Raw genomic sequence first — 276,975 nt, 5'->3', positions numbered from 1 at the left:
CACCATACGAGACCCCCCAAAATGCCACCGTGGCTAAACAGCAGAGTAAAAGAGGTAGTTAGTTACAAAAAGGCATCTTGAAAAAATTGGAAGTCAGAACCTATTAAGGAAAATAGAAAGGAGCACAAATTCTGGCAAGCAAAGTGTAGAAGTATAATTAGGCAGGCCAAAAGAGAATTTGAAGAGCAACAAGCAAGAGCGACCAACACAAACAGCAATTTTTTAAAATACCTCAGAGGCAGGAAGCCTGCCAAACAATCAGTGGGGCCACTGGACGATCGAGGTGCTAAAGGAGCATTCAAGGAAAACAAGGCCGTTGCAGAGAAGTTAAATTAATGCTTTGCAATTCTTCACTGAAGAGGATGTGAGGGAGGTTCCCACACTGAGCCGTTCTTTTTAGGTGACAAATCTGAGGAACTGTTCCAGATTTAGGCGTCAACAGAAGAGGTTTTGGAACAGGTTGATAAATAGTAATATGTCACAAGGACCAGACGGTATTCACCCAAATGTTCTGAAGGACCTCAAATATGAAATTGCAGAACTACTAACTCTAGTATATAACCTATCGCTTAAATCAGCCTCTGTACCAGATAACTGGAGGATAGCTAATGTAACACCAAGTTTTATAAAAGGCTCCGAAGGCGATCCTGGCAATTATAGGCTGGTAAGCCTAACCTCAGTACCAGGCAAATTGGTTGAAATTATAGTAACGAACAGACGTATCAGCTACACCACGGCTTCTTTAAAGGGATATCATGCCTCTCCAATCTATCAGAATTTTGTGTAGGTGTCAACAAGCATGTGGACAAGGTGATGCAATCAATATCGTGTACCTGAATGTTCAGAAAGTCTTTAACAAGATCCCACACCAAAGACTATTAAGCAAAGTAACCAGTCATGGGATAAGAGGGCGGGTCCGCTCATGGCTCAGTAACTGGTTAACATATAGGAAACAACAGCTAAGAATAAATGATCAATTTTCACATGGAAAGGAAAATAGCAGGATCCCCAAAGGATCTGTACAGGGACCAGTGCTATTCAAGATACTCATAAATGATCTGGAAAAGTGGGTGACCTGTGAGGTGGTAAAATTTGCAGATACAAAATTACTCAAGATTGTTAAGTCCAAAGCTGACTGCGAAGAGTTACAAAAGGAGCTCACAAAACTGGGTTACCAGGCAAGGCTAACAAGCTAATAGGAAAGGGCTAGATAAAACAGACAATATCATAATGACACTATATAAATCCATGATATGCCCACACCTTGAAGACTGTGTGCAGGTCTGGTCACCCCATCTCAAAAAAGGTAATAATTTTAGCATTGGAACAAATACAGCAAAGGACAATAAAAATGATTCGGGGTGTGGAACAGCGTCCATATGAGGAGAGATTAAAAAGAGTGGGACTGTTCTGCTTAGAAAAGAGATGACTCGGGAGGGGTTGATAGACATCTATACAGTCATGAATGGGGTGGAGAAAGTGACGAGGGAAAATGTTATTGACCCCTTCACATAATATAAGAACCGGGGTGTGCGTGTGCGTGTGTCACTCAATGAAATTACTAGGCAGCAGGTTTAAAACAAACCTAAGGACATATTTCTTCCTAGAACGCACGGTCAGCCTGTGGAATTTGTTGCCAAAAGTATAATTGGGTTAAAAAAAGAATTAGCTACATTCACGGAGGACAGGTCCATCAATGGCCATTAGCCAAGATGGTCAGGGATGCAATCCTATGCTCCAGGGGGCCCTAAATCTCTGACTGCCAGGAGCTGGGACTGGATGATAGGGGCTAAATCACTCGATAACTGCCCTGTTCTGTTCATTCCCTCTGAAGCATCTGGAACTGGCCACAGTCGGAAGACAAGATATTGGACTAGATGGACCATTGGTCTGACTCAGTATGGCCAGTCTTATGTTCTTCAGTAGCTAGCCGGAGAGGAGCATGTGACCCAGGTAATTCAAATACTTCAGGGATGTGTGCAGGACAATATACAACCCTAGCTACTTGTGGCTCTGAAGAGGGGTAGGCTACTGTTATATAACCAGTGGAGATTTCCCATTGTTCTCTAGCTCTGTGCATCGGAGGACTTGGGCTTGGCAAACATGTGGAGGGATTCAGATGCAAAACAACCGGAAGTGTTCAAGCATTCTAGCACAAGGCCACGCACACAAGCAATTATTCTCTACTTTGGAAGCCACCGCTTACTGCGCATTGGCTGCAAACTCGTTATCAGTTCATTCAAACCCCTGTCCAAAGCGGTAAAAGATAAGCTTTGGGGGCTGAGTGGCGGACACATCTCCCAGTTTTAGGGCCCTCTCCATAAGGAACTGGAGATGCTATAAAAGCACAGGTCTCAGAGCCACTGAACGGTCGGAGGAAGCCGGGAAAATGTATGTGCCTCTCAAAATTCTCGTCTGTGCCAAAGATCAGATCCTGCTGACCAGGGAAATGTATGCAAATATCCCACATCGTTTGATGTTTATTCCTGGGTTACTGGAACATTCTGGTAACAGTGAAATAACCTTTGGCTCTTTGGGGGGAGGGGGCTTTTGGTTAGGACCCCTCTCCTCACCCTACAGCACAAGCCGTTACTGACTGAGTTGACCTTTTTAACAGCAATGCTGCATCTGCTGCCAGCCAAAGACTGGGAATGTCAACGTATGTTACGATACATGTAGTTCGCTTTCCAGACCCGAAGAAGGGCTCTGTGTAAAAGCTTGGAAAAGAGACGACTAAGGGGAGATATGATAGAGGTCTAATAAAATCATGACTGGTGTGGAGAAAATAAATAAGGCAGTGGTTATTTACTCCTCATAACACAAGAACCAGGGGTCACCATATGAAAGTAATAGGCAGCAGATTTAAAACAAACAAAAGGAAGTATTTTTTCACTCAACGCACAGTCAACCCGTGGAACTCCTTGCCAGAGGATGTTGTGAAGGCCAAGACTATAACAGGGTTCAAAAAAGAACTAGATAAGTTCATGGAGGATAGGTCCATCAATGGCTATTAGCCAGGATGGGCAGGGATGGTGTCCATAGCCTCTGTTTGCCACAAGCAGGAAATGAATGACAGGGAATGGATCACTTGATGACTACCTGTTCTGTTCATTCCCCCTGGGGCACTGGCCACTGTTGGAAGACAGGATACGGGATAGATGGACCTTTGGTCTGACACAGTATGGCCACTCTTATGTAAGCTCAAAAGCTTGTCTTTCTCAGCAACAGAAGTTGACCCAATAAGAGATATTACCTCACCCACCTTGGCACTCTCATGGAACATGTGGCCTCACGGAAAGTCGTAATCAGGCTGGATTTTGTATACCAACCAACCTATATACAGATCAGTTCCGCCAGCATTCGAGGGCTATGGCTAGGAATACAGTGGGAGGGGATAAAAGGCTAGAGGCAACATCCCGGAGTGGCAGTGAAATACACTGGGCCAAGAGAAAAGGAGTACTTGTGAGACCTTAGAGACTAACCAATTTAAATTGGTTAGTCTCTAAGGTGCCACAAGTACTCCTTTTCTTTTTGCGAATACAGACTAACACGGCTTGGACAGGACTGTATTCCTAACAGCCCAATAGCACCTTAGAATCATAGAATATCAGGGTTGGAAGGGACCTCAGGAGGTCATCTAGTCCAACCCCCTGCTCAAAGCAGGACCAATCCCCAATTAAATCATCCCAGCCAGGGCTTTGTCAAGCCTGACCTTAAAAACTTCTAAGGAAGGAAGGAGATTCTACCACCGCCCTAGGTAACGCATTCCAGTGCTTCACCACACTCCTAGTGAAAAAGTTTTTCCTAATATCTAACCTAAACCTCCCCCACTGCAACTTGAGACCATTACTCCTTGTCCTGTCATCTGCTACCACTGAGAACAGTCTAGAACCATCCTCTTTGGAACCACCTCTCAGGTAGTTGAAAGCAGCTATCAAATCCCCCCGCATTCTTCTCTTCTGCAGATTAAACAATCTCAAACAATCTTATTTCAATGTGACTAGGTTGGAACGTGAGGATGTGACCGGTCGCTTGCCGGCTTATGGCTGCCTCTGCTGCTTAGCCAAAGGCCTTAGCCTAAGAGCAGGGCCTCAGACTGTCACAGTAAGAGAAGGCTCTTACACCGGCAGACAGTGATTTTGATTCTTTCTTTTATACCTCTATAACTAGCCAAGTGATAAGAATACACCTAAATTCTCAGGGTGTAGGCCTTTACAGACAGGCCTGAATATCTATATCCTAACAGATGGTTCCACTCTCCCTCCCCCACCTCCCCAATATGTCATTTGATCTCTCTTCCTCACACACAGATACACCAACATTTTCCCTGCTGGTGAAATCTCCCACAAGAGAGGGAGTGAGCGTGTGAGAGCGAGCGACCACATGCACACCCATGTGCACAGATAGAGCAGCACAAATCTCAGGATCTGGCAGGGCCACAACAGGTCCACATGCATTTAGAGCAGCAATCCCAAAACGAGAAGAGGGTCAAGGCCTGAGCATATTACTGACAAACCCCCTTCATTTAGTCCTGACTCTGCTACTGGCCTCAGGCAAGTGGCTTCACTGCTCTCTGACTCTGCATCTCCCGTCTGTACGAGAAGCGAGTGCAGTACTTCACCATAGCAGGCTGCTGCAGAGGGTGACCAGGTGTCCCCATTTTATAGGGACAGTCCCGATATTCAGGGCTTTGGCTTAGACAGGCGCCTATTACCCCCATGCCCATCTCAATTTTTCAAACTAGCTCTCTGGTCACCCTACTGGTTCAAGGCATTGTTAGTTCATGTTCCTAAAGTCCTTTTCACCCCTGCTCCACAAGGGTCAGCAAGCTGAACACTTCACCGACTTTCAAGTTCCCAGTTCTTTAGTCACATTATTTCCTACAGCTAGTATGGTAACATGACCCCACAGTCTTGATGGATGCCAGAGATTGAACCAGGGGCCTCTGGAGATAAAATCTCGAGTCTCTGCAGTTTGACCAAAGATCCAGGCTCTGCTGCTGTGAACAGTAACAGAATCACATCCTTTCTAACCTGAATACACAGAACCGAAGGTTATAATAAATCTTGATCTGGGTACCAGACCACAGATCCAGGGCCCAATTCTGACACCCTCAACCACGTAGGGCTACTCATGGAGTAAAGTAGATCTCAGTGTGAATTGGGGCTGCACAATCAGGCCCTAAATTAGCATCTCCCACTGTTTTAGGACCAGACATTCAGATGCTGGCCTCCATTTTCGTGAATGCAGTTTAGGACACATAGATGCCTAAATTCTTGATTGCACTAACAAACTGGGCAGTTTATTATTACTTATCTGCGTTATGGTAGCATCTGGAGGGAGTAGGTACTGTATAAACTCATACTAAGAGACACTCCCTGTCCTGAAGAGCTTACAGTCTAAATAGCCAAGACAAAGAGCACTAGGGGAAACTGAGGCAGTGATTTGCCCAATATCAGAGGCAGAGCTGGGAATTGAACCTACACTGCTGTCTCTTAGTCCAGTACCCTATTAGGCAGACTGTGCTGCCTCTCCAAACGGCAGGCACAACGCAGCACCCAACAAAAGGAAGGCCTGGTTATGTCTGCACTGAAAATGTAGGCTTTAAAATACAACTACCTGTATGTCCTCATGTTGCTTTCTGCAAACAGCAACCTGCCTCTTATGGATGTTCCCAACATTTAGTCTATTCCCAGCCTTTGACTTCAAGAACAAATTTTATCAGCTCATGGTCCTGATTAACATGCACACAAACAAAATCCAATGCAAATGTGAGCTACAAATACATTTCCATGGTGAAGGCACTGGTGCTTTGCATGCAATGGGTAAAAAGGAAAGGGGGTCAGTTTAGGCTGAAGACTTTGATTTTATTATTATTGTCCTACCATAGTGTCTAGGGACTCCAGTCATGGCCCAGGACTACATCTGTGCACAGAACAAAAAAACTAAAGCAAGTTTGAAAAAAAATGCCTAAAAACAAGGGTGTTAGAAAGCATTCTGCCTTCAAACCATGCAATTTTGTGTTTGCCTTAGTTTCACTTTTTCCTGTTCAGGGGGAAAGAGGGCAGGGTTTGGGTCTGTGTGGTACAGGTGTAAGTGGGGGGAATGGTCCTGCTCTTGTGTGGGACTTTCCTGGTTTATACACTACCCTGGTGAAATGGGCTAACAAAAGGATCTGAGTCCTCGCTCCCACTTCCTTTACCCAGAGACCTGCCTGACCACAAGGACCCTCCCCTCCCCTTCCACTCTCCTAGGTGGGTGGCAGAAACCTTGTAACCCTGACAAGGCTGGGCCCAGGATTCCTGGAGGCTCGACTCCCAACCTTGTCATGGTCACTTAGGATAGGGGCTAGGGTGTCCCCCACTCCAGGGTGCTCTCTCTGCTCTGGACACTTTCCTAACCCACTGATCATTGCATATAGTTCAAAGCAAATACAATGTATTAAACAGCAACTAATTAAAAAAAAAAAAAGGAAAAAAAAAGGAAAAGGTTAACGGAAAACTCATCACCCCGCTCTGTGGCATGGGGACATCATAACCAGCCATCTCTGGAACATAAGGGAAGTTCAGTCTGTCCCTCACATGTCCCAGGCCTTCTCAGGCCCTGGCTGCAAGAATGCTGCAGGTCGGACACTTGCTCAGACATATGCCTTCAGATTCTAGGTCAGGGTGGGCAAATTTTTGTCCTGAGGGCCACATCTGGGAGGGGAAATTGTATGCAGGGCCATGAATGTAGGGCTGGGGTAGGTTGGGGTGTGGGAGGGAGTGTGGAGTATGCAGGATGGGGCTCAGGGCAGGGGGTTGGGGTGCAGGAGGGGGCTCATGGCAGGAGGGGTGCGTCAGGGGGCTTAGGGAAGGGGGTTAGGGTGCGGGGTGCAGGATGGTTTGGGGTGCGGGCTCCAGACCGGCGCCACTTACCTGGAGCGGCTCCGGGGTTGCAGAGGGGCTAAGGCAGGTTCCCTGCCTGCCCTGGCCCTGCGTCATTCCCGGAAGTGGCCAGCATGTCCAGCAGTGGCTCCTGCGGGTGGGGTGGGGCAGGTGGCTCCGCTGCGCGCTGCCCTCACCTGCGGGTACCACCCCTGAAGCTTCCATTGGCCGTGGTTCCCCATTCCTAGCCAATGGTTCCCCATTCCCAGCCAGTGGGGGCTGTGGGGGACGGTGCCTGCAGGCAAGGACAGCGCACGGAGCCCTCCCCCTCCCCCTCCCCCAGGGATGTGGTGCCAGCTGCTTCTGAGAGTGGTGCAGGGCCAGGGCAGGCAGGGAGCCTGCCTTAGCCCTGCTGCGCCACGGGGCTGGCAATCCTCCGTGCCGGAGTTTGCCCTCCCCTGTTCTAGGTGGCAGGGTCTTCTTCCCAGTGTCAGACACCAGCCACCCACCCAAGTCTGGCCTGCAAGATCATCTCCCTGCACTGGGTCCACTGCCCAGGGTCCCCCCTTGCTAGAGTGACCAGATAGCAAGTGTGAAAAATCGGGGCAGGAGGTGGGGGGTAATAGGCGCCTACATAAGCCCTGAATATTGGGACTGTCCCTATAAAATCGGGACATCTGGTCACCCTATCCCTTGCTCTCCCTGGCTGCTCCAGCGCCACTCTGCCTCAGCGCTGCTGCTGCTCTGCCTCCAGCTCCCGGGGCTGCTTTTCTGGCCCCTCTGGCTCTGGTTGCTGCAGCTCTGCTCCCAGCACTGACCTGCTCCCTGGGCTACTTCCCTGGCTCTTGCTGCAGCTCTCCCTGGTTCAGTCTGCTTATCTGGTTTTCTCTGGCTCTGGCTGGCGCGTGCTCCCCAGCTCAGCTCAGCCTCCTGCTCTCTCCTTAGCTTGGCCCTGGCCGGACAGTTCCAGCTCACACACGGAGGCCTCCTGACTCTCATTAGCCTGCCTGCTCTGTCAGTCAGGCTGACCTGGAGCGTTGGCCTCTCTCCATTGCCCCTGGAGACTGCCAGTCTCAGGGTCCTGATTCCCCATCGACCCTGCCCCTTTCTTTTGGTACCGAGAGCTAGCCAACCAACTCTCTCCTGCCCCCTAAATTTTAGTAACGGACCAACAGTCCCCTTGCACAGGGGTTTGGAGTGAGGACTTCTACTGATTAGTTATATTACAACAGCACCCAGAAGTCACCTGGATCAGGAAACAGGTAGTTTGTCCTGCAAAACGTTTCAAGATTTTTTGGGGGGAAAAATAATGGGATGAAACTACATTTCGACATTTTCATCCCCCTCATTTTTTCCCCAAAATGAAATTTTGTTAAAATTGAAATGGTCGTTGGGGGGGGGGGGGGAATTGATTTAATCAAAATGATTTTTCTGAGAGAAAATTTTCGATTAAAACTTTCTGATTAGCTCTGCCCAGAACCCCAGCAGAGATCAGAGCTCATGGTGCCAGGCACTGTACAGACACTAGTGACAGAGTGTCCATGTCCTGAAGAGCCTGCACAAGCACAGGGAGGGGAAGTGACTTGCTCACATTAATCACAGGCAGGTCAGTGGCAGAGCCTGGAACAGACTCCAGCTCTCCTGACTCCCATTGCCATGTCCTATTCATTAGCCACACTGCTGTACTTGGGCTGGGGTTAATAATAAACTAGATAGGAAGGAACCTTTTCTGTGTCTTAGATATTGTCCATCCAGACTTAAAATTAAACAAAAATAAAATGTTTCCAATTCTCTCTTTTTTGTGTGCTAATTTCAAAGGAGATGCTTTTTATTTTTAAAAACAATAACATCCCCTTCATGGAGCAGGGGTGGGGCCTTGGAACCAGACAGTGATACTCCCTTTGGGTACATCTTTTGGTGTCTGTTTGTACAGCTCCTAGCACACTGGGGGCTCTTAGGCACTCTGATAAGACAAATAACAACCCTGAAAAAGAGAGAGGGGTCACATTTTCAAAAAGCATCTCAGCGACTCATTTGGGCAGCCAAAGGTGTATCTTCATGGGAAAGTTTTTCTGGTCATACCAGTATAGTTATATACTGCTTCAATGCTCCATGTGGACACTCTTATTCTGGAATAAGGGTGGCTTTTTGCACCCTAGTTTCAACCGCTTCCAAAGCAACATAACCTGGAAAAAGAGAGTGTCCACACAGGGAGTTTTATAGGTATAACTCTAGTGATTTAAATGTACACCTTATGGTGTACAAGTATAACTTTCCCATGCAGATAAGGCCCAGCTCCTCAAAGGTATTCAGGCTCCTAACTTCCCTTGATTTCAAGTGCTTACGTTACTTGAAAAGGGGACTTGGGCTGCTAAGTTCTATAGGCACTTTTAAAATTTTTTACCCAAACGGACTGGTTTATTTTCATTGCCCAAGCTGGGAAAATTGCAGAGAGAACAACCAAACAGCTTTGGAGGTGGAAAGGCCATTAGATTTTTTAAAAAAATTCCATGATAATTGCCTAAGTTGCTCTTATTAACACAGGCAGCGAATTTAAACCTGGCAGCGTCCCTTTAAAATCTCCTTGGTGTCCCGAAAACTTTGCTGGTGCTAAACACAGGTGGTCAGCCGCTTATTATAGCCACCTTTAAGATTTTCAAGAGGCTAGAGCTCAGCACTTTCTGAAAATCAGGCCTCTTAAAACAGTGCTTCTGATTGTGGTGCGCAGACTTTAAGACACCTAAAAATCACTAGTCAGTACCGAAAACGTAGACCCTAAATAAATAAATGTCATTTTCGGATCCCATGCCTGCTCCTGAGTCTCCCTGTTAATTGTTGGGGCTTTGTGACCATGTTTTCCTATTCTAAATTTTATATATTTTCCCCTTGAAAACAGAGGAAACTGATTACAGGGAAAATGACAACACACGCCACCATCTTCTGACTTGCAACTCTCAACCTGTACATATGTACAGGGAAGCGAAGAGACAGGCCAGTGGCTAAATGAAGATCAGAACCCAGATCTCCAGGCAAGTAACCCTATCAATTAGGCCATGCTGCCTCCCACTTGATGAGGGCCTGATGGATTTCTGCGGCACATTGGCAAATGCACAGGCAGGAGCAGTCCCTTAACAAACATCAGCATTACAACCACTGCCTTCTAAAAGGCATTTCCTCTTCCAAGCAAGGAGTGTCCCATCTGATGCACAGCCCTGCTGGCTTTAACTGCCCATGGCAATGCAATAGTCCATGAAAAATGTAAACACACACAAATCCTTTCAGGCTGGCCCCTTGAAATGTATGGAAATAAGTCAGCAGAAATGTGCGAAAACAAGCACCAGACCCAGGAACTGGCAGAGCCTGGGCAAGAAACTTACTGTGGGTGCTCACCAGCAGCTGCTTACGAAGGCACCATAGAAGCATGAGGAGCACAGGGGTGTTAGCTATGTGCGTTAGTGTCTTGCTGACCATGGCCGGCTCAGAGACACAGTATTCCGATTTCTATCTGGCTGGCGATTACCTCCTTGGGGGGCTTTTCTCGCTGCATGCTGAAACTATGAGCAGCCCCCATCTCAGCCATTCGGCGGTACCCACGTGTCAAGCGTAAGTAGGAAACAGGCATGGCTGGGGAGGGTGATGAAATAGTTTGGGGCCACACTGCAGCCAGCATTGGCTTGTTCCTGGTGAAGGGGAAGGAAACAAGGACTTTTGTGGCTGAGGCACCTGGCTGGGACTCATATACCTGGGTTCTGTTCCTCACTCTGCCACAGACTTCCTGCATGTGACCTGGGACAAACCATTTAAGCCAAAACTTTCACGCCTAGGTGCTGGACTATAGGCACCTAAACTAGCTGCCCCCTTGTCAGAAGTGGTGAGCTCCCACAGACTTTAATGAGAGCTAGGGGTACTCAGCCCATCAGATAAGGAGGCCACTAGATGCTCAAAATTAACCACCCACGTTGGAAAGTGCTGGCCTTCAATCTCTATTCAACTATCTTGTGTCACAGCAGATGCTTCAAATGACACAAAACTGATCAGCTGTTTAATAGCTGAAATGGATCTCTCGTGATGCTTGGCTCGTCTATTTATCTGACCATGAGGATCGCTGCCGAGCTGTGCAAGCCCTTTTCCATCCCACTCCTTAAACAAATGGTTCTTGCTCATCCAAGCAGACCCATTCAGGCTAATGGGACTGCAGAGGAGGAGGACTGCTCATCAGGGGCCAGTGGATAGGCTATTGGATTGGGAGCCAGGAAACCAAGCCTGGCTGTGTCCCTGATCTGCTGTGTGACCTTGGGTAAGTCACTTTGTCTCTCTCTGCCTCTGCTTCGAATCCCAGTCATGGTCTGCCTTGTCTATTTAAATTGTGAGTTCTTCAGGGCAGGGTCTCTTGCTTACTATGTATACACCCAGTACCCAGCACAATGAACAGAGGCAGAAGGCTGGTTCATGGGAAGTCAGGAGACCAATGTTCAATTTTGTGCTCTGCCACAGATTCCCTGTGTGATCCTAGGCAAGTCACTTAGGCCTAGATCCTCAAAAGGTTTTTAGGCATAGCAGTGAAGCTGCAGCAGCATGGGTTTCAGCGGTGGCTGTAGAAGTTTGCCCAGGACCCTAGGCACTTATTCAGCTGGCTAGCTCAGCGCGGAGATCACTCTAGTGTAACCCACACACCTCCCGGGCGTGGCGCTCGGTCCCTTCCAGTGGCACGGAGACCACTTAGAGATTAATGAGCCTCTACTGCATGAGCGAAAAGACACGTGGCTCTTAGCTAAGGCTCATTAATCTCTAAGTGGTCTCGGTACCACTAGAGGGGACGGAACACCACACCCAGATGTGTGGGTTACTCTAACTACATCAAATCTAGCTCAGGTATGCCCTACTGATGCTGCAATCATACCTCCGATGGCAAGCGCAGACATACCCTTAGCATGCAGCCTACTCAGGGGTGCCCCTGGCCCGCTGCTGATGGCCAGCATTCCTGAATCAGACACTCCTGAAGGTGTTCAGCTAGACTTTTGCCCCCAGGACACGCCACACAGCTGAACTCCTAAGGGACACGTCCTAAGGTCTTTGCTCAGGCCTGTGCAATTTCTCGTCTCACCTCCCAGCTTTTACCCTGGCACATCAGGCCAAAAGGGGAGCCCGCCCCACCATCAAACTGACTTCAAAAGGTGTTTAGCCTGACGAAGGGCAGGACACCAGGCCAGACCGTGCTGTTAAGTCACAGGTCCATGCTGGAGGCAGTGGGGAGCCGCTCGGCCTCAGGAGGGGCATTCACCATGCTTCCCCAGAGCTCTGCAAGATGCAGCAGGAGCACACAAGCTGTTCCACTTCTTGGATGGGGGCAGCATGTACCCTCCTTTGCAGCCAGCCAGCTTAAGTGGTACATAGGCCCTGTTCAGGGCTGAATTTCACTCACATTGCATAGTGCTTTCATCCAGAGATCTCAAAGCCCTTCCCAAGCACGAATTAAATTTCATGATCCTCCAAAGACACCCATTTTAGCAATGGGATGAGAGGCAGGGGGTGGGATGAAGCCCAGACAGGTTAAGTGCTCAAAGTCACACATTTGCAAAGTCAGCAGCAGGGCTCACTCTAGAAACCAGAAGTCCTCGCTTCCAGGAGATAATCTTGGCCCAGCTGGTGGAGGAAAACACTATTATAATCCTGCCTTTAATAGCAAGCATAAGAAACTAGCAGAATGTGTGTCACATCTCCCCACTGGTGGCTGGACCACTAGAGGATAACAGCCTACTACACTAACTAAGGAAGTTACTCTTGTAATTCAACTGGTAGAGGCCTGTGCTGAGGGGATGGGGTTCAAACCCTGATCATAACAAACCCTAACTCTTATATAGAACTTTTCATCAGTAGATCCCACAGAGCTTTACAAAGGGATGTAATTATCATTATCCCCATGTTACAAATTGGAAACTGAGGCACTGAGAGGGGAACTGACTTGGCCAAGGTCACCCAGCAGGCCGGTGGCAGAGCGTGGAAAAGAATCCCGGTCCCCTGAGTCTCACTCCTGTGCTCTGTCCAACAGACCACGCTGCTTCCCATAATGATGGCCCATTATGCACCTGGCTCCAATTGACTCCTATAGGAGCGCTATATTCAGCGTAGAATTTGGGGCCCAATCCTGAAGCTAGTGGGAGTTATTAGTGCACAGCACCTTACAGAGTTGGGCCCAGGGTCCTAAGACTGCAGTGCTATGCAGCACTAAGGGAGGAGAGTCCTCTTTGAGACTCACTGCATAAGCCCAAAGCAAGACGTGTTCTCTCACTGGATGGGTTCCTGCACCCATCACTCATCATTTTACACTCCTCCTAGGTACACGCTGAAGACAGCAGGCTACAGCTACGTGAGCCAGAAGAGCCCAGTTTCACTTTCTGATCCAAGTGAATTGCCATGCTGGTTCTTAGAAGAAAATTTCTGCTGACTGAGAGCATTTGACCTGGAATCACCAAGTAAAAAACCCACGGCTGCTCTTTAGGCAGCATCTCTTTTCAGAGCAGAACCAGACTTTCAGGAAGTGACACCAATCTATAACTTCAGTGCCTAGCAGTACATGTGCATTGATCATCTCATCCTTCTCCATTTGCAGCTAGTGCCAGAGGTGAAGCGCGTGGACTTCTCTCTGCTTGAGAAGAGGATCAATTTCAGAGAGAAAGGCGACACTCCGAACAGCTTCGAGATCATCCAGTGGAAGTGGGACCAATCAAGCAACCCTTTTCAGAAAATCGCCTCCTATAGCACGAAGAACCAGAAGCTGCTGTTCATCACCCAGAACATCTCCTGGCACACCCCAAACAACACGGCAAGTTCCCTCCACCCATTATCACACATGTGGGAACGTCATGGAACTACATGAGCAAAACCCAAGGCAGTAGGGCTTAGTCAATAGAGTACAGAGCTAGACCTGGCTTCTGTTCGCCATTGGCATGCTGGGTGATCTCAGCCAAGTCACTGCCTCTCTTTGTGCCTCAGTTTCCCCATCTGTAAAACAGAGAGAATGATACTGACCTCCTTTGTCAAGTGCTTTGAACTCTTCGAATGTAAAATGCTATATAGGAGCTAGGGATCACTGTGCCATAGTTACACACACAAATGGGACTCGAGCATATAAATCCTATCACTTGGGCAACAAAAAGACAGGCGACAAGAAAAGCGGTCAGAATGGGCTGCGTGTGCCAGACTTGTACATAAACAAACAAGGCTTGAAAGTCTCACCCTTTGCTTTAAAATTTTAAATTGCCTCCTGCCAGAAGAATGTTCCTTCAGCTGTTTGTCTGGTACAACAGCGACATCCGGTGGCTGGTTAGGTAATTCCCGGATGAGCGTTGCCTTTGTGGCTATGCCCATCCCTCTTCTCTATTTAAAGGTGATGCAGTAGCTAGATTGATCCCAGGAATGTTTTGCTTATGGCCATCCCAAGAAATCCATCCCTGGCTCTTTGCCATTGGAACATGGTAAACTTGCTGGTAAAGTTATTGCAGGTATGTATAACTGACTGCTGAATCCCAAGAGGGGCACAGTCTAAACCCTGTTCCCTATTTAAAGGTAAAGCATATTGCCTGGTTGGCTTTATCCTAGCTGTGTATCCCCTTTCCTGTCTATGCTGTGGCTGAACTGGAATTGGATAGCAACTATTATGGAGCATTTACAAGTTCTTCCGGCTCACCTGGAAGTTACTATGAGATTGTCATTGTTTTCCTCCAATTCCCTTTTACCCAGGTCCCCATTTCAGTCTGTTCCCAGCAGTGCGAGCCTGGGCAGCGGAGAAAGCCCGCAGGTGTTAGCAGCTGCTGTTTTGAGTGTATCTACTGTGAAGCAGGGACTTTCCTCAACCACAACGGTAAGGAAAATGCAGCGTACAAGCCTAAATGCACTTTGTTTTCATATCAGTCCAACAGTGCTTGTTCCCAGCAGAAGGTCTATAGTTAAGTTAATGGGCTCTAGATAGGGGTAGCTGAGTGAGACTCTCTGGCCTGTGCTATGCAGGAGGTCAGACTAGATTATCTAATGGTCCCATCTGGTCCTAGAATCTATGAAAGGAATGAATCTCTTACCCGAAGAGTTGGTTTCAGGTCCTGGCCTTGCCACATTTCCGCTGTGACCTTGGGCAAGTCACTTAGTCCTCTCTGGGCATCAGTCCCATATCTATAATGTGGGGGTAATAAATCCTTCCTTTGTCTTCTTCATCGGGATTGTAAACTCTTTTGGGCAGGCACTGCCTCTCGCTACGTGTTTTTACACCAGCTGGCACAATGGGGCCCCAGTCTTGGCTGTGATCTCCATTATTGTAATAATAATCCCCTCAAGGCCACGCTTTCTCTCACTGATTCAGATTCTCTGTGTGTGGTGTAGGGAGCGGGAGCTGGCATGGCGGGAGAGGTGTAGTTAGAAAAGGGGATGAAGAGTCAGAAGACCTGACTTCCATTGTCACTTCTAACGGTGATTCAGCATTTGACTGTAGGCAAGTTACATGGCCTCACTGTGGCTCAGTTCCCACATCTGTAAAATGGATTTCATACCGCCCTACCTTATCAGGGAGCTGGGAAGCTTAAATTAATGTTTGCAATGTTTTGCGAGATCCTCAAATAGAAGACCTTAGGTGTTATATCTTAAATTTGCATAGCACCGTCTATCCTGAAGGATTCCAAGAAGCTTGACAAACTATGTACTCTGAGGAAATTTGGCCACCGTTGAAGTGCAGTCACCTCTAGGGTAACAGTGCACCACAAAACTACTCCAGCAGGAAAGGAAAAGGAACACTGACTCCGACTTCAAGTTTAGGGGGAATTTGGGGATGTAGAATGCAACTACCCAGATTGGAATTTAGCCAAGACACTAGGGTTAAAATCCCTGCACTTGCAAAGAAAAACAAACCAAAACAAACCCACAGGATCACTAAGGACGGTAAGTGGCTTTACCTCTCCTTTGAATGACTTCGCCTCCAACAGCACAGTGTACCCCTAAGACCAAGCTTACGGCACTGGTTCACATATTAATCAGAAAGAAGAGTTTTCGCTACTGTACAACCACCACTACTTTGGGTTTCCTATGGAGGTCTCCCAATCCAGAACTGACCAGGTCTGACCCTGCTTAGCTAGTGAGAGCTGACAAGACAGTAGCCTGAGCCAGTATGGGTGCAAAACCTTTATCATCGCTCCCATCAGTTCTGCTCTTATTAGACATATTGACTATTTACAGACAAGACAGCCCTTACTAGGGTCTTTCAGAAACACCACGTTTTGTTTTGCAGACCTGTACAACTGCCAGCCTTGTCCAGCTGACCAGTGGTCCAGTGCCAGAAGTCAAGAGTGCTACCCAAGGCTTGTGAAATATCTGCAATGGCAAGAAGGCACTACAGTGGTGTTGCTGCTATTCTCGGTGCTGGGCCTCATAGCCACTGTAGTCATATCTGTCACCTTTGCCATTCATTCGCACACCCCCGTGGTGAAGTCCGCAGGAGGCAGGATGTGCTTCCTCATGCTGGCATCTCTGATCATCGGTTTCGTCAACGTCCCCATGTATGTAGGGATCCCGACAGAGTTCACGTGCGTGTGCCGGCAAACAGCGTTCAGCCTCTGCTTCACCGTGTGCATCTCCTGCCTCACCGTCGGGTCCTTCCAGATCGTCAGCATTTTCAAGACGGCTGCCTGGCTGCCCAAAGCCTACAGCTACTGGATGAAGTACAATGGCCAGTACATTTTTATAACCGTAATTATAGCTCTGAAAGTCACCATCACTGTGACCAACTTTATCATCCACCCTCCTGCTCCAGTTCTGTTAGCTCAGGAGGACGACCCCTCTACAGTAGCGCTGCAATGCAACAAGAGCTACAAGTTGGCCTTGCTGATGAACAGCAGCCTAGATATGTTTCTCTCTATTCTGTGCTTCTGTTTTTCCTACATGGGCAAGGAGCTTCCCAAGAATTACAACGAAGCCAAGTACATCACGCTGTGTATGACCTGCTATTCCGTTTCCAGGATTGCCATTTTCCTGGTCATGTCTAGGTACAGAGGGGTGCTGGTGACCCTCTGTGATGCTATGCGCATGGTAATCAATTTGCTTGGGATCTCCCTGGGTTACTTTGGCCCCAAGTGTTATCTGATATTTTTCCATCCAGAATGCAACACAGCTGCTTACTTCCAGACTGCCATCCAGAGCTACACCATGAGACAGGACTAACCAGGTACCTCGTCTTTGTATGGAGAGAGTCCCCATAGCGAAAGAAGCCCCAATTCCAACGTGTCTGTGTTGGAGGCGAGTCTTTATCGCCTCAAGAAGTGCATCAATGCTTTGTAGATTGTACAACTGTATGAATCTTGCAAATTTCCCTCCTACCCCCTCAAACAAGGCAACATGTACAACAACTAGGGTGGGCTGGAAAACAAGAGTCCTATTTCACGAAACAACTCAAGGTTTTGACATTTGTTCTTGTTCTGCATCAGAACAAGAACTAGATCGGTCAAAGTCTTCTGCAAAAAGAGAGTAAGCGACTCACTCCAGACAAGTCAACAGCCCAGTGTTGAGGGCACTCACTTGGAATCTGGGTTCAAGGTGCGAGTCCCTGCTCTGAATCAGAGCCTCATTCCCATATCCCAGCTGAATGCCCTCATCACCAGGCTATGATGTCAAGTCTCCCAGTCTCGCCTGTTGTAGCTGTTCCATTTTGTATAAATAATTAAATATTCATTGGGCCAGATATAAAGAGACTGACACTATAGCCTGGTCATCATGCCTCCCTTCGCTCCTGCCCCGCTCCCTGGAATGTAGGGCCTAAATTCCATCCTGGACCAGAGAAACCTTCCCAATGAAACTTTCATCCAAAGCAATACATTTCCACAAAGAGTTTTGCTTTGGATGAAGTGGCCCTTCCCACAATAAAGTTGTCATGAAGTTCACCCTAGGACAAGACGTTAAGGCCCAGCATTTCCAGAAGTGGCTAGAAATTCTGGATGCCCCAATTAGAGGCCTGTGGGTGCTCAGCATCCCTAAAATAAACCGGGCCCCCAAAGGGTGCTGAACTGAGCACTGAAACTCAGTAGCCATGACTGAAAATTTTGCCTTAAACAACCAAAGCTGGATAGCCGTGTCCATATTTTGAGTTAGTTTCTTCTAGTTGATAAGGCCCAAGTGCATTGCTATGTGACCCTATGCAATTAGACAGGATACTATTAGCTTGGAGCTGCCATAAAAAGCTTTTGAAAGCAGCCTGGCAAAGCATAGGACTAGCAGCTAATTCAAACCAACAAACATGGCTGGAGCTTAACGGACATCCTTATTCCAGGTGCACAAATCTGATGCTGTTACATTTTTCTGTTTGTTCCTCTACTATAATAAAGGTTTTAAAAACTGACTTAATTTGTTCTGATAATGTTGCGATTTCGCTGAGGGACTAACGTCCCAGATTTAGGGTTATGATGGCATTTAAAACTCCTATCTGAGATTGGAGTGCCATTGTGTTAGGTGCTGTACAGTCATAGTAAGTGACAGTCCCCTCTCCAACAATCTAAATAGGCAAGACAAGTAGTTGGTGAAACTGAGGCACTGAGAGGGGAAGTGACTTGCCTAAAGTCACTCAGTAGGCCAGTGGCCCAGATCTCCTAATTCGCAGACTGATGTTCTACCCACTAAACCACACTGCCTCTCCTCGTACAACTCTGCAATCTCGGGCTCCAAGACAGACTAGCGCACATCACAAACAACCCGGATTCTGGACCGCATGATGCCCCTGTGCTCTCCGAGCTCGCAGACTGACAGGAGTTGGAGCTGCTGGGTCTTAGCACCTCTCAGGACAGCCCCTGGGGAAAGAATACGCTTTCCAGCCCAGTTCCTAGACCAAAGTGGTTCGGATCAGCATCCCAAAATTAATCCAAACGGCATCTCTGAACCTTGTGAATTCAGGCCATCAGCTCGTTTAAATCTCATTTAGAGATCTGACTTGCACCCCCCCACCGCCTGCTCGGAAGCCAGGCAACTCGGGGCACTCAGTTACTGCCTTTGACTCATGCCTTTTATGACTTAAGGCCAGAGTGTCAAGTGGATTTTTAGCCTTAACTCTGAATGTCATGGCTTTTGTGACTTTCAATCAGGCCCTTAATGCTATTTAAACAGTTCTCTTTTTGAAGCGGCTAAATGCTCCTGCCTGTGTTTGGGGAAGGTGGGGCGATGAGGAGGAGGATCGCAAGGGAGGAGGGATAGGAATTTCCAATGTTCTCATCAGACAATTGAGATGTTCTCCTGCCTGCTCAGATGCTTCTAACATTCTGCCCAAGCTGGGGGAACAGAAATTCTTATACCCCAGGGGAGGGGAGAGTGGAAGGGATGGACAGCAGGGGCTAGCGGTGCTGCTTTACATAATCCCAATATACAGCACACACACAATGAAGAGGGAACAGGTTAAGGGCACCTCCTTAGCTCAGGTTCAGTGCCACACCTGTATGAAGCAACAACAGCCACCGGCCCTGCACCAACCTCGGTACTTACACATGTCCCCGCTCCCCTCTCCATCACCCTTGCACCCTTAATTGCTCATCCTCACTCCTGCATGTCTAAGACCTGCTGCCGCCTGGTGATTTTAGGAAGGGGCATTCAGCCCGGCTCTCCCACTCTCCAGAAAAATGGCAAGTGGCAGATTTTTCCATACGATAACGTATAGATCCATCTGCTTTCGGTTAGCAGCTCTGACTGAGGCTAATTGGCAGATCAAACCATTTGATGTACCATGTTAGGTAAGTAGTTATAAGAGCCCAGATTGAGTCTGACGCTTCTTGGATGGATCCCAAAGTCATTCCTCCCCCCGCAACTCCCCCAACCACAGATTGCTCATGGTGCTAATGCAACCCAGATTGAATGCACAGAAGCTGCAGGGGTATTAACAAGTGTCAAAACGCTTTGAACTGTTCCCGGCAAAGGGCCACGCTACATTCTTCACACTGAATGGACCCTTGTGTTAGGTTCCGAGACAAGCAAGTGAAATTTAAGATCTAAAGTAAAGCAAATGAGAAAGCAGGGGTCGTGCACACCCAATAAGATGGGGGCAATAAATGGGAGAGATGGAAAAAACAGAGCAAATTCCACGGTAGAAGACATGAACTTAGAAATTATTTAATTTTTCTGAAGGAATGGTGTTTTTCTGGCTTTCAGAACAGTATTGCCTACACTGAGCAGGCAAAAGGTATGAGTCAGGCACCAACAATCATGAGATTGGCTTACAAATCATGAGATTATCAATCATCATAAATCTTGGGGTCACTGAATTGCTTTCTGGTTATTGTGCCACTAGGGGTCACGTTTTCAAGCTTTTCTCCACAGCCATAAGGGCTAGATTGTGGTGAATTCTCCATCATGGGCAATTTTTAGTTTAAAATTGGATGGTTTTCTAGAAGATATACTGTAGCTCAAACAGGAATTACTATGGGCAAGTTCTATGACTTGTGCTATTCAGCAGGTCAGATCAGATGATCACAATGGTGTCTTCTGACCTTGGAATTTATTAATCTAAATGTACTTTAAACGGTGGAGATTCTCACATAATCACATGACTCCAGGAGCTTCAGCACCAAGAAAAATGCCAAATACCATGAGACTCGCAGTAAAATAATGAGTACTGGCAACACAAAAATGCATAGATACCTCTAGTGGAGCAGATATCCAGCTCAAGTCTCAATGCAGTAATTATACAGATATACATACAAATATTGACTGGCTATAGTGTCAATACCAGTGAAATATTGTCCAAGGGGCAGGATAGCCCCTGAGACTGTGGCATATGAAGTGCCTGCGAACACAGTAGACAAACCCCCATTATCTCATTGCCTTGGGATAGCTAAAGCTCTAGGTAAATCAAATAAATGCACTTCAGAATCAGCAATAGGTATGCAGTTCAGAAAATCAGGGTTGAGCTAACTGGGGTTTCGCCGTACTACATGGAGGGGGATCATCAAACTGGGGTCTCTCTGAATTGTACAGTCATGGGGAGTGGGATCAGCTAATCGGGATCTCTGCACTGCACTGTGTGTGTGTGTGTGCGCGTGCAAGAGGTGGGCATGGGAGGTTCAGTTAATTGGGGGGCTCTGCATTGCATTCCTGTGTTGATACAGGGAAGGGGAGATTTAGCTAATTGGAATGCCTCAGGAAATAGTTTACGCAGAGGTAGCATTTTATGTACGTATGTATGAACTGTGATCAATGCTGGAGACTGCTGGGATTCTCCTTATGATTTCTCGGACATCCTGCTCTCCCAAACTACCTGTTGGGAATCTTGGGGCTTTTCCTCGTGGCAGAAGGAGTCTGCAAGGGAGAAGAAGCAGGCTCTCACCCCACAGGAGCAATCTTTATCCAAAGCCCAAGCACTGAACAGAGCAGTCTGCGTGGCTTGTCCTACACCACAGGAGCAGTCACAGGGAGGAAGATACTGTACCCTTTCCCACCTTGCAACAACTGGGCCTGCTTCCACAAGGCAGCAGGAAGCAGCCAGGCTACAGCACCAACAAGTTTGTTTTCCCTTTACCTGGGTGGGTGAAAGTGGATTGTGTAGCAGGCTCCATTTGGAGGTGCCTGGCCTAACTGCTGCACTTAAGGCAGCCCTGTGACATGTGTGTGCTGCAGATGGTGGCTAAAGCAGGGACTTGTGTCTAGAGGCTGCTGCAGTAGAAGACAGGGTCTGTAACCCTGAAGTCTAGGCATCGCATTTGGTTCTGGGCACGTGTCCCCACCTCTCAGGCTCTAGCAGAGGTGATGTGTAACTCTTGATGATAGTAGGGGAGGCACAATTTAAAGGGGGGGGCATATGACCACCCCATGCGTCACCTCTGGCCCCTTTCTCACCCCCCACTCCCCCGCCGCACCTGCCGAGGGTTGGCTGTCCTTAAGAATGAGATTTACAGCCCCAAAGAGTGAGATTCAAGGCCAAAGAATGACACTTTTCAGGTGGAGTGTTAGGTCATTGCTTAAAAAAGGGACTCATCTTTGATCCTTGGCAATATCCAATAGTCCAGGTTTTTAATGCAACCAGTATAATCAGATTTTCACAAGCATGGATGTTAATAATATGCTACAAATAGTGAGTGGATTTTTTTTATGTGATATAAGGATTGCAAGTTTGTGTCTGTATAACTTTGTATAGGTAACATACTGTATTTTAATAATCCTCGTGCCTTAGATAAAGGGCCTCATATTTAACTCTCATCGGGACACACTGAAAACTGTACAAGAAACAGAAAATCTTGGACCCAATACAAATTAATTCATAAAAACAATCCAAACTTTCTGAAAACATTGCACACAAAGTTTCTGACAAAGTACTAGGAATAAATTACTGTACTACCAAAAAAAAAAAGGTCAGCAAACAAATTACTGCTGGAAAACCCAAGTGCCCTGAAAGGGTTAATAAATAATAATAATAATAATCATAATTAATTAACAACAGTAATCATAATTATTAAACATATTGGACTTACTTTATCAGTGAGGGGATTTGCCATGGGTACAAAAGGAATTTGTGACTGTAAAGCCATTGCTCTGCTATTTGTGCGTGTACTTCACTCCCCAGATGACGCGTTGTTTCCTTTTCTCCTTGATGACCACAGGACAGCACCGGGCAACACAGCGTACATTTTAAAATAAGAAGCCTTGCCTTGACAATGAAGGGCCAGGAATTTGTCCAGTGGGGTTTAAATTTTGAATTGTATTTTGCAGAACCAGCAAACTTTCGATCAAGTCCTGCTTGTTTTTTGGGCAAACTCATATTTTTTTGACGGTCAGGTGTTCACACCCACCAAAAAACCCCCGCGTGTAGCCTCCTCCCTCCCGCCTGCAGACTGCAGACCGGTCGTCTCCCTGATGGCCACAGTACATAGGCTTGCAATGTGGCTTTCCAAGCTCTAAGGCCCAAGCTTGGGGCCCAGGATGTATGGTTGTCTCTTGCAGTGCCTGAGTAAAAATAGTTTCAATCTTTATATATTTTCTCCAAATGAGGGAGATAAGCTTAGAAAGGTGTGCGAGAGTGAGCTAGCGTGCTACTGAGTGAGTCTCACACCCAATGAGTGAGGCTTGACGTGTCTCCAAACTGGTACCTCCTTGCCCCCCACGTCCCTCACAGCTGCTTCCCCACTTCTTCCATCGCCTCCCTGCATGGACGGTGCATGAACCCCCTCTCTGGGGAGGCCAGCCCCCGCGCCCTCCCCTTCCACCCCAGGCCCCGCCCCTACTGTGCCCCCTCGCCCACCGGAGACCCGAGGCCTCCTCCCCAGTGGCCGGAGGAGCACAGGCCCCCGAGCCCAGGGCCGCCAGCCAGCCCAGCCTAGCCCCGCCAGCCAGCCTGAGCACCAGTCCGCCCGCCCCCGCCGCCCCAACTCCTGGCTGGCCAGACCCCCAGGCTGGCCCAACTCCTGGACCGAGCACTGGTCCGACCCCCGAGTTGGCCTGAGCCGCCCCAGGCCATTGGCCGGCCCGAGCACTGGCCTGAGCCACCCCGGGCCTGGCCGCTGGCTGCCCCACACTGGGCTGCTGGCCAACTCGAGCCACCAGCTTGCCCAAGCTCCAAGCTGCCAGCCTGAGCCCCACCCACCTTAGGGTAGAGGGGGCATGAGGGCGGGGCCTGGGGTGGAGCATGGGCGGAGCCACGGCCAGCGTTACGGGAGGCTTAGCCTTCCCTGGCCTGTTATACCCGCTGCCCATGCCTCCCTGCTGTGGTCCGGAGCTGGTTCCGGACACCTGCTGTCGAGCATCGGTACCCGTGGCTGGGCCAGCACCCAGCGGGCTTCCCCGAGACCCCTCTGCCGGACCTGGGCCGCCAGCTCAGTCTCTCTTCCCTGCTGCTGGCACCTCCTAGCAGGGCTCAGCGGGAGTGCAACGTGCTGGTGCCTTTCCCAGAAATCGGGGGGGGGGGGGCATGTGACCCCACATGTCCCCTCTGGGATCTAGCTATTTCTGCCATTAAGCCAGCTGCAAGGCAAGTAACAGATCTTTTCATGCTGCCGCTGGGTGTTCCCTGTCAACATCTGAATTCCCTTAGACGAGTCCTGAGCATCGTTTCCTAGTCGAACAGGTCAGTCTGTGTTTTAAAGGAAATGATTAGCTGCCTACAATGTTATTAGCCCCCTAGAGGGACTGTTGTCTTTAGCTTGGGCCCAAACCAACCCCCCACATACGAATCCCCCTGAGCTCTGCAGCCCTGCCTTTCCTTGCTCAGAAGTCTCCTGGAGATCCACGTCATCCAGGAAACCTCTCAGACCACGTGCAGCTGCACTGGTTCTGTAAGCTCTCGCACTGCATTGCACCCACCCTGGCCTTTGGGCTATAAGTCCTCGGGGGCAGGGACTCTGCTGTTCTCTGGGCATATTTACGCTCTGCCGGGCACCAGATACATGTTTCTTGGATATTAGTAACCACATGCTTTGTGCAGATCCATCCTGGACCATCGGTAACGACCCAACACGTGACCCACTAGAGGTGAGGTGTAGAAATTTGCTCCCTTCCTCCTACAGGCAGGGGCAGTGGGATCTGCTCTTTGGGACAACCTTATTCTATGGCACCCATCGTTGTCACAGCATCACCAAAGGTTGCTCTCCCCGTGCCAGAAAGGAAGAGTTATACTCCTTTGCACCCACCCTCCCTACCCCCCAGGTCATTCTGGGACCAGTTTATTCCCACTGCAAGCATATATTCTTGATGTGCCTGCTCCAGCATGTCCCCACGACTGGAGTGTCATTGTGCATGTTGAAAACACACCAAACTGTGCCCCTGCAACTGTATACGTTGGCGGAGTGGTAGCCGGCGATGACCCCCACCCAGAGCCAGAGGACCCCAGTGTCCTGGCCAGCAGCAGAGGCTGAAGTGGAGCCGCCAGGCAGGGGACCAGGAGAAGGGGCTGGTCCTGAGAGGCAGCACCTCTCAGGTCAGCTGGAGGCGGCTGGGAAGTTCGCGGCCATTCCCACTCTGAGCTGCTGCACCCCACGATCTGTGGCCGCCGGGCCTAGGGTGACCAGATGTCTCAATTTTGGGGTCTTTTTCTTATATAGGCTCCTATTACCCCTAACCCCTGTCCCGATTTTTCACATTTGCTATCTGGTCACGCTAGTCGGGCCCCCTGGAGTACCAGCCCCGGGGCCCCTCCAGGGACCTGGGCTCAGCAATGCTGCTGTTTCCACCCGGACAATGTTTTGATTGGGACCATCATAGGTAACGGCCAGGCTCGGCCCATGCGCTTACCTCTGCCCTGCACTGGTGCTCCCCGAGCCCTTCCCTCGTTCCAAGGCAGGCGGTGACTATGAGGCACTCCAGGGTCCTGGGTGGGTGACTGGGGCAGGGCTGCCAGGTGACCAACTCAAGGCACGCAGCGGACTGCTGAGGTGGAGGGTGAGGGCAGGAGCTGGCTGTGGCACCTGCCTGGCCCCTTTGCCCTCTCACTGGCCCTGGTCCCTTCTGAGGTGAGGAGGCCATAGGACTGCTCTTCCTGATGGAGTGGGCTGCAGTACCTATTGCAGCTGCACGGGTGGGCCTCAGGGAAGAAAGTTTGGGGACCCCTGCCTCAGCTAAACACTCCATCTGAATGTCTAAGCCCTTGCACCAAGTGAATTCCACCTGCCTCTCCTGCTTCCCCAGAGGATGCCCCCGCAGCTGGATGTGACAGTCTGAGGCTCCTGGGGGAGGAAGTCTCCTCACAGTCACACCTGCCAGAGAGTGTCAAGCCAATTTCTTTCCCCCTTCGCAGTATGCAATCAGTGAATGGCTTGGTTTGGGTCCAGCTATGGCAGAGGTTTTCAAATCATGGGGCGAGCGGCGATGCCAGGCTGTGGGGTTCGGGAAGGGAGTGCCAGCTCCACTCCCTGCCTCACTTCAGCGGGCCACCCAGCCTGTGGGTCAGCTGATTTCTGCTCCTGGCAGCCTCCAGAGACCATTGCATGCACCTTCCCCAACCCTGAAAACCCAAGCGGGAAGAGGCAGGTATTGGCCCTGCCCTAGTGGTGCAGCCTGGGTGCAAGGTAGAAGCAGCCCACTGCTGAGGAAGCTTCGGCTGTGGCTGCAAGTAATGGTAGTGGTGGGGGGGGGGGGAGGGGGGATGACAAATTCCATGAATGGTAAGGGGGGGGCGCGACTGGGAATGTTTGCACACCACTGACCTATGGGCATTTACCATGGGTCAGCTGCGTCTACACAGGTCCGTGAACATGCACTGCCCTCTGCTGGTTGGGATATGCCAGGCCTGCTCACCTGTATTAATCAGTTCCTGCTAACAGCCAAACCCTGGGGGCTTAATCTCATTTTCTCCAAGTAGAGGGGCAAGGTTTTCAGGATCACGAACTGTGCGTCCTATATACAGCTGTTGCAACCCTGTAGGGCGCTAAAGCTCGCCCTGTCATGCATCACAAAGTTCAATAGCTCTGGTGGATCAAACAGTGGTAGCAGAACGGGGAGCAGAAGGGGGAACCCTTGCTTGGCTGAGAACAGCTCTAGCAGCCAACCGTGGAGCACACAGGCAGGCAGGGATGCCCAGTCCTGTCCTGGCCGATCTGGTGTTTCAGGCTGATAAGGGCCCTGAGGCTAGTGGGAGGAGGGGATAGCAGAGAGACTCCCCAAGCCTATCCCTGGAAGTTAGGGAGGAAGAGGAGAGAGTCTTGGAGGAGTGTGGGCCACAGACCTGGGACAGACTTCCTCCATCAGCTTGGTACCCGCAGCACTCCCCTGGGACAGCCTTTCAGCAAGCCCCACGGGGCCCTAGAGGGGTTTGATGTGAGAGGGGAGGGGGAAGCAGTAGGGCACAGAGCAGGGGGTTGGAGGAGGGACAGAAGAATGATGAAGGGGAAGTGATGGAGGGAAGATGGGGAAAAGGTGGCAGCAACTGAGAAAAGGGGGGAGGAGAAAGCAGAGATGGGTGATGAAGGGGTAGCGGGAAGGGGGGAATGAGTAAAGGAAAGAGAGAGGAGGTTGCTTGCAAGGAGCGTGCTGGGGGTGGGAATCAACAGGGGGAGAAAAATATGAAGAAGAAGAGAGAGAGTGAGAGGAGAGGCAAAGGAGAGAAACAGACAACGGAAAGAAAATGAAACACGGTAGGGGAAAATATTGGGAGTAAAACAAACACCGGAGAGGATTTGCTAGGGGACCGAAGGCCTTTCTGTCTGTCCCTCTTTCTGTCTTGTGCTTTCTGCGTCTCCCTAGTTCCTTGTCTGTTGCTCTCTCTCTTGCCATCTGAGTCCCTAGTCTCTCCCCTTCTCCCCATGCTGTGCTGCACTTCAGTCCTCAACACCTGGAAACCTAAATGCAGGGAAGTGGTTTGATACCCAGTTTTGGGAACTGTCAAGGACTCCAGCTGCATACGGTGCTGGGATCAGACAGCAGATGGTGCTCTTTACCCCATTCTCCACCAGATCAGGGAAAGGTGGCCTGCAAGCCAGCCCTCATTCAGATGGAATCTCGGACGCCAGACTTTTACCAGAGACTGGCTTAAGGTACAAAGTTAGGATCAAACATCCCCTGAGTCTGAAGGGATTGGAGCACAGGGTGGGGACGCGTGCTGGTTCAGCCTGTTATAGAGAGTTAAAGCTGCCACAAAGGTCTGCTTAAGATCCAAATTTTCACATAGTTCTGGGGGGTAACAAGGACTGAGGCTGTGACCCAGGGATGCACAAGCTCTACGAGTACAGAAATAAGGACCATGGGTAAGAAAAAGCAAGAAGGGGACAGGGTTTTCTAGAGCACATTGAAATTGCCTGCCTCCCCCATTCTCTTTAAAACGTGTGTATTAGCGTTGCCAGACTCGTGTGAATTTATTTATTTATTTGGTGCTTTTCCGGAAGCCGTAGCTCCTGCAGTCACATAAACGCACCAGCATCTCACCTTTCATTACCAACCCAAACGAGAAAGTTTCTAGCCCTTGTGGCTGTTTGGACAAGCTGTGAAATGTGATCCCCAAAGGGACAAAATCCAGAAGGCAAATAAGAATCCATTCTTTATTATTTTTTAAATCTTGTCATTTAAAGCCAATCTCATGATTATGTTGGGGCTTGACTCATGGTTTTTTTAATGTTTGAGGTTGGCAACACGGGTATTTAGAGCCCTGGAGTTCGGAGTCTCCTAATCTATCCACAGGACAGATACAGCCAGAGCAGCATGTAAGTTTCCTGCACATATCACCCTGCCAATATGTCTCTTTGTGGCATAGAGGGAGAGTAGCTGTCGCCTCTCTGTGGAGGTGGTTTTGGGGATGCAGACACTTGGTGGTAAGAACATTCAGTCTCAACTCGCCTGTGCTACATTTGAACCCAAGGCGAAAAGCAGCACTGCTAGTTAACAGTGCCCCAAGTCTCCCGGTCCCCTGCACACCTAGAACATTGCTGTCTGGAAGAGGGTCTTTCTTCCCTTGCCGAGTTGGGTCCCTGCTCGCAAAGACCTTGCTAGATGCTGCTACTGAGCCACAAGGGACAGAGGTGGGGAGACAGATCCAGAGGCTACACCCAGATTGCATTTAGGGCAGACACAGGTTATGGGCTCACGGAGATATGGACTAACTGTGGTCTGACAGGTGGGCAGAAGGTACCCAAAGGATATTACCTGTGTGCACATCTCCCCCTGCTCCAAAGCTGTTCTTGGGAGCCTTAGAAATAGTGGGCAAAATTGGCAGAGCTCCATTAAATCAGTGCAGCTGATTATACTGGCTGGGAATTTGCCTCTCAGTTTGTAGGCTGAGAGGCTGGGTGACTCAAAGGATTCTCAGGGGGTGCAGAGCTTTTCAGCTCCTGGTTGCCAGGTTAAATCCAGCCCAGGCTGGTAATGGCTGATTTTATAGTGTTGCCATCTGATGGCTCTTTGGTGGTGGTGGTGGTGGTATGTGTGTGTGTGTGAGAGAGAGAGACAGAGAGAGAGAGAGAACGGTTCCCAGATGGCACAGTTGATGGTAACTGGCCTCCTTGTTGGCTGTGCATACAGAAAGGCTGGGGGCAGAATGAGCCATGGAGATTGAATGGCTTTTCTCATGCCGAGGGGAAGTCCCTCCAGGTTACGGTTAAGGAACATTGGTGGGGAAGCTTGAATTACATTGTGGTACCTGTTCTGGGGGCGGTCTCCAGGCCTTCCATGAGTGCTAAATTCACTTCGTATTTGTATCAAAGGATTTCTGTTTGGGGAATGGCTGCTCCTTTGTATGAACACCTGTGGTTTCTATTCAGAACGTTCCAGCTGTCCAATCAGCAAGCAGAAAAAATATCAGGCGACCCAGAGGACCAAGCACACAGCCCGAATACTTTGACCAGCCAGTGGTGGAAGCGGCTGGTTTGCGAAGAGCTGCTCAGGAGGAGATTTGTCTGTACAAATGGCTGTTCCTCCAGTAATTACCAAAAGATTAGACAGAATCAAAGTCACTGACACCTCCCCCTCCCCGTTCCCAACCTGGAACTGGACAGATCACCTGATTTCCTGATCATTATGGAATCCAGGTCATATGCAGAAAGACTTGTGACACACAGAACCTGGACATCTACTTCCACTGACAGTCCGAGCTCTGAAAGGCCCTGACTGCTCGGAGAGGTGGGCAACGCTGGCCATGAACCACCCTCCAGAACGGAGGTCTGAATTTCTCAGAGGGGCCTGCTCTTTGAGCACATAGGTGGGAAGTCTCTGGGTGTGGATTGGGAAGGGGAGCAGGAGAAGAACATACCTACCCCCATGTTTCTCAGCGTGCCCCAGGGAGGCCTGTCTGGATTTCTGATGCCTCGGAGCCAGCCTGCTTGAGAAGAATAACAGGTGAATGCCGTCTGCTCCGCTGCCAGCAGATTCTGTCTTGGAGCCTCTCCTCTTATGGCTCTCTGGGGAAACCCCCCATGAGATAAATTATTTGTTGTTGTCTAAAGACCTCAAGGTTGGTTCACATGGCAAATAAAAAGGCTTCTGACAGCCCGGGAAACCACAGCAAAGTTGGCCCAGGGCGGCTTGGGATTAAGAGCAAACTCCTCCATCTGCCAAGCCTCTGAATTCCCCCCGGTGCCTTCATCTCAGCCTCTCCTACGCCAGCTGTGCAGTGTGTTGGCTGCTTCCCCTGTCACGTTAAGGCAGTTTTGCATGGTAGATGGGGCTCCCAGGGCAGGGGCCGGGGGCAGCCAATTTGAACACTTGGCCAAGCCAAAAGTCTGTAGAAGCAAAGAGTGTTTACTTAGCACTGAGGGGCAGCTGTAGAGGTGATCAGGGCCGCCTGGGGGAAGTGACAGAGTTGGTCAGGGGCAGCCTTGAGAGGGCAAGGAGCTGTTGAAGTGAAAAGGTGAAAAGGCCAAATTGTCTCCTGTACCCAACTAGCCATTTGAATGACAGGCTTACCTGTAGGGGAGAAAGAAGTCCTCTGTTAACCCCCAGGATGGGTACAGCCTGGGCAGTGGTAGAAAATCTCCCTGCCACACTGCCTCACCAAGGCCCCTCTCAGTCAGGATGGGGGTGCAATGTCTCCACGTACACATAACCCTTGGCCTTTCTGCTGAGACTGCTAAAATGGCTGCTGGTGAGTGCCAACGGCGAAGGCAACAATTGTGACATGGACACTGCCCACTGGGAACTGGACTGAGACCCACCAAATAGCCAAGAGATGGCAAATAGCTTTAAGTTACTCCTAGCCTAGTGACCCACCAGTGACATGGCGCGTATCCATGTCTCAGTATACGAAATCCCATGGAATGCCCAGGGTGAAGCCGTCTCTATGCCTGGGAGTAGACCTGTCTCAGCTTCGGTGGAGCTGCACCGTTGCTCACTGCTAAGCGTCAACATGGGGAAGACAAAGATTTGCCCTGATGGAGGCAATAGGGATATACCCCAATGACTGGGAAGAGCTCCCCATAAACATCCACAAAACTAACTCATCCTCCTCCAACCCTGCCCTTCTGCTGACAAAACTTGACAACAGTTAGGCTACTGTGCGCTGAGACCTTTGTCTGTGTTGTTGTCCCTTATCCTGTCTGTATCCCTCTTGTCTTATGCTTAGATTGTCAGCTCTTTGGGGCAGGGACCACCTTCTTGGTCTGGGTTTGTACAGCGCCTAGCACAAGGGGTCCTGGCCCATGACTAGGGCGTCCAAGTGCTATAGTAATAATAATGATAAGGTTAACCTTGATTAAGTTGGTGCTAGGCCCTGTAAGTCTCTGCAACACTTTGATCTTAGCCCTGGTGCAGCTATGCTGATCGCTGGCTACAGATGAGTGCATTGGGGCTTTTCCCAAGTGTACGTGTGGCCTTAGATTAACAAACTGGCATCAACACCTGCCTTTGAGCCCAGCAGCTGGAAGAAACAGCTAGTAGCCAAGTTTGAGAGGCATTTTCATACCATCTCACAAGCAGTGCTGATGTTTTCACATCGTGCCGTGGGTGGTTCTGGTGTTCTTAATGCTGGCACTGGGGTGGCCTGGCACCCGGCTGGCCCTGGTGTTTGTACATAAGGGCCTCTCTCCAGCTCCTGCTGCTGTCACGCCTACAGTAGACACATGCTGGAAGAGACATAACTCTGCTGCCTGTCAAGCACCTGCAACAATGCTGATGTTTAACCTAGAGGCTGTCGTGTGGAGATCCAAGTAGCCATGTGCTCCAAAAGAATCAGCCAGACTATTAGCCTAAAGAGGAAGAATGGCCAGGGGTTAGGATGCCAGCCTAGGATTTTAGAGACTTGGGTCCATCCAAGACTTCCTGAATGACACAGGGCTAGCTCCCATGGGAGTTAGGTGCCTAGATACCGTCAAAAATCTGACCCTTAGTTCCTTTGGGCTTCAGTTCCCCATCGGTAAAATAGAGATAACAGCACTGATTTGGTTCACGAGGGTGTTGCAAGGATAAATACATGAAAGACTGTGAGCTGCTCAGATATTTGCAAGTACCTTTGATCGTTAAGACAGATGGATAGTTCCTTCGATTGCAAGGGCAGGGATCATCCTTTCATAATGTGTGTTTAGCGCCTCGCACAATGAGCCCTGATCCTGAATTGGAGCCCCTATGTGCTACTGTAATACACAGAAATAATCCCGATGATATTCTTTTCCAAAGGGGATAAGAGGGCTCATTCATTCACTCACTTGTTAATCACCAGACCCTGGCTCTGAGTAGTAAATTATTTACAAATAACTGTAGGATGCTTCGTTCTTTGTGTGCATGTTGGTCAGGCGGTTCCATAGCCCTTAATGACAAACTGACCTTTTACAGTGTCTCTTTCGCTTTTGGCTCCCCTGTGTATATAACAGAACAACGGTGCTTTGAACACAACGATTAGAATGAAAAATACCTACACCTGCGTGTACCGCGCCTGGGGCGATCTGGGTCCACATTGCAATTAGGTTCTGAAGTGACACATGTTTGCTGGTCTCAGGCTAGTTGCTCCATTTCTAAACCGCCATGGGTGTGACTATTGGGTGTGATTGGCAGCGTTTGATAAGAGCAGGGGACGTTACCACTCCGGTGCAAGGGGCGTCGGCTGAGTTGTGTGGAGAACCCAGGATCAGAACCGGAAGGAGCTTGAGGGCAATACGTTGCTAGAAGGGAAGGGTAGCCCAGTGCTTAGGGTGATATTACAGGTCGTGGGGAAAGCCCGGTTCAGTTCCCTGCTCTGCCCCTGACTTTCTGAATGACCTTGGGTAAGTCGCTTAGGGAGTGTCTACACTGCAGTTGCCATATGCGTGGGCCTACCCGAGCCAGCTTAATACCAGTAGCCGCAAAGCCGAAGCCATGCAGGCTGCCCCCTGAGTAATTACCCAGGGTCCTGGGCAGCCTTTTCACAGCCCGTCCTGCTGCGGCCCCACTGCTAGTGATACCCGAGCTCGCTCAGGCACCGTTTCCTCACGCTGCAGTCCCACTGCCCCATTGCTAGCGATACCCGAGCTCGCTCAAGCACCGTTTCCTCACGCTGCAGTCCCACTGCCCCATTGCTAGCGATACCCGAGCTCGCTCAGGCACCGTTTCCTCACGCTGCAGTCCCACTGCCCCATTGCTAGCGATACCCGAGCTCGCTCAGGCACCGTTTCCTCACACTGCAGTCCCACTGCCCCTTTGCAGTGTCGCTCTACCCTTAGTCTCTCTGCTTGAGTCCCCCCAGCTGTAAAAGGGGGCTCAGCACTTCCCTACCTTGCAGGGGTGTCGTGAGGATAACTAGATTAAAGGCGGCAAAGTGCTCAGATACCAGAGAAACAGGGGCAATCGAAGTACCTAGGCTAGACAGAGAAATGGGGGTGTAGGTAGCCCAGAGGGGCTCACATGGTCGGATTGAGAGGCAGTGGCAGAGCCTGGAGAGACAGCATCTGCAAAACTTGTGCCAGACAGAAGCCAATTCTTTTAATCCCTCACCAGCTCCAAAATTAACCTTGTTCTCTCCCCAAATTAAAAAAAAACCAAAAAACCAACCTTCCCCCTTCCTCTAACCCACTGTCCTTAAACTCCCCCTTTGCTTGGCGTCGCTGCCTTCACTCCTGGGCCTGAGGCCACATGGCTATCTGCTCCAATCTAATGCTCAGTCTCGGTATCCAAATGGAAAAGTGCTTTGCAATACAAACTCTTCCCCCGCCCCGTGCTCCTGGCTCCCCCCTCCGCCCCCACCTTCATCTGAGTGTTTAAAATGTATCTAAAGTTTCATCTCGGCTGCTATTTTCCATCCTTCAGTGATAAGGCATCTGTGTGTGTGTACACAGCACCCAGAAAATTACTTACAACCATCAGTCTCCTCCACGGCACTTTGTTTTGGTATCAATTATTAATATTATCATCACGGTTCCCAACCTGTTCCAGTCTTATTTTCATTTAAGATTTCCCCCCTTCTCTTGCCTCCCCCCCATTTAATTTTTTCCCCCTGTGTTGTGGTTGCTGATTTAAGATCACAAACCTGACATTTCAGTGCCTACTTCACAATGCCAGGAGGGCAATGCTGCCTTGAACAATTGATTCTCTCTGCATAATCTATCAGTACCATCCAAAACATTTAATCAACGCAAGATCAACCCTTCCGGCATCTCTCTCTCCTCTCTCGATTTTTTGCCAGCCCATGAAAATACAAATGAAAAGATACCCCAAAGTGAAGCCTGTTGCACAGGATTGAATTGCAGGGCTCTGCATCTTGAGGTTTGAGGCTGAGAAGGGGAGACAGCTGAAATATTTCAGAAACTCTGCTAGGGGTTTACGGGTCAAATGGATCAGCTGACGGGGCCTCATGGGGTCCCCTTAATGTCAATTGGTGGTTTCTTTATCTGGAGTCACTTCCCCCACCCCACTCTTTTGTGCAGGAAAGTGGTTCCAGGGCCCCACCTTTTGGATAAATCCAGGTCGTGCTATTAGCACAGATTGGGCTGCCCTGTTTGTATCAGGAGTGAGAATTGGACTAAGGCAGGATCCAGCTCCCGCAACACTCAATGGCCACGCTCCCATTGACTTCAGCGGGGCAGGATTGAGAGCCTAGTGAGTCTGATCTGGATAGCACATGTGTCTATCATAATATCTGAGCATCTCCCAATCTTTAATGGATTTATCCTCATAACCCTGTGAGGTAGAGTTCTACCTGACAGCTAAGTGCTATGATCTCTATGTGCTATGATCAATATACAGTTCTACCTGACAGCTAAGTGCTATGATCAATATACAATTGGGGATCTGAGGCACACAGAGGCTAAGTGACCTGCCCAAGGTCACACAGGAAGTGTGTGGCAGAGCAGGGACTTAAACCCAGGTCTCCCAAATCCTAGACTGGTTCCCTCACCACAAGGACCATCCTTCCCCATCCCGCCCTGAGCTGGCTATTCTATCCCCTAGAATCAGGACAGTTTCTACTAGGGCTAAACCTTTATTTTCCTAACCCCAGAACTGAAGTGTATACTCACATACAGATTTCCCAGCTGCACCCCTCCAAAGCTAGCACCTTGCTCTTCCCCCCCTTTGCTGGTGGAATCACCCCAACCAGCACCCCCAGAGCAGCTCCTCGGGGTGCGGCCACAGGCTAAAATGGCTAAGCTCATTTCACAAGCGGGCCCTCCCCTCTTTTGTAGCTCGGCCCAACCACATGGGATGGTTTTCTGGGCAGCCTAGGGCTATTCACAGTGGAGAAGCCTCCACTGACATGTTTTGTCACTTTCAGTCTTTAGTTTACACTTTTTAAATGGCTAATAATGAATTAACAAAACCAATTAAGATTTCATCGTGCCCTCAGTAGACCCTTTTAATTTATTCCTCCCCTCCCTCCTCCCCATGCAACTTCCTAAAGTCTAGAGAATTCTGCCCTAACGTGCCTGACAACCACTGCTGAGGCATGAGAGTGGAGAGAAGCACTTAGGAGACTTCCCCCTCCCCCATGGATTACATGGGCCTGAGTCTCCTCACACACTGGTGTAAAGCAGGAGGAGCGCCACTAAAAATGGAGGATCAAACTGGTGTAAAAGCAGAGTTAGGCCCAGTGGGTTATAACAAGCTCACTGCCCTTGGGCCACCAGTGGAGTTTGAAGCCAGGATGCATGAGCCTCTGTAGAAACCTACCAAGCTGTCAGCCACAGTAGATGGTTATCCTTTTAGTGGACCAGACACTAGAGAGGGACAAAGACTCATTCTCCTAGTATGGGTTACACACGGATCCTGTGTTGCCACAGCCTGGGTCTGAACTGGGATCCTAGACATCTAGAGGTAGCAGCTGAACTAAACCCAACTCTCCTAGGCACGTCAGTAGGATCTGGGTTAAGCTCATCTCAGGTGGAGGGTGCTCTTGCAGAACTTACAGCTAAGAGAAGGTGAAGGCTGGATTTTATTTCTTAGCCAGGGCTGCGTTCCCAGACTTTCACGTGGACAGCTCTGAGCTTCAAGTCTGATGGCTGCTTCAGAAGCTCTGTGCTTACCTGGCTTCCCATCCAGGCGCCTCTATGCTCCATGCGAAACTAATTTGGAACATATGCCCCTAAATAAAAACCTGAACTGGATATAGGCTGATCTGGTTATTGTGCCATGCTATTCTCAACCTACCCTGCCCTCTTCTGCACAGAGTAATGGGGAGTGCTACCCTGGAGATACTCCCCCTCCTTTTGGATCTCACATGTCATACAACATGCAGAGGACATGTATGTGTCCATATTTAAAACATAATAAAGCTATTAAAGTCAGCCCCTTTCCATGATTCATAAAATCTGTACAGATATGACACGAACATTAACAAATCTATGACCCGTAGCACATCCTGGTTGTCAATATCCTGCACATTATGGCCAGTCTGAAATTCACGGCACTAGAAGGCTCAGTCCCCAACTACTTGGGCTAAAGGAGACTCTTCATTAGCTATAGAGAGGCTATGACACACAACAGAATCGTCTGAGTCTACGCCACAGTGGGCAGTGACACACACACAAGTTCATTACAAAAGATATACCTCAGCCCCTCCCCACCTCTGGAGGAAGCTGGTAACATCTGAAAATGGGCAGGTAAAACTGACGCACACTTGAAGCTCTCTAGCACAGGGAATGTCTCTTTGACTATGTCAGTACATCACCTGGCACAATGGGGCCCAATCCTGGGTTGAATCCCCTGGGGATTACTGGAGTACAGATAATAAAGGCTCTCAGGGCCAGGTCACAGCTGCAGGGGACAAGCAGATAGTATCTGGCTGCAAACTGAGGAAGCAGGGCCTTGCCTTGCCTGTTCTGAAGAACGTGGAGGCTCTTTGCTCCTGATTTTGGTTAGGGACAGGGGCCCAGAAATCAAGACGCGGTGGATCTGCCACGCAGCACGTGAGGAGCACCAAACAATCACCCTGCAGCCATTGCAATGCTCTGGAGGAGACAAGCTATTTTCCAGTTGGAGCTAGCTCTCAAAAGAGATGCCAAACGCCTGCCACGCTGGATTGACGGGGGATTTCCAGAGAGAGGCAGGGTAAAGAGGCATTTTAGTGACGCTTCGCAGCCCAGCCTGCGTCTGCCCCCACTACAACCGCACTGTGACCCGGCCCTGGGAGGGCACTACCCTGTCTGGTCCCTTGTGAGTTTCTGATGCGGGGTGAAGGAGCAATTCCTCAGGATGTTTTGCTCCTGGCAAAGCCTGAAGAATAAGACTAGCCCTTTGAGAGCTGAGCGTCCGGGTGCCTGAGGGATTGAGCATGGGCCTTTCCCCACAGGTTGCTGGTCTGAATCTGGTCCATCTCAGTGCTTGGTGGTGGTTCGGCAGGTTACATGGCATGAGTTTGCAGGGGGGTCTCAGGCTAGCTCCTAGTACATAAAATCCCACCATCACAACTGGCTTCTTGTCTGCTGGGGCAGAGCCAGGCCAAGGAAGTGACTAGGCCACAGAAACCAAATGAGCCTCCCAGGTGGCCCCTTATGAATGTGGATGGTGAAGCAGTGGAGGGGAAGCCGGCTGTCTTGGTGTCTGTGCTGCGCACAGAGGATTTCAGGCCTTGACTTACCACTCACTTCGGGCATGCCCACACTGCAGCTGGAGGTATAATTCCCAACGGGAGCAGAGGGAGCATGTGAAAAATCGCTATGTAACCATGGCTGCATGGATGGCAGAGAAGCGACTACACACGACACACTCAGGCCACCGGTAGTACGGGGTGAGACTGAAGAAGGCAGAAGAGGCAGGTCCCTTCTGTTCCCCTTCAGAAGGACTCAGAATCCCAGAAACGGATGTAGAGTGCCCAGCTACGTGTGCCGGGATGATTGTTTCACCCATGAATTACAGTTTGATAGTGCAATCTCGTTGCTTAACAAAGCAATAAATAGTAAAAGTACTTTGCCCTTCTCTAGCAGCTTTCACTTGAGTGAAGTGCTTTGTAAACACGGACCTGTTAAGACTCATAGCTCCTCCCTAAAATAGGTGAGGGATATATAGCGATTGGTTCCTCCAGGACAGCCCCCCCCCGGCATGAGCTGCTGCACATGTTGACTAGTGCACAGCAAAGCTTGCTTCTACTATGCACTTACTGTATGTAACCCCTTTTCAGTGAAAGATATCAAAGCGCTTTGCAAAGATGGGCCAGTATTGTTAATCCCATTTGACAGATGGGGAAACTGAGGCACAGAGGGGTTAAAGTCACGGGCTCAAGGTCACACAGTGAGTTGGTGGGAATAGAAACCAGCAATCTGGATTCCAAGTCCCCTGCTCTAACCCTTGGACAGCGACACCTCCCTGCTTCACGTAGGCTAAGGTAGGAAGCGAACAATATTTGCAGGGTAACTTCAGGGAGGCGGGATGCAATTAACTGAGCTGGAATTTGGCCAGGATACCCCTTACTCTTTCTTTAATAATTTATGCAGTGCATAAAAGCCACAGAATCTACTGAAAGCACCACGAGATTTTTAGTGCCCACCTGCAGTCAGGATCTCACCCATAAGACCACTCCGTCAATGGCAAAACAATCTCTCAACACCATGGTGCATCATTGGCTCAGTACCAATTCACAGCATGGTGGCTGAAGGCAGAGGAAGGTTTGGACACTGGATCTGCACTTCTCCTGCTCTCAGGTGAGCTCGCTCCTGCCTGGGCAGATGGCCGCAGGAATTGGGGTATTGCGGGCCATCTGCCCACTGACATCACCGCTCCCCCATCTTGAGGGCCACAGGGCTTGAATCACCTGCTTCCCTGCACTTGAATAAACTTCTTTCTGCCCTGCTCATGTCTCAATGCAGAGGCGTGGGATTCTGGAGCGTGCGGGGGCGGGGTAGGTGGGGAGTGGGACAGGAGTTTGGGAGCCAGGTCACATGACTGAATAAACACACACACCCGCAAATCCCAAGGAAAGGGGAAAAAAAGTGCCAAAGTGACGTACGTCCTCGAAGAATGTGTTCCTACCCCTCCCCTTGGATTCTCCCCCCTTCGCCCTAATCCTGCGGTGGCAACAGGATGGCTGGAGACAGCTGTGCTTGTTCCCATCAGCCCCCTGACATCACAAACCTGCTATGAAGGCCCGAGAATGAGCTACACTGGCAGAAGCTGTGCTTCTCCTATTTTTCCATCGAAGGAGGAGGCTGAGGGGGGATATCGCACGCATTAACCCTCTCTGGACAGATGGAGTTTCTGTTTGCAAGGCGCATTAACCCTGTGTTTGCCGAATGGCTCTGAAGCACATCAGGTGGTATTTAAGCCAAGAGGCTGGAGAATAAAGAAAACCACCAGCTGGTTTGAAATCTACAAGCCAGGCTGGTTCCTGCTTGGGAGCCTACTGCGGCTGGAGATAAAGCCCTTGCTTCGAGTGGGGTGCGTGTCTATAACAATGGACCATGATGCATGCTTGGGCAGTCACGTTTATAAAATATGGACTGACTACTTAGGAACATGTACAAGGGATATTACGGAGAGGCCTAAAGTTCCCCAACGTGTCTGCCCATGCCCAGTGCTGTAAGTCTGTTACCTGAAAAGCAGCTCACGGTGTTCTCTATCACGCCTGGAAGCAGGGCTGCATTCACTGTTTGTGGATAGTGGGGGGTGGTTTTGGATCTGAAGAGGGTTTTGTGAGTCCGTCTCGTAAAAATCATTCTGAAGTCTCCAGTGACACCCTCACCCCCTGCAATGGACTTGTACTTGTTTTCTAAAAGGAGGGGGGGAACTGTTCACAAATACCAAACATAAATACAAATGGGCTTTTTATTCAAACAACCCCAAACCCTCCCACCACAGACTGAAGACAATGCAACAGCCAAACACCGGAGACACACGAGAGACACCTTCTAACCCTGTAGATGGAAAGAAAATCCCCAAAGCACCTAACAGACTCAGGAACCCAGAGAGGAAGGAAAATGTTATTATTAAAGCCCTGGACTCTGGGCATTTGCTTCTTAATCCCAGCTGTGCCACACACTCCCTGCGTGGCCTTGGGCAAGTACCTGAACATCTCTGTGTCTGAGTTCTCCACTTGTGAAATGGGAATAACAGTCCCTTCCTTTGCTTGGCCTGTCTATTTAGACTGCAAACTCTTTGGGGCAGACGCTCTCTCTCGCTTCAGGTTTACACAGTGCCTAATGCAATGGGGCTCTGATCTCAGCTGGGGCCCCTAAGTGCTACCGTAATAATTAAAAAAGTTGTTCCAAAAGACAAACAATGAGAATAAAAACATTCTCTGCAGGATTCATTGCGGGCCAGTCTTGCTTCTGATCCCACTTAACACAGCTGTAAATCCAGACCAACTCTATTGACTCAAGGCAGGATCTGTCCCCCTGGCATTCAAGTCCCCCACCACTTCAAACCCGGTATGAACAGAGCACAGCAAAGGGAAGGCGTTGCCAGTGGAAGAGTCTTTCCAGGTGGGATGTGACACCTACAGTCTCATAATGGGTGTGACTCCAGAGATCAACATTAAAGGTACCAGGGGAAGTGGAAAGGGGGCGGGGGGGATTGGTTGTTTAACCTTAACTTTGTAATTTCATAAACTGGAACCCTCATATTAGATTTTCAGCCTGTCTAAAGTGTAGGTTTGATTGATTTCTAACGGATCTTTAAGCCATTTTCCAAAGAGGTTATATCTGTTCAACATCAGCTCCAGTTCAGCGGCAGTTCTGTGCCTAGGAATTGTAACAGTTCATTGGGCAAGGAAAGTACTGTATAAAACCAAAGAGCCAAATTCACTCCCACGCTACCATTACTGACCAAGTATAAGCGCGCACACGCAAACAATTTACAATTCTCCTTTTAAAAACACCCTCATCTAGGACACCATAATCAGGCAGACATTTCAGATGTCTCTCCTCTGGGCAGCGAGATATTAGAAAGCTCGCTCAGTGCCATTGTCCTGGCTTCTCAAGCATGTTGGATTCTGGATAACGTTGCCACACAGGCAAAGTCAGATGGCTTAACAGGGGTCCTCCTGCAATCCTTAATGCTAAGCTGCTTTCAGGGAAAAACTGAAGGGGACACACCGGGAATTTTTTTCATCTGAGTAGCTTCACCAGTTCAACCCCCTAGGAATACACTCTGCCCCCTACTCTGGCTCCCATATGCCACCTGGTGGTGTATAGGGACCTACAGGGTACGTGGCCAACACAGGCTCTAGTACATACTGCTACGGAGATTCTGCACGGCTCGAGATGGCTGAGCAGCCCTTAGGTGTCCTCAGGAGGTTGCCATAAATTAGAGCCTGGGGATAGCAGCCCTGGGGCTGCTCTAATTTACACAGCAGCTATATTTGCCCCTGAGAGCAGCCAGAATCCTGAGGTGGAAAGGTGGCTTACACCTTCTGAAACTGCAGCACAGAATCTCAATCCTTGCGTGGATGTGCTGCACTGGTGTAAATAGAGACTTGAATGAGTACCTCTTACCCTGGTTTTCAAACAGTGCAGCACGGCTACTGTAGCAATGTGCACCTGTATCAGTGCAAAAAAACCTAAACCAATCTAGTGCAGATAAACTCAAAGCCTCACACTTAATGAACTAAGTGGAAAAATATAGCACCACTAGATTCATCCTATGCCAACAGGAGCACGATCTAGTGCTTTGGTAAGGGGAGAAGAAATCAGGACTCCTGGATCCTGTTCCCATCTCTGTTGCTGACTTGCTATGTGCCATTGGGACAGCGGTTAATAAACAGCAATAATAGTATTAGGACCATAGCGTTGGTCCATCTAGTCCAGGATCCTATCTCAAAAGCAGTCGGCACCAGGCACGTCAGAGGAAGGTGGAATAAACTTTCTGGTGGATAATCATGGCATAACTTGCTCGTGGCACAAGTTTCTTACTAATCCTAATCAGTTACTGGTTGGTGAACTAATCAATTTCTATTTTATACAGTCCCATTTATACCCGGGCACTGCAAAATGCTTTAGAGATTACTCAGTAGTTTCAGACAAATCAACGATTCATAGATACCAAGGCCAGGTGGGGCCATTCTGATCCTCTGATCACTTTCTGTATAACACAGGCCATAGAACTGCCTCAAAATAATTCCTACAACAGGTCTTTTGGAAACAGATCCATTCTTGATTGAAAACCCCCCAGTCCTGGAGAATTGGGAACACCACAGGAACATCCACTGGAGCTCAAGTGGCATGTAACTCACTGGGAAGGTTAATGACACCCCTGCTTTGTCCAGTCACCTGGAAAGGGCATTTCTTCCCACCCTAGATAGCACTGTATCACTACCCTCCCTTTACTGAAGCTGCCAAGGATGTGCAATGCACCAGGGGGTTAAAGGGACAGTACTTCTGTTTTAAGAAAGAAGCTGGAGTTCCTGCTGGTGCTAGTCATACACATGGGCATTTCTGAAGAGTGGTGGGTACATCTTTACATCCCGGCTGGAAAGCCAACACATTCTGCACTGGTGGTGGTTATGCAACGCTACGTCCAGTTGTACGACTTGGAAAACGAAAAGTGGAGCTTGTTGCTCTGCTTGCTAAAATAAACACCTGCCATATTGACGGGTCAGCTGAAAGCTCCTTGGTAGGCAGGTGATACGGTTGAAGTGATTGGAAGCGGGGTGGGGGTGGGGTTAGGGTCAGACCTATTCATATGGCATTCCCTGGGTAGCCCCTTAACACGGAGGTTTCTCCTCTCTGGTAATGAGCATTCAGGTCCCCGCATGCCCGTACCATAGGCAGAATGGAATCATGCCAGTGCATCCAAACCCAACCCTTTCTGGCTCTCTGGGTTGCTCTCCACAATTGCACTCTGCAAGATCTGCATGTGCCTTCTAGTGCCACCGCTCAAGGCCAGACAGCGAATGGTTTGGATGCTCTGGCAGGATTTCCACCAAAGAGATGATCCTACTGCAGTGGGGGCTTTCCCCTCCTCTCTTGGCCTCCCTCCACTGCTGATTCGTTAGTGGGGCGAGGGCGACAGATCCCGGGCCGCCACGGGGCTGCAAGGGGGGATAGGATGTCCGCCGTCTGAGCCCTTGAGAATCTGATCTTTCTGGGTCTATCTGCCTGATGTTTACTTTGGAACCATCAATCAGCGCATGAGACACGATCATATTTTATAGCCAGAGTTGCTTGTGAAACCCAAGCCCTGCGGCAGCCCCAGGTTCTGCCGGCTTGGCAGAGAAAGGCAAAACTTGGACACTCCCTTAACCCTTTGTGATGGCCCCTTCCAGCTAGGAGTCTTTAGCAGCTTCAGCCATTTTCTTTGCACCATTCCTGCCCTGTCCTAACTTCAGCTTTCTCAGAGGCAGGACACCTGTGGTGAGGCAGAGGAATAGGATGTGCTGGGAAGATGTGGCCTGGGGTATATCCACACCCATCCAGTGGGCCCACCTGAGATATACCCATGCTGCTCTGAGCATTCCTTCTAGGGACTTCACTCATCGCCTCCCTCCTGAGTGCTTTGCTTCGTCCTTTACAGGACCCATTCCAGGGCTTCTCCACCCTCCTAGTGAAATAGCTTTTCCTAATATCCCACCTAGACCCACTGCAACTTGAGACCATGGCCCCTCGTTCTGTCATCTGCCCCCACTGAGAAAAGCCGAGCTCCATCCTCTTTGGAACCCCCCTTCAGGTAGTTGAAGGCTGCTATCAAATCCCCCTCACTCTTCTCTTCCACAGACTAAATAAGCCCAGTTCCTCAGCCTCTCCTCTTAAGTCATGTGCTCCAGCCCCCTGATCATTTTCATCGCCCTTCGCTGGACTCTCACCAATGTGTCCACATTCTTTCTGTAGCGGGGGCCCAAAACTGGACGCAATACTCCAGATGTGGCCTCACCAGTGCCGACTAGAGGGGAATAATCACATCCCTCGATCTGCTGGCAATGATCCTACTAATGCCGCCCAATATGCCGTTAGCCTTCTTGGCAACAAGGACACACTGTTGACTCATATCTAGCTTCTCGTCCACTTTAATCCCCCGGTCCTTTTCTGCAGAACTGCCGCTTAGCCATTCTGTCCCTAGTCTGTAGCGGTGCATGGGATTCTTTCGTCCTAAGTGCAGGACTCTGCACTTGTCCTTGTTGAACCTCATCAGATTTCTTTTGGCCCATTCCTCCAATTTATCTATGTCACTCTGGATCCTATCCCTACCCTCTAGAGTGTCTACCTCTCCCCCAGCTTAGCGTCATCCATGAACTTGCTGAGAGTGCAATCCATCCCATCATCCAGATCATTAATAAAGATGTTGAACAAAACCGGCTGCAGGACCAACCCCTGGAGCACTCCGCTTGATACCGGCTGCCAGCTAGACATCGAGCCGTTGAGAGCCCAACGATCTTATATTCTTATGATCTAGCCAGCTTTCTATCCACCTTATAGTCCGTTCATCCAATCCGTACTTCTTTAACTTGCTGGCAAGAATACTGTGGGAGACCGTATCAAAATCTTTGCTAAAGTCAAGGGATAGGATATATACAGAATATAGTCGAGGTTCAGAATCAATCATTATTCAGATTCTTTCATGGAAAACCTTTAACGGCTCTGGCCACTTGACCCAGCTCCGGCTTCAGAAAGTTTATCCTCATATTTTGATCCAGTTGTTTTCCTTCTCTCCAAGAAGCATGTACAGTCCAGCCTTTCCCATATATAGAGAGAGCTCACCCCACTGCGAGATGGCCTGCTCTGGAAATTGTTCTGGGGTCTCTGGTTACAGTCATCCAGGAACAAAGCGGCACTCTCCAAGGGGAGAGAATCTTCACGGCAGGGGGAAGGAGGGCGCCTCTTTGAGACGAGGGACACTCAGGAGGACCCGGTGACACTTTTACAGCCCCGCTGTGCCAGGCTGATGGATTGCTGCTGGGAAATCAATTTTCTGGAGGCTGGATACAGCTGTAAGTGGTACTGAGAGACCACAGTTCATGCAGGGCAATGCACTCCAGGGTGGCAAGGGGTCCAGAGGATGGGGATTTCCAACATCCTGAATGGGCCGGGCAGGGAGGGAAGACTTTTCCAAGGTGTTGGATGTGGATGGAGTTTGTTTGTTCTTTTTTATTTTAAGCTTCGTGATCCTGGCAGATGCTCCATTAGCAGCCCTGGAGAGGGACAGGGCAGACGAGGGATAGCACACGTTTTCCATGCATTCTTCCATCAGTGTGTCTCTGCCTAGCCCTGTGAGGTCCTTTAGTGCTTGGTCTTTTGTTAGGGGGCACCCCGAGGCCAGGTTTGTGGTGATAGATACACAAAGCAACTGTGTAGGCAGACACTGGGTGTCCATGTAATACAATCAGGGGGTTATGCAGCCTTTAGAGAAAGATACTAGTGGCTATCACGGACTCTTTCATTGCCTGGGATAAATTATATTTGGGGCTGCTACTGGGCACTAGCCTTATAAATTTAAAGAGCTCATTGGAGCCAGAGTCTGTCTATGGGATCACCCAAGAGAAGGACCCATTGAAGCAAAGGTAGACGAGGGGATGCATCTAGGAAGCTGTAGGTTGTAGGTAGTGCCACATGGAAAACAATGGAATTACTCTTCTTTCTCCACCCTCACCCCCATTCTTTTCTTGTCCCTATCTTCTCCCTTCTTTCTCTCCCTCCTTTTGCCACCCACCTCCTCTCCCTCCCCCCTGTACATTTCCCAGCTGAGCCTATGGTCAGAGTGTGACTAAAAGCAGCGGGTATGTTGTGGGCACATTGCACAAACATGGGATTTCTGCTCCTCCCAGGGGAACACAGCTGGGAGTCAACAATAAGTAACTATGCTGCTTTCACCCACCTCCTCATGATTCATTTCTAGCAGCTGGCCGGCTTTCCAAGTCTCTAATGGCTGAACATCAGGTTGGTCATCTGCCCCTTATCTTCAGGGATGCCCTTCAGCTGAGCTACCAAACAATGGGGCTGAGAAACCCCTCGCTCCTTCTCGTTAATTTAACTCTCAGTGTTGTGCTCAGGCCGCACCCAGAACTAACATCAACCTGTGGCCAGAGGGAGAGCTATTGCATCCTGGAGTCGGGAAGCCACCTGGTTCATCACTCAGGATTCTAAGCCTGGGAAGTGTCAAGCATCCCCGAGCAGCCTGGAATTCGTCTTGCCTCATCAGCTAAAACATCCGTCTGTGGCTCAATCAATGGAGGGCTAGATGGTGCCACAAGGACAGAGCCCGTCGTAAGGGGGGGCAGAAAGTAGTGTGATCTCTGTGTGATCATGGGGGTGTGTGTTAATTTACTGCAGCAAATTGTACCCCCCCTTCCCTTTAACAATGGAGTCTGTCTCTTATTGCTGCCTTATAATGTACTGGCTCTGCAAAGGCATGTGTGAGGTTATTCTCCAGGGGCCCAGGAAGGCTTAAGGACTTGCTGATTCCACGAGCAGTGGAGAAGTTTTTTAGCTCAAGTGGTGAGGGCCAGTTTGATGGGGCTGGAAGACCAGGGTTCTATGCCCAGCGCTCCAGCTGTGTGTAATCGTCTGTTGACTGCAGCTCATGGAGTTATTACAGCATGAGAGAGTGGCTTAGGCAGAGGGTCAGGAGTTCAGAATCCCGAGGCCATCTTGTGTTCTTATTTACACTGGTGTAAATCCAGAGCTACTCTATTAAAGACCATAGTTACGCTGCATTTACACCAGCATAAATGAGCAAAGAACATGGCCCCCCTCAGGTCTCAGTTTCTGCACCTGCAAAATGGGGTAAAGCAATCGTTAGCAGCCTGCGATGTGGATTAACCAGTCACTCATTGACAGAATTATTTAATTCCTTACAACGCAGGATCCTGGGGCTGTGGGGTGCCCAGGTGTGCTGCATAATTCTCTCCACACATCTCAAGGGGCTGAAGGCACTCGGCTTCCTGCTTCCATCTTCACAGACCCACCTGCAGAACACAAGTGCTTCTGTAGACAATCTGTATATATCAATCCGTATGACTTCTGTAGTCACAATGAGACCCGGCTGGCAAATGTTGGATTATAAATGAATAAGTCTATTGAAGGAATAAATTGAATGCACACCAAGGAGATGAGCTGGAGTGGTTTCCATGCTATCAAAAATAGGAACCTGCTGATTAAATCAGGCCTTATTTCCATTGGCTTTGCAAGAAGCTGACTCTGGCATGGTACTAAGCATTTTGTTTGAAGGTTCAGGGATTGCAAGGTTACAGCAGAATGTGCCAGGTGAAAAGATTGCTCTAAGAGACAACATTAGCAAACAGGGTACTAGACTGGCAGTCAGGGGACCTGGGTTCTATTCCTGGCCCTGCTGGTGACCTTGGGGCATTTACACTGGTTTTAAACAAATATAAGTCAATGGAGTTACTCCTGGGGTACCTCAATAAATTGAGACTTACATGAACTCTGGGAGTCTCTCATCATCTGGCAAAGAATCTGATTTGCATTTGTGTACTTACCAAGAATGGGTTTGGAGTCCCTCCTCCAGGAGATGAATTTTAACAGATTTGCTTAGGGCGTTAGGGACTCTCATTAGTGGTTAGAGTAGGAAACTCAGGGTTTCACTCTCCTCTTTTACCCCTGTACCTTCAGTGAAGTTACTCCCTGTTTACACCAGAGTGAGGGAAAGGAGTCAGCTCTGCACTGGATAAACTATTTAACCTGTATCTCCCTTTCCGCAGCTGAAAGGTACAGGCTGAGCTCCCAGGCGTGTTGGGAGGATTTGGGGCCAGATTCTCAGCTGCTGTAAATAAGCCAATTTCCACTGAAGTTGATGGAGCGGTGCTGATTGACACCAGCTGAGGATCTGGCCCTTGGGCACCAGTGAAGCTGGATCAGCTGAACATTTGACCTCTATGCTGCAGCGGGCCACACAGGACTCTAAGGCCTGGTTTCTAACCAAAAATCTCCGCCAGCCTAGAATGTCCTTTGCACCAAATGTGGCATCTTAGCAGCACTGATTTACTACCATCCGTGCTCCAGGGATGGCGATAATTCCTTGGTAACACCTGCATTTATGGACCTTGCAGTCGCTCAGCCTGCCCCTGTTCGTCAACCCCTTTTAACTGCAGCCGATAACTTCTGGGGGCTCTGATTCCTCCCCCCAGCCAGGGTTGGCAATGTGGTGAGCAGCTGCATATGTAGAAAGTCTCATCTTTCTAGTCAAGCCAGGGAGAATCCTTCCCTAACCTCTCAACCTCTCATTTTCATTACAAACACTAAGACTTTGGCAGCACTTCAGACTTTCTCTCCTTTCCCGGGCTAGGATGGGAGCCAGCTGCAATGCCTTCTCACAGCCTGGGAAAATACTTCAGGACTCAACTTTTCCCTGAGCCCCCTGAAACCTGAGTGGCTGGCTCCTTCTCTCTACCCCTCTCCCCAAAGGCTCCCCCCGGCCTTGTCTCTGCCCTTCTCTCTTTCATTTTCCCCTCCCTTTTCTCACCCATCTCTCATCTTGCTTCTCTCTCTCTTTCTCTTTTAAAAACTAAGCACCCTGATTTACTCACGGGGGGCCAGATTGCATCGCTCTTGTCCATGCCTTATTCTGCAAGGATCCCCGTTGGTTTCAATGAGGAGTCAGGTACAAAGGGTGGCACATTCTAGCCAAAGTGTGTGTGAGGGAGACACAGAGTGTCATTAGTAAATATTAACCACAGCCCCTTCATCTAAGACAGTCATTCTCAACCTAACCTGTTCTAGGACACCCTTTTATTTAGCAATATAGGAAAGGCAGGGTGGCCACAAACCCCTGACATCTGTTCGTGACCCCCTTTGGGTTGGCAATCCCCAGATCTAAGACTCTCCAAGTTCTTCACAAACTTTAATGAATCAAGCCTGTCTATCTATTTTAGGCCTATATCTACATGGCCCCATCCCTGTAGTAACTGAGCACTCGCAATCTTTAAAGAGTTTACCCTCAACACCGCTGTAAAGTAGGGCTGGGCTATCGTACTCATTGTACAGATGGGGAACTGAGGCATGGAGAGACTAGGTGGCTTGCCCAAGGTCACACAGGAAGTCTATGGCAGACCTGAAGCAAAGTCCCCTAAGTGCTAGGTTAGTGCACTAACCACTGGACCATCCTTCCAAGCCCTCCTCCAAATGATAGGAAGTATTATTATCCCTACTTTACTGATGAGGAAACTGAGTCACTGAGAGGTCACCATGCACCAGCAGTAGAGATAGGAAGAGAACCCAGATGTCCTGACTCCCAGTCCTCTGCTGCAGCCACAAGACCATCTGATTTGAAAGAAATAGTGAAAAGACCCCCATTTGTGTTCCTCAACATTCTTCTCCAGGTGTTTGATTTGTCCTGCTTCATTGCTCCTTGATTAAACGGCCATGGACTGTGAGCACAGGCAAACCACAAAACTTTTGCAGCAGAACCTCCTGAAAGCCATGTGAAACGTTGGCTCTTCCGGAGTGGGCCGAATGTGAGAATCGCCCCATCTGAATTTTTGTGGCCAGTGACCGGATTTCTCAATTCAGATCGCAATGTTTTGCTGTCTCCGGATGGGCAGGCATAGTTTGAAACTGAGTTTCGTGGTTTCATGATGAACATCTGCTCGCACTCACATGATAGGTATTTTTGAATGAGCAAACCCTTGAATGAGCAAAACTTTGGGAGCCTATATGCACTGTAAAGCCCTTCGAAGCAGCTGTCACCAGCTTCATCTGGAGCTTTGCCATCCCCACACTGTGTTAGAAGAGAATGCTCAGGCACTGGGCCTCATTCTCCATTGCCCTGCACCATGTGTGCAAAATGCTATCAGATCCTACTAGCAGAATTTTAACACCTACTTTACACTCGTGTAAATTCTGGCATGAGGTGCAGGGCACTGGAGATTCAGGCCTTGAGGTAGAGATAGGAAGAGAACCCAGATGTCAGTACTGTTCTCTTGCTCCTTGATTAAACCGCCATGACTGTGAGCACAGGTGGAGGGCAAGCATACTAGAGACGTGCGTGACAGCATGTTGGGCTCATTTGAGCAGGCACTCAGATATCAAGGAGAGGAGCATAGAATAAATGTCTACATCAGTGGTTCTCAAATGTTTCTGTACCGTGACCTTATGCTACAACAGAATCATAAAAATATAGGACTGGAAGGGATCTCGATAGGTCATCTAGTCCAGTCCCCTTCAGTGAGGCAGGACTAAGTATTATCTAGACCATCTCAGGTGTTCGTCCTTGGAGGTTTTTAAGTCCACAACCTCCCTAGGTAATTTATTCCAATGCTTAACTATCCTTACAGTTAGAAAGTTTTTCCTAACATCTAACCTAAATCTTCTTTACTGACATTTAAGCCCATTACTTTTGGTCCTGCCCTCAGTGGCTAAGAAGAACAATTTATCTCCCTCCTCTTTACAACAAACCTTTATGTACTTGAAGACTGTTATGTCCCACTTCAGTCTTCTCTTCTCCAGACTAAACAAACACAATTTTTTCAATTTTCCCTCATAGATCATATTTTCTAGTCTTTTAATCATTTTTGTTGCTCTCCTCTGGACTTTCTCCATGTAGTGAAGTGACATTGCATTGTCTTTTGTGACAGGATAGAAGAAAGTTTTGGGAACCCCTTTGCCATAAAGACAGGGGAAGATGATGGGGGTCTACGCAGACAGACAGTAGCTAGGTGGAACAATTTGTGCACAAATTAAGCCCAAAAATTAAGTGAGCACCCTACCAACCTTAAAGATTTGTACTGCAGATTCGTGATTTTTCACAAATGTTTTTCAGTTTTCCTGCAAAAAAGTTTCCCAGAGTATAAGTAGTTCCCTCATGTCCATGTTTCCCAAGCAGCCAAAGATTAGCCAAACCATTCTGAACAGGTCTGTTTCCACCTCTAGGCTACTACCCTTGAGGTCCTGTCTTCACTGAAATTCCTACCAGAGTGGGGAAATTGATTTACAGCATGATGGTCCCTCAAACCAGTCATGATGATCTCTTGCAGGATAGTTGGGTCTGAACTATATTTTAGTCATGGTCCTGAACAGTACAATGCTGTAAAAGGCTAAGGATGCAACAGGTCAAATGCTTTGCATGACCAAACCATATTTCAGCTGGATCCAGAAACTACTGTTTGTAATTGTGACTGGCATCTTATAGACTGAGATCTGCCTGTATAGAACCCCATCTTTTCCTGTTATCCTTGGTCTGTCCAAAAATATTCCTCTTCCTCCTGGTCTCCCTCTCTCTCTTTCTCTTTTTCCAGCTGAGAAACAAGACTGTTTTAGCCACAAGGAGTTTGATTTCTTATTGGAACAGACTAATGGTCCATCTAGCCAGTAGCCTGTCTCCAGCAATGGACAGCGGTAGATGCTTTGAAGGCACATCTGTGATTTGCATCAAAGTTATGGGCAGTGCATGATTTAGATTAGAAATTGGCCAAACTAGACTTTCAAATTTCAGGGGTAATAAGGTAGCTCAGATGTGAGTCCTTGGACCCTAACCTACCTCCATGGTTTTAATGCCAGGTCTGATCTAAAACCAGAAGGGCCTTGATTTCTGATTCTGGTTCAAATGCAAATGAAACAGCAGGACAACAGCATATCACAAGAGCATGGCTCAGTAGGACAGCAATCTGGCAAGAACAATGACTCTGGTGGGGTTTCCAACATTTGCAGGAAGAGCTTGGAAGTTTTTGGAGCCAGTGAATCCAAACCCCAAAGTTCAGCTAAAACTTACTCAGAACCTGCGCACCAGTGTCTGAGCCCACCTCTGCCATCACTGAGAAACCAGCCCCAAATTCACTTGAAGTTGGGCCCGGTTTTGCACCAATGGTTCATGAACTTTTCAGTGAACCTGGTCTGATTTTTCCCCTCTGCAGAGAAATTGGGTAAGTTTCATGTGGTTTCACATTTTGTACGGCTCTAGGTAAATGAGGGCTGATTTCCTTTCTGTTACACCAAGGACAGTTGCATCTCCAAAACATACAAGAGCCCTGCGTAGGCATTCACCTTTCCATGGCTGATATGGCCCAACAAGGATTTTTACTTAGTGTGAGCCATTATTTCTAGGGTACAAGATTCCCAAGAACTTCACCAAGCAGTGGCCAGCAGCAGACAGAATGCTACGGTCCAACAAGCATGGAACATATATGAGAATCTCAGCTGGACAAGAGTTAGTTGGCTGGATCTGTTGTGCCTGACCCCTACTCCACTCCCCCCAACCCCACTTCCTGCTGTTTTCCATGACTCTGGAACCTTCTTTCTCTTTAATCTCCCTCTGAATATCTTCCAGCATTATCTTTAGCAGAACTGCCAGACCACTGCGGAAGGGTGGAGGTGGTACAGCTTTTGTGAGGTTGGCATTCCTCCCTGCTGACCTCCCCCTCACTGTTTGGTAAGAGGAAGTCTCCCCCATGTCCTTGGCACATCACTCAGATCTAAGCTCCCTTGCATGGGAAAGGCACATCTGGCCGTTGAGAAGAATCCAAACTCCTGGACTCTCTCCGATGACCCCAGCTGGCAGGGCTCAAGCAAGTCCTGGCACTGAGACACCAGGGGGATTTACTGTAACGTTTCCTTCCATTCCATTCCTTGCCCTGGCCGGATGTTTGCCAAGAAGACATCTCAGGAAGGCGGGAGGGAGGAGGGGAGGTGAGCTGATGGAGACTATTTATATATTTAGATTGTGATCTCCAGGGGCTCTCTCAGTTGCCAGGAGGGGGAGGGGGAATGAAAGGGGGAAAAATCAGACCTTAGCTGAATGAATGGAGAAAGAGATGGCCAGGAGAGCTGAGCCCATATCTGGGAAACAACCTTTGCAAATTAATTCTCTCCCAGGACAGCGGGGAGACACGGCAGGATGGATATAGATGCCTGGCCTTGCTGAACTTTGGTATATGTGTCCCTGATCCTGTGTGGGGCTACAAAGAGACACGCCTTTCACAAGGAGGCAGAGGAGGGCTCCCACCTACTCTGTAACACTGGAGAAAACCGCCCTGTTCCCAGGGAGGCAGAGGGAAACTGGGTCCCCTGCAGAGCTCAAGAGAGAGATTTCTTTCACAGAGGGGAAACTGTGTAGATGAGCGTGGTTCTGGGCTGGACGGATCTATGCATCACGGCAGCCAAGCTCCGAGCCATCACTCTGGGAGGTGGCATCAGGGCAATGGTAATGCCACATTGCAGTAGGGTGGGTCGTTGCCCTGCAAACAAATTCCCTGCCACAGGTGGGTGTCCCGCTGGCATCTGGCCTCCTCTGGCAAGCTCAGGGGAATGGCAGAGATGGGCTCAAGCAACTCGGTGAGATTCAGTTCAGTTCTGAACGCCTCCCTCCCAGCTCCAGGGGTTAGTCTGGCTTGTTATAAAGAGAAGGCCAGATGGGTGCATGAATTTCAACCCCTCCCCCCAAACAGCATGAGGGCTTGGGACTGTGCTTTGGGCCCCACGCCTCTGAGGAGCAGAATCTTGTCTTAAAGGGAACGGTAACAAAGAAACAAAGGACGGAAAAGAAAAAGAAAAGAAAACCCGTGGGCCCAGGCAAGAGAGAGACTAGACTGCAGCCTCCTCAAACCCAGCCCAGCCCCGATCCTCTATAAGGCTTCAGGGCCCGGAGCCATCTTGAAACCTGACAGCAGTAATGAAGGCTGATGGCTGAAAGGCCCTTCGTTAATTCGGGCCTAATCACCGCAATAGGAGGAGGCAGCTTCTAACAGCTGTGAAATGCTATAGGGATCAGAGCGGCGGCTCTCTCTCGCCAGCTCTCTCCCTTGCTCCCAGTTTGATTCATTCGCTCCCACTGGCTTTCTGGTCCTGGATTTTGTTTTTGCTGGGGGGCGGGGGTTGCAGGGATGTAACCTGATCACTTGAGAAAGCTGCCATGGGGTGTCCGCCACCTTGCACTTTTGACGTGTTCAGAATCCAATGGGCCCAATTCATTTCCCCAGACCCCCCACCCTTCTCCACCAGCCTTCCTGTTAAGGAGGTGTGAAAAATGTAGCAGGAAACTGTGAAGGCCAGTGGCCTGATCTCTGCTCGGGAGAGGTGATTTGGAGAAGGTTTATGTTCCTCTTCACACATGCTGGTTAATTGAATTTACACTGGAGCACCAGCAGCCGATAACCTACAGCACGGGTGTTTCTCACGTGCTACTGAACATGACAATAACTTCTGAGAAAAGTATTTCATTTCCCGGTAGGCGGAGAGGAAGGAGGCAGGTCTTGTGGTTTAGGGCTGCAAGGGGAAGGCAAGGTTGCTCACAGCGGTATGAAGACCAGACCAAACCACAAAGGGCCCTTCTTGCCCTGCAGATTTAAGGCCTTGTCTCCACTATGGCCAAGATTTTCAAACGTGGCTAAGGATTTTAGGGGCCTCACATTTTTGGATACACAGCTTGAGACATCTTACAGGAGGGTGCTATTCAGAAATCCCTGGTCACTTTTGAAAATCATGATCCAAACTGGTTCATGACCCTGTTACCACTCAAGACAGAGATCTTGGAGCCATCATGGAGAGTTCTCTGAAAACATCTGCTCAATGTGCCGTGGCAGTCGTAAAAGCATATTAGGAACCATTAGGAAAGGGATAGATAATAAGAAAGAAAATACCATAATGCGGCTATATAAATCCGTGATACACCCCACGATCTGCAGTTCTGGTAGCCCCATCTCAAAAAAGATATATTAGAATTGGAAAAGGTACAGAGAAGGGCAACAAAAATGATTAGGGAGATGGAACAGCTTTTGTACGAGGAGAGATTAAAAAGTGTAAGGACTGTTCATTTTAGAAAAGAGACGACTAAGGGGGGATATGCCAGAGGTCTATAAAATCATGACTGGTGCAGAGAAAGTGACTAGGGAAGTGTTATTTACCCCTTCATAGTACACAAGAACAAGGGGTCACCCAATGAAATTACTTGGCAGCAGGTTCAAAACAAACAAAAGGAAATACTTCTTCACACAACGCCCAGTCAACTTGTGGAACTTGTTGCCAGGGGATGCTGTAAAGGCCAAAAGGATAACTGGGTTAAAAAAAAACTAGATAAGTTCATGGAGGATAGGTCCATCACTGGCTATTAGCCAAGAGGGTCAGGGGTTGCTCTGGGTATCACTAAACCTCTGACTGCCAGACTCTGGGACTGGACAGCACTGGATGGATCACTAGATAATTGCTCTGGCATTGGTCACTGTCGGAAGACAGGATACTGGGCTAGATGGACCATTGGTCTGACTCAATATGGCCATTCTTATGCACTTATGACATGGTCAGCGCTGATCGCCGGCGCTGATCCACATGCCACAAGATTGATACTAGGGTAGTAACGATGGCAGCCAACCATGTGTCACCATAGCTTAGCACAGGGCTGTCGTCTGGTAATCAGGAACATTGTTATTTTGCTGTGTAGATGGGATCCACCCCCCTTCACCGTCCCAGGATAGTCAGTCTGGCTGATTATCCCTCCCCTCAGTTCTGCGGGCAGTGGGACACGGCCACCTGTTCTGCCGGTGCTGCTGTGTGTGCGTGTCCTCTGCGCAATCTTTCCAAGGATGCACAAAACAGCTCCGGTAGCCCAGCAGGTGTGGATGCACAAACCGTGACTTGTGGTTGTGTTGTGAAACCTCCCCTGCAGTGTGTGTGTGTGGTGCCACGATTGCCATGCTATACCCAGGTTTCTTGCCCTCCCTGCCATGCGTGTGTTCGGCGGGTTGTTTGGCCACTCCCTTTACCTTCCAGTTGTGTGTGTGGTGCCTTGCACCATCTGAAAAACACTCACAGGCCTCTGCGGCTGCCGCCACCTGCCCAGATTTTCCCAGCATGCACTCCTCAAACACGACTGCCCAGCCTGCTCGGCGTGAAAAGACCAACCTGACACAACTCTTGGTTGTGCCAGGAAAACTCCACTTGGACGGACGTAGTGATCCTTGTTAACTGCAGCCATGTCAGAGACCAGATCCTGCAGCAGATGGGGGTTCAAGCATCAAGAAAGCAATGGTGATAGGCAACAAGGGTTGGGGTTCAGAGAAACCCCTGAGAATTCAGCTGTGTCTCCAGCCTAGCTGCACCTCTTAAATTGGCTAAACTGGGCTGAGAATTCAGTGAGATCCCCTCCCCTGAGACTTCACCTTGCAGCTACTCTTCCAGCTGGCAGTTGCTGAAAGGATCATAGTCAATATACCCTCCCCCATTGCCTGAGTGCTCTGCTTCTGTGGTGCTCCCAGCTGGGAGAAGGAAAAAGCAGGAGAAAGGACTAGGACACACGTCTCCTGTATGGCACTTTAATAATGCACTTTGATTGGTCATCTGGGCAGAAATTCTGCCTTTCTATCCCAATACTTACCACTTCCACATAACTAACCAATCTTTACAGCACCCTGGTGGGGTGGGCAGGTAAACGTGATCTCTACTTTACATGTAGGAAAATTGAAGCAGAGAGCTGCTGAGTGATTTGCTCAAGGCTGTACATTGAGACAGTGGCAAAGTCAGGCCTACTTGTCAATAAGGACAAGTGCAAAGTATTTCACATACGAAGGAAAAATCAAATGCACGACTGCAAAATGGGGACTAACTGGCTGAAAAGAATCAGAGGGTTATCGTGGATCTCAAATTCTCCCGAATGACTCCTGAATACACCCAGAGCGTCCCTTTCTCTTGAATTCAGTGCTCCTTCCTACACACTGTCTGGAGGGGTTCTGGAGAAAGAGGGGTGCTGGCTTAGAAAAGTGGAGTGGGAGAGGCATAACCACAGTAAGGTAACCAGGCCTTGCAATGAGCCTGAAGTGGGCATCTGGTTAAGCATTTCTCTGGACTCCAAGCGCACAGAGATGACCCATTTCCATGTGTGTTGACCAAGTTGTATGGCAGTTAGGCATGTGACCACCATTAATGCCAGTGGGATCATGTTCTTATGTTCTGTGTGGCTATCTCCCATGAAACTCTGAAACTTTAGGGATCTCTGTTCGTCATTGGGGCAGTTTAGGAGCCTGATTCTCCACTCGCACTAATTTCAACCCAGGGTATCTCCCCAGTGAAATCACTCCTGATTTGCACTAGTGTAAGCAAGCTTAGAATCAGGCCTTAGATCTGCTCTATTCCCAAGAACGGGGCGTTGCTGTCCTCACATTGTTGCTTGGATAGGGCTGTTTATCTGGGCGCTTTCAAAGCTCTGTGCACCTGGTGAGCAGAATATGGACTAGGATGTGATGGGGGAAGATGACAAACAAAGCAGAACAGTGCATCTGACGTCCTGTGAATTAATCAGAGAGCGGGGCCAGCGTGCTGGGCAAACAAGCTCTAGAATTGTGTCTCTAACCTTGATTAAATTAGAAAGCTCTCCAACTAATACAAACACCCCTCGATGAACATCTAGGAAGAGGGCTAATGAAGTGGATAAGAAGCAAGTTGACAAGTGACGGGGGATTGGCTAGAGAAAGGGGGGAAGTTAGCGGCAGGAAGGGAGAGAAGGTGAAACACAGAGAGAGGGAGAAAATAGGGAAGGGGAGGAGAGGGACAGAGGCAAATAGAGGGGGCTGAGGGATGAAATATAAAACAGAACATGTCAGAACCCTCCCCCGAATAACCACCACAAATTCACATATGACTTTACAGACACAGGACTAAGCCACATGCTAAATTATACATGAATGCCTCAGGCAGCTTTAAAATGGCTATAAAAATGTCAGTAGAAATGGTTTCCCACAGCATTAAAAAAAAAAGACACTGGATGCTTTCGGCTCACCAATGAAACCACTGCTAACACAGTGGACGACATAATTCAATCCCTTCTTACTGTAGAAGTGCACATCTAAGGTCAGATAACAGCAACAGGGCTGGAGTCCGCTCTCACCAGTGTAGTTCCATTAACTCCTGATTTACACCAGTGTTCATGAGATCAGAATCAGGCCCAATAGACTACAATTAGCAAAAATCCCAATAGAAACCTGCTGCCGACAGTTCTGCATACAAGTGTTATACGCACACAAGAAGACGTCTAACGCTGGCTTCAGTGAACAATGGAAATTCCCTCTGCTAATCGCTATGTAAAAGGAATAAACCATTTCTGGTGCCATCTCAATCAAAGCACCATACAGTCCATCCATCAACAAGGACCAAATTCTGCCCTGATGTTCCTGTTTACATTTCCATTGGCTTCACTGGAGTTGCATCAGCTTACTCTAAGATCATGGCATCAGAAATAGAGATCTGGCAACCACACAGCTCTGATGTAAACATCACTCCCTGGTTTCAACAGCATTAACTTCCTATCGCCCTTGATCCAATCCCATCTCTTAGTCGGTCTCTCTGACCTGGTATTCTGAGATGGTTTGCTATCAGTTTACACTTAACCCAGTCAAAACTGAGCTCCTCCTCATCTCTCCCATGTGGGACACCTGAAAAAAACTAATTATTTTTTCATGGTTCTGGGTTTTTTTAAACTTTCCTCGGAAAAAACGTAATTTTTCCCCCAATGAAAAATTGAAACTAAAACCCAATATTTTGTTCCCATTTTAAAAAAAACATCTGGGTTCAGTAAAGTAGTGGTCTAAACAATAAACACTGATCCAGACAATGAAAATGCTAACCAAAAGGTATGTAGGTGTTTTTTTGTTTTTGAACACTGAAAAGAGACATTTTTTGTTAATTTTTTTGCTTTTTTTCCTCCCACCCCATAGAAAACTGGAAAATTTCAACTTTGATCAAAAAATTCATTTTGATCAAAAAGTCATTTTTCTTTACAAAACAGATTTTTTTGAAATTTTTTTGATCAGCTCCACTGCCAAGCCCTGTCCATTTCCCCTTTCTGTGTCTCTGACTCTCCCCCTGTCCGATCCGTCACTCAGGCCCATAACCCAGGAATCATCTTCAGCTCCTCCATCCCCTTTGTCCTTCTCATCCAAGGTCATGTCCAAATCCTACCACTTCTTCCACAACATCTTCCAGACCTGATCTTTGCTGTGTGCACAGATACCAGACCCGTTCATCAAGGATAACATCATCTCCTTTAACTTCTCTGGCTTCCCCGAAGCCCTCATACCGCCCATCCATCAGTCAGAACCCCACCACACAGAGTAACTGGAAAGTGACATGCCATCTTAATTAAAATGTGAACCAGTGGAGGACCAGATCTTCAGCTGGTGTAGGTCAGTGTCACTCCAGTATCAATAGAACTATCCTGAATTATACCAGTTGATGACCTGGCCTGGAGTTTCCTCTTCCCTCCCACCCATGCTTCTTATTCTCCTCTTCAAACTATAGTCAGCTTTGGATGACCCTCAGTCTGGAGACCAAGTCAGCTTTGGATGACCCTCAGTCTGGAGACCAAGCAGAGCCTCACTGATCTGGAGAACAGAAGTCTCCACTGCTCCTGACCTTCCGCACTGGACACTTGGTTCTCCTTGTGGTAGCAAGTCATAATTCCACCACCACCTTCTCCCCGTAACGTGTCCACTTCCCAATCTAGATATTAGGACTGAAAGACTCATAGGAAGGAACCTAGAGTCTGGGGGCTCTCAGCTCTAGGCCATCCCCATCCTTACAACTGGATGGCTGCCTGTGTGAAATAAGATGCTGGTTCTCAGTTCACTTCTTGGAGGAATGGTGTCCACACCAAACCACCAGATCTGGCCCCTTTATTGACAATCTCAGTCCAGAGACCAAGGACATGGAAACAGTTTTATCTTCTCACACTGAATGTGACTCTCTGTGGGAGGCGCACTGGCAGGGCACTGCCATGTGAGGGAAGCTTACCCTGATGTTACCTGCGCTTTACCCTTTCTCCAGCACAAAAACTAACTGCATATTTCTTTGTGTCCCCATTTTTCCCAGAGGCAGCCTCCTATGTTCGATGAGCCCAGATTCTTGACTGGAAGCGTCTCAGACCTGAGAAAGATGAGGGGATTAAAAGCAAAAAGTCCACCTTGCCAAAGGCTCAGAAGCAGGATATCTTACAGACCTGGATTGGCCAGGTGACTGCTCCCCCCACTTTCCCACCAGCTGGAACTGATGAAAATGTGGCTGCCAACATTCATCTGGCAACCGGATGGTGTCGACTTGAATGGCAGAAGAATTTTGCTTCATCACCAATGGATTCCGACCCCTGCCATAAGAACGCCCAGCTTAGTTTCAAGTTGTACACCTCTTCGGACCCTTCTGCTGCTGCTGCATTAGAAAGAGTGGGAGTTTTCTTTCCTTCTTTTTCTCTTTCTTTCTTCCTCCAGTGCACGGTTAACATGGAGGCGAAGCAAAAAGGTTCGCGCCCCTCCCCACCTCTGCTATGCCAGTGAATTTCCAATTTTCAGCTAATATCAAGGTCATGACAGAAAGCGCAGAGGCCCTGGTAGGACATAATGGCAGAAGAATTGTAAATGTTGCTTTTAGTGAATGCAGAATGAGGAAGGGCCAGGGAGGGGAAATTTTCCATTCAGCTCTGGCCTCTGAATAAGCGAATACATTTTCTCTTCGAGTGTGTCGCATTAGATTTCCAGAGGTGCTCGGCGCCAGGTACATGTCATTAGTAACAGTTTGCGTGGTAATGAATCCTTTTATTTCTCTTCCACACAGCTCATGAATACATAAAGAGGCTGGTTTCAGTCGCATCTGGTTCAGCTGCAGGAGCCTCACATAACTTAATTTTGTGTCTTCTCTAATGCTGTAGCAACCCCAGCTGGGGCCAGCTTTAAAGCGGCCGTGTGGCTTTTTCCACCTAAGTAGAGCTAGACTCAACGGTTTTCGTTGAGTTCAGTCTTTACTTTGCTACACTCTTTTATGAGGGATCAAACTAGAGATGGGACACTGGGCGTTTTAACTCAGAGGAATGGGATATCCTTTGGTTCAACCACCAACTGTTGGTCTGGATGCAAGAATCACGGGGTTAAATCCTGTGGCTGTGTCAAGGTGGAGATGATTATAATAGTTCCTTCTAGAACCCCTTACACTGCAGGCACACGACAGCCCAAACGCAAGCTATGGGCTCGTGTGAAGGGGTTCCACTCGCTGCAAGTGAGCCTCCTCGTGGCTAGGTCTGGGAATTAGCTCTCACCTTGTCTGGTTGCTCATAGTGTGGCTCCACCTCTCTCCCCGAGACTCGGGGGTGCTCCCTCTTTGGGACTCCACCCTCTGGCCAGGTCACTATATAGTTCTCCACTTCCAGGGTAGCAAAGCACCACCCCCGGACAAGCCGTCTGGACAACATCTCCATTCCATTTTTAGATCCTGTGCCACTTCCCCGTGGCTGGTAGGGGAATCCAAGCCCACCCACTACTCCATGTTCCAGCCCAGGCTCCCAATGGCGAGCAATACCCTCTGCTCAGTCTCAGCTGCTGTTTCCCTAGGCTCCTTCCAACTCTACCCTCTATCTCCAGGTTTACTACTGGAGCTCCCTCTGCTTCCCATGGCTACTTCACCCATCTCAGACTCTTGACGGACTTCCTAGACCAGGACAGGATTCCAGGGCTTACTCTCCCACTGGACTTCCTCCTTGTCCCTGATCAACTCTCTTCCCCTGTAGAGAATGACTGCAGGCCCCTTCCCTGCAGCCTCCTCCTATGCTCACTTCCTGGCTTTATACTTCCCTCCCCAGTTTGGCTTCATCGGCCATTAGGCCTTATCAATCCCTAGTTCCCCTGCAGGTGCAGCATATCAGGTTACCTGCCTCCTTCTAGCATACATTAACTCTCTCAGGGCTTGTGTGGAGTGGACAAACCCTCACAGCTTGATACAGAAATTACTGGGTGATCTTCTATGGCCTCTGGAAAGCAAGAGGTCAAACTAGATGATCCTAGTGGGTTCTTTTGGCTTTAAAAATCCACCAATCTATGAAAACCAAAAGACGGAATTAATCATATAAGTTCCAGATGGAAGAGGTCACTAGAGCCCCTTTTAAAGGAATGTTGAAAGAACACATTTTGTGTCCTTCCCCAAGCCAGACATACAGGGCAGATACCTGGTGTACATTGGAGCGGTTCCATAGGCTTCAGTTGGAGCTACACTGATTTACACCAGCTGAGGATCTGGTCCATGGCTCTGACATAAAAAGCTAAGGACATCCCCTCTCAGTGACTAGCAAAGGGAAGACCTAACTTCAGAAATGTGTCATGATGCCCCCTTTTGAAATAACATGCACCGACTTTGAGACATGGACCCTGGTAAAAGTCAACCAATCAATAATACTATCTTAGATGTATAAAGCAGCCTTTCACCCTGGGGGATCCCAGAGAGCTTCAAAAACTCCTCATCCTCCCCTGTATTACAGCCACTTCAGGGGTCAGATGTAGAGCAACATTATCCAACAGAGCAGGGAAGAGGAATCCCACAGCCAAATGTAACTGCCTGGGGAATGTAGGGCAGGGTTAGTTAGGCCCAGATTTTCAGAAGTCCTCAGCGCCGACAATCAAAGGCAGATTTACAAAACAGTTCAGCTCCCATTTAGGTGAACAAGTGTGACTTTGCCCCCCATAAGGCTTTATGGAAATATGCTTATGAATGTATATATGACATAACTAGAATATATTTTATGCTACATATGCCATGTAACATATCTCTGTAAAGGTTATGATCTACTGAATCTATTAATCCTATTTGTATGCATGTATCATTTTTGTATTTGAAGTTATGAATATTGGCCGTGTACTTGCTTGATTTTTAAGTAGCCTTTGTAAAGCATTTGGTCAGCTTATTGAGAAAGGAATGTGCAAATTAAGTGCCCAATCAAGAGGCACTTAAGGGACAATGGATCTTGGAAGGCTATCCAATCCACATAAGAAGTCTACCTGAGGATGTTCAAGGTAGCGTGTAAGCAACGGCTGCTGCCTGTAAAAACTGAGTCATGCATGGACATGTGACTTGCCCATGTGACTCCAAAACTCCATCTTGGAGCTGGACTTTGCATAGGAGAGAGGAGGGGGTCTCTACGCACAAGAGAAAGTCTATTTAAGGCCGTGGGAGACCCCTCCATTTTGTCTTTGGCTGGCTAAAGAGATAGCCTCTCCACCCCCCCAGGATACCTGAAAGAAACTGGAACAAAGGACAGTAACTACAGGGGGTGTGAGAGATTGCTGGACCCAGACTAGGAGGAGACTAGTCTGTTAAAGGAAGTTTACTGGAATTCCTCTGAGGGTCAGGTTTTATCTGTATTCAGTTTTCTTAGACAGACTTCTCCCCACTGTATTTTCCACTGCATGCATCCAGTGAAGTGAGCTGTAGCTCACAAAAGCTTATGCTCAAATAAATTTGTTAGTCTCTAAGGTGCCACAAGTACTCCTCTTCTTTTTGCGGATACAGACTAACACGGCTGCTACTCTTAGACAGACTTGCGTGTTCCATTTTATTTTGCTTGGTAATTCACTTTGTTCTGTCTGTTACTACTTGGAATCACTTAAATCCTACTTTCTGTATTTAATAAAATCATTTTTTACTTATTAATTAACCCGGAATATGTATTAATACCTGGGCGGGGGGGGGGGGGGGGGGGAGACACAAACAGCTGTGCATATCTCTCTCTTAGTGTTACAGAGGGAGAACAATTTATGAGTTTACTCCTTCATACAGGGTAAAACGAATTTATTTGTGGTTTGGACCCCACTGGGAGTTGAGCATCTGAGTGTTAAAGACAGAAACACTTCTTAAGCTGCTTTCAATTAAGCCTACAGCTGTTAGGGGACGTGGTTCAGACCTGGGTCTGGGTTTGCAGCAGGCTAGAAGATCTGGCTCAAACCAGGCAGGGCACTGAAGTCTCAAGCTGGGTGGGCAGGGAAAGCAAGGGCAGAAGTAGTCTTGGCACATCAGTTGGCAGTCCCAAGGGGATTTCTGTGATCCAACCCATCACAACAAGTTCTTAAGAAAAGGTACCATGGGATTTTTAGTGAGCCCAAGTGCTTAGGATCTTGGGTTGTCATCTCATCTGGAGGACAGCACGTAGGGCCCCCAAAAGGCATAGATTTGGTACAGAGAGAGGGAAGAGCATTGCCTCCTGAATGATCACTACCATTTGCAGTAGCACCTGGGCATCTGTAGAGGATTCCTATCCAAGAACTGTTTAAATTTGGAGTGGTGGTGGGATAAATCCTTTAATCTGCTGAGTCCTTTATCTTCTGCCGCTAGAGTAAAGCAGAAATTACCTGAGATGTCTCAGAAGTTCTAATAAGTTCTCATACGCCTGTCTCTTTTCTGCAGACTCCCAACCCAGTGTCCCTTATAAGGACTTTGGACCTCTCACTAAGGGCTCAATTCTACTCTCGGAGACAAGGGTGAATGTTGGTGTTGAATTAAACAGGAACAGGGCCAGGACCTTTATAAGAAAAAACTTTATGCTTTAAAACTGTTTGGGTGTTTCAACCCTATTCCCTCCCCTGCTAAGCCGAAGCACTTACAAGCCTGGACCGCTTGACAGTTCTGAAGTGTAAGGGCTGCTGTGCACTGCTTTGGGTGCTTCTGGTGTATCTTTAGAGCGCTATCCCCAAACCTGCTGTTCCGGTTCCATTTCTGCAGTACTAGGAGTACTGGTCCCTTGTGCTCTCTCTAGGCCTCCTATGTATTCCTGGGGAACCCCAGCATTTAAAACGCTCCAAACACTTGAGCAAACAGTTGGACGACAATTCCAGAGCTGTCATTTGTGTGTGTGTGAGTTTGGGCGGCGGGGGTGGGGTGGAGAATTTAATCTTCCCTGTCCATTTCCTTAAAAAGAAAAAAGGCATCATGTAAATTGTATGCTAGTGAAATTTAGGTACCAGACTGACGGCTCCTGAGAAGGGAAGGCCTCTCTATTCTCCTCTTCCATCGGTGTAGCTCCTAGTTAGCCACTACAAAAGCCACATTAACTGCAGCTACAACCACTGTGGACATCAAGATTACAGGTGCAGTTTGGTCCATTTTCCTTTATTGTAAATCATATATTGAGGGGAAACCATTTTTTCCCAATGTTGCAGCAATTTCCTTGCCTGCATCCATCCAACAAATGGTACAAGGATCACATTGTCCACTGGAGACCCCCCTGTGATCCGTAGACTCTTCTCAACTTGGTTGCTGGTTTTCCATTCTTGTTCCAGTGTTCCACTGAGGCTCCATCATTGCATGTGAAATTACTGTGACAGATCATGCTACACGGGATAGCACTGGATGCAAGGAGGTGCCCAGTGCACATGGCTATGGTAGGTGGCAGCAAAATGGAGACTTCAGACTGTAAATTAGAGCTGGTCAGAAACCGGAATTTTCCTGTTCAGTGGGAAATCCCATTTCAAAATTTTCCTTCTGAATCAGAACAAGTCAAAATTTTGAAATTTCTTGTGGAATAGAAATTCTGAAAAATTGATATTCAGAACCATCCAAATGTTTTGTTCTCACAAATTTGAAATGTTAGATCATATTTAACATCTATAATGTAATATAATATAATATAATATTTTAATGGAAAAGTTGGAATTGAAATGATAAAGTTGAAACTTAACTTTTACCATAGCAAAATGAAACAAAGAAAACAATTTGTTTAGACATTTTTCCAGTGAAAATTTTGTTGAAACTGACATGTTCCCTCAAAATATTGCGATTTTGACAAAACTGCATTTTCCAGTGGAAAACTGTTCCACTGACATTTTTTTTTTAAAATCAGCTTTACTGTAAATCCTGAGCGGTGCTGAACAGTGACCTTAGTGTGAGGGGTGAGTATTCTGGGGATCAGGCCCCTCCGCAGTATTTGTGACAGGCATCAACTTTCCAGGAGAGTTTTATTTTTATCCTGTGAAAAGGAGAGATGAGCCAGAACCAGACTCCCAGAGCCAAGTACACTGAACCTTTAGGGCTGTTTTCAAAAATCTGTATCGAAACTCTGTGGCTTAGGTGCAGCTGCTAGGAAAGCAGAGCTTGCTATGCAGGTCAGATACTCAAACATTGGGATGGTCCTTCAATTTTCAGGAAGGCTGACATGAGACTCCTACAGACCAAGAAACAGGAGTTTGGTGCATTGCAGCCTTCACAGAATTCCCATAGATGTGAAATGTGGCAGCTGGCTGGCACCACCCTCCCCAGCAGTGGTTGCATTTCTTTCTGTATGTAGTTAGCAAAGTATTTTGGCATCCTTTAGGTTGAAAGGCAAGTGAAAATACATATGTAAACTATTCTTATGCTTCTTATTACAGGCTCTGGAGATTTGTAGCTTTTGATTCTCCAAGAACCCAACAATTCGGCGACCCATTCGTTTGCAGCTTTAGTTAAAAGAAGAAACTTCCAGTGCATAAGGCAGGTAAAATGCAGGACTGTGCAAAGCTGATAAAGGAAGAAATCTGAGCACTAAGCCAACCCACATTCCGTAAAAGGGTTGAACTCTTACAGGAATACTTACTCATTCAGGGAATAGAGCCATCAAGAGGAACTATTTGCTTTGTGTGCTAAACAGGTTTCTGCTGGAGATTTTCCTATAACTAATTTCATAATTCCACTCTCTGATAAGAACAGGAAGAGTTCATCTAGCCCTGAATAGCTGATCTTAATCCCCACCTTCCTGCTTTTTATTTTTTTCCTCTAGACTCCTTCAATCCTCTCCTTCTTTAAGAGAAAAATCATGTCTCTTGAACTCATTTATGCTCTTTGCTTCATTTGCCTTCTCTGGTAACTTATGCCATATGTTTATTACCTTTTGCATGAAATAGTTTTGCTCAACTTCCCGCATTTATTCCTGGCTGATGTTAATCCGTTACAGTCGCAGAAACAGGTCAGCAGTAGGGGATGCAGCAGAATTTGGATCGGAACTGTCCAACATGCTACGTACTGGGGGAGCGGGGATAGGTACTGCTAAGATATAAACTGCACCCCTGCAGTATCCAAATGGAGGTTCTAAAACTGGATCAAGTTGTGAGTTTTTACAAGTCTTCCCTTATTTACACCCATGCAACCCCACGGCAGGCAATGGGACTGCACACGAATAACTGAAGGTTGAATTTTATCATTCGGGTCAGATTGTCATCCCTTACGCCTGTATAATAAATCCATGGTGTCTTCATTGGAATCAGTTGAATTACTCCTGATTTACACCTGTGCACTTTAACTGAGCTCAAAACCTGCCCCTTCATTTTTTTGGCAGCAGGTATTCCAGATGACAGTAGAAGGGGTTGATTAAGTCAGGTGCAGCGGAGATATATTAGCTCCTGATAAGCTAATTCTGAGGGGTGAAATGAGACCCAGACCCAAGCCTGGGTAAATTGGAGATTCCCAATGCAATTCAATTCTGTCTGGTATGGTATGGCCAGGAGGAGAGTTGGAGCTGAAGCCACACAAATGTACATCAGTTGTGACCTCAGCTTGAACTCATACGCCAGCAAAGGAGGAAACAGTCTAAAGCAGCAGAAAATCTGCTCAAACCTTTGCCCCCTCCGGAAGACCTGATCCAAATGCTACCTCCAGCCAATTGGTGACACCATAACTGACTGCCCTCCTATGAGCCCCATAGACATTCACATCCTTGAAAGCTGCTCCAATTTTTTTTTTAAGAAACTTCTTTTTCCTGATAAAAAATGATTCCTCAATAAAATAATTTTTTTGGAAAAAAAATCTGTTTTCATCCACATTTTGGGGGGGTTTCATCAAAAAACCCTAACCCCCCTTTTTTTAAAAAAAACATTTTCATCCGTTGAAAAGCAGACATTTGTGGTATTAAACCTAAATATTTTGGCTTTGGGTTTTTTTGACAAACACCTGAAAAATGTCAAAGAAAAAGTCTGAGGAAAATGAAAAATGTTTTGCAGGGAGGAAAAAACAACAACCCAATAACCACCTCTGACCTGCTCTTGTATTCTTCACTTTAGTATCTGTCTGGCAGAGAAGTCAAAATTGAGAATTCTCCATCAAGAAACTCACATTACTCCCCAGCACACACAATGATCATGTTGTGCTCCTCTACGGAAGATTTCCTCTAAGAATCTCAAAGCACATTATGAAGTTTAACTAACTGAGCTTCACATAACCCTATTGAGATAGGTAAAAGACAGAGGGAATGCTTCACCTATTGCTGAAATGAAGCCACGTTTGGAGTGGAATAAGAACACCCTCTCCTACTACCCTCACCCCGCACTCAGTAGGTTAGAACAGGAAGTGAATAATACTACTGCATCCAACAGAAACGGCCATTAAATCTTGAACGACCATTGGTCAGAGCCTCAGTTTTACTCCTATGAGTCAACAGTGTAACGCTGTTGCAGGAAAAGCAAACATCATTCTGGGATGTATTAGCAGGAGTATTTTAAGCAAGACGCAAGAAGTAATTCTTCCACTCTCCTCTGCACTGATTAGGCCTCAACAGGAGTATTGTGTCCAGTTCTGGGTGCCACGTTTCAGGAAAGATGTGGACAAATTGGAGAAAGTCCAGAGAAGAGCAACAAAATTGATTAAAGGTCTAGAAAACATGACCTAGGAAGGAAGATTGAAAAAATTGGGTCAGTTTAGTCTGGAGAAGAGAAGACTGGGAGGGGACATGATAACAGTTTTCAAGTATGTAAAAGGTTGTTACAAGGAGGAGGGAGAAGAATTGTTCTTCTTAACCTCTGAGGCTAGGACAAGAAGCAATGGGCTGAAATTGCAGCAAGGGCAGTTTAGGTTGGATATTAGGAAAAACGTCCTAACTGTCAGGGTGGTGAAGCAGTGGAATAAATTGCCTAGGGAGGTTGTGGAATCTCCATCACTGGGGATTTTTAAGAGCAGGTTGGACAAACACCTGTCAGGGATGGTCTAGATAATACTTACTCCTGCCATGAGTGCAGGGGACTGGACTAGATGACCTCTCAAGGTCCCTTCCAGTCCTACCATTCTATGATTCATCTGAAAGGCAGCGCCTTTTAGCAGCACAGAAGGGCATTGTTTCCACACTGACTCAGAAGCATGTCATCCTGCTGTGCAAATCACCATCATTTCTTCCTTCAGCACCACAGTTGTGCTTGGAGGTCTCCCATTCCCCAAAATGATCCTAACCCTGCTTAGCTTGTGAGAGCTGCTGGGATAGACCCTCACCGTGGTTCAGTTTAATAGCTGACAACCCACCCAATTGCTAGGGACTAATGTTGCTCCATCCTAACTTGTTCTTCACCCTTATGCCCTTGGGCACACCTTAAATATCAGCCTTTGACATCCAAGATGGTTGCCAACCCTCCAGGATTGTCCTAGAGTCTCCAAGAATTAAAGATCATGTCATGCGATGATGAAACCTCCAGAAATACGTTCAACCAAAATTGGCAACCCAAGGTCGAGCTCACTCTCTTTGCAGGTTCGTGGGACTCCTGGGGCCAGAGTTAGTTCCCAGCATCTGAACTCTGACTAAAACACAGTGCCATGCCTGAGCTGGACCCTAACCGGGTGTAACTTATAAGAAGCATTCACTGGCAGCAAGGTGTAAATGAAGCTAGGTGCAGACCTGGTGTCAGCCAGGATGGAGGATGCTAAATTTGCAAGCCACACCCACTTAGCATCAACACAACCTGAGACTACTCTTGAGATAATCCATATACTCAGGGTTGGCTAACTGGAGTGAGCAGGGAATGAACCCCGGAAGCCACACTGGTTAGAATGCTTGCCGCTTTGCGAAGCAGGTCCATTCCAGCTGTCCAAAATCCAGTAGTCACAAATTTGACCTTTAAAATGTATTTCGAATTCTGGCAAGATACTTTTAATGCATTTTCTAGTAAATCACTAAAAATGTGTGTTTCTCTGCTATGGGGCCCTGTGCTGGTCTTAGACTGTTTGTGAGACCCTATATGGGGTTCCTTTGCACAGTGACCTGAGCAGCAGGAAGGGATGCTGCCTGCCTCTCACTGGTGCTGCCGGCTGGGCTAGCAAACATCTTTACTATGGGTAGGGCCCTACCAAATTCACGGTCCATTCTGGTCAATTTCACCGTCACAGGATTTTAAAAATAATAAATTTCATGATTTCAGCTATTTAAATCTGAAATTTCACAGTGTTGTAACTGTAGGAGTCATCACCCAAAAAGGAGTTGCGGGGAGGTGGCAAGGTTATATTGTGTGTGTGTGGGTGGCCGGGGGGGGGCTTTCGGTACTGCTACCCTTACTTCTGTGCCGCTGCTGGTGATGGCTCTGCCGTCAGAGCTGGGCAGCTGGAGAGTGGCAGCCGCTGGCCGGGAGCCCAGCTCTGAAGGCAGATCCATCACCAGCAGCGGCACAGAAGGAAGGATGGCATGATGTGGTGTTGCTACCCTAACTTCTCCACTGCTGCCTGCACAGCTGGGCCCTCAGTCAGCAGCTGCCACCGTCCGACCACCCAGCTCTGAAGGCAGCAGCGCAGAAGTAAGGCTGGCATGGTCTGGTATTGCCACCCTTACTTCGGCACTGCTGCTTGCAGGGCGCTGCCTTCAGAGCTGGGCGCCTGGCCAACAGCCACCGCTCTCCAGCCGCCCAGCTCCGAAGGCAGTGCAGGAGTAAGGGTGGCAATACTGCAACCCCCCTCAAATAACTGTGTGAACCCCCCCTGCAACTCCATTTTGGGTCAGGACTCCCAATTTGAGAAACACTGATTTCCCCTGTGAACTCTGTATAGTTTAGGGTAAAAGCACACAAAAGACCAGATTTCATGGAGGGAGACCAGATTTCACGATCCGTGATGCGTTTTTCATGGCTGTGAATTTGGTAGGGCCCTAACTATGGGCCTCTGAAGGCAGGTGGTGCAGTGCTCCTTGCCTGTTGATTGCATTGTTCTGGATCTTACATATAGCAGGGTTTGCCCCACAGAATTCTAGCTTGATTTCATAGCCTTCAATGTGACTGTGTTACACTTGTGTGGCCATTTTAAACCCCATTATGGCTCAATGTGTTTATGATATCCCAGTCCCCTTCCTGCCTTCTTTGGAACTCTTCCACCCCAAGGAAGAAGTTGATATAGGTTCGATGTACCCACAGTGAGCAGCACTAGCATGAATTGGGGGGTGGGTGCTGCTAAAGGAAGAGGGTCTGGTGCCCACTTGCAAAATTTTGGTGCAAGTGCTTTACTGACGGGAATCGATCTCTAAATTTAGCACAGACACCCTTTAGTCCACCTTCCCTCACGCTGAATAACACTGAATGGATGTCCCAGAGTCTGGGCTTTCTTAGAAAAAACAAAACAAAAACGAACCACCCAACTCTTCTGCCTCACCTGCTTTGGGGAAAACCCCTTGAAAACGTGCACTGAACTCAACCAAATCTCTCTTCTCAACTATGATGAGAGGGTTCCCCCTCTCCCGCTGGCTAATGTTGCAGGTAGATGTGTGAGAAAGGATGGAAAATAGGAATTGAAACAAGGTTCTTTTGTTGGGTGGAGGTGCTGGTCGCCAGCTCTAGGGGAGGCAGGAGCTGCTGTACGAGGACTTTGCCTGGGTTAAAGTTTGTGGGGTTTTTTGACAATGTGGTCTCTCCTTTGGATAACCCTGAAGCTACTCTGGTGGAAGGAGTGGGATGGAAAAGCGGGATAGCCTGCATGCCACTATATATAGATTTTAAAACACATGAGTTGATTCTGAGGACTCAACAAGACAACAAATGTATGACAACAAAAATAACTATCACTGATAGTCACAACAAGGATAGAGACAGGACTGAAAGGGAGGCTCTTGAGCGGGGCTATAACTGAGCTCAGCATAGCTCGGGAGATATTCATGCAGAATTAATCTGGGTGATTGGCACTCGGGTTTGAGTGCACAGGTTAGTCTTGCCCAGGTGAGAACAGCTGCACTGCAAAGCCCTGCCCAAGTTACTGTGTCTTGACTGGTGCTGCACTTACCTATTCGGCACTGGTGAGGCCACATTTAGAGTATTGCGTCGAGTTTTGGGCCCCCCACTACAGAACGGATGTGGACAAATTGGAGACAGTCCAGTGAAGGGCAATAAAAATGAATAGGGGGCTGGGGCACATGACTTATGAGGAGAGGCTGAGGGAAATGGGCTTATTTAGTCTGCAGAAGAGAAGTGTGAAGGGGGATTTGATAGCAGCCTTCAACTACCTGAAGGGAGGTTCCAAAGAGGATGGAGCTCAGCTGTTCTCAGCGGTGGCAGATGACAGAACAAGGAGTAATCGTCTCAAGTTGCAGTGCAGGAGGTCTAGATTGGATATTCGGAAACACTATTTCACTGGGAGGGTGGTGAAGCACTGGAACTGGTTCCCTAGGGAGGTGGTGGAATCTCCATCCTTCGAGGTTTTTAAAGCCTGGCTTGACAAAGCCCTGGCTGGGATAATTTGGTTGGGGTTGGACCTGCTTTGAGCAGGGGATTGGACTAGATGACTTCCTGAGGTCTCTTCCAACTCTGATATTCTATGATTCTATGACTGCTGGGGGCACATCCCATGGTTCTTAGCTCTGCAGTAAGTCGAGCTGCTCTATGATTCTTTTCCAGTGAATTGGGGGAGAACTTCTCTGTTCTTCTAGGCACACGGGGGGAACTATGTGGTATTGGAGGACTATCAGCACTCAAGTGATTTAGCCTGCATCCTCACTGCAAAGTGGGTTGATTATCAGCAGTACTCAAGTACCCTAGTACTATATCCTAGGCCTGGCCAACTAGCCTTGTGTTAAGCACATCAGACTTGGGTGAGAAGGTTTTATGTGGAGATGGGAGGGGCTGGGGCAACACCCAAGTAAGAGCAATGGTTAACTCTGCAGTAAAGATGGGACCTAGGAGTGTGTGTATGTGAACAGGTGTCTTTAAGCCCCCTCTGAGACCCTTGGATCCCAGCTCACCCTCTAGTACAACTTGTCTTCCTTGCAGCGTTAATACCTGTTCACACACAAAACCCTCTCACCCTAGTTAAGTGATACTTTACACCCAGGCTTGCTGACCCCACCTGGGCTATAGGCTAAAGCCCAAATACTGTTTACACTCAGGCCTGTAACCTGCCCACTTTGCAGTGAGGATGCAGGCTAAACTGCTTGACAGCAGATAGTCCTCCAGTGCCTTCCCACAATTCACCTTTGTGTGCCCAGAAGGACAGACAAGTTCTCGCACAATTCACTTCAAAAGAAGCAAAGTAGCTCGGCATACTGCAGTGCTAAGAACTGCATTATTCCCCTACCCTCATGACACCCCCATTTCAACACATTAGTACCTTTGCCAACACACTCAGTTTCAATTCAACAATACTATCACCCTCCGTGCACACACCAAACAACCGAAAAGTCACAGTGCAGAGCACAACCTTAACTCTGACCTGCCAATTTGGTAGTTTGGCATATAACATATTGCGAACATACCTATGAGAGATCAGAATTATTATTCAATAACAGCACTGGAAAGTTGGAGGTAAGGGTGAGTTTTGCAGGGTGATTTTCACTTTGAAACTAAAATGGTACATTTTTACTGTAAAATCCCTTGCACCTGTCATCTAATGATCTCCCAGATACTTCACAGGCAACAATTAGACCTCAGCCAAACACCTGTGACATGGCTGAAGGATTGTTACAAGCCATAACTGAGGAGCAGAGCTAAGACTTGATTCTGCTTAGTGCCGAGTACTCTAACCCTGATCTAGCAAAGCACTGAAATCCGTGGGTCTACACATGTGCTTAAATTTAAGCATAAGTTTAAGTACATTGCTGGATCGGGGCCAGGGTGCTCAGCACCATGCACGATTGAGCTCATAAAGAAGTTCCAAAACAATATTTTCAAGCATGTGCATCTAAAGTTAGGCACCTAAATCCATAGGCACCTCCTGGAAATCGTTTTCAGACGAGATGAGGAGATTGCTGGGAGTTCTGGGTTTTTGCGACTGCTGAGCATCAGACCACTTTGATGTCTAAATACAGATTCAGGTGGCTCACTTTAGACATCCAAGTTGAAAATTTGAGCTGAAGTAACTTGCCTAATTTATACCCTGGGAAGCCCAGGATTCCAGACCCTTGTCTAACCATTAAACAATGTTTCCTCCAATAAAGAGCATTAGCCATAGCTAAGAGCGCTCAGAATACATAGGCCAGGCTTAGGCAGAATGAAGACAGGCCAGGGAGCAGATCAGATGGCTGCAACCCCAGCGCTGCTCCTCTCTTGGGATCACCAAACTTGTCACTTTCACACTGCAGGGAGGCAGCAAATGCTTCTTTCACATCCCTCCCCTCCCTACTCTCCTCTCCCCATTCCTCCACCTACTTCTTCCGCAAAGTTTCATTTTTCTTCTTTTTTCTCATGTGCGAGCCTGGGTACTAATTTCTCTGATTCGCCTTGTATCGCCAGCCATAAAAAGAGGACATAATGGAAAAATAATTAAAAAATAAAAGGGGAATTAAAAAAATCATTTTAAGGGAGGAAGGGAGGGGGGGAATCTGCAAAGTTAGTAGATAACCAGCAGATGTGATTTTTGCAGATAAGCATAGTAATTTAGATAAATCTGGGGGCTTTAGAGCCTTTCGCTTGCGTTCTCTCTCTCTCTCTTTCTTTCTTTCTTTCTTTCTGTAAGATTTCTTTTTTTCAATTTTATCTCGCAACTCGAGGGGAGGGAGAACGAGAAGAGGGGGGGAGAAGCTTAATCTTTGGGTCGTTTTTCTTTTCTGTTTAATGTGTTTTCCCCCAGAAGGTGGGATAATGCGAACAGCACTCACACACACATACACACAGAGAAGCCGGGGCTATGTTTTTTAAAAGCGGCGGACAAAAATCAAAATATTTGAAAATGTATTTCATGGTAATTATGTCATATTTCATGGACTGATGCCACTACTGAAAGAGAGCCTGAATGCCTTAATTTGTATAGAAATTGTAATCATTTGTTCATTTCAAGGTGAAAATTGCATTTTTTAATTTAAATTGTATCCTGCGTGATAGTCTATTATCTAGTAAAATTGTCTCCATGTCTGAATGCCTTATATGCAGCTGCAATGCTTGTTACAAATCCAGTTATATTCATAAAAGCTTGGTCGATGTCTCGGGAAATGTGAACAGTTTCTTGTGGGTTTCTTTTTTTTTCTTTTTTCTTTTTCTTTCTCCTCTCTTCCTCCCCCTCCTTCACCCCCCCCTTTTTTTTGGTGAAATAAACCCATATCTGTTATTAATAATAATTAGCCTGGATGTATATGAGAGACAATCAGAAGTGGGTTGGGGATACCATGGGTGCCACGTTTGTATAATTTTTGGTGGTGCCCAGAATGGGCCCAAGCAGAGCCGTCCTGTCCACAGGACGGACCTGTGCTACCGCCCCAGGCCCGTGCTTTGGGGGGGCCCCGCACTTCAGGGGGACGCGGGGTCCAGGCAGAGCCGTCTCATCCATAGGATGGACTGGGGCAACCACCCCGCGCTTTGGGAGGCCCCGCACTTCAGGGGGACGTGGGGTCTAGGCAGAGCCGTCTCATCCATAGGATGGATTGGGGCAACCACCCCGTGCTTTGGGGGGGCCCCGCACTTCAGGGAGACGCGGGGTCTAGGCAGAGCCGTCTCATCCATAGGATGGACTGGGGCAACCACCCCGCGCTTTGGGGGGGCCCCGCACTTCAGGGAGACGCGGGGTCTAGGCAGAGCCGTCTCATCCATAGGATGGACTGGGGCAACCACCCCGTGCTTTGGGGGGGGCCCCGCACTTCAGGGAGACGCGGGGTCTAGGCAGAGCCGTCTCATCCATAGGATGGACTGGGGCAACCACCCCGCGCTTTGGGAGGCCCCGCACTTCAGGGGGACGCGGGGTCTAGGCAGAGCCGTCTCATCCATAGGATGGATTGGGGCAACCACCCCGTGCTTTGGGAGGCCCCGCACTTCAGGGAGACGCGGGGTCTAGGCAGAGCCGTCCCATCCATAGGATGGACTGGGGCAACCACCCCGCGCTTTGGGAGGCCCCGCACTTCAGGGAGACGCGGGGTCTAGGCAGAGCCGTCTCATCCATAGGATGGACTGGGGCAACCACCCCGCGCTTTGGGAGGCCCCGCACTTCAGGGGGACGCGGGGTCTAGGCAGAGCCGTCTCATCCATAGGATGGATTGGGGCAACCACCCCGTGCTTTGGGAGGCCCCGCACTTCAGGGGGACGCGGGGTCCAGGCAGAGCCGTCCCATCCATAGGATATACTGGGGCAACCACCCCGTGCTTTGGGGGACCCCGTGCTTAGGGGGATGCGGGTCCAGGGCAGCCGGGGGGGTTAGCAGAGGGCCTGGCCCTGGCAGCAGCGAGCAACCTGGACCCAGCCCACCTCTGCTATGCCCCCTCCCTGCCCCCATTTCAGCCCTTCCTCCAAGCCCCTGCCCTGCCTCTCTTCAGCTTCCACCCCCTCCCCCAAGTGACACCAGGAGCCACTGGGACGGAGTGGAGTGGGGTGGGCTGGGGCCAGGTCACTTGCTGCTGCCAGCTTCAGGCCCCCCGCTACCCCCCCAGTCTGCCTTGGACCTATGTTCCCCTGAAGCGCGGGGCCCCCCCAAAGCACGGTCAGCCCAAACATTGGTGGAGCCAGGCCCATGTTCCTAAATACTGCTGGAGCACGGACACCACGGGCCCATAAAACTCGCTGCCTATGGGGGATATGTAGAAAGCCTTCCCTGTTCCTGCTTTTTTAAGTGAACCATTTTGAGGTTGCATTGGGTGGGAACAAGTGGCTAAAGAGAAAAAAAAAGAAGCTCTCTTTCCACAGATAAGGAAGGCCCCGATCCTGCAATGAGTTAATGGGCAAGATTCTGTGGAGTGGCTCTTGGAAATAGAGCACACACAGTCTCAGCACAAGGGGGAGGGGGACATGGTGGCTTTAGGCCAATTGGATACCCTGGTGAGTCTGGGCCAGCTGGGGACTAGTGTGGCCCCCTGAAGGCAATTTTAGGGGACCCCTGCGGCTGCTCTAAGTTATGACAGCCCTGCCTGGGGTGCCTGTGGGCAGCTAGCAGTGCAAATTAGAACCACCCGTGATCCCCGTCGTAACTCTGCAGGGACTCTCCTTCCGCCCCCCACATGGCCGCCCCCTCCCCAAGCGCTGAGGATTCTGAGGGAGGTGGGGCTTGTGCAGGATGACTACGGCAATGCTGGGTAGTGCCTGCTCTGGGGGAACTTTCTCTCAGTAAGTTGTGAGGATTTTCCCTCCCTCTGTTGGCTGCAATGGTTTGTGAGGCCTCTAGACAGGTGTGGAGCCATCCATCCATCCCCATTTGCACCTTCTTTCCCATGATTTCATAACACACGCACGAACTTTATTTATTCAGGTGTCACTGTCCCCATAGAATCATAGAATATCAGGGTTGGAAGGGACCTCAGGAGGTCATCTAGTCCCACCCCCTGCTCAAAGCAGGACCAATCCCCAATTTTTGCCCCAGATCCCAAACGGCCCCCTCAAGGATTGAACTCACAACCCTGGGTTTAGCAGGCCAATGCTCAAACCACTGAGCTATCCCTCCCCCCCACGCCACTCTGAGGTCAGTATTAATTATCATCCCCATTTTAACGGGAAGGAAATGGAGCCTGAGACGTTAAGCATCTTACCCAAGGTCCCACAGGGAGTTGGGCGCAGCAGTGAAAACCAGGTCTCCTAACTCCTTAGATTGCACTCCAAGCTCTAGACACTCTGGCTTGCTCAATACCTTGACTGTTTAGAAGGGAAGTCAAATAGGATATCTACAGCATACTTATTCTCAATAGAGGACCAGTCAGTTCTCCATAGGAAACTGTCCACTTCTTTCTCCTCCTCTTCCTCAATCACATGTACCTTTCTCAGGCAGGTAAAGATGGATGGGTCTCCTCCCTCTCACACCTCGCATGGCCACAGGGTCACTGCACAGTGATGCCAGGAAATCCCACCTCTCCAAAAGGCTTTACGCTTCCACAGACAGTTCCTAACCCCACCCTAGCCCAGAAGGTGAGAGACAGTGTCTGGAAACCAAATCAGATTCTCATGTGATTAACCAGAGGGCTATATAACGTGACCTTACTAACAGGGTCCTGTTCCCCTGCTCCACCATTGTGATCTTGGACAATTCACCCTCCCAGTGTATGAGTTCAGTAAAACAGAGCTGACGTGTGGTACGGATTAAAGTTTGCATACTGCTTTGAATTCCTCAGAAAGGAACATAGGAATTGCCACACTGGATCAGACCCAAGTATCCAATCTCTGATGGTGGCCAGCACGCAGCTGCAACAGGGGAAGTTGCAATAAATCCTGCATCAACAGCTATGGGATAACCTGCCTTGAGGAGGCTTCCTTCTTAACCCCCACTAGTTAGACGTTGGATTAAGGATGTTATATATTATAGATATGCAGGATAAGATTCTCAGCTGGTGTAAGATCAACCCAGCAAATTGACTTCTTCGGAGCTAAGCTGATTTATGCCAGCCAAGAATCTGGTCCATAAAGTACAGAATATTAATTACATTAAACTTCAGAAAATGAGACCCACATGAAAATCCTTTTAAAGTCATTTAATTCTCTTTTCATGTACCTCTCCCTGCTCAGAATGCCCTTATTTTATGCAAGTCCACAGTCTATGGTAATAAACTTTTCTATACCTATTCAGAAAAGAAATTGATCATGAAGTGCTGTAATGCTGAAGGCTTCCAAGCTAAATTTGACAGCACAGTAACTGTACGATAGCTACTGAGATCAGTGACAAAAAGACTAAACACAGGTCATGAGGTGTGACAGACATCTGAGGCAAGTGAATGTACCCTGATAGTTAAATTATTGGATGGGGGTGTGCCAGTCTGGCTAGCAGTTCAGTTCATATAGTCAATGCTACAGGATGCATTAAGATTCACTCCAGACATATCTGGATTTGTGTGTGTTAGGAGTTGTATTATCATGCCCTATGTGGCAACATATGGCAACTTCCAAGTTCATCGGGGAGGCTCAGCAGATAATATATAGATAAAACACACACAGCTAAACATACAAACCAAATCCTATCTTTAAGAGAAAATTATGGAGTGATGTGCATTGCTTTTGAAAGTGAAGTGGTGGAAGTGACTAGAACCAGGTATCATGCACAAGGTCCTTGAGCAAGTTCTCCCTCAGCTGTGTCATCACATCTAAATCCTGATCTGCAACACCCCCTGCTATCCCAGTCATAGTTTGCTACCTTGTGACACCGTGTCAGCTAGAAACAAGCCATCTAAGCTCATTCCACAAGTGACTTAAATAGGACTTGAACTCGGCTGTGCTGTGAGGAAAAGGCTATGGCTGAAATTTTCAAAAGTGGCTAGTGATTCTGAACGCTCAGCATGAGACCCTTAAAAGGGGCCTGATGATCAGAGGGTGGGTGCACAGCACTTCCGGAAAAGTCAGGGCCTTTCTGGAGGTCTCAAATTGGGCACCCCCAAAATCAAAATACTCAAAATCACAAGCATCACAGATCTGGTCAGGTTCCTCCTGCTGGCACCCCACCAGATTGCTGTGGGGGAAATTCCAGCCTTGGGATCTGAAGAGGTTTTAAATCTCCAGAGTCAAAATAGAGTCCATGAACTGTCCCAGTCTTCAGGTTCCTAGGCACATTGTTGGAGTGCAGACCCTGTATCTAATACTCCCTCCTGAGACTTGCAACACATCTCAGATGCTGATCCCAGAAGCCCCAGTGCTGACTCCTCTCGCTTAAACACACCCTCTCCAAGAATCCCACCAAAGGCTCATCCTTCTGGGTTACAGTTTAGCTTGCTCAGGAGGCAGATGTAACACAACACACACAAATACTTTGCACAGAGTTCTACACAGCTTTTACTCTCTACTTAATCACATGAAAAATATACAGATCCCTGCAAGAATAATCAACCCTACATATATTTCCCCTCACTCTAACTCACCCTTCCCTTGGCAGGCCATTTGTGTTCAGGTAGGCAGGATCACCCTGCCTCGTTTGGCTCCGGCAGCAGCTTCCCTTATCTTAAGCTGGCAAAAAATGGCCAGAGAGGGAATGGAAGAAGAGCAGCATCTGCCCTTTCTAACCTTCCTGTCTTCTGTGTCAAGTGACTTCCTGATCAGCGCTAACAGGTGACCACAAAGCTCTACCAGGTGACTTCATTGAGAGGCTACCACTCCCCTGACAAACCACTCCCCCTACTTGGAAGTTAGTCTATCATCAAGAGTGATTAAATTTCAGTGGTCCAGCCCTTAAATAAACTACCCCCTTCTGCTAGTCCTTTGCCACCTCCTTTGGAACTTCAGTCCAACATGGAGGCAAAAGCACAAAGAGAAGGCAAGTAACTTCCATATTCAAAATGGAGCTTGCCGCTTGTAAAGGTCCATACAGAGTGTTCAGAATCTCACACAGAATTCATAAATTGTATAAGACAGACTCCCCAAATCACCACAACTAGTCACTTCCAAAAGTCTTGGTGTAATGTTGTCAAAAATGTATAGTGATGAATTCACAGCGTACCTTTCAAATGTACCCTTTTGGGGCTTATTCTCAAAGTCAAATACATTCCCATACATTTCTTATCCTCTGAACTTTGTTTTTCTAAAGTATATATACATCAGAAATAAAGAACCATGGAATTCAAGTTATAGAAACAGTAATTTAAAGAATTTTGGGTTCCCTGCATGACTAACCTTTGTATCCCTCATTTTGGGCCAGTCACGCATAGCATCCCACATTTGGATGGGGGTGCAGGCTCCAGGGTAGGGCCGGAAATGAAGGGTTCAGGGTACAGGAGGGGGCTCAGGCCTTGGGGTAGGGGGTTGGGGTGCAGGTCAGGGTGCAGGCTCTGGCTGGTGGTGTGGGCTCTGAGGTGGACCCAGGGATGAGGGGTTTGGGGTGCAGGAGGGGGCTCAGGGCTGGGAGAGGGGGTTGGGGTGCGGGCTCCAGGAGGGAGTTTGGGTGCAGGAGGGAGCTCAGGGCTGGGGTAGGGGTGTGGGAGAAGGTGCAGGGTGTGGGCTGTGGGAGGGGGCTCAGGTCTGGGGCGAGGGGTTGGGGTGTGGGCTCTGGGAGGGAGTTAGGTGCGGGAGGGGGTTCCGATCTGGGGCAGAGGGTTTGGGGTGCAAGCTCCAGCCAGGCGGCGCTTACCTCAGGTGGCTCCTGGTCGGCGGTGCAGCAGGGCTAAGGCGGGCAGCTCCCATGGGCCATGGTTCCTGGCCAATGGGAGCTGCAGAGCCAGCATTCAGGGCGAGGGCATCGTGCAGAACTTCCCTGATCGCACCTGCACCTAGGTACTGCAGGGACATGCTGGCCGCTTCCAGGAGCTGTGCAGAGCCAGGGCAGGCAAAGAGCCTGCCTTAGCCCCACTGCACCGCCGACCGGACTTTTAGCGGCCCGGTCAGCGATGCTGATCGGAGCTGCCAGGGTCCCTTTTTGACTGGGCGTTCTGGTTGAAAACCGGACGCCTGGCAACCCTACCAATCTGAGTGACATGTGACTGAACTACAGGAGGTGAGTTAAAAGTGGTGCACAGTGAGAGGATAACACAGTGGTTAGCTTGTTAGAAATGGAGCCGATTGAAGACTTTAGCGGGGGTGGGACTTGAGGCCCAGTGACCTCAACCAGGAACAATTTTTTAGGAAACCATCTGCTATTTAAGGCAATCTGGTCCATTCCAAGAGCAAAAGGTTCCCCCTTTCACAGGTTTTATGAGCCCCTCAGGATAAGCCTTGCCTGGCTGGGATGACTGAGTGGCATCCGCAAAAAAGAGAGGTTACCCTAATCCAGTGGTTCTCAACCTTTCCAGACTACTGTCCCCCTTTCAGGAGTCTGATCTGTCTTCCATACCCCCAAGTTACACCTCACTTAAAACTACTTACTTATAAAAATGCAAAAGTGTCACAGCACACTACTACTGACAAACTGCTGACTGTCTCATTTTCACCATATAATTATAAAATAAATAAACTGGAATATAAACATTGTGTTTACTTTTAAGTGTACAGTATACAGAGCAGAATAAACAAGTCATTGTACGAAATTTTAGTTTGTACTGACTTTGCCAGTGCTTTTTATGTAATCTGTTGTAAAACTAGGCAAATCTCTAGATGAGTTGATGTACCCCCTGGAAGACCTCTGAGTACCCCCAGGGTTACCCCTGACTGCGAACCACGGCCCTAATCCACCTTCTGTTTGAGAGCCACCTCCAGCATGTCATGGGCTCCTGGAAGTAACTATTGTCTTCAGAGGAGGAATGTCTTTCTTCCACTACTCTGTCCTCCATTTAAGAAATCCAGTCCCCCTAACGTAACCAGCCCAACTCTCAAGGTGCAAGTGAAGGTGGGGAGTCGCGCGGGTAGGCATATCTGGCCTACCTTAAATCTGGCTAGCCCGGGTAACAATAGTTACAGCTCCATTACTGCGGTTACTCATGCTCGATGGGATAAAGCTACCACAGGGATGCCTCCATGTGCTACAATCACACCTTCTCTTGCCGTGTAGACACACCCTCCACAGATGGGTGCTGTGGAGAGTAACCACCAGCTATTTTATAACCCAGGGTGGTGGGGAAGCAGACACAGAAATAGAAGTTGGTTGGAACGATACCCCAGTGGAATACATGGGCTGCTCCCCATGTATACGTACGTGTGTGGGTGGGTATATGCTAGTCCGATGCTAACGAGATGATGTTATGACTCTAAAGCGACCCTTGACATGGCAGTTCCAACGCTGCAGGTACAGCATATTTGCAAAAGTTGTCAGCTGGTGTCAAATTGACTCCGATTTGATTTAGCACCGGCTTAGCAGCAGATTATAGCCAATGACTGCTCAGAGCCATAATTGACCATTGATACTGGTATATGGAGCTCTGTCAGTAAGAGCAGCTCCCTCAAGGGACAGCTTGATGTCTTTCAGAGGGTAATGGATCGAATCTCACAAGGTCTGGCGAATATCCTGTTCCACTTAGATAACGGTTGGAATCATTAGGCGAAAGGAAGCAGAGCACTTGGGACAGTGGGGGGCAGTGTTGAAACACTAGCAATTGCAGGGCCCGAGGCAACACACGTCTAAGCATGATCGTTGTCAGAGCCAAGATGCGGCCGCAAGGGACTGCGAGGAGGCACAAGGATTTCACCTTTCTACAGCAGCACTGGCCAAAGTCTCTGTATTAAAAAGGGCATGCAATTGGAGGTCATTTTCTCCATTCCTACAGTTACTGTGTAATAATAATAACCTCTTGTTTATATGGAGCCTTTCATTCAAAGAGCTTTCCGAATGTAAACTCAGCAAGCGATCACATCAGTCCCCACTGAATTGCAGCCATCTCTGGGGTGAAACACCACAGCTGTTTAACAGCGCACAGCAGCATCGTGTGACACGTTAGGGCAGGAAGAGAAGACTAATAATGTCAAATTTGCAGAAGCAGGATGTAATTTACCCTGGAACTTGGCAAGGAGGCCAGGGGTAATTCCCGCTTGTACATAAACTTCTGGGGGATCATTAATAGCCGCAGCGGTCAGAACCTCAATTTTACATCCTATCACAAAACCAACAGGTCTGATAGATAGCACAATGCCCGTAACATTACGGTAGGCCATTGATTTAGAGGGAAGAGTGCTCCCTATTAGACCATCAACACTATTACTGCAGTGCCTAGATTTCTCTTGGAGGTCTCTCATCTAAGCACTGTGTCAGTCATGTCCTGCCTAGCTCATTGGAGCTAACAGGAATATAAGATGGCATAGCTGCAACGCATCAGATCCTTTTCAAAGCTGCCTGCCGTTGCAAGGCATCTGATCAAGCTGTTAGTGAAAAAAAGCACTGTACAGAACAGAGGGGTGGCATGGTTTAGAAATAGCTCAAACTCCTCTTGGTTCTGCTCCTCGGCTCGGGAGGTTTTGGTGCATTCTGACCCCAATGCTTTGTGCCTTCCAATCATGTGATTTATCCTGGTGGGCTCAGGGTGAAACCTCTCATGCAACGTCTGCCGAAGAATGACAAAGCTTAGGGACTTCTGCTGAGCTCTCCCCAACCACGTCATGAATGCAGCATAAAGGGGAAGATTTTCAGGAAATCTCACCAGGCAATTATGTACCCAATTGACTTTCATCATTTGTACCTTTGAAAATCTCCCCCTACACGCCTAGATAGGTAGAAAAACGACTAGAATGCTTTCAGCTCCGAAGCTCTGTGGGAGGCCGAGCCACTTGACCAAGTCCAGATCAGAATGTCAGACAGGTGCTGGACGTTGGATGTCAAGATAAATACTGAAGAAAGCTGCTCTCCTGTTCAAGTGAAGCCCCTCTGCAGATAACACTGCTCCTCCCTGGGCAGAGGGGCACAGTCCTGACCAGGCAAGGCCACAGTGAAGACAGACAACAACAATATGTTACAAGGTGTTCATCAACTGTGTGCCTGGGCATAATGTAGTCATTCTGGACAATCACTGGGGTTCGGATTTACTGCCAACTCCGTGGGACACTCCCTTGCCACACCCCTCTGAGACAGCTTGGACAAAGGCGTGGGGGTTAATTCTCGGAAGTGTGCAACTTTGCTCAAAATGACCTGTTGGTGACATCAAGCACCACTTGACTACAGATGGTCCCAAATGAACCCTTCAGATCCAAACACTCTCGAGCTTTGGGGGAGGCAAAATCGAAAGTTAGTGGCTCAGGTCCAGTGCTACCCAACGTGGTTTTACACCATCCTACTTAGATAGATGCAGACAAGATGTTGCCAAAATAGAAAAAGGGCAGGAAAATATGACCTTTCATCTCTGGCTGTCGGCTTTCCTGCCCTTCCTTTCCACCTTCCTCAGTCAAAGCAAAGGGCAGGATTTATACCATAGTTTAGTGGTTCCCAACCTTTCCTCTGGTGCGGCACCCTTTGATACCCTCAGTTATTTTGAGGCAAACCATCATATTGTCTCCAAGTGAACCCGCCCTCTGACCACCTCGGTTTTAGCTGTTTACCACCCTGGCCATTCACGGTCCTTAGGGAGTGTGTGTAGAGAGGGGGGTAGCTCAGGGTGCAGGGAGAGGGTAGCTCGGGGCGGTGTGGAGAGAGGGGGTAGCTCAGGGTGCAGGCAGGGGCTGTATCTGAGGGGGTGCTGCTGCAGGACCTGGCCGTGCTCTCTCCCGAGCTGGCACAATGGGGGCAGCTCTGCTCCTTGTGGCCGTGTGCGCGCCGGGCCAGGCCAAGCCATGACATGCCGTCCTACACAGACACCGTGGGCACCAGCACCCAGTGGTTTGCAGGCACCAAGAACTACATACCTGAGCCTGGAGGGCGTGGCGGCCCTTACCCAGCCCAGGCGTGGCAATGACCTGGACACACACAGCATCTGGCATCGCTGCTCACCCCCCGTCCCCGAACTTTCCACCGAGCCCTCATAGGGGATGTGGCCAGCCTGAGCCCCCTGTGGGGGGGAAAGGGGGGAGGTGCGTGGGGAGGCAGCAGGGCCAAAGGGAAGGCAGAAATCTCCCCCCGCATGTGTTGCCTCTGTGACGTATTCAGTTTGGGGGGGCAATGCGCCAATACCCTCCCCATCTCCGCCTCATGCAGGTGGGGGTAGATGCCCCCCCTTCCCCCAGCCCCCATCAGTTCTGTCCTCACCCTCCACCAGTTCACCCCCCCACCTCACCACAATTCAGCCCCACCCCTATTCCAGGGCTTCCACACTGCTGAAGGGCCAAAACCCTCATCTCAGGGCTCTGCCAGTGGGCTCCCAGGGCTTCTCCGCCTGCAAGACGTACCCTCTGCTGAGTGCCTCCAGGATCACCCTCTTGGGTCTGGCCTGTCCCTGGCTGAGCTGGTTCTTCCCCCTTCCCTGCATGAGCCTTCTTCCTGGCAGGTTCCCCAGTTTTGGCCAATTCTGTGACACCTTGTCTGCACCAGCTCTTCTCCCCCAAGTGGCTTCCAACTACTGCTCTCACAGTATTCACGCAGCTGTCTACAGAGACCCCAGCTGTTACTTCCCGTTACCCCTGTCTTCTTCCTGTCCCCTAGCTGCCCCCTGGCTCTTTATAATGGCCAGGTGCCCTCCTTTTGGGTCATAGGTGAACTGGACTCGTTCCCTCTTAAAGAGGCCAGTCACTCTGTGACAGGACAGCTGTCCAAAATGGACCTCCTCTAGGAATGAGAAGTTAGTTCATCCTTTGCACCTATTCTCAAACTGTTCTTTCTGCTGAGAGACAACTGACAAAGATGCCAATTGTTGTGGTAGTTTTTGTGATGTTGGCCCATAGAAATTGGACTAAAATAATCTCATTTCACAGACATAGTGCAAGAGTCATCGATGATAATGACTTTTGACCTCTAACTTCTGTATTTGAGTTAGAGGTGAAATGCTCCATTCCCAATTGCCAATCCCATGAGCCACTTATTCCATCCTTTGTGATTCCCTATTAGAAACTTGAAAATACTTTTCCTCCCATTGATTTTGTACTTTTCCATTGAGCAAACTCCAGTTTCTTGACTGGCACTGAAATTAAAATGGTGCTTTTTGTTCAACAACATATTCAGCTCACATGGTGCCTTGCCAAGCCAAAACACATTTGTTTGTGCACAAAAAGCATTGGTTATGTCTAGACCTGGTTGGGAAATAATCTTTTTTCCCCTTTGAAAATTTTGATGCAAATGAAAATTGCTGATAAAACTTTTTGTAGAATTTTAAAGAATTTTTTGGTTGAATAACAAACAAACAAACAAATACATAAACCTGCCAACTGCCTTGAAAATAAAAATTGTGGTTGCCGGCAAAAAATGTATAATTTTCAAAGAAAAACAATTTTTGGTGAAAATTTCTGATTCAATGAAAAGCCATTTTCCATTAAAAAGCAAAACAAAACAAAACCCCAAAAGTTAAAAAAGAACAACAACAAAACAACCTTCTGATGGAATTTTTTTGACTTCCACCCTAGTTAACTATTTAGAGTCTTATGCTGTGCCCATCATCATGGTATCTGAGCCCCTGCTGGCTCTGAGAAGTGTGTGGGCTAATGAACCCACTGCTGCCAAGGAGAGGTTAAATCAGTGTGTTGTTGGTCCTATGAAAACAACCACTTTGTGAAAATGCATTTCTTTGCATTTCATAATGTGTGTTAATATGATTAAATTAGGTATCTAGGGCCTGAGTTGCCCCTCACTTTCAAATGACCCTATTATTAGACCAAGTACCCATAAAACTCCAAGATCTTTGACATGCAGCACCCATTTTATTGTATGTGACACATTGCGAAGTGAATGAACTAATTCCTCCAAAGACACTTTTAATTCTTTTTTTTTTAATGTATAACAGTTATGCCTGAGTTACAGAGAGACACCTACAGGCAGCAGGTAGTTAAAGCAAATACCAGTTTCTCTTTCTATTCTACTACTCCATATAGCTGAATAAATTATGGTGCGATTATATATATACACACACACACACACGCACACACACGCACACACACACGCATACACATGGAGCAAAATGGCTATGAGTCAAACACAGAAGCAACATATCCGCAGTTACTAGGAATAAGGAATGTTCTATAGTGCTATGTAGATATTCCCCAGATGGGTATATGGAGGTGTCAGGGGTGATGGGTTAGAAGCATTAAATACACAAAGTCTCTGAGCAACAGGGGCTAATCTGCTGAGCTGCAGAACGTGGTGAGATAGTGACCAGCATGGTCTTGGAATGGTGCCGGTGGGTGGGGAGATAGAGCAAATCCGTTACTTCTTTTCCCACAAGGATCATGTTCACAGGCATGGGAAAAAATCAACCTGAGAGAATGTCCATTGAATGTGTCCTTCAGTTGGTTTGTTTTATTAAGCACGGGATTTGTTGGGGTTCCCAGGTGTCCCTGTGTCCCCATGGTTGGAATGTCTGCTCATGGCCTGTTCGTTTCACTTCAAGTGACTCTGGCCAGGCGTTCTCCAGGCTCCTGTGAGTCCGATGCTTGCCCGTTGCCAAGAGCCGCAGTTCCACCCTTCCTAGCGCTTCACCTTTAGGGCATCTCTCCCTCCGTTTTGCTTCCCCACCTCATCCCCCAAGTTTCTCTTTTTTTTTCAGCAGAACTGAGGTTGGCAATCCATAAAACAAAACAAAAAAAACCCTTTTGACTTTCATACATTAATGTACCTTAAAAAAATTAAAACACAAAAAAAACACCCCCCCACACACAAAAACAAGCCCATCCCACCCCAAAGATTCTGGAATGTATTTTGAAAACACACAATATGCAAATTTCTACCGTTTGCCCCGTTTTTTTTAAACTAGCACAGCACTCACTGTGTTTTTAGTATATAAAAAAACTCAACTTTCTATAAACATACAGCACATGACCAAATATCCAACTAATGTACATAAGTGCGACCTCAGGGAGAGGGTCAGAGAATAGCTATTCGCATGGGGCGTTTTTCATATTCCTCTAAGAACTCTATTTACAGCAGCAGCCAGGATGTTCGTGGACTTTCTGGTGAAGGTAACTGGTAAACAGATTTCTATAATGCTCCCTCTTTTTCAGACTCTTTATCTTAGGCTCCTGCACTCTGGCTCTTAGCTTAACTGAAGTTGTCTGTTAACAACATACCCACTACTGGAACCTGCTGTATGCTGTTGCGGGCCACCTTACAGACTGGGAGCTGTTGTGTGTCTCTTGCTTTTGTATATATGCGCACACAAGTACACAAGAAAACAAGGCAGGGAGAAGAGGAAGTTCTGTGGGCGGGATCAGCGGCCAACCGTTTCTCGTGACAAGCTGGGTCTTTCCTGCTGGCTGTATCGTATAGCAGATGAGGAGAAATCAGTTTGGTCAAAAATGGCTTTAATTAATTGAAGTATAAAATGGCTTTTAGGACTTGGGATATGATTAGAGCTTTTTGACTGGCTGTCGGTGATCACAATGCTCAGTTAATACAGGGGACTAACATCTTCCCTCTGTACATTACATTTCCTAACAGCACCAAGACATACCAGTTTGTACATTTCTCGGCCATGACAGCCCTTCTTGGGTGCTTATCCTCACTGAGCTGTCAATATTTTTTGCTGATTAATGCAGCTCATGGCACACAGTAACATCCCCGTTCTATTGCTCCAGCAGTACTTACCGGTGTCTGTTCAAAACCCGCAGGTAACCGTGAGACATTAGAGCAGGTTAAAATGGATGTTTCAGTCACTGACCCCTAGCATCTGCTTTGTGTTTCCAGATGTTCCTTTGATTCTCCAGGTTAGATGTGGTTGGGGTAATAATGTTATTATATTTCTCTCCTGCTGGTAATAGCTCACCTTACCTGATCACTCTGGTTACAGTGTGTATGGTAACACCCATTGTTTCATGTTCTCTGTGTATATAAAATCTCCCCACTGTATTTTCCACTGCATGCATCGGATGAAGTGAGCGGTAGCTCACAAAAGCTTATGCTCAAATAAATTGGTTAGTCTCTAAGGTGCCACAAGTCCTCCTGTTCTTTTTGCGGATACAGACTAACACGACTGCGACTCTGAAACATGTTATTATAGTTACTCGGAGGGACAGTCAAGCCAGAAATGGGATTCAAAAGTTGTTCTTCCTCATTTCAGATCCAAACCAAAAGCACATAACTCTCCATTTTCCTTTTCTATCACACTAGCTTTGGGCAACACCTCTTGTCTATCATATCTCAGTTCGCCAGTAACCTCTAAGAAACCAGGATTCTTGCCTTCATCAACTCCCGCTTTATATGCAGTATTTAGTCTTGGAAATGGCATTGTGAAATGCAAGAACTAGGAAGTTCTGTGATCCCAGGAAATTCTCCTGTAGTCGAGGGGAAGGTCTGGAATCACCGTTTTATTTGTTGCACAGTTGGACAAGTAAAAGGAGGGATTTGGATTCCCTGTACAAATCATTGCAGAGGATTCTGTGTGCAATTGTTAGCAACCCAGCTGCTAAACAGCAGTGTGTGTGTATAAATAAGAGAGATGAATCTTGTGTGTTAAAATGCTTCCAGGAGTTCGGAACAACAAATCCCAGTGAAGCAGTGGGCTGGACAAAAGCCATGGATGGTGTCCGATACAATACAGAGCAACACATGAAGCAAAAATTGGCTTTGGCTAAGAACTGGCAATTTGCCCATGTGGGTTGCCATGTCCACGGGAGTTGGCAACTTTGTGGTTAACAATAAAATGCAGCCAAGGGCAAGGCACCAGAAAGCCTGAAACAGCCCAGAAGATGTTGCTTCAGGTGTAAAGACAAGGACTGATGGTTTGAGGGAAATGCAAAAAGAAGAAGCTGAAGGATGCAGGGAAGAAATCCGCCCCCTCACCCGCCCTTTAATCCTCTGTCACTGGGAGGCAGAAACTAGGTCCCCGCACATCTCTCAACTCCACTGAAGATACGTCCAATATAGACACCAGAAAGTTGTATCTGACTGACCCAGCGTGCAGCATCTGCTGCCAATCCACTGAACGTTGGACCTTACAAATTAGTCACTGGCTGGCACAAGATCATTTAAAGGAAAGGAGCAGGATGGGTTGTTTCAATGGCAACTTTCCCCATCCTCTTCAGGGTGATGAGTAAACAGAAGTGTGTTCTTGGAGGTGAGTCATTTAAATGCAGTCAGAGAGTGAAGAAAGTCTAAATGTTTAGGGACCTGCTACAGCATTTTATCGGGGGGAGTGAAGATTGTTACCACACCATATAAATAAATTGTATAAACCCCACGTGGTTCGTGACTCACATATAACTTGTTATTCCCAGCTGGGTTTATCTGAACGTTGAGCTGAGCAGGATCATGGGTTGGTACAGAGGAAAGAATGCTGTATGCTACAGAAAAGAGGGAGGCAAATCTGAACAAGAACAAAATCTGAGGCCTAGAGAGAAAGCACCTCCAAAATAAACAACACAGAAATATGAAGAGAAGAGACCAAGAGATCAACCTGTCCGGAAAAGGACCAGAGGATGGTGAAAATGACGAGTTACTTAAGGTAAGAGACAAGTACCCTGGTAGGTTGGGAAATAAAGAGTTGTGTGCATAAGGGCACAAGAGTCTTTCCTCTACAGTCCAGTACAGCACAAACAGGTGCATTACGTGGGTTTATGCCTCCCTCTCTCTCTGGCCAGTTGGAGACAGACTGTCGTGGTCAGACCATTCCTACAGCCCTCTGTCTCCCCAGTGCATGATGCAAACTCCAGTTTTGTGTGGCACTCTGCCTTAGCTAATGCACCTCCTCCATCCCAGCGACTAACTTGTCCCTCAGGCCTTCGCTTGATGGGAGACGTCCCTGACAGGTGCCTTCAGAAAGAGTCTCATTTCATTTCAATCATGTTCTAGCAACGGAAGGACCCAATTCTGAAAGCTGAAGTATCTCCAGCTAGGCCAGACCCAGGCTCAGCTACAGCACCCATTGGGCAGTGCACCTCCCTCGCCGACATACACAGCCACTCTCCCTCACTGCCAGGATTGAACTCGCTGAGCGAAAGAAAGAAGGTCCTTGTTCAGTTCTCACTCTGCCCAGTCAGACACCACCTGGCCCAAACACTGTCCACGCCAGCCCTCCACACGCTCATGTGCCAACATTTCCTACTGAATCTCCCGCTGCTATTGGATGCAAGTGGTTTTCAGCCAGCCCCACACCATCCTGTCAGGATCTAGTTGGTCCCTAAGTGGAAAAGTGAGCGTTGCTCATACCTGCCCCCAAATTCTCATAACCCCGCTCAACAATTTACATTTACGCTTTCCAGAGGTCCCAGGTTGGAGCATTTATAGCATCCATCGAATCCCACCCATGTGGAGCAACATCCCTGCCTACTTTCCCCTTGCTACGGGATCCTATCAGCAGCGTGGGGGGTGGACAGGTTTGCTGTAACTTTCATTTGTTTTTTAAACACCTTCTTATATTTGGTCCAAAGGTCTTTTGGTCCCGAATGACATCACCCTTAGTGATCAGCTTGGTTACTCCTTCTATACAACGTCCACCAAGTTACTACAATAAAAAAGAAGGGGGGAAAATAAAAATATATATTTTACAATGGAAAAAGAAATTCAGCGTTGACTGTGCCAACTACCGAGATCAATGGAAAGTCATTAAGTGTGGGCAGTATGCCAAGCTGACCAGGTGGGCTGGAGGGAGAGCATGAACATTAGGGTTAATAAATGTATCCAACCCATTGTCTCTGGCCACAGAAAGAGTCACGGTTAAAGAGGCTGGATTGGCGTCTTAGAAGAGTGCTTGGTAAGGAACTGGATACATGGAGAGCCTTCCCCCCTCTTTCCCATCTCCTTCACGTCTTGCGTTGGTGCAGAGTGGTGGGGATTTGGAAAGGAGCGGGGTCTGGGCAGAGGTGGAACCCTGGAAGGCTGCTGGTGGTGTTTTCTCCGGTGGTACCAGATTGCTGGAGTGGGTTGTTGGCACAGATGGACTCTTCAGTAAGCCTGGCCTGTCTCTACTGGTAGGAGGCCCAGCACAGCTGAATGTTCTCCCAGCTTCATCCTGCGCTGTGTAGACAGGCTGACATTCTTGGCCAAATAGTCGACAGCAGCTGTGGGGGAAAAGGGAGTGGAAAAAAAAACCAGCATGAGGACTGGGATTTGGGGGGCATGAGGCATTTTAGGTCCATTTAAAAGAGGATAATAAACAAGCCCTGCCACAAGGGGAATCACTAACAGACAGGCCCAGCCATGGCGGGAGTTGCAGACACATAAGCCCAGCCATAGGGGGGAGCCACAGACCCATGCCCCACCATGGGGAGCAGTCACAGACAGACAGGCCCTGCCACAAGGGGGAGTCACAGACACACGGGCATCACCACAGATGGAGTTGGAGATGTGCATGCCCCGCTGTGGAGAAGGCGGCATCACAGACACAAAGGGGTCCTCTGTGGTGGTTGGGGGAGAGAGACAGACCCCGCCACTAGGTTAGTTACAGATGGACCCGGCCACTGAGGGAGTCACAGACAGGTGGGCCGTGCCGCGGGGGGCAGTCACTGACAGACAGGCCCTGTCGCAAAGAGAGTTGCAGACAGGCTGGCCCCACCATGGGAGGGGAGTCACAGACAGATAGACCCAGGCCCTGCTAGAGCAGCCTGACAGAAGAGGAGGCCCTGCTGGAGCTAAATGCAGTGGTTGCCTTCACAGAATTTTGCACACGTTGCTACAGATGTACTCAAACCTAGTGAAAATGTCTGAAAAAAACACAAGAATTCCCCATCCCCCATAGACAATGGAATCTCCTGGGGAGCTGCCTAAGGATGAAGGTTGAAGAGGACAACAGCTGGTAGGAGCGCTGGGTGAGCGCAGAGATCTCCATGCTCAACTCCCTGTGTTCCCTCACAGCCACAGAGCCCACCACTGATCTGAGTTACGCTGGTGTAAATTATTTCACTAGTTTCAATGGCGCTAGCCCAGTGTGAGTGAGATTAGAATCTGACCCAGACACCGTATGTTGATACATCTCTGATAGTTTCATTCCTCGCCTCCTTCCTCCCGTTCTGGGAGAAGCCTCTGTTGATCATCATCATGGAAGACACATTGGCAACTCCCGAGGTGATCCGGGGACTCCATATCCCAAGTTGTGACCAAGTTCCAGCTCAACAGACCGCCCCATGGACTGAAGGGGAAGAGGGACAGGGCAGGATGGTGACACCGCTCATTAGCAGAGCTTCAGTCAAAAGTCTCTCCCTCTCACTAGCTATAATGTCTCAAATTAGATTAATAAGGAGCTGGCAGGAGACGTACCATCGGTGCCAATGAGTAAACAAATTTCAGCCATCAACATCTTGTCAGATGCCTGCCCCAAAGGGGGTCCCTTCCAGACACAAATTCTTATTAGACTTGTCATATCTATTAGAATTCCTTTCACGCTTCTGCGTTCCATCACCGGCATCATTAGCATGGCTCCGGCCTCTGGGAACTGTAAGGACCACATTAATCTGGCACCCCTGCTCCCCACCGGCTGGGACAGAACATGCTGTGTATTGCCTCTGTGTATGAGTGTTCATGGCTTGGGACACGTGAGCGGCAAATGGACTCAGGCACAGGACAAAGTTACATTGAGGTGTGAAGGGCAGCATGAGGCCTGTTAGGGAGTTCAGCCCCTGAGGTGGCCCACCTGCACTGGAGTCTGATGGGACCACAAGACTGGGAAATGGGGGGTGGATTGGGGTGCGCAGAAGATCCCGGAAGAATGAGATTCCCTTGTCCCTAGTTTGCTTGGTCCTAAGGCTTAGCCCTGTATATTTGTGCTGCGGTGCATGTGTGTTAGGTGAGTGTTTACCTGTGAGATGGGCTAGTGGACCACATTCATTCCTGACACGTGGCCAAATTGCCCATACAATTAAGAGTGCTGTGTGTGTGTGTGCGTGCGTGTGTTTGTGTCTATGTCTGTGCATCCATCCTTATGTATATCCCCACGCACATGCTGACATTTGTGCAAGGCACGGACTCCGACACGTACTTGCGGAGGGAGGAAAAGCAAGGCCAGCTGGGAACGTTAATTCTCCTGGGGAATTAGTACGTTCTGAAGGTTGGTCAGAAGTTGCTCTCCCTGTTTTGGTCATCACTTAGGGATAGAAATGTGGTGGTATTATTATTAAAAACCAACCAACCAACTAAACCAAAGCCACCCATCCATCTCTTTCTGCGCCTCTGGGGAGGGTTCATGGGAAGTGGGTCATTCCCTGCCAGAAATCAGAGTTGGTTTAATACAGAATGGAAATCAAAACAAAAAGAAATGCACAGGAGTGTGTGCGAGTGGGGGTGTGTGTGTATATGCCTGGTGCTGACTACCCACGGTTCTCATTGACTGTACCAGGTACTGCATGTGCTCAGCATCTCTTAGGTAGACAGAGAGATCATGTTCTCTATGGACCTGATCCAAACCCTATTGAAGTCAATGGGCTTTTGAGCAGGCTCTGTACAGGGCATCATATATATATAGGGATTTTGCAGCTTCAAATGCCTCTGATTTTAACACACATAAGGTTGGTTTGTGGCCACAGTTGCCATCCAGCACCCAATTGAAAGGCAGGAGTATTACACAGGGAACAGTTGGGATTCACTGGCTCATCTGACTGAGAGTGAATCCAGTTCCCAGCAATGGAAAGAAGTGGTGGAGGTTGTCTGTGTGTGTGTGCGTGTGTTAAAAGCTTCTCACCCTACCTTCACCTCGGCAACAGGAAGGGACCCTTTGTGGCTGGCTACCTGAATGTCTCTGGGGAGCGCGGCACATCTGGTCTAACTCTGTCAATCGTACGAGATTTGCTGCTGGGCACAGAATGTTTGGGAGACCGGGTTCTGATTGAAATAAACCGGAAAACGTTCCCACTGCAAACCACGCCCGGTGGATTGAACCGTAAGCTCAAAACCAGACTTTGAAATTGGATGAAAGTCTAAACACTCTGCAGAAAAGAGGGAGACACGAGACAGAAACAAAAAAGGGGAGACAAATAAAAGAATATCAAGGGATTTGAGCGGATGGTTTCATAAACACAGAGAGCCCCGAATAAGAATCCCTGCAGCAAAACAAGACAAGCATTTCTTTCTCTTTTCTCCTCCTTTTTGATCTTTTGCTTGTCTTTTCTCAACTCCTTCTTTTTATTTTAAAATTTTATCCCCCCCCCCTTTTTTTTACACACATGGGGTGTGACTAACGTCCTGCCCGAAGGGACCTTTATTGGAAATACATGGTATTGGAATTTGTTTAAGATTTTTATCAATAGCACGTGTGTCCAGCCTTGCATCCAGAAGTGAGGGGAAGGTCAAGGGGTCACAGATCAAGCTCCCTAAAAACAAAAAGAGGAGGGGCGAGGGGGAAGCAGCTATTGATCCTGTCTGCAGCCACAGCCGGTTCTCATTTAGCCATAGAAGTTAAAGACATTAAAGGGCTGTGACGGAGGGGGGAATAAAAAGCCATGGCCGAATGGAAGGAAAGGTCACTGAGGACAAGCCATGGGCATGCGGGAGAGCTAGGGGAGGAAGAGGATGCACCTTTAACCCATTGCGGGTCACTCTCTCACAACACACACTTATTATTAGTTTAACACCGGCAGGTGAGCCCTCTGCCAGGGTCTCTAGTGTTTTTGTGACCCAGCCATTCTAGAGGTGAAACTGACCTTCCCAACCGCTGTCTTTTGGGCCTGATCCATAGCCCACGGAAAGATTCCACTTGATTTCAGTGAGCCTTGGCTGAGGTGGCAGACCCTTGGCAGAGTGGCCTCGCCTCAGAGGCAAGTGAGGATGCTCAGAATGCCTTACACAGATTTTGTTGCCAAGATGAGCCATTCCCCCAGCCCTCAAATATTGGGGGCTCAAATAAGTCACAGCGGGGTTCAGTTCCAGATCTAAATTTCACAAAAGTTTGACTGTTTTCACACCCAGGATTCTGACTCTGGCCTATCTCTAAGTTTCCTAGAACCAAACCTGGCTGACAAGGTTTTGCCAAACTAATCAATCCCCAGTGTTGCCCGGTAAGAGTCACAGATTCCCATACAAAACCTTCTCGAGAGGCTGGCACCCCTCTGCTCCGTACACACACACACACACACACACACACACTTTCAGCATTTTTCTTGACTGAAGCAACAAGTGAGATTTGATGAACCAGGCCTGCCGTGGTCACAAGGGAAATGGTGGGCTGGAGGCATAAAAGACCCAGGGGCTGTGAGACACTAAAGTTTGGAACTGGCACCAGGCTTGGAATGGACACTTCAGTTCCACCCGTGCTGGGACTCCTGGATATGATGTCGCCTGTGAAACACACACGTGCCTGGCAATTTCCCCCTGTCAGCACAGATTTCAAAAGCACACACATGCCTGGCAATTTCCCCCTGTCAGCATGAATTTTAACATGAGAAGCCCTTTTCCACAGTCAGCAATTTCTGAATGTTGGGAAAGGCGTGTTACCTCCATTCATCCAACCCCCCATCCCCATCCTTGAGGTCAAATGGAGGCAATAGCAACAATAATTACTATGCAAATTTGGAAGGGGGTGGCTGCATTCAAAGCACCCGAAAGTCCAGAACCTACCTGCACAACTGTACCTGCTGACATGGCGTGTAACTCCTAACGAAAAGGCTAGAGAAACTCTCTCTCTCTTTCCTTTTTGTTTCTTTGCTGCTTGGATTCTGTTCCCAATAGGGCTGCATGTGTAGTAGCAGAGTGGCCATGTATCCCACCTCCGTGTGTTTGGCTTGAGTCTCCTCTGGCTGAGGAAGCCCCAGAGCTGAGAAGGTTTGTCACCTGAAGCATCTATCTTAAAGAGGTGGTGGGGGTGTTGGCAGCTGGGTCAGAACGGAGTGACGGGGACTGTGAATTGTTTGAATGGGATGGTTTTGGCCACTGAGGATCTGTGGTGTGCATCAAATGCGGTTTTCTAATGACGGACTCACGCTGTGCTGATATCCACCCTATATTTTTATTGACAGGTTGGGTTGGTGCAGCTGAGCTCAGTCCCTTGGCTAGTGATGTCATGTTAGGCATGTCTAACTCTCCTGGGACAGAAGCAGGGTCACCAGGTTGTAGGGTCTTTGAGGGAGCAGGAGTAGGAGATGGGGAAGCAGAGGGATCCTGGAGGTACCCCTCCTTCCCTTACAATATAAATATTTCTATTCAATATCTTTCATTCAGACTTTTCCAATAGATGGCAAGTGAGTGGGGGACCCTGTACAGAGCACGGAGAGAGCAGGATGGTGTCTGTTTGGTTAGTCCCTAAAGAATGATTCTCTGTACAAACATCCACGGGAATCCAAGCCAACACCCCATCTGACTGCTGGTTCCTCTACCCCAACTCCCCCCCCCCCCGCACCTAACTCTGCTTAAGTCCAGCTGACTTTCTGGCGGGATCGATACTCACTTTGTCCGTACTGTCCGTACTGGTAGCTGGCCACGGGGTCCACGCTATAACCAGTGGTGCTGTAGGTGGGAGGGCAGTAGGACTGCGAGGTGGGGAGGCTGTCAACAGACTTGATGGAGTCGCTCCGCTGGCTGCAGCTGGCGGAGATGGAGTTGGTGGTGTCCAAACCACCGTGGAGGGGAGAGATGGAGAAATCAGCCTGGGGCTGCGGTGGAACGCCGCTCGGGTTGCTTAGGATGCTCATCACCTGGGGAAGCAAAAGGGGAAAGCGTTGTTGATGGGCACATGAAGAGAGCACGCTTAGATCCAGCAGGATCTGCCTCCAGGTGGTCTTGTGACAGCCAATATCTATGGTGGCTTTTAAGTCAGCTTACGTTTGCCAACCGGTGCCAGATTGAAGACCCTGGAGAATAAAGTCAAATAAAGATAGAATAAAAGTCATGAGATTTCTGCCATCTTGGGCTCCTGTCGGAACCAGATCTGAATAGTAACCTCCCGGTTTCGGATCCAACCTGGAAGAGCAGGCTTTGATCTGGGGATTTGAACTCGCCCACCCCCTATCCAAAAGCACAGGTAAAGGAAAGGGGGTTAAATTGCTGGTAGAAGCTCAGCCCATCTCAGGATTACCCTTGGCTGTAAAATGTAATTAAGGCTGCACCTAAACTATCTTACCTCTTTGGGACTGTAAGCACAGTTGGTTCATTTTGCAGAGAAAATGCCTGTTAGAAGAGAGGTGTTTGGAAGGCAAACAGGAGCAGGATGGAGCGAGTCAGTTTGCTTATAGGGATAGGAACCGGGGCCCTGATCCTACAAACCCTTGAGCACCTGCTTAACTTTACTACCACACGCTGCCCTATTGAAATCAGTGAGGTTCCTCGTGGTTGTCAAGTGTGTAAGTGGAGCCCTGACCAGGAGCTGAGGGGAGGAGAGGCGCCTTTGACGCAGCTGGGCTGATCTCGTCACCTGTCACTGGGTAAGTGCAGGCTTGCGGCGTTTGTGCTGGCTGCTTGCCCGGGGGTGGGCAGCGGTCACCTTGGGAGCCAGCGTGGAGCTCGAAAGCAGAAATGTTGAAAATCTCCACATTTAGCATAACCTTATTGACATCAATTAAAGTGGCAAATTGAAAATATTTGCAGCCCAGCAAGAGGCAGAACGAGCCCTTTATCCCCTGCCGGTGGCCTGGGGAGCTATTGTGCAGAGGGTTCATTCTTCGGAATGACACAAGGGGGGATTCCATAGAACAGCTATTTCCCTCTCTACTCAACCCCATCGCCCTCCTCCCCTCCCTGCCCTCGCTAAGTCAGGAGCTTATCCTGAATGATGGGGGGGGGGGGCAGATTGACATTTGCTTTTTCACCCTCCCCCTCCCCCGGAAGGACTCAGGAGTCCAGCAAAGACCTTTTCCCTGGACGCAGCGTCACCTCCCGACTCGGGCAGGCTGAGTCCCTTCTCAGGGATTTGTCTCAGCATTGGATTCACAGATCAGCAATGGCTGGACCCCTGAGGAGAAGAAGGTGATGGGGGATTGGAGTGGGTGTCAGCCTATCAGCTGGAAAATCAGTATAACCCCTATCCCGGGGGGTCTACTGGGCTGGGGGGTTCAGAGTTCCTCCTCTTCCTCACACATTATTTCAGCCCCAGGCTGTGTGAGCCAGGGCATCACAAAGCCAGCAGCAGTAAGTGCTACATATCCTAAAGCCCTGTACATACTATATGGAGCTGTCCACACTTTAGCTATATGTATCATCAAGAACTTCATTGCCTTTTCCCACAACATTTTTGGAAAGGGATGTAAACCCTCCTGCATCATGGCTTATGCCAGCCTGTAGCTGTTGGGGATTAGCAGGGAAATTTCTCTGGGAGCAGGTTGTCCCATAACGCTACTGCAGGGTTTCTTGTTTCTTTCTCTGAACAAGCTGGTATTGGGGACAGGTTGCTGGACTAGACAGCTCGCTGGTCTAACCCAGAATTGCAATTCCTATATTTTTACAGGCCTCTGGCTCCAGATGCATACTGCCTCCTTTGATTCCAGGTACAATACAGATAAGGGGGCTCTTCACCTTGGGATCCCAGGGGTTTCTATCATCTTTGTCCCAATGTGGATAGCACAGGGTCCTAACTTCCCCCAGAACTCTAACAGTCTCTGGGAGCTCAGCTGATTTCAGATGACAGGATGTCAATGCAGTGGTGTCAAACTCCTGTGGTGGAAAGGGCCAAAATCCACTTTAAGTCCTGGACCGGATGCCCAATGGGATCAATCTGGCTTTTAAATGCTAACTAAACTTTTAGTTACTATTGGATCCCTCAGTAGAAAAATAAGTGTCCCTTTGGGCCACTACTATTTCTGCCCTTCACTTCTCTTCTTTCCCCACCTCCTTTCGCCCCTTCTTCCTTGTCTTTGTGCCTCTCCTCTGCTCTTCCCTCTATGTTCCCTTACAGCAACACCTGTTTCCAACCTCCTGGGGTTTTTCTCCTACCCCCTTCCACATTCCAGCTGCTGAAATGATCAGCTATGCAATAGTTCATCTTGACGTTAAAGTGCGATCATTTGAGTTTGACATTCTAATGAGATTTATAGGGACTGGGGATTTTACACCTCTCTGAGCCATTGTTTCAGGCTCTCTGAAGACTCAGGAAGGCAACACTGCATTGGTTTTCCTTCCGTTCATATCTGGAAGTGTTCTTCACCGTCACGAGGGTCAGAAACCTGCCTTTTCCCTTTAAACAGACGCTGAGATTCTGCTTTAAGTGGAATCTGAATAGGACACGCAAGTGACACAAATACATCAGGCAGCCTGGATCAGGCTGGCCGACTGTCTGTTTGACACCCCTGGTCTAGTGTAACCTGATTTCGTATGGTACAGCAGGAGCTTCATGACCAGGAGAATTGGCTCAGAAGGAACTGATCATCAATGAGGCAAGTGGCTTGGCTATTTATTATTATACATACATCTAGGGCACCTGTCCCAGGCATATGTGGGGCCAGACTGAGATATTAAATTCAATTCATGACTAGGAGCAGGTGCACAAATGGCTGTTGTTAATTATTTTCGGAAAGCCACAGCTCGGCTAACTGAAGGCTAGGATAGCACCTCCTCTCTCCTCCTACGCTCCTTCGTGAGCTGTCCAGTGTTTGTAGTGCTGTACAAGTGAAGATTTGGTCATAGTCTAAATTCAGAGATGCTGCATGTAGAAATCATGTGGAGCTGGGTGGTTTTCTTTCACTTTGAGTCTGAGGGATTCTATGAGCTTTCAAAAACGTAAGGTGAAACTCGGGCTGACCCTCGCTTGCACTCTGTAAAAGGGCCTCAAAGTGGGTGCCAGTTACAACTACACTCACTTTCAGGCACTCTGACGAGATGGAGTGAGGTGAAGTGGCCTTAGTGTAAACAAGTCTCAGGCCTACATTATCCCAACCTGTGAGAGCTGAAACTGGAGAAAAGCCTGCACGAATCTCTGCAAAAAACAACAGCCGAGTTTCATGCAGCTGAAGACAAGACTCCTGAGCTCTGTTCCCAGCTCTACTCCTGACTCTCTGTGACACCGTGGGAAAGCCACTTAACTTCTCTAAAGTTTCCTCATTGCAAAATGGGATTGATACTATCTCACAAGGGTGTCGAGATCCTGAATTAATACATGCCTGTAAAGAGCTCTGAGATCCTAGGACATGAGATGCTGTGGTACAGATGTGCAATTACTGTTATTATATTAGAAGCCAAAAGGGTCCCAGAATATCAGCACCCAGAGGAGCCAGCAGCATAATTCTGAAGCTCTGTGCCCTGAACCATGATGTGGATTCTTGTTCTAGATCCCTGGTACTCTTAGGCAAAGAACATCAGCTAAGAAGACAGCAGTGTATTCCAGATGAATGCTCCCACATGGCTTTAAGGGAAGAAGGGTGGTGGTGTGTTTCAGGTAGTGGACTGTGTCACAGAGTCACGGTGTGAGCTTGGACAGGTCTCTCAAACACTCTGTTCCATGGTTCCCCAACTGTGAAATGCTTTTTTGGTCTGTCTTGTCTATTTAGCCTGTGAGCTTTTTGGGGCAGGGATTGTCTCGTCCAATGTGTTTGTCCAACCCTAGTACATTGGGGAGCCTTATCGCTAGATGCTATTGTATCAAAAATAACAAGAGGTGGATCCTGGATTCTTCCACCCCAGCTGACATCAGCCACCCAGCGTTGAACACCCTCCCCAAGAGGGGTGAAGAAGAGGACTCCAGCTTGGGGGCAGGCTAGCACTGTCTGGCATTTCACGCCGACTGGTGCAACTCATTTTCCAGCAACCTTTTGAACTTGGGGAAGTGGAGGGCAGATGGAGTAATCCCCTCCTTAAGAATGCAAAGTCCTTTTACCTTTCCTTTTCTGACCTTGCTTTCCTATAATTTATTACTTCTTGGTGCATTACCATCACTAACTAAAAATCAATACCCACTCCACATCTGTAAGGTTTTATCTGGAGGGAAATCTGTTACCTGTCAATCATGGCAATGGACAGCTTTGCCTTCCCCTCCCTTTTCTCAATTCCCCCCCCCATCTCCTTTTCCTTTGCTGCTGCCCAAATCAGTCACAGGCTTGGCGTGAGCTTGCACTTAAGGGTAAGTCAATAATGGCCATGGTGCTATGAGGCTTTGGCCTAATTTCCACCCTTTTAGGAGACTGCTTGTCATGGGGGAAAGGAGGATCTCAGTGTGTCGGGGTGGAGGGGCGCTGAGGATAAGGTAAAATGGAGCCTCCTGGATGAAATAATAGGTACCTCCTTTCCTGCCACTGCCCCCGCATCGTCTCTGCGGTCCCCCAGTTCCCTCCCCCCGGGACGTTTCATCACTCTCTCCTGTACTTTAAAAGAAGGGGAGTTTAAAAAATGTAATTAATTCCCTCTATTTCTGAGCTGGCCCTCAGGGCCTCTGGCCGTGGAAACTGTAGCAGGGGAAATGTGCACCCTTTATGATAAACGAATGTGGCTTTGGAAAGTGAAGTGCAATTAGGAGCCTCAATCTCTGCAATCAGGGCTCCAGATTTTGAGGTTTGGAGGTTGTGTGGGTAGGTGTGCGGGGGTGTTGTGTGTTGTGGGGGAGGAGTTTGAGAGGCAGCGAAGTGATGGGGCGATCTTTTTTTATATACAAAAGGGAGTGGGGTGAGGTGGGGGGAAGAGGGGAGAGAATATTATGTAAGTTTCATGATCTGTAGAAATGTGAAGAAAGACAACCCCCAAATATCCCCTCCCTACAGTTAACTCTAGAGACCCCTGTAGCACCCCGAGGCTGGAGTTGCTGCTTTTGGCCCTGTCTTGTTTTCACTGATATTCTCCCCCTCACTCCAGCTGCTCATTGCCAGGATGGGGAAGGGCCAGGTTAGTCCTTGCCCACCTTGCTCGGTGTGGAAAGTACAAGCTTAGGGTGCTCCCACCCTGTGAACCTTGAGTCAAATCCCCGTCTGCTTCCTTCCCAACACACAAATGCCTTTATGCCAACTCAACACACATAATACCCGACACAGCTTCTAAGGAGCTAGAAAATGGGTCAGAGAAGGACAACGTGGGAATCTTTCAATCTGTCAGCTGCACAATGATTGATCTTTCCTTTGGGAGGCAGTACATTGGGGTACACCTCCACAAACATGAAAACAAACAGGATCAGGTCATCCACTATCCCTCGCTCTGGAGAGGAGACAGGCTGCAATGAATATGAAGGGGACTCCTCATTGAGGCTGCTGGACACAGACAGAGTCTGTGGTTCTCTCTAGTTCTCAGACTGACTAACAGCCTGTGCTGGCTAGTGTCATTACACAGGGTCTGGGGAAAGCAGCCATGAAAGGGACTGCAGATATCCCACAGGCAATCACTCCATCTAGTTCTGCACTCTGTTTCTGGCAATGGCCAGTGTGACACTGGCGGACTCATGCCAAAGCCCCAGGCCAATTCACTTGTGAATTAGTATAGATCAAAGCGATTGTTAAATGTATCAGAGTGTATCTGGTGTTTAAACTTCATGAAAAACAATGGGATGTTACTAGCATTGTTTTCGCATATCTGCATCCTGTTATAATGTAGTAGCAAACATTTACATTGGGTAGATCCCTGTAACAAAATAACCCGTCAAAGGAGAAAGAAGCCTTGTAGAATGCTAATGAAGAACTCTAACAGAAAAGAGCTCATTTCAGAGCGAGTGGTCACTGTGTGTGATGACTGGAGGTCAAAGACTGAAAATGCATTCCTCACTCTATGTCATCAAAGGAAAAGCCCATGTGGGTAGTGACCCTGTCAGCTTGTTTTCTGTGAGAAGATGCTAGATGCATGGATTCAAGGAAAGATCCTTCATCTCTGAACTGTTTGGACTCTTATAGGGAAGTGTACCCGATGCAACGCGGAGATCCCCAGAGAGAACCTGGGTACCCAGAAAAGACTTTTGGGAGACTGTTTATTTTGTTTATTACATCACTATCACCATTTGGAGTTACAAACCATGACTCAGCCATGCATTTATTTTACCTGCTTTAACCTCTCAATAACTCCCATTTCCTTTTCTTAACTAATAAACCTTTAGATAGTTTACTATAGAATTGGCTGCCAGTGTTGTCTTTGGTGTAAGATCTGGAGTACTAATTGATCTGGGGGAAATGACTGGTCTCTTGGGGCTGGGAGCAACCTGATGTGGTGTGATTTTTGGTTTGAGTGACCTTTTATCACAAAATCCAGTTTGTCTGGGTAGCAAGATAGGGTGGAGAATCTAAGGGGACTGTCTGTGACTTCATTATAAGACCAGTATTGTGATCCAGGAGTTCTCATTTGTTTCTGGCTAATTATAGAACATACCACCAGTTTGGGGTGTCTGCCCTGTTTTTTGACAGTCTGCTCTGAAGTAGGCACTCATAGTCGTGAGCCACTCCAGACAGCGTGACCGCCCACATATGATATGGCAGAACAAGGCAAGAAATTCCTCCCACAATGCACCTGACCAGTGGGGGAGAAAGGGGCTAACATCAGTTCCTCTCTGACCCCAGAAGATAATCAGCTTATACCCTGAAGCATGAGATTCGATTGCCCCATCATAGTCTGACATTGCCTAGCTACAAACTTGAATGATAGTCAGAAAATTATCCAGCCTCCTTCAAAAATCTCTCCATTGTGAAAATGATATCCATGGTGTGCAGGGAGGGTCAAAGCAGGTGGCTGGGTGCCAGCAGTTCTGGATTCTGTTTCCAGGTCTGCCACTGACTCACTGTATGACCTTGCCCAAGCTATGTGGGAGAGGTAGTGTGAGCTAATGGTTAAAACACAGGCTTGGGAGCCAGGAGACTCGGCTTCTATTCCCAGTTCTCTCATTGGTTCACTGTGTGATGCTTGGGCAAGTCACTTAACTTCTCTTCGCCTCTTACAAGGGAGGATAATAACAGATCCAGGGATGAAATCTGCTGTGTCAGTGCACGTTATTGTTGTTATTGCAAAGGTGGGACTCCTATGGGCAGCTCTGAGGCCCCTGTTCTCCCTGAAGCGCGGTGCCATGGTTTGTACCATTACTTCCAGAGGAACAAACACCAGAATGTGGCACTGGGCAGAAAAACAATTAAGGGCTAGGATTGCCAACTCACTGCTGCTACAATGCCTCTCCCAGGCTCAGAGACATCTGGAAACAACTTGTGTACATTCAAATGGTGACACCAAAGAGCAGCAGGTCAGTATGTAAGTAGGAGAGTACTCGCTGCAAGGAGAGACAGCTACCAGGGAGAAGGAAGTCTCCTCATTCATCACAAGGTGGCTGATCGTATCCCATCCATGAATCTTGTACTTACTCAGCAGACTTCCTTCATGTTTAAGTGTGAGGTTTCCAATAAGCAGATTGCTAGACTGATGTAATGTGAAGGCTAGACAGGTGTGACACCAAGACTAGATGAGCAAGATATGGCCACCAGGTCAACCCCGAGGAAAACGGCTATCAGAACTAGAGAGAAAAGATACCGGTGGTGCTGGGTTTGAATAACCAATGGCAGAAAATTGCACCCTATGATCATTCCTTAAAGAGCTGATAAAGTAAATCCTTATTGGTGGTTGGCATAGATGTGGTCATTTTTTTGATACCCAGGGGAAGGGGAGCAGGGAAGGTTGATATAATTTTAGGTGCATTTATAGAGGCATCACATCATGTAGCAGGATGGTGACATTGCATTTATTTCTGGACCCCTCATTACCAGAAAGATATGACCAAATTGTAAGGCGTTCAGAGAAGAGCAGCAAAAAATGATCAGGAGGCTGGATGGATTGGCTCTGGAGGAAAGGAGAACAGAGCTTAAGGCTAATAGTTTCTCAAGTGATTCTGAGTGCCTCCATTGTTGGGTGTCCATCTTCAGACACCTTAAGGCATCCAAAATCCATGGCTACTTTAGAAAATGTTGGCCTCAATATGCATAGCTTGGCTAAATTGTGAATAAAGGAAGGCCATAACATTCTACAAATATTTGGAGTGCAAACTCCAACGAAGCAGAAATCTTACACAGGGTTGTACGAGGGAGTGTAACTTGGAGTAATGGGAAGACATTCAAAAAGGGAAACTTTAAGAAGAACATCCTGCCAGGTGGATGTATTTATTGGTCAGTGGAATTGTCAACTAAAGGATGAAGCGGAAAGCCCCTCACTTGGGAAAGAGGGGAAACCCTATCACTTGGAACATTTAAAACTAGGTTGGACAAAACACTAGAAGATTCCCTTTAGGGAAAAATCCAACTTTGACTTCTGTGGTGACACCTGTAAATCTCTTTCCTTTAGTTTCACTTATCTCAGCATTTGCAAAGATTGTTGGAAGAGGAAAAGGTTGACAGAGCCCTAGATGTGTTCTTGGAAACATGTCAGTTCCTCCAGCCCCACTACCTGCATGGAGCAGGTTCCTCCTCTGTTCTGAATTCCAATACAAGGAGCTGATCCACACCATCAGTAGAGGTGACTCAGTTCCCGCATTTGGAAATTCATTCTGTACTCCCCAAGTCATTTCAGAGATGGTTTATTTGTACCTAACTTAATATTTCCCATTTCTAGTTTGAGACCCTCTCACCTCATCTCACCCCTCTCACCTATTGAATAAGCCCTAATCTTTCTTCATATCAATACCTTTTTAATATCTTAGTGTCATAGGGCCAAAAGTATAACTGGGTTCAAAAAATCACTCAATGATTGCCCTGTTCTGTTCATTCCCTCCGAAGCATCTGTCATTGGCCACTTTTGGAAGCCAGGATACTGGGCTAGATGGTCCATTGGTCTGACTCAGTATGGCCATTCTTATAGGTAGAACAGATTATTTTAAACCTACATTAAACAGTAGCAGAAGGGAAATGTTACTGTAGGACCAATGAAAGACTTGGGAGGAGATAAATAAAGTTATAAATCATAAATAAATAAATAAATAAATAATATAGAGACCCAAAGATCTTCACATTAAAGGAAGTTGACTATAACCAAATGTGCCCATGGGTAGAGAAATACAATGATTATATTGTAATCATCAACACTTTACTTACAAAACCAAGCACTTAATTTTGAACTTCTAAAAATCCCCAGGCCCAGATGAGTTGTATCCCGGCATATTGAAGGAACTCTGTGAAGAGTATGGTAACCCATCAGGTGTACAAATTAAATATATCCTTGCAGTCAAGCATGGCAGCAGAGGACTGGATAAGGACTCATATTATCCACAACTTGAGAAAGATCTAATCAAAATGATCGTAGGCCATTTAGTCTAACTTCAGCAAACAGAGTCAGTCCATTGGCCAGTGGAATCAGTGGGAACCAGAATGGGTCCAAACACATTATCTTAGAAGAGTGTGTTTTACTTCTGGAGATTTATGTTATGTAAAATGCAATCAAGCGTTTAAATTAGATTTTAAATGACTGGGGTGAAATCCTGGCCCTAGTGAAGTCAATGAAAGTTTCAGCTCTGACTTCAGTGGGGCAAGATTTCACCCCTGGAATCTATTACCTTATAAAAGATAGCTTGGTGGAATGAGCTCTGCCTTTCTAGATATTTATCATGCAACCATCAGCATGGGATCTGAGTATCAGAACATGGTGTCTAGGGCTGAAGAGAATGGGAACCAATGTAGTCTTATAAAAATTGGAAAATTCTTGATCAACAAGAGGCCAGTAAGGCAACTGATAAGGGAATGGTTCAAATATTATCTATCCAGAGTTTATTATAACTTTGGACGAAGCACTGCAACAATGTCCGATTCCTATACTAGTCAACGTGTTTCAGAAACTCAGGTATCTTGATTGGATAAATATATATTGAATGGCCAGAAGCCAAAGCTGGTTATTGCAGGTGGCACTGGATTGCAGTGATGTCTCTAGAGTGGTATCTCAGATGTCTTCAGATAACAAACCTTTGCTTCGATAGCGTTTTCCATTTGCAGATTTCAAAGTGCTTTACACAGAAGGGCTAGTATCATTCTGATGCAAAAACATGCAGAGAGAGGGCATGCTCAAGGTCACGCTGTGAGTCACTGACAGAGCCAGGGACAGAACACGAGACTCCCGACTCCCGCTCCAGTGCTATGATACTAGACTATGCTGTCTCCCTTTTCAATGTTCTCACAAGTGGCTCACTGTGGACCTGTGCATGGGGAGTGGTGTAATTTGACAGCTAGCAATAAAATCAGAAATACCATTAATACCGTCAGTGACTGAAAACGTCTTCCAGGTTATTTAAATACATAAGGGGAGTGGTTTAGGGAACAGTTGATGAAATGGACATGAGCAGTTTTATTTTTGGGTCTAAAAATCCTAAGCTGACCTATTCACTGATGGATGAAGAATTGGCATGTACTGACAATGGAAGAGACTTATGGATTCCCATTGGGAATGACATGAAGTTGGGAATACAGTGTCACTTGCAGCAACGAAAGCCAATAAGATTCTAGGCAGCACCACGGGAATATTAGAAACAAGACAATGGGAAGTTATTACCTGATTATTCAAGGCTATCATGAGGTTCCACCTGGATAACTGCCTCTTGGTTTGGACACCCTGCTACTGTAGAGATGTACAAATTATGGAGACGGTCCAGAGAAAAGTTTCTAAACTATTCAAAGGTGGGTCTTAGCTATGATGATAAGATGAGTTACTTGAGCTCAGACAGTTTGGAAAAAAGAATGGGGATCTCCTTTCAGAGCAAGTCCCTAAGAAAGTAAGAAGGGTGATGGGGAATCTTCTTGCAGCTTAAGATTAATTTCCCGGGGCATTGTTACATGTGGGGCTTGAACCCGAAACGTCTGGATCTAGAAGCATGAGTCTCTATCCCTTGAGCAAAAGGACCAAATCCAGTGTATCAGAAGTAGTAGCAGACTCAACAACAAAGAGCCACACTATGTTAGAGCAGGTTGCCGAAGGTAAAGGAGGATTCCAGTTATGTGCATATGGACTTATGGTAACTAATCAGACATGGACACGCTTCCCCTAGAGATGGAAGAAACCTCAGGCCAAGAGATTCAAAAGTGATTAGAGATTTTGGCACCCAACTTGAGATACCTGAAATCACCCTCCTTCTGAAAATCGAAACACCTTTCTTTAAGGTGTTTCAGGTAAGCCATCCAAAATCACTAGTCACTTCTGATAATTTCGGCCCCAAGAGTAGTTAAATGCGTACGAATGGTTCCCCCACACCAAAGGGTCAATTAATGTGTGTACGGCTCTGCCCAGGAAGCATTTTCAGAATACTGAACAAAGATAATGGGCTTGACTCTCCTCTCATGCTGGTTTTACATCAGTGTAACCCCATTAACTGTAGCAGAGTTACATTTGCATTGGTGTAAGTGAGAGGAGAATCAAGCTCAATAGTATCTCAGGTTATAAATGGGATTCACTGATAGATAGCAGAGGTTCTTGATCACATGCATTGATCTGAACAGACTGATAAATTTAGGATTGGGATGGAATTTCCCCTATGGAATAGTAGCAGAATTTCCCCCTCCATCTGTAGAGCCCTGTGTGGATACAAAATTTGTATCCGCGTCTGCTCCGTGATCCGCAAACATAGTCTGTGGATATAAAGTGGATAGCTGCAAATTTTCAGGGCTCTATTCATCTGAAGCTCTGAACATAGATCTTGTTAAGCTATTCATCACCAAATAATGGGACAGATCCTGAAGATACGCTAGCTTATACCAACTGAGGATCTGCCCCATCAACTTCAATGGAGCTACATTGATTTACACCAGCTGTAGATCGAGCCCTGTATCTGTTATGAATTTATTTCCCCTTTTGGTTAATGAATTGCTCGTGAACTACTCCTGATTTCCTTCAGACACATTCCCTATCTGTAAGGGGTCACTGAATAGCTTTTCCAGCTTATGAGTTGTTTGTGAAGTATTCTTTTTGACTATTAGTTATTTGTGTTGGTTGGTTACCTAAGACACATGGTACTTTTTGTGCTCCTCGATTGGATGGCTAAAACATTTTAAACAGAGGAGTAACAAATAAGTAAGGTGAGTGGTTCTCAAACTGTGGCTTGCCAGAGAGCTGGCTGGTCACATGGGGCTGGCTCCTCCTCCTCGTTTCCAGCTGCTAGATTCCATTAGAAGAAGCTAAACATACATTAAACACTTCCCTGAAGTTATTTCCCCCCCAAAAAAAATGTCCATGTAAAATGCCACATGGGTGGAGTGGGAGGAGAGTTGTCCATGGGACAATCTCTTTGTTAAGACATGGTGCAACTATGAAAAAGTTTGAGATCCCCTGAGTTAGGCATACGGGTTAGGCACTTTATCCACAAAATGATAAATTACGAATTTAATTATTTCCAGGTTCTGATTGGGAGACAGCTGTCTGGAGAACAGTCTTGCTCATGGCATTTCAGCACTCACGGGGTCACCTGGGATGCAAAAGCAGAGAGGAACAACGACGAAAAGCAAGAACCCCGAAACATTTCAGAATCTTTAAAAGGGTTTAGTTTGGATTTGGCTTTAGAGATGGACAAAGGTTTGGGGATCACCTTGTTCTTATCTTCTGCAACTGTTTGTCCATCCTGGGGTGATCTCAGAAATTGGCGGGAGAAGGGGCTGGAAAGGAAGGGGCTGGCAAGAGATTTACAATAGCAAGAAACAAAAAAGGGTGCCCGCTAAATCTGTTGCGGTGCATCGGCTGGATGTGAATAAAGGCTGGACGTGGGGCTCAAACAGGATAGCTAAGTCCCAGCAAATTAAACCTGGTTTATAAACTTCTTCTGTCATTCAACCCCTGAGAGCTCTCTCCTATCATCAGCTCCATACCAGAGACTGACAAAACCAAACCAAAATCCACAGAGGTGTCTCCTCTCTCTCCCTTCCTTGCCATTTTTTCCTCTCTCTATTTTTTTTTTCAATTCTCAGCTAAGCTGATATGTGCTCACTCACTATCACAACCCCCCGCGGACACTGGTAATAGAGTGTGGGTGCTGACTTATTGCTTCCAAACAAGATTTCCTGAGATCCTTTGAGTCCTCCCCACACCTCCCCTCTCTGCTTCTCTCCCTCCTTTTTTTTTTTTTTTTTTGGAGTGTGGAGGGAAGCATCTATAAATGTGAAAGGAAGCTGCACTACAAAGAGTCCCCCGAGTGGCATATCCCAGCCTCAGGCAAAGCTGCCTGGTGCACTGATAGCCCTGCGTATCTCCTCTAGAACTCCTCTCTCTCCCCCCTCTGATCAATCAAGGGCTGTAATCAGTTAAGGCCCGGCTTAACTGCACTGTAAGATACACTAGTTAAGTCAAGCCAATGCCTTCAGGGTCCCCATCGTAAATACGGAGAGGTCATGGGGAGATGAAATAACCCTGATAAGTTCAGCCACTGCAATGCTAGCTAGACTCAAACCAACCATTTAATAACTCAGGCTGGCAAAAGAATGAAAGAAAGGGAAAATTAGCAGCATCCCATACCGCCACCTGCTTGGCTGTCTGTTCATTTGCTCTCTTGCTTCCCAGCTTTCTTGGGACGTTTTGCGTTTTAAAGGTAGGCCGGCTCCTTTTCAGCTCATTCACCCTAACAAACTTGTAGCAACTTGAGAGAATTTTAGGTTCTTGGGAACCTGCAGCAGGGATGAGTTTTAAAGTCAAGGGTCTTCCCTCCAGTCCCGCAGGACAAGCCAGGAATCCACTGGAAGTGGCTTTTCGCAGCCCCACAGTTGGTTTCTACGGGCCTCTCTGCTGCGTGAGGCCGAAACAAAGATTTCAGGGAGAGATTTTCAAAAGCACAATGGTGATCTATGCTCTCTGTCCACCTCTAAATCAAAAAACACACTCAGAGCTCAAACCTTCTCAGAATATTCAAGACAATGGGGCTCTGTCGCTTTGCACCAGCTGCGGATCTGACCCTAGAGTTTCATTGGGATAAAGGTACCACTGTAGGTAAATGGGAGAGTGATGATCTTAAGTGAGATTTTAGTCTAGGGCTTTTTTTTATCTCATAGTCCCTCTCCCCACCCAGTTCCAGGTAGAAAGTGGAGTTTTTTCCTTCTCTCTGGCTGGGTGTATAGTTACTAGAGATGGGCCAGAAAGAAGAACCTTGAAATTGAGCTCCTGTGAATTTATTTATTATTTAATGCATTCAGCATTGTACAAGGCACAAAATACAGACAGTCTCAGAGCTGAAGAGCTTAAGATCTAATGATGCTTTAAATATTAGGAGCGCTTGGATTCTGCTTTGGATCTTAAATCCACCCTTATGTTTTTGGTTCTATGCAGGAAATGGGGGAAGAACTGTTTTCCAGTTACAGTTCTGATGCAACTGAAACCTCGTGGGATTTCAGCCCAAGATGGCAGAAATCGAGTGAGAACAGCTGATTTCCACTTTTCAAGATATCAGAAAACTGGTGAGATTTTGACACAGTGGAATCCTGACCCAGACTCTATATCTGACTGGATCTTAATTCCAAATCGCAGACTAAACCTAATACAGATCTGGATCAAAACACCACTGCATTGGCCTGTCTCAAAGATTTATATTGCAGATAGGAATGAATGACCACAATATACTAAAATACCCAGATCCTACAAAGTCCAAAAACTCAAAAAGGTTCCAGAGCTTCAGATGAGATAAGCATCCACTGTTTCTCTGAACCACCCAAACCTCTTGAGTGTAGTTGGTCTGGAAATCTCATGAGAACAGGCTTTTTTGTGTAAATAAGATTACTAACTCTTCTTGTCTCAGATTGAGGAGCACCTTCCCTTGATATTTTGGCATTTTCACCCCCTGCTGGGAAAAGGAAGCACAAAATGAAAAGAGGAAGAAATAATAAAATTAAATAAAAGTTTAGCAAAGTTTTACAAAATGAAATTCAAACCCAGTTCAGTTCATGTTTTAGGAGAAGCTGCAGCTCAGTTGGCTTTTTATCTGAATTAGTCATATTTCCCTAATTAGTGCTAAAAATATCACCATAGAATAACAATAGTTTCAATGGAACAAATCCTGGAGTCTTTACATAAGTCTTTGGTTATAAGACTTCAGACCCATTCAGCAGTTCATCCCTCTTCAGGAAAGCACTAAGCACATGCTTAACTTTTAGGAACATGCTTAACTGACGTCAATGGGCTTAAACATGTGCTTAAATGCTTTTTTGCAGAATAGGGATGGACATAAGCATGTGCTGAAATGTTTGGCTGAATTGGGGCTTTAGTTCTATGCTATGAAAAAGACACCATCCGTTCATCAAAATCACAGTGCCAGATTCTCTGTTGGTGTAAATGTGTTTTAATGGGTCTGAGCAAGGTGACACCAGCAGAGAATATAATCCACACACAATAAAACCTCACTAACTTGCAATATCCTGTGAATTTTGTGAATTAGCAAGTAAAAGAACAAGTACAATTTAAAAAGCCAGGGTAAGACGTCATGGTACTTTTCTCATTTTTGTCAACGGTGGTTCAGCTTTGGTTGTTTCTGATGATATTCCATAGTATTTTAAACAATAATACTGAGAGTTTTCCAGAGTATACTACCTTATTTTAAATCTTGAGATCACAGTAATATGAGATCTCACAATCGTGGCTGTTATTAAATCTTTGCAGAGGGATAGGTAGAGATCATCGATTTTTGTGTGTGGATTATAAAGTTTACCTTTGAGAGAATTTCAAATTAGTGAAGCACCGTATATATTTTTAAAATCCCCCCCCCCTTACTAACATCTCAGATTGTTAAAAATGGAATAATGTGAAGAATTTAATTTGTTATTTGCCTTGTAGGTTGTTCGCTTACTTTATGTGTTTCACTCCATTTGGACAATGAATATCACCTCATCAGTTTAATTACCCAGGTAGTTTCACCTTCATGCACTTAAATCTAGTCTATCTTGGAGAATTTTACAAAAACATATAATTAATTCAGTAATAGTGCTGGTGGGAACCCTAGTTTGAAAACACTGAAAGCCCCCAAAGTCTTGTTGATACCAGGACTCCAATAGGGGATTTTTTGTTAGTGAAGGCACAGCCTAAAAGTTTTGGGTTGTAAACAATGCAAGGAATTGTTCAAATCAAAACAAAACCAAGCAAACGAAAAAAAAACCATTTTCATTCAAACTTCTAGTCATTTCTGTGAGCCCTTTTCAGTTACTATTGCTATTACTGCATCACGTAGAAGTTCCAATCGACACCACAGCCCAACTAACGAGAGTGCTGAAGTTAAAGCCGTACAATGCCCCTAGGGTAGATGCAGATATACCTGTGTAAAGGTGCTCATACTGTGATAGCTATCCCCATATGGGAGGGGGAATTAGCTATAGGACACCTTTATACTGATATAACTGTGTCTACATTGGAGGACCAGTATAGCTCTTTCACTAAAAAAAAGAAAAAAAAATCACCCCCCAAAACACTTGTATTGCTACAAAATGTGTGTCTAGACCCAGCCCTAATCTGACCTGGATGGCACAAGCCCAGGACCCTCGTGCAATAAACTCAGCATCAAGCCCACAACTTCTGTCAGAGCTACACCATGTCTTGTAGAAAGAGATCTTGATGTAAAGACCTCAAGTGATGGCAAATCCACCATGTCCCTGCGCACGCTCGGGCCCACTCCCTTCCATCCTAACTGTACTGCAAAGTGATCTGACTGGTCTATCACGCCCTGCGTTACTCCGACAAAGTTTAAGGCTCCTTGCGCGTGAAGAAGTTTGAAAGCACACGAGCTTCTGCTGATCCAGAGATAAATGGAGGAAAGGGGATTAGAAGCGATTTAGCGGAGGAGAGGGAAGACTCAGGAAGGGCTGATTATTTTAAAGATAAGACTATTTAAAGATAATGATTGCATAAATTTAATTAATGCATTTTCATGCCGCAAATGGCCGTTTTGTAATTAATGTATCTGGCCTCGCTAAGCATGGGAGATCACATCTTCCAATCCCCCTCTCCCTTCCGATTCCCCCCTCCCACCTCCTGTTTAATGAAAGACAGAAAGCAGATGACAGAAACAATTTGTCAGCCAGTGCGGGTGTCAGATGCCTAATTGGCCGCGCTGAGTTAGTGGAAAGTAAGGGGGGAGGTTGTTTCTTCTTGAGGCCGGCTATGCTTTAGGGTGGGTGCGTGTGTTGGCGGGGGAGAGGGGAGAGAGTGTACCTCATTAATTGATGGAGATTAGGACACAGATTGGCTGTGGCAGGGACGGGGCAGTGACAAGGAGGGGACAGGAAAGGCTGATTAACATCCGTGCAAACAAGCTGCCATATCTCACAATACGTTAAGTCCCAGCAACATTGACAACATCGATGCTGATCACTCATTCTCTTTCTGCTTCCCTCTCTCGCCCACCTCATCCCTGGTCCCCCTCACTGCTACTGCTGGCGCTGGGCCTCATGAGCTGGAGGTTGGTGAATGGGTACATGCTGCGCTGTAGCTCATGGCCAATGGACGGTGAGCCAGATTCTGCCCAGGGCCAGATTGCACCCTCTGGGTCTGCCACTGGAGGCGACCCTGGGCTGTGTGGCCTCTACCGACTACCCCACCCTGTTCTGGATCCCATGGAGGGAGACTTGATAGTGCGGAAGGAAATGGCTGAGGACATGCCAATGGGGAGAGGCACTGGCCATATCCTACGGAAATCCGAGGGGAGATCACGCCGACAGCTGTCCGCACTAGCCTCCGGGTCACCCCGATTTCTGAGCAGCTCCCTGTGCACGAGTCCTGGTATGTGTCATTCTCAAATATTCTTCAAGAATCTTGTATGGAGGCTCATTGGGATCCTCTTACTCACCTTTGAAACACATTGTATTGCCAGCCCCAAATATTCTACAACCATGTCAGCTCCCACCACTCCCAAAATCATGAGATGGGTGTTAAAAATCATGAGATTTTTTTTAAAGACCCTTGGAATTCATTTTATTTGCATCCTGGTTTCTGAGTCTCTAGGATGTGTTCTGGACACTAGCCATAAAGCCTTCAGCTAACCATATTCACCCTCACTCTACCATTACATGGTGAGGAGCCACCTACCGCCTCCCGTCTGCCACATTCAAACCAACTGCTTTGGGTGCTTGAAATCTTTCTGAATTATGGTAGAGATTTTCAAAAGACTCTTCCAGAGTCAGATGAGTAAGTCAGATGAGTAAGTCCCATGATAATTCAATGGGATCAGAATCCCATAGACACTGAAAACCCCACTCACTTCCTTCCAGTCCAAGAAATGCCCTTGTGTAACCAACTGCAGCCCATACACACAGACACCACTGCTCTCAGCCTGGACAGAATTCAGAGCTGCATCACCAAATCCAACCGCCCCCTTCCACTTGAGCTAAAGATGAACTCTTCCGGCTGTAAACGGCTGGCTGTTTTCCTCACTGAGGGCTCGTCTCTGATATAGCTTTACTGCCACAAAAGAGTTTTACTCTCCATGGGGCGCTGCAGCATTTAGGGGACTGATCGCACCTAACCCACTCACAACACTCAACCCAAATCTCACAGCTGAGCCGGCATGACAACCAGAACAGGTTACAATTCTGCAGCACTGTTTTTGGTGGCCCCTATGGTATCTGAGCATGTCACAAACTTTAATGGATTTATCCTCATGGCACCCCAGGAAGTAGGGAAGGACTAACAGGTCCATTTTACAAAAGAGGCACAGAGAAGCTAAGTGACCTGCCCAAGGTCACACAGGAAATTTGTGGTGGAGCAGCAGGGATTTGAGCCCATCATAGAATCTCAGGGTTGGAAGGGACCTCAGGAGGTCATCTAGTCCCACCCCCTGCTCAAAGCAGGACCAATCCCCAACTTTTGGCCCAGATCCCTAAATGGCCCCCTCAAGGGTTGAACTCACAACCCTGGGTTTAGCAGGCCAATGTTCAAACCACTGAGCTATCCCTCTCCCCAAGTCCTAGGTTAGCGGTCTAACCACTGGATCATCCTGCCATTCACATTTAATGAGCATTAACAAAGTAATGAGGTGAGCCTCACAACACTGCTGCCTTATAATATAAAAATAAATAAATAAAATAATAACAATTCTACTCTTATATCGAGCTCTCATTCAAAGAGCTAAGAGTTCTTTATAAAAGCTGAGACAGTTTTATTAACTCCATTTGATAGCTAGATGGACAAACTGAAGAACAAAAGGTGGATGGGCATGAAGAAGAAGAAGCCAGGAACAGACATGTCCAAGTTTCTGGCTCCTATTCCTTAGTTCTTATCACACTTAGACATGCAATCTATGAAAACTCACGTTACTAAGGTACAGTTTTATATTAAGGCTCCATTTATAAGTGGTGTATACGGGGTTAATATGTAAGGAATAGACAATACAAACAGAGATGGTCAACATTTTCTTCTAGATGAAAACAGGACTTTAAAATAAATGATTTTTTGTGATATATTTTAGTTTCCTCTGAAAGGTTCCATCTTTTGTAATGAAACGATTGTCCAATAAATTGGTAGGGTTTTCTGGAAAAGGGAAAAGAGGAGAGAAAGGTAGAAAAAAAATGAAAATCAAAAATAAAAAAGGGAAACATTTTTGGTTTCCAAAAGCTGAAAGAAAATTAAAATTTTCAATTTGAAATGAAACAAAAACTTCTGGTTTGAAACTAAGTGAAAAAAATTGTTTCACTCAATAAAAAAATTGGAAAAGTCCTGAAAAACTTGAAATGAAATGGAACTTTTTTCATTTTTTTTTCCAAAATTTGTAATGGAAAAGAGTTACCTTTTTCAACCCCAGACCAAAAAGAGTTTACTATCTAAGCTCATCAGCAGACGGTGTTATACGGTTAATCAGTCCTGGTTATAAACAACCTACTGACCTAAAACATCTGCTCAATGTTTCTTAATAGAGTGGGGGTAGAAAATGGAATTTTTCACTGCAAAAAATTTCAGTTTTTGGACAAGAAAGTCAAATTGTTCCACGGAAAGCAGACAATTTCAGTGAAAATTTGCATTTACTTGAAAACCCCATTTTCCATTGAAAAAGTTTAGATCCGCATGTGCAGAGGGGTTGGTATTTTCCAGGCATCACCCCTTTATCAAACCCAGAGGGCTCCCTACCCATGTTAATATTGACAGAGCCCCTCACTGATCTCCCTCTTTCCATCAAAGGAAGGGCCAGGGAGCACATCTCCAAGAGAACCCAGTTCCCCTGGAGGGAAGGGGGCATTAGTAGAAATCTCATTAGAATCCTTGCACTGCTCTCTCTCCATGTCTGCAGGGGGACCAGCAGCTCAGGAACCAGCAGGCTGATAGCCCATTAGTGTTTCCAAACTGAATGGCCAATGGGAACAAGTAAGAATCAGTTGGAAATGTATATCTGGAATTTCCACTCTAGGAGGGATCGCCCTGGCCTGTCATGCATCCCTGAGATGTACGGATTTGGGGGATTTTCCTGTTCCAGTGAAAACCCTCCTCCCCTATCCTCAGAACCAGGAAAAACTCACCAGGTTCCTGTGTCCCCCCCTCTGCAAGGGCAAAGTAGTCAGAGACTGGATATCAAATGGATGCTATACTCAGGGCCTTCCTTGAGCACCACCGAGTTCAGTGCAGGTGAGCCGGTAAGGCAGAAGAAACCCTCAAGGCCAAGAGTTAAGATGGGCTCAAATTTTCAAAAGTGGCCTCGGATTTGAAGAGGCTCCAGGTGTAGATTCCCGGCCCTGAGACATGGGAAGCTGTGGGTGCTCCAAGCCACTGAAAATCAGGGGTGGGGTGCCTGAGGTCAAAAATGGTTGCCCCCAGCATTTGGGCCCAATTATATAGCTATATAATAGACACCGATCAAATGCTTCGGATGTAGACTAAATAAATATGAAGCAGGATCTCTTCCAACACAGATGCTTCAACGCCGGGATACGCATAAAACCCTTCCTTTCCATCCAGCTTATAACCCCTCACAAAGAGCGAGTGGGTCAGATCGATGCCTGGTGGTAGTGGAGTCATGCCAGGGAGGAATGTGGCTTTCTGTATATATAATAAATAGCGGTCGATGACAAGCACCACACTGGCTGAGGATGAAGAAGCCTGTATCTGTCACATCGCTGCTAAGTGAGTAAATGTTAGTGCACAACTGATCGTTATTAGATGATCTGCAATAACTGTCTCATTAAATCAGAGTTTGAGTGCGGGCTGGGAGTCTTAATTTAAAGTGCCATTGGCTGCAAGTTATTGAAATCAGATGGATTGGGCAGGGAGGGAGGGGAAGGAAAGAGGGCCTATGGAGGTGTAAGATAGCGACAGGTTATAACCCACGCATCCAAGGATTTTCTTATTTCCATGCTGCCACGGGACCTGGTGAAAATATTCGTTCTCCAACTGCAGTCGCTTTCTGTCTTTTTCCTACCCCTCTCCGCACGCACTTTAAATCGCTACCTAATAAACGATTGGGCACCTCTCTCTGTGTTTTAAATGCAGCGTCAAAAGCAAAGGTTAATGCCTGAGATTGCATTCCAATTGAAAACGCGGCCACCGGTAAATTTGGTTTGTTTAGAGTGGAAATGCTTGAACTGCTGTGGACGGGTGGCGGGGTGCAAAAGCACGCGAGAAGGGGGGGGGGGGAACCCCCCTCCCACTCCTGTGCCTCTCCTGGACAAAATTTAATTCCAAAGTTTAATGAGTTGCGAAGGGCGCTGGATTAGAAAGGCCGGCTTGCGTGCTGCCAAAGCCGAAGCGCTGTGTTAGTGGCTGCTGCAGCGGAAAAAAAAAAAGGGACGGGGTGGTGGGGGGGAGAAAGGGAGAGAGAGAAACCAACAACTCTGAAAACGCCAGGGAACAGAGCAAGTGAAAAATGTCAGGGCAAATTGCTCTTGACAGTGTTAATATCTGCACCTCATAGCAATAATTACATGTAAATAAATAGTGAAATAGCTCTCAGCTGGAGTCTGCACTCCGAGTGCAGATGCCGCAAACAGCCAGCTGGGGACCTTTCGCTCTTCGGCTGCTTATTTCCCCCTCCTTCTTCCCTCCCCCAGTCTCATCCAGGCGGGAGCTGAAGGGAGCTGAGGGCACGATTGCCTTCATCTGAAGAATTCTCTTTGCTGCCTCTTTCTCTCCTGCACTGAATGTACCCCATCTTTATGCTGTCCTTTGCCAGCTAGAGATGCCTGTTGGTCACAGGGTTGTGGGGGGTGTTACGGTGTTGTTTTCGGTGTCACGGAGCCATAGAGTCCAAGGCCAGAAGGGACCAGCAGTTTGTCCGGTCTGGCCTCCTGTATATCACAGGCCACCAACCCCACCCGGCACCCGTACACTAACCTCAACAACTGAAACGAGACCAGAGAATAGGAGAGACTGAGATGCACCAGTGCCCGAGGCCCCCGCAATCCTGGCAAGTGACCTGCACCCACCCTCTGCAGAGGAAGGTGAAAACACCCCACGCTCACTGCCAATCTGACCTAGGGGAAAATTCCTTCCTGACCCTGCAGATGATGATCAGCCAGGACCAGCTAGCTAAGCACCTGAACACTCAGTGCCACCTCAGAGTCCTGGCCCTCTCCGTCCAGTGTCCCATGTCCAGCCATGGTCACCCCTTCCTTCAATGCAAGTGAAGGGCGGGAGGCTTGGTAGCTCCCCGGTGGGCCTGCCTGCACATGGACCCAAAGGGTAGTTAACTCACTGCCTGGATCTCCTGTTCAGTATTAGGGGCCTCTGCATATTCTAAAGATGCTCCTGATCTCTTCCCATGGCTGGGCAGAGATGGGAGGTATCTTCTCCAAGCACTGAGATGATATCTTTCCTACTACTGAAGCGGTTCATCTTTTAAAGGGGTGTAGGAAAGTGTCTGTCTGTGAGCTGGCATCAAGGGAGAGCAGATGCTTGGTTCACCAGGGGACGATTTGGGGTACGGAGTTTAATCCAACAAGGAAGGGTTTTTTCCCTTGGCTTCTATTATTCTCAGTAGCATCCACTTTGCCTGAGAAACCGCATCACCGATTGTTTCTCTGAGTCAGACTGAATTTAGGGCTATACACATGCAAAATGCATCTCTGCGCTATTCCCTCCACTGGTGCCTTTCATCCCAATGCCACGTTGGGAGGCAGAGATGCCCGTGAGAGGGGAAAATGTACATCATTCCAGCAGCCTCACAGTTGGTGAGATGGCTGGAATCTTTCAGCACCACTCTTTCCCCCAGCTCTGCAGGTTTGGGGGAACCTCTTCTCTTTTCAAACCAGTTACCATGGCACCCCTCAGCCCTGCAGCCTCCACAGGGCGTGGGACAAACACCATCCTTCCACCCCAGACACGGGAATTCCAAAGCTACAGCACCGAGTGCTTTCCACCAGCCTTAACAAGGAGATTTTAGCTTGTCCGTGGGAGGAATTTTACCTCCGACTTTTAGCAAGTGGAAGCAGTGGGTGTGATCCTTTCATTTTTCTACTTTATGTCCAACCATCTTCACAGTGAAACCCGTCATTTTGACTGCAGATGGCTGGACTTGACTGCCCTCCTTGTGTCCCATCAATGCTGTGTTCTAGAGGCAGAGGGGTCATTGCAGAAAGATACAAAGGTCTCCATGCCCAGAAAGCCCCCATCCCTACAGCTCCAATAAAGGCATCATCTTTGAGTCACTGACGTGCTTGAATTTCCCATGTGAACTGACAGAGATCACATGTTAGGGTTAGTGATCAAGAGAGGTAATATGGTCTCGTGATTAGAGCACTAGCCGAGGCCACAGAAGACTTGGGTTGAAGACGTCCTGGGTTGGGCAAGTCTCTCTGTATTTCTCTTTGGTAAAATGGGGATATCTGTACAGTTCTGCTTCACCAGGGTGAGGAAAAACACATTAAGGATTGTGACGTGCTCAGATAGCACAGTGACAGGGCCACATAAGTGCCGTAGACAGAGACGAGTGCTACATTTTAGCCTCAGCCTACTCCCACCTAGCCAAGTATCAGAGGGGTAGCCGTGTTAGTCTGTATCCACAAAAGCAACAAGGAATCCGGTGGCACCGGACTCCTCATGGTTTTCCCACTTACCCAGTTCATCAAGATACCCCCTTGGTCAGGGGAGCCAAATAGTGTAACACTAAGGGCTCGCCTGCCAGCTCTCCAGGAGCCCAAGGGCTGCGTGTAACCTGCCATGCAGAAATAAACAGGCTTGGCCATAACACACTCGCTTGTATTTGAATTGGCCTTGCTGGGTGAATAGAAATTGCGGGTGGATGGGCACAACAGGCTACCAGGCCTGCAATTGCGATTACTAGCCTGCATAAGGAGAGGGCAGCCACATGCTACAATTTAGGGTCGTCCCCCCCCATATTTCAATTAAGAGATCTTTCTGAACGAGATCACCTCCTTCAAAGCAAAGCACGGCAACACATGCCGAGATACCTCACCTCTCAGTCTCGCTAGCACCCTGGTCCTGCAGCAGGGAAAGCACAAGCCCCTACCTCCTGAGCGAAATGAGTAACTCCAGTAGCTGCTGAGCGAAGCGCTTATCCTTGCTGGGCTGAGCCACCAGAAGAAGGCCGTGATCTCACCTGCTAGGCCAGTGACTGACGCCGACACAGCTCATTAGCCACTTCCTAATCACCATAGCCTCTGGGCGAAACCAGAGCCAAACCAGGGCGAATAAAAAAACCCCAAACCTTTGCCGCAGACAGGAGAGGTTCCTGTCGAACTACTGGCTTATGCAAGGGGAAAAGCTGCAAGGCCTTTCCTTTTGGCTAATGAAATTCACAACATCATCCCACACTGCACTGAGCAGCAAACACAGCTCCATTATTTGGAAAACAAATATGTTCTTTAGAGCTTCCTGGTTGTCAAACACCTTTTTGTTTAGCTCAACAACTAATCCACTTATCGGAGGATAAAGCTGCCAGTGAATCACCAGTATGATAAAAGCATGCACAAAATTAGCAAAAATTTGCCTATGGCTCCTGCACATTTAACAAACACCAGCTCAGAGAAAAATTATTCCTTTTTTTTTTATAACTGAGATCCCCAGGAGAGATTCTGTCAGATAACAGCTTTTTATTTTGCTTGCAGTTTTTTTTCTCTCTCTCTCCGTATAACCCAAACACTGAAGCTGGAAGATGATGGGAGATAATATCGGATCCACAGTGAAACTGACGGCATTTGAATAAGTAAGGAATGCAACCAAGGCAAAATTTTAATAAGTTTAAAAAAAACCCAAAACCTCATGCACAAACCAGAAAGAACTGAGTGCATCGGGTGCTTCCTTAGGTGCTCAGCATTGATGGATGTGATCCCCATTTGTGAGGTCATGAAATACACAGGGGGCAGGACATGTCCCTGTCTATTACCTTTCATCTGAGGAGCTCAGAATGTTCTATAAACAGTCAAGATTTCAGCCTTGCAATGCTCGCATGAGATGAATCAGTACTATTATCTCCATTTTACAGATGGGGAAACTGAGGCACCGAGGTTTTTTTTTTAGTGACTTGCCCAAGGTCATGCAGTCAAGTCAGTGGCAGAAGAGACAGCTCTCATGTCTCTCAGTTCTATACTGCAACCAGTAAACCATATTTCCTCTTTAACTCATCTTGAGCCCATCTACTTAAACCGCGAAAGGGACCTTGCTTCTTTCTAGTGGATAAATTAGTGTGGGATGCTCTCTGATGTTTATCTAGCTCTGCAAACCTTGTGAGTCTCTATAGCTTGGCTGGAAGTCCTCTGAGAAAAGACTTTTTCATGAGATTTCCAGCATTTCTGATCCCAGCTAGAAACCCCTAGAGAGGGAAAACTCCTTAGAGATGGGCCCAAGGTACCATGGAGTCCAGATCCAGATCTGGACATCCCCAAATGCCGGGAGTGTTAAGAACGTAAGTGCTGCCAGTGGGGTCAGACCAATTGGCCATCTGGCCCAGTATCCTGTCTCCGACAGTGGTCCATGCTAGAGCTTCAGGGTTGTGTACAGAACAGGGTAATTATGGAGTGATGCCCCCTTGTCTTCCACTCCCAGCTTCTGGTAGTCAGAGGTTTATTGCTGCCCTGAGCATGGTGTAGCCTCCCTGGCCATGTTGGTTAATAGCCATTTGATCCTCCATTAATTTATCCAGTTCTTTTTTGAATCTAGAGTGTTCAGATTTGTGGTTCTGGTTCATTTGCAGAGATAGCATCTGATCCTGCAACTGGCTCCACTGAAGTCAATGGGGTCCTGCACTGGCATTGGTATCCATCTGCATTCATGATCCATTTGCAGGATCGGGGCCATGGGCCTGGATCTGGAGTCTGGATCTGGTTTTCTTGTCTAACTTTCTCCACAGTCATGGGGACTCAGAGCCAGCATTATGGATCCAGACCCATCACTAAAAGAACCTCTCAGAACATTTCAGCATTTGAAAAAAAGTTTGGCCCCAGTCTCGTTGTAGAAATGGGAGAAGGTTCGAGTTGGGGAGATTGTGTGGTGCGGGTGGGGGAAGGCACAGCATAGTCAGCAATCCATTCTTTGACTGTTTGGTCCAGGCCAGGCCTTAGGAAGGTCCAGGCAAACACCAGACAGCTCCTGGGCAGCACAGGTTGGGTCAGGCTGGAAGCCAGAGAACACCAAGGAGTCTGTCTGTATCTTCAAAAACAACGAGGAGTCCTTGTGGCACCTTAGAGACTAACAAATTTATCATTGTTTTTGCTGATACAGACTAACACGGCTACCACTCTGAAACCTGTCTGTATCCTGCAACCTCCATAAAGAATCCCCATCATATTTGTTACATTGCAGACCAGTCTCTTCTCGATCACAAGAGACACGACATGAGGACTGATATTCTTTCTGGGCTGGTTTTCGCCCATCGCTGACTGGCAACCAAGACAATCACTCTTATGGATCTAAAGGCAGAGGAGGCCTGGGATTACTTCAAGTCAAAGCTGCAGAAGCTATCGGAAGCCTGCATCCCAAGAAAGGGGAAAAAATTCATAGGCAGGCGTTGTAGACCAAGCTGGATGAGCAAGCATCTCAGAGAGGTGATTAAGAAAAAGCAGAAAGCCTATAGGGAGTGGAAGATGGGAAGGATCAGCAAGGAAAGCTACCTTCTTGAGGTCAGAACATGTCGGGATGAAGTGAGAAAAGCTAAAAGTCAAGTAGAGTTGGACCTTGCAAAGGGAATTAAAACCAATAGTAAAAGGTTCTATAGCCATATAAACAAGAAGAAAACAAAGAAAGAAGAAGTGGGACTCTAAACACTGAAGATGGAGTGGAGGTTAAGGATAATCTGGGCATTGCCCAATATCTAAACAAATAATGAGGCTAACGAGGATCTTAGGGATAATGGTAGCATGACAAATGGGAATGAGGATATGGAGGTAGATATTACCATATCTGAGGTAGAAGCGAAACTCGAACAGCTTAATGGGACTAAATCGGGGGGCCCAGATAATCTTCATCGAAGAATATTAAAGGAATTGGCACATGAAATTGCAAGCCCATTAGCAAGAATTTTTAATGAATGTGTAAACTCAGTGGTTGTTCCGTATGACTGGAGAATTGCTAACATAGTTCCTATTTTTAATAAAGGAAAAAAACGTGATCCGGGTAACTACAGGCCTGTTAGTTTGACATCTGTAGTATGCAAGGTCTTGGAAAAAATTTTGAAGGAGAAAGTAGTTAAGGACATTGAGATCAATGGTAAATGGGACAAAATACAACATGGTTTTACAAAAGGTAGATTGTGCCAAACCAACCTGATCTCCTTCTTTGAGAAAGTAACAGATTTTTTAGACAAAGGAAATGCAGTGGATCTAATTTACCTAGATTTCAGTAAGGAGTTTGATACTGTGCCACATGGGGAATTATTAGTTAAATTGGAAAAGATGGGGATCAATATGAAAATTGAAAGGTGGATAAGGAACTGGTTAAAGGGGAGACTACAGTGGGTCCTACTGAAAGGTGAACTGTCAGGCTGGAGGGAGGTTACCAGTGGAGTTCCTCAGGGATCGGTTTTGGGACCAATCTTATTTAATCTTTTTATTACTGACCTCGGCACAAAAACTGGGAGTGTGCTAATAAAGTTTGCAGATGATACAAAGCTGGGAGGTATTGCCAATTTAGAGAAGGACCGGGATACCATACAGGGGGATCTGGATGACCTTGTAAACTGGAGTAATAGTAATAGGATGAAATTTAATAGTGAAAAGTGTAAGGTCATGCATTTAGGGATTAATAACAAGAATTTTAGTTATAAGCTGGGGATGCATCAATTAGAAGTAACGGAGGAGGAGAAGGACCTTGGAATATTGGTTGACCACAGGATGACTATGAGCCGCCAGTGTGATATGGCCGTGAAAAAAGCTAATGCAGTCTTGGGATGCATCAGGCGAGGTATTTCCAGTAGAGATAAGGAGGTGTTAGTACCGTTATACAAGGCACTGGTGAGACCTCATCTGGAATACTGTGTGCAGTTCTGGTCTCCCATGTTTAAGAAGGATGAATTCAAACTGGAACATTCAAACTGGAACAGGTACAGAGAAGGGCTACTAGGATGATCCGAGGAATGGAAAACCTGTCTTATCAAATGAGACTCAAGGAGCTTGGCTTGTTTAGCCTAACCAAAAGAAGGTTGAAGGGAGATATGATTGCTCTCTATAAATATATCAGAGGGATAAATACCGGAGAGGGAGAGGAATTATTTAAGCTCAGTACCAATGTGGACACAAGAACAAATGGATATAAACTGGCCACCGGGAAGTTTAGACTTGAAATTAGACAAAGGTTTCTAACCATCAGAGGAGTGAAGTTCTGGAATAGCCTTCCAAGGGAAGCAGTGGGGGCAAAAGACCTATCTGGCTTCAAGATTAAACTCGATAAGTTTATGGAGGAGATGGTATGATGGGATAACATGATTTTGGCAATTAATTGATCTTTAACTATTCATGGTAAATAGGCCCAGTGGCCTGTGATAGGATTTTAGATGGGGTGGGATCTGAGTTACTACAGAGAATTTTTTCCTGGGTATCTGGCTGGTGAATCTTGTCCACATGTTCAGGGTTCAGCTGATTGCCATATTTGGGGTCAGGAAGGAATTTTCCTCCAGGGCAGATTGGAAGAGGCCCTGGGGGTTTTTCGCCTTCCTCTGTAGCATGGGGCACGGGTCACTTGCTGGAGGATTCTCTGCACCTTGAAGTCTTTAAACCACGAGTTGAGGATTTCAATAGCTCAGACATAGGTGAGAGGTTTTTCGCAGGAGTGGGTGGGTGAGATTCTGTGGCCTGCGTTGTGCAGGAGGTCAGACTAGATGATCATAATGGTCCCTTCTGACCTTAATATCTATGAGTCTATGAGTCTTCAAACTCAAGGACCAGAGGCCAGAAGAAAGGACTCACCATCAAAGTACTATTGTGCCTTAAAGATCACTGAATTCCTCCCCGCCTTTGTGAATCCCCATATGTGTCCCATTATTGCAAAGTGATGGTGATTTACAATGATTCTTTACTGAGTGCCAACAGGGTGCCCAGAGGGCCATGCGCACATTGGAGAAGACACGGTCCCTGCCTTAAGAAGCTTACAAGCCACTGCAGAGGCCCATCTCAGAAAAACTCAGCACTGGCTCCTACCAGCCCAAGCGGACAGGATGCTGTCTTGATAAAACTGCTGCCCACAGATGATAGGGATCTTGGTTTAAGCCTCAACGGGATGGTTCCACAGCCAGTGGATGGGGAGACTAGATAAAGTCACTCCAGTGCTTGGGCACCATTGGTGGCTAACAAGATATCGGTGTGGAAGCCTTCTCCTTTGTCATCACTGATGGGGACTGGTGGGAGAGGCAGATGGCTCAGAGTGGAGAAGTCATCACAGGGGGTTTAAAATCCCAGTTTGGACAATCTCTTTATTTAAATGTAGCCTGAATGGAAGAAGCTCTGTAGGGGAGAATCTGAAATGATTCCATTAGTCCAATGCATTAAGTAGGTGCCATTCCAGGAAGCTATCTGGATAAAGCCCAATGCATTCAAATACCACTTCTTTGCTTGCTTTCTTTGCCGTGGCGAGGGCAGGGCTGGAGCACATGACGATGGGAACATTTAGGGGAGCTGGGAATTAATCAAGAGGCACACACCTGTCAGGCTGGAATCTGGAACTAAACGGAAACACTTGCTAGTGGGTGACCTTTCACCCCCCAGACAAGCCTGCAGCTCTCGAGCTGTTTGAGAAGCCATCCCACTGTGGTTGTGGCTCTGAGACCCCGGATGAAATACAGCAAGAAGGGAAAGCAAGAGAACAGCAGGGAGGGGGGCTGAAACCACTTTCTAAGCAGCAGGGTAGGGGGGAAAGAGGCCAGGGGCTGGGTGGGGGGTACAGGGGCAGTCGTCAGCGAGGGCTGGGAGAACGTAGTCTGGCAGCTGACCTAATGACATAGAGAGGTTGGGAAAAACCACAGCAGATATTTGGCCGGCCAACAGGGAAAAAGCAAGATGGAGCTGAAGGCCGATGCTGAGGTAACCAAGGTGGGATTTTCAAAAGATTTAGGGTCCCAAGTCCCATTGACTTTCTATAGTTCTCCTATGTTGCTTAGGCCAAAACTCTGCAGTGACTGAGGTTCAAATGGCAACTGGCAAGGCAATGTTAACCCTTCCAGCCAGCCAGGCAGAATCCTGGCAAGGTGGCTAGAGGAGCTGGAGGCATTCTCAGCTCTAAATGCTAAGACTAGATGTGCCATACTGGCCCTTTAAAAAGTACAGGATCTATTCTCATCTGATGTAAACTGGCATAGCCATGCTGTGGTGCTGATCTCGACGCCAGGCACCCCGGGGACTAGGATGTCAGAATACCCCAGATCGTCAGGTTTTCCAGCTTGAGATTCTTTGAGGTAGGGAAGGACAAACACATCAGGAGGACCCAGCACTCACACACTTCCCCAACATTCATGGAAACATAAAGGTGCCAACCCATAGAACAAGATCCCACCAGCAGCACAGTGGAGAGGGGCATGAATCCCCCAAAGGCGGTGTAATTCCCCTTCCGCTACCTGGGCTAAAGGACAGCGTACCATTACGTGACTCAAGGAGGTAGGGGCTCAGCTTGGCATGTGGTGTAAAACTGGGTGGGGAAAATCAAGTGACCCAATTCTGACTAATTAATTATTGTTGATTATTTGATTACTGGCATTTCTTGGGCATGCATCATCACAGCCCTGGCCGCCTTGCCAAAGGATGAAGCAAGCTTTGCAAACCTCCCACCCCAGTGAGATAAGCACTTGCTGTTATCACACACAGGAAATCTGAGGAATGCAGAGATTAAGTTCACAAGCAAAAGTTTCAGACGTGTCTGGTGATTTAGGAACCTAAATCCCATTGACATTCAATTGGGCTTCGGCTCCTGAATCATTTAGGCACTTTAGACAATTTTGCCCATCTTCAAACCTGGGTTCCTTAGATTAGGCACTGAGAGACATATTTAGGTACCTAAACCATCGACCTGATTTCCAGAGGTGTTTAGCAGCCAAGTCTCCCATAGACATCTCTGGGAGTTGGCGTGGACTCAGTGACTTGCTGAAGGTCACAGAGACCAGATTCCAGATCTCCTTGCTCCCAGGCCCAGATCTTGAGCTGGTGTAAATGGGTGTAGCTCCATTAACGTCAATGGAGCCATGCCGATTTACACAAACTGAGGCTCTGGCCCTGCAGTGCCCAGTGCTTTGCCCATGGGAACAGCCTTTGCTATGAACCTGGAGTAAATATTTTTTGGAGGTTGGATGAATATATGTTCCCATTATTATGTTGCTTCTGGGTCCCGCCAGATGTGACAACATCACATAATAGAAGCTGAGATGTCCAGCCCAGTTTTGCTCATCCAGGAGCTAAAGCAAGTGTTTCAAATAAGCATCTGAACTCCTGGGTACTCATCCAAAATGGATTGCTCCATTTTTTGAGGTTCACGCTGACTTCGAAGGAAGTTGAGGGCATTAAGCACCTAAATTATGTAGGAGCCTGGGTCCCATCTACAGAAGAGTCTGACGCGTTTAGAAGCCTAAATCCTGCTGACTTCCTACGAGACTTCAGCTTCTAAAGTGCTGATGTCATTTTTGAAACAGGCTAGATTTTTCAACATATTTAAAAGTTAGTGGGATTTTCCAAACGCATCTCGGCCCAGATTTTTAAAAGGATTTAGGTGGTGCTGTGCTCAGCGCTGCAATGCCTAACTGATTTAGGAGCCTAAATCTAGTTTTCAGATGGGATTTAGGCACTTAGTAGTCTAAATGCCATGGACAGTCAATGGTTGCCTGTGTCCCTCTGTGCCTAGAAATCTGACTTATCAAATGCTTGCAGAAAGTGGATACAAAAGAAACATGAACAGGGATGGAGCAAATTCCTTAAAAAACATGATTATTTGCAGCATTTTGGGGTTTTTTGGCCATAAAATAGAACCCAGGCATCCTGGCTCCTGACCCTGTGTGCTTGACCACAGTTACCCATTGTTGTAGTCAGGGTAATCTCGTCTACTTATGAAAGAGTTACAGACACCATGTGCGGGCTAGCTAGCTACCTAGATTTCATTAGTTCCCACTTTTTGCCTAGTGCAGGGACAGGTAAACAGTGGAGTGGATTTTTGTGCCCACCTAGAACAGACCCTGGCCACTTCCCCTGGCAAAGGCACCAGTTTCGATTGGGGTGTGAAGTTACTTAAAGACGCTGTCTAATCCTCCTCGGCACAAAGAGCGGCGTGACGGCGCTATTATCGGCACGCAATGCCGAGAGATTCATTATATCCAAAGAACTGCACTCCCGACTGAGCCACTGAATCCGTCGTTGGCTTTTGGGGTCAGGGAGACCCCATGTGGCTCCTAATTCGAGCCTGGATGTGTGCTCAGCTGCACACTTTAATCACTAATTAAAGGTTTGCCATCATCCTCAAGCAGCTGTTAGTGTCCTACAGGTCGATCCCCAAGCAACACTCTGCTGATGGAGTTCATTGGGTGGGCTACCTCAAATATGAACCCCTTCTTATCCCCCCAACACACAAGCTAACTATTTCCCATCAGAAAGAGTTTGTAAACTCAGGTATTGCTGGTTGACCCTTCTCCGCTCTCACTTCTTCTTCCCCCTTCCTGCAATTTAGCCAAAGAAATATTTTTCCTTTCTTTTTTCTCATTCTTTCCTTATTTATTTCTTTTTTTGGAATGAAAAATGTCATTTGGCGCCTCCTGAGCCTCTCTAGCTGGGCTCGGCGTCCGTATCAGCTGGAGGAGCTTAGAGCCTCGTCTCCTCGGATTTAGACTGAAATTTTGATTTTCTGCCGTGCTCAGATAATGTGGCAATCCCGTTCCCCGATATTTACTGTTTATCAGCGAAGTGCAGTGCGGTTCTGGGGAGGGGGGAAGGGAATCTCGCGCTCTCTTTCTTTCGCACTACCTCTATGCCTCCTCTTGTGTCCCCCTCGCTTCCCTTTCTCTCCCCGCCGTCCCTACTATTCCCGCATATTAATGGCGTTTGACTTTGGAGCAGCCGGCACAAGAATAGCCTCATTATTTCAACCAGAGAAAAGAAGGAGAAACTCTTTCCAGAGGCTCCACGCTGCCCCACAATGAGCTCCGATTTCCAGAGCTCGCTGTCCCCTTTCACCTGCAGCAGCGAACCGGAAGACCACAATCCCCTGCTGCCTGGACTATCTTCCCATGGCTATGGGTGACAATGCTCAAAGGAGCACGACCTCTCCAGGCTTTTGGGCTGGGAGATCTCCGCCTTGTCTCCTGGGCTTTACTGCCTGGCTAGCGCAGATCCAACGCCTTTGCGGTGTGTTTCAACTTGGGGTTGGGGCAGCGTAATCTGACCTTGCCAACTAAACAAGGGATTGCCTCTTCTCCCTCCACCCCCGATTTTCCTCTTGCTGCTTTGTAGCCACAGTAAATTTCTCCTCTTTCATCTGCCCAAGTCAGCACTGTCCGATCTTCTGCATGGCCACGTCCCATTGCGAAGGTCCAGCTAAGTTCCACCGCACATGGGCTGTCCCCTCTCCTAAATTCCATTGCTCTGAGTTGAGGGATTGTCTTGACTGATGGGGAGATTGGATCTGCTCCCATCTGTGGGCCTGATCCTGAGAGGAACCTAGCACCTGCCACTCTCCTCAGCTGCTTTGGTTAGGGTTGCCCATTTTGGTTGGACGTATTCCTGGAGGTTTCATCACAGGACATAATCTTTAATTAAAGACTAAGCTTTAATGCCTGGAGATGCCAGGACAATCCTGGAGGGTTGGCAACCCTGGCTTTGGCTGTCTGGCACCTCGCAGGGCCGGGCCCGGCCTTTGCGTTGGCACTGGCTTGCGGCCTGAATCTGATCAAATTCCCTCCCCTGGCGCCTTCCTGCTTCCTCAACCACGCATAAAGATGACGGCGTTTCCTCAAAATGCAGATTGGTGTTGGTGATGCACCGAGCTGAGCCCTGCCAAACTCATTCCACTGAATAGCCCGGAGAGGTAAGGGGAGAAAAAACGGCCCTCTGGCCTCCTGTGTAAGAAGCATCAGCTGTGCGTACAAACCCGGGACTCCTCAGCAGCGGGGAACAGCTTTGAGGGCCACTTAGCGCCTGGCAGGCCATAATGCCCTGCTAATAATGAGCAGGCCTGCTGCCGATCCCTAAAAGGATTGGTTATTGTCAGATAATGTAAAGGTTTCCCCCTGCAACCCTTTGAATGCAGGCATTTCCCTGTGGTTAAGGTCGAACAGAATAACCCACTGATGTTATTGCCACCTGCAAATTCCCTGGGCTTTCTCTGCAGCACGTAATTAAACTCAGCGCTGGGGTAACCGACAGCATCCATCGCAGCGTATTAGAGAGGAGGGGAAGAAAATGGGGGGAAGACGGGAAACACGATAAACCCCAGCCAGGCTCTCTGTATCGCTGTTCTCTGTGCAGTTTGGCTGCTGCCTGGCTCTTCTGGTTTAAAGTGACTCTGCTTCTTATGGAAACGGAGAGGAGGTATTAAAAAAAAAAAAACCCACAAGACACAGAGAGCTTCCTTATCTCAGGGAGACAGTTGTCAGGAATCACTTTGACTGAGTCGTTTTGTCTCCATGCCTTTTTTTGCTGTCAAGCAGGCCTCAGGACATGGATCAAAGGAGAGGCGCCGAGCGCTCGCTGAAACTTCTCATCCCTTCTCAGTACAGACGCTGGAGTGGCAGACAGCTCTCCTCGACATCAAATGGAAGGAGAGGAGAGGGAGGAAAGAGAGAAGGGAGAGGGAGAGAGACGGGGAGGAAGAGAGGAAGGAGCAGAGGAAGAAGAGAAGAAGAGCTCTGTGGGGTTTTCTCAGTGCCACCTCAGATCCCATGGGTGGGGAAGCATCAGCCTGAACCTGGCCCCACTCTTTCCCTCTCCCCAACACTGTTTCACTGGTGTCTGGGCCACCCCTGAGGGGTTTCTCCGGGTCGCTCTATATAAAGCCACTGGAGGGTTAAAGAGGGTTAAAGAGGGGCTGATTTAAGAGAACTGCATCAAGCTGGGCAGTTGGCAGAGTGGGCAAACAGAGAGCCTGGCCCCTTTGTAGGGGTGGATTTCCAGCCAGCGCGGAGGGGGAGCTGTCCGCTCTCTGGCAGACACCTGCTGCCTGAGGAGGACTGACCGTGGGAGATATGGGGTTGGGTTTTCTCCCCTCAGGCCCTTTTCCCTGCTCTGAGCAGCACCAAGGGGCTGGAACCCTGCCTGGATGGGGGCATATGGTCCATCAGGAGCATCTTTTTGTTGTGTGTGTGCAGCGCCCAGCACCATGGGGCCCTGGTCTGTACCTGGGGTTCCTGGGCGCTAGGGTAATACAAAGAATAAATAATAATAGTACTAGCAAGAGGGGCATTTTCCTGAGCCTCGCTTGGGAACTATGGAGGTGAGACTGAACCAGACGAGACCTGAACCATTCTGCACTTTGCTTCCATCGCCACATCGCATCAGCTTATACAGCGCTCCACGGGCGTTATCCCAGGAGGGTCCCAGAAACACCAGACGCAGGGGGAGCAGGGAGGAGGGTCACCGACACAGCTCTGCCCAGGCCCACCCCTGGCCATCGAAACAGACTCTGTGGGAGAGGCCTCTTCCATCATCCCAAGAGGTGAGCCCTACTCCATGTGTGCGAGGAAGGGGAGCCCGCCATTCTCAATCGCTGCCACTGTGTCTCGGAGCGGGATTGAGCCGAATGGGGACCAGCTTCTTTACTGCAAAACAGCTAGTCCCTTTGGGCTCCAAGCTGTTCACTGGCCCGGTGGGCTTTCCGTCGCTCTGGGACAAACTCTGGCGATGGCCATTCCCTGCCAGCAACAAGCCCCTTGCGTAAACCTTGTATATTTCCTTGCAAATTCCCAGGAGTATCCTGTGGATTTTCCTATTGCGGCTGAGCAAGATTAGATCCTTCCTCCACCACCCCTTCGTTGTGTGGCTTATGATCGCCTTTCAGGTACTTATTCCCTGCAATAAGATCCCCCTCATCTCCCAACTCGATAGGCTTAAGGACTGACTCTAGCTTATCACAGGAGCTAAGACCATCCACACCTTTGATCAACTTATTAGTTGCCCACCCCAAGCCCTGCTAGAATTTCTGATCTTCAGCTCCTGCTGTAAACTGATCTCTTGCATGCCTGTCTGCTGGGGGTGGGTGGGAGAAAGCATCTTTCAGGAGGAGACCCAGCTGCACGCATGCTGCTTCCCTTAGGGCCATCTCTGTGCCAATGTCTATGCCAGGTGGCGAGGTACTGCACAGCCTACCGCACAGCTATGCAATATAGGGCCAGAAAGACTGGCCAAACTGGCCCCATAGTGCATGGGTGGGCAAGGGCTGAGTAGTGCATAGATCCTGTCTTGTGCGTGTTACAGAGTGGAGGGCACCATACCCCCCGTCTAAATCACAACACAGCCTCCCTTTAAATCGCTTACCCACAGCCCCTCCCATAACGCTCCAGTGGCTAACGCAACCCTGCCCTTTTATACGCCCCAGGAGATGAAGGCAACACTCATGCCCCTCTGCAACACTCCAAAGGCTAATATCACATGCAACTTCCCCCCCATAGCCCACGCACCCCACTCACTCTACCTGTGCGACTTGCTAAACCATTGTTCCAGGAGGAGGCGCTCAACAACTAAAAGAGCAGGAAGCTTGAATGCAATAGTGAGGGGAGCTTTCTTGTAAGCTGTTTGCAACCTCTGGTCAAAGGCCTTGCATCCCTGAGGCTGGTAATTCCCAGGAGTACGCAGCAGCAGGCTGGCATGGGCTGGGAGGGAGGTGAAGTTGGGACTCACGTCAATGACAAACGTGCTTCCCTATGTTGGACATTCGCAAGGTTCTGGCTCATGCAGTAGGGAGGGCCGGTGCTGCAGCAAAGGAAAGAGCTTCTTCCGATCCCCTTCCATTACCACCCTTCACCAAGCGCCTTTATTAACTCCGCCAACGCTGGGCCTCGGCGGCACACCACTGCTCTGTGGAAAGCGAGGCTCCGAACTCATTGCACAGGGCAGCTTTATCGCCTGCATGGGGACAGTAAAGGGGCAAAGCTGATGCTTTACAAGGTGGGGGGGACTTGGGTGGGAGGGAAAGCTACTGACTCACTTGCAATGTACGGTCTGGGCTGTGCCCGCCTCTACTGCCCAGTAGGACTGGCTCTGTGCCTGGTCCCTTGTCAAAGCAAGAAAGCTTCACCGTAGCATTTAGGGCCCGATCCGAAAGGGTGCTGAGTGTCTGCAGCACCCAAGGAAATTAATGCACAGTGCACACACATATGTGTGTAACCACCAAGCATCAGGCCCTGCTTATGCAAAGATAAGGAGCAGGGCTGGGCTTAAAAAGGAATCCACTGGAAGCAAGCTGCCAGCATGATCCTCTCTTTTTTCTCAAGGACTATTGAAACTGGAACACGCATGTACATGTGCATGTGCCCCCTCCCCCTTATCCACGCATGCATGCACCCAAGAACACGCACACACATACATGAATTCACACATGCACTACAGCATTTATATTCTAATTATTTATCTTGTTGCCTTCTTTCTGTTTAAGCTTCTCCATCTACGAGTCCTCCTTCCTGGGCAACCTCCTTCTGCACTGTGGCCTTTTTGATTCCTTTCACAGCTCAGCACCAGCTCCCAAGTCCCTGGGTTATTGCAGCCCTGCGGTAAAACGCTCGCCTCTGAATTCCGAAGGTCGCTTGGCAATGCCTGTCACCCGTCTGGATTCTGTATTAATTGCTAATCTCTCATTTTCTCTCCCTCTATCTGCCCTGCCTGCCTTGTCTCAAGTTCCCTTAATAATCATAAAGAAGGGCAAATCTGGCATTTGAATTCTCCAAGTCCATGTCTACCAGCCAAGTCAGGGGCTCAATCACTCTTAACCACCCCCGTGCAGAGAAGAGACAAAACCCAGAGGACCTGATGAAGAGCTCTGCATAAGCTCGAAAGCTTGTCTCTCTTACCAACAGAAGTTGGTCCAATAAAACATATTCCCTCACCCGCCTTTTCTCTCTATAACCCAGCGGAGACAGACTTCGAACAAACCAACCTACAGGGGAAAAAATACAGCTCGTGCTTGGATTCAGCTACTACCGACCATATAAATGCAATTCTAGCTGTACAGATATGATCTGTCTTGGCCTGGCTTCACATCATAAACCAAGATCTGATACAATATGAGGCAGAGGAGGTATAGTTTAAATGTGTTGGGCAATTCATAGGTCTGTGTGAGTCAGACCTTTGAGTATTGAGAAACAGGCTCAGGATTCCTAGAGGCATCTGATTAAAATGATCTACAGGAACTATATATAACTAGGAGTAATCATGGGTCATATGAGGACTGTACGTGGGACCTTTTTCTCTTCTCCCCTTCAGTCCTCTTTCATTGCTCTTCCCTTTCCTCTTCCTTTATTTCCTCTCCCTTTCTCTTCTCCTCTTTTCCCCTCTGTCCTTTTTCTTGTTACTTAGATTAATATGTAACATGGGAATCATGGGGCTGTATCGATCAAAGTGAATGGCAAAGTTCCAATTGCATTCAATGGCTCGGGATCAGACCCTATTTTCTCCGAAACAGTTCAGTGCTCATAATGTCTCAATATTCCCTCAAAACTCTCTCTCTCACTCCACATGCAGATGAGTGTGTGTATCCCTGCTTCTCATTTACACAAGGCACTAATGCAGCTTTACTCTGCCAGTGTAACTTAAATGAGGATCAGGACATATATATGTATGTACATATATAGGATATATCTATATAATGTCTAAAATATAAGTCACACTATTCTGAATGTATTTAAAGTAATATTTTAGGGTGAGATGATCAAAGCTGCCTAGGGGATTTGGGCACTCCATTTCAATGTGCTTCCTATGAGAATTGGGCATCTAAATCCTTTAGGCCAGTTTTGAAGTCTTGGCTGTAATTTCACACCTAGTAATTCTTCGGTGTGATATGAGATGCAGGGCCAGACTCCGCAGATGCTTTTGCATGCTTTTACTCACATGGTGCGACTTTACTCTTGTTTGGAAGCTTTTCCAGAATTGAGGCCACCGTTTGTATGGGTCACATAGGTAATTTATAGCGAGGCAATAACACTGAATGGACCTGTGGGGAACATTTATGGTTTGACCATATGGGAAACATTGAAAGGAAACATGTAAGGGCTGCAACGGTGTCTCGGACCCCCCACATCTGAATCCCCCCCACTCCTTTCACCCCTATAAACAAAGCAATTAGAAAGCAGTCAAATAAATACGTGTCTATTTTCACATGAGAAAAATATTCTGTTCTCCCTTTTCATCGTAGCCTGTAGCTGAGACGTCTAATTGACAAGAGCAGATGGCTTTGTTTGGTAAAAACTTTAGCAGAGGGGGTGGAGGGGAAAAGCTTTGCAGGGCCATGTAGGTTAAAAGTTTACGGAGACAGAGCTGTATTTGATACTGAGCAATAGAGAACACCAAAGGGATCAGTAAAGGCAGCCTCTCCGAGGGGGAAAAAGAGGGTTTCAATTCCCCCCCACACACACACTTTCCTAAAGGACATTGATTTGATCACATGCACACACTCCACAAAATGCAGCATCTCGATGGGACTTGCACATTCTCTCGCCTCTGGGAAAAAGCAGCCCTGCTTCCCAAATCAAAAAACATAGGAATGGTAGCAGCTTTCCAAGGGGTCTGGTGAATGAGGCCAGGTGTGTGATGGCCTGTGCATCAGAGAACCCTCAGCTAGTCCAGGAAAATAATGTTCCCCCAGAGACACAGGAGATAAATACCGGGCATAACAGCAGGGTAGGAGGGCTGCAGAGTGAATTCAAAGACGGATAATGGACAGGAGGGATGGATGGAAGGGAGGGGAGGTGGACGCGTGTGCAGCACAGATCCAAGAGGGAAGAGGAGAGAAAAGGAAAGAAGAGAAAGTGAAATGGACAGACAGAATGGGAATGGGAGAGAAAAAAAATGGAATGGAAGGAGGCCAAAATGGGAAAGGGAGAGAGGAGAAAGCAGGGTGGGAGGGAAGAATGGGAAAGAGGGTTAAAAGAAAGGAAAAGTGAAAGGAAAGACAGGAAAAGGATGGCGAGGAAACCAGGAGAAAAGTGGGAAAGAAAAAAAAAAAAGCCTTTGTGGGATGGCACCGAAGAGCGTCAGAGTTAAAGACTATTAAAAGAACATGTTTCTACACTAAGATAAGCCTGAGAAATGAATCCTTATCCTTCCAAAACCAACCCTTCAAAATTCGAGCGAGAGAAGGGTCTCCTTTCAGGGAAACGGGAAATCCTTAATGCGTCCTCCCTCAGCAACTGTAATGCCAGGATGTTCCCAATCTGCTTTGAGGGATGGAAAGATTAAGAATAATAAAAAAATTGCAATAAAATATGTGTGAACGAGGGGGTAATTGTGGACAAATGCAGCATTCAAATTCATTTTTCAGCTCTTTTACACACCATTTCAATCTTATTTTCTGCTTGTTAATGAGATCTTGTTGGTTGGGGTGGGCCAGGCTGCCCAGTAGCGCTTGGGTAATTGCACATAATTTTCTCTCTACTAGTGATTTGCATCAGATTTTTTTCTTTCTAATTCTTTGCTATTTAACCCCCCCTCCAAATCTTGCCCCCTCCCCCCTTTCCCTCCCCCAGCCCAGCAAGGCTCATTTTAAATGCTTATTATAGGCACAGTGTCTCGGACAAAAAAAAAAAAAAAAAAAAAGAGAGAGAAAAGGAACCAGACGGAAAGGGTTCATGTCACTGAACGAGCGAGCGCTGTCTCTTTGGAGCCAGGCGCTGTGCACTGATCCCCCTCACCAGCCAGCACCATGTCCCTCCCAACTACCAGGCTTCCTGAAAAGGACTTAGACCAATCCTTCTACCAGCATCAGCATGGTTACAGCCAGGAGGCCTCTGGTCCATGACTGAGCCAGGTTCTGCACCACTGAAATCAATAGAAATCCTATGGTGCATTGCTGCGGGAGCAGGGTTGGGCCCTAGATGGGAGATGCTGTAGCGTAGACAGAGATCATGCTGCAAAACTGGTGTCCAGACTTCAAAGATGATGGAGGGCAGGTGGTCAGAGCTGGGTTAATCTCTACGATGGAGGATCTCAGTCATCTGTCCACTGCCCCCTTCCCTCTCCACTCACTCACTCCTTGTGCTGGTTGGAGGGACTGCAAGAGATGGTTCCTCTTAGCAACCCTGAAAGGAGCTCTGAAAAACTCAGGGAATGGCAGAGAAAGTCCTTCCTTTCCAGCTTCTGCTCTTTCCAGGACAGAATGCTGACTCCATCCTTTACAGACAATGGAAGGGAGTGGGCGGTGGAGTGGGGCTTGAGGATGTCTCTCCATCCCCACCCATCATTCTATTTCTTTAAAAAGATGATGCATTCGGGGGGGAGGGGGAATCCTCAAAAAATGGAGGCAGCGTACAGTGGGAAGTGGCCGCAGGCAGGGGACAGAGCAGGTAACCTGTAGGGGGATGAGTCAGGAGGACAGAAGCACTAGATCGGGGTGGGCAAACTTTTTGGGTATGGAAATTGTTTGCTGGGCCATGAATGCTCACAACATTGGGGGTTAGGGTGCGGTGGGGAAGTGCTTGGGGTGGGGGCAGCTTGCAGACCTAGGAGCTGGAGGAGGGACATGCTGCTGCTTCCGGGAGCTGTGCGGAGTGGGGCAAGCCCCGGCCCCTGCTCCCAGCAGGAACTCGAGGGCCGGATTAAAACATCTGGGGGGGCCAGATGCGGCCCCCGGGCCGTAGTTTGCCCACCCCTGCACTAGATACTGATATGACACATCGTGCAGGAAGACAGATTCAGGCAGGGAGCAGGAGGGACGTGGGTTTGGAGATGAGGACAGCAGCATGGGCTCAACTCCTTGCGCGGCCCCCCAGTCAGAATCAGGTGCTGCTAGGAAAGGATGCCCCCGGCAAGTTGGCAGCCCTGCTGATGTTCCCTCACAGCCTGCACTATGTAGCGTCCCGTTTGTGGGCTGTCATGAGAGAACCCTCACACAGCTTTACAAAGAGGAAAACAAGGTGAAGGAAATACAAATGGCAGGGCTGAATTAGCCACATGGCCTGGCGTGATCAGCAAAGGTCACCTTGAGGCACTGCCCCGGCCCATCCACTCGAACGCAGCCTGGAAAGCCAGACACTTGGGGGTGAAATAAGGAGCAGAAGCAGCCCATTCATGAGGGCGAGCCTGCCTGCAAAGCTCCGCCGCTCACCCCTCAGAAAGGTAAGGTGCACGAGCATCAAAATCACTGACAATGCCAACTTTCAGATCCGGGCCTCAAACCTCTCTGCGGAAACACCGTTAAGACAGCACTGCACTTCCGCTACACCGGCCGCGCACGGATTGCAAAGCACGTCAGAGATGTTAAACCCCTCTGAGGTTGCTCAGTGGTGTTATCCTCATTGTACTAATGGGGAAACCGAGGCACAGAGAGGTGATGTCACTTTCCCAAGAAATGGTGGCAAAGCCAGACATGGTGGAACCCAAGTCCTGCAACATTCAGTCTCGTGGCATAGCCGCATGACCACTCAGTGGTGGAGTAGCACTGCGGATGAATGTGACACATGAAGGGGAGGGATAGCTCAGTGGTTTGAGCATTGGCCTACTAAACCCAGGGTTGAGGGGGCCATTTAGGGATCTGAGGCAAAACTTGGGGATTGGTCCTGCTTTGAGCAGGGGGTTGGACTGGATGATCTCCTGAGGTCCCTTCCAACCCTGATATTCTATGAGTGAAAGCCACCCATAGCCCTGAGAAAACAAAAAGCAACAAACACAAGGAGGGGGTGTCTGAGCTTCCTGATATTTCTGGGATTGTCTTGATCTCCTCAGGTTGACTTTGTAGGCCTGCAGAACACTTTAAAGGACTCAGACAGAACATTTAGGGCCTGCACAATATCATATCAAGACACGTGATTTTGGCCATCCAAAGGCTCAAAGGCAGTCAATCTAAAGTAGCCCCCAGCTTTGATACTACAGCGGTGAGCACCAGTACAAAGAGCTAAATACATCAATTGCCTTGTAAAGGAAACTTCGAGGAGAGAGGCTTTGCGGGTGAAACAGTACAAACATTTTGGTGTTTTCATATTTCTGTTGATTCTGTGAAACAACTAAACATGTTAATTTAGCTGAATGTAAAATATGTCCTATAGCCTTATTCCCTAGATACCCGAGAGATCTTGGCTAAGACAATCACCAAGCTATGTTGGTCATCTCCCACTTCCCCAGCCTGGCCCCTTTATAAAGACCAATATAATGACAGATCATTTTCTATCTATACCATCTAGAGCTAGTTGCATTGTATCAAAGACAGATGGATGGGAAGGGCAAATGCCCCACTGTCCCTATAGACACGACACCCTATTAGCTAGCAAGCCATCTTGATTAGCATTCTTGTTACCCATTCATTGCAGACATAGCAAATAGATATACACTGATCAGAAACGTTTGCAATAAATCCAGAATCCCATCTATTTTAAAAGCCTTTTCCATCCCCAGAGATCCCAATGTGCTACACAGGGATGTCTTCACCCATCACTGAATGGTACCTACATCTGGGGTGGAAGCCCAGCCATGACAGGGTAGCAGGGACACCCAGTCAGGAAGTGGAGAACAACATCTAATTAAAACTAAAGGGGCATTTAAGCCGACAGAATGTAATTACTCAAGTTGAAATTCAGCCAGCATGCAACATGACCAGAGCTTTTTTACTCTCATGGAAAGCACCACGGGACTCTTCCATGGTCATGAGTGGCTGGATACTCAGTTTTATGTCTTGTCAAGAAGACAGCAACACTGTGCTCCGTCCCTCTGTGCTCAGTGGGAAGACAGCAACTTACTTAATCCCCTACACCGGTTCCTGCAGAGCCATGTACTTCCCTAGGAGCGCTGTCAATCAAGCACTGATCAAGCCTCAATTGTAATAAACTAGCTAGTGTATTTGTGCACTGCTTCGCCTTAATGAATAGACTCAGAGCTGTGTGTCAGAGGCCCTGTATTGGTGACCACAAATGGAGATTTTCAAGTGGCAGGGGTCTGGGTTTCTGAGCAGAAGGATCTGAGTTCTATTCTTGCTGTCAGTGGGAAGTTTGACATAGCTGTGGTGTGATGCATGAGGAAGGTCAAGGTGCTTAGTTTGGTTATCATTGAAATTTTTGGAATGAATTTTGATTTAATTGGAAAATGACTTTTTTCAAAATATTTTTTTCCAAAGTTTTCCTTTTTAGATGAAATCGAAAAGCGAAAAAATGTTATAAATAAAACCTTACTTATGGTTTGGGTCTGGTTTGGTTTTGTTGTTTATTGTTTTCCCTTTTCTTCCTTCTTTCTCCCACTTTTTCAGTGGCAAAAAGGAAAACCAGAAAGGGAAGGGGGGAAGGAAAAAGGGGGGAAAAGAAAGCAGGAAAAATGTCAAAAATGATCATTTTTCATATAAAAATTGTGGGAAGTTTCAAACCAACACAAAATTGTTCCTTTCTGGAATCTGTGGAACAAAAATGAGTGGAATGTTTTGAAATTTATTAATGAAATTCCCACCCCACCATTTTTCAACCTGCTCTAGTTCCAAGGCTTCAAGGGCTGGTGAGATCACAGCTCCAGCGCCTGGAGGCTGCAGCCCGTTTCTTCGGGAGCATTAACTTGCCACTTGATCTTATTTTTCAGTCTCTCTCTGGGTTTGTCTCTCTTCCTCGTCTCCACCTTGCTGAGCTCTGCTCAGGCATTTAATCAAAATCTGCCTAGTGGAAGGATGTCACAAGTCACCAGTTCAGCCCGACAGACTCTTTGACTTCTGCGGGTAGAGGTGCAATCTTTTGAAACTGATGGGTATGTAGCTCTTGAAGATCAAGTTCTGGGTCTGCTGTGAGCTCTTACGAACGAGTGTTGTAGCCCCTAAATCCAGCCTGACAAAGGTGCTTTGACACAGCTGTGATGAGGACCTTGAACCAGAACATGAAGGGATGCCGTGGCTCAGGGTTGAGGTGGAACAGCAGAGCAGTCACCCTCTGGAGGTCCCAGAACTGGAATAGCAGGGAAAGCTGCAGGACAAGACTGGGAAGCTGTGTAGTGACCTAGGGCCAGAACTGGACTAGCACAGTGTGTTAGCACAGGGCTAGGACTGCAGAGCCCCAGGGTGAGGCAGCAGAATCAGGCTAATAGGGGACGCTGTGACTGAGTATCGAGGTGCTTTGGCAGTGCTGTTTGGAGGCTGATTACACAGCACATCACTGGCCAGCGCTATCATTCTCTCATTAGCACCGACACGCACCAGGTATGGAAAAAACAAACACACAGGGCTACCATTTTCCACAGGCTCTAGGCAAAACTTTCAGCAGCTTCTGCTCCCTCTGTCTGGAGCGTAGGGGGGTAGTGTCAAACCTGCAGAGGCCGAATCTAATCCCCCTTCTCTCTCGTGAGAATGGGAAAACCGTGCCCAGCCTATAGAATTTCAGTTACCAGCACCAACCCCGTCTGGTGGATTCTGGCTGGGATACCCAATCCAGGGGTAATTGGATAGCGTTCCCTGTGGCAGCAAATGCGGAGGGCTCTGGCTGTAACTCAGGGTCCAGTCCCCCGACCCCCGGCCGTTTCTCCCTGTCTAAACTGCAAAGAAAGCTCCCTCCTGCTGCTGTTGAGGGATGAAACCAGAGAACTGTCTGTTTGCAGCTCATACAAATCACCCGCCGTATCTTGAATTTCTAACTTTTTTCAGACTCCTAAAATCCCTTTCGTTTGGATATTTACTCCTACCGACAGCAGCCAGATGCCACAATGAATAGATAGATAGATAGATGGGGTATATGGATAGATAGATAGATAGATACATAGATAGATAGATAGATAGATAGATAGATAGATAGATAGATAGAGGGGGTGTATGGGAATAGATAGATAGATGGTGTGTGTGGGGATGGATAGATAGATAGATAGATAGATAGATAGATGGTGTGTGTGGGGATAGATAGATAGATAGATAGATAGATAGATAGATAGATAGATAGATAGATAGAGGGGGTGTATGGGAATAGATAGATAGATGGTGTGTGTGGGGATAGATAGATAGATAGATAGATAGATAGATAGATGGTGTGTGTGGGGATAGATAGATAGATAGATAGATAGATAGATAGATAGATAGATAGATAGAGGGGTGTATGGGAATAGATAGATAGATAGATAGATAGATAGATAGATAGATAGATAGATCTGCATAAAGGGTTTATCTGTAGGGCTGTGGATGCTTGCATTACTCACAAGTGGGTTAGGCAGGTCATCCCCAGATGAGTACCAATAAAACCTTTACCCTACCCCAGCCCATCATGTATTCTGCATGTGCCAAATATGTGAGGGGAAAGGCATTTTACGAATGCCTTGTAGACTTTTTATTTCCGTTACTGGGACTATTTCTTGTATCCTTCCTCCTGTAAAACCAGGGGTCTTGGTTGCCGTAAGTCCAACAGTGCAGGGCTCAGAAGGGTAGAGAGGAAGTAAAACTAACACATGTAAACACCCAGAAAATAACCTAAAACAGGTTTTTTAGACACAAAAATCTGGATGTATTTATATGTGGATACCTTGGGCCTTTCTAGGGTTAGAAGTGAGTGCTTGGAATCTCACCTTCTCAACAGCATTAAAGCTCCTATTTCTTCAAGGCTGCAAGATCTTGGACTCTACATTTGTAAGTATTGAAAGGCTTTTATTGGCCCAGGACTCATCTCCAAGGCCTGAGGGCAGGGTAATTTGGAGTAGGGGTAAGCATAGAAAGAACCATTTCTCTGGTAGGGTTGAATGAACCCGTTCAATCAGTTGGAATATCCCTGGGAGATGGACCAGCAAGCAGGTGATGCAGTCGTAGGCATGGGATAAATTGCACGAGCATTGCACAACAGGTGTATTTACCACACGCTGGTGCAATTTATCACATGGATATTGCCCCCGTGTATGTCCGTGTAATAAATTACAAAAGCACGTGATCGGCTTGTGCCCGGGAGCACCTAAACTGTGCTCTGCCCATCAGTCCCAGGACACATGCTCGCGTCTCCAGCCCATGTCCAGCTTTACTCAGCTGATGTTACAAAAAAATTCCAACAGTCGGAGAAATGTTTCCTTATTTCCCGCACAAAATCTCGCCAGTCTGACATAATATTCAGTCCTGCCCCAGCGGAAGGTTTAACCTTACATAACTTATCATTTTGACAGCATACACATACCGGTATTGACTGGAACAGGACCCATGACCTTCTACATCACACACCAGCGCCCATTGTGCTGTACTGCCAGGAGAGTTATAACCATCTAGAAATGGGAGTTTTATGCCATTTTGAAGGACTGCATTAGTGCAAACTAGGTACCTTATAGTTTGCACCTGCAGGTCTACATAGGACCGTTACAGTGCAGCATGCTAGTGCATGCAGGGGCACTGGACCCATTTGTACAGTGTGGGGGCTGAGAGCTATTGAACCAAACTGTAAACCCTGCCTATAATGGAAACCACTTTAAGCCAGGGGGTCCAGCAGTACCCCTACTTCCAGCACCTACGCGTGCATGCTGCAATTTACATGCCCATAATCCAAACTGGGGGGGGCCCTCCGTATGACCCTTTTCAGTGGCAAAATGGAAAACGGAAAACAAGGGCAGCAAAAGGGGGGAGGGGAAAGAGGAGGAAGAGAGACAAATTTCTAAACCAAAAATGTTCACGACACATCTTTGCAAAAAAAAGTTCAAATCAATGAACAATCCTAGGGAGGTGGTGGAATCTCCTTCCTTAGAAGTTTTTAAGGTCAGGCTTGACAAAGCCCTGGCTGGGATGATTTAATTGGGGATCGGTCCTGCTTTGAGCAGGGGGTTGGACTAGATGACCTCCTGAGGTCCCTTCCAACCCTGATATTCTATGATTCTATGATCATTCCTTTTTGAAACCTGTGCAATGAAAATCACTTCAAAATGTTTGAAATTTTCCATGATTCCCCCTCCTCTCCCCCCCATTTTTGGACCCACTCTAATTTTTACAGCATTTATACCTTTTTCACCCAGTCAGTTCAGTACAGCATGGCTTAGAGGCAAAACTTTATGAAGAATGACAGGGAGACAATGGTCTGAGCACCCTGCAGAAACTCAGGAGAGCTGGGGTCTGTTCCTGGCTCTGCCACTTGTCTGCTGGTTAACCTTGGTCAAGTCATTGCCCTGCTCTGTGCCTCAGTTTCCCCATATATAAAAAGGGGACAATAATACTGACTTCCTTTGTACAGTGCTCTGAGAGCTATGCACGAAAAGTGCTGTATAAAAGCTAAGTATTATTAATACCAGTGATCCTTTAAAAAGCATTTCTAAAAGAAGTTTTTCCACAACAAAGGGGGGGAGAAACAAAATATACCAGGGTTTGGTGTAGTGGAAATGTTGTATTGGGATGCATTTGAGATGACCTGGGCAGCTCACACATGGAGGCTTCTTCATTTGTGAGTAATGTGGTTATTCCAAAATCAGGCGAATATATTTAGATACATTAGATTACACCATATCATCATCTATTCTCTGTATGCAGAGTCATAAAGGGATCCCTACCCGGACTCCTCTTTTTTGTTAGTGCATCTCTTGAGCAGTCTATACTTTTGTAAGTTGTCCCATCTCCAGGGAGATCAGTGATCTCTTGTGGCAATGAGTTCCACAGGCTAATTATTGGAGATGGGTGGAGAACAGAAATTTCATTTCCTGAAGAATCTTGAAATTTCAAAATGTAGCTTTGTTTTGAATCAGAATCAAACCCAAACATTTCAAAATTTTCCATGCTGGAAAATTCAGAAAAAATATAGTTTTGGATCAATTGTAATGTTTCATTTAGATTTTGATGTTTTCTAAATATATTACGATATATAATATAATACAAAACAATTGAAAGGAAAGATCATTTCAAAACAAAATATCAGAACATTCACAAAAAATAATCTAAACATTTAGTTCCAAAAATGCTGAAACAGGAATTGTTTCGGGGAAGTTCTCTGATCTGTGTTATATAGGAGGTCAGATGAGATAATCACAGTGGTGTCTTCTGATTTTGGAATCTAGGAATCTATGAACTGGGACATTTCAGCATTGTTGGAATTTTGTTTTTGTTGCTGTTTTTCTCCTAAATAAAATTTCAGCAAAATCAACATGATTCTGACAGAGTTGCATTATCCAAGGGGAAAGCGTTCAGGGAAAGTTTTTCCAACCAGCTCTATTAATTATGCATTGTGTTAAAAGTTTGTCCTTGTATCTCTTTTGAATGTGTTGTATTGTTTCATTGACTATCCCCACGTTCTTGTATGATATTTGCTTCCTCTAGACCAGTAACTGTTTTATATACCTCTGTTCTACCTTTTTATTTGCCTCCTCTCTAAACTAAACAGTTCCAACCTTTTCATTTCAAACGCCTACTGAAAACCTCCCTGTAGTTTCAGTTAAATAAATTATCCTGCACTTCCTGTCTTAAACAGTGCTGCTGAATACTCTTTTACTGTGTGACCTGGTACTATGTTAAAGCACACTAACAAGCTTTCCTTGCACACCAGTAGGGTCTCCATGGACCAGTTAATGTGCAACACATTAGTGCACTTTAGAAATCACAGCCCTGTAGTGCACCTTACTCCATTGTGTAGACAAGCCCTTAAATAACAGCCATATTTCACCTCCCAGACAGTTGTGTTTCAGTGGTAGGAAAGAGCAAGAGTGCCACGCCCTTTGGTATCCTTCAGGATAATAGAAGCTAGGTGAGCACAAGTCATTATTGTTAGCCATTAACATATCATAAGTGTCTTATTACAGCTAAAAGTAAACATGCATATAGGAGCCAAAGTATGACAGGTCAGAGAAGAAGAGAATTACATGCTCTGTCTGACAAGGCTGAGGGTATGTTGGATTGACAGAAAATTAGCATTAATATTCCAGATGATCCAGTGTAAGAGACTGGAGGGCCAAATTCTCAGCGTGTGTAAATCCTTACAACTCCATTGACTTCAATGGAGCTCACCAACTGTGGATCTAGCCCTGTGAATTTTGGAACCCCCACCATGTAGTCTAGTGGCAGGTTAGTCTAGTGGTTGGGGCAGGGGCCTGGTTGTCAGGAGTTCCACATTCTATACTGGGCTCAGGGAGGGAGTTTGAGATCAGTGGTGTTGCACCAAGTATGAGTTTGGCCCGGTAAGTTCAATACAGATGGGCTCTATTCTTTTATTTGGACAAGGAAATGGGGAATACGTGTTTTCTCTCTCACAGTTCATGTGGCTCTTCTTATTTATGGTAGGTCATTAAGAAAATCAGTTACATCACGATTAGTTCCTGGTAGAGACTGGGAACCAAAATCCCAGGCCCAGACATCCCTGACCTTTGAGGAAGTTCAGACTCTGGTGGGCATGGGAACTTCAAAGCCGGACCCACCTCTGTAATGGGCTGGAACAACCCCCCCAACCCTGTTCCAGCCATCCCTCAACTTGATGACTCAAGCGAGTCTCTAGATACTTGGGAACAGAGTGTGACATCTCAAACACAGGATCTGAGCTTTGTTACAGGTTTCAGATGCTCAGATGCTGTGGCAATAAGCTCAGGATGGATGGATGGATGGACAGACAGACAGATCTGGGCTCCCTGAGAGCATGCAACAACTCTTTCAGTAACAATGTTGGACAGCGATAGCATACAGCCTGCCCTCTCCCATAGGATCTGGGCTGACCGAAGGCTCCTGGCTTGGAGAAGAAGAGTGGAAGAGCACTGTGTACCTGTGGAGAGAGGCCGTTGCTGACAGGGTTCATGTGATTGGCGGGAGCTGCAGGGTTCATGAAACTGTCCGAGTAGCTGGAGAAGCTGTGTCGGGCCCCATAGGCAGAACTGGTATCAGCGGCGGCAGCAGCTGCCAGCCCTCCCTGGTGCATGGTGGATGGTGGCAAGGGCTGGGGTCGGTGCACGGTGCTGCTCCCATCTGTGAAGAAATCATTCATAGGGAAACATTCATGAGACATGACAGAGGCCGTACATGCATCATCAGGCAGTGGGGAAGAGCCCAAGGGCTGCTGAGGGTAACAGCAGGGAGAGGAGGGAGCTGGCACAGACCAGAGAGGCATTCCCGTATAGTTCCTGCTGTTCTTTATTTTTCCCAAAATTGTATTGAACGTAATGTTCTCCAGCCAGTGAGGAACTGACTCTGGCCAGCACCCAGCATTCCCTCACCAGCTCTGCCGATGCACCTCAATCCTGACCGGCACCCCTGCTAATCCAGTCCTTGGCTTCCCATCCAGGACTGTCAACACAGCTGAGTCCTGACCTGCAGCCTACCTGGCTAGCCTCGGCATGGGTCTCATGGGAGCACAAACGGCGAAATCGTACGGCAGTTTACGGAGCTCCTCGGAATATTATGTGGGAGTCTGAGATGCAACCAGCAAACACTCACTCCCTGCAGTTATGCAGAGCAGGAACTGAGCTCTGTTCTCCACGAGGCCCCCTTGCTCCTGATCTCAGGAGCACTCTCTTTTGCAATACCAGCCTCTCTTTTGCAGGTAGGTCTAGACCAGATGGTTGCAGATTTGCTCCATTCGGCGTTCTCTATTCCCCTAGGTCTGGAGATCGAGTCGCCTGAAAAAGCTCCAGTAGTGTTCCCCAAATCCTCCCTACTATTTCTAAATCTTCCTTCTCCAACAACACCCCTCTCCCCACAGTTTGCTGGGGCGGCGCAGGTGAGGGAGGAAGAGACGTTACGGACAGTTCAGTCTAGAAAGAAATATGCAGGAAACACAAGGCAGGAAGAGATGTTGGTTTGAGGTCCCTAAGGTTGTAAGATCCTTTGTAAGGACCCAATCCAAAGCCCATCGCAGTCAACAGGGGACTTTCCACTGACTTGTACGGCCTTTGAATAAAACCCCAGCATCCCCCCCCCGGCCAGAAAACCAGCTCCGCAGCCAAATCCAAGAGCTGGTGCAAGGGGCTTGAATTCGGACTCCAGTGCCGGAGGTTACCTGTCAGCTGCTGCCCAGTGCCTAAAGCCTTGTGTGTGTGGTTGCTGGTGTCCAACTCACTACAGTGCAAAATGCTTTGGTTGCTCTGTTAAACGGGCTCCGATACTATTCTTATGTGACTTTCCATGGCTGCTGCTGCAGAACTGGACAGAGCTGGGCCTGGCTTTTCAAATGTAGATGGTAGTTGGAAGATTTTTTTTTAAAAAGGGGAAAAATACAGAGGAAATGTGGCACAGTCTCCCACCTGCCTGGTTTCATGGTCAAAGCAGCTGCACATGTAGGTTTCCCCTTGGGTGGGAGGCCAGTGTTTCACTCAGCTGAGCCATGTCACTGGTCCCACATAGAATTCACTCTGGATTCATTAGTCTCCACTCTCAGTGACATGGTAAGTGGAGCTGCCATAGTCATGGGAGACCTTGATGCAGGGGATATTGACCAATGGATATTAAGCAGACCAGCTGTGTTTGGTATCAAGAATGGAAACTATTGAGCTTCCATCTGCCTGAATCAAACGTTGGCCTCCCAATCAAGGCCAACCTGCATAGAGCAGCTGCTTCAAAGGAAGGTAGTGATGGGAATCCAGCATGGTAGGGTGGTCTGGCTGGCGGAGTGGAATAATAGATGAGAACAGACCAAGAAATAACCAACCACTTCATTCTGGTAGTTGGTGCTCACCTTGGGAAATAGTGGTGGTTGGGTAGGTGGAATCTGGCAGCTGGTAGGGTGGTAGAGTCGGCATTCCAGTTGGCGGAAAGCCCCCTGGCAACAGGTGATTAAAAGCTGCCAGCTGATTGGCTCCTGCTTGCTTGCGCCACCTGGCTCTTCGGTTACTGAACCACACCTACGATGGAGGACAGGAAAGAGAGGGTGAATCGTACCGAGTTCCATCCATTGCAGAGACTGTCCTGTTTCACCGTGATCTCTGATGCATTTCCTGATCAATAGCGATCATGACACTGGAGGAATCATAGTGAGAGAGAGGAAGGGTGAGCAAGAGAGAGGGAGAATGGTTCAGTGGTTAATGCGTTAGCCTAGAACTGGGGAGACCTGGGTTCAAGGTTCCTGCTTTGCCACAAACTTCCTGTGTGACCTGTACCTCAGTTCCCCATCTCTAAAATGGGGATAATAGCAGTGTCCTGTGTCAGAAGGATGCAGAGAGAATAAGTACCTTAAACATTGGTTTGTGCTCAGATCCTCTGGTAGTGGGAGCCAAATAAGTATCAAAGCGTGAGAGAAAGGATAATTACTAAGCCTGTGCGTTCCAAGAGGGCCCCTAGGAAGTGGAGGTACTGCTGTCATCGGGTCCATCTGCCTCATTATCTGGCAACTATGTGAATCATGCTGTAGGATTAGGTTTCCGTAGTGTCTGCACAGGTAGAGAGGATAAATAGCTAGATGAACATCTCAGCTCCTAAGTTTGACAAGCTAAAAAGACAGGACCAGAAGGAATACAGAGTTCTCCTAGTTTCTCTGTACTGCAACAAATCAGCACTGCACGTGGCTTCCCTGCAATAGGCGCTGCAGCCCATCTAAATTGCTGTGCATTAAAATAAGCCCAGTATTTATGCATGTGCAAAGCTGGGCTTGCATCACCCTGTTTTACCTATGAGATTCAAAAGAGCTTTTCTAAATGCATGCGTCTGCCCTGGTGTGTTTTATCACAAGCCATCTCCCTCCTGGATAGCGTGAAGGGCTGCACGAGCCCTTTCTAGGGTCTGGTTTATTGTGTTTAATCAGCAAGGCTCTGAGGACCGATCCCTGTTTGGGGTTGAGAAGTATGCGGATAAGCTTTCAAGCCAGATGAGAATGCAGCTGCTGGACTCTGTGAGGCCTAAAGGGCTAGAAAACATGATTAAATTTCACAGGGACAAGAAAAAATGGAGCAAAAATCAAGAGTGAAAAGCATTTGGGGGTGGGTGGGGAAGTTCTCCATCAGGCTTTCAGGCTGCTCAGTGACAGATTAGGAACTGGGGTGACAAAGGTGGGGGGTGTAGTTCCCAAGAGCACCCTCTGTTTTGGTGAACCAAAGCAAACCTCTCTTTTGTGCATGTAGTGAAGACTCTGGATCTGATTTTCCTTTCACTTAGGGCCTGAAGCAAAGCGCTTTGAAATCAACAGGGGTAGTTCCACAAACTAATGAGTATAGTCCCTCATGGGTTACTTTGTGTCACATTGGGTAAGTTTAATTCCCCGGGGGGGGGGGTGGAGGTGGGGAACAGGTTTTCTTTATGCTCTTCCTGTTTAATGCATTGCTAGATCTCTCCAGGTGCATGCATTCTGTTAGTGACTGGGTTGTACGCTGGGGCACAGTGACTTGGAGAGATTACGGCAACAAGCGAGGTTCAGCGTAGGCAAGTGTATGGACTCACATATGTCGGGACTAGGACTGAGGCCAAACAGCAGGGGAGAGTTGCAGGCTGCAAGAGGAAGGATATGGGTTTGTTGCAGGAATCCCTGTGGAGATTGTCTGGCCTATGTTATGCCAAAGGTCAGTCTAGACGATCATAATGGACCTTCTGTGCTTAAAATCTATGACCCTGCAAAGGGATGAGGCAGTCCAATGGACCTACACTCAACATGATCAGTCAAGACAAAGGGGAAAAACTCAAAGGTGTGTTTGTTTGTAACACACTAGCAAACTGTCTGTCACACACTCTAGTGGATAACAGCCTACTACTGCTATCATCTAATAGAGTTATTCCTGTAGCTCAAGTGGTGTGATGCTGAAGGTTTCGGATCCAAACCCTGCTGATGATACATATGGAGGAGGGGTCAGTATGTGTGCATCCCGGACCATAACTGTGAAAAAGAAGGTGGGATGATCCTACATAGCCCCTTACTTCATGCAGTCATTTACATCAGTGTGAAGTGGGTGTACCAAATTATAAATATTTTGCCATTCTGTGTACAGCTGGGATGGAGAGAGGTTTCCTGTCCTGAAAACATTTCTGAGATACAAAAGAGCTGAAAAGTCAAAATTTCAAAAAGTTTCACAAACTGTAAATCTAATACATGTTTTGGGGTGGGCCAATCAGAACATTTCATTTCAATAATTTGGAAAGATTTCATTTCACAGTTTTGACCATTTTGTATTTTTTACTATTGTTTGCTTAAATTTTGAAACAAAAAGCCATTTTGAACCAGAAAAACTGGAATTTTTCATTTTGAAAATGTCATACTGTTTTGACAAATTTGAAACTTTATTTTCCAAAAATTTTTTGGGTAAAATAATTTATAGAAACCAGCCTTTTCCCTCACACAGTTTTGGTTTTGACAAACTGGCATTTTCCAGCTAAAACACATTTTGTCGGAAAATACCTAACCACCTTTACTGCCATAGCACCTTTCATTTGAGGATCTCAAAGCACTTTACAAACCATTCAGTTGCACGATTAGAGCTAAGGGTGTGTCTACATGGGAAAGTTTTACCACTTATACTCTAGTAATACTGGTATAACTCTGAAAAAGGCACTTTTCTTCTGGAATAAGAGTTCCCTCATGGGGATTATTACGAGTATAACTATAGCTGTTTAAATTCACACTTTAGCTTATACTGGTATAACTTACTTGGGTAGACAAGCCCCAAGTGACCAGCTAAGATTCAGTGTGGTATTGGACTAGGATCCAGGCAACCTGGGTCTGCTACTTACCTGCTGCATTGCACTGGGTAAATTATTTCATCTCTGTATGCCTCCGTTTCTCCTCCCACCTGTTGTCTGCCTTTCTAATTAGAGCACAAGTTCTTAATAGGAAGGATTGTCTTTTACTCTGTTTGTTCTGTGCATAGATCTCACTTTGGGCCCCTAAGTGCTACTGAGACACAAATAATAATAATCCACACTCAGTCATTTATCAAAAGAATTTAATTTCTTTTTCTCTTTGTGGGGCATTCATGTGAAGTCATGATTTTTTGGGGCCTGTTTGTTATTTAAAAATCATTAATGAATTTCCCCCTCCCCCTCCAATCTCATTTCCTGAATGGCTTGTGCTGCTTTCTTATGATTGGTCACATAAGTCACATGGTATTGTTTCTGCTTCTTGACTGGAGGGGTGTAACTTCTACAGCAAGGTTTCTGGCAAGGGCGCTCGCAGAAAGTGAATTTTAAATTTGCTTTCTGTGGATGTTGGAGCGCAGAAGCTCGACATTCATTTTTGGTGCATATTCATTCTAGTGACACTTGATTGCAAAGCAGACACAAATGGGGTGCAAACATGGATGAAATTAATTGATTGAGCAGCACAGGAATTGCAATAGAGGACCAGGGGTTCATCTAGTGCAGTATGTTGTTTCCAACAGTGGCCAGCACCGGCTTCAGAGGAAGGATCCTTGCAATTGTAGTTATGGGACAGTCTTCCCCCAGTGCAAATTTCCTTCTATATTTAGAGGTTGACTTATGCCCTGGAGCCTGAGTTTTTATGGCTCTTCTAAAGATCTTGGCTTTTTTAATATTTACTATTCTAAATCAGGTTATTCTTCTTATTCATACAAATGTCTAATTCTTTTCTGAACCCTGCTAAGCTCTTGGCCTGAGTGATACCTTGTGGCAATGAGTTCCACAGTCAATTGTGTACTCTGTGTTTAATTCATGGGCAAATTTCTGCATTACTCACAAATCCACTCCAATATTGTTATTATATCCATATTAAGGATAGGTAAACTGAGGCACATAGAGCTTAGGTGATTTAGCCAGTGCCACACAGTAAGTCAGTGATTGAGCTGAACACAGAACCTAGGAATCCTGACTTTCAATTCCTTGCTTTAATCACTATAACCCACCCTACTCAGATTCCCCATGTTCAGTTTTTGGCACCCATCCCCAAGCATTACCAGCTAAAACAGGGACAGAGTGGAGGGTCAAAAGGATGAATTCACATCAAGGTTCATAACACTTTGTAATCTCTTTGGGGCAGGGACTGTCTTTTTTCCCTGTGTTTGTACAGCGCCTAGCACAGTGGGGTCCTGGCCCATGACTAGGGCTCCTTCATGCTATGGTAATACAAATAATAAATAATACTAATAATTTAACATTTTGTTTTTCATTGGTCATACAAAGTAGATGCTCCTGTCTTTTCCCCCATTTGTACTCCAAACCCCCCCCAACCCCCCCACACAATCCCTCTTCATTCATGCTAACAGGGAATCTTTCCTCTGCTTATGACATCACCTGCTCCCACTGCAACAGTTGACAATGACCCAAGAAAATTCAGAACATTCAGATCAATTGGTGAGCAGTGGTAGGGGGCAGACAAAGAAGACAACAAGGTCCTTGGCTTGAAGAGCTTCCGTTCAAACCCAGAGCTGGAGATGGTGAAGAGGTGAAGACAACACAGGAGAGAAACTGTCTTCGTAAAAATATCAATTGGTCAAGATCTCTGAGTCCGAAGAGAAAGAGAGCTGGCACTCCAAGGGAGTAAAAGCCACTTCATTGAATTCTGACACTTTCCTGAAGTTGGACAGGGTGGGAAAGTTCCTTTTTATAACTGAGAGCCAGATGCTGGCAAATCCACTGTGGATTAGGAGTTTTAGAAGAAACACATGGAGAGGGATGGGCAAGCAACCTACCCACAAAGACTCCTGTTCCCCCTCGGGTGATTTTGTCTGTTGGATTGGCTAACATATGATCAAAATGCAATTTCGGAGAGATTTGCGTTATGTTATGTTACATCATGTACGGTTATTGTCTTCACTCCCACACACATGCGCGTGCGCGCACACACACACACACAAGTTCAAAATTGAAACGCAAGGCTCCTCGCTGCAGCAGTGTCAGTGAGTGAACCAGAGTGAGCTTACGACGGTGCAAATATTGTGCGGGCCTGGGAATCCCATTCAAGATCCCCCTGCTCAACCCTTCACAGCTTTATTGGTCTGATACTGTATTAGCATTGGAAATGTGACCACTGACTTCAATGCGAGCAGGATCCGGCCCTATCTAAGCACTCACCTGCTTGTGTTTCTATTCTCATAGCAACCTGCTGCCTTTACTGCTCTTTCCCCACTCTCATCTGTGCACATTTAATTCATCCCACCAACCCGCACTTGGAAGGCTCTCTAGTCTCCAAAGACCCTCCCTTTTCTCCTGAAGATCCCTCCCTAAAAGCCTCTTCTTCCTCTAGTCTGTCCCAAACTGATCTGCTCCCCGGTGTTGCCTCGCAACCCCCTCTTGAGCCTAGTGTTTTGTTTCTGTTTGCGTTGGAACATACGGTGGCTTCGCCTTGATACGGAGACCTGCCACCGCCCTTCACAGTGCCGTGCAATTATCAGAATGGCCAACGGTTATTTGTTTGTTTAGTCCTGTCTTCCTGCCGGCTGCATTGTGTAGATGTGTTCCACATTTCCAACTAACAAGTGCATATCCTTGGAGAGGAAGGATAGTCTTGTAGTTAAGGTACTAGATGAGCGTTCAAGAGATCAGTTCCCTCCTCGGCTCCCTGCGTGAAGTTACTTAGCATCTGATCTGCAGTCTGTGGAAGTCTTTAAAATGAGGGCAATACAACTTTCTTTCCCCAGCCCTTTGTTTTGTTTCTTTAGCCTGTAAGCTTTGTAGCGCAGGGGCTGTCTCTTACTGTGTGTATGTGCAGAACCTCACACAATGAGATCCCAGTAGCTGGGGTCTCTAGGCCCTGTTGTAAACCAAATAATAAACACTCATTATAACGAGAAAACACAGGTGCGCCCAAGGAGCTTCGCAACTGCACGCTAGTGATTCCGAGCTGAGGCTGGCTAGCGGATGATATTAGGGCCTTTAAAACAAAACCAACAGACAAAACCGCTGAACCATCCACAAAGGAATGTATAGGATTTATCTCCCTTTGCAGAGGGAAGGACATTTCATGGCTGAAACAGGTTAATTCTGTCCCTTCTTTATAACCCACCGGAAAAAAAAAAAAAAAAAAGAAGATACATTCCAGCTAATGACGTTAGCAATTCTTTCCTTCCCCCACCCTTAAAGGTGGCTCAAGGCTTTAAGCTTAAAAATCATTTTATTGGTAGTTAAAATACACAGGCTCAAGCATCTAACTGTAATGCGAGGCTCACTTCAAAGGGAACCTGCTTTCGCTTCACAACAGTTAAGGTTTTATCAGCCACTAAAGATTCTCCAGCCTGAAGATCCTGTTACCAGCATGTTAAGCCCAGGGTGAAGGCCATGGCTGCTAAAACCAGACCATTGGGAGGTGGAGGGGAAGAGGAGGAAGAGGAAGCAGCCTTGAAGCTGTCCATCTGCCTGCTGCAGCATTGTTTCCATCCATAGGCCATCAGGATGGGCTTGGGCAGAACTGCCTAGCTAGTATCTTCCTTTAGGACAAGCTGTCTGGCACTTGGAAAAGAGGCTGCACAAGGTACCTGGAGGCAGGTGGACATGCATGTCTGGAGTCTGCCTCTTTTATAAAGAGGCAAAAGGTCCCTTGGGTTCATTTGTCCATTCACTGCAGGAGGATCCATTCACTGTAAATTCACTGAAGATGCACAGGACACAGGAGCAAAATTTAGATCACTGCAGGCAGCATTTTGCATCTGATAAAGACATTTGGGGTCTGCACAATGTCATCGGTGCAATATATCGAAGTGACAGGTTACAAAGAGCCGATTGCTGGTCCAATATCCCTGCATGAAGTTTCTTATTCCAAAAATGGATTTAATTTTGGGCAGAGCCCGAACAGGGTGTGGCTGCTCTTCATTTTACACCCGATGCTAATAGGGACTTTACCTCTTGTATTATCTCACATTGCCTCTCTTGAAAAGTGATTGTAAATACAGCAGCTCAAATGGACACTATTGGAAGGAGGAGAGGAGATTCTTCTAACCGTCTGCATTAGAGGTACCACATGGGATCTGAGAATCAACCTGATTTGTTTCTTCATCTGGTATCTCTAACGATAAGACAGATTTCGCAGCTGGAATTTAGTTGGGCAATTTCACTGAATGTGCCTGGTGCAGATTAGAACCCAGCTTGTTCTCCCATAGCTGCACTGACTCTTCAGGGACCACCAGTAAGGAAACCAGGCTTGTTTCAGTAAAGGAAGTTGCTGTGGCTTGCCGACATGCAGGGAACAGATATGTGGAATGGGGAGGTGCCATTTTTACACAGTCCCTTTTTGGGCTAGCGAACACAAAGCAAAATCCACCTCCCCTTTCTAGTCTCACTCTCCCTTTCCCATTTGCTCTCACTGCAGTGATCTTCACAGCCTGTCGGGAAGAACAAAGGAGACAGTGATGCTACACAAATCATACCGTGGGGCATGTGCTTGCAAAGGAGTGGGGGGCATGGCATTCCACCCCGGAATGCCCAACCAGTCACGGTGAGGGAAACTCGTCCCTGTGCAGAAAGCCCATGCGCCAGGCCTGTGCACCAAGAAGCCTATACACCACTTAAGTCCACCACCTATGGGCATAAGTGGTGCATAAGCCTCAGGTAGACCTTCTGCATATGGGGTGAACTTCCCCCACTGTGATTACCAACACCATGGTCATGTAGGAACCCAAGCTTGCTCATGGACATAGAAAAAAGTTATCTGAACTTATTATTTGTATTTCCCTAGTGTCTAGAGACTGTCAGTTGCCATGAGGGCCCTGTTGTACTGGGCTATGTACATACACACAGTCAGAGACAGTCCCTGCCCTAGGGATCTTTTGTTCTAATTAAACAAAGGGTGGGAGAAACAAAGCATTCTCCTTCTCCTCCCCATGTTACAGATGCGGAAATGACGTACGGAGCAACTAAGAAGCCTCCCCAAGTCATTCAGGGTGGTTGTCACAGAACCAGGAATTGAATCCAGATTTCTTGCATACCAGGCCAACGCCTTACCCACAAAACCACCCACCTTCTGTCTTAGCAGCTCAGACAGATTTGGTTTGAACTTGGGACAAAGGTCAGAGCTGGTTCTTATTTAAACTGAACCCGTGCACCCAATCCTGCCTATACTCGCACTCGATGTACTAGCCACTTGTCTATGCACCCAGTACAGCCACACGGCCAAGACAGCTGCCTGCCAGGGGAGGCTGGACTGAATTATCCCAGCAGACATCGAGATCTGGGTCAGCTCCCACAATTTGTCAGACAAGGAGAAGGAAGGGAGGTCAGGAAGAGCTTCTCGTGGGAAAGAAAGGCCGCTGTGTTCCTCCTCAGCCTAATGAGGACTCGATGTTGGAGGAAGATGGATGGGATGAATGAACTGGTAAATGAAAACAGCGATGGAACAACCAAGTCCTGCCCTCAACCTCAGACAGAAGGGAAAAGGCACAACATGCGTTTGCTTCCACATGTTCAAAGAGTTGCAGAAATCAGGGATGGAAGAGACCTATTTAGTCATATGTGGCCCAATCACACGAAGAGTCTGAAGTCAACGTGGTGACTTACCGGCATAACTAGGGATGCCAACCTTCCAGGATTGTCCTGGAGTCTCCAGATTAATCTTTAATTAAAGATTACATCATGTGATGAAACCTCCAGGAATATGTCCAACCAACATTGGCAACTCTAGGCATAACGATTGCTCATGTGACTTAGGTTTTGCATGATCGGGTCCTTAATCAACTCCTAGGGACCAGTGCAGGATTGTTTCCTATAGTGAATTTTATGTGTCTGTGTTTTGTCCAGTCCACCTGTAAATGTCCTGAACAATCACCAGCTATTCAACTGAGAGGGTTGAGGGTATGTTCCCAGAATGGTGGGGACATGGGGGTGGAAAGGCACTTTTTGGAGCTGACTGGATGAGCTGAGTTATTGTTCCTGTCTTCATGTTTGCTTTTTAATGCTGGTGGGGGGATTATTGTATTGGAAATGTAATTGCCAGGGCCCCTAGAGCTTTTGTATAATTTTTTTTTTATCATTTACATTCTAATGACATAACTAAATAAATCACCATGGTCCCTTTCTCTGATCTACCATCAAGAGCACAAATTTTGAACACATATGCCTGAGGAAGGATGGCCCAGTGGTTAGAGCACTAATTTGGGACCCTGGTTCAGGTCCCTGCTCTGACACAGGCCTTGGGCAAGTCACTTGGTCTCTCTGTGCCTCAGTTCCCAATCTGTAAAATGGGGATAAGGGAGTTACACAGTAAAGCTAGTGAGATGCACAGATAACAGTGCGGGGGTCATATAACTACCTAAGACTGCTAAACAGAGCTACCCCTATGCTTCCTCTGCCAGATGATGAGAAACGCAGGAAAGACAACAGAGAGATACATGCGCCGCTCAAATGATCATCAAAGGTTATTTAGATTTTGACAAATCTCTACAGATTTAGAAAGCGGCTTATAAATATGTTTAGGTCGTAAGCATGCACATTTGAAGCAAGGCATTGTATTTACCTGTACAGGTATTGCTACAGATCAAAAGCTGTGCACAGGCTACCCTATGCGAACTAGCTTGAACCCAGCTCGCAGGGTAATAATACCAGTGAACACAGCGCAGTGAAGGCTTCAGCTTGGAGTACAAGCCTGCCATGGACCCTGGGTACATACTTGTCTCACGAGCCTACCCTGAAGCGTATGGTCACTGCTGTTGTTACCTGCGCTAGCTGGATTCAAGTTAGCTCAGGTAGGCTAGCCTGTGCACAGCTTTGGTTGTGTAGACAGACCCAATGTCTGTACAGCACCTTGCACAATAGGGCCCTACCACTTCTGGGTGCTACCACAATATAAATATTAAATAATATTATTAGAGATGATCGAACTATTCTTTACAAACAAAATTATCCAATTAATGTAGCTGGTTTTTCTCTTTGAAAATCCTAGGAACTGTGAATGTGTTAGTTATCTGTAAGTATCTACTGAATGGGTTGGACTGAATAATATGGACTGTTTGCCAACTGTTTACTTCAGCTATTCACTATTTACCATTACTTATTCAAGATGTGTGACTGGTCATCTATGACATTGTTTCTGATCCTTGATTGGATGCCTGAAATTGTTTTTAAACAAGAGGATAGGGAATAATGAATAACAGATAATGAACAACAAATAAGAAATACTATTGTCCATTCATGAATACAGTCATTCACATATAAGTACATGTGTTAATACAACGAGTAACCCATTTCTCAAGTACTTTTGCAACCAACATTTCATCCATCTGCTTATATGGTCCTAATCAGCATAGTATCTGAGCATCTCACAATCACTAATGGATTTTATCATTAACACTCCTGTGTGGCAGAAAACTATGATTTCCATTGTAATAGACGGGAAACTGAGGCACAGGATAAATTAAGTAACTTGCCCAACATCAGACAGAGATCTTCTGTTTGAATCAGGAATTGAACCCTTGGCTCTTGAGTCCCAGTCCAGAGCACTGCACACTGGTGCATCCTTCCTACTCATCTTATGAAGGATGTTATTAATATCTGCATCTAGCAAATAAAAAGGACTAAAATTATGGCTGGACTGAACAGCTGTTTGGAATATGAATGAATGTTTGTGAACATTGTTTTGCAGTATCTTCCAGTTCTACAGCATATATACAGAATTTCTCAATGATCATTTCAGTGGTCAAAAGAAATGCTGTTAAGTAAATAAAATGAAGAATAAAATCACTGTTTTCAGTTATCTATTTATCTCCCCTGCAGACTATATGTCCTGGGGATAAACTGGGAAGCTGAAAGACACTAGAATAAATTCACAGATGGCATAAAGCAGTTGCATAGCAGTGAGAGGTTTTTTTTTTAAGTGCCTGATCTCCGCTTGAATACCTGCTTCTTAGATGGCCCAATCTTAACAGTGTTACAGTTGCATTTAAGCCTTCCAAAACAGGCTTTGATGTACACACCTCACTGAGGTGAATAAGGTGTTGGGAAGTAGATTTCCCACTGCTATTGTTTGGCTGGCGATAGGGTTTAACAACAGAACAGCAGCACGTTGATTTACATTGTGGAGATTTTCTTTGCAACAGAAAAAGCTATGAATCTTCTACAAAAATAGCTTCAGTGCTGTGGGAAATAGATAAAAGATTAAAATATCTTGGCAAACACCAGGCTTGATTCTAAGAAACATTTTCCATTGTTAACCACAATGATATCTACTAAATTGGTGCCCTAGTAAATAGCAGACCTGCAAAATTGGGGTAATCGCCAGGAGAACAGATTGAGTGCCATGAATTTCACTGGCTCTAAGCACTGGATAAGTGGCACACTTATTTGCTTTAAATGGCACATGGGATGGTGGCAGAGGGGGACCTAGAGGTTCAATTTAGAGAAGGGTGCAGCTTATCTGAACCTTTTTGGTCTGATAGTTAAAGTATAGTAATGAAAACCATGTTCCAGTGCTTATTCCATCTGAACTAGTTCCTCCATGTCTACGCTGCAAGCTTACGCTCAGCACTAAACCAGTGTGAAATGGATCACCATTTGCTGCTGTAAATTACCTCCCGTGTTCATTTCATACGGATCCCTTGCACTATGAAAGCAAAACAAGTTGATCTTGCCTAATTATAGGTCCAGTCCTGAAGTTCTTATTCAGTCCTGGCTCCCACTGACTTCAGTAGGGGTTTTGCCTGGACTAGGACTGTAGGATTGGGCCTGTGAAGGGGTGTATAAAGTCTTCACTGACAGGAAAGGGCTGGGGAGACTCCTTGTGCTAAAGTAGCCCCACCCCTCCAGCACTGCCAATCATGCCTGGTAGGGAGGAGGGCTTTTAAAGGAGAAAGCTGCAATACACAAGGGGGAAGCACCACAAAGGGAGTGACTAGCTCCTGGAACAGCAGGATGAACCCTCACACCGGAAACCTCCCAGCTCTGCTGAGTCCCCAGGGGTAAGCCTGCTAGGGAGGGGCTGACTCAGCTACCCAGCCATTAGGGCTCCAACAAAGCTGCCACCCAGGCATCCCTGAAGTTAGGCGGTGCATTGGATCTTTTTTGCCTTGTTACTGACCTCAGGATGGGCTTGGTTTGTGCAGAGCTGGACTTTTGCTTTTCCCCCACCCAGAAGCAAAGTCAACCTGCCCACAAGGGCAGGGCGACTGCCAGGAGTAAGAGGTGGCCTGCTGGTATCCTGTTCTAGGCCAGCGCCATGCTGGAAACTGGGCATGGCAAGAGGCCCCAGCCCAGCTGGGACGACACCCCTGGGAGGGTTTTTTTACAGGGCCCACTATGTTTTTTGTAATGTTTAATACACTTAATGAAGTAGGAGAGACTCTATCCAGTAAAATCCCCTCCCCTCGGCCTCAATCCCTTAACTGGCACCTTTCTGTTTCCATTTGGGGCTGTGCCAGTTACAAGGACTCTGACGTATATGTCAGAAAGCATGCATGCAATTCTAAGCTCATCCTCGGGTACTAGGAGGTGAGGGACATCCTGGCAATTCTTATAGATGATCTTTAACTTTGCCAAATCCACATGGAGAAGAACTGCCACCATGGTTTGGGTGACCTTGGAGAGCAGAAGATTTGAGATCCAGCCTAGTGGCTACTGGACAGATGTGGGGCTTTTTTGGAGGGTGTGGTTTGGGGCAAGGGAGTTGTGGGCTTTCCTTTTATTGGACCCATCTCCATTTCTATTTCTAACTCAGTCTGGGGAGGTGGGAATGACCAGCTACAATAGAATGAGTAATTCAGAACAGTCCTTACTGGCTTTTCAGAGTGGAACGCTCCTTTAAACTTGGCTGGGCGAGTGTTCTAACCTCCCCCCCCCACACACACCCACCCGACCTTTTCCCGGGAGCTGAATGTTGACTGGCATGCCTGTGCATTTATTTCATTGTCGGCCTCTTGCAGTGCATGGGCACATACAGGAAATGCCACTGACATGGCTGCCATAGTGCCAGGGGCTGCTCTGTGTGGGTGCCCCCATGTGTGAGAGAGCCATTTAGCTGGCCGCGTGCCACGGAGCATGAACACGCCAACCCGGCCTCTGCCAGGAAGAGTCCCTGATCCTGAGCATAGCCTCTCACACAGTTTCTGAGCACAGTCTCCCCTGGCTGCTGCCAAAGATACAGGGCAGCTGTTGTGTCATAACCTCATAGCAGCCCCCCGTGCAAGAAATGCAAAGGAGTCAAACCCCGTGGAAGAAAGAAAACAGTCTCCACTGACCTTTGAGAATGAAGGGATTGCATTAACAGAGCCCATTTGGAAAAGTCTGAAAGAGCTTTAGAATCAACTAGTCAGGCACGCTGAATTAAACTCAAGCAGCCTCACATGTCTCCGATTAACGCTCAGATCTGGGGAAGATATTGACCATCTCCACACGACGCCTCCAAGTGCAGAAGGTCCTCATAATGAATACTAACAGACTGCAAGACTAACAGACTGGGTGTGGTAAGGTCTTTTATTGGACCAACTTCTGTTGGTGAGACAGACGAGCTTTTGAACTTACACAGAGCTCTTCTTCAGATCTGGGAAACTAACTCCACCTTGTATTTAGCTGTGACACTCTGAGTTAGTTTCCCAGACCTGAAGAAGTCTGTGTAAGCTCAAAAGCTGGTCTTTCTCAGCAACAGAAGTTGGTCCAATAAAAGATGTGACCTCATCCACCTTGTCTCCCTAATATCCTGGGACTAACAACCACGCATATAACAGACTGCCACATAGAGACATACAATCCACTGACCACAGAGATTTCTGACTGATAGAGTACTGGGCTCCCCAGGGCTTTGACACATTGCAGGCTGCTGGAATCCTCTTTTACCTGCTGGGAACTTGACTCCAGACTAGAAGTCTTTCTACAGCTGGAACAGGAAAGGGACTGGATTCTACGGGCCAGACCCTCAGCTGCTGGAAATTGGTATAGCTTCGTTGAAGTCAATGGATGCCATTTCAATCAATGGAGCTATTCTGATTTGAACCACCTGAGCCTCTTGCCCTGCGTTCCCGCATTACTGAATTCTGCAGAACATCATCCATTGACTCATTTTGATGGAAGGAGAAACGGAGCCCAGTTGTTTGCACTGGACCTTGTGCATCATTGCCTGCTTTTGAAAATGTTTTCATTGCTCAAAGCTCCAAATCAGCTGAGAGGCCGGTGGCCACTTATTCCCCATTTGCTTTCTTGGTGCTTTCTGGTGAATTTTAGCTCTTTTTGGTGCTTTCTGGTGAATTTTGGTGCTTTCTGGTGCATTTTAGCTTTTTTTCTCTGTCTTTTCCTCCAGTTAGTCAACTGAGAAACTCAGAGCAGCACTTAGCTACCACAGTGATGTGCTCTTTAGAAATGCTGCTAGATAGATCATCAGACAGCATTAGATCAGGGAGGAACCATGACCCCAAGAGATTGGGCACAGGACGGAGAATCAAGACTTCTGGGCTCTGCCATTCGCTTCCTGTGTCACCTGGGGCAAGTGACTTCAAGAGCTGGTTGGGAAGTTTTCATTTTGAAATGTAAGTTCAATTGAGGTAAATAAACTGAACTAAAAAGGTTGAAATTGAAAGGAATCATTTTGAAATGATCAAAATGCAATGTTTCAATTGACCTGCTCCAGGTTTTGGGGTTTTTTTCAGATCTTTTGGCTCGTGAAAATTTTTGAGTTGTTGACATTTTGTCCCGATTTGGGATGAGAAAAAAATTTGAAATCTCAAAAATTCTTACAGACGGGAAAAGCATTTCCCACCCAGCTCCAGTCACATCTCCTCTCCAGGCCTCAGTCTCGTCATCTGTGCTGTCAAGCTCCTAATGCTTATCCATCTTCCTGAAGCACTTGGAAATGAAAGGTACTATACAAGCTCCGTTCAGAAGGAGACATTCAGCAGCTTGCAAGTGAGTCTCACGTGACCTGAGACTTGCCTACCTGAGAGATGTCCCCTTCTGCGATGCTACATTTCTATAGTTGAGATCAGTAGAGGTATCTGACCTAAAAACCCCCTAGTTTAAATGAGAGGAAGATGCTAGTGGCCATTTTCCGTGAGGAGGCCCTTGAATCTTGATCTGAAATCCCCGGCCCCCACCCGCTAGCTTGATTTTGTTGATATTCACGGCACAGTCCAAAGCCCCTCTTGTTTTCATGGGCAGGGGGAGTGAGACTTGGAGGCAGAATGAGGAACCTATTTACTCTGTTGATTTACACCAGCTAAGGATCTGGCCCTAGAAGACTGGACACCTGATGGTAGTCACTAACCAGGAAGTTACTGTAATTAACTGCGCCCACAGAACTAGATACTGAGTTTAACCTTGGGCCCAGGAAGCCTACTGAAAACAAGGCACCGTAACAAAGCAAAGAGTTCACCATCATTAATCTAGGTTTTATAAAACCAAGACCTCCCTGGCTCTAATCCAGTGTCAGCTCAGGCCCTCCTGCTGCCATTGGGATCAGCAGTGCAGATGCCCCAGGCCGGCCTCTATGTCATGAGGCTAAGGGTATGTCTACACTTCAAGCTGAGGGCATATTCCTATCTCAAGGATATGAATTCTGATTGGGCTAGCGTGCTAAAATAGAGTGTGAGCAGCAGGAAGGGTTAGCCATGCTGAGTATGGGCCTTGCATCTCAGACAGGTCCGTACGCAGGGTGGCTAGCCCCTCCCACAGCTCACGCTGCTGCATTTACCCTCTGTTGGTAGTGCACTAGGCTGGATCAGAGCTAGCGCGGTACATCTCCTTGAACTGGGAATGACATCTCCATCTGGAAGTGTAGACATACCCTGATTAGCAACCAGCACTGCAGTGACCCCACCTTGGTACGGGGAGCTTGACTGGATTGGGGACTAAATGCAAACACTTGGCAGGCGTGGTCCCACTTGACTCCCAGTGGTCTGGTTGTTTGGGGTGGAAGTGGGAGCAAATGAAGTGAGAGTGACCCAGAAAAAGGAACCCCCCAAGTGTACAATTGGAGTAGAACACAAGGGCACTGTCCTGTTCCCATTCCAGTCAATGGGGGTTTTGCTGTTGCTTTCACGGGCAATAGGTTCAGGCCCTAAGAGTCTGATGCAAGACCCACAGACATCAGTGGCAGCCTGTCCATTGACTTAACACCCCTCTAAATGACATGTATCTTGGACCCTGTCGGTGCCAGCATGCTGGACCCCTGCACCCTGACTGCACAGAAGTTACTATAGCCCTATCGAAAATATCACTCACTATTCCATGATCTTCTTAGCAGATGAGAAATAGGAGCCCACAACTGGTCCTGCGTCCCCCTCCCCTTGTTCTTCAGCTGGCAAATTTTTATTAGCTGTCAACGTGTCAAACTTCCACTTAGCAGCTGCACGACCCGCCAAGTTCCAAAGCTTTGCCAGTGAGTTTAACAGATCAAGGGGCTTCTCAGGTGGAGGGGAGTGGGTGGGTAAGGGCTCAGGGATCAGAGACACTCAATGGGATAGGGCAGCGTACACCTAGGAAAGGCATTACGTATGTGAAAACAAACAGCGGAGAGAGAAAGAGTGAGAGGCAAGAGGAAGGGAGATGGCAGAGGGACCCTGTTTGTTCTGTGAGACTGTGTTTGTACAGCGCCTAGCGCAATGACGGGGCCTCCTAGGTGCTACAGTAATATAAATAATAATAGTAAGCATCTCCAAAGGACATGTTGTAGCTCCACCACAAGTTATTGTGCTTGATGCCAGAATGATTGGGTGAAAGTCCACAGCCTCTGTCATGCCGGAGGGCAGACTAGCTGCTCTGGGAGGCAGTGGGACCCAATGGATAAGACAGTAGATGGGACTCAGGAGATCTTGGGTCGGCTGTGTGACCTGAGTCACTTCACTTCTCGGTACCTCTGTTTTTCCTCCCACCCTTTGTCTGTTTTGCATTGTAAGCTCCTTGGGGCACGGAGTGTGTGTGTGTGTGTGTGTGTCTGTCTGTGTACAGCATTTAGCACAATGAGATCCCGATCTTGGCTGCGGCCTCTAGCCATTATTGTAATATTGCTGTAACTACTGTTAATAAACATCCCCTTTGGCCGCAGACTCTGCGAAGAGAGGGGAAAAGGGTTGCGGGACTCTTCCTGTTGTGTGTGTGTTTTCCACAAGAACTTGATTGACTGATGTTTGTGGCTCCTGAGAGCCAGTGAAAGATCCGCTCTGATATCCAGAAAATTTTACAAGGGGCGGCAGGCTTAAAAGCGGTGGGAAGAAGCCGAGCCTGCCAGGATGTCGGAATGAAAAAGCCATCAGGAATGTGCCTCGGAGAACAGCTGCTCCTAGAACTCTGGCAAGAGCCTTCCCCACAAGCTGCCTGGGAGCCAGGAGAGGGATTCGGAGATCACAGCTTGAGCCGAGGGAAGGGGGCTATTTATTTATTTATTTGGTGGGCTTTGCTTTCCTCCACCCCATTGTCGCTCCGAGGTCGGAACTCCTCAGAAGGAAGGAACCTGCCACGGGTTCACAGCGCAGCCCTTCCAGCTGCGTGGGTGCCTGGATTAGAAGACTTGGCAGGGGCTGTGGGGAGGAATCTGAGCTCTCTGGCACTCCTCGGGCTTTCCCTCCGCTCCCGCCACTGGCACCACAGTACACTGAATTCGGATATATTTTTCACCATAAAAACATGTGTAGGGGTCTTTGCCCAAGTAGAATTCTCCCTCGGAGCACCATTCTCTGGGTGGGTTTGGCCCACTGGCACCTTCTTACTTCTCCTTGTTTCTCTGCTAGGGTCTTCCCATGTCCACATCAGCCAAAGTAAATCAGGACAGGAGCATGCAACCCCCCTTGGTATTTTATCTCCAGCACAAGCCCCTGCCATCCATACAGCCTGCTCCCAAGCTGGGTGGAGCAGGGCTTGCTTCAGGAGCCGGTAGGAGAATTTTCAAGAGGTCAGAAGGTCTCGTGATGCAAAGACGACCCTTTCTCTGCTCCTGCTTTCGTGAAGATGCCTTCTTGCTGGCTAGTGGCTATCATGGAGACTCAAGGACCGGAAGCCCTGTGCTTCTTGTTCTCAAGAAGAGCACTCAGACCTTGCACAAACTGGGATCCCAGCAGGGTGATTTTGCTGGCCTTGCCCAGAAGGAAATAAAGCAGCATTTAGGTGATGTAGCTGCTGTGTTTCTGCTCTAGACCAGTTACCGTAGACTGGCTTTCATCACCAATATGCTGTAAACCAAGAGGATGAGCAACCCAGTGTAATGCAAAGAGAAGGATAAACTCGGAGCAGCACACGGCCTGTTCCAATGTTCACTGCAGGCAAGGGGGGTTTTCCTTGGGTTTCAGTGGGAGTTGGATTGGGCTCATCATGCACAAATGGCATTATTATTGCTAAAATCTCAGGAAGACCTTCTTGACTAAGGTCAAGTCTAGTATCATAGAATCATAGATTAGGGCTGGAAGAGACCTCAGGAGGTCATCTAATCCAACCCCCTGCTCAAAGCAGGACCAACCCCAACTAAATCATCCCAGCCAGGGCATTGTCAAGCCGGGCCTTAAAAACCTCTAAGGATGGAGATTCCACCACCTCCCTAGGGAACCCATTCCAGTGCTTCATCACCCTCCTAGTGAAATAGTGTTTCCTAATATCCAACCTAGCCCTCCCCAACTGCAACTTGAGACCATTGCTCTTTGTTCTGTCATCTGCCACCGCTGAGAACAGCCGAGCTCCATCCTCTTTGGAACCCCCCCTTCAGGTAGCTGAAATCCCCCCTCACTCTTCTCTTCTGCAGACCAAGTAAGCCCAGTTCCCTCAGCCTCTCCTCCTAAGCCAAGTGCCACAGCTTCCTATCGGTCTAATGTCCTCTACATCTCCTCTGCTGAGGAAATACAGCCTATGTTCACAGGGAGAAGGTTTCACTCTGGCACAGGGTCTCTTTTCTGTCTCAAGGTACAATGGGTCAGATCTTCCCTCCCCAGGAAAATAATAATAATCCCTCACTCTTATATAGAGCTTTTCATCAGTCGATCTCAAAGCGTTTTGCAAAGGAGGCCAGTATCATCAACTCCACTATACAGATGGAGAAACTGAGGCACAGAGCGATCCTGGGTGGCTCAAGGAGAACGTGCATTGGGCAGGAAAAGCCAATGAGAGGCGAACAGATACACAGGAAATGTTGGGAGCTGTAGAATTGCCGGCTCTTCGTCTCTTTTGATGGCAGGGGCAAGACCATGAACCGAGTGGATGTCCAAGAGGTGTGAGGCCTGGTTTTGGGAAGATGCAGCCCTATGGCTGGGCTGGCCTCGGAGTGATTAACACAGGCCGGTTCTTAGTCTGAGGGGAATCTCAGACAGAAAAATGCCTGTTTTGCTTCCAAAAGGTCATTTCACTGAAGAGCTATTTCCCTGTCATGAGACAGGGTTGCTTGTTCCCTCCCTCCTGCCTCTCCAATTCAGCGCTGGCCTCGACACACAGAGCCCCCGACGCTGAGCCTGAAACCTAATAGCGCTGCCCACACTGGCTGTTGGTGTCTCCATTTCACTTCTTTAACCCAGCACAATCCTCGCCCCCCCCCCTTCCCTTTCCCCGGGGGACTCTATTATACCCACCGATCTGTTCACACTTCTTATCCCTCTGCATGTTTGCACACACTGCTGACCCAGCCTTTATCTGGAAGACATAAGGGCCTATGTGCGGTGTTCCCACAAGGGCTATTAATTGTGTCGATGTCATAGCTCTCTCCCTTCCTCCTCCTCTCCCCTTCCCTCCCTCCCCCCACCGCACACTCTCAGGAGATTGGCAAAAAGAAAAAAAAATTCACACGCAGAATTTGCAAACTTTGCAAAATATGATCCAAACCCTTGGGCGGGGAGAGGGGAGGCTGAGGCATGGTAAATGACAGAAACGACCCCGGCCACTCCTAGGTAAATGGTATACAGCCCCTTCCCCACTCAAGGCACTAAGCATAGATCTGAACACCCCATCAGCTTTGGGAAAGTTTGGATCACGATCCCAATCTGGATTGAAATTTTGCAGCTGTAATGGGCCAAACCAAAATCCCAGGTGGGAACATCCTTGGGCTATGGGGAAACTTTGGATCTGGATCCAAACTTTGCATCTCAGGCCCAGGTCACCTGGTCCTACAGAAATGGAACACCCACCGTGTCATCCTCCAACTCTCAGCCCCTCTTCATCATGGATAAATGATAGGGCCCCCTTCTCCTAGGTCAATGGACCTAGAGAATCCCTTGGCTGCTGTATTATCGGAGGACTCAGACATGTCCTGACTCGTGTCCTTACCTGTACTCGGGCCTCTGTGAGTTTGGTCCTCTGGGCTAGCTCCTCTCGTGTGTAGATATCTGGGTAGTGGGTTCTCTCAAAGGCCTTCTCCAGCTCCTCCAGCTGCTCGGCTGTGAAGGTGGTCCGGCTGCGGCGCTGCTTGCGTTTCAAGGGTAGGTCCGGTTCAGACTCAACATCTGAGCCTTCATCCAGCCTGTTACCTGGCGAGGGAAAGAAAAGAAGGACTGAGGCTTTGGAAAAGCCAAAGGAGAAGCAGGTGCAGAAACAAGAATTAAACAGCTACAGGGAGGGAGAGAGAATCCAATACAGTCATAGAGTTTAAGGCCTGAATAGACCACCAGATCATCGAGTCTGACCTCCTGTAGATAATAGCCTACTAACGCCTCCCAGCCACCCCCCCAACCGGAATTAGAGCAATTCTACAGTGATGGTGTCCACCAAGCCAACTTCTACTTCTGGGTAGAGCTGGTCGGGGATATTCTGACAAAGCATTTTTGTCAGAAAAATGCTGATTGGTCGAAACTGAAACTGTTTGTGGGAAAGGATCGGCTTCGATGCATCTCCTGGCTCGAAAATTGTTTGGAAAAAAAGAAAAGTTTCCAAATGGTAGAAATGTCCCATTTTGATATTTTTGAACCAAACCATTTCATTTTACAACTGGGAACTATTTTTCATTTTGAAATGTTGATTTCTATTTTTTCTAAAAAGTTTCAACATAAAAAAGGTCAGAATTGAGAGGAAACACCTAGAAATGATCCAAACATGCCAAGTGACCCAGGTTGATGATTATAATATTTTTCGGATGATCAGTACGTGAACATTTGTGAACACTTTGTCCTGATTTGGGACATGGAAACAAACGTGAAACCTCAAAAACTCCCATGTGGCATGAAAAGAGTTTCCACTTCTGGCCTGCCCAGAGGGCTGCTGGCTTGATGCTGATAGAAACAGCATCTCTCCTCAGAAGCTGAGAGAAAGTACATCCTCTATAGATGCCCAGAGCTGGGTAGGAGCTTTAAGTGGAGGGCAGAGGACCTAGCAGAGGGCAGAGGACCACCTGCAAGGTGGAAGGTCCCAGAGCTCAGGTTGCAGCCTGAATCCAAACAGTCTACATTACAGTTAAACTGCCCCTTAGCCTGGGTCAGCTGGTGGCAGTTTGATGCCCCTTGTGACAGGAGTTTAGAGGTCTCGGTTTAGTTCCTTGCGAACAAGCATCCATTTTCTCCAAAACCCGCCACAGCCAGTGCTCATTGTTGGCCATCTCTGCAGAAAGACCATGAGCTGAGTGAATTCCCCTGTCAACCCTAGAGGTGGTCCCTTCTGGTGGGCATGATGCACCTTTGCTGGGCCCAGTGCATAGGAAGATTTCACGGCTGCTGCCCCGGCTCCATCTGTCCTATGGATAAAGGGAGGGTTTTGTTCTCCAGAATTGGCAATCCAGCATATGTACCGGGACCAAATTCACAAGGGAGACAGAGAAACTTCCCCAACTTCCCATCCTCAACAGTTGCATTTGGCGCCCTGATTCAGTGAATAGGACACCCCTGGGCCCCACTTTGGGAGAATGATAATGAGTCCATAAAGTAGCATTTTTTACTGGCTAAGCGCATCTTAAGGGAGACACTAGGAATTTAAAGAACTCCCACTAGTTTCAAAACAGCTCACAGGGGAAAGTCTCCTGTTAAGTCAGTAACTGCATCTCCTGTCAGCATGGTACAAGGTTAAAGGGAATCACAACTCACAGAAAAGGTCCTTGGCTCTTGGAGCGGGAAAGCAAACAAGTTTCTGTTGTTTGCACATGTTTTGGCTACAGTCCTGGCTCTCACTCTAACTACTCTGTCTTCATTATTAAGTCTGATACCCCACCTGCTACAGTCTTTTATCTGGGAGGGAGGGAAAGAAAGAAAGAAAGAAAGAAAGAAAGAAAGAAAGAAAGAAAGAAAGAAAGAAAGAAAGAAACATGCTTCAGCATTTGTTTGTGTTGTATTAACCTGGACCTGCTGCCAGTGTAAAGTCTTTGCTGTGTATGGGATGTACCATTAAACAACAAAACCAAATAGACCATACCTGGACTAAAAGAGTTTGCCCCAGAGTTAGTGGGCCTGATTCTGGTCTCAAGTGCAAATCCTCAACTGATGTCCACAGAGTTACACCAGTGTAAAAACGAGGCCCAGTGAACCTTATTGGGAGGCTTGGGAGAAATGTGCTAGACTGCATCACTTTTTAGCGCTCCCTAGCGACCCTGCCGCAGGTTAAGTGGCATCTGCGGTGCAGATACCGATGCGCAAAATGCTTAATCTAGGCCGGTACCCCATGTCTCTGTGTAGGAAGGTGAGAGACAACTCCAGCTCTCGTGGTATATGCCCTAGGTCAGTATGGAGGCAGACTGGAGAACATGATGTGTAAAGCCTTAGATCTCCTCAGCGAAACAAGAAATCTGATCTCTCTGTCTGTTTCTCTTTCTCAGTCTCTCATTAATACAATAGACTGTACTTAAATGCACATTGATTAACTACAGAGGACCTGATTCTGATCGCCCATACCCCAGTATAACTCCACTGACTTCAATGGCATTACTTCCTATTTACACTGATGTAGCTGAGAGCAGAATCAGGACCACAATCTGTTTCAGTGCATAGTTCACAGCCCCAATCTGCTCCTATTAGGCCAAACCCTTATCAGCTATGATTAAATGCAGGAGTAACATATGCAGGGCCAAATCCATCCTTGGAATAATCCGGATAAAGTCAATGGAGCTGCCCCAGGGATGAATCTGGGCCCTTTTTCTCCACTGTGCCCTTTTGTGGTGATCAGGACTGTCCACCAAAACCTCCTTTTTTTGCTTCCAGGACTGGGAATCCCAGCTGTGGCGTTCTCAACAGCTGCTGAACAATGCGGACAGCCTGTGGAGCATGAGGCAAATGTCCCAACGGGGGCCAATTATTTATAACGAGCAGGTCAAACATGCCACTGGATCCAGCGTGCTGCAGGGCAGGATGCTTTCTTCTCTTGGTTCTATGTGAGGAGGACTCAGTGTGTCTGAACTGAGCTGTTAGATGCAGGCGCAATGGGCCACGTCCGTTTGAGGTAACCAGGCATTCCTTGGGCTCTGCTCTTGCTGTAATGGCTGCCTGTTCTCAGAGCTGTGGGAATCACCGTGCCAGCGGCTCCCACTGCTTCTAACCCAACCTCTATTTCCACCTGTGGGATACCAATAGAATCAGCACCGTAGGACTGGAAGGGACCTCGAGAGACCATCTAGTCCGGTCCCCTGCACTGAGGGAGGACGAAGTATTATCTAGACCATCCCTGGCAGGTATTTGTCTAACCTGCTCTTAAAAACCTCCAATGATGGAGATTCCACCACCTCCCTAGGCAATTTATTCCGGTACTTAATAGCCCTGACAGTTAGGACGTTTTTCCTAATGTCCAACCTAAACCGCCCGTGCTGCAATTTAAGCCCATTGCTTCTTGTCCTATCTTCAGAAGTTAACAAGAACAATTTTTCTCCCTCCTCCTTGTAACAACCTTTTATGTGCTTGAAAACTGTTATCATGTCCCCCACCTCAGTCTTCTCTTCCCCAGACTAAACTGACCCAATTTTTTCAATCTTCCCTCATAGGTCATGTTTTCTTGATCTTTAATCGTTTTTGTTGCTCTCCTTGACTTTCTCCAATTTGCCCACCTCTTTCCTGAAATGTGGCACCCAGAACTGGGCACAATACTTCAGTTGAGGCCGTATCAGCACGGAGTAGAGCAGAAGAATTACTTCTCATGTCTTGATTGCAACACTCCTGCTTGTACATCCCAAAATGATGTTTGCTTTTTTTGCAACAGTGTTACACTGTTGACTCATAGTTAGCTTGTGATACACAGATCCCTTTCTGCAGTACAGTATATAGTGTCCTCATATTTTCTGTATCTCACGTGTTATTCCCAGTAGGCCAAATCATGGTTCCAATGAAATCAATAACAGTTCTGCTGTTGACCACAGTGAGACCAGCATCAGGCCACTATTTTTAGAAGGCCTTTAGAATCCTGACTGTAGCACAAATCTGGTACGTGATCAGCTTCATTGGTTCTTGCATTTTCAGGAAAATCTCTAGATTCTTAAATGGTGCAACATGCACGTCTGGGCCCTGGACAATTCTAGCCAGGTACAGGCACATCTGGGCTCTGGAGAACCACACTTTGCACAAGCACATCCGGAATCCAATAACATATTATTAATTTCATTCACATAAATATAATTGTATATTTCACAAGCAACTGTCAGTTTCATTAGTTGGCATTCTTGATGGAAATAATTTGCAATAATAAAAGTTGGGACAGAGCTAAGTTTGGGTCTAAAATGAAGGCTGTCCCTGGTAATGAGATGAGACTTGAGAGTGTTTTGTCCACCGCATATAAACAGAGAAGTTAGATAAAAAATATAATACACTCCTGCTGGAAGGCTGCATAGGAACACTATTTTTGTTCCTAGACTCCAGAACAATGCACAGTAACCCAAAACAGAGAGAGACAAAGCAGGCTGCTCACTAAGGCACCAAGGCACAGTTCACCCCACTTTGCTTTAAACTGGCTCCTTCCAGACTTACTCTGCTCACATACTTTCCTAAGAGCCTGCAAGCCTCCCCCACACCCTGCTCTTAAAGTGATAGCTTGCAATTACAACAGAGTCCTCCATACACCACAGACAGTTGTGAAGGCAAATTAATCAGATTGAACATTATTTCACTCTGCACCAGAACGTGGTGTTGTATAGACAAATACACACACACGCACACAGCAGCGATGCTCAGGCTGTTGCATACGGAACAGCTACTTAGTGCTGTTCTTTTCATTGTGCAGTAATTTTAAGAAGTTTCAGATTTACTGTGTTGTAGGGGTGGGATGGACTTGTTGGCCATTAGAAAACATGCAGGCAACCTAACCACCTGAGAGGATTTCCAGAGTCCCTATTGGCTTTGTGATTACTATGATCACTGATCCTGACCTTAAGAATTGCACAGATCCAGTTATTTCTGTTCCCCTGCCTCCCTCACCCCTTAAACTTGACCCCTTTTTTTTGTCTCATCCACATGGTACTTCTTGTTTTTCAGACTGTAAGTGCTTCGGACCAAGGATTGTAATTTACTATATTATTGTACAGTGCCTAGTGCAATGAAATCCCTGATCTGGACATATCACAATGTAAATGTGACCTTAATAATAAATAATAATATTTTCACCCAGTTCACCTGTCTACCTGGGAGTGGTGCTAGAATATCTATAGACAATGGAGCTGGCTCACCTGGCTACCTGGTGGTCGTGCTAGACTATCTATGAACAAAACATCCAGCATCCAGGTGTTTTATATACCTGGAGGTAGTGTTACAATATCTATGGACAACGCATCCCACTCTTCTGGCTATCTGGTGTTACTGCCAGAATACCTGCCATTAATTCATACAGCCCTGCTGCAACCGAAAATATTATCCCCACTGGTGTAGGAGAAGGGGAAGTAGAACGAGAGAGCCTCCCAAAACTCAGATAAGTTTCATTTCTCCCCCCCACCCCGTTTGCCTCCCCTAATGGGAAGGAGCCAAACTTCTTTAAACATCTGCGAATTGTCAGGTCAAAAATCCCGTACAAGAAGCCTGGCAGGGAATAGCCAGTAGTCATGACACCCAACTGATCATACCCTTGGGACTTGCTGGCCATCTACCTGGCTGCAGTGCCAGATGGGAGAGCGCCAAAGCCATCATTATAAAGTGTCTGCAGTGATACACTGACCTTCCATAGCACTCCCTGTCTGATCGTTTTCCAGAATGCTTTAGATGACAAACGGGGCATGGAGAGTGGAAGGGACTTGCCTGTGGTCACGCAGCAGAGCTGGGAATACAACTCAAAACTCCTGATGCCACGTCCTGTACTTTTACTGCAAGACCATACGGAACAGGCCAGGGAGCAAGACAAATCCCAGGGCATGTCTGAAACCAGCTGGTCTCAGCAGGATGCAGCTGCCACTGTCAGCCACAGATTTATTAAATAATGCGGGCAGCCTTCTGGCTAAGATTGAGTGTAGTATCAGCTGATTAGCCAATGCATCCTCTACTATCAAGGGGATGATCTCCCGTAACTACATAAAGATAGACTCAATGCTCTAACAAGTCTTTTCCTAGTCAGGGGGCTCCTGGGTCGGGGGGGAACCTCATGGCCATTATTCTCAGCAAAGTTCACGAACAAAAAGGTTAAGAAAGCCGCAGGAATAACCACCCCCTGCGTATAACACAAAAATAATGGCCTCCTCCCGAGCCACCAGGAGCCTTCATCCAAAACTTGAGCCAACTCTTTTCCCCAGTTTGAAAGTGTTTAGATGCCTTCCCCGCCTCCCCTGTTTATTGCTGTTCGTCTCTGGATGCCTCTGAACAACTGGGCTCCAGCCAGGATAGGCAGCAGAAGCAGCAAAATAGTGCCAGACAGGCTGTTCTGGAGGTATTTCGATCCTGGCTGGAAAAAGAAACTGTGCAAAATACCCAGCCTGATTATCACGGAAATGTAGGGCTAGAAGGGACCTCCAGAGGTCATCTAAGCCATCTCCCTGGGCTGAGGCAGGACCCAAGTATACTAGACCCTCCCTGACAGGGGTTTGTCCAACCTGTTCTTAAAAAACTCCAAGGATGTGGAACCTGAGATACTGGATAGTTTTGAGAAGCATCGTTTGATTCGGGCCCCAGATTTTGCATCGGTGTTACTATGCCATTTACAGCTGTGGGGTTTTTTTTTAAACCATAATATTTATACTAGCACAATTCCTAGTGTAGATACAGTTACACTGTGATAAAGATGTCTTATATTGGTCTAATTTACCCCCTTCCCTTATAGGAATAAGCCATAGGGTATAGCACTGTTAGACAGGTTTAATTGCACCCACACTAGGGCTTTTGTATTGCTTTAACACTACCAGTCTAGTTAAAGGGGTACGCTACAAGAAGGATGTGGAGAAATTGGAGAGAGTCCAGCGAAGGGCAACAAAAATGATTAGGGGTCTGGAACACATGAGTTATGAGGAGAGGCTGAGGGAACTGGGATTGTTTAGTCTACGGAAGAGAAGAATGAGGGGGGATTTGATAGCTGCTTTTAACTACCTGAAAGGTGGATCCAAACAGGATGGATCTAGACTATTCTCAGTGATAGCAGATGACAGGACAAGGAGTAATGGTCTCAAGTTGCAGTGGGGGAGGTTTTGGTTGGATATTAGGAAAAACTTTTTCACTAGGAGGGTGGTGAAACACTGGAATTCGTTACCTAGGGAGGTGGTGGAATCCCCTTCCTTAGAAGTTTTTAAGGTCAGGCTTGACAAAGCCCTGGCTGGGATGATTTAGTTGGGATTGGTCCTGTTCTGGGCAGGGGGTTGGACTAGATGGCCTCCAGAGGTCCCTTCCAACTCTGTTATTCTATGATTCTATGATTCTAACTTTTGCATGTAGACAAGGCCTCCGAAATATAAAGTCCATGAGCCTGATCCTTCGCCCCCTACACCGTGTGTCATCACGTGCACCTGAGGAAAGGTGTGTGAAGTGGGTGTATAATGTCACCACTGGTGTGAGAGGGTGGCGAATCCCACTTCAACTGTAAACTTTGTGGGGTGGGGGCATCTCTTTGTGATACGTCTGTACAGCGCTGAGCGCAATGGGGCTAGGGCTTCTGGGGCGATTGCAATGCAAACAACAGTAACAGTCATTGCAATTGGGGGGAGCATTTTACGCCCCCTCTGCACAAGTGTAATTGACCACCCTAAATGCAAGGCAGTGGAAAAACCAGGCAGCACCTTTCATATGGGTCACCCATCACCCCTTGTAATGAGGGACAGGGAAAGATTAGCTCGCTCGCCTTCAATCGCTCAAGGATGTCTGGGGATTGCCTGTGAAAGGGAAAGAAGAAGAAGAGAAGAAGGGAGAAAAAAACAGGGGGAAATGGCACAGAGAGGGGAGATGAAAAATCAGACCCTCTACAGTATATTCTAGATACAGGACACACACTGGTTCCAGCCTAGTTTTTGAGGGGTGAGTCTATCTCCAACACACAGCGCAACTGCCCTGTAGCTAGAAAAACATTTTTCTTTTCTTTAATTGAATCACCCTTGGAAACAAGCAACAAATGTGGGTTTACAGCACAGGAGAAAGTTTGCCAACTTGAAAATTGGCAAGGTTTGCAACACTTCTTAAGTTTCCCCCCATTATTTAGATTCTTAGCTCTTTGGGGGAAGGTCTGGCTGGCTCGGACTATGTTCGTGTACAGCGCCTAACACAACGGGACTCAGCTCTCAGTTGGAGCTGGTGAGCACGACTGTAATACAAAATAATTGATAAAGATAGTAATGGTCCGGAACCTCAGCTGGCGTCAATCAGTGTCACTCCACTGACGTCAATGGGCCAGATTCTCAGCTGGTTTAAACCAGTTCAGACCCATTGAAATCAATGGAGCTATGCCGATTTGCAGAAGCAAAGAATCTGGCTCAGTAAACCCTAGCCTAGCGGCGAGCAGAGATGAGCCCAAGCGGCAAAACTTGAACTAGCTCCAAACAGTTCCAAAGCTGGGGGGCATTCAGCTCTGGGCTCATGGTCCAGCCCTTCGCTGTAGCATCAACTTTCACCTTGAACAAAATCCCAGGCACAACCTGACACCATCACATCCTCCCACCGCCAAGAGGATGAAGAAAAGGTGAGGAGAGGCTGACTGGAGATTTGCATGATCCGCTTCAAGCCCATGTCTGAACTGAGGATGCGTGGGATGAAACAAGATGGCTCCTCCGGGATGAAGGGTATGTGGTCAAAGCAACACACGCAGGTGTGTTGGTGCTGCAGGGAGGGGGTCTGAAAGACAGGAGAGAGCTGGAGGGGAGGAGGAGCTGGTTTTACAATCCAGTCTAGCAAGAGAAAATGTGTAAATTAGGGCCAGCAAACGTGCATTTCTGGGTAACGACACCAGCTGAGGTGGGGTGTGTAATTAGGAGGAGCTGAGCAGAGGGAGTTTGCAAGAGTTTGAAAGGGAGGGGAGTGGAATGGGGATGTGGGGGTGGGGGAGGAAGAAGAAAAACCCTCAATAATTAAGGGGCATACTTCTCCTCTCTCTCCCCAGCCCCTTCCCCCGCCCTTTCCCTCCATTACTTCTGGGAGCCTCTTAGCCTTGGAGTTAAATTAATCAACAGGATTAGGTGGAATTGGCCACGGCGAGCCCCTCCAGGCTCAGACTGAGCCCTCGATGCTCTACAAGGGCCCGTTGCCTCGTTTTGAAGCACCTCGGTGCTTTCTGGAAGGATTCGCAGACAGGATTGGACATGAAGACGCATTCATTATAGCAGAGATCGGATTTGGGCGGGGAGGGGGGCAAAAAAGGGGCTGTGTGTTTTCTCCTTCGATATTTCTCATCTCTCTTTGTCACCCTCTCTCCTTTAACTCCATTTCCTCTCTCTCGCTCCCACCTCCCCGTCCTAAAAAGTGACTGAGAGGAAGAGAGAGGGGAACGGTTTTGTGAGTGGCAGGGAACCTGCCGGAGCCAGTCAGGGTGCTGTCAGCACATGGTAAGTCACGGCCTGAAAGGGGCTGCGTCCCAAATCACTCCGAAGTCAGGGGGGCAGCTGGGGCATCCCAAGAAGACTGCACCAAAGGGGCTGGGTGCCTACTCACTGGGAAGCTGGGTAAGGCGTCGGGAAGCCTCGAATCAACAGCACAGCACAGGGTGGCGTTAACCCACTCTGAAGACTTTGGCTGTCCAAACCCTCTGACCCACAAAGCCCCTCAGGAGGCCTTGTGGATCCGTTGCTGGGCAGGGTGCGAACAGAGCTCTGCCACCCACCCTGAAACTCTGCTCTGAACCTTAGGAATTTGGGCCACAGGCTCTTCCCACCCTCACGGGGCAATTAATTGCTCACGGGGCAATTAAAGAGCATTATTCTGGGGCCTCTCGAGGCCTGGTTGGTGACACGGGGACCAGCCCCCACTATGAGGGGATGCTGTTTCCTCACATCACGGCAGCGGGTGACGTGGTGTCACGTCGTCACAATGCAGCCAAGAGGCACTCCAGGGAAGAGCTCGCTGGATGGAAATCTTTGCCACCGCTGGAGCATTGGGCTGGGTACACGTTCTGATCAGGACCCCATGACACATGCGCTGGGCCAGACTCTGAACCTCTTCCTCATGCTGAGTGGCACCTTACACTGCGAGTAGCCCTGCTGAAATCAATGGGGCTACACGTGGGGTAAGGCCCTTCTCTGTGTGAGCAAGGGCATCACAATCTGGCTCGGCGCTAGGAAGACTAAACATATATAGATGGAGGCCGTATTCCTCCTCTCCATTTGAGCCCTCCTGAATTGGCTTTTCGAGGCTCTGATGGAGTACAGCCTGGATCTTTCACTCTGGTGCCATCTTGCTTTCTCCTCCCCCTACCTCTGGAAACAGACGGTTGATGGCACTCAGATACTATGGAATGGGTGGCAGTATAAAACCCTAACGTACGGCCGTGCAGAGATTTCACACACTGATTTGCATTGACATCGGAAGATTGGCTTGCTTTGCCAGGCAGGCTAGTTATTTTTGTGCAGGAAAACGAGGCTGTCAGGGATAAGAATAGCCCCCGGTGCTGGCCATATCTGCTTCGTTTAATGACCCAGACAAGTTTTCATGCTGCAACCAATGCTGCGGCAGGAGAGCAAGAGGGTTTCTGTTCTGCCTGCTGCATCAGTAGCAGAGTTGCGGGCTAGAATGCGGAATCAATATTGATAGGGTTGGAGGAGGAAGCAGAAAAACCAGGGCTTGGGTGCCAGGTGCCAAGAGGGGACGGTGGTGCTGGGGTGTGGATCATAAAATCCCTGTTTGGATTCACCAACTGACCTCAACTGGAGAGGGTAGCAATTCGGGAAGGTAAATAAGCCACAGAAAGATGCTTTTTTTTTTTTTTTTTAATTTGCAGAGAGTACTCATTTTCTGACCACAATTGATGGTTCTCTCTGAGCCAGAGCGGAGCAGCCCTGGGAATAGAGTATCTGCCTCTCTGGAGCAGGCACAGGCAGAAAGCAAACAAAATCCATCAAAATGCAAACAAGACCCTCTAAAAAGTGAGCTGAGGAGAGAGACGGCTGTGGCGGTATTGCAGGCACAAAAGAATGATATTTCCATGAGATTTTTTTTTTTGAAGGGGAAAACAAAAATGCCCCTCCCCCCATCTCTCTTCTTTGAGACCGATGAAGTGCTGAGCCCTAAATGTGGGATTTCTGCAGAATAACCCTTCCTCACTCTCCCTTCCCAACCTAGTTAGCTGCAGGTGTGTTCAAAAGCGAGCCAGAGAGATATTCCAACTCCAGATGCACCCTCCCTCCCTGCCCCATCCACAAAGAAACAATAAGCGGTGCCTACAATATAGCTTGGATTCTTCATTCTCCCCAACCTGTAAACTCCTCTGTCTCCCCATTCCTCCCCCCCCCCCGCCCCACAGCTATATTACAGTTTAACATAGTTTAGGGGCTGTGGTGTGAAGCGATAGCAGAAAACTGAATCACATAATAGTTGATATGGGTTTTAATCAAGTAATTCGGTCCAAGCCGAGTGATGGTGCATAGTGGTGGGGTGCCCTTGAATACCAAACAGACTGGGTAGCCGGGCTAGGAAAATGAAAAAGTCATTTACAGCTCAGCTGGGGACCGCAGTGTTCAGCACAGCATTAGTATGGGGCTTTAGGAGATGAGGGGTTTGGTTTTTTTTATTATTCAGGCATTGAACTGGTCAGCTGTAACCAAACCACAGATGGAGGTAATGTCCATTATGGACTTTACAACTTGGCAATAACACTAACAATGAGGCCGATGCTCCAGAAGGACGGGGGCAGGGGAGGGAGGCATTTCCCTTGCCTCCTCTGAAGGTGCAAGATTGTATTGGGGTGCGTGAGAGGGGAGAAAGCTAGTGAGAAGAGAAAGCTGGAGATTAACTAGCCAGAAAAAGAAGCGAATGGAAAATCAAATGTCATTCCGAGCTCCCTTCTTAATGTGTGGGTCAGCAGGTTCGATCAGGCAGCAAACCGAAATGCAGCAAGAGCCGTGCAATATACAGAGATTTTGGTGTGCAGCAGGTGATGAGTTTCTTTTCCAATTTTGGGTCCCCTGGATTCACACTGCAGTCTAAAATTGAAATGGTGAATCTGAAGATTCAAAGTGAGACTTGGACTGGCCTGCCACGCTGTGCCTGGTTCCGGTTAAAAACATGGCAAAACCGCTGCAGTTCCACCAGAACTCAGGCCCCACTTTGCAAACAGAAGCTGGGAATGGGCGACAACGGATGGGTCACTTGATGATTTCCTGTTCTGTTCATTCCCTCTGGGGCATCTGGCCTTGGCCACTGTCGGAAGACAGGACACTGGGCTAGAGGGACCTTTGGTCTGACCCAATCTGGCCATTCCTATCTCGTGGGCTCATAACAAAGGTCAAACTGGGGTGTATTTCATCAGGTGCTTTGGCATGAAATGTTCACACAACTGTTGCTGAACGAGAGGAAGGAGGGTACCGTGGCTAAGGCACTAGCTTGGGACTTAGGAGATGGCAGCGCTATTCCCTGCTCTGCCACAGACATCTGTGGGACCTTGGGCAAGTCACTTAGTCACGCTGTGCCCCAGTTCCCCAGCAGTAATAAGAGGAAATCCAGCCCTCTGAGGAGTGATGATAAATACATTAAAAAGATTGTATGGCACGGGGGGGGGGGTGATATAAGCACCTAAGATAGATACAAGCAGCACCGTTTCAGTCACATTTTCAGCCTAAACTAATCAGCAGCCCAAAGCTGCTGCACCTCTGTGTTTTATGGTACTCAGCTCCTTTATGTTGAGACCCAAAAGGCAATGGGAGCCTCTCTCCAGCCCATGGTTCAGCCCGGGGAAGAGTGGCACAGGGTGTCGTGCATGCTGGATTCCACTCCAAGTGGAAGCGGGCGGCTGAAGTTGCAGATACACGTTGGTTCTGTCGCAGGTGCTGTCCAGGGTAGGATTTTCCCAACAGAACACCACATGACTTGGGAATGACAGGTCAATATTCAACAGCCTGACGTGCAAGGAGAGAACACTGCTGAGGCAACCGCACAATGTCACAACACCCGCAGTGCATGCAGGCGTCCCACACTGTCTTGCACCATGGGACTCATGAACTGTGGAGCAACAGACCCATCAGGAGCGGAGCAGTGCATGAATTTTGGAACGGAGAGCAGGAAGCCTGACCATCAACAACACCACCCAATATTCCAGCTTGGAGAGATGTTCATTTTGCAAGAACTAGGGAGATCCACCATCACAAAGAGTTTTCACTGCTCCTAGTACTGGAGTTGAGTGAAGACTTGGGAAAGGACTTTACTTTGGAGTCCTGCCCATCCATCTCTCTCTCTCTATCACCACACAGTCTTCTCTATCTAGCCATCCATCTAGCCTGGTTCAATTTTCTTGGAAATATACATAAAGCCCATTACATGAGCTATGTTTGGGCTAGATCTCCAAACCACTTGCACATTCATATGTTACAGAACTGACAGTGCTTTGTTCAGAGATCTTTACCAGTTAAATGTTTGCTACTCCAAGAAGGGTCTCAGGGATGCCAGGCAATGCAGAAGGGGGCTGCTTAACACTTCACCTGGACAATGCTATGCACAGACCAAGCCCCCTCCTACGCTGACATAAATCGGTGCAGCTCGTGGCATGTCCATGGAGCTTCACCCATGGGGATCTAGTCCTAGAGTCTCCATCTACTTCTCTGAATGTGAAAGAAATAAAAGCCATCAGGACCCCCAGTGAGTCCCACTGGAAGTCCGTGCTTGGTATGGCAGCTGCCCGCTGCCGTGCCCCACGGAAGGACCCCCGGTCATGAAAACAGATTCTGTTATGTCTGAGCTGTGAACAGAACCAGAGCATCCAGAACATTTGGGGAGAGATGGTGGGGGAGGGGGGAGACGAGAGAGAGAGACTATGCCTGCGACAGCCTTTGTCAATTCCCTGCACTAGCCTGAGCATAAACAGATGGAATATCCATCAACTCCAGTCTCTTTTCTTTTCTTTCAACTTTTTTCTAGTTCTCGCCTCCCTCCCCTCCTCCCCCGCTTTCTTCTGGCTTTTGTTTGGCCTTTTAAAGCACCCCGAGGTAAAGGGGCCCTTCCCGACTCCTCAGCACATCTGTGAAGTCCATAAAAGGCCCTTTTCGCTTCAATATTCATAGCTGCGTGCTTGTGGCAGGCACAGGAACCAGCTGAGGGCTGCATGAGAGGGACCGTGGGGACTCGCCTGCTCCTCTCCTTGCTGCCTCTCTTGCTGCAGCATTTCGCTTCAATGGGGCTCCCAAAATTGGGCAGCAAAGGTGGTTTGCAGGAGGAGGATGAAGGCCAGGGGGAGGATGGAGGTCAGGGAGCGGGAGGGGCTTAATTATTTAACCTGGGGGGTTCCTCTCATGCTCTCATCCTTGGCCTGCTCCACCTCGCTAGTTCCCTTTAATCATTTTTCATACACGGAGGACAAGCTCCTGGGCCAGATCCTCAGCTGGTGTAAATTAGGGCAGCTCCATTGCAATCAGTGGAGCTGTGCCAGTTTACACCAGCTGGGCCTCTGATGCTATCCCGAAGGATGGCAAAAGAGAATTGGGCTCGGAGGACCAGCGTGCTTAGCCCTCCAGCAACAAGGGAAGGGGATCTGGGTAGGACACAGAGGGGAGGGCATTGCAATGACCTGGACTTTGGTTTTGAAGATGTGGCCAGACTCAGGAAAAGCCATTTCACCAGTGAGGCAGAACGCATGGTCCTCAGTACCAGTGGGAAATTCCAGCCTTACTGGGGTCGGGGAGAGATGTTGTTGCAGCGGGCGATGGCTGGAAGGGTAATGTATTGGCACAGGTAATTTATTTTGTTCTACACTGTGTGCTTTGGTTTGATAGTGATCTGCGTGTGCAGATGCCATCGCCGGTGTGCACACAGCCACTAAGTCCTCACAAGCTAGGCAGTAACCTCGTTCAACTGATCTCAGAAGCTCACTCTTGCGATACCATCGTTCTGAGCCTGTACTGGTCCGGGTCCATTCCCCTGCATAAGTTAGAATAACCTGAAGGGTGCTCTAAGTTAGGCCATTGCTCCAAGGGGCTGAAATGTCAACTGGAGATTGGAGGCAGCTGTAGGGACACCTCAGCCTTGCCCAATGTGCTCTGTCTATACTTTCTGTACTCTGTTCACACCCCTTCCACCAGCAGCAGGGTTGGGTGGTGTAGGAATCTCTATGACTCACAGGAATATTTAGGTTCCTCGATTCCATGAGCCTAAATATTTTTGAGGATCTGGGCCTATATCACTACATGGGAACGATTCTCCTGCAGCCCTATGTCCCCATTCCAAAGACAGTACAGTGCCAAGTGGCCACATCAGACCCCACATTGTGGCCCAGTGGCCTCGGTCTAACTACAGCTGCAGCATTAGTCATTATAGTGGGCCAGATCCTGGCCCCTCTCAAATCAATGCGTGTTTTGCAGTTGAGATGACTGGGACTAGAGCTGGCTGAAAAACAAGATGCATCTTGCAAAAATCATCGTATGAAAAACCTGTTGCAGATTTGCCTTGAACGATGCTAAAATTCATATTTTTGGCCAGCTCTAAATAGGCCCAATGTTTGTGTTATTAATTATTGTTATTTGTACCGGCGTTGTGCCTAGGAAGCCCAATCGTGGACCAGGACCTCATTGTGCTAGGCACTGTACAGTGTGTTTAATCCCAGTAGCGCTGGGGACAGAAGATGACGTTGCAAATGCACCGTCCCACTGAAGATGCTGGAGTTACACAAGGGACCAGCTTGACCCTATGAATATACTACAGCATGTCTCAGGCAAGGGATTGGACAGCACATATACACATTTCAGAACGGCTGCTGACAGCTCTGCTCTGGGGTCAGGGTCCTCGAGCATGATTTTTTCTGTTGCTGCTGCCTCCATCGGGGATCAGTGCAGATTAGGGTTTGCTCATGATTTGAATGCTGGAAAGAGTTAGGTGATTTTCTTTTAGGGGTTTCAGAGGATTTCAACATTAAGAAAAGATGAAATCATTATCCAAAACCTTTACTCCTTCACCACTCATGATAATTCCAGAGCAATTACTAGGGCTCATTGTGAGGTGTTTTAGGTGCTAATACTGGGAGCTATAGGGACACAGGGCACCCTCTTAATTCCCTGCGTGGGCAATCTGCATCACCAGTCTGTGCATACAGGCGGGCCACTACTCTCCTTTCCACACAGGCAGGCAGGGAGGGGGAGTGGACGGAGCCTTTGCTCCACTTCCCCAAAGCACCTGCCAGCACAGGTGAGCTGATGCAGTGGGAGAAGTAAATGGGTAGCGGGATGGTTCAGCTTTCTTCCCCTGGAGCAAGAGGGAGCAGGGACTGAACTGAGACACTGAGTCACAATTCAAGCCCTGGCTTGCTCCTGGAGCAGTGCCCCTTACGATGGGCTCATGGTGGTATCTCTCCCTCCCCCAGCCCTTAGAGAGACGCAGTTATCACTGAGCAGTATGTAAAATAATTAAGGACAGAGAATTGTTCCTTATAACCCTCTTATACTTTTACCCTTCATTTCTACAGGTGGGCCAATTACTGTTCCGTATAGGGCACCACTCCCATGCAGCGGTCTTTGTGCTGAGCTAGCTGATTGCTATTAGGTTCCCTGTGCCTGATCTTGGATAGAAAGAGCCGGGCACAGCTCAGGGCTGAATACAGCTGCGTTGAAATCAATGGGAAGACTCTCAGGAAATTGGGCCCGTACTAGGCAGCGAAGCAGATAGCAGAAATCTGCCTCCATCTGCGGAGGGAGGATTCGCAGAGCTCAGCATTCCACAGTCTCAGAGCCCGGGGCCCAGCAGTACCAGCGACCCAGGTGACATCCACCAGTGGCAGAAAACCAAAAGGTACAAGGCTGTTTTCCCCCCCAGTGGAGCAGTTGCTGCTCTGGCTGACCCAGAACACACAGTGCAGTCTCTGGTAGGTGACCGAAAACCAGGGATAGTTGCTTTTATTGAATACTACTCCACGGCAGGACACACACCTGCCAAATAGAGGGGAGAAGGAAGAAAGTCTGAGGGCTCAAGCAGCGTGCGAACGATTTATCCTATAGGAGAAAATCATGCCATCACATTGTGATGTTGCATTGTAACTACACAATGCTGTATTGTGACACGCGTTTATCCTCGCTTTACCCTGAACGTTGGTACGTTAGAAAGATAGATCTGAATTATGTGGCTTAGCTGTTTCTCTAACAGCGATGCAATATCACCATCACTTTTCAAAAATATTTATCCCGTGCCATCAATTTACCCACTGCACTTTGCCGACTACAGAAAAGCTGCGGGCTTAGCCTTGGAAAGCTAAAACGTAGTACACACAAGACATCAGGCTGGCCCCAAAACACACAGGCAAAGCTCACACACGCAAAAATCCCTCATTTGTGTGTTGCTATCGCCACGGCATGCACACATGTTCATCTGAACATACAAATACATACATGTTTGTGTTGCAAAAAACTGGAGGTGTTGCACACACACAAAGTTGGGCAAGGGCATTTCCAGAGGCCTACTTGAAAAAGCAGCTCTGGAATTTCATGGATCTGGGGAAATCTTTGCCCCACTAGAAGTTCCCTGCTGCCAACACAGGAGGAAATGTATCGTGAGATAATCTCCAGAGACCCCGCCTGCTTCTCAGGATTCTGCTCCTGCCACTGGCCCACGGTGTGACCTAGAAGAAGTCACTTTGGTTGAGCTTTTCAACCTTAGGTGCTTAGAGTTAGGCACCTGAATATGAGTGACCTGGTTTTCAGAAGCGGGATTGCCCACAAAGCACGCTGCCATCCGTGGGAGCGGCAGGCGCTCAGTGCCTTTGAAAAGCAAGTTGCTCCTATTTAGGGGCCTAAATATGGATCTAGGGGCCTAACTGCAGGCATCCCGGTTTGAAAAGGTTGGACTACAGTTACCTCTCTGTGCCTCAGTCTCCCCACGTATAAAAGAGGGATAATAACGTGCCCCACCCGGCCTCACAGGGGCTGTTCGGGTGCTTTACTGAACAAAGTTTGCAAAAGCACTTGGGCATATATTTAGACTGCAGGCAGCTGGAAACCTCAGCCAAGATCTGGACCTTTATTGTGCTGGGCAGTTCTACATACACAGTCCCTGTCCCAGAGAGCCGAGACAGGCAAACAGCGGGCAGGGAAGAAGAGGCCCCGCTAAGGGAAGTGACTTGCCCAAAGGCCCACCGCAGGGAATAGACCTCACACCTCCTACCCCTCAGTCCAGTACCTGCCCATTAGACCACGCTGCCTCTCGCCTTGGGGATGGGGTGTGTGTGTGTAACACACATTCTGACTTCAAAGGGCTCCATAAACAATAACGATAACAATGCAGAGGAAAGGGGAGATTTAAGTGCAAAGCACCATCGCCGACCCTCCTCACCATTCACGCAGTCCAAGATAATATCAGAGGAAGCAGTTTAGAGGAGGCTTGTTTTGCCTCAGTTGTGATGAGTCCCTATGTCCTGTCTCGCATGGATATATCAGGGAAAATCCCCCCCGCCTACCCTTCCTTCCTAATCATCCCAGCCAGGTGCTGGCAAGGCCCCTTCATTGGAGAAGCCCATTCATTCCCATCCGCAGCTCGTGAAGCCTTGCCAATGCACCTCAGCTCTACTCCAGCCCCAAGCCCCACACCCTAACCTGACAATGCACCTTAGTCCTGACTTGAGGCACCTCTGCTATTCCAGTCTTGAAACACTCCCTCGCCAGATCTGCCGATGGCCCCATCCCAAACTGCCTATACCCTTGCTATCCCACACGACGCAGGCCAACAGACAGTCCAATGCTCCTCACTCTTGCTCTTCCAGTCCTGGGCCCAATATAGTTCTGTTGAGTTACCTCAGACTTGACTTACAGCATCCCCTGCTATTCCAGTCTTTGGCTCTCCAAAAACTCTCCCAGTGCACCTCCATCCTGACCTGCAATGAGCCCCTTCTGGGTCAGTCCTGAGCCCTCTCTACAGCTCTGCCAATGCCCGTCACTCCTGTCCTGCAGCACCCTGCTATTCCAGCCCTGGGCCTCGCTGGACGGATAGATCAGACCTTTCAGCCTAAAGCTCTTGCAGCAACAATGCGCCAATTTAACCCTCATAAACCTTTTCCACTCCTGAAGAACGATCCAGCAAAAACGAGATGCTGGAGACCAATTAACCACATGTGAAAAACGGGTTCCTCCTGCTGCCTGCAGGCCTTGGTTCATTTATCGGGGTGTCAGGCTGCCTGTCAGAAGCCAGACGGGGTGAGCAGAGTGGAGCGTGGGGATTTTCTATGTTCACCTAATTTGTCCTTTCTGTGTCCCGGGCTGCTGGACAGCAAAGCAATGCAGCACAGGTTGTGACCATGGAGGACACACTTACCTCTGTCTGTTTTTCTTTCTCTACCTTCCATCTCCTTTGTCCATCTGCATCTATGCCTCTTTCTCTGCATCTTTTATGTCCCTGCTCCCTCCACTTTCTCTTTCCCTTCCTCTCTCCTTTTCCCTCTCCTCCCTTTCTCTCTCCCTCACTCTCTCTGCGGTATGGTTCGCCCCCTCCTCTTTCTGCCTCTCCTCCCTCTATCTATCCTCCTCCCCCACCCCCCACACTTCGTGCTTTACATTAATTTTAGTCCTTTGGAAAAAGCAACAGCAATGTGAGCGTAGGGAACTCCAGGAGAAAAAAGGGGCCACTAGCCAGACACCAGGCAGAGGGTGCCCTCAGGAATCCCTCATCACGTTGGCCAACGGCACCTCCGCTGCCATTAAAACCGCCTTGAGAAGCCGGACTGTGACATTCGCCTGCAATTGAACCCCTCTGCCTGTCTCTGCCGCTCTCCTCTCAGCCGAGCTGGGAGAAGAAAGAGAAGAAAGAAAAATAACAGGAGGAGAGAATGAAAGTGACAGAAAGAAGGATTGAATGAAGGAGCGAAAAGAAAGCAAGATATCCCTGCGCTGCTGGGCCCTTTATCAGCCCTGTCATCTGGTGCAGAGCCCCGATTGCATTGTCTCACCTTGGACAAAACGAAAAGGCGTTTTTGTGCAGATTCCTTTAGAGCTGCCAGAGCTGGCACCTTAGGGGGCCGTTAGAGCCTGAATGTGCTGCTGACAGCCCTGTGCAGCCCGATGTGATATCAATAAACTCCGGCATGTCAACTCTTCAGCGCAGCTCATGTGGAAGGTACGGCCTGAATATTAAAACCCTGAGCGGCCTGGAAAGAAGCTTGGGGTGGAGCGGGGCCGGGGGCGGGGGGGAAGGGAGAGAAGGGAGAAAAGAGGAGGACAAACATCAAGAGGGTGCTTAGCAGAGCTTTGGGAGGCAAGATGACCCAAAAATACATTCCCTGATGTCCAACTAAATGGGTCAATGAGTGTTTGCTTTTATCCTCAGCCATAGGGCCCCAAGACAACAGGTGCAAAGGAATCTCCAGACTGGACAAGACAGTCTCTGGTGGAAGCCAGAATCGGATTCTTCCAAGGAAGGTACACAAACCCTGCAAGGGCATGACAGTGCTCCACGGTCTGTCCAGGGGAGGGAGCCCTGAAGCTTTGTCCCCACAAGGAGCAGAAGGGCCATCTCTCCCCTAAATTATTTATTGTATGGTAGTGCCTAGAGACCCCATTGCACTAGGCACTGTACACACGCATAATAAGATACAGTCCCTGCCCCAAAGAGTTTTCAGTGTAAAGAGACAAGACAGGCAAAGGGTGGTAAGAGAAAGGAAGAGATATGATCCATATTTTGCTGATGGGGAACTGAGGCAGAGAGATGACTCGGCCCTCATGGCGCCTAATCAAAATGTTACTCCCAGAAGACTGTGCAGACCTTTGTAAAATGATCACCTCTCTTCTGTCTTGGACATTTGGATCAACAGAGAAATATTTTACATTTTTGACATGTTAAACATCCCATTAGGTTCCAGAGTTAACACATTCCAGTGAGATGACGAGGGGCAAGTCACATTTGGCAGAATCTTTGTGTCAGGCTGTCTGCAGACTCCAGCAGACCTCACTACATCAGTTTTCGCTCAGCTCATCTTTGGAAGGTTTATCTTTGTGACCGTAAGAATTTTTGCCTTGAACTGAAAGCTTAGATCCCGGAATGCAAGATGGGGCCCTCTGGGAAAAAAGTATACTCTCAGTGAATCACCCTGAGGCAGCCTAGTGGAACGGCAGGGTGTGGAGCTGGGCTGAACTCGGTGGGTACCGGAAGCGGCATGAATGTTCCCTTTAGTCTTGGAGAAGTTGAGTTAACATGTCCTCACCTTTGCTCCCAGTTCTGAGTTCAAAAGCAAAATGCACCTGAAAAAGGAGAGTTTCAGCAGGTGTCGTTTGTGTCGTGACTCCAGGGGCACACAGCTGCCACGAGGCATCATGGTATGAGGGGTGAGGGAATTGGGAAGCCAGAGCTGATCCCATGGGGGACCTCAAACTGGACTCTGTTTAATGGGGGAGCCAGTGCAGGATGCCAACAAGCAAGGTGATGTCTACATGCTGACCCTTTTCAGTGGACAGAGGGACATCATCCACCTGAACAACTGATGCTTTGCCCTGGCCTGAAGCCTGGCTGAGAGGGTGCCAAGACACTGGCAGGGTCAAATGGTGTTGGAGACTGGTTTGTGCTTGCCTCAGAATTAGCTTGCTTAGCAAAGGGAGGTCAGACACTAAGTGGTGGTTAGCCAGGTCTGTAGCATCAAGCACTGGTTCCTTCACTATCGATCACCCCTTCCACAGCTACTTGTGCACCTGGAATGAGAGTATTTGTGGTTTTGGTCCTGTGTGCTGCCTTCTCTGTGGCCCATGAAACCATAGCTAATGTTGGTGGTCTTCTCTAAGACACAAGGTAATTCCTCACAGTGAGGACAGTATGTTGATGGGCTCCTAGGTACATCTAGTTGGTTAGATGCAGGGGTAGACAGACAGGCACCTGAAGTTAGACAAGCAAACAGATGAAGAGTAGGGATGAGTGGATAAAAGAAGAAGAAATCTCCCCTCATTAAAAGCCTCAGCCACAAACCCAAACCAAACCTTCTTTAAGATCCTATTGGGACCAGAAACAGCATGAGAAAGGCAGTTCTCATGCCAGTTCTCTTTCCAGCCTGAACAGAGACAAGTGCACAAAATTCCATGTAAAAACCTTTGTGCCCCATAGGTTCCCAGCTAGTGATAAGCCCAGACTGTAATCACCCCTGATCTTTGATGGTGCAGGTGAAATGGTACTTGCATCCAAACCACTCAGGTTTCTGCAGCCAAAACCTAAGTGATGAGAATTTGCAAAACCTAAGTCCCTTCACTCATCTCTATTTCTAACCAAATTTTGCAGACCAACGAGGCTCAAAGAAGCATCTAAACCTTTGGTTGTTTCAGGAACCTTTAGATGTTCACCTCTTTCCAGTTCGTAGATAATTTCAGCTACTCACTGATGAGATTCTGGGTTCAGAGATGGATATTTTCTCTTGTGATGAGGACAGCTGGTTTGGATAAATTAAGAATTTACTTTTATGGAACTTAAACCTTTCCTGAAGTTTCTATGATGTTGGTTTAACTCTGGTTGTCTTCATCTTCCTGAATCCCTGTGTTTCAACGTTTGTACATTTATTCTTATCTATATTCTAGTAGTGCCTACAGTCCACAACCGTTGTGGTAGGCACTGTATGCTATCTAAACAGACAAGGAGGACAAAGAGTAGGACGGGAAACAGAGAGGTGAGGTAAATTGCCAAAGATCATGCAGCAGATCAGTGGCAGAGCTGGGAACAGATCTTGGGTCTTCTGACTCCCAAGCCAAGCCAGCGTCTGACCCACTGGACCACTCTTCACAGATGTTAAGGCAAGAAGGGACCATTATAATGATCTAGTCTGACCTCATGCGTAACTCAGACCCAGAGATTCCTGAATCAGGGATTCCTGAATCAAGCCCATAACTTCTGGTTGAGGTAGAGCACACCTTATAGAAAGGCAACCAATCTTGATTTCAAGACTTCAAATGACAAGGAAGCATCCACACACATACGTAAGTTGTTCCAGTGGTGAATTACCCTCACTCTTAAAAATCTGCCACTTTTATTGCAGTATTTCCCTCCAGGCTTCGAAAACCCACTGTGCACAAGATGCAAGGCTGCTAGATAGCCCCAGAGCTGTCAGCGAGGCACATCACCCTCCTCAACACCAGACGAAGCATCAGAGTTTCATCTAACAAAGTCTGAACCTCGTCAACGGTTTGGTCTGAGGGATGATCAAAAATGTAAGTACGTTTGGACGTTTACCTGGACCAAACCTCTGAATTTGTGGATGCTCACCGCCGGTCACTAATTTTCACCCACTGCGGAGTAGAAGAAAGCACCTTACATCAGCAGCATTGTTCTTAATTTAAACGACAAACAGCCTTCTCCGTGCATCTAAATAAATGAACCTCCCAGTGAAATGACTGGAAGTGCGGGCAGCAGCCTTAGCCAGTCACAAGTGAAAGGGCTGGACCACACCCTCTGGATTTCATTTTAACCCTAGGAGTGCTGTAGATTCAGAGAGAAACCCCGTCGAGATATTCAGTCATCAGGATGCGACTGGCAACAGTGTGAGCGGACCCCGTTCTGGGGATGGCAGGGCTGCTCGGGGTCCCATGGACACTGCTCAGAATGGTGTTCTTCTACTCCTTTAGAACCTTGCCAGGGAGCTCAGCACCAGATATTTCCAACTGGCTTTGGCAACACAGTGGGAACCGGCGGGAAGACTTGCCAGCTCATTGTGATGGATACGCTCTTCAGTGCAATGCTGCTGGCTCTGTTGCTCCACCGGAATACAGGATAGATTTTCCACTCCCTTTTCATCCATATCTCGTCTGTTTGTATTGTCCCCACGGGGACAGCTGACACAGAGACACAAGCCGCGGGGTTCCAACAAACCCTGCACTTCCTGGTGGTCGTCACCATTGGGTCTCTGTAGGTATGTCTACACTGCACACTACGCCCAGGTTCTGACTCAGGTTTGTGTCCAAGTCCCTCTCCCATCCACACACAAATCAGCCTGACTTGGGTTAGCAAGCTCTCAGGACCTGGGTCTAGGAGCCTGCTCTGTGTGGGGGTAGGCGGTCTCAGAGCCCAAGTCCCGCAGTGACTCAGATCTAAGCCCTGTCATTTTACAGTGTGGACGCATCCTAATACACAGACCCAAGTCAGAAGGGCTGCGCAGTGCAGCATGGATGTGTTAGCACAGCTGTGAGACCTGCGTCCAACAACTGTAAACCCAGCCTTACAATGCAGTGTGGATGCTCAAACCCAGGCTTGGAAACACCAAGTCCACAAGCCCAGGCCCCACAGACCCAGGTTTATGATGCAGTGTAGACATACCTTTAAAGACACAGTCCACTGCACTGTCTACCTCCATGATCTACAAAGGACACTGATATTCACAGGGGAGATTTCCAAAGGCACCCAACTCCCATGGGAAGTCAATTGGAGTAAGGGGACTCCCTCCCATTTGTGCCTATGTAAACCAACCCCTATCAACTATTATTATTAAACATTCACATTGCAGTCACTCCTAGGGGGCTCTGTTGTGCTAGATCAGGGGTGGCCAACCTGTGGCTCCGGACCCACATGCGGCTCTTCAGGAGTTAATATGCGGTTTCTTGTCTAGACACTGACTCCGGGGCTGGAGCTACAGGCATCAACTTTCCAATGTGCTGGGGGTGCTCACTGCTCAACCCCTGGCTCTGCCACAGGCCCTGCCCCCACTCCACCCCTTCCCGCCCCCTCCCCTGAGCCTGCCGTGCCCTTGCTCCTCCCCCCTCCTCCCAGAGCCTCCTGCATGCCACGAAACAGCCGATCGGGAGGTGGGGGAGGCGCAGATCGGCGGGGCTGCCGGTGGGTGGGAGGCGCTGGGAGGGGAACTGTTGGGGGGGCTGCTGAGGTATTACTGTGGCTCTTTGGCCATGTACATTGGTAAATTCTGGCTCCTTCTCAGGCTCAGGTTGGCCACCCCTGGGCTAGATGCTGTAGAAACACAAAAGACGACGTAGACCCTGCCCGCAGCAGTCTACAGTCTCCTGATTCGGCCGGCAGCGCTGCACAGTCTGGACCCTCCACCCACACTGAGCCCCTTTCGAGGTCCCAGCCAAAGACTTTCACCCACCGTTTAATTTCACGAGTTCATAACCACTGCCCAGAGCAGATCCCAGCTAGTATGTCTGAGCCGTACCACTCTCTGCTCTTTACCGGATGCAATCAGACCTGCTTTAAGGTCTATCCATCACAGGCACTTAGGACTGTGTGAAAATGTGATTTCTTCCCCCCCCCGCCCCCGCCAAAAATGTTCACAATGTTATTTTGGTTGATTTCATGCCTGGAAAATGCCAAGATTTCTTTCACAAAAATCAGCCTTTGCTTCCAGAAAATTAAAATGGGTGGAGGTTTCGGGGAAAACATTAATTTTCCTCCGAGAAGATTTCAAAAACTACCCATGCTTCAGCTCAGAAAAAGTGAAATTTGGATTAAAAGCTCTTTTCCGTAGTAGCCCTGGTCTACACTAGCGCCGGAGGAGGGGGGCGGATCGATCGAAGTGACGCAACGTCAGCTACGTGAATAAGGAAGCTGAAGTCGACGTACTTAGATCGACCGACCGTGGGGTCTCCGCCGCGGTGAGTCGACGGCTGCCGCTCCCCCGTCGACGCCTCCCGCGGCGCTGGAGTACCGGAGTCGGCGGGAGAGCGCTCGGGGGTCGGTTTGTCGGGTCTAGACTAGACGCGATAACTCGATCCCCGCTGGATCGATCGCTGCCCGCCGATCCGGCGGGGCGTGAAGACATACCCGCCAAAGCAATCATACCTGCAAGCAAAGCGCTAGAAAACGTCACTGGATTTTTGTTAAATCTGGCCTCAAAGTCTCAACACACTCAAAACACCACAGATGGCAAGGATTTTTGACTTTGGCTGTTTCACACAGCTGCACAGTGTCTCCCTCTGCTGGCTGGAGGACTGAGAACATTAGAATCATAGAAATCATAGAATATCAGGCTTGGAAGGGACCTCAGGAGGTCATCTAGTCCCACCCCCTGCTCAAAGCAGGACCAAGCCCCAAAATTAGCATTACTGTTACAGAAAGCTAATGTGCACAACTCTGTCTCAAAGATTTCTATGTTCTTGGAAATAAGCCGTGAACAGAGTGTGCCTGGTATCCTCTTTATATTACTTCCTTTCCGGACAAGTTCTTTCCACAGGCTGGTAGATGATCCCTGTTTAGCGACAGGCAAACCACCAAGCCTGAGTACCAGACTGGATGTGTTCAAATAGAAATGGCCATATCGGGTCAGACCAATGGTCCATCTGGTGCAGTATCCTTTCTCAGGCAGACACCAGGACTAGAGGCTTTAGAAGAAAGCGCAAGAAATCCAGGAGTGGACAATTAAGCAATAACCTCTGTTCGGAAGGGAAGGGTCTTCTCAACCCACTCCCTTTCACCCCCCATCAGTTCATGGTTGGCTTAGGCCCTGGAGATTTGTACCCCTTCTTTCTAAAGAAAAAACCATGTTATCCAGAGTTCAGGTTGCATTTGGATAAGGATCTAAAAGCTTTGTTGCTTGTTAGAACTTCTTGGGTTTGAGCAACGAGGCTGGAAAATCTCACCAGAACAGCATTGGCAGTGAGTTTTCTAGCCCTTGCAATGTCAGACAGCATAAATGAAAGAACATCTCCTCCATTACTCCCAACTTGCCCAGAAAGGGGGATCTGGACATTTCACAACCTCCAAACAAGATTTTGCATGGAAACCAAAGATTTGGAGGAAGGGATTATATTTTATCCAAATTGGGTCATTCACCCAGATTCTGCATTGGTAAGACATTTTCCTTTTATATTCATAATATGACCAAGGCCATCACTTCTACCTACCTCTGGCTGTCTGTCTAGGCTGAGATGTTAGCCTAAGTATACCGGTGACCTGTCCTCCTGCTGAAGTAGTCTAGGACATTCTTTTAATTTAAAATTGGGCTTCCATTCCAAGCACTTTTTCAAAAGTGCAAGCGGTCCCAGCTTGGTGTATGTGAGTGGATATTCTAGTTGAACATTTTCATCTCGTTCCTCTGGTTCCATTTGGCCAACTGGTTTTGAAACAGAGCAACAGATGTATCTGTTGTCCATACTGATCTGCTATCCATACTAGCAAAAGTGCCAGGATAAGCATGGATTGTGCAAGGCAAGGTAAGGATCACAGTTTGTATGCTGGCATCATAATTAGTAAAGGATATTCTTGTATATTCCATGCAATCATCATTGCGCTTATGTTGGCATGGATGATCTCTGGAGCTACTCAACCTCAATCTGAAACCAAGAGAGACTGCTTAAAAGCCTGAAATGGAGACTGAGTTTCTGTTCAGGCTGGTGACAGATCTTGGGATCCTGTCCCAGACCCCTTTCTGACAGGCATGAGATTGTGCCATGGGGGAGGTGAGACATCAAGCGATGCTGATGCTCTTGTGGTTCATGAGGGAAAAGATGGGAAGGGAAGTGGAAGGAGGGACACAGGAAAGGAGGGGAATTGAAGAAAGGGCTTGTACTAAAGTTGCACTGGTTTCTGAATGGGGTATTTCTTCTTGCTGTTTGAGCTCTTTAGCCCCTCCAAGTGCTAGGCGAAGTGGCTTATACACCACTCCCTTTGGTTCCCGCCACGGCAAGGAGACAACTGGCTCTGCACTGCAGCGGCTTGTGGGCTGAGCCTGCCAGGGCATCTCTTGAGAGTTACTGAAAGCAAAGGTAGGACTTATCACCAGGAAGCTGGAAAAGTGAAAAAGCCTCAATCTGAGGCAATGTGCCCAGGTGGTCTGTAAGGCCAGGGAAGTGAGAAGATGCCAGTGGAGAAATGAGGCGCAGAAGGATTGATTGATGGGTGGATCGTTCAATGGATGGATGAAGGGCAAGGGAGGGTGAGGTTGTTCTTTCACCAGCAGATCTGCCAGTGGAGAAAGGGGATCAGGCCAACTGAAGGCAAGTGCTATGCTTGCATGGCCAGACTTGAATCTCAAGGTAAAAATGACGGAAGGATGAAGAAAGGCAATCAGGGCCAGATCCTCAGCTGGTGCAAACAGCCATTGCTCCATTGGTCAATGGGCCACATCTTCATCCGGTGTAAATCAGCATCGCTCCATTGAAGTCAGTGGGCCAGATCCCTAGCAGGTGCAAATGTGAGTCAATGGAGTGACACTGATTTACACCCGCTGATGTATAAATGTACTTATGTGCATGGACCATATGCCTGGGGAAAACTGCCTCCCACAGCTCCCTTTCTCTCCCCCTCCCTCCTCCATCTGTGGGGGCGGCAGGAAGCCTAGGTAACAAAGTGGCAGAACATGACAATAGACAAGGCCCAGTGGAGTGTTTCCTAACTCCTCAGCTTTCTCTGAAACAAACCCAACAGCAACTCAGCTGGGCTGTTTCTATTATTTTTGTTGGAGTGACTCTCCCCTGCTCAGCCCCTCCCTCTCTGTGGATCCGCTGCTAATCAGACTCGTGTAAGTGTGTTGTACACCTGCCAAACATTCGGACAGGAGCGGGAGCTGGCTTGTGTGGGGTTTGTTTTTCTTGGAAGAGGTGTGTGTGTGTGTTGGGAGAATACCGCAGTACCAATCGTAGTGACATGAAAATGCGGCGGTAACAATCTTGGAAGCCAGGGCCCTTTGCACCATTGTTACGGGACCCTGTGATACTGTTTTGATACAGGGGGAGGGAGACCGTGGTGGAATGAGAAGGCGACACTTGCGTTTGCCTGGAGGATCCCTGATATTGTCCTTATTGACTTAGGAATCTGCTCGGACAGCCTGTATTTATTCCATGCACATACACAATATTGTCCTGCCAGGTGGACGGGTGTGTGTTTGTACTCACTACTGCCCCCTTTTGGTGAGACACTACGGCCCAGAATTCTATGGAGGCGGCACTGCAGCCGTTTGTTACAGGGGGCCGTGGGAGGGGCAGGTGCTGAGCCTCCAGCTGCTACTACGGCCTGTGGGCAGTAGAAGCAACAGAGCGGGTGCCCTGAGCTTTGTCCCTGGCTTAGAGAGGGAAGGTTCTAACCCCCTGCTACCCCTGTGCATGACTAATCATTTCTACCTTTGGGCCTCACGCTGCTTCCGTTGAAACCAACGGCAAATCTCCCGGTGACTTCAGGGAAGCAGGACCAGAGAATCGGCGTTTGGTCTTGTCCTGAAGCAGTACATAGTATGACTAATGAAACATAATCAATGAGTGTCCCATGAAACTGGGCCCCAGCATGGAGCAGGCGGAAATACGGGGAGAACAGCAAGACAGATGGACCCAAAAACTAGAAAGACAACGGGGGCCCCTTAGCTACTATGATGTCTTTTAGAAAGGGGGATGCTGGTTGAATGGAAAATCATCATCGTCATCTAACATTTCTATTGTGGTAGTGCCAAGTGGCCAGAAAGGGTGAGGACCCACCATGCTAGGTTTTGCACAGATATATAGTAAATATACATCGTAAATGGCAGTCCCTGCCCCAAACAGCTCAGACACAAAGTTAAGAGAAAAGTTTGTGCTCCAGTGAACACAGGTGATGTGGGAGAGACAGTCTAGCAGTTAAAGCAAGTGACTTAGGAGCCAGGACTCCTGGGTTCCATTCCTGACCCTTTCTACTGACTGCTAATATGAACTTGGTAAGTAACTTTCCTGGTGTGGAGAATGGGGCTAATGCTTTGTCTCACAGGAGCAAATATTGTTCAACAAAGTTTTCATTTGAAAATAATTTTTTTTAAAAAAATAACTTTATCCTTTTTCAGATTGGTGAGGAAGGAGTACTTAGTGAATCATGTAGGGAGCCTGAGCAGGATAAGGTTGCACAGTGCTAGGTGCAGTACAAATGTATGGGTCGAAATCCTGGGGCCACTGAAGTCAGATTTCACCCATGGTTCCTCCCCCAAAGAGCTTACCAATTGTACATTTCACTTTCACTGCTGCAAAGGTTTCCCTTGCAGAGTGGCCTTCATAGAGATAATATCCACCTGTCTATGTTGAAATCCAAGGCCTTTTTGAGGATGAATATGAAAGAAATTATTTTTGTTTTGCCTCAGGAAAATCAGATAAATATACTATATAAGACACACACAAAGACTAACTCTAATAAAGTTGTTATTTTGCAAAACAACTGCCCTCGTAACAGAGGTTCATTGCGACCAGAATGGCAACTGACAATGGATTCGTAGACAATATTGTCATGTAATTAGTTACTATTGAGGCCTCGATCCTGCAATCTGATTCACGTGTGCAGAGTCCCGTTAGCTTCAGTGGGACTCCAGCCACAAGGATCAGCTCGCAAGATTGAGGCTTGATAGAGCACCATGAATTTACACACACACAGCCAAATTTGGCTCTCACTTCTCCTCCATTATAGTCTGTGCAGTTACTCAGGATTTACTCTGGATCTTTACTGAGATCAGAATTTGGCCCGTAGAGTAAGACACGTTCCCTGAGTTGCCCAGCTTACAATCTAAGGACCCAATCCTGCCAAGTGTTTTGCATAAGTGTTTGCAGGATTGGGCCTTATGACACACAAAGAAAACTACAGATAAAATAGGTGACAACCACTGAAGTAAAGAAGGGAGTGGAGAGGATGCTGGAGGGCAGAACAAGACAGGAAGGGTTTCTGGAAGAAAGCCATTTAAAGGAAGAATGTCAAGTAAGAGTGATGACACTTGGTGGGGAGGTCAGGGAGACTGTTCCAAATGTAGGGGACAGCATGAAGAGCAGGAGAAGAGATGAAAAACAGTAAGGGAAGAATATTGGGTGCGGTGCAGGGAGCAAGATTGAAGGGCAGAGAGAATGTGGAGTTGGGGCCTTGTAGGGGAAGACCGGGAACTGGAATTTGATACTGCAAGAGGCAGGGAATCCAGTGAAGGGATCAGAGGAAGGGGGTAATGGGAGAGGAAGATAATTTCAGCAGCAAGGTTTTGGAGAGACTGAAGGCTGGGGAGGGAGAAGCAATCAGGGGAACAGTAAAGTCCTGGTAGGGCATCTCATCCATATCTCAGTCAGTGCAAGAGTGTTCCCCGCAGAGGGCTGTCAATGGGAAGTTCTGCATAGGAAAGGATAGCCCAGGATATGTCCTAGCACTTTGTCCCGTCTTAAAATGCCCCAGAGCTGGAGCACTGAAGCCATTTGGGCCTTTCTAGTTCACAAAGAGCCAAACCCTGAGGGCCTTGCTCTGTCCGCCTGAGTTCTCCTGATTCCAGCAAAACTCGCATTGAAGCCCAGTGGGCCGAAGGCCAAGGCATTTGCTCAGAGCTATTCTGACGTCACTGTGGTGTAAATATGCAGTGACTCCATAGTCTTCAGTGGGAGTTTGCCTGAGAGCAAAATCTGAGTAAGGACCTCAGGATTAGGCCCTATAAAAGGCTTTTCACTCAGGGCTACACCAGACTACCCAGAGAGGAAGGATGGTCCAGTGGTTAGGACACTAGTCTGGGCTTTGGAAGAATAGGGTTCCATTCCCTGCTCCACCGGCATCTCCCTGTAAAGTCACTTGGCCTCTTCATGCCTCAGTTCCCCACCTGTACAATGAGAATACCTCTGCCCTGCCTCGTGGGGGTGTCGTGATGATACACACATTCAAGAATGGGAGGTACTACAGAACTAGAGACCTTAGATTATTTATAGTGAGTACTTTGCCCCATACATCATTCCACTGAAATCAGAGGATTCCTCCGTGTAAGCGCATCAGGATCTGACCCATGGAGTAAATGGCTGGACTCACTCTTCACCAAGGCAAAGTCACCAGCAAAGAGCTAGATGCTCAGCTGGTGTAAATCAACAAATTGAAATTGGCAGAGCTCTGCTGGTTTATGCCGGATGAGGATCTGGCCCAAAGGCTTGCAAGGGCTGAGTGAAGACGTCAGGATTTTGCCCTTGCAGGCAGAACCTATTGTATAATTTCTTCAAGTTTAAACATTTAAAAAAAAAAAAAGGCAAATCAAAACAACCCAACATCCAACTTCTCTCTTGGCGGTGGGAGGAGAAAACCGCAGATAAAACGCAACCCAAGCAGCAGGCCCTTTCCTCCCCCCTCAGGTCTGATTCAATCACGTCTTTCAAAAGAAACTCCTGTCGCCACAAACTGCCTTTTCATGCCAGCGTCCTCCAGCTCCCCCATCCCCTCCACTTCCAACAGCACCGATCAATCTCCATGCGGCGCCCTGCCCCCTCTCCCAGCTGGCTCCAGCCACCACCGTTCCCAAGCAAAAAGGCAGCTTCACCCAGGAAGGTGGTGGAAAAAATGTGGACAAATTTCTGATTTGCAACACTCTGGGAATGGGTTTATTGCCATTGTTTGAGTGCAAATGTATAAATAAAGCAAAACGAAGATTCCAGGGTGAGGCCGATGAAAAGCAGAAAACAAGAAATTTTATGGCCATAAGTGGCGTGGGCTAATGGTGATTTTTGAGGCACTGGACCATGGTAGTTACTTAGCTAAATGATTGCTGTGAAACCGGGCAAGAGGCTTATTTCTTAATTACTGTTACATATTATGTCAAGCTGACACTCCGAGGCGTGCTGGTGCAGTGGCGAAGTTAGCCAAAAACAAAACAAAACGAAGAAGGAGAAGTAGAGAGCCTGTTTTGAAAGCACGTTACATGGGGGTCATGGACGACTCTGGGAAAGGAGGGGGGGCTAACCCCCCAAAAGGGTATATTGGGATCTCTAAGCCAACAACTAGCTCCAAGCAAGGAATCCAGGATAAAAACTGAACTAACGCTATCCAAGCACAGGGAGAATAGATCCCTTTGCTCGGCTAACTTTGTCCTGAATACTGCGTAAAGGGGATTGTGAAGAGGACAATGTGTGTGTTTCTTCCCCACGGAGAACTTTTAGCGTATCTGACCCAGCCCAGGCCCAGATTCAAGATCGGCCAGCTGAGTTTAGTGTCAGGTTTCAGAGTAACAGCCGCGTTAGTCTGTATTCGCAAAAAGAAAAGGAGTACTTGTGGCACCTTAGAGACTAACCAATTTATTTGAGTATGAGCTTTCGTGAGCTACAGCTCACTTCATCGGATGCACTCAGTGTACTGCTTACTTCAAGAGCCACAGGATAGCGATAACAGTGCAAACCCCTCTGGGAATCTGGCTCCGTCAACGGGCTCATTCACGGCTACTGTCTCACCCACTACGACTCACTGCCTTCCCTTCTGGTGCTCTGAACTACGCTAGGACAGCTATTGCCGTTTGTGAGTGGAGCAAAGGGATATATAAAGGGTCGCAACCAGCGAGGAGGACTGAATCCCCCCGGGGGCACTTGAAAAGGGATTGGCAGGGCAGAAGGTGGCTCCCCTCCACACAACTGTTTTGAGAGATTTATAGCCAAAACCTGCTGTCATCTACTTGGTCCTAAGTCAATGGCGCTCTTGCCAGCTGAGTAACTGGGAGCAGAATTTGGCCCTTATAGTTAATGCAAAGGATCAGAGAAAGGCCAGCTTATCAACTGAGTTAAATCAGCATATCCCCACTGAGCTACTCTGATTTACATCGGCTGAGGATCCGGTCCAATATATCATAGAATAATCATAGAATTTATTGGGCGGTGAGGGATAGCTCAGTGGTTTGAGCATTGGCCTGCTAAACCCAGGGTTGTGAGTTCAATCCTTGAGGGGGCCATTTGGGATCTGGGGCAAAAATTGGGGAGTGGTCCTGCTTTGAGCAGGGGGTTGGACTAGATGACCTCCTGAGGTCCCTTCCAACCCTGATATTCTATGATTCTATGATATATGCCCACACCTTTCTAGAACAGAAATCCCTCCAGCCAGACACCCATCCAACCCCATTTTCCTTGTGTCAAAAGATTTGGATTCAGTTTCTGACGGCTAGGGTGACCAGACAGCAACTGTGAAAAAACGGGATGGGGGTGGGGGATAATAGGCGCCTATATAAGAAAAAGTCCCCCCAAAAGGGACTGTCCCTATAAAAACGGGACATTTGGTCACCCTACTCATGGCCCACTTCTCTGCAGCTCTGCGCTGCACACAGCCATTGGCAAACCTTGCCATTTGGATTTAGTAACACTTCTATCGCTGCTGTAACTGATTGGATAAGGTGCACCCTTGCTATGATTTCCTGTACCTGGCTTTTTCATTCCACCTCTTTCATTGATTATAGACAAGTATATCATGGGTGTGCCCACGGACTGATGGTATAGAGGCACGTCATTTCTATGTAGCTATTATACACCTATACTTACAACTCTGGCAGGCAGGCTTAAGTTCCGTCCTTCGCCACTTTATTATTTCTATTGGGGCAGCACCCAGGAGCCCCAAACATGGGTCAGGATGCCATTGTGCTAGGCGCTGTACAAACACAGAACAAAAAGACAGTTCCTGCCCCCAAAGACATTACAAATTAAGCCTATAGTGATTGGATGGGTGTAGGTGAGGACAGAATTTGACCAGTGCCGTTGATTTCATAGCAGGGCACTTTTTATTTTGGGGACTCGCACCAAAGGAAACCCTGTTTGAAAGAAAAGCACCTACCCAGCAAACTATTAATCATGGAGTATTTTTGCCTGGCTAGCTCCCCTATCATTCCCCCCTTGTGTGCTATCTGAAAAGGAAGCAGTCCCAGCAATAATAAATACGGACATTCCCCCCCGCCCCCATTCCAGACCAGTTTGCTCCAAAACACAAAGCAGAACTGCAATGCTTTTAAACAACCGGCACCTTTCTATCTACTTCACCTAAGGAGGGATAGGGACACATCCTTCTGAACGTTGGGCAGGGTGGGATAGAACTCTGGACCGGGATCTAAATTCCCTGAACCATCCGTGTCTTTATCATGAGCCAAACCAAAGACCACGGAGCTGCACACCCCTCAGATCTGGGACATTCAACTGCTCAATCTGAAGGTTGCCACTCAGTTTTGCTCTCAGATCGTGGATTTCCCCAGCACAGAAGCGCATTGTACCGGAAAGATAAAGGCAAATTCATATTCACCGTTTCTTTGCCACCCATGCCTGCATAATAATAACTCAGTCGATCTTCAGGTTTTTACGTATGTTTGTGTAACAGAAAATTACTCTCCTTAAAAAAAAAAATAAAAAAAAAGTTGCGGGAAACTTTATTTCTCGGACTTGAGAAATTCCATCCCTTTAGCACTCGTTTCTGTTCTTCCAACTCCCCCCTGCACAAATGTAATTATTTGTAAATTGCGGGGCTCACTTCATGCCTAGCTGGCTGAGCTCCTGCAAAGGCATCAGTTGCCCATTGATGTTGGAGAACAAGAAAGGGCACTCTTTCAAAACTTTGAGGGGAACAAACCACACACACACACACACACACACACACACACACAAAGTCAGGCTTCTTCTTCTTCTTCTTTTTTTTTTAATTCCTTCTTTCCCTTTCAGCTTTTTGGAATCATTTGCCTCTGTGAGCCCTGGATTTGCTCCAGTATATTTGAGGTAGGAAACATGCAGAGGTTTGATCCTTTATTGACTCCATCAGGTTCAGGTTACGTGTTGGGGTATAAAATTATAAACAAATGGATGGCATTTACATTTCTGAAGCATTTCCAGTCCACCCCCCTCCTCCGCCTCACTTAAAGGTACATCGTCTTAAGTAGTGCCTGATGGGAAAAGGGAGCCAGGTGGCTTATCCAATAATCCTTTATACCCTCTTTTTAAAAATGTTCTGCCTTTTCCCCCAGGTTCCTGGCGTGAGTTCAAACTGGTGTCTCACATGCAATGAGTTGGTCAGTCTCAGCGGAGCCCCTAGGGAATCAATCTTTTCCCCACATCCATAAGTTTAAGGAATTATAATTTAGACGTCTCAGTATTGTGAGAGACTCAGCCATACATTTCCTCTCCTCATGTAGGAGCCATCCCTCCCCAGCGTGGAATATAGACCCTCAAAGGGATGGGACAGGAATGGTTGCAGTAATCCTCTCTGCAGCTCTACCAGTTTCCAGGAACACTAAACACATGGGGCCAGACACTTAGCAAGTGTAAGGCAGTGTGGCTCCAGCCTCCATTGACCTCCATGGAGCTATGCTGGTGTATGCCAGCTGGGAAACTGATCCATGTGGTTATTTTCTCCTAGAAAAGCCAAGTTCGCTATTGGAAACCATTGTTGTGAATGGAAAGTCCTGGCATGGAAATTGTAAAATGTCACAGCTCTAAGCAAGGCTCGAGGGCCCAGATCCTCAAAGAAATCAATAGGAGTTAGGTGCCTAAATACATTTGAGGATCTAGGCCAAGGTCCCTGGAGAGAGGACAAAGGGCACCAGTTCTTGCTACGCCATTTTTTGTCCCAGCACAACTAAAGTAGACAATCCCCTCCAACCCTTAAAGCCCATGGCAAAGATCACACACTTGAGTTCCAAGAATACCTGGGTAGCGAGGAGGAATTCTGCAAAGCCAACAAGGCCTCGCAAGAGTCACTACCAGTCAGAGTTTACCCACAATATAATGATTTGATATAATATAATGAATATAATGATGACCCTTATTATTTAGAAGTACAACACTGGCAATAATAAGGTTTAACCTTAACCATGGTGCAGGTATGGCCTCACCCTATCACTAATACTTGTAGCCTTCTTGCCAAAGGATCACCAAGCACTTTACAAAATTAAAGGATACACAAATTATCCAGAGACATTGCTACGCCCGCGACTGAAAGGCAGCCACTTCTGGGGTGAAATGCAACTGCCGTGCAACTGCTAACAGTGCTCCTCAGGAGGAAGTGAAGCAAAAAGTATCTAATTGCAACCTGCTTACTCTTCCAAATAAAACCATGGGATGTCCATGAGCTGTCAGGGTGTCTGTTTTGTGCCTTCTCCAAAATACAGCAACTCCAGCAAAGCCCTGCTAGGATCATGGTAGCAGGTTAATCCGGTGCTGATTCAGAGGGAAGAATGATCAGCACCACCTCTAGGAGTACATGTTCCTTAGAGATCCTCCATCCACAAGCTGATCAACAGCTGAGCTGTTTTATTCTTAGTATTTCTTCTTTGTATAATAGAGACCCCAACCAAGACTGGTGCCCCATTGTGCGAGGCACTGAACAAATACATAGTAAGAGACAGTCCCTGATCCATAGAGCTTACTAGCTAGACAAGACAGAGGTAAAGCAACTTGCCCATGGTCACATAGCAGAGACAGGATTAAAGCTCCATCTCTCCATATTCCCATTCCAGTTCCCATTCCAGTAGACCAGCTGCCTTTAGAAGGCAGATGGGATCATAGTTTAAGGCAGTATGATCGCAGGCTAAAGGAACTAGTGCACAAAAACCCCCCAAACCCTCAGTTGCTTTCTGATACTAATGTTAAGATTTAACGGGCAAAATCCACAGCTGGTGTAAATTAGCATAGCTCCCCTGACTCTATGAAGCTATGCCAATTTACATCAGCTAACAATCTGGCCCTTAAGCCTTGGAATATATAAAGAGCCTCTACGAAAAGGGCCACAAAAGTGCAGCCCTAAAACCTAGGAAATATTACCCCAATAGCTCAATGAATCCTGACTATGTCAACCTCGTTCAGGGAGATTCTGGCAGAAACACCTTCTTTGGTATAGCGGCTGTGTATAGCATGCCAGCTGGGACTGCTCGCATGTAAAAAGTTAAGTATATGCATAATAAATTGCAGGTTTGGGACGTGAGATGTTAAGGACCATATTTTCAAGGAGGCCTCAACCCAAGCCTCTGAAGTTGCACACCACAAATTAGGGAGACACAGTTATAAATGACTACATTTCCACATGCCTACCCTGCCCTGCAACTCAGACGTGTACCCGTCATATTTGCATGCACAAAACTGAGTTTTGAGGGAACAAAAATGGGGCCCACAGTTGTAAAGGGGGTAAAAATGGCTAAATTCTTCTCTCTGATCCACATGAGGGATCTCTTGAGGTATAGTCCACTTCCCTGCATGTGCAGAATCCCCTGCTGATGTCACTACACATTCTAGGTGTCAGAATGAACGATATTTAACAGTAACATTATGCAGCCAGTCGAATAATTTCCCCAAGCATCAAAGTGCCAGTTCTAGAGGTCTTCAAAAATAGGCTAGACAAAGTCTTTAGGGAGAGTGGATACCAAGGGATCTGGATCTGATGATCTGAGATTCCCTTCTTCTCTCTCTAGATTATGGCCCAGCTCCTCCGATGATGTAAATCAACATAGATTTCCTTAGCTAGGCCAATTTACACTAGCTGAGGATCTAGCCCTATGATTGGGATTGGTCCAGCCAAGGAGAATGATTGAGTTATAATCTTGGCATTGAACAGACTTGTGGGTAGGAAGGATGGCTAGCGGAAAGGGCATTGAACGGGGGATTCAGTCGACCTGGATTCAATTTCCAGCTCAACCACAGACTCCCTGCGTGACTTTGGACGAGTCATTTAATTTAACCTGTGACATGGTGCACAGATGGGGACAATGCTTCCTTACCTCCTGAGCCGAAATGGATGACCTCCTGAGGTCCCTTCCAACCCTGATATTCTATGATACCTCACAGGGGTGTTGGGAAGCTAAAATCCATTAGTGATCATGAGGTGTTCAGCTGCTTCAGTGACAAGGGCCATATAAGCCGGTCATGTTACTTAGCTGGTCATAAAAAGAAAAGGAGGACTTGTGGCACCTTAGAGACTAACCAATTTATTTGAGCATAAGCTTTCGTGAGCTACAGCTCACTTCATCGGATGCATACTGTGGAAACTGCAGAAGACATTATATACACAGAGACCATGAAACAATACCTCCTCCGTTAGATAAGCTATTACCAGCAGGAGAGTGGGGTGGGAGGAGGTATTGTTTCATGGTCTCTGTGTATATAATGTCTTCTGCAGTTTCCACAGTATGCATCCGATGAAGTGAGCTGTAGCTCACGAAAGCTCATGCTCAAATAAATTGGTTAGTCTCTAAGGTGCCACAAGTCCTCCTTTTCTTTTTGCGAAGACAGACTAACACGGCTGTTACTCTGAAACCTGTCTTTTAGCTAGTCATGTTTCTTAGTGCCCTTTTAAGTGGGTTGCACTCTGCGACAAAGTGTGGCCCCACCGCAGAAGAAGACAGTGACCCTCTTCCTTCACGACTTGCTCGCAAAGAACAGACCATTCGGAAGAGATACAAGCGCGGACGGGAGCCTTGAAACGGTTCGGTCTTTAACTGTGACGTTGCCTGTAGCTCTTTACGGCACTTGTGAAGCATCAAAGCTCAGATTTGTTATATTGAACCTGGAAAGCTTCAAAAAGTTTGTGCAAATTAAAATTAAAAAAAAAAATTAAGATACCAAAAGCTCTGAAGTGGTATTTTTTTAAGATGGGCATATGCACTGATTTCAGTTAATGAGAATACTACTCCCTTCCCTCCCCCACACATCACCCCCGACAGAGATTTTAATGCAGCAGAAGGCGGGGGGGGGGGGAAAGAAGACATAAATTGTCTTGGTAAACAAGTAAATAGTGTCATTTAACTCTTCCCCTTATGGCTCTTTGCTGGAGTTCTGAATGAGTTTATGGCAGATCTCTGCCAAAGGACCCCCTCCCTGGAAACAGAGGTGAAACCTCAAAAGCCTTTGTCTCTTTAGTTAATTAATTGAGGTAATATTGAGTTGAGCTTTGCTTCTAAGTTCGCGGAACCCAGCTGGGGGCAACAGCCTCTTGTTTGATGCCATGAATACAGTGGAATGAGCTCCAGGCCCTGCATTAAAATCCAGAATCATTTAAAACATTCCAGGGGGGAGAGGAAAAAAACAAAAAAGCAAGCCCAATTTATGCAGCTTTGCAGCAGGTCGAGCTGCCCCCAAACAGCTACAGGGGGCTCCCCCTTTGCATGAGACATCAAGCCAATACCCCGTCGCCTGAGCAACGGCCAGTCACATCCCACATGGCTTAGATTTTAAGGCTCAGATAAATAGGAGGCGGCTATTTAATTTTCGAAATACGGACCGTCCTCTGAACCAAGTGAAATCACGAAACCTGCTAAGGAGTCTCTTTGCAGAGCTGGGTTAATACCATGCTCTGTTGCAACAAGGAAAGACGTGGTGGTAACAGGAGGCCCTGATCCTGCAAACTTGGTTGGTGGGCAGTTTTACTCCCCTGAGGAGATGTTGGAGTGAAATGGATGGAACGACTTGTGTGAATAAAGTTACCATTAATACAGGCATGTGCAGGATTGGACCTAAAATGGACTTGATGTCCCTCTGTCAACAGTTCTATTTCTTTTAGCTCTAATGAAAAACAAAGCCCATATACTGAGGTCCTTATTCAGTTCTTCCTTGGACAATAGTCCCATTGACATCAGTGGGGGTTTTGCCCGAGTAAAGACTGCAGGGTTTGAAGCCAAAAAAACAAGAGAATAAGTAAGAGGTAGTATGATCTAGTGCAGAGGGCTTGGCTTGTGACTCAGGAAACGTGGGAGCTAGTCCTGCTCCAGCTTTGCTACTGGCATGCTGTGTGACCTCTGGCAAGTCACCTCACCTCTCTGTGCCTCAGTTTCCCCTCCCATCCTTTGTAAGCTCTTTGTAAGCTCTTTGGGGCAGGGATTGTCTCTAACTGTGTATATGTGCAGTGCCTAGAACAACAGGGTTCCCATCTTCGTTGGAAGTGATAGGCCCTACCATAACACAGTAATAAAACTATATTTATCACTACCCTCTGCAAGCCAGAATGAGACCCTAGTTCTGATCCATCCCTTATTCTGGGTCCTGTTCCCACATTTTAATATGGTTTTGTCTATTTGTTTTAAATCCAAAGAGGAACCAACAAGTTGCACAGTTCAGGATTTGGAGCATGCAGATTGCATGATCTTCATGGATTTGAACCTATTCTTCCTCGTATATACTGAGTATTATCATCCTTCCCTGAATTAGGTCTAATTTAATTTGATACCTTCTCAAGGCAAGGATCCAGCTTTCTATTCGCCTGCCAATAGCACTGTATAAAAAAAACAGTGATCATAAAGAGCTAGAAACACCTGCTGGTGTCAAGCTGTCAACAAGTGATAATCCTGTGAGTAGTTAAATAGGAAGTTTGGGATTCTGTAGATTGGCCTGGTTACTGGTTACTCATATGTGAATAAGGGAACTTGAGTATGGCTGTTTATATTTTTCAGATTTTGTTTTTTAATGCCTCGGGGAGTGATTTCTGGGACTGAAATTTCCCAAGATCGGTTCTTCTCATGGCACTTTTAGTTCCTTATCTTATTTTGGCCCTAGAAATGACTCCTTGAGGCAAGCGAGCCCAATGAAAAGCCTACAATCAAATGCCAAGGTACTTGCAAATCTCCAAAGTAGACCCTGAGTCTCCAATCCTGCAAATACATGTGCACAATGCTCACCTCTGTGCACGTTAGTAGTTAGAGTGACATCTTGGTGTTCACATATGTAAAGTTAAGCATGTACGTCTGTGCTTGCAGGATCAGGGCCATAATATCGATTAGCCTGGGTCCAAAACCCGCTTGCCTTACTCACACAAGCCATTCCGACTGACTTTAGGGTGCAAATATTTGAGCTACTACGTGCAGGTGCCACTTGTAGCTTGGCTTCAGACCCGCTGAGCATCCACAAATCCCAGGAAATCAAGGGGAGCTAGAGGTGCTCAGCCCTTTTTGGGGAGCGGGGCGGGGGGAGTGGAATCAGACCACAAAGCTATCAAGAATTTATCTCCCCCGACTCCCAAAGAACTTCACTCTAAGCAGAGATTTACTATCACCGCAATTGCAAATTGGGCTTCCCTGGTGCATTTCAAACCTCAGCTGGAGGTATTTCTTTTCTCCTTTGTCCATATACCTTATACATTTCTCTTCTCTCTCTCTTTAGATAGCACCATTCACAGGAGATTCTAGGAACAAGTCCCTCTACTTATGGGTAATGTTAAACGCTTACACTATTCCCTCTGTAAAGCATTTGGGAATACAACTTGTACAAAGGACACTATATAAAACCAAGGCCTGATCCTGCAAGGTGCTGGAAGTGAGGCACTGAGCAATCTCAGCTCTGTATTAACTTCACTGGGAGAGGAAGGCACTCAGCACTTTCCAGGATCAGGCCCCAATCTTGAGTTGAACTAATTCAGGATCTTCGTCCTACCTTATAACTGGGTTCCATGTCTATATAAAACATGAACCAAGAAGATATAAGAAGTTATGGGTCCTGTTCTGATAGCCACTGAGGGCACATGAGCTGTTCTGGACACCACTGGGTTAGTTCATTTGAGCTGGCATCTTCTGTAACTGGGAAACTCTTCTGGTTTTTCGCTCAGGAGTTCTTTTCTTCCTCATCACTGCTTTTTTTATAGCCTTGATTTGCCCTTGTGATTTAGTCTCTGCTCAGGTCATCTCTCTAGGGGTACTTGTCCCTTTTGAAAGTTTTAAGTACAGGTTACAAGGGTCATAAGTCACAGAACCCCCTTGAGGGAAGTTTGACTTTAGTCAGTCATGAAATAGCAACTGTTCCATTGGTAGGAGAAGGGGGATGTGTGAATTTTTTTTTCTTTATTATTATCAGCGGTTGACCTTCCAACCCGGCACTCAGAGCTGTCTCTCGTTAGGGTTGTGTAAACAGGCATATGGCCCAGCAATCACCACTGTGTAACTGTAGCCATCCATCATGTGAATTATCACTCTGAAACCTGCTCTCCTCCACACCCACTCCGGCAGCTACTGGCTGAGATGCACCCACTGAACCAGACTCTCCTCTCATTCACATCATTGCAAATTGGGGGAGTGACTCCAGAGGCACACTGGTGGGACTGAGAGCAAAATCTAGCCTACCAGCCACATCTGCAGTAGGAGGTTTGCAGGGAGAAGCGAGAGAGAATGGGACACCTCAAACTGACAAAGAAAACTTGGAAGAACGTAAAAATAACCAGGGCTGTGCATTCAGGCTAGCAATCTAGATCAAGCCAGATATGGTGGCATTCTGGTGAACTGAAATATCTGTTCAGTATCTTTGACATTTTTCATGGGCTATTTGTTATGTTTCAATAAGTTATTCGGAGTTAAGGCCCAGATCTTCAAAAGGTATCTAAGCGCCTAACTTCCATTGTTTGAAATACCTTTGAGGTTCTGGGCCTCAGGTAATATGAGACCTGCTTTCTCATAGGAACTGAGATACCCCAGGATCATAGACACTGAAACGCCATAAAATGTAAATATAAATTAACACACGAGACCCCCTGCACGCACTTTTAAAAATTAACCTGAGCTAGACCAGCAGGGGACAAGGGCGAGAGTGTCTGTAGTGGGGGGAGAAAGCGGGTGGTTGCGGGGAAAAAAAAGGCAAAAATGCAAACCCACCGGTCAATCTGATTTCAAAAGAACAAGTTATGACCTGTGCAAGCAGTGACAACACTAATTTTACTATTGTTTTATTAAAACCCCCGTCCATCCCCTCCTCTGAGCCTGCCAGTTCATTCTGGTGACTCTCTGAGCCCTGTTCTCAGTGTAAATCAGGAGTCACTGGTGAAGTTAATGACAACTAAGACCCAGTGAAGGCAGAAAAAGCAGATCCTGGGTAAAAGCCTGGCCCCAATAAGTCGCCATGGCATTGACTTCCCTGGGGCCAGGATCTCATCCCCTATCCCTATCTAGCTTCATTTTGGATCAAGCATATTGTTGTTACTGAACGGTTACAGTAGCGTGGGAGGCAGGAAAATGTGCTCAGATCCAGTGTATGGCCCCCCTCCCTTGGTTTCAAAGCCCCTCTACTCATCCTCCTGACTCTGATTTAATATTTTTCTTTTGGCCTCTTTCCCTTTTGTTCATTTCACCTCACATCCTTCTCTGATGGGGATCCATTAAAACTCTCCCCCACCCCCCATTCCCCTCCTCCTTTCCCCCAAATAGCCAATGGACAGAATCTTGCCCAGCAGGAGAAGAGGATGGACCAAAACCACCGTCTTCTAGAGTCATCTGCTGGCCTATTGTCCTGCCCCTCACTGGACCTTGTACGGCCAACATCTCACAAAAGAAAATTCAAACAATTTTGCAGCGAAATTTAAGGAGGGGGCTTCGAGGAAACTTGAGTGGCCATGAGCGAATCCTTGAAAGGAGCATGTTCTAAAGTCGGGATTTTAATAAACCACCAAGTTTGTGCTGGCTGGAGCCTCCTGACTAGATAGAGGTCTGGGGGTCTGAGCTGCGGCATATGGTGCAAAGAAGCATTGGTAGAGTGGGGGTTGGGGGAAAAAGGGACATACACAATCCTAAGGAGCTATTTATTCCTCCCCCTGCAGATGTACATTAATGCAGGAGAAGTCGGGGGAACAGCTCTTTGGGGTGGAAAAAGAGAAACAGCACTCCTTCCTTTTAACATGCTGTTGTCTGGCTTGATCTTGTCACTCCAAAGGAGCCCATTGAGAGGTATTCATGCATCTGCCTTGAAGGGACAATGGGACCCTAGTTTATAAACTCCCTGTCCAGTTGCCTGCAGCCTTTAGTCCTTTTGTTTTCGCTTCTCTTAATAAACTTTTTGGGGGAGTTCATCAATACGCTTGAATAGCTGATGGTCTCATTCTCAGAGAGGGGGAATAACAGAAGGGCTCGGGTTGTGTTGTTGTTTTCTTTTAAAGGGTGGGTGGATGGGGGGGGAGGGTGTTTCTAATAAGGGAACCAAGCCTTGAAAAGCATCAGAAGCCCTTATTTAAAAAAAACCCCAAATCAACCCAAAACAAAACTCTTCAGAGACACACTGTGTGTGTGTGTGGGGGGGGGGGGGGGGGATATACAACATTTATTTGGTCTCCCTCTAAGGTCATTTGTATCCAGCAAACTAACTGGAAAGCTCTTACAATATTTTGGGTAGTGGGATTGGAAAAGAGTTTCTGAGGCCAGGCTCATTGAGAGAGGATTTAGGGTTGTCTTCCCCTGCCCCCGCCTTTCTTCAAGAGATCGCAACCACACACACACACACACACACACACAAAGAGCCATACAACAACTGTCTAGCCATATCGCCACTCGAAATGCGTTTCCTCACCTTCCTTTAGCTCGGGTTTTTCTCCCCGTACTCAGACACACAAATAGGACGCTCCCCTTTGAGTAGCCTTGTGTCTGAGTCCAGCCTGGAGCTCGCCCTACACAAGACCCAGCAACGCAACGAGACACAACAAAAGATCAGACTCTGCGCCCCGCGGACCCATGTAAAGTTCCCGGGCGAGTCGTTTCATCGCATCCCTTGCAAACGCTGCCGTGACTTTCTTTCTGCAATGGGCAAACCCCAAGCGCGGCCCCCTCCCAACTCGTGCCCCCCCCCCGCCCCCAAATAACTAAGTTTAACCACGCAGCTATATATTTCCCCCTGTTGAAAAGAGCAGAAATCCGCCCTGCTCCTCCATCCCCTCCCGAGGTCGGTTTCCAGAGAGGCTCTCCCCAGTGGCCCCAGTTCAGTGTTTTAAAGCCCTAATGAGTGTTGACAAGTTTAATGAGTTTGTTTTAAAGAGGAAAAAACTGGTCAAGTCGAGATTTCCGAGTCAAATCCATTAGGGGATCCCATCCCAGCCCTGGCTGACAGCTCCGCGGCCCTCACACTTCACTGAGCATTTGATCAGCCCAGGGTTGCCCGACTGTTCACTTCGGCGAGGCGGCCAGCCCCCTCTCTGCAAAGCCGCCTTGGGCTGGGCTGGAAGGACTCCCCCCTTTCCCCCCCCCCCCCCCCCGACTTCCAGACGTGATCTCTGCTCGGGTGAGCAAATCTTGGGTGCAAACAGCGATTAATAAACAATAATAACCGTCCGGCGGGCGCTAGTCTGTGTATTGATTGCACCGGGGGGCTGGGGGGGGGGCACGGGTATCAGTGATAAGTGCTAGATATAGTCTGGACCTGAGCCACTGTGGGGCTGGCGGTCAGAGGGGCTTGGTGGTGGTCAAGGCAAGGTCCCTGGCTCAGGCTGGACCCCGAGTGTTTTGAAGGGGGGGGGGAATAAGGAAAGACAAGTACCTTCCCCCTCCTCCTCTCCGCGGATGCAGCGGAGCCCTCGCTGGCCGGGAGCTGCGCGCAGCTAAAGCGCAGAGCGGAAAATGACGCGCGGAGTGCTCGGCGGGGCCCGATCCTGGAAGGCCGAGTGGCTCGCAGGGCCCGACCCGGCTCCCGGTTGGAGGGTGGCCGCTGAACTTGCAAGGAGGAGCCGCCGCCCCGAGCCCGGCGAGTCGGGAGAGCAGCGCGCCCCCTCCCCCCAGGATCGGGCCCCTGCTGCAAAGAAAGCCTCTTCTCCCATACCCCGCGCGCCTAATTGGGAGGGGATTGGGGCGGTATAACGTTTGCATTTAGGAACAGCGGGGGGGGGGGGGGGGGGGCTCTGTTGGCAAATGTCTGGGGTGGAGGAAGGGAAGCAGATTGCTAGATCTCCACTGCCCCCCAACCCCAGTCGGGTTTGATGTGGGTCCGCTGCCTGCGACACCCCCCCCCCCCCCCGTCCTAACAGTGTCAACTATTCATCGTTTGCTCCCTGGTTAGCAAACTGCTCCCCGGGCGCAAGAGTTTGGGGCTAATCTCCCCCGAGGCGAAGGAGGACCGGCGAGTCACGGAATACGTGTGCAGGTCTTTTGGGAATTTCATTAAATGCCCTGGTGTTTTTCTTTTTTCTTCCTCCCCCTTCATATAAGTAACCAGCCCTCTGAAGCCGAGGCTGAAGGTCATGTTAAGTCATGCAGTCTGACTTCGTGAACTTTGAGCTGGGCTGATTAGAAAGAGGGGTCTCTTTTTTCAATTTCTCCACTTCCTAGGTCTCTCTATTGTTCCAATTCCAAACAGCTGCTGGGGCTAATCTTTCGGTGATTTGCAATCAGGGAGGAAGAAATACGCGCCCCCCCAGGGTGCTTCTAATATTAGCCCTCCCCGCGGAGTAAAGAACCCACTGGAGCTGAGGATGGGGGGGAACCAAACAAAACGAACTTATTGAACTCAGTTTGACTCTGAGCCGTTCAGGTACCTCTCGGTCCGAAATCCTGGCAGGCAGAAAGCCTTGGGAATTAGACTCACAGGTACCCACAGCACTTAAGGGCAGACCTGATCTTAAAAAGGTTAAACTCCCCCCGGACCTACTGGAAATCTGGCCAGACTGGGGGCGGGGGCCTGGGTTTGTAAGAGAATGCAAGTTGTGTGCAAACTGGAATTAAAGCCGATTTAATCGTCAAACCAAAACAAAGTTGAAAAGAAACCTGCAGAGAGAGATGCCAACTGATGGAAGCCCGAGTTCGGACGGGGTTGATTTTTAGTACGGGACTTTTTGGAAAGGTGAAAGCGATTCAAGGAATCAATGAGTTAATTGAAAAACGTAGGGTTCCCTGTTTAAAACAAACATATTGAAACACCCTCATAAATACACACGGATTTGCACCTCCTCCATACACACGCGGGGATGTCAACGTAAAGTCACACCATTCAGTCAGACAAAGGTTTTTAGTTTGTTTTAAATCAGGGAAGAATTGATTTACCAGTTAATTGTTTTCTTGGTTTTATATCTAATCTATATCGATATAGGTATACCCTTCAGGTATGATCAAAAGCAACTAGTGATCTTAGGTGTCTTAAGGCAGTGGCTCTCAATCTTTCCGGACTACTGTACCCCTTGCAGGAGTCTGACTTGCCTGGCGTACCCCCAAGTTTCACCTCACTTAAAAACGGCTTGCTGACAAAATCAGACATCAAAACACAGAAGTGTCCCAGCCCCCTGTGACTGAAAAGCCGAGGTTCTCAGTTTTACCGTATAATTCTGAAACCACTTGGAATAACGACTCTGCACTTACATTTCAGTGTACCTCTAGCATATGGAGCAGTAGAAACCAGGCCTTGGCCCTATGAAATGTGATGTCTGTATGAAGTTTGTACTGTAGCCTGTTGTAAAACTAGGCAAAGCTCTACATGAGTGGTTGTGCCCCCTTGGAAGACCTCTGGGTTGAGAACCGCTGTCTTAAGGGGACCTGCTTTTAGGGGGCGCACTGCACTTTTCAGGGATTTTTCCCCAAAAGTGTCCTACATTGGACTCCCCAAAATCGCACGAGCCCCTTTTGAAAATCTTGCCTCTATCCGTTGTTTGCGAACAATGATCTAAATAGTAGCTCGCTTCTCTGGGATTTACCAATGCGGGGCCTTAGCTCTGAAGGGGGGGGGGGGGACAACCCCATTGGTCCTGGATTTTCTTTTAAAAATCCGATCTGGCCCGCAGCCTGGTTACCAGCAAAGCGGGGCCTTTATTGGTTTACTTAGGTGTTAATCCCTGAACAATCAAGTTGTCTGACCACAGGGCCCTGTCTCTATTCTTGTTTACATCTAATTATGGCTCCGAAATGCTACTTCCCCTGCACTTCCCTCCCGCCACCTTTTCATTTCACCCAATCTGAGCAGGTAAGGCTGCTCCCTCTCCCTCCTCTGCCAAGTTCTCCGAAGGAAGCAATTGAAGATAATTAAAGCAGCTCAGGTCACCTTCGCTATGTCCAGGTGGCGAGGAGCTGGAAGGGAAGATGCGGGGGGCTGAGCGCCCCACTAAGTACGGATCAAAGACCAACACCCGCCTCCTTACCGTGTTTGATCCCTCCCCTCCCCCCCCCCCCCCCCACTCTTCCAAAACCAAAACGGAAGGCAACCAATTCTGGGCGCGGAGGGACGAGACGCAGCCCACGTTGCAGGACCTTTCTGGACCTTTTTGCAGGACCAGCCGCCTTGTTTTGGGGAATGGGGAGGGAGACGCCCCTGTTGGCTGCGCGTAACTTGGCCCGAGCTCAGTCCCAGGAGTAAGGGGCAAAGTGGAGCAGCTCCCATCCCCGTGTTACCAGCCCCATAGAGCTTCACTTCATTCAATGAAGCCTCATAACTCCAGGAAACCAGCCGAGGTCCACGCAACCAAGTCAGTCGCCAGTGCTAACAAAGGCACCTTTATTTGCAGGGGGTGACACAAAGCCCGGCTATATATCTCGTGCGCCGTCCCTACACCCCCCCCCCCCCCCCCCAGCCTCCTTCGGGGTTAACAATTCAGACACCGATGCGAGCTCTGGGACTGCAGCTTGGCGGAGATAGTGTCTCTGCCCAGGGGCAATTCTTCTAAATCAATTTTCAAAACAATCAGGTTAGGGGCTTTTAATTAAGCTTTCCAGCGGTGGTTAAAAATAGCCGTTTACTTCTCTGGGATCCTTGCTAGGCGCCAGGCTCGAAATGAATCAGAATGACGGGGCGATTACCCGCCAGGATTCAGGGAAATATATGTTTATATATGGCCCAAGAGGACGGGATTCACAAAGTTACTTTCTTGCATTCGCAACTGCTACCTTCCCCATGCCCGGTGTTGCCCTGGCCCTTGGACTTCCAGACCCAGAATCGTTTCTATCCCTCTTTCAAGGGCTGTGGTGGAGAAGAAACTGAAGATGGAGAAGGCCTTATTACATCCTCTAATCAGGAGGCCGGTCGATGCCGGATTGGCCCCTGGGGCCTCTTCCCCGTATCTATTGCTATTTGTAGCCTGATGGCACGCAGAAGCCCCGTTGTGCTAGGCGCTGCGCATCAGGGAGACTTGGTTCCCGCCCCCAGGCTAACTAAGAACACAACAGGTGCCGAGTCAATTTCTGTAGGTGAGGGATACAAAATCCTTATTCTAAGGATGCCGAGGGCTCTGTGCTTGCAGAGAGGAAAAACTATTAAACGCCCGGCCAAACTTGAAACTGATCCCAGGAGCTTGAAAGAGGAGCCTAGAGACCAGGGTGATGGACGCTCTACAATGGTCCAGACAGAGCCATCTCAGAGCGTCTAAAAGACTTCAACCCCCTCCCCCTCTAGCTGTTTGGAACCCATCCGCAACCAAAGAAATTAAACAGGAAAAAATACCCTGAAATCCAGATGAGGTTGAAGGTGCCCTCCTTACCTCCACCCTTGGTTTCCTAGTATAGAGAGGTAATTCCTAGCCTATGCAGATCTTTTATAGTATATAACCGCTGGAACCACTGGACACAACAGGGCGAGGCAAGGGTGACCTTCGGACCCTCTTTCCATGTCCATGTCGTTGCCGTTTTACAGCAGATCCCCCAGGTTATTTTGAGGTGTTCCTCCCCCTTTAAAACTCCTCTAACTACAGCAGAAGGGAAGCTTGCTGTGACCCAGTGTGAAAGAATAAGCTGCAGCAGTTCCTTCCCACACAAGAACCTGTCACAATGCAGATGCTTTGACTGAGGTGTTTCTCCCCAAGGGAGCTCTTAAAGGGACCACTGTGTTGGGTTGATTAAAGAGTAATTAGGGGCCGTGGGGCTCCTCCAGGGCTGCTTTGGACTAGCCCTGCGCAGCGGGTTTCTCCTTAGGTGACCCAGATACATTACAGATATGGCTGAAGTAACTTTTGTCCCGTCTGGGCTGGGATGGAAACCCCATGAGCCCATCCTGCAAATCCCGACACAGTAGCGGCTAATTAGGCGCTTATGCGAAACACAGCAAGGTAAAAAGAAATGGCACAGGTACAGAGCCCTTTCCACGTGTAGCTCTTGGATCTGTGAGGGCATGAGTTGATTTAGTTGGGGATTGGTCCTGCTTTGAGCAGGGGGTTGGACTAGATGGCCTCCTGAGGTCCCTTCCAACCCTGATATTCTATGATTCTGGGATAGGTTAGGGTTAGTTCATCGCATATTTCCCACTGTTCCCTTTTTTCCAGCCCCAGAGCAGAAGGTAAAAGAGATTCCTGGCAACTTTCACCCGACTAAGACACCCAGGCGACACCCTAAGCTCATCAAAACAGGGGTAAACTCAGATTCACGCCAGCGGATTTACTCTGGTGTCACTGAAGTCAGAACCAGCCCTTCCTTCTCTGTCTCTGTGCAGATGGAGCATGGGAAATCTATGCTTTTCCACCCCTGCCACCCACCTCATTTTGGATGTCCAATGAGCCACCCCCAAAGAGCCCGGATTTGCACTGGGAGGATGCTCAGCGATCAGCTTTCTTTGACGTGTCTCAAGTTGAGCACCCCCAAAATCGCCAGCCACTTTTGAACAGTTCGGCCAAAAGATGCCACCCTGTTAGCTGCGGACACAGATATTCCTTCAGAGCCGAGCGCGACTCGGTCTGGTCCTTCCTCCTCCCGCTAACTCCCTTGTCGGTTTCACGAAGAAGGGTGGGCAAGACTGGGGGTCCGAGAGATAGGGCTGGGGATCCCTTTGAAACAGACTCACAGAAATAGAGATCCGTTGGATTCTGAACCCAAACCGGAGAGGGGGAGAAGGGAGATGCCACAATCGCATTTTCTAAGCGAATGGGAAAATCGGGACTTTCCAGGATAGGCTGGAGGGAAAAGAAAATGTGGGCATACGAATTTATTTTTGCTTTCCACCTCGACATTTACTCCCATATCGGTTTCAAGCACATTGGACTACTTTCCTTGGCTTCTGCACTAGGTTGTCTTTCCTCCCCCCACCCCCCACCTTCAAACCGCTTCCCTCCCCCTTTAGATCTCAGCGTGTTTGCTCTTGACTTCATCCACTAAGTCAATAGTTTGAAGATGCCCTCATCCTCAGAGCCCAGAGCCCCCTTGTCCCCTCCCTGTTTTCTTCTGCGGATAATGGTGCCCTTTTGTTGTGTAATCAGGCTCCTGAGGGGTGGGGAGACAGATATAGATTCTTGGCATTTGTCGGTGAAAATGAAAGCTGGATTAGGCAGAGACGGCTGCACACTCCATGGTAAAGGACAACAACTATTCCCCCATTGAAAGTCCCATTCTGGTTTGGTTACTTTATCTTTAAAGTTGTTTGTATTTCTAAAGTGGCTATTGATGCACTCAGAAAGTGTAGCAAGCTGTCAAGGCTCACTTCAAATGAAAGGAAAGGAGGTTAAGGGGAGAAAAGAGAGTGAGAAAAAAAATACCATAATAGGAGGAGAGGGGAATAGTTGTTTTTTTTTTAAAAAAAAGGATCAGATTCAGCCGTGTATAAAGTTTAAAAACTAAGGAGAGCAAGTCATGAAGTCACAGCAGCAGGAAAAAGAGCAGGAGCTCCTGATTAAAGGGTGTTTTGGGGGTGGTTGGTTTTTTTAAAGCAGCCAGGATATTTACACTTTCCTTCCTTCCCTGGCAATTTGAACCCCTCTTTAAACAAAAAAAACATTTTAAATATTTGCCCTGCTGCGTTATTAGTCTGCCGAGCTGTTTTGACTGGGGGATTTCTCTCTACCCGGGAAACTTGACTCTTTGCAATGGAAATCAGAACTGATCCAGATCTGTGCTCTTCAGTGAAGTTATTTTCTTCTTTACTATCGATACTGGTAGTGAAAACTTCTCCTTGACACGGATTTGGGGACGGTCTGCTGCCAAGCCTCAATGAGGAAGATTGTTTATCTACCTACGATTAATCTTTAAGCACTTTCCCTTCAGGAGAATGGAGATTCTAACAATGTGTGTTTCCCCCCAAACATCACTTGACTGCATCAGGTTCGGGTTCTTCAGATTCGTTTTAATCCTGGACATTCTCCCCCATTTCTCCGAGGCAGTGACTGATTATTTCCCCCTCTTTCCAACAAAGAGAAGAGGGTGGGGGTGTGTGTGTTTTTTTTAATATAAAGAGACATTTAAAAAAAAGTTTTCTGCTCCCTTTGCCGGAGTTTGAGGGAAACAAATGGCCGCTTACCCGCTGCGAGGATATTCAGCAGAACGCAAAAGAGAGGGTTGGTGGCTGGAACGAGATTAAGGGGGAAACTCCAGGAAAAAGCAACAAGATACAAACCAAATATTCGCAAACCACCCCCCCCCCCCGAACAGGGTTTCAAATAGTAATATGTGCTGCGTTTTAGCAGCAAACAATAATCATGTCTCGGCCTGGGGGGTGGATTTGAACGCATTTGAAAGCGTGGAAGTTTCTGCACAGAAATAGTGAATTCAAAAATTCCCACATTTCACTCAATATATTTTTAGTCTATTAATTGGCAGCTTCGACTGTCTGCCATTGCGTCTACTCCAGCCCCATTCGAGAATCTGCGGCTGGGATCGATGATTTACAATCTAGAAAGGTCGTGTGGTATTCTTTCCACCCCTACATTCCTCCCCCGTCCCAGGTCTCTCTTTCCTGGCAATCAAATGGGTTGGAAAGAATTGCTTAGAGTTTAAACAGGAGTATCTTTTGAAATCGACCCGCCCTTTGTATATTTCACACGCTTTTTAAAAGACCTTGGTCACTAAAAACGATTCCCCCTTCGTCTCATTCTACCCACAATTTTGTTGATCTTTCATGAAAAGTAAATCACGAAGAGCCTAGGTGCACGGATCCCTCTTTGGTCCCTGCAAACAAGTGAGGTATTTTTCTTTCAAAAAGTTTGCTTAAAATATATTTTTTTAAATCGACATTTCAAAATCAACTTTCGTAGCCTCCTTTCTAGATCAATTTTAGGAACGTCTTTACAATCCCCCAGCAACCCCCCCTCCCCCCAGTTGCTGGAAAGTTTCTGAAAAACAGCCTAAATAGTCTTGTCGAATCAACTTTTCTCTTCCTCCTTTAATTCCCAATAAGTATGCAAATCAATTCGTCCCCATAATAGAAGCCAACAAAATTATTGCAATCATCTTCCGACTTTTTTCGCCCACTCCAGATTTGAACTAAAATGTAAATTGCAATAGGTCAGGGGGGAGATTTTTCCCTCTAGTTCTTTTGCCAGCTGTTCACTGGAGAATAGCAAAGTAAAATCATAATAAAAAACCCTAAAGTTTTTGAGCGGAGCATTTTCAGGGGAAGGTACCAGGGGATTGAAACAAACGCCTGATTAAAAGGCGTTCTGGCAACACACAATTTAGGAAGAAGTCTGGGAGCGGAATTTATTAGCATGATTAAACATTGGACCTCATTTCCCATTTCCACCACTTAGTCATGATGACAATTAGAAAAGGGGAGTTGGGGAGGGGGAGGAGGAATCAAATCTGTTAGAAAGCCACAACCACTCCAAACGTGCTGATTTGCGAAAGAGAACCTCCCTCGCTGAGGCTGGAAAGAAATAAACCCAGCTACACAAGCCAGGCTTTTCTGCTTTATGTTTCCAGCAATCCCGAGCACCCACAACTCCAAAGTAGCCCAGCCCCTAGGGGGAATCAGCAGGAGAACCGATTCCAAACACTGAGGCGTTTCATAACTAGTTTTCGACTCCCCTCCCCCATCTCTGTCTTTTTAAAGAAGCGACCAGGTCACTTTGATCTGCGATCTTTAGGGTCTTCAGACAAAGAAGCCAGTGAAGGCTAAATGACTCCTAAAGTGTCCTCCTCCCCCAGCTTCTGTACCTAAACCGAGAAAGGACCCTTGCAAAAGAGCCATGCCCTCCGTTATTATACCCCAGGGTCAGGCAAAGTGCTTCCTTCCAATTTTAGACACAGCTAAGCAACGCAGAAGAGAGCGAAAATCCAGAAGGGTTTCCTCTCGCGTTCAGAGAGCCTCGGGGCAGAGGGACAGCGGGTTTAAAGAGGAGTGTGTGTCTAAACACGGTTTGCTCTTCCCTTCCTACGCATTGCTCCCACAACCGCCGCAGCACCGCGCTGGCAAAGAATTGTTTAGGGCTTCCTTTCCGCTTCCCTGGCAGGGTCTGGGCACGGGGTGGTGGGTAAGGCCTGGCACGGTTCGAGGCCTGGGCTTCCTTTGGGAACGGGCAACCGAAGCTGAAATGTGGCTATGACTCGTTCATGGGAGATTCTCTTTTAAGGAACCCCCTGTCTTTTTTTTTTTTTTTTTTTTTAAATAATAGCAGGTTTAGCTCGACGTTCAAAGCCAGCTACCATCGCCGCAGCAGGTGTGGGAGATGCTGCCAGCAAAGTCAGCGTCCTGCGATTTCTGGTTGAAGGAGGGGAGGGCAACTATATTTAAAACGTGTCCCTTGCCCCCGGGGTGCCATCTCCCAGGGAAGGAAAAACACCGCCTAGTTATAGGAGAGACTTTGTAGGTTTGGGGAATTTATTTTTTGGGAAAGCGCTTTCCCTTTTTAATCAGGAAGAAAAAGAGTCACAGAAGCCAGGACCATAAAGTCTAAAGAAGCTGGAGAAGAACGGTCCGGAATTCTCTAAGCATATGTTGTAATCACCCCCCCCCCCATAATGAATGAGCAAAGACGCTGCCCTCCATACCTATACTTTATGAATGAGCATTAAGGGCGCTTCTCCTTCTCACCTCCCCCCCCCAGCCCGCTCCTCCGGCTTCTTTGACCAACCCTGCAGCGGCTAGAAACCGAAATGGCCCTTTTCAGCAATTCATCACAGGACCCAGAGCCACCCAAGCAAGTAATACGTAGCCTCAGATCTAGTCTGTCCCACAAGACAGAGCGCCTGCTAATTAACAGCCAGCGGTTCCTGCAAGCAGCCCGAGCAGTCTGTAATATGATGAACTTTCTTTGTACCGGTGTCACCACAAATGTTTCTGATAAGGAAAAGCAGCCAAGGATCAAAGGCTGTAAGCTCCTCAATTTCCTCACCCTGCCTCTGCTTTCCCTCACCTGCTTTCCCTTTCACACTCTTGCCCCCACGAGCTGCAACCGCCTCCTCTCCCCGTTGACAACTCGGGCCTCAGAGGCAGAGGGTATTTCCCAGCTCTTCCCAACAGAACAATTGCACTTTCATCTTCCTTCTTCAGTGGGTTTCCTTCTCGGTTCCCTCCCCCACCCAGGAAGACACGCGGTCTTTACGAACTGTCATTAGCCGGCTTCTGATTTCTTTGGGGGGGGGGGAGATCAGAGGAAGTACAGCGTAAAAGTGACCCCTCCAAAGGCAGATTCATCCGCTCCCCTGGAAACATTCTTTGCAGCCAGAGAACTCGAAAGACAAGCGGGAGGCGAGGCAGGCAGGCACCGGTTGATTATTTGCAGCCACCAAAAGGGGACAGTTATGATTCGTAATAAAAATACGTACAAAATCTAGCTGTTCCCGTGTCATACCGGATCTCAGTGTATTCCCCCCCCCCGCCACCCCCCGGGGTGTACTGATCGCCCCCAGGTAGTTTAGCTAAGACACCTGTCCTCCCCTCATCCTCTGGCCAGGTTGGATATTTTAGCAAGCGCTCTCAGGAAATCCCAAGCATGTGGGACACCCAGACTTGAAGATCTCTTCCCTGATGCACCCAAGCCTTGTAGCTGAACTTTCAGGGAAAGGCCTGGAGCGTCAGCTTTGGTTGGGATTCAGGGTTACAAACTCTCTCTTCTTTTTAATGGTCGCCCCTCTCTCCGAGAGTGGGGAGGGCAACCTAGAATGAAGGCTAAAGTCTCCTAGTCAATATCACTCCTAGTCAATATCAGACAATATTAGGAAGCACTGAGAGCCCTGACCCCCCCGCCCAACCCCGGCCAATCGAGAGCCTAGATCATAGCGCATTTCAGATTAAAATGACAAAGCAAAACCCACGGGGGAGGGGGGGGGATACAAATGTAGCGACTGATTGAAATTGCTTTTTCTTTCTTTCTTTCTTTTTTTAAGCGAGGGAGAAGAGCCCGACTATAATATCTGAAAAAGTTCAGGTCTCAAGAGGGTCCCTTATTTGCTTATTTCATATGTAACAAAGATATTTTTCAGCAAGATTCGCCCCCCACCCCCCGCTCAAGTAACCTTTCAGCTTTAAGGCAAGTGTTATATGTGCTTTAAAATCCTGCCATGTAAATTCCACTGAAAAATTTGGAAAGCTTGGGGGTGGGGGGGGGGGAAGGGGAGGTTAATCCGGGTTTAATGCTATGATGCAGTCACAGGACCAGGGCTAGGCTGATTGTGTTATCTCTTCCCAACATTTGGGTCTCCCATATTTCACCCAGCCAAATAGCTGCGAGAAAAAAGTGCGTATGGAGGCACTCCTGACGCCTCAGGAAAATATGTTATTAATATCTAAATAACTTCCCAATACTGTCTCTAAATCTCCCCTGCACCACTCCAGATGATGAATTCGTTTGAAGTATTCTCCCGTCTCATCTTTTCACTGTCTCTCTTCCTCTCTCTCTTTTTTTTTATACCCGGCTTATTTCAAACTGGTAAATATCTAATTCCTTTAACCACACTGCAGACACCTCCACTCTCTTATTTGCCATTCTCATTTAGATAGATCCCTATAGATCTCTCTAATAAACCCAGTCACAGCCCTCAACTCTTTCTGGAAAATTATTTTGGGTCCAGGGGCTTGCTAACAATGCACACCCACAGTCCTAGGTCAGACGTATCTGCCTTCGATTCTTCCTGCCATATAATTGAATGTCGTCCCCCCCCCCCAAACAAAAACCCGTGGGTTATAAATACCTATTCCTTCTATTGTCTTCCCTTTCCCTGGTTTATCATTGATCCTAACCCCCATCCCCACCCCAAATCAGGGATCATAACTACCTGGTTCATATTTGTCCTGGTATATAATTAAATCCATGCCCCCCCCCAAAAAAGCTGGATTATAAACATCTTCCTTATATTATTCCTCTTCCTGCTGAATAAGTGAACTCCCCCCTTCCCTCTCCGGCATCCTTGTCTTAAATTTGTTTTTGTTAAAGTGTCTTGTATTAGATTATACTGGTGTATCCCCCCTCCTACCTTATCTGTCCTCCTCTCCTCTCTCCTTCCCGTCACACTCGATTTAGGAAGGAGTTTATCTTGCAAACATTTGCCTACTTTGTTTATGTAGACCAGGTTCTGCAGCTACTTGTTCCCAAAAGCCACTGTTTGCCTTTGTAATTGTTATCTGTGTTTATTGTTGTACCTCATTTGTCTCCGCTTTTTTTGTGACATGTAAGCTCTGTGTGTGCTCACACATAGTCTCGCCCCCCCCCCCTTCGCTCCCTGGTTTTTTTCCCCTCTCTCTCTCTCTCTCCTCTCTGAAATATGCACAGAATAACTGAGCCTAAAGCCAATGAATTGCCTGACACCACCCTATCTTTTTTTCTGCCCCCCATTATTAGAGCTGATCTCACTCCGAACACTCACAAATCCCGCCTGGTCTCTGTTTGATTAGATTGCCAACCTTAGGTAATCCCTTGATTTGATGAAGTGTCTGTTCCCTTTCCCTTCTAAACATACATTTACAGAGAAGGCGCTTGTTGGTTTTAAATCAATGCAGATTGCTGGCTGATAAACCGCCTGAGACCCTCCCCTCCCCAACTCCGACCCAGGGAAACAATCCCCCTTTCCAGGTGTGACAGCACAAAAATGTTGCCGAGAAAGAGGGTGGGGGCGAGGGGGGAAGGAGTCCCCTCTTTCTCCTCATTCATTCACTCCCCTGGAGCCTAATTAAATTTGGCAGGTCCTTGTACACACAATCAAAACAGCTTCCTTCAGTGTCGCAAGCCTCCGAAAACCACATTAGCAGCGATTGCTGCTGCCAAATTAAATTGTTACCACCTTGAGCTGGAAGTGTCTAAATATCCACACCTTTCCTTCCCCGCCTCCCCTTGTCCCTTGCTCCCGTTCACACCTGTACATGGTCCCTTCCCGTTTTCTGCCCTTCTTCTTTTCACACCCTTCCCACACCTCCCCGAAGCAAAACTGACACGGTAACCCAGACAGTTGCTTCTGGATCTTTTGCACCCCACAGCAAAATGCGGGTGTTGCTCACTTTGTGAAACCTTGTGCCACACACACTCCTACAAGAAATCGACCAGGGGGTTGCAGTGTGGGGAAATACGCAAACACACGGGATCTCTCTCTCTCTTTCTGTGTGAACACATACACACAGAGAAATCATCTTTCCCTATACTGCTCTGACTGTAACCTGGTCAATTTCTTATGCCTGTTTAATTCTACAATTAAATATTTCACACACATCTCCTTCCCTCATACAGTAGCCTAGTTTTTATACATGTCAATTTTGAGCAATATATATGTTGCTAAGGGTTTTTAACATTGATCACACATGCATTTTGCCGTTGCAGACGATGCAGATAAAGCACGCGTGTGTGAAACTGACCAGATTACAGTATGGGGAAGATGTGTCCATATACGCAAGGCATATAAGGAACTGATCTTCACCTGGTCGGTTCTTTACATGCCTTGCCTATGTAAAGCTGCACACAGATCATCTTCCCATACAATAAACTCATCCATTCCTTGAACGAGCCAGCCCCTATCCCCTTCACTCCTATTTCCATTGATTGTGGAGCAGACCGCAGCGCCTGGTTGCAATTAATACCATTTGCTCGTTTGCACTAGGCCTTGCCCCCTCCTCCCCTTCTGCGTTGAACACGAGGCATCTTCCCGGGGCCCTAAGCTGTTGGATGTGTCCACACCCATCCTCGCCGCAGCCCGCAGGATCCGCATCACCGGCGTTCTGCAGGGCCGGTTTGGGTGCGAATTTGCAGTGCGACGTGGCACTCCCTAATGCACCCCAATAACAACAATCAATAGCAACACCACCACCACAAATAACAACAACTCGGGTTTAACGAGGCTAAAAAAAAAAAAAAAAAAAAAAAGAGGAGGAAGAAGAAGAAATGAAGCCTCATGAATATACGCCCAGGGCTAGCTGGAGTGAGCCGTTTAAAGATGAAAGTGCAGAGAAATAAAGGCTCAATTTAATCTGCCTTAAAACCCTTCAACTTAACGTTTGTGCTTGGAACTCAGAGAGTGAGCACTGATTGGGGATAAATACATTTCTTAGCATGCCTTGGAGCTATTACACCCCTCTCCAACACAGCTCCCTATTCAGCGGCCACAGTTTTCATTACCAGCTCTAATAAGTCTTAACATTATTAAATGCCAAGCAGATGATAGAAAGAAACAGGCGCAGGGTGGAATCTTTCTTTAACGCTTAAAAAGGGAGCGCATTGAGGGCTGTCTTCCTCCGGCTCCCTGCGAGGAGAGCCCACAAACAGAGCAAAGGCATTTGCCACGAGGGAAAAAGCCCCCAAACAAAGTTCGCTGCCCTCCCTCCCCGTCGCTTCTTTTCCCTTTTCCTCCCCCCGCTTTTTTTTTTTTTTTTTTTTTTTAGATAAAGACCGGAGCCTTTCCTGGCTGTGCTTGAAAACTACCGGTCCGAGTGCCCAGGGGTTGTCAGTCGTTAAAAAAAAATAATAATAAAAACCAAACCAAGTTGCCATTTTGGTTAAGCAGAGGTGAGATCTCTAAAGATGATTAAAAGTGAGCCAAGCTGGGACTCTCTCTCTCTCTCTCTCTAAGTGTGTTATTAGTTACTTTAATTGGGGCCATTGGAAACTTCTTCGGACTGCAACAAAAGATTGCGGTGAGATCTTGTTTTGGTTTTTATTAAAAAACCAAAACCCACAACAACAGCTCGCCTCCCCCCGCGATAACGCTTGGGGCCAGCGGGTGAGATGCATCCGATCCGCGGCTGCAAACCGATAGGGCTCCCACCGCTCACGCACCCCGGCCTCCGACACAGGGCGGCGGCTGTGTGTCGCTCACAGACCTGGGGGAGCCCGGGCCGCTCTCCAGAGCCAGGGCCGCCGCGGCGAAAAGAGTAGAGACCTGGGGGTGTCCTTCTGCAGGGAGCCGAGGAGACAGCCGAGGCACGGACGGCGTGGGGGGGGGGGGGTTGTGTGTTGCGCGTTTTCTCGCTCAAAATCCCGAGATGTTCCACAATTCGCCCTAGATCGAAAACGGACTGGGTTCCCCCCCCACACCCCTACATAAATCGGGGACCACATATGTGCATGTATTTGCTTCTGGAAATCAATTTACCTCTTAGTAACGGGGCAAAGACGCTGACAGCTACATTCCCGCTTTATTCTTATTTTCTGGGGGGGTGGCGAGCCGTGGGGGGGGGGGGAATATTTGTGCAGCTTTCTCACCGGCGAATTCGTTTATTTATCTATTTTTTTTTAAGCAATAAGCTCAAACTAAAATCTTTTTAAAAAATAGCGCAAGGGGGGAAACAATCGGAGACCCAATAGGACCGATTTGCAAATGAGCATTGGCTCCTTCCAAAATCACACGAAACGTTTTGCAGCGTCCCACGGCTCGCCTTTTCCCAACAGACGGTCCTATAATATTACAAAACTACCTAACAGCAGGGAGTTTTGAATAATTTATCTCCTTTTCTTCCCCTCCTTAGCCCTTTGTCCAAACTTTTTCTCCTCCTTGCAGAATTTTGAATGAGAATGGACAACGCTTCCCCCACCCCCACCCCTTTACTCCATTTTTTTAAGGCAGCTTAGATTTTTTTTTTTCTCTTTTTAAACTGTTTGCTTTTGTGGCCAGGAATCTTTTGCTTATAAAGCTTCAATAGACTGGAAGGTCTTTGCAAATGAAGTTCATCTTCAAGGTTGGGGGAAAGGAAAGAAACAGGAGGGTCGGATCCTTCAGGCGCCCCCTTTTGTGCACCTTTATTTGAGACTTAGAGTAATGTTTGATCGTGACACTTGGCAGCTTTTTCTTCCCAATTCTGCCCTCCCCCTTTCAAACCAAAATCCCGGCAGTTCGATGTCCCAAGTCACTCGCCTTGTCTCGGGGCGGGGGAAACGCTGCAGCCGGTGAAAACAGATTGCAAGAGTGAGCTCTCCCCGACACACACATTTGGGAGGCTTCTGTGACAGAAAATAACTAATTTTTTCCCCTCTGACCCTAAATTCTGTCACTAATAGTACTGCAAATCGCCCGAAGAAACCGCAATCTCTTCACACCAAACCAAACCAAACCAGAAACCAACTGACTGAAAAAAGACCAACCGAAACCAGAACCCTTCCGAAGTGAAGTGAGCTGGAGCTCACGAAAGCTGATGCTCAAATAAATTTGTTAGTCTCCAAGGTGCCACAAGGCTTCCTTTTCTTTTGGCGGATACAGACTAACACGGCGGCGACTCTGAAACCTTCCGAAGTTGCCATTTTCCCCAGCTTTCTACCTATTTCATAGAAATGAGCGAAATCCTTTCGAGGGTTTTCCTAAACGGACTCCTTTCCTCTCAGAAAGCAGGTGAGATTCCCTAACTCAAGAAAAGAGCTGATTTCCCTTCAAATAAATACAGAGGTTTCTACCCCCCCGCCCCGGGAGTTAGCGTCTAGTTATGATTTAGAAGCCGAAAATATCTTGATGGGAAAATCCCAAACCGGATCTTCCCCTTTTCTCTCCAGTGAAAACGAGCCCTTGTCCTTCCATCAAGATCGATGTGAGTGGGAAAGAAACAGGGACTGAAATGTTTCAGAGTCGCAGCCCTGCTCCTCTGTATCCGCAAAAAGAAAAGGAGGACTTGTGGCACCGTGGCAACGAATATAAATCTCCCCACTGTATTTTCCACGGCATGCATCCGATGAAGGGAGCTGTAGCCCACGAAAGCTGATGCTCAAGTAAATGTGTTCGTCTCTAAGGTGCCACAAGTCCTCCTGTTCTTTTCACAGATTGAAATGTATACGCGACTTTCCTCTCTCAAACTTTTTATTGACCCAACATCCATTTCACGCTGTTTATTTTATAGCCTTTCTCATGCTTGTTTCATGGATTCGCATTGACAATTTTTTTTTTGGAGGGGGGGGGGGTCCCAGAACGGTTTGGAATCAAAAATCTAGAAACAGTTTGTTTGCAAACATTTTGTTTCTGCAAACTTATCTTCCTTCTCCCCTGCAATTTCCCTGGGCACAAGAACTGATGTTTATCAAAGTTTACAGGTTGCTCCGGTGTTCTCCTTACCCAAACCCGCGAGAGGAGATGGCAGACGGGAGATTTCAACAAAGCGCTCCGCTCCTTCCCGCCCCACGCCCCAGATGGGCTAAGAAGCCTTTCCTCCATCTCCGCCGCTTTTCTTTTTCAAGGGAAGATTTCTTACAACTGCTCATCTGAGCACCCTCACCCCCAGACGGGCCGCTCTCTGGGTTAGCAACGGCGCCTTTGCCGGTGCCCAAAAGCAGAACACATCCCAGTCTCCCTAATTGATATTGATTGCCCAAATCGCTCAACTGTCAGCCAGAGTTTCAGGGGACCACTTAGATAGCAGGAGAAAAATCTGTTTAACAAATTCATTTAGGAATCTCTGATCCCCCCCCAGCCCTCCCTCCCTTCTCTATAAATAATTGATCCACGGTGACTACAAGGAAAATACCAACATCTTTTTTCCGGCATCTCAGATGGCTCGGAGAGGGGGCGGAATGTGATCCAGGTACCCCATTAATACCCCCCCCTTTCCAAGGGCCCATCTATGTACAATTTCATCAAGGCCTTTCTCTCCATTTGTCTGCTTTTCTCGTAGATCTTTCAGAAAGGGCCCTGGGGACAGCTTGTGTCCTATCTATTAAAACAAATCTGGGGTGATGGGAGTAAAAAAAGGGAGGTGGGAGAAGGAGGGGGCAGCCCTTGCCCCAAAGGGCCTCTAAAGCATTTGATTATATGGCCGGTAACTTTTGACATGGGTGTTGATTTACGAAACGCTTAATCACTAGAAAGAGGTGGAGAAAGGCAAGTTTTGCAGACATTTGCTGATCCTGCTTCACCAAATTTTGCCCCGACCTCTAGTGACAGCACGATCGGGTCCGGGCCAAACCCATCAGGGACCAGAGTTTCGGCAAGTGACAAATATTAAGCAAGTGTCGCTTATTGCAGGCGGGCGGGCCCAGGTCTGGCTGCCCGTCGAGTTACCTTTGTCGCCCAAAATCCCGTCTATGCTGTGCTTGGCTTTTTTCTCCCCGTCTTCCTCCTTCTTGTCGCAATCCTCCTCTTCCTCTTTCTTCCCGAACTTGATTCTTAGCACTCGGCTAATCGAACTCACTAAACCTCAGACAGTCAAAGACAAAAAGGCAAGTATAAGCTGCTTTGGAAAAGGGGTCGAAGCGAGACAACCCGCCAGCGCTTCCAAAGTGGAGCAACAAGAAAAGCAAAAGAATGCAGCGGGTCGGCAAACACATGCCAGGAACACAAACTACACACACACACACCAACCCAGATCTATGCACACATAGCCATAAACTTGCGAACACAAACACATAATAGAAAAAAAAAAACCAACCCACACACATAGACTCCGAAATAGACACATACAATGTAAATACACACTCAGCAATTTACACACCACCCTAATCTGCACACCCACTCAGGAATAAACACCAACTCGCACTAATTGTTTCCCTCACTCTCGTTGCACAAACACACAGATCACAACCGTGCACACTTCAAGTCACAAGCTTTGACACCAACACCCTCGTTAACACGAATACACACTTAGCACTCACCAATGTGCAATCACATGCATGCAGGCAATTACACACACGCTAATAGGTATGTCTCACACACCCACACATTTATCACACAGACACAAATGCACACTTATCACACACGCACGTGCAAATCACAGACACACACAACCAGAGGTACCCACACGGAAATACCCACTTACCCCACCCACGCTCCCCCCCTCGAGGACACAAATACATACACGGCATCTCGTTCTCGTTTTGTTTGTAATTGTGAAAAAACCGAGCACGGGTTGGCCTTTCCCCCTTTGCTTTCCCTCCCTGACGTGAATGGGAGATTGATGGGGGTAGGAGCAGGGGTTCAGAATCGGGCCCGCTGCTGGTTTCCTTTAAACTCTTGCTCTTGAGGTACTTCCAAGGAGGGAAGTTTGGGCGTGGGGAGGGGGTTTGTCCTGCGGAGACTGGAGAGCCATGGTGCCCCCAAACCTTTGCTTGTTTATTTTAACTTGAATTGAAAAACTCTCCCCCCCCCCCCGGACATCATCGGGGGGAGAAATTCGTTCCTTCCCTGAGCAACTCAGAAAATCACCCAGGGGCGATTGAAAAATCCCAGGGTGCTGGTGGGTGCTGTGTGTTCACCCCCTTTAGACTGTCTCCGGCTCCTTTGCTGTGGGATGGAACAGGTAAAGTCTCACCAGTGCCCTAAACTTGGTCTCCTTTCCACCATGGGTTTAATGTTTGCCTTAGTCCATTTTTGTTTGTTTGTTTGCAGAGAGAATTTAAATGTGCACTTTCCAGGTTCCTTTCTAGGGAACCTTGAGATGATTTTCTTTTAACATCACTTTATTGCCATGCCCAAGAGAGAGAAACTCCTTTATTTGGACGCAGCCCCTGAGAAGACGTTTTGAAGCCTTTGGATATATGCTGGGTGTCAGTCTGTGGTGGCTGCAGATAATCGTTTCCCTAGATCTATTTCTATCTGGATGTTTTTTTTCCTCTCTCTCTCTCTGTGTATTTCTTGCCAAGCTGCCTTCTCACCTGAGGGAACAGTGCTCCTGTCACAGTGCCCATCTTTCAGGAGTCTATCTCGGATTTCCCAGCTAAACATCCCTGGATTCTCTCTCTTGTACTCCTCGATTTTCTTTTCCACGTCGGGAGTGGCAACCTGCTTTTGTGATCAATGGAGATCAGTGGGGGGGAGGAGGGGAGTACGTGCAGAGAACGGAGAGGGGGGTGGGAGAGAGAAAAAAAATCACTTTTAATTTAAAAAAGAACCATAGGCTTTCAGATTTCCCATCGAGGTCACTATTCCGGTCTAACAAGAAAGATATTTAATTCCAAGTAAAGGGGTGGGGGGAATTAAATCTGCCTATATACCCCCACCTCCCAAGAAACAACTTGATGCCAAAGATTCTTTTGTCCCAAGCTCTTCGCTTGAAATTGACAAGGGTAGATTTATGGTGTGTGTATGAAATCGAGTATGGGGAGGTGGGGGGGGGGGGGAGATATTTAGGGGAGATCTAGACTCACATCCACACCACACCCCGATTTATCCTTCAACTGCAAACGGGCTCTCCCCCAGAGAGGCACCGGGAACCGAAGCAAATGCTTGAGTGTGCCCCACTTGTTGCATGTGGAAAATCATTCTAATTTATTCATTGCCTTCAACTCCGCACCGCTTTTCTACCCAGTTGATTCTGCAAATTGCAGCTTTATTAGACGCCCATCTCCCCCCCCCCCCCCCGCGCGCCTGCATATACGTTTCATCCAAACAATGCATTTTAACAGGGGTGGGGGGCGACGGGGCCTCTTGGCTTCTTGCTTTCAGCTTGGGGGCCAAGGCACCGTCGGGAGAGTGGGTGCATTATTTTTGGGGGGAGGGAGGGTGGGAGTTCAGTGCCCAGGCTGCATTGGAAGTCGGAGTTGATGGGAATTGCCAGTGGGATGGCGGGGGGGAGGTATTTTCCCATTGGCTTCAACAGCAGCAGGGTCAGAGCTGTAAGCCCCCAGATCCTGGCTGGAGCAGCCTCTGCTTGGCTTTGCACTCACCCTGGGTTTGCTCCCTCCGATTGCTCCGGGGCGGATGGAGCCGGTCTCCTGATACCTGCAAAGGATTTTGGAGACGCAGCCATGGGAGACTCGCAGCTGCCTGGAGATCACGCAGGGTCTGATGCCGTGGTGGGCCATCTCCACTATCTTGTGGCGGATATGGTTTGGCAAGGGCCTGCCATTAATAAACACCCCGCCGAGCTGGTTCACTCGGCCCTGGCCCAGAGGAGTCGACACTAGAATTAAGAGGGGGGGGGGGGGCAGAGGAGAAACGTCGGGTCAGTGACAACTAGACCATCTCTATGTGTGTATCGTCCCTCTCTGTGCATCCCCCTCTCTCATTTATAGCTACACGTGTTTCTGTGTTTCTCTGTGTTTCTTTTGATGGCTGTAGATCTCTCTCTAGTTCTTTCTATAAATCTTTTCTCTCGCTCCCTCTCTAGATCCGTGTCTGTATTTCCATCTGCATCGATATACTTCCATCTACCACCTGTATCTATTTGTATTTTCCTCTCTACAGAGAGATAATCGACAGCGGCAGTAATATTCGCCTATCGAGCTCGAGGTCTTCATAAGAAAATAAGGACCCGTTTTTCTAGCGATAAATAAAAATCATTTTTCTCCTCCCCAAAACGACCAATGTATCATCACGTTATATGGCTGATGGTCCCCATAGTTTGAACCTGGCTTTGAAATACAAAGGTGTTTAAAAACGAAAGTTTCCTTGCGCTTTTTTAGTGCCTGATCCAAACGGCAGGAAAAGGGCATGTTTTAAAAAAATCACACGGCTCAAATGACCTCGTCAAAACCCTCCGGTTCTTTCTTTGCTCTATGTCTATCAGGGGGAAAGGGGAAGGATATTTTTGTTAATGGCAAGGAAGCCGTGCCACGGGAACCGTCTTAATATTTTAACAGCAAACTGGACCAGCAAAACGTCGGTTCTTTGCGGTGGCAGCGATTAACAAGAGCGCACCTTGCACTGAGCCCGCATCCTAATGCATCCGATGAAGTGGGCTGTAGCCCACGAAAGCTTATGCTCAAATAAATTTGTTAGCCTCTAAGGTGCCACAAGTCCTCCTGTTCTTTTGTCATCCTAATACAGAGTCCGCAGAATTTTCTTTCAGGGGCCTGGGGGCGGCAGGCTTTCTAATCCCGACCTCCCCCATTTGTTTAATACCTGGCAATGTATATCTTGCAGATTAATACAATTTCACAGTCTCGAAAACACCGAAGAACTCAGCTGCATAATTTGCGAAGAGGTGACGGGGGGAGGGGAGGGGGGGTGAGAGGGGCCGAGTTCCTCTTTGCAAAGAACAGTCGATTCCCGAAATTGCCTCCCGATTTAATAAGAATCATGCACTACTAATTCAAAGTCACTCGGCCAGCACTCGCTGGCTACATCATTAGCGACAGATAACACTCGAGTGGCCAATTTTACATTCAAGAGGTACTAAAATCACCGGCCGCTCTCTGTTCATTATTCCCAGGCATGTTGTGCAAATATTGTTGTAATCCTTTGATCCTTTCCCTGGCCGTCTGTTTTACTTCATTTGCTACAGAAAAGCACTCGAGCAAATCCCCCCAGCTTGTGTGTTTTGCAGCCTGCGTGGGTTTCCATCGGGTTTCGGTTTGGCCACTTGATCACGGCTTGCCTGAGACTCTCTTGTTTAATGCATGCGGGGAGAGGGGTCCCACTCTGAATTCGCCTCTGCTAAACAGCCAGCAGGCGGGTGAGAAGGAATACTAATAATAAAGGGAATGTGCAAACACACACCCAGGCACCCACACAATGCAGGGGCAGATAAATCGAGAACTGAATGCAGCCGCGCTGCGAGCTGGGGGGGGATGACACAGCATCTGACAGCTCCAGGGGCCCCTCATGAGCTAAAAAGCCCCCAAACATTCGGCGGCAGCTGCAAGCGGGTCCATTTCAGTCCTTAGCAGGGACCCTTGTGCCGGGGGTGGCTACGGTCTCCGAGGCTTGGGAAGCCGCTTCCAAAGGTTGAAGCGGCGCAGCCCGGGAGAGAAACAAAAAGTTTGGGGAGAAGCTCCGAATCGTGTCCGTCTAGGGGCTTGAGGTCTGGAGCGACAACCAGCATGGGGGGGGGGGGGCGGGGGGAATCAAACCCACCACGCTAGTTACAGTCAATTACCGGGCAAATCACTGACGGCTGTGGCAGAAAATCAACTGACTGAGATCTGTCCCCTAAACTATCTGAGGGTTGAAAGTTACAGGGTAATTAGCTGGGGAATCACTCCGTCTGTTGAAAGTTTACCTTCCCCCTGGGCGCTAAGGCTGCATTATGGCCCTGGCAGGGAGGGAGATGTCCCCCCAACCCCCCCTCCCAGCGATCGGGCTGTTTAGAAACGAGTCATGTACAAGATACATATTGGTCAAGACCTACCTTCCAAAGGAAACCCAGTGCGCGGGTAGTTCTGTCCCGGCGCGGGGCGCATCATTCTGGGAACTGTCCCGGGTAAAGTTGCCATTCCGGAGTCAGTCTGGGGCGGTTGGGTTTCAAACAGACACACAAATCAAAGCCGGGCCACCCCCTTTTCTGGGCCGAGCGAAGCGAAGTCCCGCGCGCTGCAGCAGACGCGTCTTCTTCCTCCGTTAAGGCGCAGGGCTCTCCTCCCCAGCCCCGGGCTGCAACGACAACGGAGAAATCTTTTGCTCCGACAGGGAAAAGGGGGAAGGGGGGGGGGACTCACCCCCCGCCCAGAAAGTCTTCTTAAAGTTTTAGTGGTGCGGCTCAGCTGGCCTGAGCTTTCGTTCTTCAGGAATGTAACACACCGACTAGAGGGGGAAGCAGACACATCCCGAGAGGTCTCAGTGCTGGGCTGGGCTTCTGGGGGGACTGCTTCCCCCCCTTCTGTTTTATTTTGTTGTTGTTGTGGTGGTGTGTGTGTGTGTGTGTGTGTGTGTGTGTGGCAGTTGCTGATCGCTTAGGGGATGGCTGTTTTCAGGAGATGAGGGTGATGGGCGGGGGGGGGGGCGTTATGTCAGCTGGCAGGTTTGGAAGTTAAAGCGCCTAACTTTGGCGCATTGGGTAGGCAGAGAGAGAGCCCCAGGCGAGCTGTGATAGGTTCCAGCGTCTTTCTTTTATTCATGAACCGGGGAAGGGGCACTGTTGTGGGGCCGAGGGACCAATAGCAGGAAGCAGCTTTAACGCCCAGGCATATATAGGGGTTGGGGTTTGTAATTCATTCCTTGGCTTGGCCTCGTTGGCAGGGAAGGCTGGGGATTTTGTGGGGGGGACAAAAGGGGGAGAAAACTTTGGGAAAGCATCTCCCCGTGGTAGACACGTTCCCTTCCCAGGGCGCGGGGGCTTCAGCTGAAGGAATCTTTAAGCGCTTACCAGCATTAACCCCAGCAAGGGCAGCCCAGAGCCCCCGGCTTGCCTTGGGCGACGCCTTTCTCCTCCAGCGGCAGCCGAGCTGACTCCTCTCTCAATCCTCTCTCATCAGGGGAGGTTTTGCCACAACTAAGGACTCAGTAAACATTTAACCCAAGCAACCCTTCTCCCCAGCCTCCATGCGCCCGCACCTCTCCAGCTGGCTCGCTTTAGGGGATGTCTCTCTTTCTCTGTGACTCCTTTGAATCCGCTGACCAAGCTTCTCCCTGCGGCAGGTTGGAAATGAACCTCCCCCCACGCCCACCCACCCCCAAATGCGGGGAGCAGAGAGATGAGTCCAGTGCGAATGTGCCTGGTGGGAATAAATGACCCGGAGAGTTACAAGACCCCAGCGCAACCGCTTTGTATGTGGACACATAAACCTTCCTCGGCGCCTTCGCAGCCAAACGATCTCACCCCTTTCCCTGTGCTTCTTTACGAGTCTCCTTCGCTGCGATTTAAACCCTATTCACGTCTGTATGGGGGCTTTCTCCTCTTTCATCCCCCCAAGTGCCTGGCCCGTGGAAGTCCCGACTGCTTCTCTCCAGACCTGGAGACAAGTTTCTCTCTTGTCTTAGGAGACCCTCCACACCAATCTGGGGGTCTGTTTTGGGGGCGAGGGGTAACCAAAGAGTCAAATGCGGGAAAGAGCAAAGTCAATAGCCAGGTGGAGTGGGAAAAGGCCAAGGGAAGTTGTGTAAAAAACTCTCCTAAGGATCCGGGCAAAGATCACGCCTTGATCTACGAACCCAGCCCCACAGACCTTCGCGTGGCCCTTTCTCGAGTTGCCCTGTGTGGCTGGCTCATCATTCGTGTTTTTAACCGAGGAAAGGCAGGTTCGAAACAACCTGACTCCGGAGTGCCTTTCCCCTCTCTTCTTTCTTCTTCCCGCTCTTGGGCAAACAAAACTCCTGCCGGGGGAGAGTTGCCTCCAGGCAAAGCATTTTGCAGGGTCGGGCCCTACTTTAGAAGGTGCTGCTGAGCGCACGGGGGCGTTTGCCACAGAGATGATTGCTCCCCCCCAAGTGCCATCCACTAGCGTGCGGTGGAGCCGTGGCTTCCCCCTGGGGGATTGTCCCGCTGACCCAGGACAGTCTGAACAAATAGCAAATGTTTCCCTTGAAGGTGGCTGCTTTGGGACTTGAAGGGAACAAAACTCCTTCTCAGCAGGGCATGACGCCAGGGCTTTGCGGACTCTTTTGTATGCATCTGTAAAAGGACTTTTCCAGGAAATCACGGAAAACTTTTTTTTAAAAAAAAAACTGCACGTGCAGCTTTTCTTTCTTCATAAAAACACACGTTGTTGCGACCAAAATCAGGTCTCCCAAACCTTCTCCCATTAAATCGGACCCCCTCCCTCAAGGAAAAAGAATATTCCCGTCGGAAAACTAGCCAGAACAGGGAAAAATTCCCAAGATTAAATAGGTTTTTGATCACTTTCCCCTCCCGTTTTGTCTTTTCTAATAATAATCAATATGCTGCTAGATAAATGGGTGCTTCTCAATCTCTCTTCCAATAAGGCAAGGGCACATCAGCATCTGCCCCCGCCTAATGAAAAGCCCCCCCCCCCCAATTAGTAATCGGTCCTCCCATTATAAAATTTCTCCATGCCTGGGGCGTTTGAGGTTGACAGTCTAAAGCAGCAATCCAACCATTCAAAGCGACCTCCCCCTTCCGCTTCAATTTTTCTATCATTCCCACTTCTCCCATCCCCGGCCTGATAGATCTCAGGCACTTTGCAAGGCACAGAAAGAAAATCCCTCCCGTTAAAAGTCGCTTGGAGTTGAACCATTGCAGCGTGTGTGCGTGTGTGTGTGTGTGTGTGTGTTTCCAAAGATGACCAGCTCCCAGATACAGTAAAGAACTTGAACTAAGTGATGAGAGTGAGACCGAGGGTTAGTTGATTGGCAATGGTTTTGTGCCAGACCGTTATGTTTCAAGAAGGGAGAGACAAAAAATGGATCCTGTCAATTTCTTTCCAAAGAGTCACATCGCTTCAGATATTTTCTATCGCATCCCTTCTTTCCCCCTTCGCGTATCAGCTCCTAAACTTTTCGGAGAAGCACCCTGCAAAGTGATGGGGGGCGGGGGAGGGATGCAACGGAACCGTCTGAACTGACTTTAAGACCCATCTTCGCTGCATCCCTTCAGCGTCGCTCCAATTCGTTATTACAGCGTCAACTTGTCCTCACTTGGTTGGGAAAAAATTAAAGTTGAACATTGAACGGCTCTGATTTTTAACGCCCCCCCCCCCAGCTGATTAAGGAAATGGGGCGGGGGGGGGCGCGGAAATCTTGTCCCCATTAACCCTCTTGCTTAGAACACCTCCTGAGAGAGAATCTCTCTCGATAGTCCTGTAGACACACGATTATTTGAAAAGTGTCCTGCCTTCCCGGCTGCACTAAGGTCACCTCTCTCGGATAAAAATCCCAGAGCAAACGTAGGGTTTGTTTTTCTTACCCTGCCCAAAGGAGCAGGGAGAATTGAAAAAGATTTGACACTAGAAACTTCAGAGCCCCCCGCCCTTCCTTTTGTCCCGTGTTTTTTTTTTTTTGTAATAATCGTCTCCACAGACAATGCTTAGTCTCGCTTGATGAAGGCATTGTGGCCAAGCAGGCTGAGGTAACAGCAGCCCCGATCCCACCTCTCAGGGCCAGATTGTTGGCCTTGGACACTTGGTTTCCAACTTTCAGCTCTACCGATTGCATCGAACCCAGGGCAGGAGCCCAGTGTCAACTGGGCATTTATCATACAACCAACGAGGCAAAGATGGCACCTGCCTTCTTTTGTGTTGGCATTTTAAGCAGCCCTTAATTTTTTAAATTGTGTGTGTGTGTGTGTGTGTGTGTGTGTGTGTTGGGGGGGGCAGTAGGTATCTATCGGGGGAAGCAGGTTGTCAGCATCATGGGAACTCCATGCCTTGGAAATGCAAGGTGGTGTGTGTGTGTGTGTGTGTGTGTGTGTGTGTGTGTGTGTGTGTAATAAGCGTGCACCGCTCTCCTGGTGGAAAGCAATTTCACAAATAATTTTTCCAACAATTAAGGAGTGTGCAGGGGTGAAATGGCAATTTCACATGCAGATCTGGGGGCTGCAGGGGAGGGGTTGTTACCTGAGCGCCCAAGCGGAGAGCTAAGAAAGGGGGGGACCCTTTTTGCCCCTTCCCCCAATGCTTTGCTTCATTACCCATGTGCACAAAGGAGAGCCCCCTTCTTTTCTCTCCTGGGAGCGCTAAGCAATAGATTAAAACAAGCATCAATCAAGAAAAGGACCCGAGTAACTGCTTAAAGAAACAAGACAGAATTCCTCTCTTCTTGAAAGGGACTCCTCACTTCTCTGCGTATCTCCATGGTTTCCTAAGGTATGTTTCTGGTTGATAAATGCTATATATCACTGCTCCCTTTGGAGAAATGGCTTGTAAATCAGCACTGAAAGACAACTCATAAGGATAAGGGAATAGGGGTGTTATTTTTCCCCCTCCACCTTCCCCCCACCCACCTACCCCCCCCCCCCCCCAGCTCATCTTCCTTTTGCTTCTGGTGGAATTTAGAGCCACTCAACGGAGGGGTGGCATATGTAAATTGCGGAGGAGCTGGCTAACATGGTGATGCGTCCTGTCAAGGTCTGTTTATTAAATTCTCGACTCGAGGAAGGCATATAGGTTAAGCTTGCCCAGGAAAATCACTTAGGCAACGACCGCGCTGCCAAAAGCAAAGCTGCCCACCTCACTCGCCCGCTTAGTCAGCGTGCATTTTAGAGACAGGCTATTAATGATGGCTTTTAAACAAAATTCTTATTCTTTATTTATTAGGATCGTGCCTGTGAGCGTCTATTTTGATACTGCTCCAAGAGAGGATGGAAAGGAGAGAGCGTCTCTCCAAAACATCATTCAGATCAGACTTGCCTTTTAATACGTGCTTTTGAAAATATTAAAAGCTGGAGAATTTGATCGTTATTTTGTTAAAATGTAATGAAAAAAAAAAAAGCCGGGGGAGGAATTATTTAAGGGAAAGTTACTCCCTTCTCCTGAAATGTACACGACGATTATTCATGTGAGGGTTTTTCACTTGAAATTTCGGTGTAATGAGGTTATTTTAAAGCGAGTATTCGATGAAACTCTCTTTCAAAGGCGACCAATACGCCTCGAAAACCGGGGATTTAAAAAAACAATATTTCGGAAGGGCTTTGCCGTTGTTTGAGAATGACCATTGCAAAAAAAAATCATTAAGAAAAAGTCACCCGCTCGTTCTGGAAACGTTTCCCCCCCGGGAAGAAGAGAGACGGGATATTTGCAGCGAGCATCGAAGACAAGAGGAAGGAGAACTCGTTTGTTATTTAAAAGCGCAGTCCAGCTACATGTCACGAAAGATCTGGTTCCCAGGGAAAAGTAAAACAAACAAACAAATAAATAAATAAAAAAAACAAGATCTAAAGGGCACAAACTCGACACATGACAAAGACCTGATTTACTGTTTGTGTAAAAACGTGAAACGAAACTGACATGAATATTTTCTTGCAGAAACTAAAGGGCTTGATCCAAAGCGTCTTGAAATGTCCCAGGGGTGACGATGGGCTTTAAATCAAGCTCGGTGTGAGGGTTAATTACCTTAATGTGTGCGTGTGTGTGTAGCTCTATTCTAGTCTGTATCGGTTCTTAAGTTATAACACACTTTATCATCACAGTATGGACATATGTGGCCCTGCTTCCTGGCCCGAAAGATCCCCCTTCGAGGAGTTCTGTGTTCAGGTGACTTGTCTTTAGTTTAGCCCGTGCTTTTTATGTAGGCGAATGGACTGAGAAGTGAAAAAAAAATCGGGTTACGAACATTTAAAACCTGCTGCCACTGAACTCCCGGGCTCCAATGGGAGCAGAATGCGACCCCTCTAGTTGGTATGGAGAGAGCAGCGCCGGTCTTTAATGCTCGGTTTGTGAGCCTGCGTCCTCTGCCTCCCCCCACCCCCTTTCTTGGGAAAACAAGGCTCTGTTTATTCGCGATGCTCTTCACTTAATTGCTTAAAAAATAAGACGTTCCATGCCATCAGGCCACAACAGGGCTTTCTTCAAGCCCCAAGGTGGAAGGGAGAAATAGTTTGACCTCCAAGATTGCATTTAAAAACAAACAAACCCCAAACTGGTTTGCAATTTCTTGCATGTCCCCACACTCTCTCTCTCTCTCTTTCTCTGTGTGATGCAGTCCTTGCAGCCTCACAAGGAAGGCTGCTAATTTGTGTGTAATGGGAATTCATTTATTTTCCCAGGGACCTTCTCAAGGGACAGCAAGGCACAAACCCCCGAATCAAACTCCGTCCAGCTCCGCTCCCTGGCAGGGTCCCGAACAAAAGGCGAAGTGTCACAACGCTCCGGGCTGGATGCCACAGGGCTCCTCGGAGCGGCCTGGCCATTGGGCCAGGTTTAATTTGCCCGGAGTGCGGTCTTAATAGGATGTAAGCCGCGCCCTTGAACAAGTACCTGGTCAAAGTCTAACATGGATGGAATGAGCGAAGTATTTTCATTAAACAAATCAAACTAATAAGGCGGGCACTGGGCTTGCTCAGTCTTTGAACCCATCAGCTGGCTTTAGAGAGATTCAGCCGAATCACACGAACTTCCATCCCATCGGTAGTCGCTGCTTAGTTTTCCTAAAGAAGATGAAATACTCCTTGCTCAAAGGCTCAGTTCTACTCGTTGTCAGGGTGCAACATCCTAATTGGGTTTGCTCTGCCTTACAAAGTGCATTCCCTATACCCTTGCCACCAGGCGCAAACAGCCTCCTTCAGATGGCATTAAGGCAGGGGTGGGGCTGGGGATACTTCCCTCCCTCTGTGTGTTGGGTTTATTCGCCATATGATGTGGTAAAAGGGTACATAATCATAATGATCAGGAAGAAGCTGATTGAGAGAAGCTGGGAATGGATGACGGGATGGACCACTTGATGGTTGCCCCATTCTGTTCATTCCCTCTGGGGCACCTGGCCTTGGCCACTGTCGGAAGAGGGGACACTGGGCTAGGTGGACCCTTGGTTTGACCCAGTAGGGCCCTTCTTATGTTCTTACCGCCTCTCCCCTGTGCAGCAGCCATCTGGCAGGGCTAAAGCAGGACACCCCTGCTGATGCGGAAGGGTGTGTCTGGGAACTGTGTGATCCTTTGCGCTCCTTCTGTGGTTTGGAGGGGGGTGTGTGTGTGAGGGACAAGCTGAGGCAGTGTGTCCAGTAGCGAGAGCGGGGGACCGAGGTCTTCAACAGTGACTAGTGGGTGGAAGGAGTCTGAGTTTCAAAAAGTGGTGAGCACCTGCCCTCTAAGCATCTAGGGGTCTCCACTTGGGCACTCAACACCACTCAGCACTTTCTGGGGCCCAGCTCTGCTCCTGGTTCCGCCACTCGATCTGGTCTGGTCTATCCCCTGGATTAGCTCCAGTTCCGCAATTCGGGACCAGCAAGGGGGCAAGTCCCCAAGCTTCTGCCAAGGAGAGCTGTGATTTGCCCCCTGGCCCAGCTTCCTCCAGTTTCAAGCAGGGTTTGGCTCCACCCTTGCAAGCGGCCTATGCAGCGGGGGAAGCTACGCCGCTTCTCCTGGGCAAGTCACTTCCCCCGCTGTGAAGTGGGGCAGATGGATATTTGGCCCTTTGTGGACAGCGCTTTGAGATCCTCAGCTGAAAAAGCGGCTGGAGTTAAGTGCAGAGACTAGTTCTATTCCACTGGGTGGTCTAATCCTTTCAGGAAGACCCTGGCGCCAATGAGAAGGAGGGTGAAAACTCCTGGGGGAATGTGGCAGCGGAAAGGTTATGGGAACGGTCCAGATGAAGAGCCTGGTTGTCACTGAAGTGGATGGAATTGGATTCCAGCTGCATATTTGTTTAGGTGAATTAAAAACACAATTCCTGCTTCCCAGAGGGATCACTTGGTTCTAGTTATACAGTCAGTCTTACAGGTGTAAAATAGGTTCCCTTTATGCTTACAGACTCATTTCTTTTTTCATTTGAATTTCAAGGCTTTATTCCCTTCTTTGGATTCAAGTCTCCTACCTGAACCTGATTCTCCCTACTGCCATTAATTCCTTCATCACTGAAATGAATCCCATTTAATTCTCTATCGTGGTTGTTAAGATAGATCAAAAAAAAGTGCATTTGCAAAGGTTCCCCCAACCCCTGCTCTCTCTCTCATCGTTCCCAGCTCACTTGTGTCTTGAAAAGGCTCAGAATCAGAAACCTTCTCATCCTTATTCATGGTGGGTTTTCTCTCCTGCTCCTTTTAGAAATGGGGCCATAGGTGTTACTTAGAACTGGAGGTGCGGCTGCACCCCCTGGCTTGAAGTGGTTTCCATCCTATACATGTTTACAGTTTGGTTCCTTTGGTTCTGAGCACCCCCCCCCCCCCCCGCACCCACTGTACAAATTGTTCCAGCCCCCCTGAATGGGGATGGATCTATTAAAAAGATCTTTGTGTTTTCATAGCTTCCTCCATTCCAAGGCCAGAAGTGACCATTGTGATCATCTAGTCTGACCTCCTGTGTAACACAGGCCAGAGACCTGCCCCGCAAATAATTCTTAGGGCAGAACTTTTAGAAAAAACATCCAGTCCTGATTTACAAATGGTCAGTGACGGAGAATCCACCGCACCCTGGGTAAATTGTTCCAGTGGTTAATTACTCAATGGTTATTTGCAGCACTTTACAATTTGGTCCCCACTAATAGGGCCACGGGACAGATCCTCCGCTGGTGTAAATAGCATAGATCTGTTGACTTCAATGGAGCTATGCTGATTTATGCCAGCTACAGAGTTGGCCCATTATATCCAAGTATGTTGCCCTCAATTCTTTCCTTCATCTCCAATCAATCAATTTAATTTGGACCAGGGAGACACACTTGATAACCACTGGGATAAAACCAGAATCTAGGTTCTTTGGGAGGTTGATAGGTGAAGAAAAAAAAATGTTATCAAACTTATGCACAAAACAAAATCAAAGGGAATCTGCTTCCCGGCACTGGACAGAACAGTTCTGATTATTTATCAGAATGGAGAGTGAAGGGGGGATAGGAATTAGCTCTGTCTCTGGTGGATTTTAATTTCCCTTCTCTGTGAACAGTGTTAAACCCTCCTTACCAAGAAACAATGTTTATCCCTGGCCACAAAGATGTATCTGCTGAGCAGAAGTGTGGGCTGGATTCTTCAATCTGTTCCACCACTTTCATGCCAGCGAAACTCCAGGACAGTCAATGGAGCTGGTGTAATACAGTGTGGAATCAGGTCCTCTGTCTTTAAATGCATCAGATAGCAGGCGATTTCAAGAAAACTGCCCCGGAGACGAGATCCCAGGATCCTCCCACAAGAAGATCTATCCTCCTTCCCCTGACAATTGCCCAGGAATTACTGAACATCCTCAGCTCCCATTGACTTCAGTGGACCCAGCCCTGAGGCCGTTATGCAGAATCAGGCTGTGATCCCAGCTACACCGGTGTAACTCCAGTGAGGGTAGTGGATTTACTCGAGATTTATGCTATGATGTGCCTGAAAGCAGAATTGAGCCCTCAGTTCTTACTTGTCCTTCCCTAGTGAAAACTCCAGTTGAAGTTTTTCAGGCAATTCCTTGTGGTTCCAAATGGCAACTAGAGTGAGGAATGGAGCAACAGACCCATTGATCTTCTGGGTCCCGGAGCTACTGGCCTTCCAGGAAAAACCAGTGGAATCTAGGTAGGAATCTGCAGTGACCAGCAGAAACTACCAGAGATCAGGTGAAAGATTCTAATGGAATCTACTGTCATTTCTCTTAAGCCTTACTTAGGCAAACTTACCTTGACAGCAGTGGTGAACAAGCACTAATTAAAAATGGACTAAGGAATGCAAGATTTGGCCCAATGGCAATGGAAAGCACGCAGCAGCCCTCAGAATCAGGCCCTAATTTTGCTATGGGTAGGGCATCTGGTGAAGTTGGTTGCAACTTATCCCATGCACCGTCCATCATTTTAGCAAACCATAGATTATCTTTTCTGAATCAGTTTCTGAAATACCAAAAGTAAACTCTGGGTATATTTCTCTTCTTGCTTTATCCGCAGAAGGCTGAGGACAACTAAAGTCGACAAAGATTTCTTTGCATATCTTCCCAGCCCTCCTCCCCAAACTTTGTTAAACAAATTTAAGGTTGAGAATACATTTCCCTTTAAAACCAAGAAGCATAAAAGGTTATAGTTTAAAAAAACAACATTAAACTCAAAGAAGTTGAGTTCAGAGTTTCTTACATTAACCTTAACTCTGCCCCACTAACCTTAACTCTACTCTATCCTCCTTTATCCTCTGATATATTCAGGGTCAGCTGGCTGGCTTCTTTGGCCACTACTGTGGAGGGCAGGGACTGTGGGTAAACAGGCAATGATAGGAATGAGGGAAAGGAATGGGGCCACGTGATTCTAAATGAGGTGGAAGCAAACGGTTTCCGGTATCTGTAACTCATCTGAGGGGGATCTCTCAGCTCTCACTGAATCTTATCTGGGGAACATGTTAGGGTAGCTCTGGAATGGTGTTGGTGCAAGCACTAGCATCAGTGTAAAGATGAATTGGGGTGGCTTTGTGGCGCTCATCTCACTTAGCCACTTTCACACGCATCTGAATCCATGGACCAGTAGCATTAGTCCAGTGTAAATGTGAAGAGAATCAGGCCCAATATTTCATATGAATTGCCATAGTAACTGCTATTTGAAAGGCACTATGCTGCAGCACTGAATGGTGAATGTTTGTGAACACAAACTGCAGCAGAAGGATGGTCTTGTGGTTAAGGCAGTGGGCTGGAACTCAGCTGAAATGGTCTCAGTTCTCAGCCCCCCTGTGGGGGGCTTTGACTGAGTCACTTAATTTCTGTGTCACTTCTCATTGAAATGGGGGCAATACCATGGTTGTCAGTCTTATTTATTTAGACTGTAAGCTCTTTGGGGAAGGCACTATTTCTCATTCTGGGCATTAGTACAGCACCTGGCACAATAATAATAACACCACCTAGCCCTTATATAGCACTTTTCATCAGTAGCTCTCAATGTGCTTTACAGAGGAGGCCAGGATCAGTATCCCCATTTTACAGATGGGGAAACTGAGGCACAGAGAAGTAAAGTGACTTGACCAAGCTCACCCAGCAGGCCAATGGTGGAGCTGGAAATAAAACCCAGACCTGGGTCCCCAACCAGTGCTCTAACCATGAGCCCACGCTGCCTAACTGGGTCCCAGCTCTCAGTTGGGGCCTTTATGTGCCACTGTAATGTTTAATATGGTTTGTGTGTAAATTTACCTCATTTTTCATGAAGCTGGACCAAACGTATGATTTGGCTAGTGCTTTGGACAACTGCTCCCCTCACACATTGGTAATGAATAGTTTTATAGTTTATTTTCCCTGGTCCTCTCCCAAACCAGTAAAACCTGTACAAAATGCTCTCATTTAAAATATCAGCAGGCTGAAACATCACTGTCTCCTCTCTGCAGGGTCTGTGCTCATGCTAACGTGGCATTTGTTTCTTTGTCAGTGTTCTCTCCTCCCTGGCATGTCACCTAAGCCTGGCAGGGCCTGTTTTAATCCTCGAGAACTGTAATTCTGTCCTTTCCAGGCTGTAATTTGAGAGAGGCTAAGAGTCCCTTTTCGAAAGCAAGTTTGAATTTCAGGAACTTCTAGAGCTGGAAGGGAGGCAGTAAGTGGGAAGGAGGTTGAAGCCCCACCGAGAAAACTTCAGTTCCCCGCTTTGCATTCACACCAGGTAGCTTCTAATTACACCAAATGTAAAAGGCCAGAAGGTGGGTGGAGGATGCCACAATAGGAAAGAAAAACATTTTATTAGCTAGTAAACTAAAGAAGAGTCCGCCTGCTCCCCTCCCCCCGCCAAGTCAAGAAATACCACTCCATACAAACAGCTCTTCATGTCTTTTAAGAGTTGCAGTCAAAAATAAAGTGGAATGTTTTTTTTCCCTAGCCTTTAATAGTTGGGATGGCAAAATATTTAGCATATCAGGGTTATGGGCCTGATTCATTCAGCTGTTTCTTGGATGAGTTTTACCCCATCCTCACACCATCAAGGCTAATTCTCCTTAAACTCCATTTTCACATGGGCACAATGCCCTTAGCATCAGTGGAGTTACTCCTGATTTACATCTTCTGACTGCCATCTTTAAAAGGGATGGTCTTTTCCTGTGTCTGTAGAGTGCTCCGTGCAATGGGGCCAATCCCCATGGGGGCCTCTGGGTGTAATAGTTATAATGATGACAATAATGGGGCAGCGTGGGTCAGTGGGTAGTACTCTGAATGAAAAGCTCACCAACCTGGATTCTATTTCCAGCTCTGCTACTGGGCTTGTGAGGGACCATTTGGCACATCGCTTATCTGTGCCTCAGTTTCTCCATCTGTAAACTAGAGGTTGTGACATTTCTTTACTTTGTAAAGAACTTTGAGATCTACTGATAAGAGCTAGGCGCACTCGAGATTTAGCTTTTGTATCTGAGATGCAGTTGCTTCCCCCCCCCTTCTTTTAAAATATTATTTAAACCATTTTATTGATCTTGTCATAATAATTATGGCACCAGTTCACAATAAGACAAATCAGTAAAGGGGAAAACTCTCACTTTCAACATTCATCACATTTGTGTCAGATGGAGAGAAGTCCTCAGAAACATCGAAGGAAATTTACACGTGACTCAGCCTTATAGCACTTTAATCTCCTGCAACTGTCATTTCTTCTTGGCTTAGCATAAGAATAATGAAATAGCCATTACAATTAAAATCAGCCCCCGCCCCCCAATCTAATAAGGACCCTGTTACATCAACATCTGAACCATAATCCAGAGTAAAGGCTTGATCCAAAATCAATGGGAGCCTTTCTACTTACTTCACTGGTTTGGAACAGGCTCAAACTGAGCTATCATCCTTATCTGGCATTTGGGAAACAAGAAAGGGTTTTTTGTTGTTTTGTTTTGGTTCTGCTTATTCAAGGACCCAATTCTATCATCCTTATTTGAATCGATAGGACCCAAATCCTGCAAATGAATTCAGGCAGGCATACTCCTGGGCTGGGGTAGAACCCCAGAGAACGCACGGTTCCAGCCACATAGATTTGTTTGTTGGACTGGGGCCTTGCTTCGACAGCAGTCCCATTGATTTAAGTGGGGATACTGGTTTAGTAAAGTACCACTTGGTGTGAGTAAGGGTGGCAGAATGGGTTTTATACCAGAGACAGAGGGGTAGATTCTTAGCTGGTGTAAAATGCCCTAGAGCTATGACAATTTCCATCAAATGTGAATCTGCCCCTTAAGACTCTTTTCTTGACCGGAAAATTTGCACCAGTGTAAGGAACTGCTTTAAAAAAACCACACACCTGTGCAGAGCCCCTAATGTAGGGACACTCAAACTGGTTTAAACCATGTGGAATCTGGTTTAGTTAATTCACTAAACTGTTATGTTAAAGCATGATTTAAACCAATTTGAGTGCGTTTACCGGAGGGGTTTGCTCTGGTATAATGAATCCAATTAGTTTACACTGGTGCAAGAAATCCATGCGCAGACCAGCGCAGTGAGACCTATTCTGATCATAGTTGTGTTGGTGTAAATCAGGAGTAACTCCATTGAAGTGGTGTAAGTGAGAGGAATATCGGGTCCAGGGAAATTAAGCACAAACTCCACTGACTTTAATGGGCTGTGGATCATGCTCTGATATAACAAAACGCTGTATCAAAAACTGCAGCCAAAGAAACTTTTGCAGTCAAGATAACAGAGGAAGCAAGCAAACCAGCTGGAGTTGGAGGAGCTCTTGGGTATGTATTTTTGCAGGGACTGTTCTCTGGGAGCTCTCTTTAATTTGGTGCTGACTTCTGAACAAAGAAATTCTCCTACTTGAGACCAGTTCAGGGCTCTGAGATGGAAGATAATCTAGTTACTAATGCACCATAAAGTTGAATAAATATCTGCTGACAAACCCAGAAAACAATGCAGAAGGGTATTTTTCAAGAGTCAATTTTCATTTCCTGAATTTTCATTAGAAAAGTAATGGATAGGTTATTCCTCTCCACTTTGTTATTTTTTCTCCTTAAATCAATTGTTTGTTTAATATCTGGTGTAGCCGGCAATAAATTGATGCAAACACATCATTGAAAGTGAATTATTTGTTTTCATTTGAAAAACTGAATTTTACAATCAAACCACTGGAGATGACAATTGAGGGCCTGCTTCCGGTCCCCTTGAAGTCCAGGAGAGTTTTGCCATTGACTTCATTGGGAGCAGGACTGGGCCCGTATACAATATTATCTATTAAGAGCTAACCTTGCAGATGGCTAGATTCTGACTTTAATGAGAGTTGAAGGGGAGTGGTGCTTCCCAGGACTGAGCCCCATCTGTTACAAACACAGAACCTGATTCTGATCTTCGTTTTACTGGCACAAATCCAGAGTATCTCCCATAGACTTTAATCGAATTACTCTGGCTGCATGTATGCCATTGTAACCGAGATCAGGGTTTGGTCCATGTTTTTTAAATCAGTTTTTTAACATTCACAAGGTATTTTATAGTCTCAGGGAAAGAATACCTACCTACCTTTGGAAGGTCTTACCCTCCTCCACAACCCCAACAATTAAAAAGAAACAAGTCATGATTTTTTCCTTCTTCAGTTAAAAAATATGTTCACTGATTAGATGTTGAAACAGCTACTCACGTTATTTCTAAAGCCTGTGGTTACATTTCTTTTATATGATGCCGTATCTATAAAGGAAGGGTCTTTTGCTTTTAACATTCAGGCTGTATTTGAATGTTTGGTATTGATAGGAGATAGAGAGCTGCATGGAAATTAGCCTTCACAACCCCCGGTATGGAAAGACAAGTTAGCAACTATGCTCAGCATATAAAGTGACCCATTCCCTTATCGTAATCCATAGAACCACTTCCCTAACATCACCTCCGCTATTCAAGGGAAAGGTAGAACTATCTCCCAGGCTGTAGCTCACTAGATAGCGGAGGAGCCATATACTTATCAGAGAGCGCAGCGGGCATAATGGGAACTGAAAATTGCTCTAAAAGTTACCAAGGAATTAACTTCTAAAGGGTGGAACTCCTCCGAGGTGGTGAACGAATAGCACTGACCAAGCGGTTGCCATACAGAATCAAATTCAAACCTGAGCTCGTTCCTGCGACAACTGCCCCTGGCTTTGTTCACAGGAAGTCAGTTAAGGCCCCCAAGTCAGCAAAGCACTTAAACACGGGCTTACTAGGGCTTCCAAGTTAAGCACACGCTTTGCTGAATCAGGGCTTGACAGCATATCTTTAATTAAAGAAGGAAATGGCAGATACAATGAATTGAAGAGCCATACAATAATCATATTGGATAGTGACACAGCCCCTCTTGGGGCCAGCCTGGCTGCTGAGTGCTTCCTGGTGTCAAATCCAAAGAAAGCTGGATGCATGAAGCACTTTGCATGAGGTGCTCCTCATCCTATAGGGTCTGCCCTTGCTCCTGAAGGATCCGAATGTCCCACAGCACTGGGGCCGCACCCCTGCAAGCTCATTCGTGCAAGCAGACCCCTTAGGCCTGTGTGAATGAACCTGCAGGAGCCGGGGCCTTGGCCTTGATCCTGCCTTCTGATGAATAATCCTCAAGTGAGCGAGGATTTAGACCTTGGATAGGAGTGGTGGGGAATGGTGCCCTCGGAGCCACTGAACTTCCCATTCATATGTCCTCTCTGTGTGTGGGTCTAGGGGGCAAAGTCTAACATAGGTGTTGGAACTAGGGGTGTTGCAGCACCCCCTGGCTTGAAGTGGTTTCCATTATATCCAGGGTTTACAGTTTGGTTCAATGGCTCCCAGAACCTCCACTATAAAAACAGTTCCAGCCCCCCTGCAGTCTAATCACCCAAACTGGAGTTGGACCAGACAATATGTTTAAAGTATTTTAATTTTAAGGGGAATTCTTATTTTTGGAATATTCTTAGGCACAAGCCCTTTATGGGATGATCTGCCAACCACCGTGACAATCAATAATCCCACATTTTGAATAGCATCCTTTGTTGATTTGGGTTATTTTAAAATCAAACTGATTGAGTTCTATAAATAATAAAAGAGGAACTCTGAAATGTTACATGTTTTCCACAACATGCTTAATAAAAGTCCTCTAAACTAGGTAAAAAGATATCATTTTGTAGCCAATCCACTGAGTGGAGGGCAAAATAAATAAATAAAAAAAATATAAGGGCAACTATAAGGATGAATGGAAGTGTTTAAAGGATACGGGCTGGGTCATCTGCTGGTTTAAATTGATGTAGCGCTGATTTACACGAACTGGGCTTCTGTCCCATTGATTTTAATGGAGCTACTTTGATTTGCACCAGCTGGGGACCTGGCACATTGACTTCAATGGGGTACAAAGATTTACAAGAGCAGAGGATTGGGCCCAGAATTTATACTTGGTTGTAAGTTACGGTGCATTTCGGACAGGAGTGGAATGATTAAGCTCAGATGTCTTTATTAGGTGATTTCCTTTCCAAGTTTCATGTCTCCTTGATGTTTAAAAGTCTCAGTTGTGAAACAAATGCAGCATTGTAGCCAGCGCTGAGATCTCTGCACCAGTCCACTGGTGCAAGAGCCAGGACCTGTGGATTCTTGCTGAGGCTTCTGTGAAAGGGGAGGCAGGACTGTTCCCTGCTCCTGTCTGACTCTGCTGAACCCCCTCAATTCAAACTTGAAGGGTGGAGCCGGGTGTGGGGGCAGTGCCAGGGAAGAGCCTTAGTTTGCTGTACTTGAACCTCCACCGGTTATGGTTCTTCGAGTGCGTCGAAGTTGGGCCCTGATTCAGCAAACCACTTAAGCATTTGCTTAATTTTAAGCATGAGCTTCAGTCTCCTTGAAGCCAATGGTGCTTCCGGTTAAGCATATACTTAAGTCCTTTGGTAAATCAGGGCCTTAACGTTGCAAGAAGCAAATGGGACCCAGAAGAGCAGCATGTAAGGGATAGCTTTCCATGAGCCAGAGATATTCTTCCTTGCAGCAACCTCTCCAGTCTCCACGTGCTTCTAGACCGGTGCAGACAACCGATTCCTCAGTTTCCTGGCAGTTCTGAAAAATTGAAAGAAAAAACAAAGGTGGGGGTCGATCCAAAAAGCCCAACATTTCCCCAGTTTTCCAGTGAAACAAAACATACATTTGTTTCGGGTCAGGCAATTGCTTTGTTCAACTCAAAAGGAAACGTTTCGATTACAAGTGTTTAACATTTTTGAAATTTTTTAAAAATAAAACTAAAAGGAAAATTTGAAACAAAGTGGTTTTGATGAAAACAATCGAAACATTTGCGTTTTAAAAGGTCAGAACCAAACCTCCATTTTTAAGGTTTATTTTGGTCCAAACCAATGCGGTGAAAGTGACACAAATTCAGGAAAAGTTTCAATGTTGCCAAATCTGTATTTTTTGCCAAAAACAGTTTCAGACAATGAAGTTCACCCAGCCCTATTAGCACCTCTCCTGGATCCCACCTGCCAAGCCCCTACCCCTGTAAAGGAGGATTAGTTTTGAAAGTCTAGGAGATTCAGCTCTACTCCTGACTCTTTGTGACCGTCGGTGAATTATCTGTAAAATGGGTATAACAGCACTCACTTCTCACGTCAGTCTAAGAGTCTGTGCAAGGCTTTGAAATTATTGAGCCATGAGCAACGTTAGGAGTCATCTCTCGGGCTGGGCTGCTGCTGCTGCAGTTTTGCATTGTGAGCAGTGTCCCAGCCGCCAAATAATCCACAGGGCCAAAAACAAAGGGCGCCCCAGATGTTCTGAAAATACTAATAACTGGCAGGCGATTGACACGGATGAGCCGGGCTTGTTCAGCACAATCAACGATGACCACGGAAAAGCAAAGATAAACAGCAGGAAATAAGATACAAGACTATGTAACACAACAATTGCAAATTATAACCAAAGATGTTGATACATAAGGGAGAGTTAACCTCTTTGGAACGGGGACTGCCTCTTATTAAGTCCCCTATTCTATGAAGAGTTCCTCATACTTTTGACTTTATGCATAGCAAGCAGTTCCAATGGAAGTAAAGTTAAGCGTGTGCATAAATTATTGGAGAACCAGGGTGTAGGTGTTTCTACAGCTCCCAACTCTATGGGACCCTGATCCAATAGTATTAGTAGTAGGCTTTGAGAAGATTTAGTTCACATTTGCTCAAATGAGTTTGTCTCATTGATTCTTTTATCCAAATTGCTTTGTTACGTCAATTTATTATGTACACAATGCATTTATGCTTATGTTCATCATTCAATAAGTGATGTTTGCTTGTACTGTTATACAGTAACTCTCTACAAACAATAAAACTTTATCAAGAAGGAAAATGTTTCTTCTTCCCAGAGATACATTTTGTAGTGAGAAGATAGTTTTACTCTACACTCATTAATTCTGCCCTCCCTGAGGGCCAGCCTTTGACCATCCTGCCTACAGAAATCTCTCTGAAATCTCTGGCTGCTTGAAGACCTTCAGGTGGCTTCTGATCATCTTGTTGAAGAAATGTATCTTCAATTAAATATGGCTGCGGTCCCAGGCCAGCAGAGCATTTCAACATGTGCTTAAGTCCACCCCTATTCAGCAAGGTTCTTAAGTAGGCATTAAAGATAAGCTGGTCAGAAAACTGATTCTGTCCTGCAAACGACTGACTTAAAAAAAAAAGAAAGAAGAAGTCCTGAGTTGGGACAAAAAGCCAAAATATGGAAATTATTCATTACATTTTTTTTATTTCAGGTCTACCAAAACAGTGTTTCAACTTTGACCCATTTTCATTTTAAAACATAAAATAAAGTAAATTTTTGAAACAAAGTAATTTCAAACCAAAAACAATCAAAACTTTTCATTCTGAAAATGTCAACACAGGACCTTTTGAAAACATTTTTTTAAATTGAGTTAAAATTGATACTTTTTTTGCAAAAAAAAAAAAAAAAAAAAAGGCTGGTTTTGACAAGACACCATTTTCCAATGGAAAACTGTTTTGATTAGAGTTTTCCGATAAGCTCTGGTTTACGCACATGCTTAAACACGTACGAGAAGACAATGGAACGTAAGCAAATGCCTAAAGTTAAGCATGTGCTTAAGTGCTTTGCTGAATAAGGATGGGCCACTGAATTGAGGCCTAAAGGAATCACTGTATTCTGGATGCCAGGTGCTTTGGAATTTTATAACGTCTAAGAGGTTTAGAACACCAGGAAAATGACCTCCCTTCCTCCTGCTCTGTTGGCAGCTGATGACCAGACGCTGATCTGCAGATTTTATTTTCTTATCCGAAGCTGTCCTGCCTTCCCCAGCGCACCATTAGAGACACTTTCAGTGCAGGCATCATCCACTCAGAAGCTCCCGCTGCTCTGTGAGCGGTCACCTCCACCTCTACACTTTGCTGCAGAACAATGCATGGGTCATTTACTACCCTGCAGTCGTGCTCCCCAGGCCCACTGGTTTAAAGTTGTGGAGGCCAGCGTGGTGGTGGTGGGGAAATCTTCATTCCAGGCTCTTCCCTGGCTCTCCCAGAAACGTTGACCTTTCTCTTTATCTGCACAAAACTTCCTTCCACAGCTGCCTGTTCTCTGAAATGAAACCGTTCACGTTGCAACAGCAGAAGGTTGCTGCCACCTAAAGGCCAAGGTTAGCAAGTAGAAAAGGAGGACTTGTGGCACCTTAGAGGCTAACCAATTTATTTGAGCATAAGCTTTCGTGAGCTACAGCTCACAGCAAGTGTTCTTCAGAGGAAGGACTAGCTAGTACTGCTCTGGGGACCGCTTTGAAAGGGCCGGTGTACGCACAGAAGTTGCGTCGGATCAGTTACACCGGTTGCACATCACACCTGTAGGTAGGGCGTGGCTATAGGGGGACACTCAGGAAGGTTAAGGCAACTCAACTAAAACCCACACCTCCTAGCTGACAGTTAGGCCAGCAAAACCTCCAGTGTAGTTACAGCTATGCCAATCCAAGAGTGCTTCTGGCAGCATATCTAGTGTCCTTTGGGGAGGTGGTGTTACTATACCAGCAAAAAAACCCTCCTTCTGTCACCATTTGCTGTGTCTACACTCGTACAGCTGTAGCGTCAAGCCTGTGCCGTGTAGATTAGCCCTTAATCGTCTTCCACTACAGCAAACTCAGGCCACTTTTGCTCCTGGATGAGAGCATCCCCATGGATGTTTAATGCACTTTAACTTTACACCTTTAGTTGATTTTGCCTTAACTTTCCTGAGTGTCCCCCCTGTAGACCTGGCCTCAGATCAGTACAACTTTGTGTGCAGACCAGGCAAAGAGAGAGAGAGAGCTCTCTTCCTGGCAGACCCTAGTTCCAACTGCTTGGCCGTCAAGGTAGTTCATTATATTGAAGGGTTCCATAGAGCACAGTCTGAGACCCACTGCAATAGAAGAGATGAAACAGGGACTAGAAATATTTTAAACGGTTACTTGTAGTTTGATTTGAGTCTTCTCTGTGCCAGAAACTTCCATCCCAGACCCAACTGCAGTTGTTCCTCCCAGTACTGATCCGGATTTCACACTCCATGGCAGAGCGGATGTTGTCTAGGCTTGGTTGCCACTGGGGTCTGTCAGTCTAAATTGTCTTCCATCAGATAACACTATGAACTGGAGTCTGGGTTTAGTTTTGCCCCTGGAAAATCTTTCAGCGTTTATTTCAGATTTACACCAGCAGAGCTGAGATCAGAGTCTGGCCTCATAGCTACAGTCTCCTAAAGTAAAATGATCCTAACACACTTCCAGAAGGTGTGCAGTTAGGTAGAGATTAGAGCTGTTAAATTTTTCACAAAAAATGTCATCCCTTTTTTGTATCAAATTTCAATTATTTTAACTTGAAAAGCGATGACGTTTTTTGTATATATATATAAAAAAAGACCAATTTTCCCACCAAAATTTGAATCAGTTTTGAGCAGGTTTCACTGAAATTTTGAGTTTCATTGACAGAGAACCAAGACTAATCTTTTCTCTCTTGCCCTCATGTGTGTCTGCACATCACCCAGCACAAAGCTGGAGCTATGGAATAGTACAAAGAGGAAGACCTGGAAGAAAGAGCCAGTCACAGTAACATATATTGCTTCTGGATTGGAAGTTAAAGTTGTATGCTGTGGCTTAGCTGGTCTATGCCTGCCAACCTTTGCTCACAATAGCCCCGCCAATGCTCTTACTGGCTTGCCTGTATATTTAAAAGCAAAGGTGTGCTGGGGACGAGTGCCAGTCACATAACCTGTCAACATTTGCCTTCCATGGTTCATGGAAGAGGGAATAGGTAAGAAGGGGTGTGTGTGTGTGTGTGTGTGTGTGTGTGTGTAGACTGGCTTTCAGATGGAATGAGGAAATTGGCAAGGAGGATCGTTAGCAAAGAGTTGTCCTGCTTGCCACATTTTCATTTCATCGCTGATCGTAGGAGAAGGCCAGCAGAGTGAACAAGAATAGGTTGGTATCGCTTTAAATAGTTTGTGGGCCCTCTAGTGGTACTCACTGTGTTTTATTTTTCAGGAGCTGCCAGCACCATTCAGGGCAGCAGTGTGTGAAGGCCTGGCACGATTTGTGTATATTCTGTAAACACGGTTCTTTGAGACCCAACTATGCCTGTGTGGTTTCTTCATATTGTTTTGTTCTGTGAAGAGCAAAAGACAACAACCAGCATTTCACATATACCTCAAGCCATTTTAAAGCTCCCGTAAAAAATATTCTCCAGTCAGTATATAACTTGTTCTGCTGAGAGTCATATGATACTGGCCATTATTCCAGCCTAAGAGTTATGATTGTCTTGTGGTGAGTGCAGCTCAAACCCTTTGGAGCTTGGGTTTGGTGTGTGGCTAGAGTCCATTGCTTCTCCAAATTATGTGGAATCCCTAAGTCTGCAAAATTAGATGGGGAATCATAAGATTTCCAGGACTCCTGCTTGTGTGGGATGGAAATACCAGGCAAAGAGCCTTTCTGCTTCCGGCCCAGAATGTAGAAGAGAAGAGGCAACCAGGAGAAAGAAAGGAAAAAAAAAAAAACACCAAACAAAACAGGAAAGGAAGTTAAGCATATTTTTCAAATTTCCTTAAAGGTTTGGTTTGAGTTTGTGTTGGATAGATCTGGAGGGCTCTTATTTTATTTAAATCTTCTTGTCCACCTCTAATTATAAACTAGTGGAACCATTTACTGTAATTAAAGCATGGTCCTGGGGATCCAGGAAGGCATCCACCACTCTGATCACCCTCCTTTGCACAACTCTTCCCCTCACCTGTGCCTGTCTTCTCTACTCAAGGGCCCAGCCGATGCCACTCAGTGAGGCTTTTTCTATTGATTTTGAAGGGTGTTGGATCTGGACTTTATGTTGTTGCTTTTCAGGTGAGAGACTGGGCCAGTTTTCAGAAGTGCCTAAGTGACTTAGGAGCCTGAGTCCCCTTGACTTTCATTGGGAGCCAGGGCTTGTCTACACAGGAACATTCAGGAAAGTTAATCTGTGTGTGAATTTAAAGTGGATTTGTTAAACTGTAAATAACCTTTCAACTGATCTACTTTGAAAGTTAATGCAGATTAACTTTCCTGAGTGTTCCCATGTAGACACACATTTAGGTTCCTAATCACCTAAGTACTTTCGAAAAGCTCACCCACTGACTCTGATTATCTGTTTGTATAGCACTTACCACAGTGCGACCCTGGCCCTGACTGGGGCCTTTAGGTGCTATGGTAGGACAAATGCTGTGTAATATAATGACAAAGGGCCTGACTGATCTCCTATTAGTTTGATTTCCAGATGTAACTCCATTGATTTCAGTGGAGCCACTACTGATTTACACCACTGTAAGCGACAGCACAGCCAGCCCCATGGACGATACTGTCAAACTGCTTTCTCTTTTCAGGGAGAAGCAGAAGAGGAGATAGTGGTGGGGGAACAGCCTTTATTGTAAAACAGTCACAAGCTGCAAAATCCTGACTGGAATATGGCTGTGTCCTGGGAACCCCCTGATGTTCAAGGGTGGTTGATCTGGGGTTTTGGCTCAGGACCAGTTCTCTTCTAAGTCCCTGATTCACCAAAGCACATACTTAAGGCCCATTGTTGTCATACGTTAAGCATGTGCTTAACTACTTTGCTGAACTGGACCCTAAATCCAGAAATGGGGATTGAATATTTTGTCATGAGGTTTCTTGATTTTATGTGGTGGGGGCAGGGGTAGATTTGTTCTACTAAACCAACCAGACTCCTCAGAAAAAAGAAGAGCAGGGGGTGGGCTCTGGCCTCCAGAATTCTGGCATCCCACCCATCCCAGACACCTCTTCGTGCGCACCCCATGAGCCGCCCTAGACCTGGCCACAGTGCCGGCGTCCTTTCTTCTTCTGTAGCACGTGCTAACTGCCAGGGCAGTCACGCTTTCCCCCGGGTTGTCTTGTAAATCAGGCGCTGATTGCACAGCGAGTTCTGAAGGAAACAGATGAGCCTCAAGCTTGGCTCACATGTTATGGGAAGTCACTCATTTCCTGCCCTGGGCTCTCTGGGGAGAGAGACTTCTCTTTGACAAGACTCTTAATTAGCCAGAAAGTTGGGTCATAACCACTGCTGTGTCTCCCCTTGTCATGGTTAGACTCTAGGGGGTGTGAAAAATTGAAACAGTACAATGAGCGTTTAGAGAAACTCAAGTTAATTTTAGAGAATGAAAGGAGGAATTTTTTCCCCCTGTTGATAATGATTTTCAAACCGTGAATACCCCCAGGAAAGGAAGAGAAAGGGTCTCTCTCTAAACAGCTTTAAAAACATATCCCTCCTAAGCACCTGTGGCTTAGGAGGTGGTGCCAGGCTGCATTAGATGCTTGTGGAATAAAGATTCCAGCCCAGCTAAAGTTCAGGGCTGTCTGTCATGCGTTTCCACACAGCTCAGAGTTTGCATGACTCTTCCTCCTGCCCCATGCGTGACAGGCACGCCTCACAAGCTCCAGAATTTGTGTTCGGTGGGCAGGAGAATCCAATGGAGGCAGAAAGAGACCACCTACCTCGGAAGCTGGGGTTCATCTGGCCTGGTGTGAAAAAACCACCCAGGCTGCAGAAAGGGATAAGGAATCTGCAGACATACTTGTTAACTGGGAAAGAGCTCGTCAGGTGCTTTACAGAGAGGACATGCTGCCAGAGCGCACTGCCAGGAACTGTAGCAAGGGGACTTTGAAGTAGCCAGGGCTCCAGTAGCTTCTGTGTGTGGCCAGAACATATTGACAAGCTCAAACAAGAAATGCATCTTGAAGGGCCTTAAAGACACCGGGCCTGATCCTCAGCTGGTATAAACTGGCATTGCTCCATTGAAGTTAAATGGCTTTATACCAGCAGAGGACTTGGCCAACTGACTGTTTAAATCCCATCCAAGCTGCCTGGGAGGTAGGTGTTACCCTTATTTTAGAGATAGAGGGCTTGATATGGGCCCCACTCAGACCTACTGGAGAAGGGGCAGCAGGGAGCCAGCTGTGGCTGTTAGATCCTTAGCCACTCAGCCTGGGCATATATTAAAGATGTGTAGCAGCTGCTTTAATATATACCAGTGGCAAGTGAGGCATACCCAGCCCATGCCAGGCCCCCAGGATGACTCTCACATTCCTCCCTCTCTCCTTACTCAGAGGCAACAGACCTGTTCCCACCAGCTTTCTGCTGGCAGAGAGTTCTGCTCAGGGGAAATTCTCTGCCAGCCACTTTAAGGCCTCGTTAAAGCCATTTACGAGATGCAAAGTGAGCACAGCAGACCAGAGAATCCAATCCAGAGAATCACTGAGATAGATGGGAGTGGACTAGTGTCTCAGAGGGCCTGGATCAACCCAACATTTGGTGACCCTTCCCCCCTTTCAACCCTACCACCAGGGCCCCCTGCAGACTCTGTGATCTTCCTTTTCAAACTTTGTTCAAAAACGATTTCTTGGAACTTCTCAGTATTTGCTACATGGTCAAAATGGGAGGAAGGTCGGGAGTTGCTTATAAAGACCCTGATCCTGCAAAGGGGATGTAGTAGGACCACTGCCTCCAGAGCACCCTAACTTGGCAAGGGGTGGCCAAGCAGGTAGCCCACCCTCCGTTCCCTCCTGGGTCTCTCAGTAACTTTCCATAGTCCTAGGTATTTAACCCAAGATTCCCTTTCTGGGGAATAATTCATTGAGTCTTTGCACAGTTTCCAGGGGCCCTCCAGGCCCAAACCCTTCCCTCTTGGCTAAGGGATCACATAGCCAACTTCCAAGGCTCATATGGGGCGGTGCTTCTCCCTGGTCCCTCTGAATTGCCCTCCACCAGTTCCACCCAGGTTGGCAACAAAGTCTTTCAGGAAAGTAAACTCAAACCAAAACCTTCATAACAACATTGGGAGCAGTCTTCCAGCCTTGGACACCAGATCACACCACCTCAGTCCCTTCTCCCCTGGGCTGTCTCCTGCAGGAGCCTTCCCGCTCTCAGCTCCTCGAGGCCAGCTCACTCCCTCATTCCAGGCCTCTCCCTTCTCTACCCCAGAGCCCTGATTGGGTCACAGGATCCTCCTCTCACTTGACCTGCTTCATTTTCCCCACCCGGGGAGGTGAGCTCACTGTGTCACAGGTGGGGCTCCCCTTAAAGGGCCTGTCTCCCTGTGACAGGGTCCCACATGACCTCTTAAACCCACATGGACTTTCCCCTTTGGCTTTTCTGGGCCCACACAAAGGTATAAGTGTTCACGCACCTGCACTGATACGCGCCGGCCTGGTGCTATAGTTCTGAGATTAGTTCAATGGCCACTGTTAATCAGTGCATGTAAGTTATATATGTCACCCCCACTACACTCATAGGTGTTATGCACATGGTATTGATATAACATACACATGTGTGTGCTCGCTAATCATGCTACATTGTACCATGCTTATTCTTGCTCTCTTATGCTACAACACATATCCCACGATGCCCTGGGAGAAATATAGCTCAGCACTAGACAGAGGCAAATACGGAAACGGTCAAAAGCTAGATGGATGAGTGTCATGAAACTAAGGCACAAGGCAATAATGTAAGATGCTATGTATTAGGGACTATATTCACACCCCGTGTCGTGAGGAATTTCCAACATTCAAACCAAAAGATGGGGAAGGCACGGGGAGGTACCAAAGAAAAAGCTGGCACAAGCTGGTGAGTTAAACTTAAACTTTAAGTGACTTGAACAGCGTTGTGTAACTTGTAAACAGCCATGCTGTGACGGCTAGTTTAAGGGGGCATTTGGGAAGCACATCTTCTGTGTAAGGCGATCTGAACGCACTCTGAGCATTCACTTCCTGGGAAGGACTAACTCTTTCTTTCTGGTACCACATTGCTTTGTCTTTAGACAACAAATTTGTCTGAGCTTAGTTATTTGATCTCTTGAACATTCTTAATACTGAACTGCAAGTATAGTCAATTAGTCGGCTATAGTTTTAGTCGATAACACCCTGGCCTTAGAGGCCATTGTGGGCAGCCCTGGCTGAGAAGGGAGAGTGGGTTAGTGGTTAGAACAAGGAATGGGCATCAGGACTCCTAGGTTATATTCCCAGCTTTGCCACTGATTTGCTGTGTCACATCCTTTGTTTGTGATCCGCCTATCACACAAAATGTGGGCGTGTTCTGGGGTGCAGCCTAAAAGCAGCTAAACTGATTGTCAAGTCACTGTGGTCCTCTGTTCCTCAGTTTCCCCAGCTGTGGGAGGGAGGTGACAATACTGACTTCCTTCTCGGGGTGGTTGGGAAGCTGACTTATTTAGTAAATTAATTCATGTCACGTAAAAGTGTTTTGAGATCTGTGGTGCCATGCAAGGGCTAAGATGTTCTGCAAAGACTACACGAGAGCTAAGGACTAAGGCCCAGACCCTGACCCTCAGAGGTATCTAGGTACCTAACTCCCATTGATTTCAAGGACAGCTAGGTGCCTAAATACCTTTGAGGATCCAGGCTGGTGGGCTTTGGAACCCAGGATGTATCCACGTACTCAAGTGCATGTCTCTATCTCTACATCTTCCTCCTCCAGTCACTACTCTGTGCCTCAGTCTATTGTCTCTCTGTGATGCTACACAAGTTCGTACCAGGCCTGCATCTTCCCCCCTTGCCTGCAGATTGCCTCTCCAGCTCTTCAGCTGTAGCTGCCACCTCCTGCCCCGCTGGATTTCAGTGAGACTGATTAATGGCTTTGCCATGTCCCTTGTGCCTTACCTGGACATTCCTGCCACATTCACGACAATCTCCTGGCGTCCTCTAGCTCCGCAGTGACCTCCTGTGGCAAAAAGTGGCCAAAGGAAAAGCAGCTCAGCTGTTAACTGGTGGGACTGACAGGAATCATCATCATAATCTGACACGCTTATGCAGCACCTGGCAGGAATGAGAAGAACTGACCCTCAGAGCGCTTTTTCAGATTGCAGGACGCAAGACATAGCGAGGACCATTTTGCCCACCACTGACAATAAGGGAAGAGGGACCCGTTTGGGTCAAATAAGGTTATTCCACTTAGGGGCGTAGCCAGGGGTGGACCTGGGTGGGACGCAGCCCCTCACTTAGCAGCCAGGTCCACCCAAATCTGAGCAGGGGTATAGTGCTCCCACAGTGGCAGAGAGAATCACTTGGGCACCTGTAATCCAGGAGGGAGCTTTGTGCCCGCACTTCAGAGAGCTAAGCTCCGGCAGCTCTGCCTTGCCATTTTCTGAGCCGCCCCATGCACGTGCCCAGCTCAGCAGGTGAAGCCCTGTGCCTGGGGGCACCAGGGCTAGGAAGAGGGTGTGGTATAGGGGGAGACGCTGAGCTAGCAGCTGCTCAGGGGCTGCCCGTTGGCCAGCGGCGCTCTCTGCACGGCTCATCCCCTGCGCGGCCGGAGGCAGCGGCAAGGCCAGTCTCTCTGCAGCGCTCCCAGGAGAGGATGTACTTTGCTGGGCAATTCAGTACAGAGTCCGGGTCAAGTTGCATGCACAGGCAAGCCCCTGTTCGTGCCCCTGCAGTGCAGCTGGGGCTGAGCCCACACAGGGGCCATATGGCCCGCAGGAGACGTGAGCCCCTAGCTGAAGGGCAGCAGCCCATACCCTGCAATGAGGCAACCCTCTCTTCCCCCGCTGCAGAGTCAGGGTGCAGCCGAGGGGATCAGAGCTCTCTGCCCCAGCCAGGCTGCACAGCCAGCCGGCGTGGCCACTGTATAACACAGGCTGGCATTGCCCGTCCACCCGAAAGTCGGGGTCCACCCGAATTTCCACTCCTAGCTATGCCACTGCTTCCACTTCTCTTCTTTATTTCCACAACTCCCTGGGCTCTTCTGAGTTAGTTTCTGCACCTGATCCAATCTGGAAATGCAGACTTGATCAACTCAGATAAGATTTGGCTAAACACCCAGAGTTCTGATTATAATCTAATCTAATCTATCTAATTGCTTATGCTTACGTCCCATTGAAGTCAATGGGACTGAAGCAGGTGCTTACAGTTAAGTGCTGTCTGGGATCAGGGCCTAGTTACTCCGAAATTTCACTGGTGCAAGTGAGATCAGAATCTGGGGCCCTTTTTTGCAGAACTCCACCTGTGATACCACCAGCTTGGTGCAAGGGGCAGCAACAAGTGTGATCATTTGTCTGAGCCTTGCCACGCAGCTCCAACGTGTTCCAGAGAGAAGGAGGTGAGGCACTTGTCCCGCAGGGTTTATTCGACTCCCGCAGCAGGAGCCCCAGACTGAACCAACGAGAGAAGCCTCTCCCTTGGGGTGGTGCAAGTGTCGGGAAAGGGGCAGAGGGCAGCGGGGAGAGGCAGGGAAAATGTGTCAAAGGGGGAAGCAGCGGTTGAGCAGACGTGTGAGAAAAGGCAGGCGGAGAAGCGCGTCTAATTGTATTTCTGAGAGCCTTCCCGACGGCATGACATCATCGGCCAGGCGCACTGACAAGTAAGTCCCTGGAGCCGGAGCCCCCACTCCCCTGCAGATTTATAAGGAAGCCAGGGCACTTCTGTCCGTGCTGAAACCGTAGCCCCGTCTGCCTTTACATGAAAGCGTGACCGGAGCGGTAAAAGGAAACGGCTCCAGAAGGTAGCTCTGGTTTTATGGAGGATGAAGCAGGGGGTTTACTTTACACAACTGTGGATCCGGGGGGAAGGAGCTGTGAAATGCCAGCTTGACATCTCGTGGGGATCGGGCCCAGCACCTGTTATCAGCTCTGCCTGTGGAATTAGCCATCAGGGGTGCGTGGAGGGGAGCGGGGAAGCCCGGCTGAGGAGCAGACGTGGCAGGGAAAAATTCCAGAGCGCTGCCACTCTGCCAGGCCCAACTCCCTCAGCGCAGACCTCTCACTCCATCACAGGGCCTGAGCCGGAGCGCACCCAGCTCCCACCACGGGCTTTGGCAGGAGCTGCGTTTGCCCAGCCCCTCCACGGGCTCGTCCCCTGGTTTGTGCTGATTTATAGGAACACTGCCTGGGCCGGCTCCTCTGCTGGCATAAATCAGCCGAGTTCTTTTGAAGTTAGCGGAGCTTCACTCGGTCACTACAGATGAGGATCTGCCCCAAATATTTCTGGGGACCCCTGGTTTATTTTGCTGTTGAGCCCACCCTTTTGGGAGGCAGCAGGGCCCAGGGCCCAGGATGGGAGCCAGCACACCAGGGTCGAACCCCTGGGTGTGATGTCTGATCTTGCTGGGTGCCCTTCTCTCCCATTGAGACATTCTCCTGCAAAGTGCTGGTCACCCCTGATGAGGTGCTGAGCACCTTCAACTCCCAGTAGAGTACCTGGGAGTATCTGGCCCTTAATGTGTGACCTCCGGCACATCTCATGGGGCCTGTCTACACTGCAACGGGGATGCTACAAATTTGGATCCTGCTTTATATTAAGGTTCCATTTATACATGGTTGACATAGACTATGCACACCTTCCAGCCAGAGAGCCCCCAGTATCAGGGGGCCATGAGATTTTTAATGTCTTTATTCTCACAACACTCCTGCAAGGCAGGGAAATACTATTAGCCCCATTTTGTAGATGGACAACTAAGGCACAGAGAAACTCAGCATCTTGCCCAAGATCACACAGGAAGCATGTGGCAGAGCAGGGACTTGAACCTGGCTCTTCCAAGTCACAGGCTATAGAATATCAGGGTTGGAAGGGACCTCAGGAGATCATCTAGTCCAACCCCCCTGCTCAGAGCAGGACCAATCCCCAATTTTTGCCCCAGATCCCTAAATGGCCCCCTCAAGGATTGAACTCACAACCCTGGGTTTAGAGCAGGCCAATGCTCAAACCACTGAGCTATCCCTGCACCCCTTGAATAACCCTTCTTGGGAGTAGTACCTGTTATACAGATGGTTATAAATACATCGGTAGAAGATGTTATGGATGGTTATAAAAAACCTATTGACCTGTTGGAATCTATCTATGGATTAATACTTTATTAAAGCATTTATGAATCATGTATTAACCCGCTATAAAATAGTTATGAATGGAATCACAGTATAAAGTGTGACCAACATTTGCATCATGTTACCCCGTGATCTCCTCCTTTTAAAATACAGACCTTAGCAGATGTATTTCCAGAACTTATGCCCTCGTTTCATTAAATTGCTTTAATAATGTGCAACAGGTTTGTTTGTTTAACAGCAATTAAAACAAGAAAGGGAAAGTGCATGCACCTGGTTCCAACTCCATTAAAATAATAAAGGTAGGAAAGTCCAGAAACCTGTTTTTTTGTTCAAAATTAATGCAACTATTTATTTAACATAATGTTTCAGGGGTAATACAAAATGGCTCTGGTACTTCCTCAAAATGTCAGGCTTTTGCCAAACAGCTGAAGTGCAATGAGTCAGGTACATTGAGGATGCTTTATTGCCTTTTTCAGTTATTAATCTAGATGTTGACACCTGGGCATGAAGCCATTAGCCTGTAGGAAATTCCAGCTCGTACAGCGTGCTGCGGTTCATTTTCTCAGCAACGTGGGCTTCCATGAGCACATCAGACCTATCCTCCACTCTATACACGGGCTTCCCAAAGAATAAAGAGGCAAGTTCAAGGTCTTATTAGACCTTCATGATGGTCAATGGCCTGGGTCCACGATATCTAAGAGATCATCTGAAGCTCGAGGAGGAGGACCCCGGTTGACAACTCCACTTCTCTGGCACAACGGAACTTTCCACCTTAAGGGTGAAGCTTGTCTGTGTGGGAGACAGAGCTTTCTTGGGGTCCAGACCAAAACTGTGGAGTGAATTCCCACAGGAACGAAGGGCCCTCCCAAACCGCACCATCTTCTGCTCCAAATGCAAGGTGCATTTCTTTGACCTTGCCTTCCCTGACATAAATGCAGAGCAGTATGAACTATAAAAATCCCCAACCAAAATCCTACTCCAATAAAACACTTTACTGCACACACAACTCTCCACCAGTGGGGAGGAGGAGAGAGAGAACAAACCATATGTGACATATTCGTCAAGTTGCTCAATGTGCTACTGGAAGGTACTCAGATACTACAGTGATGAGGGTTGTATAGGAATCCATATAGAATAGACTAGACTAGCTCAGCAGTAAAGATGAGCAGGAAATAGTTGTCTCATCTCATGAGAGCGTCTACGATTTTGAAAAAAACTTCTGTTCCAAACTGGGACAAAAATTGAAATCTCAAATTTTTGGGACCTGCTAATCTGAAAGAAGATTCAGATTGGGTCCATTTAAATGTTTAATCCTGATCATTTTAAAGTGTCTGGTTTTGATTTTGAGCTTTTAAAATGTTTTGTTACTTTATTTTTAGCGTATAAAGTAACTACAGTTTCAAAATGGAAAGTTCTTTTGAACTGAAGAATGATCCTTTTCATCCAGGAGATGTCCAAATGGCACCTTTTGACAATTTGGAGACTTTTTGTTTTTTTTCCCTTCAAAATGATTTTTTAAATCAGGAGATTCGTCAAAACTGACCCTTTCCTGTGAACAGGTCTGGTTTTGATGAACTGGCATTTTCCAACAAAAAATGTTTCACTGGCAAATTCCCAACCAGCTCTTCTCATCACTCGTCAATAAACGCCATTTGACCTAGCCCAGACCATATTCAGTTCCTATGGTTGAATAAATACCTTACTTAGGTTATAAGGTCTTTAAAGCAATGACTGTCTTTTTGTTCTGAGTTTGTGAAGCCCCTAACACGTTGGGGCTCTGGTCCATGACAAGGACTCCTAGGCGGTACCACTACTAATTAATAATGAATTATGTTCACACTGAGATCAGTGGAATATTTGCCATTAGCTGCAACTGGAGCAGGAGGGGGCCTTAAACTTTAATTTAGGTCCCAGTCCTGCCAACTGCTCTATTCAAGAGGACGCCTGACCCTACACAGGTTTCAGAGTAGCAGCCGTGTTAGTCTGTATTCGCAAAAAGAAAAGGAGTACTTGTGGCACCTTAGAGACTAACCAATTTATTCGATGAAGTGAGCTGTCGCTCACGAAAGCTTATGCTCAAATAAATTGGTTAGTCTCTAAGGTGCCAGAAGTACTCCTTTTCTTTTTGAGCCTACACAGAGTCTCATTGAAGTCATGGGGGCATGTGCCCTTGTGGACCAGCTGGGAGGATGGTGGCTATAATTTCTTAACTAGACCCTTTCATCCTATGAATCTGATAGTTCAAGCATCTGCTGTGATGAAAAAAACATTATTACCATTTACAACACAGTAGCACCTAGAGGTCCCAGCCAAGACCATGGCCCTATTGTGCTAGGCATGGGGCGCTGGAACAGGAGGGGCTGTGGCCCCATAACTTTTAAAAGTGGGAGGGCTAAGCCTTTACACTTTTTACTATTTGTAAGGGCAAGAGGGAGCAAGCAGAGACGGAGTCTTGGGGGGAAGAGGTGGTGTGGGGGCAGGGCTTGGGGGAAGGGGCGGTGCGGGGGCGGTGGCTCAGGGAGAAGGAGCGGCGCGGGGGCTGGGCCTTGGGGGAAGGGGCGGTGTGGGGGGCTGGGCCACGGTTCAGGTTCCGGTGTCCCCCATGTTTTTAGGAAGCTTCCACCGCTCCTGTGCTAGGCACTGTACAAACACATAGTGAGAGAAAAGCTAGAAGGGGAAACTGAGGCATAGACAAGGGAAATGACTTACCTAAGGTCACACAGCAGTTTAGTCCTGTTGGGATCCAGGAACTAAGCGCAGGACTCCTGCATTGTACTCCAGCGTTCTTTCCACCAGACCTCCCCACCACTCTAAAGAGCAGCTATTTTACATCTAGTTGAATTATCCCTTTTTAAAAAATCTTTACCCAGATTAACTTGGTCACCTACTCCTGTAGCCTACAGGCTTATAGCCTTTCATCTGCTACTTGCATTTGTGATTCCTATAGGACATTTGCAGGTAAGAACCTATGTAAGTATAAGTGAAAATAGGCACAGAGGTTTCAGGCATGCAATTATCACATACAGGGGAGGACGCAGGTACGTGGTGCTATATAGTCTGTATAGGACTGTGCACAGGCACATGGTGCCCCATGTGGGAACGTAGGTGCAAAAACGTTATGTACTGATAAGTTGCCAATCAGATGCTTGTAGAATAGCGTACATTGGCATGATGGGGTGTATAAACCCCACACTAGCAAACCAGTGCTTACTCTGTGCCAGGGCTTGCCAGGGCTGAGCCCCAGAAGCTCTAGGCTTGGCAGTCCATAGCCCCGGCACCTCTGGGCTTGCTGTGTCAGTTATGAAAGTAAAAAAAATGGCTTGAGCCCTGGCATTACAAATTCAGCACTGTGGGAAACAATGTGTTAATAGGAGCCTGTGGCCTAAGATCCCTGTGAGCTGCATGGTGACACAGCAGGCTATAAAGGGCCACGCAGCCACAGGGCCCCGAGAGGAGAGAGGTAGGGCATGGGTGGCAACTGGGGAGGGGAACAAGTTGGGGCACGCAAGGCTGCTGTGGGCCCCTCCCCTGGAGCTCTCTGCTGCCGGTGAGGAGAGGGCTAGGGGGAGTCCTCTGGCCCCAGCCCACGGCCAGCCTGCACCCCAAACTCTTCATCCCTGGCCCCAGCCCAGGGCCTGCACCCCCAGCCTCGGCCCCAGCCCAGAGCCCCCTCCTCCCCCTGAACCCCCCATCCCTGGCCCCACCCCAGAGCCTGCACCCCCAGTCGGAGCCCTCACCCTCCCACCCCAATCCCCTGCTGCAGCCTGGAGTCCCCTCCTGCACCCAAACCCCTCATCCCCGGCCCCACCCCAAGAGCCTTTCCCCCCAGCCAAAGCCTTCACCCCCCAATCCTCTGCCCCACGCCTGAGCCCCCTCCCCCACCCCAGAGCCTGCACCCCCAGCCAGAGCCTGCACCCCAACCCTCTGCCCCAGCCCTGAGCCCCCTCCCACACTCCAAACCCCTCGGCCCCACTCCTACCAGACATCATCTCCATATTGGTGCACAGAACAAAATTCATTCTGCACATGCACGTAAAAAAATAGAGGGAACACTGCTTGTGGCCCAATTAGCCCAGCGGCCGACACCTGGAGGGTGGGCTGGGTCCAATTTAGTATTAGTCCCAGCTGAGGGGGAGCTGGGTAGTTACAAGAGGCAGGAAAGCTGAAGAAAAGAAATGTGCTCTAGAGTCTCTGGTAGAGGAGTCTGTGGAGCTCAGGAAGACTCCTGCAGGGTCAGGGGCTGACCTATGAGGAGTAATTGGAAAACTTGCCTGCAGTAAGTCTGGGAAGCTCTCTACAGTGGGGCCTGAGAGGACAGATGGAAAGAGACTCAGACGCAGGCTGAGCCCAGGAAGACAGGAGATGGTGCAAGGCAGGAAGATGCACCTTGGCTGCTTGCGACAGGATCCCTGAAGTGGAACCCAGATAAAAGAGAGGATCTGGGTTCCCCTATGGGCCCACAACAAGGGCTACTGAAACCTCCCCGGAAATAAGTGGTAAGGACTCTCAGGCTAGGTGTCAGTACAATGGTTTCACTCTGGTCTTCAGCCTATCATGCTGTTGGGCACTTGGCTTATCCTGGAAGAGTGAGGACAAAATGTGACCTGGCTGGAGACTCAAGTCACAAGATGAAGTAGAGTCTAGAGACCACCAACAGACCTGAAGGGCCTCGTGGCTGGAGTAACGGAGAAGACCTTGTAAGGCTGTGCATGCTGACTGGTGAGTAACTTTGTCACAATGGGTATTTGGTGCAGGCTTTTTACATTCGGGGGAAGGGATAGCTCAGTGGTTTGATCATTGGCCTGCTTGACCCAGTGTTGTGAGCTCAATCCTGGAGGGGGCCATTTAGGGATCAGGGCAAAAATTGGGGATTGGCCCTGCTTTGAGCAAGGGGTTGGACTAGATGACCTCTTGAGGTCCCTTCCAATGCTGATATTCTATGATTCAGTATGAGCCCAGTGTCGCTCCCTTCAAAAGCACTGGCAAGCCTCCCCATTGCTGCCATAATGCAGGAGCAGAATGAGAGTGGTGTCATTCTAGGGATGGGTGGTGCAGCCGGATGGGAGAGGCCTGAGCTTTTAATCAAAATTTAAAAACCTTTCCTGTTACAGGCACTGTGCTGCCTTGTCCCACCCGGCGCTGGTCACTGGGATACAGCCAGGGTTACCACCTTTGAAATGCAAAAAACCTAGCACTCACCCCCCACAAGGCAAGCGTACTGCAGCTCCAGCCACCAGGCAAAACTGCAGCCCCCCTTCAACAGCTGCTTATAGTACCCAGAGAGAGAGAACACCTATTGATAACACCTTGCACGTCTCTTCCCCCTCGTGTGACTCCAGCCCTCTCTCACAACCCCTTGTGTTGGTGGGCAGGCAGCATCTGTGTTCCCACTTCTTTGCCTTAAGCAATAACAGACCCAAACTGTGGAACACAGATGCTGCAGCGTTATAGCTGGACACAGAAACTGCTCCTCAAGCCACCTGTTGCCCATAGGCTCCCTAGCATTCCTTCAGGGACGCTCTTCCCAGGTTAGCAGAGCACAGGGGCCGCTGCGTGCTTGGTTGTGGGGCTTTAACCTCTTCTGTGGGGTCAGTGCGCCTCCTTATACTCAGAGACCTAACCATAAAGCATGGCTTCCCTCCATGTCTCTGAGGGGCTTGGTGGGGTGTGTGTGGGGGAGGGTATGTTAACTGCTTTATGACCTAGCCGAAGGTTCTGAAATCCTAGCATTTATTATCCACCTATATACCACGGGGCAATGCTCGAGGCAGAGTACTGAAAGGAAACAAAAGTGTATTCCCTTGTAGGGTTCCAGGTTCCTGCCAGCTCAGCTTCTCTAGTCCGCACTAAAACTCTGTAATAAAGTTAATTGCTGATCTGCTTTAGTTACACAAATCATTGCTGTGAAGGTCTCTAAGCAGTGCTAGCAAACTCTGTGTTCTGCTGTCCCACCATGCGCTGGGCCCAGTGTAAAACTGAGGGTAGACTTATTCATACTAATTATTTCTACTGTGAATCATAAAACTACTTTAAGGTTGTGTGTGTGTGTACACCTGTAGTTCCCTCTGGGCCTGATTTGCTAGCAAAATGGCTTCTAGGGTTTGTGTCTGTGTGTTGTTTTCACAGGGCCCAAAAGCACAGGCATGAGTCTTGCTCTGCACCCCTTCCCCCAAGATTTCAGTGCAGACATTTCTGCTGTCCGGTCACAAGATGATGATGATTAAATTCCTTCCTTCCCACTTGGCCTTTCAGTGAAAGCCAAATCAGGATTCCTCATGTGAACTCTCTCGCATCACATGCACACGCCCACACCCTGACACACATCACATTTACACTCGCTAGCATGGAAGGCCAGGCTTGGTTTGAGAGGCCTCTTTAGATAAACAGAGGGACAAATTGGTCCCTGGTGTGATGCCATTGACTTCAGTGCAGTTACACAACAGATGCATTTGATCTGATGTGTGTTTGCAACATTTCATTTTCTTGCCCTCTATTTCTGTTGTTGCATCTCTGTTTCTCAAATGGATGATCTTAAGAGGATCCAGGAAAGTCACACGTGTAACTAAGAACAGGCAGTGGGAAATGCTACCAACCCCCGAAACAGCAAAATATCACATGCTCTGATTTTATATTAAATCAGCCAACAGAATTAAGTGTGGAGTGCAAGGGGAGGGGAGTGCGCTGGGGTACAGATGGAGGAAGGAGCAGCTGCCTCTACACCCCCACAAGAAAGCTGCTTCCCAGCTGACTTATCATCCACAAGACAGTCTTTCACCCCTGGGGATGGTGGTGGGATGGAGATAAAGGATATTGTGGTGACACCTTGAAGAGGAAAGCATGAAAGGACCATTTGTAGCAGGCCAGACAATAAGGAGAAGCAGGTGGGTCAGATCCACCAATTGCGATCGGGCATGAGATGCCAGTGGACTACCAACTGCAATGGGCCCTAAGGGGTGCCAATGGATTAAACCCACCATTTGCAATGGGCTGTAAAGAGATACCATTGCAGTAGACTCTTCCATAGACAAGGCATTTGCTACCCCAAATATTCAGTTCTCTATTCAGCAATGCAAGGCATGGATACTGCACCATGTTACTGTAGCCTTTAGAGAAATGTTCTGAAGAGTGATGGAAAGAACAGATGGCCCATTATTCAGGTGGCCAAACAGTCACTGAAACCTGAAATATGTAAAGCCGCAATTGCTCTTCAATCATACAGAGAGCTTATGTAACGCCAACAGACACCCCCCCCCCCCCCCCCCCCCCCCGGTCACCAGTGGGCAGGATCGAACTGGGGACCTCAGGAACTTTGTGCATGAGCCAAAA

General features: G+C 47.7%; 2 protein-coding genes and 1 long non-coding RNA gene across 8 annotated transcripts; 1 reads left to right on the top strand and 2 right to left on the bottom strand.

Moving 5' to 3' along the window:
- The first annotated feature begins 7,584 nt into the window (after nt 1–7,584).
- On the top strand, nt 7,585–18,915 carry TAS1R2 (taste 1 receptor member 2). Of its 2 annotated transcripts, none has more exons than XM_043531897.1 (4): nt 7,585–14,368; nt 14,607–14,727; nt 16,138–16,912; nt 17,203–18,915. In XM_043531897.1, the coding sequence occupies exons 1-4, from the start codon at nt 14,294–14,296 to the stop codon at nt 17,339–17,341; spliced, it is 1,110 nt and encodes a 369-aa protein (XP_043387832.1). In that variant the 5' UTR covers nt 7,585–14,293; the 3' UTR covers nt 17,342–18,915. The 2 variants fall into 2 exon arrangements, with proteins under 2 accessions (XP_043387832.1, XP_043387831.1); XM_043531896.1 differs by having other exon boundaries at nt 7,585–11,163; nt 13,203–14,368; nt 16,138–18,910.
- A 72,136-nt stretch (nt 18,916–91,051) lies between these two features.
- Nucleotides 91,052–239,930, bottom strand: PAX7 (paired box 7). Of its 4 annotated transcripts, none has more exons than XM_037881490.2 (9): nt 239,358–239,930; nt 236,953–237,188; nt 235,942–236,071; nt 234,353–234,481; nt 170,846–171,045; nt 150,510–150,675; nt 148,605–148,804; nt 97,086–97,332; nt 91,052–91,776 (listed from the first exon to the last, which is right to left on the bottom strand). In XM_037881490.2, the coding sequence occupies exons 1-9, from the start codon at nt 239,440–239,442 to the stop codon at nt 91,661–91,663; spliced, it is 1,509 nt and encodes a 502-aa protein (XP_037737418.1). In that variant the 5' UTR covers nt 239,443–239,930; the 3' UTR covers nt 91,052–91,660. The 4 variants fall into 4 exon arrangements, with proteins under 4 accessions (XP_037737418.1, XP_043387785.1, XP_043387786.1 ...); XM_043531850.1 differs by having other exon boundaries at nt 234,353–234,487; nt 239,358–239,888; XM_043531851.1 differs by having other exon boundaries at nt 234,353–234,487; nt 235,942–236,068; nt 239,358–239,888.
- Nucleotides 239,931–255,761: 15,831 nt separating this feature from the next.
- Nucleotides 255,762–273,664, bottom strand: LOC122463280. Of its 2 annotated transcripts, none has more exons than XR_006286475.1 (4): nt 273,629–273,664; nt 266,492–266,552; nt 260,811–260,948; nt 255,762–256,401 (listed from the first exon to the last, which is right to left on the bottom strand). It is a non-coding gene; the product is annotated as an uncharacterized LOC122463280 (long non-coding RNA). The 2 variants fall into 2 exon arrangements; XR_006286474.1 differs by lacking the exon at nt 273,629–273,664 and adding an exon at nt 272,359–272,446 and having other exon boundaries at nt 266,492–266,647.
- Nucleotides 273,665–276,975: the final 3,311 nt, after the last annotated feature.

Source organism: Chelonia mydas, chromosome 18 (assembly GCF_015237465.2).
Source record: "Chelonia mydas isolate rCheMyd1 chromosome 18, rCheMyd1.pri.v2, whole genome shotgun sequence".
Taxonomy (NCBI): Eukaryota; Metazoa; Chordata; order Testudines; family Cheloniidae; genus Chelonia; species Chelonia mydas.
Note: the sequence above shows the minus strand (reverse complement) of the source record. Positions and strands in the feature narration are given on the sequence as shown.

Coding starts and splice junctions, on each gene's coding strand:
- TAS1R2 (XM_043531896.1), top strand. CDS start 14,294: ATGGCCATCCCAAGAAATCCATCCCTGGCTCTTTGCCATTGGAACATG. Junction 14,369..14,606: donor TGCTGGTAAAGTTATTGCAG/GTATGTATAACT, acceptor CCTTTTACCCAG/GTCCCCATTTCAGTCTGTTC. Junction 14,728..16,137: donor GACTTTCCTCAACCACAACG/GTAAGGAAAATG, acceptor TTTGTTTTGCAG/ACCTGTACAACTGCCAGCCT.
- PAX7 (XM_043531850.1), bottom strand. CDS start 239,442: ATGGCAACTTTACCCGGGACAGTTCCCAGAATGATGCGCCCCGCGCCG. Junction 237,189..239,357: donor CACTGGGTTTCCTTTGGAAG/GTAGGTCTTGAC, acceptor TCTTAATTCTAG/TGTCGACTCCTCTGGGCCAG. Junction 171,046..234,352: donor CGGGATTTTGGGCGACAAAG/GTAACTCGACGG, acceptor TTCCCTCGCCAG/GTAACAGGCTGGATGAAGGC.